The sequence below is a fragment of the Rhinopithecus roxellana genome, chromosome 14 (assembly GCF_007565055.1).
Source record: "Rhinopithecus roxellana isolate Shanxi Qingling chromosome 14, ASM756505v1, whole genome shotgun sequence".
Taxonomy (NCBI): domain Eukaryota; kingdom Metazoa; phylum Chordata; class Mammalia; order Primates; family Cercopithecidae; genus Rhinopithecus; species Rhinopithecus roxellana.
The window spans coordinates 31,608,918-31,897,275 of record NC_044562.1 but is presented as its reverse complement, the minus strand read 5'-3'; the positions used below and the strand labels follow the sequence as shown (position 1 = coordinate 31,897,275).

General features: G+C 50.4%; 1 protein-coding gene and 1 pseudogene across 15 annotated transcripts; both read right to left on the bottom strand.

Annotated features, from left to right (window-relative positions):
• Positions 1–21,718: 21,718 nt before the first annotated feature.
• On the bottom strand, positions 21,719–22,474 carry LOC104661610 (annotated as a pseudogene).
• Positions 22,475–68,041: 45,567 nt separating this feature from the next.
• On the bottom strand, positions 68,042–274,119 carry TNS1 (tensin 1). Of its 15 annotated transcripts, none has more exons than XM_030916312.1 (36): positions 273,970–274,119; positions 261,862–261,976; positions 249,219–249,256; positions 190,427–190,468; positions 177,512–177,553; positions 176,626–176,676; positions 170,740–170,789; positions 168,082–168,253; positions 165,291–165,341; positions 163,707–163,829; positions 163,251–163,315; positions 161,236–161,319; positions 156,831–156,943; positions 156,314–156,374; positions 156,014–156,089; positions 155,304–155,433; positions 152,666–152,731; positions 151,220–151,336; positions 117,620–119,188; positions 110,980–111,066; positions 105,846–106,042; positions 104,919–104,994; positions 101,299–101,391; positions 100,155–100,178; positions 99,633–99,671; positions 91,872–92,070; positions 87,813–88,882; positions 85,039–85,125; positions 83,813–83,944; positions 83,344–83,436; positions 82,497–82,574; positions 80,378–80,449; positions 79,955–80,123; positions 78,987–79,055; positions 78,494–78,526; positions 68,042–72,896 (listed from the first exon to the last, which is right to left on the bottom strand). In XM_030916312.1, the coding sequence occupies exons 1-36, from the start codon at positions 274,000–274,002 to the stop codon at positions 72,752–72,754; spliced, it is 5,661 nt and encodes a 1,886-aa protein (XP_030772172.1). In that variant the 5' UTR covers positions 274,003–274,119; the 3' UTR covers positions 68,042–72,751. The 15 variants fall into 15 exon arrangements, 14 of the variants coding, with proteins under 14 accessions (XP_030772172.1, XP_030772173.1, XP_030772174.1 ...); XM_030916313.1 differs by having other exon boundaries at positions 83,344–83,433; XM_030916314.1 differs by lacking the exon at positions 99,633–99,671.
• Between the last annotated feature and the right edge of the window lie 14,239 nt (positions 274,120–288,358).

Below are 288,358 nucleotides of genomic sequence, written 5' to 3'. Positions count from 1 at the left end.
AGGAAGAAAGAAAGAACATACAAGTTTGCAGCTTTGCTTATGACTCTTGAATACTTAGCCATATACTATGGAGGAATGAAGGAATGAAGCCCTCCATTTCCACTCCCACCCTGGGCCCCTCTGAAGTCAAGGTTGAGCTGAGAAGGCACTCCTCCCTATGGAGGCCCTGGGAGCCCACTGCTGCAGGGTACAAAAGCCTTTGGGGAGGGAGCAGGCAGCACTAATCCCAGAGCAGCCTCCAACCTTTCTCTGAGAGAAGGAAGGAGGGACTTTCCTGGGAAGTGGGGTGAGTTGCCCTGATCATTGCAGTTCCTAAAAGTCAGCTGTTTCAAAAAGGGGAAGAGAAGGAGATGAAATCAAAGAGCTTGTGCTGGGGAGGAAGAGGGGGCCTAAATGGACTTTAAAAGGGCCTAGAGGGGTTACTTTCTTTTGCTGATTGTCTATAAGGCTTGGAAGGATTTTGAGAGAAGGTGGAAGAGGTGGAGTAAGAGGGCAGAGGCGCACCTGGTTTCCCCGTACCTTGGGGCTGCTTGGCTTGGGCTCCAGGTCAGGTGGCAGCAGAGGTTGCTGGGTGCAGAGGAGTTCCCAGGACAAGACTTTTAGGACTGCCCATCACTTCCAGCACACAGGGCATGCTTCTGAATGAGGCACAGTGCAGTGCCTAGAAGCCACGATATTTCCAGGGGCCCTCAAAAATGTTTTTATTTTAGTTGTCTTTCAAAAATCAAAAGAAAAAAATGAACAGAATACATATGAGTATACAATCATGAATCCAGCCGGAATTACATTTGTTTTTATACCAATGTAGTCATAAAGTATAAATTTTAATATTTCTCTACAGGGGGAGGACCCATGAGGGCAAAGTGCCCACAGAAGTCATGCTGTGGCCCTGGGCAGCAAGAGGCCTTCTGGGGGCTGCAACCCCACGGGGAAGATGCAGCTCAGATCTAAGGACCAACTCCACCAAAGCTGTGAGTGTAACAGCGGCCAGTTGAATGTAGGAATCCAAGCAAAGCACTTAGCACCAGTTCAGGCACACAGCAATACGTATAGGGTATTGGTAACTGCTCATGACCATTGGCTGCCAATAAATGGTTGAGTATGCTAGGTAAAAGCACAGGCTTTGAAGCCAGATAAATCTAGGTTTCCATCCCTGCTTTGCATCTCACCAAAGCTGTGACTTCAGGCAAGAATCTCAGTTTCTCCAGCTGGAAAATGTGAATAACACCCTCAGAGGACAGTACAGAGCCCCACACACACTAGCTGCTCAATGAATGTTAACAATGAATACTGACAGTTTCAAGACCAGCCAAAAGGCAGGTACCCACAGGGTAAATGAGAAGCATCTCCCATCCCAAAACATCTCTCCTCCCCAGCCTGTCCCTCATTGCTTCAAATCTGCTATGTGAACTGATGTGTGTTAAAATGTAGACAAGATTCCCAAGATCAAAGTAAGACAGTGAGCTTGCGGGAAGGGGTGTGAAGGCAGAAGCTTGCCAGAGCCTCACCATGCCTGTCAGCTCAGCATCCAGGAGGCATAAGTAGCACTGGGCAGGGGCTCTGGAATAATCTGAATGACAGATTCTTGATCCAGGACTAGAAAAAAAGAAGAGAGAGAGAGAGTGAAGGAAAGAGATGGGCTACCACCCAGAGAGAGGCAACATGCAAATGTTTCCAATCTTGCAGGTGATCTTACTACTCAGCCAGATGGGTTGTTCATCTTCCCATTTACATTAACATGATTAATACGCCCTCCAGAGGTCATTTCATCCTTCCCTCTGCCTCCAGACAGGATGACTAAGAAACCCCAGGGATACCGGAGGACCTACTTGCTTTTAAGGTCTCTAGGAAAGGGGAGCTTCACAGCCCCTTCCTCCTCTGTCCCCGCACATTTTAGGCAGTTTCCAGTTATGTCCCAGAAATGGCATGGAAGCCACAAAACTTCCTAGTGATGTAAAAATCCTACATCAGCCTCTGTCTCCCCTTCTTCTCCTGCCACTTTGTGTTCATCTTAGTTGCACCTCAGAGCTCCCACCTACAGAAGACCCACTTAGGAGGAACCAATTCACAGAGGGCATTTTGCAAAATTTTTTTGTAATTGCTGGATTTTTAAAAATCTTTTTATGCTAGGATAGAAAAAAAATCACCTGAATCCAGACCAATAACCTGTCTTCCTAAAAAAATTACATTATTGGACTAAAAGCAACCAAATATTTTATTTTTAATTTCCCAAACCAAACAACATGTGCAGATCTAGGCTCTAAGTTTCGTCCCCTTCTCCCAACCAACTCATCCCTGACGCAGAACAAGAGTAAAACCAAACAAACAGGAGAGGAAGGGCGGGCAGAGCAAAGCTCATTCCTTCTGGGACAGCTGCCTGATTTCCATCAGGCCAAGCCTGAGACTTTTGTGGCCCAGCCACAAGGTCGATTATGATTTGGAGGCTGACAGCGCCTCACAGGCATCTACAGAAGCTAGAACCTTCTGATGGCTGCCCACACACAGAGAAAAGCAGGGCTGGTTTCAAATAAAAATCATATCATGAGATTAAGGCATCAATCAGCAAACATCAGGGCTATGAATAAACAACCTTAGAAATCATTTCTTCAAAAGATTTGGCTTTGAAAATTAGCAAATAGGTCCTGGAGAGAGAGAGCAACTTGACCAGCAGGGCTAGGAGGCAGGACCTACCTTGTCAGGACTAGGATCCAAGGGGTCCCAATCCCAGCCCTAAGCTGTCTTCATGACCCCACTTACCTCCCTAACCCCACCTGAAACCCCAGCAGCCAAGGCAAAATTTCTGGGTCTCACTGCACTTGCATTTGAAGCATCAAAACTAAGCGGAACCCAAACCGTCTCCTCCCCCACCCACCTTCTTTCACTCAACAATAGCTAAGTGAACTCAGCTGAAAGTTTCCAAAGAATTTCACTTTGGGGCCAAGCCCAGAGATGGAAACTTTTAGCCTGGGAAGGGAATTTAGCAGGACGCAGGGGAAGAGAATTTAGCAGGATGCAGAGCAAGTGAAAACAGAAGGGTGGAATTAGGCAAGAGAAGGGCATCACAGCTTCTGCACAGCTGTCTCGCAGAGGCCCAACACCATGCCTGGTCCAACCTGCAATTTCCCCCCAGGAGCTGCTGCAGTACCTGGCATGTACACAGCCCTGGCAGGAGGGCACTGGTCTTCTACCCCTAGGGCCTCGGTAATGGGGTCTCTGTCCTTTTCGCTCTGTGACTAGACACTCATCACTTCTTTCAGAGATATCACTGATGGCTCTGAGCTGGGCTTTCCCAGGGGTCTGACTATGCCTGGCCTGCTATGGGGGCCACTGGGGGCTGCAGGAAGAGGTACCAAGGCACCTACGGGGTCCCTTGCTAGCCCCAGAGGAGGCCCTCAAATGACTCAGTGTTTCAAGCAAGTGGGACAGATAAGAGACTGGAGAGAAATCTCTTCTTACTGGGACAGCCAGACCTCCCATTCGTATCTCCAAATGGACCTAGGCATTTCCCATAGAAAGAATGCTGCTCCAAAAAAGGCTGAGAGTCCGACGGCACCTGCTAGGCGGTTGTCAGAGTGAAATGAAATAATGGCTCAGGGCCTGGTGCTCAAAATGGACCATTGACCACTAGAACAAAAGCTCCTTGAAGCAGGGCACCAGCTGGCTCTCTATCCCCAGAGCCTGGCACTCTACCTGGCACACAGTGGTGCCTAATTAATCCTAGATGAATGCGCACTCATGCATTGAGAGCAAGTGAAGTGCTGGGGGACCCAGAGGGCCACACGTCCATGACCAGCAGCCAGTCCCCAGCTCCAAGACAGTGTAGGAGATAAGGTATCTCTGTAACATGGAGGCTGCTCCCTGTCAAGGCTGTGACCCTATGAACTTGAGGATCCCCCAGGGAGGATGCCCAGGAAAGAGCTTCCCTCAAGGGTTGAAAGCAATAAGGGGGGCCAATTAGGAGTTCACTGGCAAGCCCAATCCCTGGGAGACTGATTCACCCTCATGCCCCCTACAGGGCATGAATATTTTACTATGAGTGCCCCTCTTGGAGTGTCTCAAGAGGCAAATTGGATTTTTTTTAATTATTGATATATTTTTATTTACTTCTGCCTTTTATATTCTGGTAAATATATATAACACTACATTTCCCATGATAGCCATTTTTAAGTGTACAGTTATGTGGCATTAAGGACATTGACACTGTTGTACAACCATCACCATCTTCCTTCTCCAGAAATGTTCTAATTATCTCAAAATGAAACTTTCTACCCATTAGATAACAGCCTCCCATCCTCCCCCTCCTCCTAGGCCCCAGCAGTCACTGTTCTATTTTCTGCATCTGAATTTGATGACTCTGGATACCTCCTACATGTGGAATCATATAATATTTGTCCTTTTGTGTCTGGCTTACTTCATTCAGCATAATGTCTTCAAGGTCCATCCATGTTGGAGCAGATGTCAGAATTTCCTTCCTTTTTGAGGCTGGATAATATTCTATTTGCATGGAAATGCCACGTTTTGTTGAGTCATTCATCCATTGATTAACAGTTGGGCTGCTTCCACCTTTTGGCTCTGGTGAATTATGCTGCTATGAACATGGGTGAGCAAACAGAAAGGCAATTTTTGGAAAGGAGGGAAGGGAGTTCTGGGTTAGGGGCCAAGCCAAGGAAAAGAGCACTGAGATCCCTCAACTTGGGGGAAGGTGATGAGGAGAAGCCACACTGGAACCATCCTGTCTCTACCTGCCTTTGCACCTTACTGGGAATGGGCTGTAACCAAGGCTAAAACTAAAATGAGTACTATCAGGGGAGAAGCACATGCATAGGAACAAAAGCAAACATGAGATGAGACTTATTCCATGCCAGGCAATATCCTAACCGCCTTACACATATTAACTCTCTTAACCCTCCCAATGGCCTTCTGCACAAATGCTGTCAATGGCCGTGTTTTACAGGAGAGGAAAACGGCACAAAGAGATGAAGTCGACTGCTCATGTCACCAGCCAGCAATAGGCAGAGCCAGGATTCGAACTCAGAACTTCAAGTCTATGTTTAAATCCAGCCCCGGAGGGTGGAGGAGGGGAAATGTTCTCATGCCCCGATCCATCACAACGTCTTCCACCAGCAGAGAGAATGAGGAATTAAAAGTAAAGGTTCAGGAAGAATTGGTCTTCCTGAGAGATGTCAGGCCCACTCTGGCTGGTCTTGTGGGGTTTAAGAAGCTGTGGACCCAAAAGGGGCTGGAGGGGGTGACTGGGGCTGCAAGGAGAAAGGGTGTAATTCTGAAGACAGGAGGAGTCCCAGATGGGGAGCCCTCTTGGCAGCCTAGGTTTCTGCGGGTCCACTTGCTTTGGGAACCACAAAGCCAAAATGTAAAGGAATCTATTTTCTAAGGAAAACACATACTTATACATTCTGAGTAATTTCCCGTGGAACAAGGAAAAAATAAACACAACACCCCAAATGGTTTTTCGCTTACAAATGGGTTCAAGTAAAGAGAAGTGGGAGAATAAAATATAGGGTCAGGGGAAAACTCTCTACTGATTCCAAACCTCAGAAACAGCCTGGAGGCTTGAGAGGGTGGGAGGGACAGGGAGGGCTGGGGACCGAGGTGCCCAGAGTCAGGGGCTTCCTGTCTCCTCTTCTAAGAGCTCCTTGCCCACCCTCAGAGGACCAGAGCAGGAGAAACTGTGGAAGCACAGCCGTAAGCCCAGACCAGGCTCTACAGCCAAGGGATTGTGTAAGTCAGCCACCAGCGGTGGTGCAGGTAGGTAAAGATGAGAGCAGTGGTCCCATTGTCATCAGCTGGGTAGTCAGGGAAGAGCAGGTGGATGAGGGGCCAGGGCCCAAAAAAGGACAATTAAGTAGAAAGCTGCAGATCACAGGCATCATTCAAAGGAACTCATCAAAGAGAAAATGGTAAATGACAGTGTAATCGTGAACAAATCGTGTTACTCTCCTGGGCCCCGCTGAGTCTCCCCTACAAACAATGGCGCGTACACTACTTGATTTCTACCACTGATAATTCCAAATGAGATGAGGGGATAACTGGGGGGACAGAGTTACAGAATGGGGGATGGGACTGGAGGATGAGTACTGGGGCCTGAGGATGGGCACTCGAGAGCCAAGAGAATTTGGAACAGCTAAGAGTCAATTTGCACTGCAAATCAGACCCAGGGAGAACATCCTGACTGGCAGGGGTCCCAGGTTATTGAAAGTTTGGCAGCACCAACATTCAGAGCAGCTGGCCTGGATTTGCTCTAGCAAAAGATTCACACCATGTGGGGACTGCCAGGTCTCCAGGGCCCCAAGGGCCCCACTCTGCCCAAGGCAGCCTGAAGAGGCTGAGATCCCCTGGCCAGCAGTGACCTACCTGTTCCAACTACACTGCACTTCACTAGTGAAAAGCCCTCTGGCCTCTAGGACCTCATTTGGCCCTCACAACAGCCTGGTGAAGAAGGATGAATCCTCATTCCCATTTTACAGATAAGGAAACTGAGGCTCAGAGAAGACCAGTCTTGGCAAGCCACATGCCTAGCAGAGCCAGGAATGAGCTCATGTCCTGCCTCGTTCGAGGAGGAGGCACCACACGGGGCACGGAGGAGTGTCATTGTTCCCCAGTGTGTGCCTGGTTGCGGGGACAGAATGTCAAAGGCAGGAAACCCATCTTGTCCTCTGCACAGGCCCTAATTCTCTTCCCCCAGGCCCACGGAAAGGTGCTGGAGGCAAGGAGGCCCGGTGGGAAGAACACTAGACCCAGTAGACCTGTGTCCAAAGCTGCCTGCCCTTAGGCAAGTCAGTTTCCTCATTTGTAAAAGTAGTGGCTGCACTAGACTAGTAGTTTCCAATATTTCAGCATCAGATCTTTGCTTTTCCCCAGTGAATCTCACTAGACCCCTTGCTAAAAGGCCACTCCAGATGAATCAGAGTAGAAACCTGGCAGGGCTAGATGCTCAACAAATTTCCATCCATCCCCTGAGGCCCCTCCATAGGACTAAAGTCAATGCAGAACCCAATTTGCAAACCATCCGATTTCCCAGTCGCCTTCAGGGCCTTCATCCCTCTCCATAGAGCCACTTAAGGACAAAACTTCTCAAAGCCTGATGTGGCCCTCCACTCTCTTCTCCTACATGCTCAGCCACCACTGAAATGCTGTCAACTTCCAAATCATAATTCTAAGTCACAACAAATGCCTACCCAACACCTATCCTTGGTTGTCTGTATTAGTTGTCTACCGCTGTATAACAATTTACAACCAAATTTAGCAGCAAACACTTAACATCTCACACAATTTCTGAGGATTGGTAATCTAGGAGCAGCTTAAGTTGCTGTTCAAGTTCTCTCATGGGTGGCAGTCATGGGTTCTGTCTCAAGTTCTCTCATGGGTGGCAGTCAAGATGTTAGCTGGGGCTGTATCATCTGAAGGCTTGACTGAGGCTGGAGGATCTGCTTCCAAGATGGCTCACCCTACTCACATACTGGCAAGTTGGTGCTGGCTATTAGCAGGAGGCCTCAGGTCCTTGCAACATGGCCCTCTCACAACATGGCAGCTGATTTCCCCTACAGTGAGTGCTCCAAGGGAGAGCAACCAAGATAGAAGTCACAGTGCCTCTTATTACCTGTCTTGAAAACCAGACGTGATCACTATCACCATAATTCTTTTATTAGAAGCAAGTTACTGAATACAGCCCACAATGAAGGGGAGAGGAATCAAGCTCCACCTCTTGAATGGAGAAGCATCAAAGAATATGTGGACTTATTTTAAAACCACTACACTGTCCAAGGGCAGACTTATAAACTCCTCCCCTAAACCCAGTCTCATTCAGCTGGTGCCTATTAAACAGTACCCACTCAAGGTAGCCAGGAGCCTGGGCCATCTCTTCTCTCATGCTCACACCCCTCATGTCTAATCAAACACCAAGTCCTCTCATTCTCATCTCCTAACATCCTAACCACTAGGTAGCAAAGATGATGGTTAGCAAAGTATGGGCTTCCTGGCCAGGTGCAGTGACTCACACCTGTAATCTCAGTACTTTGGGAGGTCAAGGCAGGAGGACTGCTTGAGACCAGGAGTTCAAGACCAGCCTGAGCAACATAGGGAGACCCCATCTCTACTAAAAGAAATTTATAAATAAATTTTAAAAAGAGTATGGGCTCCCAGACTGAACCCTGGCTCAACCAATTACTAAACTTCCACTTGCCTGTTTCCTCATCTTTAAATGAGGAGAATAGTATCTACCATATTGTGAGGATTAAATACTCCACGTAAAACCCACAGGACAACGCCTTGCACATAGTGAATACTAAATAAATACTTGCTGTCGTATTTCTCAAATTTGCATCTCTGTTCATCTGCACAGGTCTAAGCAATTGTAATCCTTCACCCAGATGATTTACACAGCCTCCTATTTGGTCTCCTTAAATCTACTCTGTTCTCAAATATGTTCTCCACAGAGCATCCAAAGGGAGCTTTGCAAAGTGCATATTCAATCAGGTTAAACATCCATCCTCCACCACCATTGCTTAAAAGCCCTCAAAGGTTTCCCAATGCTTCTTAGGATGAAGATAAAGCCTTATTCTCACTCTGCACAATCTGGGCCCTTGTCCAAGTATCCAGTCACCTCCTGATAAGTCTCCCTGGTCTTCAGATTTTCATCAAACCCACCATGCTTCTACCTGCCACGGGGCCTTAGCCCATGCTCCCCCAGAGGAAAACTCATGTCTTCCCTCACACCACCTTACTTCACCTAGAAAAAGTCTAATCGCCTTTCCTATCTCAACACAGGTGTTATTGTCCAAAGAAACCCTCCCTGACTTCAAAATCTCCTTAGAACACACATCCCAGTCTGTGATTTTTTGATTAACCCCCTCTCTCCCACTGTACACAAAGCTCCACGTGAGCAGAGACCACACCTGCCATTGCTCACCCTTCTTTGCTCAGCTTCTAGCCCATGTGTGGCACAAGGTCAGTTTCCAGGAAGTGTTTGTGGAATGAATAATTAAATGCTCTTGCTCTCTCAGATATTGCAGAGAGAGTTCCAAGTGTCAGGGACTGGCCAACAGAAAAGGACCCACCCTCCAAGCTGGCCTCCTCCCACCTCACCCACCCTGGAGATGCTGAATCATCAAGTCACTCCTAGCTGGACCATGTCTCGCATAAACAAATATCAGACCCCTCTGGAAGTGCCATGAAGTGGGGCTTCCTGCCTCACTCTGGGGCTGCCAGAGCTCTCCACACCACTGAGAAAGTGATTGATGGCTTTATCCATGGCTTCCTCAGATGCCGGGGAAAGGCTCAGATTTGCCTGGCTTCTGGAGGCTGCAGTTCCTGAGTACAAACCCCTGGCCTTCTCCCCAGCTGCCCTCCCTGAAATCGGGGTCAGGAAACACATTCCCTCTCCATTAATTTATTTATTCACTGACTTCAGCCACCTTTCAGGGACTCTTTTTCTCCAAATATCTGCCTGGACCCCTGGGGGGCAGTGTGGGGTGGCAGAGAGCACATCCCACCTAAGTCTTGACCAGCTGTGCCATCAACATGCTTGTGGCCTTGGAAATTTACTTTCTTTTCCTAGTATACCATGACACCTGCCTGCTTCCTCCTGCAAGTGTTCAATACTCCATGTCTGCAATTATGTCCAAGTCACCTCTTTCTTTCATCTCTATCCCCAGCCACTCCCTGATGCTGGTGGCACTCTCTGTCACACAGAAAGGACCATTCATCCCTGGAAAGATTGTGCACTGGTTCTGCCTTGAGCACAGAAATCCAAGTCTGTCCCACAGAGAAAAGAGAGCCTGCTTCTCACATCACACAAAGGCCTCTGTTTTGCCCGTGACCTCCACAGTCACCCTCCTCGGCCTTTCTTGTCCACTCAGCTAACTTCTTTATTTTGTGTCTGTCCACGCCATGCCTGCTGCTGATGTGCCCAGTGTGAGGATCCTGTCTGCTTCCCAATGTCTGAGGCTCTCCTGTTCCTACCATAGAGTCACGGGACCCCCAGATCCCCATCTGCAGCTCACCAGGTCATAAATCCCAGCTTGAATCCTTACAGGAAGCCAAAGAAAGGAGTTTCATCCCCCACCTTGGGACGCAGCTCCCTTTGGCCTTGTAGCCCTGAGGCCCTGAGGCCCATGTGCATGGTCACTGGCCTCCTCCTGCCTTGGGCCCATCCTGAGGCCCTGTCTTGGTTACCCGCTTTGAGACCCAACTCCAAATGCCCAGCCCCCTTGTCTTGCTGTTGTTCCTGATTTGCTCTGAGGCCCTGCTGCTGGGGTACAGACATCCCTGGGCCCCCTAAACTCCTGAAGATCACCTTCTCCAGAGCCCCAGAAGGTAGGCTAAGCCCACCTGGTGTGACACCTGACTCCATACCCTGTTCCTCTATCCACTCACCTTAGCCATGGACCTCCTATCCCTTGTCTTCTGGTCTGGATCACCCCCAGCACAGTCTACCTTACCTGCCTCTCCCCCAGTTAAAAGTCTCCCTCAGTTTGCTCCCTGCAGTGGGAAGACCCTAAATATTCCCCAAACTACTCCTTCTCAAGCATTTCTAGGGCCCCAGAGTAGATCTGAAAGAGACTTTTAGTTCTTGCCCTAGGACACTATGTTCCTTTTCTTATATCCCTGTGTTCAAATTATGTATCATCCAAAAACTGTTTTTTAAAAATCTGATCCATGCTGGCTTCTATTTTATGCACTGAGGTCGAAGCAATGAAAAAAACAGAGAGGAATCTCTGCCCTCAGGGGTTTGCACTTCAGTGAAAGCCCACCAGACATGGAGTCAAACTCCAAAAAGAGAACTTCCCCTGCCTGTCCTGAGACCTCTCCACTTACCAAGTGGAGTCAACCTTTCTGGTATTGTCATCTTGAATTTCAAAGCATCGAACTCCATTAGTGTCTCCCTCCAAGCTCTACTCCTGTTCCAGCTGTTGCTCACCATGGTTTCCCCTTCAGGGGAGGAACAGTTGTGCCCCCTTTGGCTCCTCCAATATCTCCATTGCTTTTCCTTCCCCCTCCCTGCTGCCTCCTCCTCTTCCTGGGTCAGATTCACTAGTCAGCCCTTTTACCCCTGAGGAACGTCCTCTGTCCCCTCTCCAGTAACCTACCCCTCTTTTGTTCTGTCTCATCAGCAAGGCGAGCCTGCACTGCTCTCCATGCAGATTTTCTCCTCCCCAGAGGCTGCCACTGGAGTCCACAATGACAGGGGAGCCGAACATTTCCCAGTCAGTCGCCAGCCCTCAGCAGAGCTTGGCCTGGGGCCCATGCAAGCATCTCAGGAGAGGAAAATCAACTTTTCTGGACCCAGCCCTGGCTTTCCAGTGAGATCCCACAGCCTCCGCAGGCTGCTGGCATCCACTCTGGAAAGGACATATGGGTGGTAAACAGACTGTGTGTGCCCTGCAGCCTCCACAGGGCAAAGGCCTGGCCCTTGCCATACGAGCAGATCTGACGCACACACAGTGGTTCTGGTGCATAACCACCCAGAACATGGTACAGAGCCAGCCTGGGCCTTCGGGACCCCTGAGTCACAGAGCAGCCAAAGAACTCCCAAGGGCTCTGAAGGTGGGACAGGGACGGGGAGCTGCAATGCCATGGTACCATTGCCTCTTCCCTCCCATACAAGGAACTCTTCTGTACGGCCTGGTGCCTCAGGTTCCTATGGCCCTGGCATAGACAATAAGAAATAGCCTGCCTCCCTTCTTTTGCCCCCAGTAAGCACTCAAAATGAGAGTCGTCCATTCTCCTAGGCCAAGCAACTAGGCAGATACCACCTCACAGGTGAGTGGAGGCTCGTACCAGCCTGCCCTCCCTGCCAGCTTCACCAGTGTCTGGGCACTGTTAGGCCCCTCCATTATGCCGGGGGTCCTCCAGACCTAATTTTGGACTATCACTAGCATCCAGCCACCCTCTCCAGCGGGCTGAGACCCCATGTGAGTGAGGACAGGCTGTGATGAGAAGGGAGTGGCACTCCCAGTCAGGGACAGAGAGCACCCTGCAAGTGAGCACATTTGGTCAAGACAAGGAAGGGCTGCTACAGAAATCTAAGTGGATATCTGACACTGGGGCAGTGGAACTCCACCCCTTTGGAAGATGGACTGTAGGATGATTGAATCCTCCCTCACCAGGTTTCTTCTTCCTGGATTAGAAGAGTTTTAGAGTCAACAACAGAGGCTAGTTCTGGAGCAAACCAGCCCTAAGCTATAGTGACCCCGAAACAGAAGCTAAGAAGGCAGGAGCTCACACCTGTAATCCCAGCAATTTGGGAGGTCGAGGTAGGAGGATCATTAGAGGCCAGGAGTTTGAGGCTGCAGTGAGCTATGATCATGCCATTGCACTCCAGCCTGGGCTACAGGACAAGACTCTGTCAAGAAGAAAGAAGAAATAAGGAAGGAGGAGGAGAAGGAGGGGGAAGAGGAGGAGGAGGAGAAGAAAGAAGAGCAGGAAAAGGGGGAGGAAGGAGGAGGAGGAGAAGGAGGAGGAGGAAAGGGAGAAGGAGGAGGAGGAACAGCAGCAGCAGCAGCAAAGAAGAGAACAGCATCTTTAGAAGACCAGCTATTCTGGGAGAAGAAAAGCGGCAAAAAAATGATGATAACCTCATTATCCTTGGGAACCCAATAAGACTCTAACCAGATCATAGCTGCCAGGAGAGGGGGTTAATGGTATTCAGAAGTTACAATTGAGACGATGGCAGCTGGAATATTAGCAGAACCTTCCAAAGAAGGCAGAAGAGGAATTTAAGAGGGGGGGGTGAGCAGGCTTCATCTTTCCTAGAGATCAACACCAAAAAGATTAGAATACAGACCTAGGAGGGAGAGAGTCCAGCTTCCAGATTCCAGACTGGGGGCCAGGAGGGTACATAATTCTGAGAGCCCTATCAGTCCTTCCCTGAAACAGAGAGAATTCACCTACAGAAACGCAAGGAAGGGAGGGTCTAGCCACCCCTCCCCCCAATATCCACTCTCACGGTCTGCTGGCAACCCATCTTTGTGGGCACAAGCCCCAGCATCCACGGCAGGGTCATTTTTACAAGGTGCTCACACCCCATGCCTCCCAGTGCTTTTGACACTCCCTGGAGGGACACTGCCAAGGCTCCTGGGAGCACAACAGGAGGCCCTTGGGTGCAATCCTGGAGTCAAGTTCAGCTGTTCCCCTAGCTGGAGCCCAGCCTCCTGACTGTGCACCCCAGCTGGCTCTAGGGACTTGGGGAGGGAGGTTTCCACTTCTCTTTGGAATAAGGGGCTTGGATTAGTAATATTTCCCAACTATGATTTGAGGAACTCTGACCCCACTAGATGCTCCATGGCAAGAGGTTTCACTGGACAAATAATCCTGGGAAATGCTGCAACTCTACCAACAGAGAGCTCTTGGAGCTCTCTGTTCTCCTTAGCATAGTAGAGGCTTTGAGCAGCCTACAGTGAGGAGGAGAGGGAAAGCCGCTTAACTTTGGCGATGTTTTGTATTGGCCTCCACACATGAATTCTGTTCTAAGTGCTTTATCTCAAACCCTCTGGGAAGGCACTATGGTAAATCCATTTCATAGAGCCATCCTCTGGGTGGTTCTGTGCTGCTCCTCTTGGCCCAGAGTCTCTCAAATGTCCCGTTCAAGCCTGGGACACTTGTCGTGAGCACGGCTTTAGAAATTCTGGACAGGAGGACCTCTAAGACTAATTAGACGCTTTCCTCACACTGAGACAAGTCCCATTAAATTAGTGGGGGGCAAGGGGAGGGGAAGAGACTGAGAGAGAGACTGAGAGAGAAAGAGAGCAAGAGAGACACACATCAAGAGAGACACAGACAGACGTAGAGAGAGACAGAGAGAGATGTGGAAAGACACTGAGAGACACATACAGAGATACTGAGAGAGAGACTGAGACAGAGACACTGAGAGACAGAGATACTGAGACACAGAGACACAGACACACTGAGAGATAGAGAGAACATGAGAGAGACAGAGACACTGAGACACAGAGACAGACATACACACAGAGAGAAGGTAGTAGGGAGAGGGGAGTACAGCCACAGTTGTGAGGAGAACCGGCTGAGACAAGCTTTGTGAGTGAGCTGGTGCTTTGGAGGGGAGATGAAGGCGGCTTGAGTGGGGCATCTCAAACCCACCTGGGCCAAGCCAGATCCCCCTTGGAATGTGTTTCATTCACAAGCTGAGGAGGGCAGTGGCCGTGCCTGTGAGAGAGGAACTCTCACGGAGGAAACAGGCAGATCCTCATCACCCTCTGGCTCCTTATGGGCAGCTTGGCCTGGGTGAGGAGGTTCCCCGAGTCCACCCTGGGTAAGGAGGACTCCCGAGTCCACCTGGGAAATCTCAGCTGCCTGCTAGAGAGGGCAGCTTCGGGGCTAGGGAAGTAGGAGAACTAGGGCCAGAATTGTGGGGGCAAGGGAGCGCGTGCTCAGTGACAGACCCAGGCTGAGTGTGAACGACCCATTCCCCTCCACCCCGCCCTTTCCTCCAAACCACTCACATGCCTGCCCCCCTCAGCCCTGAACACCCAGCCCCAGCCTGCACAGAACACCTACAGTCTGGGAGCAGGCAGGCTCAGAGCCCTGCAGGTGGCAGGTGGGGGGTTGGTTCTGTCCATCTTTGGATCCCCACCCCCAGCCCTGTCCGGGACATTTGTCCTCAAAGGAGGTCTTCTCTCCATTTCTGTGCAAGCCTAGTGAGAAGCCATGGCCAGCAAGAGGAAGCAACAGCCATCTGCTTGGACCTCATTTGAGAAGGGCTGAAATGGGCCACCTGTCCCCAGACTTCCCTCCCACGCAGTCTGTCAGAGTCTGACCACTAGGAGAAGGTCTGAGAATGTTAAGGTTTGAAGAGACCCAAAAGCCTAGCCTTCCAGCAGAAGCCTCCGTCCCTACAGGCTGGGGCAAAGAGGGCTGACCCCAGGTGGCAGCACGCGGGTCACATTTGTCTCACATAATTTGGCCACTGGTGAGTCTAAGCACTGTGGCCAAAGGGTTGGGAGTTCCCACTCAGAAGTAAGACTGCCGGGATCTAAATCCCGGTTCTGCCACTTCCTATCTGAAAAACACATGCCTCCGTTTCATTCTCTATAAAACACAGCCCCATCACCAGGCTGAAGGCAGACGCTTTGAGGCAGATCCTTCACCAGCCCATCTTGCCGATGAGAAAACTGAGGTGAATGAGCCGGCACTGGGACCCCAGGTGCTTCACTCCAAGCACAGAGATCTTGCCGCTTCAGCAGGCCAACTTCCCTCCCCAGGGAAGGCTGGGAAACAGTAACCGGAGAAGCGGGCAGGAGGGACTCAGAACCCTGCCCGGCCCCCAGGAGGGTCTCTGCCTGGATGCCAGGCTCAAAGCTGGCCAGTCCTGCCATTCCTCTTGCCTCTGGTTTTTCCGAATTCTGCCTCTCCCTCTGGAAAGCCATTGCAGGCAGGGTTCTCCCAAGCCTCGTTTACAAAATTATAAGCTTCCTTTGTCCCCAGTCTCCTCTGGTTACAATAACACTCATCGGCTCTCCAGAGCTTTCAGGGGCATGGAAAATGTGACTTCACTCCTCAAGGATTTCTGATTTAACAAAATGGCATTGGGGAAAGAAAATGAAAAAGAATGTCTCTGTCCATCCCTGATAGAAAAGGCAATAGGGCTCCAGCCTCCCAGCCCAGAGTCAGGGCCAAGAGCTCCCAGAGGGCCCAGAAGGCAGAGACAGAGGACCCTCCCTCCCTCTTGCACCCCACAGGCTGGAAATCAGCCTCTCTGGGTGATGTCTAAGGGGAACAGGGAGGGAAAGGGTCACTGAAGACAGGTGTCAAAGGCAAGAAATAAATACATTCTGTCTTGCCATTCCCCAGTTTGGCAACTTTATTATTCCTTACCTTCTTTATTCAGTCAGTCCATCAGTCACTTGTCCTAAGTGCTTAAAATGAGTGACTTTGGTGTCCAACCATGGGGACAGTATTCTGGCTCTGCCATCTTTCCAAGCCTCAGTTTTCTCATCTGCAAAATAGAGACAATATAGTCTGGACCTTACAGGGCTGCTGTGAAAACTAATGAGACAATCTGTGCCAAGGACTTCACACCAGGCCAGCAGATCAGAAGCTCTCGAGACAGGGTAGCTCTTGGTGCTGTCATTCATTCCCGCAAACCTCTGTCAAGCAGAGCAAGGTGTCTGAGGCTGTACTGTTGGGAGTACCCATCTCATGGCACCTGCAGTCTAGATACCCAGCCCTGGAGGCTCCTAGCTGGCCCATTACTTTAAGTCCTGAACACCAGGACTAGTCCAATAGGTAGACTCACAAGGTAAGGAGAAGGGCTTAGTGAGTGCTTGTTGCATACAAGACACTGTGCAGGTGCTAGGGAAAATTCTGAAATAGCAACTATAAATCAAACTCCACAATTTCAGGTATATGAGAAATACAATTTTTTAAAAATTTCTTTAAATCAAGTTAAATCCATCTCTGAGCCCCCATCCCACCTGGGACAGGAAATTCGTTCCTGGTCATTAATGGAACCTGGCCGTCCTCTCTCTCACCAGCATCATTGGAAGGGGTGCATGCATGGTCACTGGCCATTTGTCCCCAGTGGGGACAAATGAGATACCTGATGCAAGGCCACACAGTACCCAGGAGCCCAGGGGCTCTGCTGCTTCTGTGCCAACCAGTGCCAGAGAAAGCTGGTCATAGACACATCACAGTCAGCCCTCTGAGGTCCTGCCCACCCCGGGCATTGCCAGGGAAAAGGGTGCTGTGCTTCCTGGACTCTTCCCTCAAAGGCACTCACATCTCAAAGAACTCAGGCTCCCAAAAAGGAACAAAAAAGAAAAGAAAGCAATTCCTACTCCCTGGCCTGCAGCAGCAGACTCCCAAAGCCGGGCTCCCAAAGGAGCAGGCTGTTTACATGGGAGTTGGGGCAGTGGAGACAAAAATATAGGGATAACAGAAAATGAATCATTGTATCTCAGAGATGGCCCCTCTAAAGAGGTGACTTCCAGGGGCTCCTAACAAGACACTTGTACCTCCTCCACCTTCTACTCCTACCCCATCACCCACAGGCAGAGGAAGCAGCAAACCATGTGGTGACATTTCAGGTCTAACAAAAAGCCCTCCAGGAAGTAAATCAATCTCCCCAAAGCTTCCTGAACACCTACACCCTCCTTCTTCTAAGGCAGATGTCCTGGAGAGGTCTCTGTCAAAAGGGATCTGTTGACTTACCACTGTCACGTTGCTGAGGCCAGGGCAACAGGGAAGACAAGTGTTAACTGGGAAGCAATACTTATCCAATAAGGGAAATAGGTATTTATTTAGCATCTACTAGGTACCACCAGGTGATTTCACAAACATCCTACCTGCTCATCACAACCATGCAAAATGAGTACTTCATTCCGTTATTGATAAGGAAACAAAGGTCCTGGGAAAGTGGCCAAGGTCACAGAGCTGTATTATGACAAAGCTGAGAACACTCAACCAATACTTAATAATAATACTATCACTTAGGGTACTATTATCATTCCCATTTTATAGAAGAGACTCTGAGGCACAGCAATTAAATGATCTGTAAGGGCCAAGAAGGCTGCCCCTGAGGCCCGAGCTATTTACCCCCTCATTTTTCTGCCTCTGCATGAGAAGCAACTGGTTGGAAAGTCCCACCAGTTCCGGGAATTCATGTTCTGCCCAGATTCCTGCAAACGAGTAGGAAAGCACTACCAAGGATTCTGGTGGCTTTGCATAGGACTTAAAGACTCACATTATTTTGAAATAAAGTTTTGCAAAGAATACAAATGCAAATATTTAGAAACCAATTACAGAGCATTGCTTTGGGCAGCAAAAGACAAAAACCCCTACGTGCCTCACTGCCTTCTCTACTCACCCCCCGCATTAATTCAAAGGCCTGGAATCCCTGCCTCTGTTCAATAAGCAGAGATGGCTCTAAAGAGAGGACCCAACGTGCTGAGCAGTCTTGGATAAAGGAACACCAACAGTCAGAGACGGAAAGATCCCTTTGTCGGACAGATGAGAAAACTGAGGTCCGCGTGACGGAGCAACTTGCCCAGGGTCAGGCACCTGCGTAGGCACCTGGACACATGTGCGTGTACACGCATGCAAGGCCGCGCACGCTGGGGCTCTGGCCGGCACGGCCCTCACGTGTCCTCACGCACGTATTCCCCGCATCGGTTCCCCCAGCGAGCCCCTGCCCGGGCCTCCGGAGCTGCTCACACGCAAGTGAAGACTGCCCCCTGGTGGTCGGGAGCCCTCTGGAGGTCTGCAGGGCCCGTGTCCTGCGCCCGTAATCCCTGAAAGGGGCTCCTCTGGAATCACCCCCAGGCCCTGGGGCCAGGATCGAGGTTGCTCAGGGAACTGGGCTTACATGGGTGTGGGCTGGGACTTCTGGGGTCTTAGAACCAGGGAAATAATAAAGCAGGGGCTTGATGTTGCAAGTTTAGTCCCTGGAAGCTGATTGAAAATGGAGATGAGCAACAGGAAATTTTTGGGGGGTGCTTTCTAGAGATCAACACCTCTTCCAAGGAAGGGACACAAGCAGGGCTGGGCAGAGAGAGAACGTGGGCTGCAGCACAGTCACCTGAGGGCCGGGAGCACGGACGTTAGTATGGCCCTCTGGGACTAACAGGTTTAGCAAATAAAAATACAGGATGCCCAGTTAAATTTGAATTTCAGATACATGTGAAAGTTTTGTATAAATATGTTCCATGCAAGGAGAGGAGGGTGTCTGTGCAAAAGCAGTGGGAGTTGGGGGTTGCAGTGGTGATGCAGACTGCTTACATATAGAGAGATGTAACAAACAGGTAGAACAGTCACCCACCACATTGGTGGTTTCTGTGGATTAAACAAACTGTGGATTGAAAATATTGGGGGGGAAATGGCTGGTTACGACTGGACCAAACATGTACAGGCTTTTTTTTCTTGTCATTTTTTCCTAAACACTATAGTATGACGATTATTTATGTAGCATTTACATTGTATTATGTATTACAAGTAATCTACAGGTTACAGGAGGATATGTGTAAGTTACATGCAAATACTACACCATTTTACATAAGGCATTTGAGCATCCATGGATTTTGGTATCTGAGGGAGTTCTGAAACAAACCCCCCATGGATACTGGGGGACAATTACACTAGGGATAATAGGAGCCATGTTTCTCACTACTGGAAATGAGAGTAGGAAATATGGAAAAAAGAAAACAAGAATAAACCCAGTGGAATTTGAGATATTGGTGTGAGCTCACTTTGCAATATATAGAGGTATAAAATACAGATATAAATGCATGAAGGACTATTATGGACTGCATGTTTGTATGTAGAACTACTGTGGACTGCATATTTGTATCCCTCTCCCAAATTCATAGTTAAACCCTAACCCCCAATGGGATAATACTAGGAAGTTAAGCATTTGGAAGGCAGTTAGGTTTAGATGAGGTTATGAGGGTAGAGAACCCCATGATTGGACTGTATCTTTTAAGAAGAGAGAGAGACTACAGCTTGCTCTCTCCACCATGTGGGGATACAGTGAGAAGATAGTCATCTGCAAACCAGGAAGTGGACTTCACCAGACATGGATTCTGCACCCTGATCTTGGACTTCCAGCCTCCAGAATTGTAAGAAATGCATTTCTGTTGTTTAAGCCACCTAGTCTATGGTATCTTGTTATAGAAGCCCAGAGTAAGAAAATGACTCTAGATACAAAGTTGGAATGTGTGTGTGTATAGTTTGTTTGCTTGTATGTACATCTATATCTACATATGTAGATATATGAGGATATATGTAGCGATACATACATTTTCTATCTCTACTGAGAAGGTGTGGGGATAGCAACACCCTAATAACAATGACTACATTCCTTGGTTTCTAAATACCATTCTGTGCTAAAAGAAACCAGAGCTCCTTGCAGAAAGCCACTTCTAAGACCAGAGCTGAAAAAGTACTGTCAATTACTAAGTGACAGTGACAGTTATTACAACATCCAACTATGATTGTTGATTTCTCCCTTTAGTTGTTTCATTTTTTGTTTCATGTATCTTGAAGTGCTATTATTAAATACATACACATTTAGAATTGATATCTCTTCTCAAGGAATTGACCCCTTTATCATCTGCATTAGTCACCTTGGCCTGCCTAACAAAATGCCACAGACCAAGTGGCTTACACAACAGAAGTTTACTTTATTACTGTTCTGAAGGCTGGAAAGTCCATGATCAAGGTGGCAACAGGGTTGGTTCTGGTGAAGCCTGTCTTCTCTCCTTGGCTTACAGATGGCCACCTTGTTGTGTCTTCATGTATTAGTCTGCTCTCACATTGCTAATAAAGACATACCTGAGACTGGGTATAAAGGAAAGAGATGTAATGGACTCACAGTTTCACATGGCTTGGGAGGCCTCACAATCACACAATCATGGTGGAAGATGAATGAGGAGCAGAGTCACATCTTACATGGCGGCAGACAAGAGAGCTTGTGCAGGGGATCTCCAATTTATAAAACCATCAGATCTCATAAGACTTACTCACTACCATGAGAACAATATGGGGGAAACCACCCCCATGATTCAATTATCTCCACCTGGCCCCACCTTTGACACGTTACAATTCAACGTGAGATTTGGGTGGGGACACAACCAGACCATATCACTTCACATGGTATTTCTTCCATGTATGCAGAGAAAGATCTCTCGTGTCTCTTCCTCTTCTTATATGGATACCAGTCCTATTGGCCCCACCATTATGGCCTCCTTTAACTTTAATTTTGTAAAGGCTCTATCTCCGAATACAGACACTTTGATGGTTAGGACTTCAACATATTAATTTTGAGAAAACACAATTCAGTTCAACAAATAATCTGTACCATTATGACCCATGATCATCTTTATCTTCTCCTCTATTTTGTCAGATATTAATATAGCTATACCAGCTTTTTTATGTTTGATGCTTGCATAAATAGCTTTTTCCATTCTCTTACCTTTGTCAGTGTGTTAATACTTAACACGCATCTCTTCTAAACAGTGTTTTTCTGTGTCTTGCTTTTTAATTGTCTGACAAACTCTGCATTTCAATTTGAGTGCTTAGTCTTTTATTAATTAAATTATTGATGTGGTTTGCTTTAATTCTACTATCTTGCTACTTGTTTTATCTGTTCCCTCTATTCTTCATTCTTTTGTTTCTCCTTTCCTGTCTTAATTGAGTACTTTTTAGTATTCTGTTTTCTCTATTGGCTTTTTAATCATACCTCTTTGTGGTTTTGTTTGTTTGTTTGTTTGTTTTTTGCAGAGACGAGTGAACATTTATTTTTGTACCTTTCTTCCTATGTGTATTTCAAGTCTTTTTCAAAACAAGGTCCCAGGAATCTCCAGATTCAATTACGTCCCTGGGCTTGATTGACTGCTGCAGGAGTCTTAGTGAGCCTTGTACAAATGCTAGAGTTATTCATTTACCAACATTAAACCCTAGGATAGAAGATGCAACAAAGCAGGTTTCCTTCGTCCATGGAATATGCTGATTTCAGACGAGGCAACAGCCAATGTAGAAAACGCTGTAATTTTTCCTTGGAACTGGACTGTGATGAGAGGTGCTTGCCATGAACATAGCTAGTCTTTCTTTGACCCTTCCTTTCCAGTTTTTGAAGATAAAGCAGGAAATAATCTTCTCTGAAGATACTTGATAAAAATTCCCCCCAAAAAAACAAAAACACATGCTTCCACTTCACTGATAAAAATTTACTGCAGTTTGACACCTGGGTCTAGTTCAGCTGGCGGATGAGCTGATTGATGTGTTCACGCCATAGCCAGGTGTGCCCATCTCCTTGAGGAAGCCCACTCTATTTTTGGTAGCATGACAGGCCACTGAGAGGTAGAAAGGGCACAAGAACCATGAGATCTCCTCGAAGTGCTTCCCTGGGAAGGCAATTTCATGAATGAGGTCTTCCAAGCAAATGACACCAAACTTCAAACTTCCCTAGGTGCTCCTCAATCACTGTGTTGTCTGTCAGAGGGATGGTCTTATTCTTGACCTTGGCTTGTCCACGTTTGAAAATGAGTTCCCGGACAGACTTCAGATTTGGAAATCCCTAGGTCACATAAGGTTCTACTATATGCAGCATTTTTAGGTTCTGGGGGGTGACTTTTACAAGACACCACTAAAAAGTTTCTTTAGGCAAAGTCTTGCAATGGTTCTCTGCACCAGTAAACATGCCATCAATCCTTTCGATGTGTACAGTGAAGGCCAAGGAATGTTTATCTGGTGATTCCAAGGCATGAGGTTTCACTTCTAGTCGTCTGAGACACACCTTGTCACGTTTCTGCCTCCAGGAATCATGTAGAAATGATTCCAGTCACTTAAACCTGAGCCCTTTTCCTTTCCTCTGCTCCTTCTTTGCCAAAAGTGCCTGCTTTGCCTGGGTGGCTTTGAGGGCTTGATAAGCCTTCCTGTTTTTCAGGAGATTTTCTGGAACCAAAGGGATTTTTCTTTGCTCTTGCTCCACCATCTTTCTAGTGTGACAACTACCTGTACTTTTTATTTTAGTAATTGCTTTAGAGGTTACAATAGGCATTCTTATCAGACTTTATCTTGAAATAATATACCATACACATAATCTGAGATACTTAACATAGTATAACCTCATTTACCTGCAATCCATCTTTTGTGTTATTATTGCCATATACATATTTCTGCATGAATTATAAACTCCACAATACAATGTTATTAGTTTTAAATGAAAATGTGAACTTTTGAATAATTCAAGAAAATAAAAACATAGGGCTATATTTATTCACGTTTTCCATATGCCATATTCTTCAATCCTTTCTGTAGATCCAGATTCTCTCTAGTAGCATCTCTCTTCAGCTTAAAGAACTTCCTTTAGCATTTAGTGTAGTACAAGTATGCTGTTGGAAAATTCTCTCTGCTTTTATGTTTAACTTAATATACCTTTATTTGTCTTCATTTCTGAAAGCTATCTTCACTGAATATTTAATCCAACATTGATAATATATTTCTTTCTGCAATTTAAAGATGTTATTCCATTGTCTTCTGGCTTTCAATTTTTATGATGAGAAGCCAGCTATAATTCTTATCATTGTTCTCCCATATATAATGTGCATTTTTATTTGGTTACTTTTAAGAAATTTTTTCCAGTTTTTGTTTTTTTTTTTTTATACTTTAAGTTCTAGGGTACATGTGCACAACATGCAGGTTTGTAACATATGTATACTTGTGCCATGCTGGTGTGCTGCACCCATCAACTCGTCAGCACCCATCAACTAGTCATTTACATCAAGTATAACTCCCAGTGCAATCCCTCCCCCCTCCCCCCTCCCCATAATAGGCCCCAGTGTGTGATGTTCCCCTTCCCGAGTCCAAGTGATCTCATTGTTCAGTTCCCACCTATGAGTGAGAACATGCGGTGTTTGGTTTTCTGTTCTTGCGATAGTTTGCTGAGAATGATGGTTTCCAACTGCATCCATGTCCCTAGAAAGGACACAAACTCATCCTTTTTTATGGCTGCATAGTGTTCCATGATGTATATGTGCCACATTTTCTTAATCCAGTCTGTCACTGATGGACATCTGGGTTGATTCCAAGTCTTTGCTATTGTGAATAGTGCCGCAATGAACATACGTGTGCATGTGTCTTTATAGCATCATGATTTATAATCCTTTATATACCCAATAATGGATGGCTGGGTCATATGGTACTTCTAGTTCTAGATCCTTGAGGAATCACCATACTGTTTTCCATACTGGTTGAACTAGTTTACAATCCCACCAACAGTGTAAAAGTGTTCCTATTTCTCCACATCCTCTCCAGCACCTGTTGTTTCCTGACTTCTTAATGATTGCCATTCTAACTGGTGTGAGATGGTATCTCATTGTGGTTTAGATTTGCATTTCTCTGATGGCCAGTGATGACGAGCATTTTTTCATGTGTCTGTTGGCTGTATGCATGTCTTCTTTTGAGAAATGTCTGTTCATATCCTTTGCCCACTTTTTGATGGGGTTGTTTTTTTCTTGTAAATTTGTTTGAGTTCTTTGTAGGTTCTGGATATTAGCCCTTTGTCAGATGAGTAGATTGCAAAAATTTTCTCCCATCCTATAGGTTGCCTGTTCACTCTGATGGTAGTTTCTTTTGCTGTGCAGAAGCTCTTTAGTTTAATTAGATCCCATTTGTCAATTTTGGCTTTTGTTGTTGTTGCTTTTGGTGTTTTAGACATGAAGTCCTTGCCCATGCCTATGTCCTGAATGGTATTACCTAGGTTTTCTTCTAGGGTTTTTATGGTATTAGGTCTAACATTTAAGTCTCTAATCCATCTTGAATTAATTTTCATATAAGGAGTAAGGAAAGGATCCAGTTTCAGCTTTCTACTTATGGCTAGCCAATTTTCCCAGCACCATTTATTACATAGGGAATCCTTTCCCCATTTCTTGTTTTTGTCAGGTTTGTCAAAGATCAGATGGCTGTAGATGTGTGGTATTCTTTCTGAGGACTCTGCTCTGTTCCATTGGTCTATATCTCTGTTTTGGTACCAGTACCATGCTGTTTTGGTTACTGTAGCCTTGTAGCATAGTTTGAAGTCAGGTAGTCTGATGCCTCCAGCTTTGTTCTTTTGACTTAGGATTATCTTGGCAATGCGGGTTCCTTTTTGGTTCCATATGAACTTTAAAGTAGTTTTTTCCAATTCTGTGAAGAAACTCATTGGTAGCTTGATAGAGATGGCATTGAATCTATAAATTACCTCGGGCAGTATGGGCATTTTCAAGATATTGATTCTTCCTATCCATGAGTATGGTATGTTCTTCCATTTGTTTGTGTCCTCTTTTATTTCACTGAGCAGTGGTTTGTAGTTCTCCTTGAAGAGGTCCTTGACATCCCTTGTAAGCTGGATTCCTAGGTATTTTATTCTCTTTGAAGCAATTGTGAATGGAAGTTCATTCATGATTTGGCTCTCTGTTTGTCTGTTACTGGTGTATAAGAATGCTTGTAATTTTTGCACATTAATTTTGTATCCTGAGACTTTGCTGAAGTTACTTATCAGCTTAAGGAGATTCTGGGCTGAGATGATGGGGTTTTCTAAATATACAATCATGTCATCTGCAAACAGGGACAATTTGACTTCTTCTTTTCCTAACTGAATACCCTTGATTTCTTTCTCTTGCCTGATTGCCCTAGCCAGAACTTCCAACACTATGTTGAATAGGAGTGGTGAGAGAGGGCATCCTTGTCTTGTGCCAGTTTTCAAAGGGAATGCTTCCAGTTTTTGCCCATTCAGTATGATATTGGCTGTGGGTTTGTCATAAATACCTCTTATTATTTTGAGATACGTTCCATCAATACCTAGTTTATTGAGAGTTTTTAGCATGAAGGGCTGTTGAATTTTGTCAAAGGCCTTTTCTGCATCTATTGAGATAATCAGGTGGTTTTTGTCTTTGGTTCTGTTTATATGCTGGATTACGTTTATTGATTTGCATATGTTGAACCTATCCAGTTTTAACTTTCAGAAGTTGGACTATCAAAATGCCTAGGTGTGATGTTCCCTGTATTTATCTTGATTGAGATTCACTGAGCTTTCTATATGTGTGACTTACTGATTTTGACCAATTTTGGAAAATTGGTGGGAAGAGCCATTATTAAAATTTTTTAAATCCTTATTTGAAAATCTTTATCCCTAGGTCACCAGTCCTCAACCCTTTTGGCAGTAGGGACTGGTTTCGTGGAAGACAAGTTCTCCCCGGATGAGGGTGGGGGTGGGGAACAGTTTCAGGATGAAACTGTTTCACTTCAGATCATCAGGTATTAGATTCTCATAAGGAGCATGCAGCCTACACCTCTCGCATGTGCAGTTCACAATAGGGTTTACACTCCTGTGAGAATCTAATGCTGCCACTGATCTGACAGGAGGCGGCACTCAGGCAGTAATGCTCACTCACCTGTTGCTCACCTGCTGCTGTGCAGCTCAGTTCCTAACAGGCGATGGGCTGGTACTGGTCTTCAGTCCTGGGGTTGAGGACCCCTGCCCTAGGTTGTCCATGGACTTGTTTCTAATTGAGGTCTTTCCTGTTTCTTCATCTGCAATTTTTTTAGTTTGGAAAAAATCTCAAATTTTCAAGAAAGTTGCCCAAATGAAGCAAATCTTTTTTTCTCTAAATTATTTGAGAGGCAATTTCCAACAAGATGCCCTTGCTCACTGAACACTTTTGTATGTACGTATTGCCTATAACAAGGATATTCTGCAATATAACCTAATGAGATCATCAAGGTCAGGAAATTAATGCTACCATTATTACTATTATCTCATCTTCAGATCTCATTCATGGTTAGTTGTCTTAATAATGTCCTTTACTGTAAAATATTATAGTCCAGAAACTCACGATGGATTTAGATGTCATGTCTCTTTAGTCTCCTTTAGTCCATAACAATTTCTTTGTTTCCTTGCATTTCATAATCATGACTTTTTTGAAGATTATAGGATGGTTATTTCATAATATGTCCCTCAACATAGATTTGTCTTAAGTTTCTCCATGGTGTATTTTAGTTTTTGCATCATTGGCAGAAATATCACCAAAGTGAGCTGTACAACTTGAGGTGGGACATCCTTGTTATTTATCTCACTAATGGAACAAGTTATGCACAGAAAATTTACCAAGAGAGACCATATTTTTTATGAGGCTTTACTTTTGTGAGACCCTATAAAGTCTCAATAAATTTAATAGTATTAGAGAAATACCAAGTTTTTTTATCTGACCACAATAGAATCAGATTAGAAATCAAAAATAGAAAAATAACTAGAAAATCTCTATTTAGAAACCAAATGCTGTAAGTCTAAATAATCCATAGGTCAAAGAATAAATCAAAAGAAATTGTAAAGCATTTTTCACTGAATGAAAATGAAAACACAACAGAGCAAAATCTACAGAATGTTACTGAAGCATAAATTAAGGGGAAATATATGGCACTAAATGCCTATATTAGTAAAGAGGACAAGTCTCAAGTCAATGGCCTCATCTTCCACCTTAAGAAACTAGAAAAGAAGATTAAATCCAACCCAGTGTAACGGGAATAAAGAAAATAACGAAAAATCAAGTGGAATTCAATGAAATAGAAATCAGAAAAATAATACAGAAAATTATGAAACCAAAAGTTGGCTCTTTGATAATATCAGTAAAATTGACAAATTTCTAGCTAGACTAATACAGAAAAAAGAAACAGAGATGACACAAATTACCAGTATCAGGAATGAGAAAAGTGGCATGACCATGGCTTCTAAAGATATGAAGAGGAAAAAAGAGGATACTGTGGACAATTTTAGGCCAATAAATTGAAAAACATAGATATAATGGACAAATTATTTGAAAGACATGAACTACCAAATCTCAATCATGAGAAATAAATAATATTTATACTGATAACCCTATACTTATTAAGCTAATTGAATTTGAGTTAAAATTCTTCTCATACATACACACACACACACACTCACACAAACCATGTGCAGGTCCAGAAAATGACAAACGTGAAAGAACTTCATAAGTAATTTTTTTTTAATTTCAATAGCTTTAGGGGTACAAGTGGGTTTTGGTCACGTGGATGAATCATATAGCGGTAAAGTCTGAGCTTTTAGTGTACTCGTCACTCAAATAGTGTACATTGTACTCAATAGGTAATTTTCCATCCCTTACCCCCTCCCAACCTCCCCACTTCCGAGTCTCCAATGTCCATTATACCACTCTGTATGCCACTGGGTACCCATAGCTTAGCTCCCACTTAGAACATGCAGTATTTGGTTTTCAGTTCCTGAGTTATTTCACTTAGGATGACAGGCTTCAATTCCATCCAAGTTGCTGCAAAAGACATTATTTCATTATTTATGGCTGAATAGCATTCCATGGTGTGGGGGGGGGGGCGGGGGTGGAGGTGTATGTGTGTGTATGTATATATATACACTTCAGATATATATACAGATGGTGCCACTGCAGTCCAGCCTAGGCAACAGAGGGAGACTCCATGTCAAAAAAAAAAAAAGGTGGAATGCTGCCTTTGTTTTTGTCCTTTTATGGCTTCTTCTGGTCATTGTCATAGTGACTGTCAATCATCATGGCACTGGTATGAGTATTGTTTAGCATGGAAATGTGATTATAATAAAGCCTGAGGTACTTTTGAAGTCACTCCTCGTCTATCTTGGTTCTAACCATCTCAGCTGCTGTGGTTACAAAGGGACCATTTTTATCACAGGTGTCCTGTTTCTTAAAGATAAGCAGAGTTAGGACAGATAGAAGTTCAGCTGTGTTATGTAGGCATTACACCAGTGGGAATAGATCAAATGGTAGATCTAGTTTTAGTTCTTTGAGAAATCTCCATACTGTTTTCCATAATAGTTGTAGTAATTTACATTCCCACCAGCAGTGTATAAGTGTTCCCTTTTCACCACGTCCACACCAATATCTCTCGAGTTTTAACTTTTTAAGAATGACCACTATGGCTGGGGTAAGATAGTATCTCATTGTGGTTTTAATTTGCATTTCCCCAATGATTAGTGATGTTGAGCATTTTTTCATATGTTTCTTGGCCATTTGTATATCTTCTTTTGAGAAATGTATGTTCATGTCATTTGCCCATTTTGAATGGAATTATTTGATCTTCAACAAAGACAAAAACGTATACTAAGGAAAGGACACCCTATTCAATAAATAGTGCTGGGAAAATTGTTTAGCCACATACAGAAGCGTGAAACTGGATCGCCATCTCTCACCATATACAAAAATTATCTCAAGATTAAATCTAAGACCTGCAAACATAAAGATTATAGAAGAAACCCTAGGAAAAACTCTTCTGGACATTGGCCTAAAGAATTTATGACAAAGATCCCAACAGCAAATGCAACAAAAAACAAAAATAAATAAATGAACCTAATTAAACTAAAAAGCTTTTGCACACCAAAAGAAAGAATCAACAGAATAAACAGACAACCTAAAGAATGGGAGAAAATATTTGCAAACTATACCTCTGATAAAGGATTAATGTCCAGATTCTACAGAGAACTCAAACAAATCAGCAAGAAAAAAATTCACAAACAACTATTAATATAAGGAGTTATTTGTAAAACTCAAGCAGATTTCAAACCTAGAAGAAATGAATTTTTTTAAAAATTCATAACTTGCTACAATTAACCTCAGAAGTGATAGAAAGTCAAAATAAACAAATTTCCAGAAAGGAAATGAAGTAGTAAAATAGCTCCCCACTAGGATTTCACAGCCTACATAGTGTTACAGAGACACTATATCCAAGTTTGTTGTTGTTGTTGTTGTTTGAGATGGAGTCTCACTCTGTCCCGCAGGCTGGAGTGCAGTGATGCAATCTCTGCTCATTGCAAGGGCCGCCTCCCGGGTTCACGCCATTCTCCTGCCTCAGTCTCCCAAGTAGCTTGGACTACAGGCGCCCACCACCACGCCTGGCTAATTTTTTGTATTTTTAGTAGAGATGGGGTTTCATTGTGTTAGCCAGGATGGTCTCGATCTCCTGACCTCATGATCCTCCCCCCTCGGCCTCCCAAAGTGCTGGGATTACAGGCATGAGCCACCATGCCCAGCCTATATCCAAGTTTTAAAGAGCAGATGATTACAATACTGTTTATTCCAGAGCATTGGAAAAAGAAGGAAAACCTTAAATGAAGTAATAAAATAGTTTCCCCCTAAAATTTCACAGCCTACATAGTGTTACAGAGACATTATATCCAAGTTTTAAAGAGCAGATGATTACAATACTCTTTAAACTATTCCAGAGCATTGGAAAAAGAAGGAAAATCTTCAAATTCTTTTTATGATGTATGTATAATATTAATATCAAAACTTGAGAAAGAGGCCAGGTGTGGTGGCTCGTGCCTGTACTCCCAGCACTTTGGGAGGCCAGGGCAGGCAGATCGCTTGAACCTAGGAGTTCTAGACCAGCCTGGGAAACATGGCAAAACCCCATCTCTACAAAAAATAGAAAACTTAGCCACACATGGTGGTGCACGCCTGTAGTCCCAGCTACTCAGGGGGTTGAGATGGGAGAATTAACTGAGCCCAGGGAGATTGAGGCTACAGTGAGCTGTGATCATATCACTGCACTCCAGCCTGGGCAACAGAGTAAGACTGTCTCAAAAGAAAAAAAAAATGAAAGAAAAAAATAACTTGAGAAGGACTGCACATGAACACAAACACAAACACACACAAAAGGAAATTCTGTATCAATTTCATTTAGGGAGATATATGTCCAAATATGAAATGAAAAATTAGCAAAAATCATGAGCACATTAAGAATAAAACATCACTATTTCTACCTCTGATATGAAGGAGTAAAACACCTAACAAATCAATCTTTCCATAAATGACAACTACAATCTCTGGGGAAAAAAGTTAAAAGTAAAAAATAAGCCAACTACCCTGCCATTGAAAAGCGATCAATGAGAGGAGGCAGTAGCAGATGTGGGATAAAATTCATGTTTTGTGGCTTGACTCTGGGAGTAGCAGCAGCTGTTGTGGTGGTACTCGGCAGCAGAAACTCCAATAGAAAAGCATATCATCATTCTCGCTGAAGGAACTAAAGAAAGGATACTGGGGAAACCAGAGCTGCCAAAGAGAGAGGATACCCTAGAAAGGAGAAAACCAAAGAGGAAGAATCCCAAAATCTGTATATGAACTCTGTCCAGTCTGGTTCCCCTGAAACACTTACGTACAGGGCAGACTGGAGGCGGTCTGAACTGAGATCTGAATTTCCACACGCTACAGGCAAGAGAGACTTTGAAGTATGACTCTCCCAAGTTAATTGCTTCATAAAACAACACATCAACACTATTTGGAACAATATAACAAACTCCAGAGCCTCCACAACATAACATTCAAAAGATCTAGAATACAATTTAAAATAATTAACATACAAAGAACCAGAAAAGTGTGACCCATTCTCAAGGGAAAAAGCAACTAACTGGGGTTCAGTCCTGAGAAGAACCAGGTGTTAGAATGATCAGATAAAGACTTTAAAGCAGCCATTATACCTATGCGCAGTGGGGTAAATGGAACCTTCTCAAAATAAATGAAAAGATCAGAAATCTCAACAGAGAAAAAATAAAATAAAATAACCAAAAAGAGATTTTATCTGAAATATTTAATATCTAAAATAAAATTCACTGGATGGGCCTATTTGCAAAATGGAGATGACAGAGGAAAGAATCAGTGAACTTAAGGAAATCAACCAATCTGAAGAAGAGGGGACAAGAGCACCTCAAAGACATGTGGAATAATTTCAATAGAAGAAGAAGAAGAGAATGGAGCAGAAAAAAACATTTAGAGAAAAAGGTCTGAAAACTCTCTACATTTGGTATAAGATGTGAATGTGCAAAACTAAGAAGCTCAGCAAGCACCAAAGAGAAAATATTTAAATAAAAACTTTCTTGGTAACATCATGGTCAACCCACTGGACCCAAGGAAAAAGAGAAAATCTTGAAAGCAGACAGACAAAAATGAAATGTTACATTTTTATCTGGACAACAACAGTTTAAATGACTATAGACTGCTCAGATGTCAGAGGTCAGAAGACTGGAGAACAACATCATTAAAGTGCCGAAATAAGAAAACTATCAACACGGAATTTTATATCTAGTTAAACTTGAAAAGTAAAAGCAAAATACATTTTCAGATAAAAGAAAAGTAAATGAATTTCTTCTAGTCATTAATTCTGGCTTATGAGAGATGATACCAGAGGTAAACTCAGATCTTTAGGAATAAATGGAGACCAACAGAAACAGTGAGTATCTGAGTAAATCTGAGTAAATATAGAAGTCTATTTTTCCAATAATTTCTTTCAAATAAATATGAATAAGGAAAAATTGTGAAATTCTCTTGTGCAGTTTATAATGTATATAATACAACTGTAACATAAATGCAGGTGAGGTCATAAATTAATCTATAGAGTCACAAGGTGCCTATATTTTATGTAAAGTGGTACAATAGTAATCTTAAATAGATTGAGAAAAGTTAATGATATGTTGTAATGCTTAGAACAATGACAAAAATAAAATTTTAAAAAACAAAGAGGTATAGATTAAAAATTAATAAATACATAAAATGAATTAAAAATGCTTGAGCAATCCAGAAGAAAGTAGAAAAACAGGAAAATAGAAACAAAAAATAAGTGAGACAAACATAAAACAAATAACAAAATGGCAGAACTAAGTTCAAACATATCAATAATTATATTAATTATGAATGGCTTCAACATCCAAATAGAAAGACAGAGGTTAGAGAAATGCATTTAAAAATAAACAATAAAAAACATAACCTAACACACTTTAAATATAAAGATAGGAATAAGTTGAAATTAAATGAATGCAAAAAGATATATTATGCAAGCCATAAGAGAGCTACATTAGTTATATAAATATCTCATAAAATAGAATTCAAGATAGAACAATACCAAAAATGAAGAGGGAAATTTTATAGTGACAAAAGGATCAATTCACCAATGAGACGTAATAACCATAAATGAGTATGTATCTATCAACAGAGCCTCAAAATACATGAAACAAAAATTGACAGAATTAAAAGGAGAAATAGACAATTCCGTAATCACAACAGGTTTTTAACACCTCTCTCTCAGCAAGCGATAGAGCAGCTAAAAAGAAACATCAGTAAAGATCTGTAAAAATAATGCTATTATTCAAGAATCTGAATAATAATATTCACCATGTTGACCTAACTAACAGTTACAAAACACTACCCAACAACTTCAGAATGTACATTTATTTCAAGTGTGCACTATGTGTTTGCTGAGATTTACCATAGTCTGGGCATAAAACAAGTCTCAAATTTAAAAGAATTGAAATCTTTCATACAGAATATTTCTCTAACCACAACCAAATTAAATTAGAAACAAAAAAAAGTAAGATACGCAGAAAAACCCAAAAGCTTGTGATAAGATTCTTAACACCCTCATTAGAATGTTTAAAATTAAAAAGACTGACAATATCAAATGTTGGTGAGGATGTGGAGCAACTGAAACCTTCATGCATTGTTGGTGGAAATGAGAAATGATACAACCACTTCCAAGAAGTGACAGGTTGTTTTTGTTTTTTTAAGTTAAACAGCATACTCTGGTTTTTCTTCAGATTGCATAAATCTTTTGCCTTTGACTAAAATTTTAACATACACCTACTATATGACCCCACCAGCCCATTTCTAGGTATTTACCCACAAGAAATCCAAGCATTTGTCCACAATAAGATCTGTATGTAAATGTTCACAGAAGCTTTATTCTTAATACCCAAAACACTGGAATCAACTTAAATATCCATCATTTAACTAAATGAATAAGCAAAAAAATATAGTATATTTATACAAAGGAATACTACTCAGCAATAAAACAGAACAAACTACTGATAAACACAAAAACATGGAAGAATCTCAAAATCAGGCAGAGGAAAAGAAGGCAGAAATGTATAGATAGATACATAGATACATAGATACACACACACACAGAGACATATATCTAGTATTACTCCATTTATGTAAAATCTTAAAAAATCAAGCATGTAAAGGAATAGAATCGGTGGTTGCCTGGGACTCCGAGTAGAGGGAAGGGTGTACTATAATGGGACATAAGGAATCTTTTGGGGCAGATGGAAAAGTTTTGCCTCATGATTATGGTCGCAGTTTCGTGGCTATATACAACTGACAAAATAGTGTGCCCTTTAAGTGAATTCAACTTATTGGGTGTTATTTACACCTCAAAGATGATATTTTTAAATTTCAGCACAAAAAAGTTAAAAATGGGATCAAGTGGGATTATTCTAGGAATACCAGGATAACTCCTTAAAATTCATTAATATAGTTTATTATGTCAAGAGACAATAAATAACATGTGATTATCTCCGTACATTCTGGGGGAGCATTTGATCAGATTCTGCACTCATTCTTGATATTTAAATTTAAAATCAAATAAAATAGAAATGTGTGAATATTTCCTCGACATGATAAAATGTTTTGAATAGAGAACTACAGAAGCTATTCATGCTAAAGTCAGAAATAAGACAATGATTACTATATTCACTTCCTATTGCTGCCACAGATTTCCACAAATTTAATAGCCTAAAACAACACAAATGTATTCTCTTACAGTTCTGGAAGTCAGAAGTCTAAATGGTCACACTGAGTTAAAATCAAGGTGCCAGCAGGGCTGCATTTCTTTCTGGAGGCTCTAGGAGAAAATTTATATACTTACCTTTTTCAGCTTACTAGAGGCTATCTGCATTCCTTGATTCATGGCTCTCTTCCATCTTCAAAGCCAGCATTTGCATCATTCTGACCTTGGCTTCTAACATTGCATCTCCTTCTCTGACTTTTACTCTACTGCCTGCCTCTTTTTTTTTTTTTTCTTTGAGACAGAGTCTCACTCTGTCACCCAGGCTGGAGTGCAGTGGCTGGATCTCAGCTCACTGCAAGCTCTGCCTCCCAGGTTCACACCATTCTCCTGCCTCAGCCTCCAGAGTAGCTGGGACTACAGGCACCCGCCACCTCGTCCGGCTAGTTTTTTTTTTTTTTGTATTTTTTAGTAGAGACGGGGTTTCACCATGTTAGCCAGGATGGTCTCGATCTCCTGACCTCGTGATCCCCCCATCTCGGCCTCCCAAAGTGCTAGGATTACAGGCTTGAGCCACCGCGCCCGGCCTCCTGCCTGCCTCTTACAAGGACTCTTGTGATAATCTTCCCATCTCAGGGTCCTTAACTCAATCACATCTGCAAAGTTCCTTTGCCATGTAAGTTAACACATTCACAGGTCCAAAGATTAGGACATGGACGTCTTTGGGGTGGCCATTATTCTGCCTATCACACTTACCAAGTGCAAATGAGGCTAATAATCAGATAGACAAGATGGCCTATTCAATGGATCTCCATTGGCCTCTTTACCCAGACACCCCAGTATTTGCTCAATGGGCTCACTAACAACGTGGCCACAATAGCAGGGATGGAGGTTATACAAGGGCTTGGATTTCCCTTCAAGCTTGATCTAGCTTCCACTATTGCTGAGTACGCAACTGCAGAGACCAATACTGAGTGCCCAGTACAGTATGTAACCACCCTATTAGACACCTTCCATCATGGAGGAGGAAGCAATTTACCCTTGCTGGAAGAGACATTTCCTGGAATATGGATTTGTCTTCTCTGCCTGTTGTAGTTTGACTAACAGCAGCATCCATGGACTTTCTGAATACTTGAATTACCCTCGCTATCCCTTGCAACATTGTTTCTGTCCAGGAAAAAACAATTTTAAAGCAACGGATGATAGGCTTATTTATACAGCATACACTTGTCTTATCATGGTACCTCATCATCCCAAAGCAGTTGGAGTAATAGAACAGTGAACAAACCTGTTGAAGGCTTAATCACAGCTCAGTTTTGGACTCAGCACCTTATGAGAGTTGGGTGTCATCTGCATGATGCAGTATATACTCAGAACTGGAGACTAACATATGGTTCTTTTGCTCTCACAGCCAAAAATGTGTGTATTCAGTAACTAAGGGGCAGAAATAGGAGAGGTGCCCCTCACTATTAAACATAATGGTCCCTTACAAACTTTTTTTTTCCCTTTCATTGGGCTCAGCTGACATCAAGACATAAGTGCCCAAATGAGAAATTCTTCCCCTAGGTAACTAAAAATGGTTCCACTAAACCAAGAACTAGGAACCTGTTTCTTTTTGTGCCACTAATCAACAGACAAAGGCAAAGGGGAACTAAGGTTGCTATATCTTGTGTGGCAGCAGGGAAAAGTGTGTCAAGAACCCCAGGGATCCTTTGGAGCATCTTCAGATGTTGGCAAAATTAATAGAACATACAGTGACCCAATAGAGACAGTATTCAAAGCCCTCAGGAATAAAGTTTTTGGTCGCTTCACCAGATAAATACCCAAATGATTACTACAATCTTGTGACCAGTTAGAGAAGTGAGGACAATAATAGCCACCTATACTCTCTTGCGTTATTAAAAAAAAAAAAATTACCTTTCCATTTGTTTTTTTTTTTTTTTTCCATTTCCCCACCATTTTCACAGAATGTGTTTTGGTGGATAACTTTATAACGTAACCCATGAGCTACAAAATATAAAGATGGAATTATACAGAAACTAGAGAGGGAAGGCTCATCACCAAGTGATAGTTGTAATTACTGATGGAACTTTAGGTGTCTCATCTGTTTTGGGGAAGATAGTGAGTTTGTTTGCTTTCTATCAGAGACTATTGTATTATATTAAAAGGGAAAATGTTTTTGTTGCTATCAATGTTGTTTGTCAGTTTAAGCATGGATAAAAGAATATGGTTAGTCCAAGGAACGAGTTTAATCATTATCATGGGTTGACACTCAGTCTCCATCCCATCTTCTCTCCAGTATGCTTTTCTGAATGGAAGAACCTAGAAAACTAAGAAATACATTTGCCAGATTCCATTGTAGCTAGAATTTTAGATGTAATTTATAACCTGCCAATTAGATTCATTCAAGGTTTGTGAAGTCTAAGGTGAGGAAAAGGTGGAGATAAGGTTTCTACTGCTTGTGCTATTTCCTGCTGGCATCCTGTGGAATTGCTGGTTTTTCTGTGGCAACATTAACAGAGGTCCAAGTATCTAGCCACAAGCTTCAGGACTGCTGAGGCAGGGATTAGAGCACCCATTCTGCTGGTCAGTTCAGAGCAGCTCTGCATGATTCCAGAGACAGCAGCGGCAGTGACTTCCTCATAAAAACAACTCCCTGTTCACAGAATTGGCAGTGTGATTTTGGAGATAGCAGCTCCCTGACTGCAGAAGAGTCACAGGGACTGTTTCTCAAATGGTTTCTAAACTCTCAACCAGGAGTCTCTTTGTCCAGTCCTCCCGATAATGTTGAAATCCACTTAATAAATTCCTGTGTCTTGGTCATTTGGGTATGCTATAATGAAATACCATAGACCGGGGAGCTTATAACAACAGAAACTTATTTCTCACAGCTCTAGAGGCTAGGAAACTCAAGATCAAGGCACCAGTAGATTCAGTGTCTGGGGAGGGCCTACTTCTTGGTTCACAGACAGTGCCTTCTCCCTGGGTCCTCACATGGTAAAAGGGGCAAGGCAGCTCTCTGGGGCTACTTTTTATAAGGGTGCTAAACCCATTAATGAGGGCTCTACACTCATGACCTAGTCACCACCTGATATGGTTTGGGTTGTATTCCCACCCAAATCTCATGTCAAATTATAATCCCCAATGTTGAAGGAGGCACCTCGTGGGAGTTGACTGGATCATGGGGGCGAATTTCCCCCTTGCTATTCTCATGATAGTGAGTGAGTTCTCACAAGATTTGTTTTTTAAAAGTGCATAGCACCTCCCCCTTTGCTGTCTTCCTCCTGCTCCAGCCACATAAGACATGCCTGCTTCCCCTTCACCTTCCGCCATGATTGTAAGTTTCCTGAGGCCTCCCCTGCCATGCTTCCTGTACAGCCTGTGAAACTGAGCCAATTAAACCTCTTTTCATTATAAATTATCTAGTTTCAGGTATTTCTTTATAGCAGTGAAAGAACTGACTAATACACCACTCAAAGGCCTCTCCTCCTAATATCATCACACTGGGGATTAGATTTCAACCTAGGTATATTGGGAAGATACATTTGGACCATAACATCTTTCCACTCAAACTAGCTAGAGTGGGTTTTGCTCTGTACCAAAATCTGGACCGTGCAGTTTTGTTCATGTGAACCTGGATATTGATTTTCAGCTTTTAGAATCAACCTATAAATAAATCACCAAAGAGAATATAAAGGCTACTAATTTGACAGTATAAGAGTGATAAAGACTGCTTTTTTTTTTTTTTTTTTTTTTTTTGAGACGGGGTCTCGCTCTGCCACCCAGGCTGGAGTGCAGTGGCCAGATCTCAGCTCACTGCAAGCTCTGCCTCCCGGGTTTACGCCATTCTCCTGCCTCAGCCTCCGGAGTAGCTGGGACTACAGGCGCCCGCCACCTCGCCTGGCTAGTTTTTTGTATTTTTTTAGTAGAGACGGGGTTTCACCGTGTTAGCCAGGATGGTCTCGATCTCCTGACCTCATGATCCGCCCACCTCATCCTCCCAAAGTGCTGGGATTACAGGCTTGAGCCACCGCGCCCGGCCAAGACTGCTGGTTTTTAACCAGAATTGTTTTCCTCTTTTTCCTGGGCACTTGAGTAGACTATATTTCCCAAACTCCCTTGCAGTAAAGTGTATCCATGTAACTCAGTTCCAGCCAATGAAATGACAGTGAAGTGACAAGTACCACTTCCAGGCCTTGTCCATAAACCTCTCCCACATACCCTTTTCCATGCTCTTTGCCCTTTCCAGCTGGCCAAAAGGCAGATGCTTACCATGGAAACTGCATTGATTTGTGGTTGTATCCATAAAGCTTCCATCAGACTAAATCAATGAATGACTTGCCAGTGCTGTTTTGTGAGCAATCAGTAAAGTTTTATTGTTTGAGACTTGTTTTAGCACCTATTAATAGCCTAATGAATACAGTTTAAGTAAAAGCACACATTAAAAAACATGAATATGAACAGGGAGAATAGGTAAAGGAAATGATCCTGAATAGCCTCAATGTACAAAATGGGGACTCAAGATATATTTTTATAATTTGTGTTGCAAGAAATAAAAATATGTTTATATAAAGTTCCAAAAGTGGAAGGTGAAAGGAGGAGCTGAAGTGAGTTAATTCTCATCTGTCATAGCAAGACATGGCTGGATAATCTCTAAAACTGATCATTAAGAAACAGAAATATATCATTGAAAAGAGAACCACAAGCAAACTAGACTTTAAAATAGAAAGTTAAAATTCCATCTGAATAATGGGCCTGGGATGAGGAAGCTCCAGATCAGCTTAGTGGGCATGAGATCTGTGCTGCTGCATAGGGCCCTGCTTGGTTTAATGTTCTGCTATCAACGTCGTGAAATTCTTAATGACTTTGTCTTTGAACTTGTGTTTTCTAAATGAAATCCAGTGGACCAATAGAGCCTGCTTGTGAGCAGATATGCTGAATAAGCTTATTGGCTAATCCTTGCTGCTTTGTGCACATGGAGCTGTTGGCAATGTCACATGAGCACATAATCCAGTGGATGCACAATACATGAGAATCAAAGGGAGTACAGGTAAGTATATAATATCTATGACTAGGCAAACAGGGCACTGTTGTACAGGGTACAACTAGCCCTTGTAGGCCAGGCTTTCTATTTGAACCAGAACTTGCTGTGAACTCAGAAAAGGGGAGATGGTGTTCTAAATGACAAAAACAACCAAGGAATCCTATCCTATTCTTTTTTATTCATGTTATTTTCCTGAGTGAGCCAACACATTTGGGCTAAAAATGATGGCATAGAAGGAAAGGGAGAAGAGTGGGTTCCAAGATGGCTGAATAGAAACAGCTCCAGTCTACAGTTCCCACCCAGCATGAGCAATGTAGAAGATGGGTGATTTCTGCATGTCCAAGTGAGGTACCGGGTTCATCTCACTAGGGCTTTTTGGACACTGGGTCCTGCCCATGGAGTGTGAGCTGAAGCAGGGCAGGGCATCGCCTCACCCAGGATGCGCAAGGGGTTGGGGAATTCCCTTTCCTAGCCAAGGGAAGCTGTGACAGATGGTACCTGGAAAATCGGGACACTCCCACCCTAATACTGCGTTTTTCCAAAGATCTTAGCAAACGGCACACCAGGAGATTATATCCCACGCCTGGCTTGGAGGGTCCCACACCCACGGAGCCTCGCTGACTGCTAGCACAGCAGTCTGAGATCAAACTGTAAGGCTGCAGTGAGGCTGGGGGAGGGGCATCTGCCATTGCTGAGGCTTGAGTAGGTAAACAAAGTGGCCCAGAAGCTCGTAGTGGGTGGAGCCCACCATAGCTCAAGGAGGCCTGCCTGCCTCTGTAGACTCCACCTGTGGGGGTAGGGCATAGCTGAATAAAAGGCAGCAGAAACTTCTGCAGACTTAAACGTCCCTGTCTGACAGCTTTGAAGAGAGTAGTGGTTCTCCCAGCACAGAGTTTGAGATCTGAGAACAGACAGACTGCCTTCTCAAGTGGTCCCTGACCCCCGAGTAGCCTAACTGGGAGACACCTCCCAGTAGGGGCCAACTGACACCTCATACTGCCAGGTGCCCCTCTGAGATGAAGCTTCCAGAGGAAGGATCAGGCAGCAACATTTACTGTTCTGCAATATTTGCTGTTCTGCAGCCTCTGCTGGTGATACCCAGGCAAACAGGGTCTGGAGTACACCTCCAGCAAACTCCAACAGACCTGCAGCTGAAGGTCCTGACTGCTAGAAGGAAAACTAACAAACAGGAAGGACATCCACACAAAAACCCCATCTGTATATCACCATCATCAAAGACCAAAGGCAGATAAAACCACAAAGATGGGGAGAAACCAGAGCAGAAAAGCTGAAAATTCTAAAAATCAGAGCACTGCTTCTCCTCCAAAGGAACGCAGCTTCTTGCCAGCAACAGAACAAACCTTGATGGAAAATGACTTTGATGAGTTAATAGAAGTAGGCTTCAGATGATCGGTAATAACAAACTTCTCCGAGCTAAAGGAGGATGTTTGAACCCATTGCAAAGAAGCTAAAACCTTGAAAAAAGATTAGACGAATAGCTAACTAGAATAAACAGCATAGAAAAGACCTTAAATGACCTGATGGAGCTGAAAACCATGGCACGAGAACTACGTGATACATGCACAAGCTTCAGTAGCCGATTCAATCAAGTGGAAGAAAGGGTATCAGTGATTAAAGATCAAATGAATGAAATGAAGTGAGAAGAGAAGTTTAGAGAAAAAAGAGTAAAAAGAAATGAACAAAGCCTCCAAGAAATATGGGACTATGTGAAAAGTCCAAATCTATGTCTGATGGCTGTACCTGATAGTGACAGGGAGAATGGAACCAAGTTGGAAAACACTCTTCAGGATATACTATCCAGGAGAACTTCCCCAACCTAGCAAGGCAGGCCAACATTCAAATTCAGGAAATACAGAGAATGCCACAAAGATACTCCTCAAGAAAAGCAACTCCAAGACACATAATTGTCAGATTCACCAAAGTTGAAATAAAGGGAAAAATGTTAAGGGCAGCCAGAGAGAAAGGTCGGGTTACCCACAAAGTGAAGTCCATCAGACTAACAGTGGATCTCTCAGCAGAAACTCTACAAGCCAGAAGAGAGTGGGGGCCAATATTCAACATTCTTAAAGAAAAGAAATTTCAACCCAGAATTTCATATCCAGCCAAACTAAGTTTCGTAAGTGAAGGAGAAATAAAATCCTTTACAGACAAACCAATGCTGAGAGACTTTGTCACCACCAGGCCTGCCTTACAAGATTTCCCAAAGGAAGCACTAAACATGGAAAGGAACAACTGGTACCAACCGCTACAAAAACATGCCAAATTGTAAAGACCAATGATGCTAGGAAGAAACTGCATCAACTAACGAGCAAAATAACCAGCTAACATCATAATGACAGGATCAAATTCACACATAACAATAATAACCTTAAATGTAAATGAGCTAAATGCTCCAATTAAAAGACACAGACTGGCAAATTGGATAAGAAGTCAAGACCCATCAGTGTGCTGTATTCAGGTGACCCATCTCACATGCAGAGACACACATAGGCTCAAAACAAAGGGATGGAGGAAGATCTACCAAGCAAATGGAAAACAAAAAAATAGCAGGGGTTGCAATCCTAGTCTCTGTTAAAACAGACTTTAAACCAACAAAGATCAAAAGAGACAAAGAAGGCCATTACATAATGGTAAAGGGATCAATTCAACAAGAAGTGCTAACTATCCTAAATATATATGCACCCAATAGAGGAGCACCCAGATTAATAAAGCAAGTCCTTAGAGACCTACAAAGAGACTTAGACTCCCACACAATAACAATGAAGTCCAGGACCAGACAGATTCACAGCCGAATTCTATCAGAGGTACAAAGAGGAGCTGGTACCATTCCTTCTGAAACTATTCCAATCAATAGATAAAGAGGGAATCCTTCGTAACTCATTTTATGAGGCCAGGATCATCCTGATACCAAAGCCTGGCAGACACGACAAAAAAAGAGAATTTTAGACCAATATCCCTGATGAACATCAATGCAAAAATCCTCAATAAAATACTGGCAAACTGAATTCAGCAGCACACCAAAAAACGTATCCACCACCATCAAGTTGGCTTCATCCCTGGGATTCAAGGCTAGTTCAACATATGCAGATCAATAAACATAATCCAGCATATAAACAGAACCAAAGACAAAAACCACACGATTATCTCAATAGATGCAGAAAAGGCCTTTGACAAAATTCAACAGCCCTTCATGCTAAAAACTCTCAATAAACTAGGTATTGATGGGACATATCTCAAAATAATAAGAGCTGTTTATGACAAACCCACAGCCAATATCATACTGAATGGGCAAAAACTGGAAGCATTCCCTTTGAAAACTGGCACAAGACAGGGATGCCCTCTCTCACCACTCCTATTCAACATAGTATTGGAAGTTCTGGCCAGGGCAATCAGGCAAGAGAAAGAAATAAAAGGTATTTAATTAGGAAAAGAGGAAGTCAAATTGTCCCTGTTTCCAGATGACGTGATTGTATATTTAGAAAACCCCATTGTCTCAGCCCAAAATCTCCTTAAGCTGATAAGCAACTTCAGCAAAGTCTCAGGATACAGAATCAATGTGCAAAAATCATGAGCATTCCTATACACCAATAACAGACAAACAGAGAGCCAAATCATTAGTGAACTCCCATTCACAATTGCTTGAAAGAGAATAAAATACCTAAGAATCCAACTTACAAGGGATGTGAAGGACCTCTTCAAGGAGAAATACAAACCACCACTCAATGAAATAAAAGAGGACACAAACAAATGGAAGAACATGCCAAGCTCATGGATAGGAAGAATCAATATTGTGAAAATGGCCATACTGCCCAAGGTAATTTATAGACTCAGTGCCATCCCTATCAAGCTACCAATGAGTTTCTACACAGAATTGGAAAAAACTACTTTAAAGTTCATATGGAACCAAAAAAGAGCCCTCATTGCTAAGACAATCCTAAGCCAAAAGAACAAACCTGGAGGCATCAGGCTACCTGACTTCAAACTATGCTACAAGGCTACAGTAACCAAAACAGCATGGTGCTGGTACCAAAACAGAGATATAGACCAATGGAACAGAACAGAGACCTCAGAAATAATACCACACATCTACAACCATCTGATCTTTGACAAACCTGACAAAAACAAGAAATGCGTAAAGGATTCCCTATTTAATAATTGGTGCTGGGAAAATTGGCTAGCCATAAGTAGAAAGCTGAAACTGGATCCTTCCTTACACCTTATACAAAAATTAATTCAAGGTGGATTAAAGACTTAAATGTTAGACCTACGACCATAAAAACCCTAGAAGAAAACCTAGGCAATACCATTCAGGACATAGGCATGGGCAAGGATTTCATGACTAAAACACCAAAAGCAATGGCAACAAAAGCCAAAATAGACAAATGGGATCTAATTAAACTAAAGAGCTTCTGCACAGCAAAAGAAACCACCATCAGAGTGAACAGACAACCTACAGAATGGGAGAAAACTTTTACAATCTACCCATCTGACAAAGGGCTAATATCTAGAATCTACAAAGAACTTAAACAAATTTATGAGAAAAAATCAACTCCATCAAAAAGTGGGCAAAGGACATGAACAGACACTTCTCAAAAGAAAACATTTATGCAGCCAGCTGACACATGAAAAAATGCTCATTGTCACTGGCCATCAGAGAAATGCAAATCAAAACCACAATGAGATACCATCTCACACCAGTTAGAATGGCGATCATTAAAAAGTCAGGAAACAACAGGTGCTGGAGAGGACGTGGAGAAATAGGAACACTTTTATACTGTTGGTGGGACTGTAAACTAGTTCAACCATTGTGGAAGACAGTGTGGCAATTCTTCAAGGATCTAGAACTAGAAATACCATTTGATCCAGCCATCCCACTGCTGGGTATATACCCAAAGGATTATAAATCATACTGCTATAAAGACACATGCACACGTATGTTTATTGTGGCACTATTCACAATAGCAAAGACCTGGAACCAACCCAAATGTCCATCAATGATAGACTGGATTCAGAAAATGTGGCACATACACACCACAGAATACTATGCAGCCATAAAAAAGGATGAGTTCACGTCCTTTGTAGGGACATGGATGAAGCTGGAAACCATTATTCTGAGCAAACTATTGCAAGGACAGAAAACCAAACACCGCATGTTCTCACTCATAGGTGGGAATTGAACAAGGAGAACAACTGGACACAGGGTGGGGAACATTACACACCGGGGTCTGTCATGGGGCAGGGGTAGTGGGGAGGGATAGCATTAGGAGATATACCTAATGTAAATGATGAGTTAATGGGTGCAGCACACCAACATGGCACATGTATACATATGTAACAAACTTATATATGTTGTGCACATGCACCCTAGAACTTAAAGTATAAGGAAAATTTTTTTAAAAATTAAAAAAAGAAGGAAAGGGAGAAATAGGAAAATCCATTGTTCTTTTTCCTTTCAGTTCTTCCTTACTCATTAGTAAGCTTAAGATAGACAATGTTGGTAGAATGTGTGCATATCAAGAACCAAAATAATACCACTATCATTAGAAAAATGCAAACCAAAACCACAATAACATATCATCTCACCCCAGTTAGAATGACTGTTACCAAAAAGACAAGAAATAACAAATGTAGGCAAGAATACAGGGAAAATGCAACTCATCCCTTTTGGTGGGTCAGGATGTAAATTAGTACAGCCATTATGGAAAACAGTTTGAAAGTTTTTCAAAAAACGGAAAATAGAACAATGATACAATACAGCAATCCCACTACTGGGTATTTATCCAAAGAAGAGGAAATCAGTATATCAAAGGGATACGTGGACCCCCATGTTTATTGCAGCACTATTCAAAGAGCCAAGATATGCAGTCATCCTAAGTATTCTTCAAAGGATGAACTGATAAAGAAAATGTGGTGTCTGTATACACAATGGAATACTATTCAGCCATTAAAAAGAATGAAATAATGTCATTTTCAGTAAGATGGATAGAATGGAGGTCATTACTTTAAGTGAAAAAAGCCAGACACAGAAAGACAAATATGACATGTTCTTACTCATATGTAGGAGCTAAAACATTGATCTCATGGAAATAGGGAGTAGAATGATAGTTACCAGAGGCTGGGAAAGGTGGGAATAGAATAAGAAAATATGTAATTTAATGGGTACAAACATATCATTACATGGAAGAAATAAGTTATAATTTGGTGGCACAGACAGCTAACTATAGTTAATAATAATTTATTGTATATTTCAAAACAGCTAGAAGAGAAGATTTGAAATGTTCCCAACAAAAGAATAAGTGTTTGGGGTATTGGCTATCCTAAATACCCTGACTTAATCATTACACACTGTATGCAGGTATCAAAATATCACATATACCCCATAAACACAATGTGACTCCAAAAAGTTTATGCTAAAAATGGAATTAAAAGATAAAAATAAAGTATAAATTTTATTTGTCAACATAAACTTTACCAAAGTCAAGATACTTTTGTAAGCTATGATACCAGCCATTTAATACATTTCTAAAAAACTGAGGGTCCTGGAAATTTAACCATGTCAATGCAGTCTTTTTACATTATTAAACAGAAAAATGGATGCCCGCTACAGATTTTTAAGATTAGGAAACAAAAAGAAGTCAGAAGAGACCAAATCAGGACTGTAATGTGGATGCCTCTTGATTTCTCATGAAAACACTTGCAAAATTGTTCTTGTGTAATGAGGAAAATGTCATGGTGGAGAAGAACTCTCTAGCGAAGCCTTCCCAGGGGTTTTCTGCTAAAACTTTGGCTAACTTTCTCAAAACATTCTCATAATAAGCAGATGTTATCACTCTTTGGCCCTCTAGAACGTCAACAAGCAAAATGCCTTGAGCATTCCCAAAACTGTTGTCATTACCTTTGCTCTCCACTAGTCTGCTTTTGCTTTGACTGGACCACTCCACCTCTTGATAGCCATTGCTTTGATTGTGCTTTGTCTTCAGGATCATACTGGTAAAGCCATCTACCAGGATCATACTGGTATGGCCATGTTTCATCTCCTATTACAATTCTTCAAAGAAATGCTTCAGGATCATGATCCCACTTGTTTAAAATTTCCACTGAATGTTGTGTTCTTATCTGCAGATGATCTGGGCACAAAAGTTTTGGCACCCATCAAGTGGAAAGTTTGCTTAACTTTAATTTTTTAGTCAGAATTACGTAAGCTGAACCAATTGAGATGGCAATGGTGTTGGCTATTGTTTGTGCTGTTAATCATCAGTCCTCTTCAATTAGGGCACAAACAAGATGAATTTTTTCCTCACAAATTGATGTGGATAGTCTGCCTCTGCAGGCTTCATCTTCAATATTGTCTTATCCCTTCTTAAAACAAGTTATCCATTTGTAAAGTGCCAATTTCTTTGAGGCATTTTCCCCATAAACTTTTTGTAAAGCATCAGTGATTTCACCAAAGCTTCACCATAAACATATGCTTGTTCTTGCTTTAATTGTAGCAGAATTCATGTTGCTCTGATACGACCTCTTGTCAAACTGAGGCCTTATCCTACTTAGTGCCTCAAGCTAGATCCTGTTTAGACATGCTATGACGAATTAGTATGAGTTTATTTTGGTACAAAAAAAGTTGGAAATTCATGCATCATTTTTTCATAATACACATTTTCCATGAACTTTTTGAAGTCCCCCTCATATGTACAATTACTTTGTACCAGTTAAAAATTAAAATTAAAATAAAATAAAAACAGTTGAATTTGTTTGGGTTAGCATTTCCACTGAATGTATGAGCTATAAATAATTGTGTAATTTAAGTGATTTTACTTGTGAGTTAAATATTCTTATATTTACATTTAAAACTGGCATTGCACAATGTAAAGATGAATGTTATCATACTAATAATGTTTTTAATTTGTACTTAGAATGAAATTGAATACCAATTTTAAAATGCCATGACAACTAGGAAAGAAAGAAAAATGCTTTATATTTTAGTACCTTTAATGGCACTTTTTCTCCTGGTATTTTACACAAGGGGCCCTGCCTATTCATTTTGCCTGGGACCTGCAAATTAAGTAACCTGCTCTTCAGGGCTTTTTGACTTTCATTATAGCACTTTTACTCAGCATGTGCTCGTATCACTTTAATAACTTTTCAAAATATATGTGCATGTTTTTAAATATAAAAATAAAGCTAGACTTTTCTGCTTCTGAGAAAATAGAGCAGATGCACTTTTCCCTATTTCCCCTATAAATTATGACTAAAACTCTGGAATGAATATATACACATACCAAATAAGAAACTCTGAAAGGTGAGGAGAAGAGGGCAGACCCGGTAGGGACTTTAGACCATAGCAATGACACAGTGGTGGCGTCCCTAGATTTTCTTTTTGCCTCATATTCCCAGACTTGGAGCTTAAGAAGCTGGCAACCCCAGAAATGCCAACTGTTGTCGACACAAATAAAAGTCCCAACAAAGCCAGGCGAGGTGGCGGGCGCCTGTAGTCCCAGCTACTCGGGAGGCTGAGGCAGGAGAATGGCGTGAACCCGGGGGGCGGAGCTTGCAGTGAGCTGAGATCCGGCCACTGCACTCCAGCCTGGGCGACAGAGCGAGACTCCGTCTCAAAAAAAAAAAAAAAAAAGTCCCAACAAACCTCTGCTTTCTTTAGCCAAATGATTAATAAATGGGCAGTCTAGAAAAAACAAATCCTCGATGATAACTGCTTTACTGCAGCCAAACACCACAGAAAAATCTATGGCTCCACTCTCCCACACACCAGCAAGGACTGAATGGGGAGCCTCACCACCCCAAACCACTCCCCCTAGGGTTTAGTCAGAGAAGGACAAATAGGGAGATGGAACTTTCATCCCCACCTTAACAAACTCCACCCCTACAGTATCAGAGGAGGCCTTGTGAGAAGTAGTTATAAAACACCCCTACCTCTCGCAGGAGGTGTGCACAGAGGCCCAGTGGTGAGGCAGAATTCCCAATGCCACCCAGTGGTAATGAGGAGTCACCCCCTTAGGGGTCAACAGAAGCTGCATGGGAACCCTGCATTTCTAGCCCTATCTGGCAGTAACTGAATGACAACCCCCTCTTTCTTCTGCTGGGACAATGTCAGGAAAAGCCAGCTAAAACACGCAATTTAAATAAGATGCAGAGTCTCGTAATACCCAAAATGTCTAGATTTCAATTTTAAAAATCACTCATACCAAAAACCAGGAAAATCTCAAACTGAATGAAAAACATAATCCATAGATGCCAACACCAAGAGATGTTAGAATTATCTGCTAAAGGTTTTAGAATAGCCTTTATAAAAATGCTTCAATGAGCAATTATGAACATGTAAAAAATAGAACATCTCAGTAAATAAAGATGTGAGGAATAGACAAACCGAAATTTTAGAACTGAAAAAATATAATAACAAACATTTTAAAACTCAATAGATGGGCTCAACAGCAGAACAGAGGGGACAGAGGGGAAAAAAAGATCAGTGAACTGGAAGATAGAATAATAAAAATTACCCAGTGTGAATAGTAGAGGGAAAATATACCCCTGCCCACCCCTGCCAAACAAAAATGAACAGAGGCAGGGCACAGTGGCTCACACCTATAATCCCAGCACTTTGGGAGGCCAAGGCAGGCAGATCACTTGAGGTCAGGGGTTCAAGACCAGCCTGGTCAACATGGTGAAACACCGTCTCTACTAAAAACACAAAAATTAGTCGGGTGTGGTGGCACGCACCTGTAATCCCAGCTACTCGGGAAGTTGAGGCACCACAGCCGCTTGAACCCGGGAGGCAGAGGTTGCTATGAACTGAAACTGCACCACTGCACTCCAGCCTGGGCAACAGAGTTACACTCTGTCTCAAAAAAAAATTAGCAGAGCTTCCAGGGACCTGTGAGACTATCATAAACTATGACATTCATGACATTTATGTCATCAGAGGTTCAAAAGGAGAGGTGAAAGAGGGTTAGGCCAAAAAAGTACTTAAAGAAATAATGGCTGACAACTTCCTAATTTTGGCAAAAACATAAACCTACAGATTCAAGAAGCTGTGAAAACTTCAAACATCATAAACTCCAACAAATCTATACCAAGACACATCATAATCAAATTTCTGAAAGCTAAAAACAAACAAAAAATATTACATGGGTAAAACTATTTGACTGACAGCAGATTTCTCATTACAAACCATACAGACCAGAAGGAAGTGCCACAATATTTTTCAAGTGCTGAAAGAAAAGAACTAACCGCCCTAAATCATATATCCAATGATAATATCATTCAGAAATGAAGAAGAAACCAAGACATTCCCAAATGAAGGTGGTGGGGGAAGGCAAATTTGCCTCGGGAGATCTACTCTAAAGGGATAGCTAAAGAAACTTGTCTGGACTGGATATCATAAAAGAATTCTTGGAGCACCAAGAAGAAAAAAACAACAGGAGTAAAATATATACTTAAATACAATAGACCTTCCTTCTCCTCTTGAGTTTTCCATAGTTGAAGCAAAAATTATACCACTGTCTAATGTAATTCTCAGTGTAACTGGAGGAAATATTTAAAACAATTATTTCGAAATGTGGGAAGGTAAAGGGACATAAAGAGAGGAAAAGTTTCAACATTTCACTCAGACTGGTAAAATGTTGACACCAGTATACTGTTATAAGGTACACATCAGTAATATAATATCTACAGCAATCACTTAAAAAGCTATACAAATAGGTATCCTCAAAAACACTATAGAGAAATAAAAATGGAATTCAAAAAAGTGTTAAGTAACCCACAGAAAAGCAGAAAAAAAAAAAAAACAGAGGAAGAAAAACAAAGAGAAAATAAAAATTAAAATGACAGACTTAAGCCCTAACATATCAATAATTACGTAAAATGTAAACCATCGGCCGGGTACCATGGCTCACACCTGTAATCCCAGCACTCTGGGAGGCTGAGGTGGGCGGATCACGAGGTCAGGAGATCGAGACCATCCTGGCTAACATGGTGAAACCCCATTTCTACTAAAAATACAAAAAATTAGCCAGGCATGGTGGCACGCACCTGTAGTCCTAGCTACTCGGGAGGCTGAGGCAGGAGAATCACTTCAACCCAGGATGCAGAGGTTGCAGTTAGCCGATACTGCACCATTGCACCCCAGCCTGGGTGACAGAGCGACACTCTGCCTCAAAAAAATAAATAAAATGTAAATGGTCTAAATACACCAATTAAGAGAGAAAGATTGGCAAAGAGGAATAAAAATGCCGACCCAGCTATGTGCTGCCAGAAACTCACTTCAAATATAATTATATAGTCAGATTGAAAGTAAATGGATGAAAACATATATATCATACATACAAATATCAATCAGAAAAAGGAGTGGCTTTATAATATAAAATAGACTCCAGAGCAAAGAAAATTACCAGAAACTGAAAGAGACATTATATAGTGATAAAAAGTCAATCTACCAAAAAGACCTAGCAATCCTAAGTGTACATGCACCAAACAACAGACTTCCAAAATATGTAAAGCAAAAACTGATTGAATTAAAAAGAAACATAAAGTCCACAATTATAGTTGGAAACTTTAATGCTCCTCTCTCAACAATTAATAGAAAAACTAGACAGCAAATAAGCAAGAATGTAGAATAACTCAACTGAATATTCACCAAGAAGATGTAATCAACATTTATGGAACACTGCATCCAACAACAGCAAAATACTCTTTTGTTTTCACGTGTTCACAAAACAAGGTAGACCATATCCTGGACCATTTAAAAAAAAAAAAAAAAACTTCAATAGGTTTTAAAGACTCAAAATTATACAGAGTGTATTTTCCAGCCATGATGGAATCAAACTAGAAATCAATAACATAAAGACAACAGGAAAATCTCCAAACACTTGCAAACTAAACAACATTCTTCTAAACAACCCATGAGTCAAAGAAAAAGTATCAAGGGAAATTAAAATATATATTTAACTAAATTAAAATGAAAATATGATGTCAAATTTTGTGGAAACAACGAAAAAACTGCTGAGAGGAAAATTTATAGCACTAAACACATACATTAGAAAACAGGAAAAGTCTCAAATAATAACCTAAGCACCTACCTTGAGAATCCAGGAAGAAAAAGAGCAAAATAAACCCAAAACTATTAAAAGAAAAAAAAAAAAAGATGTGAGCAGATATCAATGAAACTAAAAACAGAAAATCAATGAAACAAATATTAACTTACTTGAAAAGATCAAATATGATTGACAAAATTCTAGCAGGACTGACAAAAAGAGAAGACATGAATTATCAATATCAGAAATTAAACAGGGAATATCATCACAGACTCTGCAGACATCAAAAAGATAATAAGGAAATACTATGAACTCTACACATATAAATTTGACAACTTACATGAAATGGGCCAATTCTTTGAAAAACACAAACTACGACCATTCACCCAATCCTGAAAGATTACCGTACGATTCCAGTTATAGAATGTTCTTGAAATGACAAAATTGTAGAAATGGAGAACAAATGAGTAGTGGCCATAGATTAAGGAGGGTGTAGAAGTAGGAGAAAAGTGGGCCAAACTGTAAAAGAGCAACAAAAAGGACCCTTGTGGTGCTGGAACTATTCTCTACCTCAGCTGGATCAATGTAATCATCCTGGTTGTGTTATTGTAGTACAGTTTTGCAAGATGCTACTATCGGGGAAAACTGAGTAAAGGATACATTAGATTTCTCTGTATTATTTCTTGCAGCTGCATGTGAATCTACAATATCTCAAAATAAAAAGTTTAATTTAAAAATAAATAGGCCAGGCACAGTGGTTCATGCCTGTAATCCCAGCACTTTGGGAGGCTGAGATGGGCAGATCACTTGAGGTCAGGAGTTCGAGACCAGCCTGGCCAACATGGTGAAACCTCATCTCTACTAAAAATACAAAAATTAGCCAGGCATGGTGGCACACACCTGTAGTCCCAGCTGCTCGGGAGGCTGAGGCAGGAGAATCGCTTGAACCCGGGAGGCGGAGGTTGCAGTGAGCCAAGATTGTGCCACTGCACTCCAGCCTGGGTGACAGAGCAAGAGTCTGTCTCAAAATAAATAAACAAAATAAAATAAATAAAGCCAATTCAAGAATGTAGGTGGGGGAGGTTAAAAGAGGTAAAAGGAAGAATCAATACCTAGTTTTTGACACATAATTTCAAAAGAAATCAAGAAAGAGTATATAGAGGTGAAGGAACAAGAAATAGAGGTCCACATGCAGAATTTCAAATGAAAAAAAATAGCCAACTATTCTTATCATCAAAAAATTCCAGGAGGTTGTGAGACGGGAAGATCCCTTGAGCCCAGGAGTTTGAGGCTGCAGTGAACTGTGATCACACCACTGCACTGCACTACAGTCTGGATGACAGAGCAAGACCCTGTCTCAAAAAAAAAAACACTTTTATATGTTTGTTATTTAAATTAGGAGGAAGAGTAAAAGTAATATAGGAAGCTAAATTATTTTCTTTTACTACAAAGATTCAAAAGCTAATTTTACATATAACTGTCTTAACCTATTAGTTAGATTAGACCAGCAATTCCCAAAGAACTAAAATCAGAAAAAAACTAGAAAAGATTGCCTCAATTTTTATTTTCAGTACTTTTGGCAGACTAAGTATTTGAATTGGCTCCCCAGCTTAACAGAATAAGAAAAGCTGTACAACATTTTTCATCAACTTGAAGATATTTAGGTTGCTATCAAAACAGTGAAAAATGAGGACACCAAGATCCAGAGGGGAAGTAAATTCAAAGAGGTGAGCCTGGCATTTGGATCTGATTTTCTCCAGATGCATCAGCCCATTCTGGAAGACAGAAGTGACTGGACTGAGCAGCTGAGTGTATCTTTTCTTTTGAGGGAGGGGGTTGGTTTTTTTTACTACTTGGTGTTCTCTGAGCTTCTGGTATCTGTGGTGTGCTGTCTGTTGCTAATTTGGGGAAATTGTTGACTATAATTTGTCCAAGTTCTCCCTCCTCTTCTCTTCTCTCCCCTTTCCCTCTCTCTCATCTTTTGGGATTCCAATTATACATATGTTAGCCCACTGATATTCTCCTACACTTCTTAGATGCTTTGTTCTGTTTGTTCACTCTTTTTTTTTCCCCTTTGTATTTCAGTTTGAATAATTTCTACTACATTGTCTTCAAGTTTACTGATTCTTCTCTCAGCTATGTTGAGTCTACTGATGAGTCCATCAAAGGCATTCTTCATTTCTGTTACTGTGTTCTCTATTTCTAGCATTTTCATTTGATTTTTCTTATAGTTTCCATCTCTCTTTTGAAATTACCCATCTGATTATCCATGGAACAAAGTGGATTAATCTCAAAAACATATTACTACGTGGAAGTAAACCAAACTCGAAATACTACATACTTAATGATTTCATTCACACAACATTCTGGAAAAGGCAAAACTATAAAGACAGAAAACATATCAGTAGTTACTAGGTACTAAAGGTGGCAGGAGTGGATTGGCTACAAACAGGAATGAGGGAACTTTGGGGTGATAAAATATTACATATTTTTATTAAACAAATGTATATATTAATAAAAATTTATAGACTGTACATTTAAAATGGTGAAATTTTACTGTATGCAAATCATATGTCAATAAACCTTATTTTGAAAAATATAAAACAAAATGATAGAAATAAAATAAAGCCCTGCCATTACACATACTCCAGAAGAGATCAGTTTTTTAACTGGCCACACTAAGCATTGTGAAGACACAGAACAATGCAAATTCTCTTACACTACTGGAGGATTGTAGATTCCTGCAAGAACTTTGGGAAATTATTTGACAATATCAACTAAAATTGAACATATGCACACCCCATGACCCCACCATTCCCTTACTAGGATTATACCTACCCAAAGCAAAATTCACAAAAATGAATGCCAAGAGACGAGTACAAAAATGTTTATAGGCCCTTATTCATCATAGCCAAAAACTGGAAACAGTTGCATATAACTGATAATTCAATGCACTCTACACTTCTATATACTAGTGTCATATGCACTTTTCTAAACACATTTTGTACTTGTTTTATACTTTATAAAACGTATTCCATAGATAAGTATGCAAAGACTTTCATGCTTGACCCATGCCCACCTCCACAGCCTAATTTCCTGTCCTAGACAGTCTCATTTAGACAGACCACAGCCTATCACTCTCCATGCCTTTGCACACTCTGCTCCTACTATCTGGATAGTCTGCTATGTGTCCAACTTTGATACTCTTCCTCTACGTGGCAATCTTCAACTTCACTTCAAAGCCTAAATCAGATTTTATCTTATTCCAAAAGCCTTCATTGAACTCCCACTCCATGCAACCTTCCCCCAACAGGGCTGCATTAAGTACTTCTAATTTAATTCCTCATAACACCGTATGCTTTAGGTCAGAGTTTATCAACCTCATCACTTTTGACATTTTGGGTCAGACAATTATTGATGTGAGGGGCTGTCTTGTGCATTTTTAGGATTTTTTTTTTTTTTTTAGCATTCTCACCCTCTACTCACTAGATGCCTGTATTATGCCCCCTCCCCACCACGCATTGTGACAAATGTTCTCTGAGCAGCAAAACCACCTCTGGTTGAGAAGCACTGTTCTGGGGCTTTGGAGGAGCCTTCCCGTGCCTGAGTTCAGAAACAAATGAGATATCAGCCAAAAGTCAGGGAGATGAAAATCGAAACGTTAGTGATAGAGCTGAGTGGAGAATGTGGCTCTACCCTCCCATCCCGGAGACAAACAGTGCAGGATGACCAAGGGCCCCCACACAGGTAGGCCCCTCGCGGGATGGCAGAGAGGAGACTGGGATGCCAACGTCCTGGGAACGGGCTGGCTGAGGGAAGGGAAAGATGGAAGGAGCTGGCCAACTTGCTGGATTTCTCCTTCCAACTCCCCAACCTGACATGAAAAAGATGGAGCAGGGTGAGGAGAGAGGCTAGGGGATTACTCAAGAATCCTTCCAGAGGGAGAAATGACGATGGCCCTAACACTGTGCCTCTGTCACAGCCATGGGGACATCATCGTTCCTGGCCTCTTGTCGGTCTCCTGCATGGAGATGGAGGGTATGGACTGTGTCCTGCTCATCCCTGCATCCCCAGGGCTGGCCCAGGGCCTGGCTCGAGCTGGGAGTTCAGTATATGTCCTTTTGTTCTCCTAGTCCCCACCATTGCTGCTATTGCAGTGTGCCTGGGACCCTTAGAGCCCCCACAGTATCTCCGGAGAAAGCCACACTCCCTGCAGTGAATCCTGAAGTCACCCCTCTGCCTTCCGGGCCCCTGGTTCACAGACATTGCTCACCAAGGGAACCTGATACCTGAAAGAAGCTCAAATGTTCCATCAACCGGGAAGGCGTGCGGCAGCAACGGCACTTCCTCTGCACCACAGCCATCTGACCACAAGGAGGCGACGTCCCCCTTCCAATGCCTCTACAGCCGCCATCCCTAAAACCAACTCCTCACCCCAGGACCAGAGCGGACATAGGAAGGAGGTGGACTCCCCACTCCCCTTTCTAAAGGAAGGAGGGGGCCCTGCACTAGGTGATTGCCCTCATGGGCCACAGCTGGGCATCTGGCTGACTCAGGTTCTAGGCTTCTCCTTCCCCTGACCTGTCCCCTTGAGGTTCTCTCCTATTGAGCTTGGGGCATCCCCAGCCTCTCCAGAGCCAGCAAGGTGACCACTCCCCTGTGCTATCCTGGGGGCTCCACCAGCCCTGGGCTGGTCAGGAAGGCCCCATGCTGGCCCTCAGCTTCCCACCCCCACCATCCCCACTTCTAAGTGGTGCTGCTACCTCTCAGGTCCTACTTCCCTGTGCAGCCTGGATTCCTCCCAATGCAGCCCGGAGACCTTGTCTAGCCTCATCCACCTCTTGGGTGACTGTCCTAGATTCTCTGTCATTGGATCTTAGGACCAGCCAATGCTGTCAGTTGCCTCACCTGCTAAGGGCGTGGTGAGACAGGTGGTCACCAGGATGTCATGGGCCCTGAACCTCCTTTCTAAGGCCTGTCCTCGCTACCCTCCTCTTGTCCCACTCTTCTCTGATCTCACAAGGACTTCTGCCATCTCAGGACCTGGACCCCAGCATGCTCCTGCCCCCACCCCATCTACACTGTTCTGGATAAGCCCAAAGTCTTTGGAAGCAGATAGAGATGGGTTTGAATCCTTATGCAGCACTTATTAACAGAGTTGTTACTTACCTTCTGTGAGGCTTAGTTTTCTAATCTGTGAAATGGGAGTGATCACGGCCACCCTTTTGAGTTTTTTGTAAGTGACATCCTGTGCATCTCATGCAGGGCCCAACACTATCATAGACAGGCAGTAAATGTTGCTTCCCTCCCACCATTTCACATGAGCACTGGGCTCGGCATTCTACACACAGAATCGTGAATATCCACGTAACTTTGTCAGCTAGTTATTACTGGCCCATTTTATAGATGAAGAAACTGAGGCACCAAGAAGTCAAATAATTTGTCCGGGATCACATAAGTGAGGAACTAGTAAAGCTGACACTTGGGCCCATATTGGATGGATGTGAAGGCAAATCCTGCTCTGCTGGGCACTCTGCCCCAATGTTCTGCATGCAGGTAAAGGAGAGTGTTTTACTGTCCATGTTTTCTAATAGGCTTCTCAGTGTTTGATCCTACCTCTGCAGAAGCACCCACCACCACTCCTTTTAGGGAAAAGAGACCTATTTACCTTTTAATTTTACTTTCAATCAGTCAGATTCAGTTCCACGTTCATAGAGACTTGGGGTAGTTCAGCGAAATCAAACCCTGGGTGTCCTTGGAGAAAGGTTGACGTTCATGCCCACTCTTTTTGTGGGGGCCATTGACTTTGAAAAAGAGGGAAGTCTAATAACTGAGTCTGGGAAATAAAGATGCCTGCATTTCAGGTTCTCTGACCCAGATCCCAGAGGATTGGGAGCAGCAGTTTCCATCTCGGCAGGTGCTGGAACCTCCAGGAATGTGGTCACGTGGAAGGGGAGGAGCAAGGGTGAGTGGAATAGAACTTTAGAGGTCAAATCACCCAAAAGGTCCAGTGGAGCTGAACACTGCACTGTCTGCCACAGGAGAGGAACTCACCTGCCCTGCCGAGCAGCAGGCCGGCTGCAGGGGAATGGACAGGTTGGCCTTGCAGACTCAGGGAGCAAGCACCAGGGCTTGGGCCATGCAGGGCTGTGAGAGGGCAGCCCAGAGACACCCAGGTCCCGAAGGCCCAAAGAACGGGAAATGGGGGTTTTGAGAGGGGAAGGATCTTGCCTAGGACCCATTGTGTCCAGAGCCCCTTCTGCTAAGCCACACCCTGGAGCCATAGGCTCTCTGGCTTCTGCCACTGCTGACTGCCTAAGTGATGGTCATTGAGGAAATCTGGGCCAGGTCCAATCCGCCACGAGGGATTGATTGATAATGGGAACAGAGACTGTGGGTCTCCGTCCTCACCGCTCTACTGAAGCTTTTAATAATCAGCCTGCCTCTAAGTGCCTGAAGACTCTCGGCTTCCAGCTGTCTATTAATTGTGCCTCTCAGGCCCTTGGACAGTTGGTTCAGCCTGCTGCCCACTGTGACCGCTTCCAGGAATGGCAACGAGTGGCTGCAGTTCCCAAGCTGGCCACTAGAGGGAGCCTTAGCCCGTAACAGCTCTGCCGTAATGGGCGGAGGAGAAGAAAACCAAAGGGTCACAGAATCCCTGCCCGTCTGGACATCCCAAAGTCCTCCTCCCTGTAGCTCTCCCCAGCCCAAGTGTAGGCCCCTCCTGTTTTCAGAAGTTCTTGAAAAGGGAGGTCTCCATCCTCCCTTGAGGACCACTGGCAGCAGCTCCAGCCAAAACCCTGCCTACCGGTGCCTCAGCGGCGTGGGGCCTGGGGGGGAGGCTGCCTGGGAGACAGAAGGCAGATGAGATGGGAAACAGAGGGACAGAGAGGAGGGAAGGAAGAGGGCAAATGCGGACAGGAGGGGCTGGAGGGGAGGAGGCGCTGAAAAGGGAGACAGGGGAAGAGTGGAAACAGGAGAGAGGACACCCCAAGGGGGAAACCTCGAATTCAGCCTCCCCCGCCTGCCCTTCCTGCCGGTCCCAAATACCCATCCACAGGAGGGCCCGACTCCCTCCCTCCAGTGTCGGCTGTGGCTCCAGGCCTGCCCTGTTTACCTGGCCCAGTCACAGTGTCCCAAACACCAGTCCAGGATTTAGGGTTATTAGAGGCTGGGGAGGGTGAGATCCTGGAGCAGGAATCTGAGAAGAGGAAGCGCGGTGAGACGGCCGTAACCCAGCACCAGGCACACACACAACGCTGACGCTGCCCTGAATTCCACCCGGCTGCGGCTCTCACCTGATCTCTACCTCGCTTATCTCTGCTTGGGATAGAGTTCAGCTGTTTTTAGTCATCTGAAGGACTGTCATTCACAGAAGCTTCTCCTTCTCGGCTGACACCTGCTGATACTGCAGCAGGAATGATCCAGGTTAGGTATCAAGCTCTGTCCAAAAGGCTGCCCCTGGAGGGGGCTTCAGCTTTCTGGGACAAATCTCCTTCCTTCCTGCCCTCTGTCCTCGCCATCCTGACGTCTATGGAGGAGAAACCTTGGCAAAAGTGACTAACGGAAGCAAAGAGTAAAGCCCAGGAAAACACGTTGACTGGGGTGGGTGGGGGTCAAGGTCTTCAGATCTGTCAATGCTTGCTGTGTCTCTACTTCCTATTCACTCAGCAGTTCACCAACTCTACAAATATCGTGAGACTTTCATGAGCCTGACACTGTGCTGAGCCACTTCCTTGTCCTCCTGCCCCCTAGTGATGCTGTCGCTCTTTTCCCAAAGGAAAGGACAAGGATGATTCCTTTGTGGTCGAATTCAGTGACCTTCCTCTGGGGCTCACTCAATTTGATCCTAAGGTGGTGGCTGGACTGTTGACCAGCAATTCTTTCCTTCTAGAAACTCTCAGCTCCTTTCCCCCATCAAAACACCACCCCTCCTAGGTCCTCCTTCTTCCTCTCTGAGACTTCTGTCTTCTTCACAGGACCCTCTCCTCCTCTTCTTCCCTTCTCCTTACATAGCAATGTTCCCCTGCTTCCACCCACGACCCTCCTCTGTCTACAATGCCTCTGTGTCAGGATGACTCACAGCCTGCAAATGCACAGCAATTTTCCCATGTCTCTATTTATTTTGTACATCACACAACCCTCACTACTGCACTAGCAAGAAACTTTAGGTTGTATCTAATACTTGGAACTTAGATAGCGCCAAGGCCTGGAGACAGGCCCACTTGGTCATCCAGTCCGGTGTCCTCAGGGGTCACCCCGAGATGTCCACCATCTAATCTGGGTGGCCACGTGAGATTTAAGCTGCTCTCTCTGTAGTCTCTGGACTCCATACATGGAGCATAGGAAGCTCTGGCCTGGAGTCCCAGGCCTTGTCCTCTGTGCCTAAGATACAGGGGAATGGACAGATTGACCCTGCAGAGGAGTAAGCACGAGGACAGAGCATGCAGAGAGGCAGTCACCTCCCTGGAGATAATGTTGAGAACTCCATGCAGCCACCCACCCCAACCCCAGACCCTTTCTCATTCTCTTTCTCCAGTCCAAGGGGGGCATTTGAACTGACCCAACTTGAGTCACGTACTCTTGCCTGGACCAGTCTGCTGTATGACTGGAGGAAGTGGTCATCAAGATATCTCAATACACTGACATGGCCCCTGGCAGCCATCCCTATACATATCCCCCTCTTCCCATGAAAGAGGGGGACTCAAGCTGTGCACCTACCCCCTCCCCGTATGGTATCTAATATAACTCTTAAGTCTTTCCCTCCAGCACATGTTAGAGTATGAATGAGAAATTTCCAGTTGTTCCCAATACCCACTCTCCTCTCCTCCTTTACTAGTACGTCCCCAGAAGTATGGCTGTACTTATGGCTGCACAGTATAAAAATGATGTTTCCCAGCAGCTAGTTGAGGCCATGTGACAGCTTTGGCTATTGTGATCTGAGCAGAAACAATGTATATAATGTAAATGTACCACATCCTTAGAGAGAAGGGCACGCCCTCCTCTTCCTCTTTTCCTGCTTTTCACTGACTAGAATGCAGTTGTAATGGCAGGAGCTGGAGCAACCATAATGGACCACATATTGAGGATGGCAGGACGATCAAATTGCAGGACCCTGGGGTCCGGAACAATTTCACAGGGGAGAGCTATAATACAAGTAAGACAAAAATAAACGGCCGCATTTAAGTGTTTGGTAATTCAAAGCCTTTGTTATAGAAGGCTGAAGTAATATGCTAACTGATACAGAGCTAAAGAGATCTTCAGGGCAGGTGCGGTGGCTCATGCCTATAATCTCAACATTTTGGGAGGCTGAGGCAGCAGGATCACTTGAGCTTGGGAGTTCAAGGCCAGCCTGGGCAACCTAGCAAGACCTAGTCTCCGCTAAAAAAAAAAAAAAAGAAAGAAAAAGAAAAAGAAAAAATTAGCTGGGCATGGCGACACACACCTGTAGTCCCAGCTATTCAGGGGACTGAGGTGGGGGGATTTCTTGAGCCCAGGAGGACAGAGCTGCAGTGAGCTATGATTGCACCACTGCACTCCAGCCTGGGCAATGGAGTGAGACCCTGTCTCTATAATAAACAAAAACAAGAGATCTTCGGTCAATTTCTATAGCACTTTCCAGCTATGAGATTTGGGGCAAACTACTTAATCCTTCTAAGCTTTCATTTCCTTAGCTGCCTACCTATTTCCCACAATCATTTTATAAAATGAATGAAATAACATAGAATAAAGCACCTGATATAACATGGACATATACTTGGGGTTCAACTGATGTTGAAACTGACAGCCCAGTCATCTTTACAAAATACCAACCAGATCCCCCGCCCCCTTGATTCGGAATCTTCGAACACTCCCACTGCTCTAACTACAAACACCAGACCCTTCCTGTGGCCTACAAAGCCCTGCCTAGCTCACCCAGCCTCTCTAGCCCAAACTTCCCACCACCCCCTGGCTCCTTTTGCCCACTCTGACCTTGCAGTCACCTCACTGCCTCCACAAACATTGATCGAGGGCCTTTCACAGGCCAGACACTGTGCTGGGACTTCGCACATACAGACCCAGAGCCTTGCTCTTGCAGACTTTACAGTCTAGTGAGGGAGAAAGAAAAAAATAAGTTCACATAAATAAATAAGCATAGCTAACATTTATTGAGCACTTACTACCTGCCAGGTGCTGTCTGAGCTGTTTTTACATATATAAATTATCAACTCCTACAACCCTCTGAGTTAGGTGTCACTATTATCACCCCACATTTTATAGATGTGGAAACAGAAGCACAGCAAGGTCAAGCAACTTGCCCAAGGTCACACAGCTAGTGGACATGGAGCCAGAATTTGAACTCATGTAGTCTGACACCATAGCCTGTCCATTCAACCATGAGTCTGTCCTGCCTTCAAATTCATGTCAAATTACCACTGTGAAATGTGCTATCAAGGGAGTGTATGTGGGGTTCAGAGGCACAAAGACTCTCCTGCCCCTGGGCCTTGGCATATGCTGTTCCCTCTGCCTGAAACACCCTTTCTTCCCTTTTTGCCTGACCAACTCCTGTTCACCCTTTGGATTCTGACATTCTGCACACGTCACTTCCTAAGGGACACCTTCTCTGCTCTCCCCAGACCAGCCAGATCCATTTAGAAACTCTTGCTCTGTAAAGCACCTTTGCTCCCATGCACAATCACACTGTGATTACATATTTGCTGATTCTTTTTCAGCAAATTTGCTGATAAGTTTTTCCTGATCCCATGAGACCCGGAGTGCCGTGAGACAAACAAACACATTGTTAGTGCTCAGGGCCAAGTACAGTGCCCGTACACAGTAGGTGCTCGGTATGTATCTTTCAAATCAGTTCATTGATTGGTTGATTGACTTACCCCAAGCTGGGCCTGCTGTCTCCAGAGCGCTAAAGCTCCATCTCTCCTGGTGGTCTCTTGCTCTCTTCGATGACCCCTGCCCATGCCCCAGTGGCCTTGGCTCCTAATACCCTAAACCAGCCAGAGTCCCCTGAGGGAGAGAGGGGTAATGGTTCGGCCAGGTCAGATTCTGCAAATGCAAGAGGGGCTGAGGGAGGGCCGGGGCCGGGAGATGATAACCTTACAGGCACCTCTTGGTTTCCCAGGGCCAGACCTGGGATGGGGGTTTCTCAGGACTCATCTGGGAGTCAGGAAATGGAGCAGAGGTTAAGAGGAGGGGCCCAGAAGATGGACATCCTGTCTCAATGGCCAGAGATGATCTTTCAAACCCCATAAAAACTGGAGCCATGGAGGCGGTTGTACCACCATCCCACACGCCATAGTCTGGAATCCAGAGCCGGCCAGATCGATATCGTGTGAGAGGCTTTCTGCTCCAGCCTTTTCTGCTGCCAAGTGTCCCCAGAGGCCTAAGGAAATGGCGGAGAAGGCAAGAGGCACCAGAAAAGGAAAGGAAGCACATGTTTCTCAGTGTCCTGCAGGGCCAGCAGTAAGCCGAGCACCATGCTAGGTGCTGTGTGGTCATGCAGCCCTCCAGGATAGGTGTGACCCCATGTGACAGATAAGGAAACTTGGGCCCAGCCATGACTATCCTCTTGGCTCCATCTGTATGAGGCGGTCTCCTGGCATGTGCCAGCAGCCATACCCAGGACAGAGCCTCGAAAGGCCCTTTTGCAGTCTCTGGGTCCAACATTTCCAGGTACAGGATCTCACCCCTCCCAAAGCACCGCTTTCCATTGCAAGCATCTCCTCCCACCTCTGGCCTCCCTGTGGCCCTCATCTGTTACATGTGGAGCCCAGAGAATGCTGACTCTTCCAGCGAGGGGGCCATCAGACATCAGAGGCCAGCATCCTATCTCATCCTCCCTGATCCCTGAAGCTCTTCTTCTCCAGGTCGAGCTCTCAGCTCTTTCAGGTGCTCCTTGGGGCCCTGACCCTTTCCCCCCACACCCCAGCTTGCCCACATCCACATCCAGTGTGTGCCAGGCCCCCCCGCAACAGCTGATCTGATATGCAGAGCTCATGGAGACATTCTCTCCCCTCCTTTGATCATGCCCTTCTGCCAACCAATGCAGCAGGGGTCAGCTCACTGTGGGAGAAGCTCCCTGCCCCACTGATGACCCCATGATCCCTGGGACTGACTCGTCAGTTAGCTGACACCAGAATGCTTGGAAAGAAGGCGGTAGGAAGAGATGCCTGTGTGGACACGCAGCATATTCCGAGGGACTAGGTCTCTTGTGTACGTGTGTCTGTGTGTGTACGTGTGGGCCTGTATGTCTGCACATCTTGTGTGTGTGCATCTGTGTGTCTCTGTGCGTGTTCATGTGTGTGCATCTGTGTGTGCATGTGTATATGTGTGTCTGCGTGTCTCTGTGTGTCCGTGTGTGTCTGCATGTCTTGTGTGTGTGCATCTGTGTGTTTGTGTGCATGTGTTCATGTGTGTATGCATCTGTGTGTCTGTGTGTGCCTGTGTATATGTGTGTCTGCATGTCTCTGTGTGTCCTTGTGTGTGTCTGCATGTCTTGTGTGTGTGCATCTGTGTGCCTGTGTGCATCTGTGTGGGCATGTGTATGCACGTGTACCTGTGTGTCTCTGTGCATGTGTGTGTGTCTGCTTGTCTTGTGTGTGTGCATCTGTGTGTATGGGGGAAGGTGTGTCTTTAGTCCTATACCTAGTGTCAGTGTTTTTAGAATGGGCCATATCCTTCCCATGTTCTGACTGCTTGTAAATTGCTAAGCACTAATAAATAGGCATTTTCACCAACTAACAGGGAAAATTCCAGAAAAACCAGTTTCTTAAAAGAGGAAGGCAGACTTTGATTTCACCACCCCGCCCCCCACCCCAGGAGATATTGTAAAGCCCATGGAGCTGAAATGAAGCAGCCTGCAAAGCCTCTTCCAGGCGTCCCCTCCCACCCAGCTCCGCAGGCCCTGGGGGTGAATCCCATGAAGATATGGCCACGGCTCTTCCCCTCTTAGACAGCCCACGGGATGCAGGAGGAGGGACATTTGAGGCCTGGAATTTTTAAAATACCAGTGGGCTCCACTCCAGATGGGAGGGGATGGCATCCTCCCACCCCCAAAAAGCGAGGCAGGGATCTAAGCCAGTCCAGAGCGGACTTCTTCCCACCGTGCCTTCCTCCACTCCTCAGCTCCCCACCTGTCCAAGTACAGGTGCCCATGAGCCTACACACACCCCTGACCTAGAAGAAGCCAATCTGAGGAGAGGGCTCCTAGCGACTTTCAGCCTGGGTTGCACAGAGTTACCCAGGAGTGATTAAAATTCCCGCTGCCTAGGCTGGACCTTAGACTGACCCACTCAGAATCTCTGGGGTGGGGCCCAGGCTTCAGCACTTTCCAGCCGAGCTTGAGACAAGAGAGAGCCTCATAGCCACCATCCCTCTGCCCCTCCTTGTCCCTGCTGATGTTCCTGCCTCTTCCAAGGCTGGACTCTCTTCACACCCTGCACACCTTGTACAACCAGAGTTATCCTGCTCATCAGGACCAGGACTGGTCCCTACTGGCCTCGGCCAGCCCCAGGCAGCAGAGATTCCAGAATCTCATCAATAAGGCAAGCACCCAAGGTGAGGTCTAGGGCTGCCTCTCTCCCATGGAGACCCACACTGGGTCCTCATATTTCAGGTGGTGTTGAGGCAGAGCCAGGGTCTGAGCGTCTCAGCCTGGCCTAGTCCCAGCAAGAGACACACATGCAAGCAGCTCAAACTTCAGCACTCACGCAGATTTTCTGGGGATCTGGCTAACATAAAGATTCTTATCTGCAGGCCTGGGGTGAGGCCAAAGGTCCTGTCTTTCCTGTAACCACCAGGTGATACTGATGCCAATGGTATAGGGGCCACACTCTGCATAGAAAATGCAAAGGCAGCTGGGCGCGTTTAATCATGCCTGTAATCCCAGGACTTTGGGAGGCTGAGACAGGCAGATCACGTGAGGTCACAAGTTCAAGACCAGCCTGGCCAACATGGTGAACCCTCATCTCTACTAAAAATACAAAAATTAGCCAGGAGTGGTAGCGTGTGCCTGTAATCCCAGCTACTCAGGAGGCTGAGGCAAAAGAATCACTTGAACCTGGGAGGCGGAGGTTGCAGTGAGCTGAGATCGCACCACTGAGCTCCAGTCTCCTGGGTGATGGAGTGAGATTCTGTCTCAAAAAAAAAAAAAAAGAAAGAAAGAAAGAAAAGAAAAAGAAAAAAGAAAGAAAATGCAAAGGTCTTTGGGTATTCTGTGTGATAATGTGTGTCAGGAGAGCTGCCCTTCCTCACCCAGAGCCCTCCGCTGCAGCCCCGTCCACTTCCTTCTCCTTGAGGCACCAGGAGCACAGCCACCACACTGCTGAGTCCCCTCCAAGGCCAGCTGCATCAGCTCGGCTCACAGGCCATAGCTTGTCTCTCTCATCAGACACTCCTCCCCTGTACCAGGCCAACCCCCGAGGTACCTACATCCCTCCACAGCTGGACAGTGTCAAGGGATGGCCTCCTGACCTCCCCCATCACACACCCAGGAGCCCTGGTCCACTCCCTGGGAAGCCAGCCTACAGCCTAGCCCATGACCCCCTATCTGACCAGTGACATCAGTTTGGTTTCCCGCTTGCCCATGGCTCATCAGAGTTTGTCTCTCCCCTCGGAAGCCAGCCCTGAGAGTGGAGAAAGAGGCAAGAACTAGGAAGAGCCTGGCTGAGAAGTCAGCTCGCCTGGGTTCGTATCCTGGCTGGGCCACTTACCCCAGCTCTGTGATTTTGAGCAAGTGTCTTCACCTCTTTGAACTGCAGTTTCTTCATCTGTGAAATGAGGACAAGGATAGCCCTTACCTCTCAGGTGCACATGCATAAGAAATGATACCCAAGTGCTTAGCACAGGCTCTGGCACTTAGCAGGTGTTGGCTGAATGCCAGCGTTCACCAGTGGTGATACCGAGTACCAGCTCTTCCAGCTAGAAACTGTGTGACCTCTCAGAGCATCGGTTTCCTTATATGTCTCTGTGTATAACAGTACCTACTTCACTGTTTTGTTGGGATGACTCGGCATGACGATATCTAACAGATAGCAGGGTGCAAGACATGTTCAGTCTCCGTCTTGGACAGGGTCTGAGTTTCCTGTGTCTTGTATCCCTCATAGCAACAGGTTTCAAAGTATGATCTGGGGACCCCAGGGGTCCCTGAGACCCTTTCAGGAGTGCTGAGGTCAAAACCATTTTCATAATGCTATTAAGCCATTATTTGACTTTTTGCTCATTTTCCCACAAGTATACAGTGTTTTCCAGAGGCCCATGATGGGTGATATTGCAACAGATTGTATGCAGAAACTGATATAAGAATCTGGCTGTCTCCTGGTAAGCCAGACATGAATAGGCCTTTAAAAAATGCAAAGCACATGGTGGCTCACGCCTGTTATCCCAGCACTTTGGGATGCCAAGGAGAGAGGATTGCTTGAGCCCAGGGGTTCGAGACCAGCCTGAGCAGCATAGTGAAACTCTTTTGTACAAAAAAATATATATATTAAAAAATTAGCCAGGTATGGTGGCACACACCTGTGGTCCCAGCTCCTTGGGGGCTAAGGTGGGAGGATCACTTGAACCTAGGAGGTTCCCTAGTCATAGCGAGCTATGATTGTGCCACTACACTCCAGCCTGGGCAACAGAGCAAGACCCTGTCTCAAAAAATAATAATAATAATAATGCAAAGCAAAGTCACCTTTCTCACCCAGTGCTTTTTGTTTTAGAAAATATTATTTTTCACAAAAATGATATCTATATTAACATGTGAAGAATTTATTGCTATGGAAGTGAATTAAGTATTTTTAGTGTTCTCATTTTTAATTTATACTATGGTAAAAGATGAAAAGATATAATCATTCTAAACAAAAGCCCTTTGGGGTCCTGAATAATTTTAAGAATGTAAAGGAATCCCAAGACCCAAAAACTTGAGAAGGCCGCCCACAGGAGGACCATGAGGGTCACTGAGGGCTCAGCACAAACCTGCTCAAATAAGCTGATCCAAGCCCCCCTCCAGCCACACGGTGAGCTCAGGGGAGAGCTTGCACCATGTCATTGAGTATTTTGGATCTCCCAGAGACCCCTGTGCTGTGCTAGGCGTGCCTCAATAGGTACCACTCCCAAACTTTCTGAATTCCAAAGAATTCACCCAGGAACCCTGGGCCTGGTGCACGAGTGAACCACACATTTGCCACTTGATGGGCACCAGCCCTGAGAGATGTTGCCTGACAACCCGTGTTCCCCCTCTCTCTGACAGACCTCACCCCTTCCGGGATCAACCACTTCCCCATTCTCAGTCCCCGTAGTTTCAGGAGGCTCCAGAGGCAGTTGCATGACCCAGATCCGGATAGAGTGATTGGTTTCGAGTTAATCGTATGAGCCCGGCAGGATCCAGATCAGAGCCGATGAGCACGTGTCCCAGTTTCTTGCTGAGAACATTGGGAGAAAAGAGCCCTCTTCTCCTAGGGCTATCGAGCTGGTGCGATGGAAGCCCAGAGCATCTGAGGGCACTGCCGCTCAGATACAGCTTGCCTGAAAGTTAAGCCAACTCAGACCCAAGTGATGGGGACGAATTCCTGATTCTACCATTTGAGCTCTTAAATGCAGCTAGGCCCGGACTTCTCAGTCACTTGGGCCAAGAAACTTATTTTTTTCTTAAACAAGTTTGAGTTGAGTTTCTCTTCCAGCTGAAAGAGTCTGAATGAATAAACACATGGAACCAGAACCACAATGCGGATGGTGGGGAAGCCGCTGGGAGGATTTGAGCTGTCCACCAGAGGCATTGCTGAAGCCCACCTGGATCTCTGAAGAGGCCCCTTTTTGCCCACCAGAGATGTGGCAGACCCCTGTCCAAACAACCCAGATATATAACGGCACAGAGTTTTCTTTAACTTTATCATTTATAAAGCCATACAATGCATCGCAAAGAAACAAAGCAGCTGTACAGGAGTGGGGACGCGTCAGTGTACAATACATTCATGTCCAGGATAAGGAGCATACACCAGGATTTATACACGGTGGCAGCGGCTATAGGCACGATGATACAAAATATAAAGTATATTTCCATCTATATAAATACACAGCTGGGGTGGGGGAGGATACTGGGTGATCTTGTTTCTCTCGCAGAGGGCCTGGGAGGCAGGGAGGGTGGTGAGAAGGGATTTCTTACATTTGTTCTGAATGACGGGTCTGAAGGGAGGAGAGAAATGGGGAAACACAGCCTGCACACACTGATGTGCTCTCACACACGCGCACAAACCAAACATAGACACAGGAGAGTTTCAAACGGCTTAACACTGACTGGAAAACAAGCTTGCGACATCCCTCTACAGTAACTCCACTGCTGGCAAGAGCCCAGGCGTGGGATATGAACAGAGGTCCTCCAACATTTTGGACATTTGAGGACAGAGGGGCCAAGAGGGATGAGGCCCCCACCCTGCCCCTCTGGGTGGCCCACTTCTCACCTGGGCCATCGCTGAGACTCCACCAATTGGTTGCCCTACAGGCCTCACCTCCTGATTCCCCTCACTGCTGGGCAACATTGAACTTGAAGTTCCATTGCCCAGCACCTCCAACCCCTACCCCCAAGTTCCCTAAAGAGATGAGCAAAACACACGCACATACATACATCCACACTTGCACATGCACACACACGTCCTGTGTTACCACTGGCCAAGGAAACGCAAGTCTCAGGATTCCAGGGCCTGGACCTCGGGTAAAGGGCTGCTCTGGGACTCCGCCCCCTAACCTCTTGGAGGACCCCGAGTGTGGGGGCAGAATTGGGTGTCTCCCTTGACTCACATGATCTCCCCAGGTCCTAAAACTGGAAAAAAAAAAAAAAAAAAAAAAAGTAGGAGAAGATGCAGGAGGCAGGAGTGATGGACAAAAGTGAGAGTGAGACTAAAAAGTGGGAGTGAGACTAGATTTGATCACACTCACCACCCTTCTGTGTTCCCTGGACAGCATGTTCCCCTGGAGCCCCTGTGCAGGCTCATCAGAACAAGGCAGAATCCCCTACTCACCAACCTCTTGAGAGCCCTTTATAGGGGCATCACACTTGTCCAGGAGGACTGCCCCTCCTGCTCTCACACAACCACTGGCCCCTCCATCCCTCTCCTGGCCAGTCTCGGAAGACCCAGGGGGCCTCAAAAGCCAGGGGGGAAGGAATCCTGGCCATTGGTGTCCACAGCTTTCAGAGCTACTGGAGGAGAGGCTCAGATGAGGTGGCTCAAAGGCCTTTCCCAAACTTAGAATGTGATGTATCTGTCCCTCAAGTGCCTGGCTAAATAAGAGAGCCAGAACACCATGCTAGCGGGCTGATCAAACTGCTCACTTCCTCCCTGTTTTCCTTCTCTGGTCCCCTCTCCATTGTTTTCTCCCCCAGTCCTTCCCTCTTGCTCCCCTTGGCAAAGAGCCACATGGAGCTCACTGGGCCCCTCCCCCAGCTGAAAGGACGTACTGGGCCCCTCCCCCAGCTGAAAGGACGTGACCCTCCTCTGCCCTCTTCCCTCCAGACATCCAGCTGGACAGCTGGCTGCAGCACGGGACTGAGCCTGCTGGGGTCTGCGTCGCTGCGATGGCCATGACTCCCCAGCTTTTTCTTGCCCATCTTCTCCCAGACCCTTTCCCATCCCAGCCCATGTTCAAGGCCAGACAGTGCTCTCCTGGCTGACACACAGATTCAACAATAAACAACAGTAAAATAGATTGAGGGAGGGAGAAGACAGAAGAGGATAAACATTTACAAAATAATAATTAGTGAAAGTGCTTTCTTTTAAAGGAAATCTTTGGCAAGAATATACTGCAGTGCGGAGTGGTGTGTGCGTGGAGTGGTGTGTGCGCGTAGGTGTGTACATTGCTGCACAGCTCCCTGTGACACAGGAGGGCTCTGGTGCAGGGCCCAGAGGTGGGGCCACTGTGGGGACTGGGAAACCCTTCCTCATCATTCACCTTGAAAGGCCACACTCTCAGAAACTGACTCCTTCCGCAGGGATGCTGGGAGGGAGTTACCAGCTTTCTGGCATCAGCGGGTCCTCCCGCAGGGGCACACACAGCTCAGGCTGGAATGGAGGGGCTGGTCATGCATGCAAGGTGGGCTGCAGTGGGTGGTGAGGAAGAGGAAAGCGACTATGAAAGCTGACCCCAGACTCAGTCCCGGGCACCAGCCAGGCTGCTTGAAGGGTCTGATACACCGCCCAGCCTCAAGTATGGACAGAACATCCATGCCAGGAAGAGGCTCCTGGGCTGTCCAGTGGGAGATGAGATATTTACAAAGGAAGGGGATGGGAAATATCTCCTATCTTGGGAGATAACTGGGGTTTGCTAGGGAATGAGGAGAGGGGGAAACCCAGATATTTGGCTTGAATATCTCAGAAGAAAGAGCACTTTGGAGGGACTTCAGTCACCAGGCACAAGGTTTCACTCTGGGAAGCAGGGGGTGGCCGGTGGGGCCTCTGCCTCTGCTCTCCACCTTCTGCAGACACCCTCCTTTCCAACTCCCTGAAATAGAAAGTCCACACTGACACAGCTCCTTGGAGGAGAAAAAATACAAAAGGCACACACACACCTATGTGTGCCATACACACCCATGTCCCCGCATGCTCACACATTCACTCAGGCCTGCAGAGGCAGGGACAGCTCCCCACCCATCCTGGGAGCTGACTGCTGGGCCGCTGGCTTGCTGAAGAGTAATGGGGCCAAAGGGTGGAACATATGCAACCCCTCCCAATGCTGAGCCCCACACAGTCTAGGGAAGGCCAAGGCCAGGGCAAGGAGACCCTGGCTGCTCCAAGAACAAAGGCTCCCTACACTTCAGGCTTTACTTACATATGTAAAAAGGGATAGGAATTGGTTTATACCCAGGGAAGGCAATAAAGCAATATGGAAAAACAATAAATACTTCTTGTCAATTTACCTATTCTTTTTTTAGCCTTTTCTTACATTTTATTAGCTTACAGATTCTGTCAGTATGTCTCATGTATATATTATATAATATTTATATATCAGTACAATGCCTTTCTCTAGGGGACCCCCATAGGCTTAAGAATGGAGTCCTGGTGAATTTTCCATTCTGGCTTAGAGTCCTTAAATGGTGGTCAGGTGTCTTCCCAACTGTCCAGTGGACCTTAGGCCCTTTGGCCCAAGTGCAAGCCTTCTGCCCTCTGCTGCATGGGCAGTGTGGCTCAGCTGGGGAAACCAAGGCAGAAAGGGTGACAGCGAGGTTTGGCATTGTAGGTAGGTGATACGGTGTACAGGTAGCAGCCCCAGGAGCTCTGCTGAGGTCAGAGGGTGCCTGCAAAAGCCAGACCCTAAAACACTTACAGAGGGGAGGATAAGGACTCCAGGTTTCTCCCCTGAGCCTCACTGAGCAGGAAGCAGGTTCCCCAGGGTGAATTCCAACACAGGGACCCTGCAGAATAGAACAGGGCTGGGCAGAGCAGGAAGGCTCAATCCCCAGCCCCTGAAAAGGCATCATGCAGGTAAGCAGGTCTGATTAAGGCTGGTCCTGGGGCATGAAACCCAAGAACAGGGCTGAGAGGTGGCAGCTAAGGCAGAGTCCAGGACCCCAGCAGGAGCAAATTGCCTTCCTTGCTGCTGAGCCACAGGCCTTGGGGAAGACACTCTGGGCTCAACAGCTGCCTGTTCTGACAGATCTCTTCGTATGGACACACATATTTCTACCTCCTCAAACCAAAGCTCCAGCCTTCTGGCCAAGGCGGGACAGGGTGATGCCATTGCAGACCCTCCCACTCCTGCTGGGGTCTTTGCAGAGGAGAAGGGTCTGGCGGCACCCAGGGCCACTAGAGTGCAGGTGCAGGCACCGGGAGAGAGCCTCTGCCACCCACAGCTTGGTTGTTTGTCCCTCCCCTGCTGCCCTGCCACCGCCAACCCTAATCTTTGGACAATATGCATGTGTGTCTACAAACACATGGGACAAGGACAAGCCGAGCTGTTTATAATTCGAGTGGATAAAGGCAGAACTAGATCAATGTGTGAGGATGTGGGTGCAGACACACACCCACACGACAATATAGTGAAGGCACAGCAAAGAGACCTGAGGTGCCTTAGGTCTGAGATACTTTCAAGCAAACAAGTTCTGCCACTTGATGTCTCACGGTGACTGTTTGGTTTGACAACCTACCCTACAGGTGGCCAGAAAAAGATTCACCCAGCTTGATTTCCCCTTGCAAAGCAGTTGAGTTAAGGAGACAGAGCTTTTCCATCCACCCCCCAAAAATTGTGGATTCCCAAGGAGGTTTGTTCCTTCTCTTTTGAGGACATCCGTCTTCTCAGGGTAGGGAGGGGGTGTTAGGCGGACCTGGTTAGTTTTGGAGGCTTTGGGTTTTTGCAGTTTCCATCTACCCAGGGGAATCCAAGTTCTTCTCCTCCATCTTTTGCTTTCCCTCTTTCTCTCTCTCTCTTCCCCCTCCCCTCTGCAATTCACTTCCCTCTCCCCACGTTGCACTTTCTTCTCTCCTCCGAAATTGGCCCAAAGTCCTCCTTCTGGGTTCAAGAGTGGTCAGGATTCATGGGTCCCCTCCCCACGCGCCCCTTCCCCAAGGCACTGGCCCTGGGCAAGCAGCAGGGTTCATCTCTTTTGGCCGGCATTCAGCATGACCTTGGAGACAAAGTTGACGATGGCAGAGGCCGGCTGGTTTGGGTCAAGTTCAGCAAAGAGGTGGCAGGCATTGTCCGTGGTGCTGCCCTGCTTCCGGGCCACAAAGCCGAAGAGCCTGCAGGCAGGAGAGGGCAATGGGCATGAGGGGAGGGCAAATGGAACCCCAGGAGGTAGACAGCAGCCCCGGTGAGCAAGCTGGTCTCAGGCCAGCCTCTCTCCCCCATCCCTCCAGTAAGCCTCAGCATCAGGGACTCGGAGAGGCACAGAAGAGAATCCTCTGTGCACTCCCCTGACCGCAAGCCAAGGCCTGGAAACAGTGTCCCGCCTTGTTTAAGGATGGGCAGAAATCCCCCTTGGAGGGGTGCGAGGGAAGCTGCAGGGGACTGACAAAGCTGGATAGTGAGGGGTGGGGAGGAGACCAAAATAAAATGGGAACATTCCTAGACAGGCCTCTCCCCGCCCATCCCAGCCCTACCCCTACTGACTGTTCTGACACACAACATGTATGCCAATCAGGAAAGTGCTGTCTGCCTGCAAAGAGCTCGGCCTCCTCAGACACCACAAAGTCAGGGAGACAAAGGTCAAGTAGTTCACACCTCTTCACACACACACTTATTCTTCCTGGGCTTAAGAACTTTGGAAGCCAGAAAATAAAAAGGGAAGGTGGACCCCACACCCATTCCCCACCCCTACCCGCAGGACTGGAGTGACCCAGTGTTCTCTTTGCAAAACAGAGTTAAAAATATGAGGGCAGAGAACAGAATGTGAGCTCAGGCCCCCTCCCAGCCAGCATGTTGCTAATTAGAGCGAGATGGGGAAATGAGGACAGCTGGAGATTCCAATGGAATCCCTTCTCCCTACCGCAGGACCAGGGCAGCTAAAGTTAGCAAAGCGGGATTCGGTTGTTCGCTGTGTGCCATACGCACCACCACACTCATACACACCATCACACACATACCATCACACACACACCTACCACACACATACACACCACCCACATACACACCCCACACACACCACCACACACACACACACACCCCATCACACACATACCACCACACACCACCACACTCATACACACCATCACACACACCACCACACCATCACACACGCACCTACCACACACATACACACACACACCTACCACACACATACACACCACCCACATACACACCCCACACACACCACCACACACACACCATCACACACATACCACCACACACCACCACACTCATACACACCATCACACACATACCACCACACACACCTACCACACACATACCACCCACATACCACCACACACATACACACCCCACACATACCACCACACACACGCCATCACACACATACCACCACACACACATACAGCACACACACCCCCCCACACACACACCTACTACACACATACACACCACACACACCACACACATACACACCACCCACATACCACCACACTCATACACACCATCACACACACCACACACACACCTACCACAAACATACACACCCCACACACCACCACACACACACCTACCACACACATACACACACACACCTACCACACACATACACACCACACACCACCACACACATACACACCCCACATACACACCCCACATACACCACCACACACACATCACACATATACCACCACACAGCACCACACACACACCTACCACACACATACCACCCACATACCACCACACACACATACAGTACACACACCACACACACACCTACCACACACATACACACCACACACCACCGCACACATACACACCACCACACACACACCATCACACACATACCACCACACACCACCACACTCATACACACCATCACACACATACACACACACACCTACCACACACATACCACACACCACCACACACATACACACCACCCACCTACACACCCCACACACACCACCACACACACACCATCACACACATACCACCACCACCACACACACACACACCATCACACACAGCACCACACACACACCTACCACACACACCACCCACATACCACCACACACATACACACCCCACACACACACACCATCACACACATACCACCACACACATACAGCACACACACCACACACACACCTACCACACACATACACACCACACACACCACCACACATACACACCACCCACATACCACCACACACATACACACCCCACACACACCACCACACACAATCACATACCACCACACACACACCACACACACACCACCACACACACCTACCACACACATACACACCACACACACCACCACACACATACACACCACCCACATACCACCACACACACACAGCACACAACACACACCACCACACACACCACCCACATACCCCCACACACACACCACCCACATACCATCGCACACATACACACCACACACATACACACCACCATCACACACACACACCATCACACACATACCACCACACACACACAGCACACACACACACACACACCACTAGACACACACCACACACATACCACCACACACATACACACCATCACACACACCACACACCACCACACTCATCACACCATCACACACCACCACACACACACCACATACATACACACCACCCAGCACCACACACATACACACCACACACATAACACCACACACACCACTACACACACACCTACCACACACACACACCACCACACACATACCATCACACACAGCACACACACCACCACACTCATCACATCATCACACACCACCACACACACACACCATATACATACCACACCACCCACATACCACCACATACACACCACCACACACACCACACACACACCACCCACATACCACACACACCACACACACACATACACACCATCACACACCACACACACCACCACACACATACACACCACCACACACATACACACCACCCACATACTACCACACAAAAACCCACCACACACATACACACCATCACACCACCACGTACACACACCACACACACACTGCCACACACACACCACCCACATAACACCACACACACCACACACACTACCACACACATATACACCATCACACACACCAACACACACCACACACCACCATATACACACCATCACACACACCACACACACACCACCACACACATACCACCACATACATGCACCCCACCCACATACCACCACACAAACCACCACACACATACACACCATCACACCACCACGCACACACACCACACACATACACACCACCCACATACCACCACACAAACCACCACACATATACACACCCTCACACCCATACACACCATCACACACACACAACACACATATCACCACACACATACACCATCACACACATCACATGCACACACCACACACACACACCACTGCACACACCACACATACCACCACACACACACATACCACATACATGCATAACCATGCATACATACATACACAGGCCACACACATACACAACATATACACGCCAAACAATACACACACAAACACAACATATACGCACCCCCCCCACACACACACACACAATCCTGCATTTCCTACAGCTGTGCTCCCCCAGCCTTGTTTCAGGGGCCGGGAGCAACAGGGCCAAAGGTCTGGGGTAATGCCCAGGTGGAGCAGGGAGCTGGGGTCCACAGGGCAGCCCCCAGCATCTGCCTTTCCTGGCTGGCTCAGACCCTGAGAAGGGGTGGGGGTGATCCTGGCAGAGGGAGGAAGCATGCCAGCTCTGGCTGTGGGTGTCTACCAGGACGGAGACCCAGCAACTGCACCTGACTGGAGCACCGAGCCTGCCCTCCCCTGATATTCCTTTCAGTTGTGGCTCCCAGGCTCCCGCAATAGACCAATCCTGTCATCTGCCACAAGGAATAGATCCAGGCAAGAAGCCTCAGCCCCTAAGGGCAGGAGGGAGCCCTTGCAAGATCCCAAGAGCTAACATCTCCTTGAATTTTGCACCTGAGATCCCTGGCTGGCCTCGCCTTGTCCCTGTCACGATTCCCTGTTAGCCCACTGCCCTGCTCAGCCTCTCCCTGCGGCCTCTGCCCCACCCATCAAAGCCTCTTCAGCAGGAGGCTCAACTCAAAACCAGCTCCTGAAGGAGGAAAAGAGGTATTTCCAGGCTTGGGGGCCCAGCTCCCTTCTGTCCCTGACCCTCTCCCCTCGCAGGGCCCTGTGGTGAGTGAGCACAAGCACCTTCAAACACGAAGTTCCAGCCTGCCGCCGTGGCCAGCAGAGACATGGGAGATGCAGGGACTCAAAGCACTGATGACCCTATGAAGCCTGGACAGGGCTGAGCCCTACCATCCCACATGGCCTCTCCTAAGCCACCATCACTGACCATGTGATAGACTAGTCAGTCCATTCATTCGGACTGAGGCATCCTCACTAGCCTCCTCCTGCCTCTGCTCTTCCAGCCTCCGTTCTCTCATTTCTTCACTCAACAAATATTTACCAGCCTCCCCGTGTGCCAGACATGGCCCTTCCCTCAAGGAGCCTGCAGTCTGGTGGCCATGAGGCCCCTCCCCTGAAATAGTCCCTCCTACTCCCATTCTCATTTTGACCTGTCCAAATTGAACCTGTCTTTGAAGACCCATCCTTAAATATCTGCTCTTTCCACCTCTCTGAGGTGCTAATGTGTTCTCTTGCATGAGCTCCCCAGATGTAAGCTGAACTCTCTTGCTGCCTCTCCCTCCCTTGCAACTGACATATTTTTTAACAGTGAACGTTTTGTTTTTCTAAAGCAACCTTGTATGAAGGTGGCATGTATAAAGGTGAAAGCAGTATTTTACAGCAATAAACAGCGATCCAAATGCATGACATTTACCTATTATAAAGTCAATCAGTGAGGATAATAGGGTTGTTGGAATAATCCTGACAAAGTGAAAAGTGGATGACAGATCATAGTGACAGTCTCATGTCAGCTTCAGACCCCAGGTTATGCCTATATTTTGTTTTGGTTTTGTGATTGTGAGAAACCCTAGTTCCTACTGATAGACAACTGCAACGAGCAGCAGAGCTTTCCCTCCCTTCTGAACACCAGGTGCAATCCAAGGATACTAGGATCCTTAGAACACAGTTTGAAATTCACAGAAGCATCTTAGTGCTATTTAGACATCTATCTTATCTGCTGTGCCAATGGGCCTCCTGAGGGCAGGGTCAGAGACCCAAGCAGGATCTGAGTTCCTTGGAGGCCCCTAGGACGTGTCCACTAGACACGTGGGTGGGAGGAATCCACCCAAAGGTCCCAGGCCGTCCCCAGAATTCAGACCTTCTGGGCTCCACATTCTAGTAAGGCTATCTTGCTCGGCCACAAGACTCACAGGAAAGCCCAAAAAAGCAAGAACAAGAATAAAGGCAGCTAGAATTGGGGCAGAAAAGATCATGTAAGCAACCCCTGCCCCACTTCCATTGCTTCCAATGAGACTCTGTTTTCTGTCCACTTCCTGCCATCCCTGCTGCTTCTGACCCTGGGAGAGTGAAGGTGGCTAGACCAGAGGCTGGGCCTCTGGCCTGGAGGAAGGACAAGGCAAAAGGCCTGTATGCCTGGTCAAGCTTCACTTGGAAGCTGAGTGACCTTGGCACAAAGATTTTTGCTGCTCCTTCCCTACCCCTGGCCCCGGTTTCTACACGTGCCCCGTGCTTCCCTCGCTGTGAAGTACAAAGGCCAGCCTGCTGGGTGGGGGTAAGAAGTCACACTTACTTAGCAGGGGCACCACCCTCTGTTTTCATCCACCTGTGGAGAGAAAGTGGACTTAGGGTAAATCACCGTACTTTCTCCCTAGAGCCCAGCCCCACACACACCCAGACCTTCTGCAGGAAGGCAGGGGACCGACTCCCCATTCCCAGGGCACAGGAGCTGCCCAAGCTCACACAGAGATGCATTCAAGGTGGAGAGAACACTGCAGCCTGCCTCCTGAGGGGCTCTCCCCATCGTGGAGAGGAGAGGCAGGTTCAGGGTCAGGGCATGACAGAAGGGGTGGCCATGGGCACTGAGTCCCTAGGAGAGTCCCCATATCTATAGCGGGAAAGACTCAAAAGATGCCCAACACGATTACTCACACATGGGCAGAACTTCCAGCTGAATGGAGAATGTACACACATGCACACACACACGCACATGCACATGCATGCACCCACACAAACATCAGTGTTAGAGAGCTGTGTGGGAGGGAAGCTGTGTGCAAGAGACTTACTTTCTTTCCTGTGGATCCAGGTCACAGAAGGTGACAGTATTGAGGGGGTAGTGGCGTCTGAAAAAGAGCCTGCAGCACAGACATCAGATAAACAGAGAATGAGTGCTGAAGGGGCTGCTTTTCCCCTCCTTCCACCAGCAGGTCAGGCCACCCTTCCACCGTCTGTGGCTATCACAGGTCCACAAAACCTCTCTCTTATGAGCAAGATGGCCTGAGCTGCTGACACTGGCAACCTAAGCAATGTACAGAGACAGATATGCCATAGAATCATCCCAAATGCCAGGGGCTGGGAAAGGAAGAAACTGGCACTGAGGAATAGGAAATGTGGGGAGGGGTTGGAAGAAGAAGCAAAGAGGCCGGGGACACTGTTAGGAGAGAGTTAAAGTGGATGAGTTGTACTCCTAGAAAGCAGGTCCTTTTTATCAGTTGTATTTATAGCCATATACGCAATGCTGGCAAATTCTCACAGAAGGATGGATGAATGGGTGGATGGATAGATGGAGATATAGATGGATGAAGGGAAAAATGGGTGGTCAGGAATAGATGAGGGATGAATAAATGCAGGGATGGATAGATGGATAGATGGATGCATGGATGGATGGATGGATGGATGGATGGATGGATGGACGGACGGATGGATAGATGCATGGATGGATGGATGGATGGATGGATGGATGGATGGATGGATGGATGGATGGATGCATGGATGGATGGATAGATGCATGGATGGATGGATGGATGGATGGATGGATGGATGGATGCATGGATGCATGGATGGATGCATGGATGGATGCATGGATGGATAAGTAGCTGGGTAGATGGGAGGTAGATGCAAGATAGATGGACAGGAGGGTAGATGAGCAGTTGGGTGCAAGGAATTAATCAATTGGTAAATGGATGGGTACATGGATGAACAGATGGGTCACAGGAAGGAGAACCCCACCCAAGAGCAGGCAGGGGAGTCTTACTTTCTCTGGTTGTCAGTCAGAGTGATTCCCTGGGCAGAGACTTTGAAGTGAACGATGGTGGCAGCTGGCGTGGGGTCTGCAGCCAGTGTCTCAGATGTGGCTTTGGAAATGGCCTGTGGCCCAGTGAGTGACTCCATGTCCACAGAGTTGACGAAGAGCACATTGCAGGCTGGAAGAAACCAACCCAAGGGGGAGTCATGGGAGCTGGGGTGGGTGAGGACATTAACCCAGATCCATTCTTCAGGGAGAAGGTAGCAGATAAATTTCAGGCTAGCCTTGAGCCAAGGCATCTGCACATAGAAATGTGATCTTCCCGGAGACATTTGGGCCTGGAGAGACCTCCAGCCTGCATCTGCAGGAGGGATCAGGGCAGGAAGGCAGAAAGGAAGGCCTGGGCATGGGTAGTTTCAGGTGACCACTCACCTGCCCCTTGTTTCAGCAGGTCTGCTGTTGAATTGGCAGGGCCGGAGCTATCTTTCGATTCATCTGTGGGGTCTGAGACAAAAATTCAGTAGGAATTAAAACCCTAGAGCTGGAAAGAAGCACAAGTTTGGCTGGGCTGAAGGTGAGCTCTGCAACTCTTTGGTGCAAGGGACGTTGCTTTTCATACCAGAACATGGCAGTCAGCCCTGAGTTAGGCTCAGTCTGAATGTTTGATGATTGCTCTAAGCAGCCAGCACACTGGTTGTGAGCTCTGGAGTCCAGCAGAACTGGGCTCAAACTCTCACCCCAGCACTTACTAAGTATCTATAAAACGAAGAAGATGATCATGGTACCCATGTCACTGGGTTTTTGAGAGATTCCATGTACAATTTAGCCAGTGCTTAACATAAAGCAAGCCTTCAAGTGACAATTGGCATTGCTGTTATTGTTTTGCATTGATATATCTTTGTGTAGGTCAATAAATCCTCTAATTTCCCTAATTCATTAAACCATTGATCCAGCATAACTCTAATTCCAATGTTAATAAGAATTGAGTGATGGACATATTAGCTTGATTTAACCCACAATGTATGCATTTATCAAAACATCACATTGTACATGGTAGATAATTTTTTTTTTTTAAACAAAATCCTGCTCTGTCACCCAGGCTGGAGTGCAGTAGCGTGATCACAGCTCACTGCAGCCTCAAACTCCCAGGCTTTAGCGGATTCTCCCACATTAGCCTCCAGAGTAGCTGGGACTACAGGCATGAGCCACCATGCCTGGCTAATTTTTTTACTCTTCTGTAAAAACAGGGTCTTCTGATCTTGTCCAGGCTGGTCTTGAATGCCTCACTTCAAGCAATCCTTCCACCTCAGCCTCCCAAAGTTCTGAAGTTATAGGCATGAGCCATCATGCCCAGCCAATATTTGCATTTTTAACAAGTCCCCAGGAGATGCTGATGCTGTCGGTCTAGGCCCATACTTCGAAAACGACAGGTTTATACAATCTAAATATTAAACAGTTTTTTAATTGCTGAACTACTATGGTAAATTCCATAGGAATATAATTCAATTCACGTCTGAATTGTGTCATTGGTTAATAGTGCTATTTAAGTTGTATTTGAACTTATAAGCTAATAATGTTGGTCCATTACCATTAATAGTTCAATGAACTGAATTGGATAAATAGAAATTGTCCAAAAATACTAGAGGTGTTATGTGTGGGCATAGCCCCAGGAGCTCCAAGAAAGACTAGAAAAAATCCTAGGGCCACAGCCTAGGAGTGCTTCTGAAGGTCCTATTGTTGAACAGAGAGAGTGGGGAGAAGGCAGCCCAGCTCCCAGTTCTGAGACCTTGCACCGGGGGTGAGGCCAATGACCCTCAGGTGAGCCCTGTGTCTCTGAGGGCTGGGCAATAGAGGCCTATGCTGGGAGGAGTTCCAGGTGCCCACCTGCCATGCTCCAGGGCTGATGCGCCTCCATGAGAGAAGCTGAACACCCCCTCCCCAGCCCTGCCATCTCACTCAAATTCTCATCCTGCATGTCCTCATGCTCTTGGAGTCCATTCCAACTTCCCACAATCAAAAGAGGACTTGCTCTTCCCTAACAGCTCAGCGTCCCCTCAGTCAGGGAGCACCCTCCCAGCACACAGATTAGAAAATCCAGCGACATCGAGGCACTGCCTTCCCTTTCCTGAGGCTGCTCTCTCCTCTCCATCCAGACCAACCCCCCAGTACCTCAGTCTGCCTCCCCGCTCTCTTCCCCAGACGCCCATCTCATCCTCCAGGACATGTCTCCTGTCCCCTACTTCTCCTGTCTCCTGTCATCCCTGGGATGACACGTGGTCTGAAGATTCCATATGAATTTCTTCACACAGAGGGTTTTCCTGAATAATCTGGCAAGTCCATTTATGTATGTTCCTTGAGTCAAGCTTTTTCATAATTTTTTTCTTCTTTTTTAATAGGAAAAAAAGGAGAGTAATTTTTGAGTTTCTCCAGATTGGTAAAATGATGTGTGTCCTCCAGCCCTGGCCCATGTCCAGAGTGGCTGGCAGGATCAAGACATGATGGGGGCCAGCTCAAAGGTGTGGGTGGTGAGCCAAGAGTCTCACGTTCCTACCTCGATTTGGAATGACCAGCTTGCAAGGCAGGGCCAATGGGATGACAGAGTGCTGGTAGACAAGGGCAGACAGCGATCCTGCAGGGAAGCAGACAGCACGTCAGGGGCAGCGATACTGGAAGTCAGAGGGGAAACCTCCACCTCACCCTCATCCCGATACACACGATCTTCCATTTCTTTGTTAACTCTACCTCAATCCACCAACAAAGCTGAAAATTCACACCCTCTTGTTTAACAAGATCCAAAAGAGAAGATTCCCAAGGTTCACTCCAGCAGTCATAAAGTTACCTAACAACTTTCCTTTGCAGAAAGTTCCTCCTAACATTGCTCCTAACTCGCCCCAGTTACTGGGGCTCCTCTGAGAACAGGGCAGAAGGATCAGAGAATTGTGGGATCCAATCCCAGCTCAGTCACATCTCACCTGTTGGTTCTCAGGTAAGTGTAACTTTGATGACTCTCATTTTTTCATGTGTCAATTCCTCCCTATTAGGGAGGATGACCCCTACCAAACAGGATGGTTGTGAGGCCAGACGTGATAGAAGGTGCTGGGACAGTGACATTCACATGGTAGGTGGTCAATTAAGGCAGCTGATTTTACTATTGTTACTCCAGTTATAATGAGAACAAGTCCCAGCTGGGTAGGACAAATACAGAATGCAGTTTGGCAGAATTAGGAGCCGCACTGCAGAGGGAGACAAGCCTCCATTCATTTTCTCTGTGGAATTTACGACAAGGGTGGCTGGCAGAGCCTGTCAGAAAGAACTTGGGGTCAGACCCCTGGAGGAACCCAGGACAGGGCCAAGACTCAGGCCAGACTGTAGAGACGGGGGCAGCAGGGACAGCTCACCGAAGTTTGGCTCATTGGGGCAACCCTTGAGCTTGACTCCTCTGGGGCCGGTCTCTATCAGAAAATGCCTGACCAGCTCATGGGTCATGTCTCCTAGGACAAAGAGAAAGAAATGAGGCTCAGTCCCTTCCCATGGCTTCCTCCCACCACCTCCCAAGACTGCTTCAAAACTTCTGCAGTATGCAGGGCCAAGATGGGAGAAATGGCCGAAGAGAGAACGTGACTGGAGCCCCACGGACTGCAGAGCCCTCTGCTGCTCTCCCACCCCTCAGGAAACACATGGCAGGCACCCAATCTCCTGCTTTCCCCATCTTTGACCCCAACCATCGCCAAGCCCAAGACACCCTCTTCCGAAGAGTCTGATGAGAGTTAGGGTCCTGCACAGCACCCTGGGTCCCTCCAGCACCTCCAGGTTTAGCAACTGTAAAGCTCACCTTGTCCTGAGCCCCGTTCTGGGAGATGAGGTTACCTTTTTTATTCTGCTGCATGATGGTTGGAGGTGGTGAAGACACCTTCATGGCCAGCCCGTAGGCGCCTCGGAAGGAGTGACTGTCACGGATGATGAAGGCCCCCGGCTCCTGGTCCTTGAGGAGTGCGATGGCTGCATGGGGAAGGGACAAGGAGAGGGGAGGAAGCAAGACATTGGTGGCACTAGTTTTACTTAAGTCTCACTGAGCCTACCGACTTTTGTTCTTTCTTAGGTGAGACAACGTTCTTTGAAGTTAGAATTTAACTACTCCTAAGGGTCTTCCTGTACTCTGGTTGGCAAACTTATTCTGTTGGGTTTTTTGTTTTTGTGAGACCGGGCCTCACTCTGTCACTCAGCCTGGCATGCAGGCACAATCATGGCTCACTGCAGCCTGGACCTCCTGGGCTCAAGGGATCCTCCCACCTCAGCCTCTCCAGTAGCTGGGACCACAGGCCACTGTTCAGCATGTGCCATTTTGCCTGGCTAATTTTCTTTTTTCTTTTTTTTGTAGATTCAGGATCTCACTATGTTGCCCTGTGTGGTCTTCAACTCCTGGCCCCAAGCGATCCCCCTGCCTTGGCCTCCTGAAATGCTGGGATTACAGGTGTGCGCCACTACACCCAGCTGGCAAACTTACTCTGTAAATGGCCAGAGAGTAAATACTTCAGGCTTCGCAGGCCATGCAGCCTCTGCTACAACTACTCCACACTGCCACTGCAGCAGGACAGCAGCACAGCGAGGATGCAAGCCAGCAGATGTGGGTGCGCCCCAATAAAACTTCATTTACAAAAGCAGGCAGCATCCAGATTTGACCCACGGGTTGCCGTTGCTGACCCCTGTCCCACACCCAGACAGGCTTCCCCTGAGAATCATTCCCACATTCCCAACTTTGTTCTCTCTCTCTGTAAAATGCAAAATCCTCCCACATGAGGCAGACAGAGAGCTAAAGTTTCATGTTATCTTGGCAGACCTTTTACTTTGCCCAGGAAAACCAAGGCTTTGCTGTTTTTAAGAACCCTTCCAAGAAGTGTCTACAACCACTGCTTCTGTGTTCCCACACTTCACTGCGGGAAGTGCTTCCTACTATCTAACTTCAACCCCAGCCCCCTCTGTGATGACCCCCTGCTACAAAGAGGACTGAATTTGCCTCTGTTCCTTGCCCAGGGAAGACACAGGAGGCCTCAGCCAGCTATGACCTCTGATGGACCACAGAGCCCAGCACTCACCCTGCTCCCTGGAGATCTCAGGCTTGTACCAATACTTAGAAGTATCCTGGACAAACTTCACTTTAGCCCGTGTCTCCGGGCTGTTGTCTAAAGCAGGAGAAGGGACGAAAGTGTTATGGGTTAAATTGTGTTCGCCCAAAACATACATCAAAGTCTTGACCCCAGTGCTTGTGAATTTGACCTTATTTAGATATAGGGTCTTTGCAGATGTAGACAAATTAAGATGAGGTCACGCAGGATTAGGGTGAGCCTTAATCCAGTATGCCTGTAGGCCTGGTGTCCTTACAAGGAGAGTAGACAGAGATATACACAGGGGAGAGCACCATGGAAGGTGCAGGCAGATACTGGGGTGATGCGTCTACATGCCAAGGGACACCAAGGATGCTGGCGGCCACAAGAAACTGGGAGAGCGGTCTGGGACAGATTCTCCCACAGAACATCAGGAAGGAGCTAACCTTGCCAACACCTTGATTTTGGACTTCTAGCCTCCAGAACTGTGAGAGAACACATTTCTGTCATTTTTAAGCCACTAAGCACATGGTCCTTTGTTATGGCTGCCCCAGGAAACTGACATCAAAAGCTGATGTCCTCGAACACACAGTGGAAGGGACCTTCGGCCTCCTCATCCATCCCCTATCCCCTGCCCGCCCTCTGGGTGGCTGAGCCACCTCCTGGTGGAGGGCCTGGCACTGCATTCTTGCAGAGACCACCGAAAGCCTCCCTCTACCCCATGTCCCTGTTTCCCTAGAAGACTGTGACTAAACCCTTCCTACAGCTTTTCTCCCACAGGCTAAAACGCTTGCTTCTAGAACCTTTCTCCACAGGCTCAGTTTCTCAACTTCAGCATACACACCATGAAGATGAGGGCAGAAAGATCCATTTCTGCCCCCTTTTCCCCAGGCCCCTCCTCACTTTCCACAGGGAAAGCCTATGTTCTGCATCACAAAGCACAAAAAAAAACCACTTCTCTTTGGATTAAACAGGTGATAGCTGGCCTAGAATCTAGAGGCCATCTACTGCATGTCGGGCACCCCGCTTCTCAGGCAGACAACACCCCCACACACACCCATGCCCAGACTCTTTGCAGACCTTGAGAATTTGTCGTAGAACATGAGATTCTGGAGGGAGCTCAGACAGGACAGAGTCCAACTGCCTAATTTTACATATAAGGAGAAATTCAGAGATGAGAAGTGACTTGCCCAAGTCACACAGATGGTGACCTTGGTAAGAGGCCCTAGCAGCCAGTTTAGGACCAGCTAAACTGGATCTTCCTGTCTAAGCATCAGGATGTGTGGCCCTCACTCTCAACCTCTTCCTTCAGCTTTTGGCACCAAAGAAAACCAAAAAAAAAGGAGGGGAAATAGAAAAAGATGAGGATTCCACATTTTTCCTCTCCTGTCTTCAGAGACAGAAGCTGGCATGAAAGACACTGTAAAGTTAAGAGAGCAGATCAGGAGACACAAGTTGTGTCTCCAGTGCTTAGTCAATTTCAACCTATGATTTACACTCCCTTATGCTTCTGGGATCTGTCTTCGGGCGAGCGTGAGGGGAGAGGTCAGCTCCCTTTTCTGGCAGCTGTGTGCTGAAGAAGGTCTCTGGGTTAGTCAGCTGGGCCGTGCAACTGCTTCAGGCTGCCTTTCTCCGTCCGAAGCCCCAGGCCCCACTGCTGCCATGGCCTGTTTAATGAGCTGTCAGAGGCGGCTGCAGTCCCACGTGCCTTCCTGTGTTGACTCCAAAGGCTGTTTTAAGCAGGGAAGATGGTGGGAAACAGGAAGTGTCCCAGCTACTAGACGTTTTGCATCCTTCAAGGAGAGGGGCTGGGAACCAGATGTCCCCGGGGGGCGGCAGGAAACAGGGGGTGCAGGGTCATTCTAGGTGTCCTGGCTTGGCAGGCTCAGAGCAGGATCTGAGAGTGATACCGGGAGAATATAGGCAGCTGGGGCCCATCTGAGGTGGCCCAAAACATTCTAAATCTGCCTCAAACATTCAGGGCCACGGTGCATACAGTCAAGTTAGAGGCTGGCCTTTGTGTTTAGACAATGAGCTATCTAAGTAGAGGCAAAGGTGGCAAGTTCTGACGATGGGTGAAGAATTCACTGTACAAACCTGCATGGGCTTCAATGAAGTTCGGTCTTTGAGGAGTGATGTGGCCACTGCGGGGGTGGCAAAGGTATGGAGATCCAGGTTTGGAAGGCAGGTTTTCAAGGTCATGCTAAATAATGATGACCTCCCAAGATACGGACACATGATAAAGATAACTCCAATGATGCTTGAAGACCATTAGTTTTGGGGTGGCGTGGCCTGGATTGGAAGCCTGGCTCTGCCATTTCTTGACTGTATGATACTAGACAAGTGACAGAGCCTCTAAGCCTCAGTTTGTAAACTGGGGTTAATAATATTAATACCTACTTAACCAAGTGGCCAAGAAGCTTAAATGAGACAGTACTTAGCTCAGAGCCTGGCACACAGCATGTGCCCAGCAAGTGGTAATGGCTATGAGGATGATGATAATCATAACCATAATACTATTCATCATTATTCTTTTTATCATCCTCATCTGTATCTACATCCTCATCTCAGCATCCACAACCGCAGCACACTTATGGGGAGGACACCTCCAACTCTCCTTATACAGATAAACTAAGTCCTAGAAGTCAGAGATTCACCCAGGGTCGCCTGCCAAGGGAATGTTAGAACATTCACTGGGATAGATATTTCACTCTTGTACATACTTCATCAGCAGGAGAGGTGAAAATGGAAGGGGAGAGGCCCACCTGGCATGGAGTACTTGGAGAAGTCAGGCAGAGTGTGGGAGAAGGAGACTGTGCTGCCCCCGCTGGGACTGGACATGCCGCTGGCGACAGGTGAAGACACCTTCCCGTTGATGGTGGCATAGTTGGGGAGGCTGCCTGCCCGGTCTCCCACCGACATCCTTCGCTTCTCTGGCAAGGCCGGTGTTGGGCTCCCTTGCCGGAAGGCTGCTGAGTCTGGTGACGGGGAGGTGGCAGGGCTGCTCAGGCCAGGGTAGTAGGCAGGGGAGACAGGGAAGGAGGGCGTGGAAGGAGCCTGGTAGCCAGAGGCACTGCTCTGCCGGGACACTGTGGGTCTCCGATCCTCAGGGGTAGAGTAGCCACCATAGGCCACATGCCGGTCCAAGCAGGGGCTGCCAGGAACCACAGATCCAGACCCTCCCAGGTGACGGCCCAGGCTGGGGCTTCCAGGGCTGGCTATTGCATTGCCATGGAGACTGGAGGCCAGGTTGCCTTGGTGAGCCCCAGGGTGCCGGCCCAGGCTGGGACTCCCCGGGGTGGTGGCCGCATTGTTGTGGAGGCCAGAAACCTGATAGGCCCCTGTTGGGTGCCGACCCAGGCTGGGGCTCCCCGGGGTGGTCGCTGCACTGCTCTGGGGGCTGGAGACCGTGCTACCATGGAAGCCAGTGCCTGGTGGACCCATCACCTGGCGATGGCTCAAACTGGGACTGCTGGGGGCAGCCATGCTGGGGTTGATGGCCCGCCGGCCGAAGCCAGGGCTAGGGGGAGTGTTGGTGCCCACTGTTCTGTGACGCGCCTGAGGGCTCCCAGGCACTGTGTGGACGCCAGCCACACTGAACTGAGCTCGGGCCTGGCTTTCCGGAGACGAGCTGAATTGCTGAAGTGAGTAGTCGGGGCTGCTGTAGCTACTGCCCACAGTCGGGAGAGGAGAAGAGCTCTGGTAGTGTCTCTGGGCAGATGGGCTGGGCTGTCCCAGGCTGCCGGAGCGGAAGCCAGACTCCAACAAAGGCTGGGTGGGTGTCCGGGGACCCTGGTCACTGCTCTCTCCAGATGGGAAACTCCCCACTGAAGTGCTGCAGAGAGATGGAGGGTTGCGATGTCAGCGGACAGAACTGAATGAAGGGTGGATTTACAGCGTGCTCTCTGCCCTCCCTCCAACCACAAACAATAGGAAGAATGGGCCCAATGGCAGTGCGGCAGGACATCAGAGTTTTATACGTTACCTTACAGAACCATCAGGGGAAGAAACTGAGGCTCAGGGAGGTTAAGCAGTAGGCTTAGGACCACATTGCTTATAAAAGACCAGGGTTTCAACTTAGCTGTGTCTGATTCCCAAGCCCACGTCTTCCCCACTGCACCATGCTCACTCCTGAGCCACGTCAAAGTGAAGAGCCCTCTCCTATCGAAACTGGAGGTGGCTGTCATGATATAGCCTCCAGCATCACACAAATTCCCAGTGGAGTTTCCTGGCTCCTGTTCCTACTGGGGGTAGCCCTGCCTTGACTCAGTTTCCTCAAGTGTGATATCATCATCATTAAACATTGACTGAGAGTGCTAGAATTGGGCTTTCACTCCCGGATGGCTCCAAAAAAGCAAAGACAAGGAATCATAGAGGAAGGCTTCACATCAGGGGATTTCAGGTCATTATAAGGTCTGCTGTCCAACCACTGGGGATGTGGCCACCAATGGAGAAAGCTGTCTTGCATGGTAATGAGGCTCCTGTCATTAGGAGCATTTAAGCAGAGGCTGACAGACTTACTGGCCTGAATGTTGTAGAAGGAATTTCCTGTAGATGAGATGAGCTCAGAGGTCACTACCAATTCTGACTCTGAAACAATTCAGTTCAGAGGAGACTATACCTGGGGTAATTGCCACAATCAAAGGTTCCCTTGTACAGTTAAGTCTAGGTCCGCATGGAGTGACATATGAGAGCATAGCAGTACAATGTGATGGCCAGTGAGTTTTTTTGCTTGTTGAAGTTTCTCCATGTGGAACATGACAGGGCTGGATTAGCTGACCCTGACTCCTTCTAGACCCAAATTTCTATCCATCTATGGTGAGAGAAACAAAGGTTGATGGGGGCCTTGCATACACTAGTAGCTGTAGGGAGGTAGCAGGTAGGCTGTGCACCAAGAACTCCCCATGGGGAGGGGTCCTTACTTAGCCAATGGTCCAAAACCTGGAGCTGCAGGCTGGAAGGATCTTGTGGTGGGCTGGCCCTCCCTGGGCCAGGTTGGATAAGCTCAGGTTCACGGGGTGATGTGAGTTTTTGGTCAGGAGTGTGCTCTTGGGCCAGGCAAGAGCCAAGGGTAAGGAGAAGGTCAGGGGCCAGGCTAGGGCAAAGTCTACTTTGCATCCCAGAAGGCACCAGAGCAGAAGGCCACCTCCTGGTATAATCCAGAATAAACTGGATTCTGAGGAGTGGGAGACAGAGTCAGGCTGAGCAGAGCAAGAGAAGGAGACACTAAAATGGAGTTCTGGAAGGTTAATCCCAGGGGAGAAAGGCTAGCTTCCTGGAAAGGGCCAACACTTCAGCAGGAGGGATTTGAGTGAGAAACGATGAACAGCTTGCTAATGCCAGGGCTCACTGAGCACCAACAACGGGTGGCTGGGGCAACTTAGGAAAATCCCGTTTCCTTTAAAACAGGAAATGTAACCCTCTGCCAGAGCCAGGCCTCCTGAGCAATGTAGCCTGCTGCCTGTTAAGAGGCTGGGGAGGGGGAATGCTTGGGTTAGAATCCAGAAGACAGCTGCCTCTGCTCATCTGCTCCCCTAGTCTTCCCATGGTACCCCCACTTGCAGGGGAGGCTCAGCATTGAGCCAATGTAGATAGTGCAGCAAACTGGACCCACTGGGCCTGGCAGGGTCATTTGCAGGCCCTGTGACATCCCAGGCTAGGGAGGGCAGTGGGCACAGTGAAGAAGGGATGGTCAGGGCAGAGTCTCCCCTCCTGGGGGGCGACACCTCCTGGATCCTCCTCCTTTGCCTGGCACTCGATGCCTTGCCTGAGCTGATCGCAACCCTCCTTTCTTATGTTGTCATCCCATCTCTGTGTCCCCTCCACCTTCACCCCCACTACCCCAGTCAAGCAGCTCCTTGCTGCACCCCTCCACTGAGTCTGTCAGCAGGGACTGTCCACCCAACTCTGGGCTTTCATCTCTGTATGATGCAATCAGAAATATGAATGCCAGTCATCCATCCACCAAGGCACTCCCTAATGGCAGGCCACATGCCCTCAGCATCACACTCCCAACATGGCCACAGCCCACTCCTCTGTCCCTGCTGGGCTGTCCTTCTGGAATGCCCTCTCTCTCTTTCTTCATCTTTCAACATCCTGCTAGTTCCTCTGGACCCTCCACAAATGCCTCCAGCCCTCAGAAATCCTCCCTGCATCCCTAGCCAGAAATAATGGCCCCTTGTTCTGAGCTCCAAGCCCTTTACTCATGTGTGGGCTTTGGGCCCATCTGACTCTCATCGTGTGCAGGGAGGGCGCCATGACACAGGTCTGGGGCAGAGGACAGAGATGTGGGCTCTGGAACCACACGCTTCCACCTGAATCCGATTTATGCCACTGCTTAGCTGCGGGACGTCGAGCAAGCTACTGCACCTTTATGCCTCAGTTTCCTCGTCTGAAAAGTGGGAACAATAACAGTGCTCACCTCCTAGGATTGCTGCGAGGATTAAATAACTGCATAAAGCACATAGCAAAGTGCCTAGTACCTAGGATGAGCCCACGATATAAGTCATTACTGTTGGTAGATTTTCAACTTGGGGAAGGACTTTGCCGCATTCACTGTGGTAAGCCTCACTCCTAGCACAGTTTTGGATGGGCGGAATTGAATGAGGCCTGGGAATTATAGGTCACTGGGCTCCCCACAGGATTCAGCACACAGGACATGTGCCCTCAATGCACCTTGATGAAGTGGTTTGCAAGGTGCCACCATCTGGGTATGATTTCTGCCTGTCCATGCCACAGGCAACAGATCCAGGAGGCCTCACCCATCCCGTCCCAGTCCCAGGCCTGGATTCTCATCCCCCACCCACTGCCCCTTCCCAGCTTACCTGTCAGCACTAAGGATGGGGCTGCTGGTGGAGAGGGGGCTGGGGGAGACAAAGGATCCACCCAGGGTCCCGTTCCTCAGGGGTGTCTCATGGCCATAGGCCTGGGCAGCTGGAGCGCTAAAGCTCTTGGGCTCAGAGTCCTGAGCTCGGGGCCCAGCCACAGCTGTCCGTGCCACAGACTCCACATAGCTCCGGGGCTCTGGAAGGGGCAAGGGGAAAGAGACTCTGAGTACAGATCCACAGGGGTGCAGTGCAGGTCCCACCCAACCTCCCCTGGAACACAGCCTCCCGGACTCCTGCCTGGGAACATAGGAATAGCCCCCAAAGGACAGGAAAGGCTCCTGCCTGCCCAGACCCACCCTGCCTTGCAGTGACCTTTCACCAGGGCCTTGCTCAGAGGAGGGGGCTCTGAAATGGATCCCAGGCTCCGCCTCAGAATATGGTCATCAGAGACTCTTCCCTCCAAGGACTAAGAGTCTGTCCATAGCTGGCACCCTCTTTGGCTGCTCTCTTTCTTCAATGATCTTGCTCAGCACCCAGGCCCTTCCAGGTTCTCCTGGTGCCACTAGAGTCTGAGGCCCTACAGCGGGCCCAGAGGTCCATCCCCCGCTTGCCTGTATCCCAGGACAGTGCCAGAGTTCATGTGAGCTCCACCCCCTACCCAGAATCCAGAAACAGCCTTAGCCTCCTAGCAACAGGCCTGCATTGGTGAGTCTTGCCCTGCGGGGCTGCTGTGGACTCACCAGCCCCTTCGATGCCAAGACACACCCAGCCCTCTCCGCCTGACACACTCAGCATTCCTCTAGAGACTAGCGTCAGGGCACCCCATTCCCAGGCGGAACTCAACATTCCATCGCCCACCTCGGGCATTCCTGTAGCACCAAGCAGTTTACAGAGGACCTCCTTATACACGGCCCTACCTGGTGTTCAAAACAGCCTAAGAGGAGGGGGTGGGGGACACATGCTAGAAAAGGCCACTTTTCAGATGAGGATGCTGAGGCCTGGCAAGGGAAATGACTAGGTCCCAGATGGCCCGACTCCCAGACCAGCACCTGCCCAACTCCTCTACGGCCTCTGAGGCTAGCTCCTAAACGAATTCCATTTGAAAAAGGAAGAAGCAGCAGAACACTTTTATTTACCCCAGGCCACGATCGGGGAGGGATGTCATTCCCACCACCTCCACACCCCGCCCTGTCCCTGTCTTACCCAGGAGGAACCTGGCCTGAGTACAGAGCCATACTGCCCACAACTAAGGCATCCACTGAAATCAGCCCGAGAAACTGAAGAACCAGAGTCTGTGCAGCCCTCAGGAGGCCAGGCCCCTGCAGCCCCCGCTGGCCAAGACTGTGATGGTAAGAGTTAGAAAAGAACCCCCTCCTCCAGGTCCCTCATGGGTGACAGGCCTGGGGTCCGGCTGACTGAAACGCAACCTTCCTCCCCTTAGCCCAAAGAAAACCTTAATTTGGAAGGAGCCTAGACACCAGGGTGCTAGTGGGGTGTTTCCAGGCCTTGCTGCATAGGGGCACAGCCTCCACGGAGTGGCTTCTGGGGTGGCCCTCAGGTCTGACATCCTACACCCAGGCCAGCGGCCTCTCTGGACACCGGAAAAGAATGGCCCCTCAGCACAGGACCCTTTACAGAGCAGATCCCAGAGGCTGCAATGGAGTCTGCACACAGCTCCAGCCACAGCCTACCCATCTGCCTTTTGTCCCCACACAGAGCCCCCTCCACCCGACAGCAATGACAGTGGACAAGGCTGGGGTAGTTTGTCTGCAAAGAGACAGGCACGGGTGGTCTATTCTAGGTACCAGGCACAGGGTGATGTAGATCCAGGCACCTCAGCACCCAAAGCTGGAATCCATGTAGGCAGTGCCAGCAAGACCTCCTTGAAAGCCTCCCTCAACCAGTCCAGGCCACCCACTCCCCTCACAGAAGGCCCAGGCCAAGTCTCACCAAAGGCATGGATTCTGTGCCACCCAAGCATGAGGCTCTGCTGGAACTACAAGATGATGCAGAGATCCCCTGAGCAGGTCCAGTACACTTTTTTGTAGACTTAATAGTAAACATCTTAGGTTGGTGGGTCAGGCTGTCACTGTTGCAACTACACAACTCTGCTCTTGTGGTGTGAGAGCTTACATAGACAATAGGACAGTGAATGGGCATGGCTGGATTGCAATCAAACTTTTTTTTTACCAAAATACTCAGTGGGCAGGATCTGACCAGATGCCACGGTGTGCTGATCTAACCTGTCTCCTCAGCCCAGAGAGGTGGAGCCATGTGCCCAGGACACATGGATAATTAGTGGCAGTGAACACTAGCACCAGAATCTCCAGACTCACAAGCTGGCTCTGCGTGACCTAGACAGGGCCCATAGGCTCACAGGACACCCAGAGCTGGCTCTATTCAGCACTCCAGCCCATCAGCCAGAGAAGAGCCAACTCCACAGGGTTATTCCTAATGATAAAATGAGCAAACAATTATACAGGAAAAGTAGGATTCAGGGGGTGTAAGTACCTTGCCCAGGTCACAGCTGGCAAGGGGCAGAGCCGGCCGAGGAACCCAGGCAGTCTGGCCCCGACCTGCCCTTACCCACTGCACATGCAACCCTCTGTAAGTCAGGGAGCCAATAGTTTCAGTGAGTGCTTTAGTCTCGAACAACTGGTAATCCAGCTTGGGAGAAGAGATCATCAGAGGGAGTCTCACCCACAGCCATGCAAGTGACAGCCAAGGTCAGAGTCCACTCTCCCCTCCCGTCTCTTGCCACCCTAGGTCACTCTCTGAAAACTCTTCCCAGACCCTTCCAGGCACTCAGCATGGCTTTGCCCGGGTCTCCACGGCTCTCGGAACCCCTTCTCTCCCAGCCAGGGAGAGAAAGCCACTCTTTGGCAGCCCGTGGGCTCCCAGAGCCTGCCTAGCTGATCCGTGTGCCGAGCCCTCACATAGCACCTGGCACACAGCAGGCCCTCAATCTGCATGTGCTCCACAAAGGCACAGAAGCACGACACTTACCCTCCAGCCCCATCCAGAGACACACAGTAAGATCTCAGAGGCCACATCCATTTTTCTCACTCCCTGAAGTTCAAGTTGAAACCCATGTGAATGACACTGTGAAGGTCTGTGCTCTTCTCCAATCCACTGACATCACTCCTGATCCGCTCTCTACCCCGATCTGCATTCCTGGAGGCTGACTTCTATTTACTATGTCATCCAGACCCCCTTACTCTCTGGCTCAGGATAGCTTTGGCCTTTGGCTAGTAAGGAGGGACTGGCAGGGGATGAGAGGGAGGGAGACAGAAGGGCAAGGCGCCAGTGGCTACATCCCCTCCCCACCTCCCTCTAGCCACACTCCAGTCAGCGGCCCTGCCCTCCAGCTCCCTCCTAGTTCCTGAAGGCCTGGGAGGATGGCTCCCTGCTCCTGATAGGGAGCACTCGGGGTGCTTTACCATCCCTCACTGCTCTGCCCAGACCTTTTAAGAGTCCATCAACTGTCCTAGGTTGTTCCACTGGAATGAACCATCAGTTTCCCGCCATGCCCTTGACCCACACATGAGGTAAGCAATTCCCATTGCCCTACGCCCCACCCCTTTAAAGAAGTACAGGTACCCCTTCTGGCAATTGTAAAACTGAGATAAAGTGGGCCGCACCACTCCATCCTGTAGTCTAAACACAGGCACCTGAGCTGCAGCCTGGAGTCTGAGGGTAAGATTGCGTGGAGGGCCCATGGGACAGTGTATTAGAACCCTGAGATGGCTCAATAGGATGGCCAAGTTCTTTAGGCAACAGTCCCATTGGCCCCTTCAGCTCCTAAACTGCAGAACACCATAGCAGTTCTCAAGACACTGGGAGTCTGAACTTGGGGAACAGGATGGCTCGCCCAGGGAGAAGCAGCAGCATCCATTCCCACCACAATGTTGGAAACAGCCCTTGTGCATTGGGTGGCCAACCTAGCCAAGGCCACTCAGACCCAGCCCCATCTGGCTCTGCCCTCACTGGGGCCCCACCTCCTTTCTCCTTCCCAGCACATCCTCTTCCTTGGGCAGCTGGTCTGCCCTCCGACAGCCACCCCTACCTGCCCTTCCAGTCCCACACCATGGGGTGGAGATGAACGAAGCCCTTCCATACAATCTCTACTCCTCATGAACCCAGAGCAGGAAGGACCTTTGAGAAGTTATTTGATTTCCTGAGTTCATCTCCAGAACTGTTTAAAACCCATCTTCAGGGCTAAATATCAGTTTTCCCAAGTTTTCAGATGCAGATTTCCATATTGAAAATGCTTCCTTTTTCTGTCTATTCCCTGGCTCTTTCTCTCTCTCCCACCCCAGGACAATATACTTCTGCTTGCAAGCTCTCCCCTCACCCACCATCCATGCACTTACTAGAGACTTTCTGGGACTTAGTTTCCTCATCTGCAAAGTGGGAATGAGGATACCCACCTGCCCGGCTAGAATCAGGTGAGAAGAGGCAGGAAAGTTCCTCCTAATTCTTTCTTGCCAATTCCAGGCCCGGTGTTCAGAACCACTGCTCCTAGCCACCCATCCCTGCCTTCCTCCACTCCTCACTCATACCACCTCTCCTACTGTTTTCCTCCTTTCCTCCAATCCTGGAGCAGCTGCATCAGAGGCTACAGGGAGTTGGGCAGGGCGGGAGAGGTGGGGACAGGGAGGGTACTTCATGTAGAACATTCCAGGAGCCCAAACTCTGCCAAGTGACTGCTGGCGGCGGAGAGCAGCTGCAGCACAGGGTGACTTGGGCTCCTCCAGTCTGGCACTGTCAGCTCCTCGTCCACACCCTGAAGTGCATTTTCTGTCTCCCCAAAGAGGCTCTTTGCTTGGAGAGAAGGGGCACACCCACCCTAAGTTAGATCAAGACATGTGGGTGGAAGAGAAAGAAGGGAATATGGAAACCCCCAGGTCCCAGATCTAGAAGCTCAAAAGTTAGAATTCCAAATCTTTTAGATTGGGCCACATGCCCTCCTCCCAGCCCCCATGACATCCTATTCCTACCCCGGCTCAGCACTTTTGCCTAATATTGAAATGTCTGTTGGCATCACTCTCCTCACCAGCTGCCTTATGCATCCTTATATTCCCAAAGCCTGGCACACAGTCAGTGCACAAAATATTAAGAATAAATGAAGCAATGAATGAAAGAACGAATGAATGTAAAGTGTTTCGCACAGCGCCCGGGACATAGCAGACATCCCTCAAATTCTTCTTTTCCCCCAGCTGAATAATCCTGCCTCTGGCCATTTTTGCCTCACGGGCATTTTTTTCTGAATTTCCCATCAAAGTATCAGCAGGGAAATCAAGCAAAGCCTCATAGGGTCAGCAAAGAATGAGCTTTAGTCTGACCCGGGCTGTGGCACATGAGTCAGGAAATAAGGAACTGGCTGCCCACAGCTTTGCTCCCTGCCCCTTCCCCACTCCACTCCCCAGACCATGGGCAGCAATTCCAACTCCCACACTGGAATCCCAGGGCACGGTGCCTGCAGGCCTGAGAAGGGCTTTGAAACAGCCACTTGAGGAAGAGACGGGAGACCAATAACTCCAGTCTGGCTACGTTAACTCCTAACTGTGACCTTGGGCAGAACCCCCAACACCACCCACAGTGCTGATGTCAGCTGCATATCTGTGACAACAATGGGTGTGGCTGAGTTAACCCCTAAGAACCTTCCCCTCCAAACTCTGTGGCTCTGGCCAGAGCACTTGGGGCCCTGTAAGATGAGAGCCATTCAGGAGGTGCAGTTGGCAGGTAGTTCTGTTCTGTTGAGGCCCACGACCCTGAAGTCACCCCAAAGTAAGAGACAATCACCAGGCCCTGCCAGCTTGCTGGATAGTCCACCCCATGGTCCTTTCCACTGGAGAGTGTTTGGGATACCGCGGGTCTGTTTAAGTCAACCAGCTTCGAGGAGAGCTGAGAGCCTATTGCATGGTCCGGCATCTGAAGCACAGGAACATTGGCTCTGAGCTCCAGCTAATTCTAGATTCTCTCTCCCAGCTCCTGCCCTGCCAGGAGCAGCGGTCAGCCTCCAGCTTGGGAGAAAGCCCTTTCCCCAGGCATGAGGCTGCAGGGGAGCGAAGAGGGGCCGTTCTCAGCAGAGGGAAGCATGCTGTGGCCCACCTGCTGTGTCTCTGGAAGATGCCCTGTTCTGCAGCCCCCCAAGCAGCCTGATGCTGTTGCCCAAACCCCAGCTGGTTAGGAGAGGGCAAAGTCTTCTGGGAAACTCCAACCATCCTAGCTGGGTGACAGCAGATTTAGAGGGGCACAGGCCATCCCCGCTTAGGGGGTGGAAAATCAAGGTGGTGTGTACAAAGGAAAGTGGGAAATAGGCCTGAGAAAACCAGCCAACCGGCCCAGGGCCCAGGTGGGAAGTCAGAACACCTAACCCGTCAGAACTGGAAGCAATCACAGCACCCACCTTGCCCCATCTTCCTGGTAGAGATGGGGATGCCAGTGTCCAGAACCAGATGCTGGCCTCTCGCCCAGGTTGGCACCTACTTTGTTTCACCTGCTGGTTCGAGTCCTCACTCGAGTTCTGCTCCTAGTGAGTCCAAGGCCTCCCACCTGATTACGCCCCCTCTCTGCTTCCCTGGTGCCCACTGCAGGGCTCATTTAAATCAAGGGTTCATCTGGGACCCATAGACATGCCAGCTCCTTGAAACTGCTTTTCAGAATTACTTGCATGGGAATCCCAATGCATTATTGTATACACGGTGAGTCCATAGATTTCCTGAAATACCCAGAGTTGTCTGAGATTCCCGAAAGACAGACTTTGTACTTCCAGTGTTGATAGGAAACCAGGCAGGGCTTCCAGAGGGCAAATCATGGCTCTAAGATGGGGTCTCTGAACCAGGAGAATTATCCCCCCAGGGGACACTGGCAATGTTGGAGACATTTTCGATTGTCATGACTGAGTGAGAGCTACTGGCATCTAGCAGGTAGAATCCAGGGACACTGCTAATCCTCCCACAGTGCACAGGGCAGCATCCACAACAAAGACTCATTCAGGGCCGGGCACAGTGGCTCACGCCTGTAATCCCTGCACTTTGGGAGGCCAAGGTGGGTGGATCACCTGAGGTCAAGAGTTCAAGACCAGCCTGGCCAACATGGTGAAACCCTGTCTCTACTAAAAATTTTTTAAGAAAAATTTTTTTTAATTGCTGGCCGTGGTGGTGCATGGCTGTAATCCCAGCTACTCAGGGGCTGAAGTGGGAGAATTGCTTGAACCCAGGAGGCAGAGGTTGCAGTGAGCCAAGATTGTGCTAGTGCACTCCAGCCTAGGCAACAAGAGAGAAACTCCATCTCAAAAAAAAAAAGGAGTCATTCAGGCCAAACTGTCAGTGGTGCCAAGGTGGAGAATCTCTGCTCTGAGAAATGCCTGTGGAGCACGCCCTGGGAAAGGGGATCTGAGTCCCTCCCTATCTACCCCTGTGAGCGGCTGCACATCAGGCGGGCTGGCGCAAATGGTGCTGGGAGAGGAAGGTGCAAAGGGAGCGTTTGGGTCAGCAAGGTGACACTGCAGGAGCCCCCAGACACTGACTGTGCCTGAGCCTGTGCCTGGCAGCTACAAGCTCCCCCATCAGGACTCAGAAGGTACCCAGGGTGATATCTCATCACCAAGCGTTGAGGGACAGGAAGGCCATGTGCCTGGTCACCTGAGTTCCAGTGAGGAAAGAGAGCTGCCTCCAGCCAGCCTCTTTAAGCCCTGCATGAAAAGCCATTTCCAGACCCAGAGAGTAAGAAGCCACAGCAAATGCCACTTACCTTCTGAGAGCCTGACCACCACCTTCCCCTCATCTTCCTCTGAGGGAAGACGAGAAGAGAGATGGGAGGAAGGAGAGGCAGGAAAGAAGGGCAGGTGGTGAAGATGAGGAAGAGCAAAAAAGGAAAAAGAGAGAAAGAGATTAACAGGGATTATTTCTTGAGAAAGAGAATCTGTGGAAAAAACGGAGGTGGGAAAGCTGCGGTGAGGCCAGGGCCAATTTGCGCTGTCCACAGAAGGGCTCCAAGGGGAAGGCCGAGGCCCACCCTGCACAGGACCCCAAGGCTCCGGGGCATAGTTAAGCTCCTGACTGTCAGGAGCCTGAGCCCCTCACAACCCCCATGCCCAGGGCTCTGTGGGCTGAGTGTCAGGCAGGAGTGTGCTGGCTGGTGAGAGGCAGCCGCTAGCCCCTTTCTACTGATCCCCGGTGGCTCAGTGTCCCGGCCATGCTGACACCCTGAGTGGGAGGCTGTGCCCAGCTGTGTGGCTTCGTGGGTCACAAATGCATGCCACTGCCCACCTACCTGGCTGGATGCATCTTCTGGTAACTAAGGAAAAAAGTAAAGTTGACCCCAGGAGCCCCCACCCAGCCCTAAAACCAGAGCCCAGGGAGCAGCTTTCTGAGTTCAGTGGCCCCACATGGCCACCAAGGGCCCAGGGAGCCCTGTCTCCCTCCACCATAGGAAGGAGAGGAGCTGGGAAATGGGAGGAGGAGGTCGGAGGTGTGAACCTGGGGTGGTGTCTGCTCAGAGGAGCACCTTCTGCCAGACAGGCCCAGGGCCCTGCCCTCTACCGTGCCAACAGGACCGGCTGTTTGACCCCAGGGAGGCCGGGCAACCATCCTCCTTCCTTCCTCAGAGCTTGGGGTGCTTTCCTCAGCAGCAGGGTAAGAGGCAGCCAGCATCGGGAATGGGGATGAGGGATGAGCACAGGCCGGAGAGAGTCAGAAGCCCAGAGGTGGCAGGTCTTTGACAGGCAGGAGAAGACCTGGGCTGAGGGCAAGGGGGTCGAGGAGATGGCAGCCAGTGATGGCCACTGCCAGTCATGGGTTTCTGTGGTAGGGTTCTGTGGGCCTGAAGAGGCAGACCAAGAGACCACTCTGAATGCCAAGTGATGCCTCGTGGATGCTCAGAGCAGAGCCAGCCGGGCTGCCAGCAGAGGCCCTGGCACAGAGCAGCAGGGGCATGCTTCTCTGACTCTGTGTGTGTGTGTGTGTGTACATGTGTGTGTACCCATGTGTGCATGTGTGTGTACCCATGTGTACGTGTGTGTACCCATGTGTACGTGTGTGTACCCATGTGTGCATGTGTGTGTACCCATGTATGCATGTGTGTGCGCCCATGTGCATGTACTCAAGGGCCTGAACACCTGGAATGTGTGGCTTCCAGCAGAGATCTCAACAACACCAAGGAAACTGAGACCAGGCCTCCAAAGCCCCAAGCTAGAGGAGGTTGGAAGTTGTGCAGACTCCACAAGTCAACAGGCAGGAAGGCTGCAAGGAAATCTGTCACCCGCCAACCCTACAAAGACAGTCCTCACCCAGGCCCGACCTCAGCATGGGCACAAAGCCGGCTGCTGACCAGATTCTGAGGCCCCGGTTTCTGTCCAGAACCACAGGAGTCCTCCTCCCCCTGGCCCCCCTCCCCATCTTCCCTCTTTCCAACTCACCTCCTGTGGGGTGCAACAGGATGTCCGCTGGGTTGTGGGGTTTCAGGCCGAGAGCAGATAGGGGTGTCTTGGCCAGACCTGGGGGGGACCGCACTGTCCCAGGAAGAAGAGGAGAGACACAGGGAGTGAGAGGTGGGCAGGAAGGCAGACACACCAGGCATGTGAAGGCTGTGGGGCCAGAGATGGTGCCGAGGAACCACCCTGAAGCCCAGTGCTTTGGCTCCACTGCCCTTTCCTGTCTGCATTTCTCCACGTTTGAGCAGTTTAAAGGATAGAGGGAAAGATTCAGGAAATGCCAACCTTGTCCTGGCTTTGGCCCCAACCTTGAGAGAACCATTTCCACCCCTAGGCCCTTAGCTTCTCGGTGCGGTCCCTTTACTTAGCAATGGCTTATAACACACATGCAAGCTTCTGCAGCTGTCTCTGACCTTCTCTAGAATACTCTCTCATCCCTCTTCCTCCCCCCACCCAACACGCACATATACACACACACACAGTCCATTTAAAATATGCACTTGGATGGATTCAGAAGAGAACAGAAGAAAATTGGGCCTCAGGATGGCACACCCTGTAAAGGACAGAGACAGAAGGAGATAATGGGCCAGGGCCACACCAACCCTGAGACCTCAGGCCAGCCCTTGGCCAAGCATGTCCCTTGAAAAGCCCAGGAGGAGAGAACTTCTCAATGTGGGGCTCTGTCCCCCTAAACCTCAGTGTCCCGGAAGGAGGAGAAGCCTGCAGTCTGTGGCCAAGAGCACCTACTCCCTATGCAAAGCCTGGGCTCCTCCCAGGCCGCGCATCTGGGTTACAAGTGTCATGTAACACGCAAGGTCAGAAAGGGCTGCTGGCTTTTTCCCATTAGCCAAGAACCCGGCCAGATTCAGAGCTGATCTGCAGGGTGGCTGTTAAGCCCAGTCACGAGATACCTGGGTGGCAGCTGCCATGTCTCCTGACACAGCTCTGAGAAGAAGTTAAAAAATGAACTCTGTGTCTCCTATCAGCGACATTGGGAGCCTGCAGAGACCACAGCCCCAAGGACACTCTGCCTGCTAAATGGCCTCAACAGATTAGCCATGGCCCTCAGATGCCCAGGAACCACCAGCAGCAAAAGCTCCACGACCCTCCCTGCCCCTGCTGCTTTCCCCAAAAGACAGTGAGACCTACAGGAATCTTAGAACAATGAAAAAATACACTCTGTCTCCATGCAAGCAACATACATAACTCATTCGTGCAGGTGAACACCCACATGCACATGGGAACTGGAAGACATCACAGGGGTCCGGATGGACCTTCACTCCTGCCCTTCACCCTCACTCGGTCCTTGGATGTCCAAAGGACAAACACAGCATAGGGGACGAATGGGTACAAACATACACCTCCAGTTATGGGATAGGTCTAGGCCTCATGTCTCTGTCTGTCCTCCCTCTGTCTTTACACACACACATGCACACACACACACACGCATAGATGCACACACACAGATTCTGTTTCTACCACTGCCACACCCCCTCTTCCCTATCATGGTGTCTTGCTCATAGATACCTATCAAATACTTATTAATGTTTGTCAAACCAATGGTGGTTGAATGAAATTAATTATGAAATAATACACCTGGCCTCAGAGACAGTAGTTCATGAAATAACCACGAAGCAGCCCCAGCCCACAGGTATGTGCGTGTTTAACCAACTGGTGCAGCGGAGGCACAGGTGGGCCCACGAGGAGGTGAAGGGGACGAGAGGACTGGACAGGGCAGGAACTCTCTCTTGGTTCCTCCCTTGTTCACCTCCAGCTCCTGAATTCCTCATTCCCCCAGTTCCTGGGCAAGTGGGCCCTTCTGCTGAGGCAGATGAGTGGGCAACACTAAAGCCAGGCAAGCCTTCTGCTTCCTGAGAGAAAAATTCCACACGTTTCTCTGCCTTCTGTCTTCTCTCCCTAACCCTGTGTGTCTATGGAACCTCTGACTTCTTCTTGCCAAGGCACCCATGGCTGGCCAAAAGGAGGGGGAGAAGGTGGGAAAACCCGGTTCTAGCACAGCCCAGGTGGCTTCCACCCCAGGCAGGGTGATGTCCTTTCCCTGGCCATTTAGGGCTAACAGCGAATGGAAGCAGATGTCAGCTTGGAAAGAGAAGGCCTGGGAGAGAGGTTCCTCACGGTCACAAGAGGCTGCAGAGTTGACTCTTGCGTCACCTGCTCTAGGTTCACCCTGTCCAGCACAGCAGCCACAAGCTACACGTGGCCGCAGAGCACTTGCAGAGTGACTAGTGTGAACGGAGATATGCCATAAGTGTGAAACACAGACTGGGTTTTAAAGACTGAGTATGAAAAAGAACACAAAACATCCCGTTCTTTTTCACATTGATTATATGTTGAAATGCTAATATTTTAGACTGGGGTTAAACAAAACGTAGTAAAATGGATTTCAGCAGTTTCTTCTTACATTTTATAAGAGATTGTAAAATAGCTCAATATTTTTATTGACTTATTTGCCTATTGAAAGGATATTTTGGATTTAACAAAAATCTCATTAAAATTAATTTAGCCAGTTTCCTATTATGTTTTTTAATGTGACTACTAGAGAAATTTTAATTATAAATGTGCTCATATTATATTTCCATTGGACAGTACTGCTCAAGGGAGAGCCACAGCTTCCAGGGGCCGCCAATCAGTCACAGCTTCAGCCTCCTCATGCCCAAGATGGCAGCCAACACAAGTTCTGCTGGCACATGGGCCACGTACATTGCCACATTCCTTTCCAGTACAGGACAGCCAGCCCCCAGGGGAATGCACAGCCAGCTCCAATTCTCCCTCCTCTCGTCACTGCCAGTGGATAGCTTGGGCCAGGCCCAGCCAACCTGATCCCTGAACAGCACCAGTGTCTCCTTCTTGTGCTGACCCAGGCCTCTCCTGAGTACACTGAGTCCCTCGCGGCCTGATATTAATCCATCACTTCCTTCCCCACAACCACCTCCTCTAGTTCCTCTTCATGTCTCTTCTATAAAAAGGAAAACTGCCCCATGCCTCGGCTCATTTGGGTTTTCGCTTTAGGTGGACGTGTCTCTGTCCTTTGAGGATCTGCCTCCCCAGTAAGTGTATAGGGGCTGGGGGCTAAATGCCTCTGCCTGGAGGCCAAGGATGGATAAGCTGGGGGCTCTGTCAGCCTGAGGGTCCTGGGTCCCTCTCTCCTTGGTAGAAGCTAAATAGGTTGCCTGTAATGGAAGAGGTATCTGGATGCAGGCAGAAATGGAGGTCAGAAACAAAGCCAAAGTCAAGTCACAAAGAGTCACGCTAAGACGGTGGGGTCTTTTGAGTGTGGACGGTAATAAGACTCTAAACAAGTAAGAAAACTCTGTAATGTGGGGGCCCAGAGTCCCACAGTCACTCAGTCTGGATCCTAAAACTGGGGTGGCTGCACCCATAGATGTGTGAGTGTGGATGATGGAGAAGACAATGGCCACAAGCAATGGAAGAGAAGGGGCCATGGGGGTGAGGAGCAGCACGTTCTGGCCCCACCTGGGGGACTGTCACCTCCAACCCTCAGGCCTGGGGCACTCCCACAGGCAGGGCTGAGCTGAGGGGCTGAAGGGGACACAGGGAAGACGAGCTTCACAGGGAATTCTTACCCCCACTTGGCGGTGGGCTGCTAGGGGAGGTTCCCTCCATCTCCTCGAAGGCCTCTTTGTAGCTGTGCAAATGGGGCTGTGGGAGAATACGGGGAGAAAAAGAGGGAAACCATGAGAAGGAGAAGTTTCCCCTTCAGATGAGCTGGGGTATGAGGACAGTGAGTTAACCAGCCCCCAAATCCCCTCGTCAGACTGGCTCCTCACTGGTGCTCAGGGCAGGAGACAGGTCCTGCCAGAGGCAGGAGAGAAAAGATATCCACAAGCCCCTTCTATCCAGAATGACTCATTAGCCTGGCTTTTACAGGCCAGTACACTCGCTCCCTCAATGTGGCCCGTGGACCACCTACATCTGAATCTTCCAGGGCACACATTTAGAATGCAGATTCCCGGGTCCCATCCAGATCTACTACCCTGGAATCTCTGGAGGTGGATTTGGGAAGCTACAGTTTTAACAAACCCCCCTTTGGTTTACTCACGCTGTAGTCTGAGACTCACTGCCTTCAACTACTGAAATGTCTTAGAAATGCAAACTTTTTGGAATGAAAATTAAAGTTCCTGAGAAAAACCTTATAACTGCAAAGGGTTCAAAAATAATTTTTCCCCTCTCTAGGATCTAGTGTGGAGTTTTGAAACTGTGTTCACCTATATCATCCCCAGGATTCTTACCACCTTATTAAGGTGCTCTCTAGGATCAAAAAGGAAACTTCAATCTCAATATTAATGCAAGAAGTGGGGACATAAAGGTATTTAAGGAAGGAAATGGGCCCCAGATTCCACATGTCAGAGAAGAGAGTTTGGGTGAGGATGCAGGGGGAGACAAATCACTGAGTATACTGATATCAGTGCCAAGTTGCCTGTCAGGTTTCTGGAGATTTAGAGTGGGCACCACTACCCTCTGTGGCCCCAAGATACAGCTTAAGGACTCACCTCTTTGGGCCGCCCTCCAGGATTGAGAGCGATGGTAAGAGCCAGCTCCGGGGAGACACACTGGACAGGGGAGCGAACCCCAGGGCTACGAGGGGACGTGGCTTCTGGAGACTGGTTCTCATACTGTCCATCACTGGCCGCCCGCCTCCGCAGAGGGACTGGGGGCTCTGCAGGTTGCTTCTCCCGAGCCTGCACCCCTGGGAGGAAAGCAGGGTGTAGAGGACAATGAGCGTTTTGTGTAAGAAATGATCGATCGGCCTAATCCCTTCAGAGAAGGCAGTGCCTCCTAGCTCAGAGGCCAAGCTGGGGCTGGCCTGCCATCCCCCAGTGTCTTCCCCTCAGCCCTCCTGGGCCCAACTCTGCTCACACCCCAGGTTTTCTCTGCAGGAGGGGAGATCTGCTTAGATTGGCTCAGACTTCACCAGGAATCTCTCCGCACAGGGCTGAGACCAAGAACACAAAGGACTGATACAAGAAACAGATGTCAACTACTTCCAACCCCTGGAGGCGGAGGGCCAGAGCTTCCAGACAAGGGAGGGGAGGTGGAGGGAAAAGACAGTCTCCAAGGCAACTGCATCAACCAACCAGCAACACCAAGCCTGTGGGGAAGAACTCTTGGAAAGAGCTAAATTGCATCATCTTGCAAATGGTGCTCCCAAAGAGAAACAAAGACATAACTAAGCCTTGTTACGAAGTCCCTGGCCCCACTTGGCCTCTGGGATAATTTTGGCTTTATCTGGGGTTCCCCAACTTCATCCGGTGTACTGCTGAACCTCTTACCAACTCCCCTTATACTGGCCCCTTAGCTCCCCGCCCCAAAGATGGCGGCAGATCCCACCGTGTCCCTCCCAGCTGAAGAGCAGGCAGAGAGAAGTCATGTGCTCCATCTGCTTTTCTGTACTTCCCATCCCAATCCCATTCCACAGGCCTGGAGATGCTGTTAATCTCACCCTCCTTCCTTCCCACTCCCTCTTCCCACAGCTGGGCTGAGGCATGGAATCCATTGCCTCATTGAGCTGGCTCCCAGAATCCTAGAAAACTTACTTCCTGGGTCCCAGAGGCCAAGACCCAGCCTGAAGTGTGGGCTTCTGGTCCTGAATATCTTCTGGGAAGAGATTCCCAGCCCTGCTTTCACCACCGCTAGGACTTACCAAAGGCCCCAGGTCACATGGGTCAGTGTGTGTGCACACATGCACACACACTGCCAGCCCCGAGGAATGTGCCAGTACAGCCAAGCAGAAATCACCCTCGTTCAGACAGAAACATCTTCTGCCATCCACAGTGAGGACTGCATGTCCCCAGGCGTGCCTCCCAGCACCCCTAGTCTGGCACAGCCACAAAGCCTGCCACAAACAGCACCACCTGTGAAGACTTCCTACTTGTCATGAACAGCAGGCTGCCGGCTGCCAAGCCTACGGGCAGACACACACTCACACTCACATAGGCAAAGCCGCTCTGAGACACGCCCTCATACTCTCCCATAATCAGGGGCTCCCATAATCGGGGGTGGGGGGTGCGTTGGGAGAGCAGCAGGACTGGCATTTGCACATTAAATGTAGAAGGTACCAAGAGATGCCCTGAGTCTCCGCTTTGGGCTCTTTATTAATCAGGGGCAGCCCTGCTACCATCTCAGCTAAGAAAATAGCACCTAGGATGGGGACAGTAAACTGGACTCTGACCTCACTCTGCCACTTACAAACTGTTCCACTTAAAGCAAATAAGCCCCATGCCTTGAAGAGCCCTTATTCACAGAATAGAAAAATAGGAGTCCCATTAGACCCAGCCAGGGGCTGCCAGGAGCATCTACCTGGAGAAAAGAACAGTGCGGTTTTGGGAAGGGTGGGCAGCTTGCTTCCTGCAGCAACCCCACACTCCCAGGCCTTAGCTCCCCAGAGCCCCCATCCCACTCAGGTCTCCTGGGCAGCTTGGACCAACACTGCCACTGGTTTCATTCTTGGCAAAAACATTAGAGAGAAACAGACATAGCCATTGATTTTCTAACAATAATTGTGACAGAAGAAGCCCATTTGGGAAACGCTCTTGGGGTTTGGAACTGAGTTCAGCCCCAAGGTTAAAAGAAATGCATTAGGGCTGGTCTCAGTTCCGGGCTCCTCTGGCCCCAGTAGCTCTTTCTGGCAGATCCCTCTGCCTTTTCAAGGTGTGGCCAGTTTCCCTGCTGGGGCATCTGACATTTGCCCTTAAAAAATAGATCTGTTTGCATTTGAGGCACCGAATCTCCTGGAAAAGCCAAGAACATTCTACCCAACCTTCCCAAAGCTTTCTCCACGTTCAGGGGTCACGGATGCCTGCAGCAGCCTGGGATGCAGGGGGCACCTGACAACTGTAGAGAATGTGAGATCCTGGCATGAGGCAGTCAGCCATCTGAAGGTAAGCTGCACCTTCCCAGTCCTCTCTCCATCACCACCAGAATGGCACGTGGGAGCATGTTCTGACCAGAGGCAGGGAAATGGAGGGAATGACCTCCAAAGAGCTAAGGAGCTGCAGGGCAGCACCTCCCTCTGCGGAAGGGGGAAGACCCTGCATTCCACTCCCACGGGGCCAGCCCCTCCCCCTGCAGAGCACCAATGGCCCCATGGCACCAATGGCCAGTCAGGGCCACTCACATTCTTTGAACACAGTGTCCCACTGTTGTCCCCCTTGGCAAGCCCAGATCTGCCTGGAGTGTCTGGAGAGACATGTTCCCTCTCTCTTGTCTTGCTCTATGGGAGGGGAGACTGGCGTGGCAGAGGGGAGAGAAGAGAGCCCCATTGTTCCTTAGCCAAGCTGGGGTGTCTGGACACAAGCTGACAGCCAGTGTCAGGGAGAGAACACCCTCTCTCACGTCCCAGAGGCTGACCGATAATAAAAACAGGCCTGCTCTCCCCACCTCCCTCCCTCCCGCCACCACCCTCCACCCCAGGACTTTCTCAGTCTTTGGTCCCATTCTCTCTCTCAGGGCCTCCGTCTCCTACACCCACACAGGCAGAGGCAGGTGCCTTGCACAGATACACATGTGTATGCTTGCATGTGCACACACACACACACACACACACACACACACAGCCTAACAGAAATGGCAGCAGGACACTGGGATGATGGGGGTACATAGTGGGGCTACTGGGTTGCCCTCAGAACCTCTAGGGCCAGCCCCTATCCCAGCAGGAGGCTGTGTGGCCAGAGGAAGAAAGGAAGAGAAGCTCCCAGGAAGCTGAGAGGGCTGGGGTGCCCTTATGACAACAAAGTATCTTTAGAATCCTAACACCCTATGTTCAAGGAGCCCTGGGGGTTCTCTAAGGGCTGCTTCATACATGGGCATCAGGCCCTCCCCACAGCCCTGCCAGGATGAGCCGTTACCCTGGCCCCAGGGTTCCACACAGGCCCCCAGTCCTGAGGAGCAGGACACCAGAGCAGCCCCCTTCCCAGGGAGGCGTCACTCTGCTGCCAGGACAGTGCTGTGCTGGACAACAGCTCACTCCAAGGCTCCCCTAGCGTGAGCCAGACTGCTGGAGGCAATCCCTTCATCTGACACACACACACACACTCATGCACACTCACACACCCTGCAATTCTGGGAGCTGTAGCCCTGACACAGACCGATACATGTACTTTGGCAAAGCACTGCTGCCCACCGCCCCTGGATCACGCGGATGAGTACGCTGGTGTCAGGCTTCATGATGTGCCTCCTCTGCACCCCCCAAGACTGGCCACTGCCACCCTCACAGGCCCAGCTCTTCTTTCCAGTCTTCCGATTTCCAAAAGACTGGATTCCTCAGCTCCAGGTGGTAGGGCCGGGTGTCCGACAGCATGCCTGGGGCTCCGGAAGCGAGGGCCACCTGCTGGGCCAGGGCACCAGAAAGCCACACGGCAATCACACTAGCAGCCCTAGGGCAAGCCATGCCAGCTCCCTTTAAGGTAGGCCCACCATCCCAGAACCTGCCCCTACCCAGGCCCTGCTGAACACTGCACTCCCCACCACTAGGCTGAGAGAAGGGCAGAGGGAGAAGAGAGGAGGGAGGGGCGGTTGAAGGGAGCAGTCTACTAGAGCCAAAGGAGGGGCCATGGAGGCACCAGATACAGCCATTGGGAGTCAACAGTTCCCATCACCCCTAGGTCTTTTCCTGGAGCTGCTCAGGGCCATGGTGTGGGGCAAGCCTGAGCACGGCATCTTCCCTGACCCAGCCTCCAGGGTCAGAAGAGCAGGGGAAGGAAGAGGTGATTCCCTGGCCTGGGCTCAACGCCTAAGGGCCTGCATGTCCCAGAGGTCAGAGGTAGATGTTAGTGGATGGCATCATTCTCAAATGAACTACCATGACCCCAGTGAAGCATCCACGAGGTCCAGGGCATGTCAAACCCCGTGCAAAATACACAACAGGACAAGACTATCATCTGTCCACTTCTCAGATTGGGAAATTGAGCTCTAAGTAGTTAAGAGACTTGCCCAAAGTCACAGAGGTGGTCTCAGGCAGGGCCAGGACCCCAACCCAGGGCTTCTGACTCTTGGCCATGGGATCAGAGATTAGGAGTGGGACCAAAGGGGTACACTGTCCCCAGGATGTGCCATGTTCAAGAGTGGACAGAGCAGCAGGGGCTGGGGTACCACTCTATGTTGTATCTGGTGGCCCCAAGCAAAGCTCAGCCTGGCTCCTGCTGAGACCTAGCCCTGCAGCCCAGGCAGTCTGGCCAGCGTGGCCGGAGTGCTGAACTGTCCGGAGCCCTCACTGAGCACCCTCATTGCAAAGGCCTGCATCTCCGCAGGGGACTCTGAATGTTAGTCTAGTCATTCCAGACATTGTTCCCAGCAGGCAAGGCTAAGGCTAGCATGGGGCCCATGTTCATGCAGACATAAGCTCTGGCTCATGCAGAGAGGAGGGAGAGAGGGCTGGAGAGAGGAGGGATGGAGAAGTAAGTGAGGAGACAGAGGAGAGGATAGTGAGAAATCGGGGAGGAGAAGGAGAAACAGATGGAAACCAGAGAACAACAGAAGAGGGAGAGGAAAAGACAGAGGAGAGAAGGAAGAAGGTGGGAAAGGTTTGGAAGGAATAGCACATGGAGAAGCAGTGAAACAGAGAGAAACTGATGCTCAAAAGTGGGCCAAAGAACTGGAAAGGCAGAAGAGGGAAGGAGAGCCACCCACCAGAGAGGGAGGAAGATCGGAGACGGTGGTGAGGAGGGGGCGGGAAGCTGCCACTGTGTCCGATGCCCTGCAGCTTGGCGTTATATGCTGCCCACCCCCACCCCAGGGGAGCCAGCAGGAGTGGGAGACAGGCAGGAAAGGAGGATATGGGGCAAGGCAGGCATCCCACCAACAGCACAGGGAACAGATGGACATGGGAAACACAGAGAATGAAGGGGACGGGGCATTAAACAGGACAAAACAAAACAAAAACAAAGAGAAAAATCAAGATTAGTTGGTGTTTTGACTCTGGGATCTGGGCACACACTGGAGGGAGATGGGGAAGGTGTCAGACAGGAAGAGAGAGGAATCCAAGGTCCTGCTTCTCTAAAAGGCAGTTGGACCTCCTGCTGGCCAGCACCACAGTGTGTCCCTCTCTTCTAACCCCAGGGTGGAAGCAAAGGTGCCAGAGTGGGACCAGGAGATTTGACGTGTCCCTCACCTGCTCCCATAGGCAGCAGGCCTGTCCCTGGACCACCCCTCTTTTCCTGGGCACCTGCCTCTCCCTGGACCCAGGTAACACACCCAGCCTAAGCCCAAGGGTCACCCTCTCTCACACTCTGGCTCCTTACCACAGCCATCTGAGTGATCCTCTTTCCTGGGGAACACTTTGTGCTTTTCTGCTCTGGCCCCCAGCTCCTGGTCATCACCAGAAAAGTCCTTAAGATGAACCTTCTCAGATGCGCTAGAAGGACATGCTATGTTATCCTTTCCTTGCCCCTTGTTGACTCCTAACCCACCTTCATACCACAGGGGCCACATGAGTGGTCAGCACTGCCCCTGCCCTGGCCCCCAGAGCTTGAGCTATGTTACCTTTCCTCTTCTTCACAAGCTGCTCTATGCCAGTTCCTATGCTGGTTCCCTCTCTTATCTGTAGTCTCGAAACGTGGGAGGCTCCAGGACTCCATCCTTGGGACCTCTCCTTACCTGTCCTCAACCCCTCGGTGACATTGCCCAGTGCTATGCTTTACCTGGCATGTATACGTTGACAATTCCCACATCTCTAAGTTCCAGCCTCTTCTCCTTAACCTCTGCAGATGTTTCATGGTCATCTCAAACTTAATGTGTCCAAAAATCATGTTTCTAGTGTTCCCCTGAAACCTGCTCTTCGTACATTGTTACCCGTCTCAATAAAGAGCAACTCGATTCTTTAGTTGCTCAGGCCCCAAACCTAAGCGTTGTCTCTGACCTTTCTCTTTCTATCTCATTCCATGTGTAATCTATCAGTAATCTTGTTGGCTCTACCTCCAAAATATGTCCACAAAATATGTCCACAACTTCTCCCCTTTCCATGGCCACTGCCCAGCAGCAGCCACCTAACTGCTCTCCCTCCTTCCATCCTGCCCACCCTGGTCAATTCAGAACAAGTCGAATGATGTCACTCTTGGGCCCAAATCCTTCCTAAGGCTTCTCATGCCATATGGAGTAAAAGCCACCACTCTTTCAATCACCTCGAAGACCCTCTGTAAGCTGTCCCCATTCCCATTTCCTCTCTGAACTTGTGTCCTGCTATGCCTCCCTTGATCACTCTGCTCCAGCCACACCAGCCACACTCCTGCCTCGGGGCCTCTGCACTTGTTGCTCCATGGGGCTCATTTCTCACTGCTCAGTCCTGATCATCTCATGGAAAGTGCAGCCAGCCACCCCCTACCTCCCACTGTTTATCTCAATGGCACATATCACCTATCTCACATAACCTATGTATATGTGCTTATTTGTTTAGTATCCATCTCTGTCATAAGGGCAAAGATCTTTATTTGTCTTGTTTGCCACCATTTTCATAAAGCCTAGACTGGCAAGAAGTTCACTAAGCCTAGACTGGCATTAGAAGTTCATGTCGAATGAATGATTGAATGAGCCTTGAACTCATCTCCTATTTTCAGAACAAAATGTAAAAAAAAAAACAAGGGTTTTCAATTCAAGTTCCCAAATCTTGACATCAGTATTTCCCTCTGTCTTTATCTATCCTTTATTCTAATTTCATGAAGAGGCATCTCACCTCCTGGTTGAGCCTAATTTACCTATGTGGACTCCTAGGCCTATCCCCTCTTACCTCCTTAGAGACCTTATTCTATCAACTTCTTTCTTTCTCTTCTTTTTCTCATCCTTCCTCCCCACGTCCAACCTACTCCCCTCCTCTTCTACATACAAACATTCTCATGACTCTTATATTTACAAAAAAGTCTCCAATCTTTCACTATCCTCTTTAGCTACCACTCTCTCCCCTCTTATCACAAAACCACTCAAAAGAGTAGTTGGCTTGCTGTCTTCACTCCTTCTCCACTCATCCTCAATCCCCCATAGTCTGGTTTCTGTCACCAACACGCACTAAAAATATGCCTTTGATGTTTTACACAGGGTTGCCTAATTTGCAAGCCCAGTGGATTTTTCTCAGTCCTCCTCATGATCTCTCCAGGCTGACACTGCTAACCTCCTGCCCTTCCTCCGTGAAACCCTTTACTGTCTTGACTTCTGTGATGACATGCTGTCCTGGTCTCCTGCCACCACCCGAACACTCACTCTCAGCCCCTTTGCAGCCTCTACCTCCCTTCATGGCCATTCCATCCTAAGTTATTTTCTCTCCAAGCCCTCTGACATTGAGATCTCATATACACCCAAAGCTTTAACCATCACCTTTGTGAGAATGATTCCAAAACCTGCAGCTCTTCCCATTCTTTCAAGCTCAATTCCAAAGTTCAGCTGCCTTCCATAAGTCTCTCCCTGGAGGCTCTACTGTCCCCTCAAACTCAACATGTCTAACACCAAGGCTTCATCTTCCACCCAATGTCCTCCTTCTGCCTTCCTGCTTGTTAACAGAACCATCATTCTATTTCTATTCATGGAGCTCAGAATCATTTCTGATGAACCCTCTCCCTCACCCACTCCAGTCAATCAACACATAAGTGCATTGGTTCTACTCCCACAGTATCCATGGCATCATCTCTTCATTTGTGTTCCTATGGTCAGCACCCTAATCCAGCCCCGCATCACTTAGGCTATCTAATAAGCTCCCAGCATCTCCTGGCTTGAAGTCTCTCCCATGTAGTGTCCTTCCTGCCCAGACCCACCAAACACATCATCCTGAATCTCAGTGCCAGTCATGGCATGTTACCCCTATGAAACCACAGGAATGGCTTCCTAGATTGCTGCCAGGTAAGATGCAAGCTGCTTAGTCTAGTATTGAAGACTATCAAGAGACAGACCCCAGGCTACCTATCCTGACCTGTCCCTCACAGAGACTACATGCTCTCAATCTACTTGCCATGCTCCAAACATTTTCTTTGCTCTCCTGTCTTCACTGTGAACCCTCTCTGCCCAGTGATCCCAATTACTTTCAAAATCCTATCCATCTTCCAAGGCTGAATTTAAAAACCACACTTAACACTGCCTCCCCCAGCTCTTGCTGATAGTGATCGCTTCACCTCTCTCCTTCAGAGCTTTCTCCTTACCTCTCTTATTACAAAAGACTATTTTAAAGTTCCAGTTCTTTTTCCCCCTACTAAACTCTAGACTCCTTAAGGATAAGATCCATATCTGATTTCCAACATGCATTGAAATCTCTACCTCTAGAGACATCTGAGATCAGTCCAGTCACACAATCAGGGACATAAGATAACCCAGTTGGACTCTCCAACTCTGACTCTTATTTCTTTTTCTTGTCTTATTGCACTAGCTAGGACATCCAATACAATGTTAGATGTAAGTGGTGATAACAGACATCCTTATTTTGTCCCTGGCTCTAATAGGAACACTTCCAGTGCTCCACAGGAAAGTGTGATGCATCCTATAGGTTTCTGGTCCCTACCCTTTATCAAATTAGAAAACTGCCCCTACATTCTCTATGACTTAAACTGGAATAAGGCAAAAGGGTGATTGGATCAAAGTGGAATAAACCAGGGACATGAGACTGAGGTATGGAGGACAGCCAATGGGGAAAAGGCAGACCTGGGGGAGGAAAGCCAGGAGAAACCAGATCAAGTTCATGGCCATGAAGAGGTTCTTCCACATATCTGAGCTTCCTAGGTTACTCATGTCAAAGCATATGTTCCAGCTTCTTACAGCAGAGATGTAGAAAGAGCAGAAAGAAGTAGTGCTGAAATCCTGTAATCCTAGCACTTTGGGAGGCCGAGACGGGCGGATCGCGAGGTCAGGAGATCGAGACCATCCTGGCTAACACGGTGAAACCCCGTCTCTACTAAAAACTACAAAAAACTAGCCGGGCGAGGTGGCGGCGCCTGTAGTCCCAGCTACTCGGGAGGCTGAGGCAGGAGAATGGCGTGAACCCGGGAGGCGGAGCTTGCAGTGAGCTGAGATCCGGCCACAGCACTCCAGCCTGGGTGACAGCGCGAGACTCCGTCTCAAAAAAAAAAAAAAAAAAAAAAAAAAAAAAAAAAAAAAAAGAAGTAGTGCTGAAATCTATCTTCCCTGCCTCCCAGACTGTTCTACACATTGATCTTGTCTGTCTGCCTTTATCTACACAGGCACTGCAGATACCCTGAAAGGCTACTAAGGAAGTTACACATGCAGGACCTGCTGACATAAATTCTGTTATAATGACAGGGCTTGAACCAAAGAGGCAACTTCATAGCCCTGGGAACCAAATATAACTGTCCCCTCTATACATTTCATCCCTTCTCCTGAGTCACTCCCAGTTGATGGAGGAAATGGAAACAGGGTTAAGGAATGGGAACATTGTGCCAACAGTATCCTTCCCTCCCTAAGATTTCATGGCAGCCAAAGCCTGAGAGGCTACAGAATATGGAAGTTGACAGTCAAGCCCTCGAAAGCTGGCAGGAGAGAAAGGGCTAAAAGGCAGTCCACTACAAGATGGGCATCCTCCTAGGGCCATTAGGGTTATGGCCTCCTCTTGAGCAAGCTCCAGGAGAGCTACACGGAAGGGTTCTTATGGGGAGGAAATGTATTCTGCTCCCCCAGAGAGAAGGCTCCTGGATCCTGCCCCTCATTAGACCAACATGTCACTAATCTTTAGGCCACCACTCCAACCTCACAAAATATTGGGAGGGGAATTAAATTCCCAGGGAATTCAGAGAGCCCCATCCCTCTCCCCTCAATAAAACCAAGAAGAAAAGGGTCTCTGCTGACAAAGCCAGGGAGGTGTCTTTATCTCAGGGGCCCAGATGCAGGAGAAGGCAGAAGTCAAAGCCCACCTGGACCACCCATGGAGCGTTTCATCCCTAGAGTTAAGAGCTGCTCATCCTGTGTTCCTATGCTCAGGTGAAAGGAATGGTTACTGCTAGTTCAGCTCTCTATGGGAGGTAAGGCTGATTGCCTATTTCCGTGGTATAAATACTCCCACAATGGCCAATTCAAGCTATTATACCAATAGTGGAGATGTGGACCCTGCTCTGCTCTGAAGTACACGAGCAGGGAGCCTGTGCCCCCACACCAGGTCCTGAGCCAGCTGGCCTGCCCCAAGCTGCTTCCCTAAACCCACAGTCCATCTCCAGGGAGGGTGTCTCCTTCCCTCCCTGCAGCTGGCATGGTGACTCAGCTTCCCCTAAATTTAGGAAAAAGGGTGGAGGACAGAGACAGCTGCCCAGGCTCCTCTCATCCTCGCTGAGCTCCCACCACCCTGTCAGCTGAGGGGCTGGCACAAGGTCCACCCAAACCCACAGTCTCTGGTCCACCCCTGTCTGGGCTTCACCTCCAGAATAAAGTCACCCAACAGGTCTTCCTGCCAAGTTCAGCCACCCTTGTGGAATGGGCATAGGCTTAGACCAGCGGGAAGGGAACCTCGCAGCTGTCCCTCCCAACATGGCCCTGGACACGCTGCCATTTCTTGCCTTTGTCTCCCCAAAAGCTCTTCTGAGTGTCCTACTTTCCTCTCTCCCAAAATAGAAGCCCACTCTCTGACAGGAAAAGGAGCTTTTTCTCTCGGTGCCTGCTTCCCATACAGGGCTGGTTCTCAGCAAAGACCAACAGGAAAACTGACTCGGAAGGGGACCCTTGGCCTCCCCACAAAGACAATATCCTGAGAGGCCCCAGCAGATAGAGCCTAAGGGCTTGAGGATACCATCTCAGCTCTTTCATGGCCTCTGGGAGTGGGGCCTAAGGGGGAATTTGAGTCTATAAAGACCTCCCTCCAGCCTTCTCCACATCTCCCCCAAGGAACTGAAGTCCGAGGATAGACAGCATGACCGGCAATTGCAGAGTCTACTCTCTGTCTAGAAAGTCTGTACTCCAACCCCAAAGTCACCACCTCCTGGAAGCTTTCCCTGACTGCCCTAGGTGGTAAGCTTTGCTTTCCCAGGCTCTGGGATCTTGGTCCCGCCTCTGTCCTGTCACAGTACACGTTACTCTCTAATGAAATCATCCGTCTGTGTACCTGTCCACTCACTAGACTGTAAACTCCTTGAGGGCAGGAATTGTTTGACATTGAACTTTAAAACTTGGTGTATGACTTGGTGCCTATCAGACAATGAATGCAGGAAGGGATAACTGGCTAACATGTAGGCTCCAGAGAGCCTCCTCCCACCAGTGAAAGCAACACCTGCTTAGGGGTCATTGCTGGACCTGTACCTCCCCCCAGGAAGACCAAATAAGGAAGGGGTAGAAGGAGTCAGAACGGAATACCTCTTACCTGCTACCCTGTGGGCCACCAGCCCTTCCAAATTCAATGGCTCCTCCTCTGGAGTCCGGGAGGGATCTGAAGTCGCTTCCTTTGGTGAGAGCAGAGGCTGAGCAGTGAGGCCAGGGAGAGAGGCTGGGGGTTGCTGAGGCCCTAGAGGACTGTGGGTGGTCGGAAGGAAGGCAGGCAAAGAGGAAGAGCCTGGGCTCTTTGAACGGAAATCCTGGTTAGGCCCAGCTGAACACGGCTGATAATCATAAGGTGAGTAAGACCTGCCAGGAGGGACAGACTCCAGAGAGGCCCGTGGGGCTGGCTCAGGGGTTCCCAATGAATGCCCACTGGTGATGTAGCCAGATCTGGACTGGGTCAGTGGATGGGACTGACGGGAGGATCCAGAGAGGGGCTGGGAGGAGAGTGGAGAAGCCCCTGGCCAGGCCCCAGGGACACTCTGGGACTTGTGTAGTGGGGCAGCAGTGGAGGCTGGCTCCAGGTCCAGCATCAGCATGTTGAGTGCTTCGATGGACTGTTCAATCTCCTGCTGGGAGGCTGCCCGCGGGAACTCAGGGAGACTGGGGATGGGGGTCTCTGCCAACGGCTGAGGGCTGGGCCTGCTGGCTACAAGACTCTCCAAGTGGGCTCTTTCCTGCTGGCGTGGAGGTGGGTGAGGCTGCTGCTGCTGCTGCTGCCATGAATTCAACCCCCTTTGCACAGCCTCCCGGCTGCTTCCCCCTCGGACTGGAGCTGGGGGCAGCTGGGGTTCGGCTTCCGGAAAGGATTGAGAGCGGAACATACTGCTGGGGTCATGGGCATAGTGGGAGGTGGTCACTGGCTGTGGCCAGGCTGGGTGGGGCCCCTCCCGCTGGTAGCCAGCTAAACCCTCCTGTGCAGAGTAGGAGGGCCGCATGGGGACTGTGTGGCCAGCATGGGCAGGCCCTGCCCGGCTGGCAGACTCGTAGGGGTAGCCTCCTCCATTGACCATAGGCTCCATGGGGTAGGGCTTGTCCAGACCATTGGTCAGTGGAAGCAGGGCCTCTGGGTAGCCCCCCTCACTGGTGTTGGTGACCCCGTCCAGGGAAGACAGTGTGCCCATGCTGCCTGCACTGTGACCATCCTGGTTTGGCAACTCATCATCCAGGATGTCTGTCTCCCGCTCAGATGCTAATGCCCCGCCATTGACATGAACCTGGGCAGGGACAACGTGGCGTCCAGAGGAGGGCACAGCCGGGCCCCCCGCTGGGCGGGACCTGAGGTGCTGGGTGTGGTACATGGTGCCTTGCTTCTCTCGCTCTAAGCCAAAGCCACTCAGCAGGCGGTCCAGCTCCCGCTTCTCCTGGGGACTCAGGGCAGCAGGGGCACTGGAAGCCCCGGGGACAGGCTCATCGGTCTTGTCTGTCTTGGTGGAGGCCGTGGAGTTGCCCGAGTCGCTGCTCACTGAAAGCGTGTGTTCCACGTGGTTGGGGGTGGCCGACAGTGTAGGACGTGTGGCATTGACAGCCCCAGTGCTGCCGTGCAGGGAGTCTTTCTTCTTCACCTTGGCATACAGGCTCCCATCTAGTGGCCCCTGCGTGTGTCCCACCACCTCTGCAAGGGACAGAGACCGGAGGGGAGACAACAGACAGCAGACATTAGTGGGAGGCAGGGGTATCATCCACTCTTCCAGAGAAAGAAGCTAAGAGCTCCCATTCCCTGCATCCTAAAACCTCCTCTCAGCACCCTGAGGTGGGGAAAAGGGGAGATGACAGAAATACCTCTACCCTAGGCTTTGGGGCAGAGCCTCACCAACACAGGGTCAGGCAGCGGAGCCCAACACTGAGCAGGAAGCACTGGGGGCAAATCGCTCCAGTCCCAAACCTAGCTCTGGCATTTCACCAGCTTCCTTACCAGAGGCATGAATAACTCTCTGAGCCAGTCTCCTAGTCCATAAAATGGGGATAATAATAGAATCTGGTTGAACCATGTGAAATTGCCAATATTCATTAAACACACAGTGCTTCGAGTTTAAATGAGTTGACACATGATGTGCCGAGACCAGTTCCTGGCACGTGGTGGGAGGTCCACAGCTAGGAGCCCTAACCTTTGCCATTATGAGTATCACTAATTCCTGAATGACCATTTCCAACACATCCTCAGTCCCCTCTGCCACCCCACCTCAGAAAGTCTCACCCCTGCTTCGATTTCTGGAGTTCCCACTCTGGATTAGAGGCAGAACGCCAAGACAGTAGCCATTGCCTTGAATGCCCATAGAGGTATCAGCATGGATAGCCAGTCGCCGCTGAGGATAGCCTTTGCCCAGGTAAGCAGGGGGAGAACCCAGGAGGACAGTAGGGTGCGGCAAAGGGCCCCACCATGCCCAAGGTGGTGGTGGCAGGGAGGCTGAAGGCAGAGCTGGGACTCTCTAAGACAAGCTTGCCCTCAGCTAGATTTGTCTCCAGCTCAATGCAAAGGATGTGCTAGAACCATTCAGAGATACAACATCATTCATGCTGCCCACTGCCACATTTCCAGAGGCTCCTCCCAGCTCCTCCCCAGCACTGCCCACTCCTGATGGACCCCTACCCCTCCACCAGCAAGCTCAGCCCATACCACCCAAGACTCCAGGAAAGGGATGCGGGTCCAGGGAAGGTACGCCAGGCAGGATCGCAGCAGGTCTGCAAAGACGAGCGTCCTGATCCCACTGCTCTGAGCCAGCCCAGGCGCCCCTGAAGAACAGGCCAAGGTGGGGCTCAGCCAAGCCAACAGTCCCTGTGTCAGAGGGACACGCTTTTCCTGTGCTGGAGGATGGGGGGCATACAGGGTGCTGATGCAGGGGGTTCAGGGACTAGGGCAGGAGGAGAAGCATCTTAGGGATCGTGAACACAAAAACAAGATGTCTTCAGGGGTGAGAGAGTCCTCTTGTCTGCAGACAGCTCAGAGGACCCCCCTGAGCAACACTTTCTCTGGAAGGAAAAAGTGAGCGCTGGTTGGCTCGGGGCCAAAGGGCTGACTCAGGAATGAAGAACTTCCCCGCCCAGAGGAACTCAGTGATTTCACACCCTGTAGAGTCAGCAGCCCAGCCGCCAGCCCCAAGAGACACACACACATACACACGCACCTCCCCTCACTCTAATCCAGGCTCTCCGTTAGCGAGGAAAAAAGCCCCCTCCCAACGCCTGCACCAGCTCCAGCCAGACACCAGCAGTCACACTCCAAGCCAGACAAAAAGACAGTCAGAGATCACTCAAATCAGAAACACCCAGGCACGAGCACGCACTGGGTGCCACACAGTGCCAAGAACCACAGTCAGAAAGCACCGTCATGAACATGTGCACACAAATACCAACAACAGTGGCCACCATGCAGTGAGCACAGCCCAAATGCCAACACTTTGCTGGGTACTCTACACGCGCATCCTCTCTAGCCATCGTCTCCGAGCCAGACAGTATTACACCGATCACAGCAAGGGAGAAACTGAGCCTCTGAGAGGGGAAACTGTTTTTTTGCCAACAATGCTACCTGATAAAGCCAAGATTTAAAATCAGAGCTAATTTCCTTCAAAGAGTATGTAATTTGTATTATGCTACACCTCCCTCATATCACAAACACACACACACATACACACAAATTAGAATAAACACATAACAGGCAGGAACACCCCCAAATAAATACTTAAAGCCACAAATATTTCAGAAAATACAAATGTTCCTACCATGCCCAAGGATCAGCCCTGAGGCCAGAAGTGGCAGCCTCTAAAAATAAATACTCTGACAGAAGCCCATGGCCAAAAACAAGTGATCAGACGACCACAAAACAGGAACATCCCAATCAACATACACACACACAGACCACAGGCCAGCCATGTTACAACACAGAGAACTTAGCACAAAGATGCCCCACCAGGCACTTGCATACCCCTACATACACACACACACACACACACACACACACACACACACAGACACACACACACCCCCTGGGGACTAGATGCCCTCCTCATTTACTGACCTCTCCAGATCCATCTCTCTGCCCCCAGTTTTCCCCAAGGCTTTGGGACCTCAGCCAACACCAGCCCCAGACAACACAGGACCAGAGTGTTGCAGCGGCCCAGGGCCCAGGGCTAGGGTCTGGTCTGAACTGAAAAGGAGTTTTGGCTAAAATACATTCTGAATCTCCACCAACCTGGCCCTGTGCCTAGACCCCTAAAGGCTGCTAAGATGCAGAACCAGGCACAGCTGCCTCTTCCAATCCCCCTATTATCATCGTAAAGGAGTCTTCTCCCTGTCGGATGAAGGAGGCTGACCTTCATGCCTGCTCCCTCCAAAAAACTGAGCTCCTTGCTACGCAAAAAAGAAGAGAACTCGGCCTGGCATGGTGACTCACGCCTGTAATCCCAGCACTCTGGGAGGCCGAGGCAGGCGGATCACCTGAGGTCAGGAGTTGAAGACCAGCCTGGCCAAAATGGTGAAACCCCGCCTCTACTAAAAATACAAAAAATTAGCCAGGTGTGGTGGCACGTGCCTGTAATCCCAGCTACTTGGGAGGCTGAGGCAGGAGAATTGCTTGAACCTGGGAGGCAGAGGTTGCAGTAAGCCGAGATCACACCATCGCACTCCAGCCTGGGTGACAGAGCAAGACTCCGCCTCAAAAAAAAAAAAAAAAAAAAAGAAGAGACCCCAGCTGCCCGTTTCTAGAAGGGCGAAGCACTGAAGACAGGAGCCTCTGATGCACTCACATCTCTGGGGTGGTTCTCTCGAGGATGGGGCCCCTTGGACCAGCTGGCTGAAATCTGAAGAGCTGGCTTTCCTTCTCACTGTCCCTAGAAAGCTGCAGGCTCCCTCCTGGGCCAGGGCACCCCCTCTGCCGCCTACACTGTGAGATGTCAGAATTCCCCTCCTGGGCCAGTGATCCCCTCCATCCTTTGTGCCTCCTCATCCCCCAACTTCATGCTCATGTGGTCTGAGAAGTGGGGAGCTGCAAAGCAAAGTCTGGTGTGTCCAGTGGCTTCCCCACTTAGACATGTTCCATAGTGAGAGCCACTGGGGGCAAATTCAAATCAGAAAGTACATAGGCCCCTGCAGCATCTCAGTCATGATTAACAGAGAGCTTTCAGCGGGAGAGCTGTGAAGGCATCCTCCAGGCAGGACAGAGAATTGACTACCTGATATCTCAGCCCTTCCTTGCTTAGGTGGCTAAGCCCCACTCTGCATCGATTTTGAAAATGTCAATGTTAAACTTATTCTGTCATGTAATCTATCCCCAAGTGGGCTCCTGTTTGCAGCAACAACATCAGGAACAATCATAGCCAAGCCACTAAGGCATAGTAAGAAAATCGAACAGATGTAAATTGTTTAATTAACTCATTTGCAAACTACAAATGGAAATGTCTCTTGGCCCCAGATTGCACCCTCCAGGCCACTCAGCACCTTTGCTGAGCTGTCCTCCTCTTCCTATCCAAGGGAAGTTTTGAGAATACCCAGGCGGGTCCCAGGCTTATCCAGCCCCCATGGGGGCTCTGCTGAAACCCCAGTATAGCGGCAGGATCTGTGGAGCACATGCCCCTCCTCCTTCCATCAGAGACAAGATAAAAGTCCCCCATCCCCCACTCTGGCACACACACTCATCATTCCCTTCTCCCCATCCACCATGGCCACATTAGAGCTTTTTACTGGGACCACAAGAAGCCGGAACACAATGTTGGTTTCAATCTGTCAAGTCAGGAAGGGCAAAAGACAGAGGGGGACAGAGAGGACAGGAGTGAAATTAGGTAGAGGAGGATGGGAGAGGGACTTAAGGGAGGCTGGGGAGGTGGCTTTATGGCTCTTAATCTGAGGGGCCTCCAGCGCCATCTTCTTGAAGTCCCAGCAGCCACAAAGGGAGTGGTCAGTTCGGGGGAATGCATCTCAGATGAGAGGAGGCTGGACATCCAGAACAGGGCATAGGCTAGAGGGAGGGGTCTGCATGTTTGGGGGCTGTGGGCATTGTCACAGGGGACAGTGGAGTGGGATAAACTGAAGCAGAAACACAAGCTACAGGCGGCCCCAGGTGGAGAGCTGCAGGCCCCAAGCCCAGTGAGCCTGGACATCTGCCCTTGTGGGCTGAAAGGTCCAGTGCCCTGCCCATTCCTCTTGGTGGTTGCAAAACCCAAAATCTCTCCGTGGCCCCACTGGCTTTGTCTGAGGATGTCTCCCTGCTCTTCTCAGCAGCTGCAGAGAGTCCCAGACTCCACCCTCGACGCTGAGCTTGATTGCACCACAGGACCTTTATTCCAGGGCCACCATAGTCCAGACGCACGAGTCACGCTTTTGGAAAGCTCTGAGGAAAATCCCCAGCTGACCTGGGTGTGCACCCACTCCCCGAGGCTCCTCCCAGCAAAGGGTGCGGAGGTGTGTGCGGCACTAGCCGTGCAACCGAGGCTAGGATGCAGGAAAGTAAGGACGCAGCCATCTAACACACTTAAAAAAGAACAAAGGAAACAAATAGGGGATGGTAAAGTCACACAGTTTCAGGGCAGCTGTTTTCTAATTCTGGTGTTCATAAGACCCTCCTCTGGAGATTGTTAAAAATCTAGATTTTAGGACCCTATCCCCAAAGACTTCCACCCAGAGGCCTGGGGCGGGGCCAGGAATCTGCATTTTTGCCAGCTCTCCAGAGGTCCTGGCACACACATGGCTAGAGGACATTAGAGAAACCCGCCCCAGCTCATCTGCACTTTGGGCTCTGAGATCAAGAATCCCCACTTCTCTTCCTCATGAGAAGTAGGGAGGTTTTGCTTATTTAGATGTTAGGACAGTTGGCCCAACCATGAAGAATAAAAGGTGCCAGCCATATCAACTGCAAGAAAGGAGTCACCTTCATTGGTGATGATTCAAGGACAGACCCTTCCATGTCTGACCAGCAGGTAGGTTTTGAATAGCGAATGAGTTATTAAGGTTTTCAGGATGGATCCCTTCATGATAAAAAGTCCTTTGGGTCCTTGTCCAGCAAATAACAATTCATTAAAATGCATTACCCAGAGCCGTGATGACCACCCAACGTGGGAGAAAATCAGTGCCATGCCAATAGGAAGAAGCACCGTGTCTACCCTGGACATAGGCAGTTTGGAGGCAGACTGGGCAAAACTCCTTAAAAGGAGGAGTGGGGAATCCAAGGCCACATGCATCTGAGAGGTAGGTGAGCTTTGATGAGAAGTGAAGCTTGGCCAAGAACCTGCCCAGAGAGCAAGTTCTGGTTGCATTTTCCCTTATCCACACACTCTGCCCCAGCCATGGAAGAGGCAGGAGAGGCTACGGCTGGGGCAGGCACCAGGGCAGGAGGGAGGGCTGGGTACCGGGAGGCCACAAGGGATGTGGCTCTGGAGAGGAGACAGGGAAGTGTGCCCTCCCACCCCACCTCAGCAGCCAGACACACCAACACTCAGAAACATAGCTTCCATCTTAATGGCCATATCAGCTTGCATTGACCACTAACCCACTCAGAGCCCAGCCTCCGGGCCTGTCAGGTGAGGATTTGAGTGCATGTGTGCAGCTTTGCTGAGTGATAGCACTCAGGAGCTAAGGCTCTTAAGCTGGACCTGGCATATCCAAGCACTCTCTACTTTTCCTCTCTCCATCCCCTGCTTTACATTTCAACAGCTCTCATCACCCACAGGGCACAGCCCAACCCCCACACTGGAAATGTCAGACCTTTTACCATCAGGCCTCTGTCTACCTTCTGAAGCCTCACTTCCTTGTCCTCAATACCCCGAACAACCCTCACTCTATTCCTACTCAACTCTTCATACGCTCTTTCCCCTCTGTACATGCTGTTCCTCCCCTGCAATACCCTTCCTCATCCTGCCCGTGGAACTCCCAACCTCCTGGGTAAACACTTTCAGACTCAGTTCAAACTTCCCTGGGAAGTTTTCCTTAATCTAACTTCTTCCCCACTGTCCTCCAGACTCAGGTAAACCTCTACCGTGCTCCTGTTGTCCCTTGAAGACATCTCTACTGTGACAACAGTCACCCACAGAATGGTCATTACTGATGTCCATGTCTGTCTTCCCACTTTGCTGAGAGCTCGGTGAGGAAGAGCTTTTATTTCTCTCTCTCTCTCTCCCTCTCCCTATGGCCGATTCCCAGATGGTGCCATCCACAACATGGTCTGTGTGAATGATGCCTCTTGAAGTTCAATGTGCAACCTGCATGGCTGTACAGAATAGCCCTAGAGAACAGTGCTTGTTCCATCAATGCTTCTTGCATTACACTGAGTAGCCTAGAAAGCTTTATGTAGTTCTGTCAGCCATTGAGACATTCTTCTTTCACCACCACCCAGTGAAAAATCAGGGGTTCTAAGTGGACCCCAAGTTTCTCCCAAAGGTGAGGGAAGAGAGTCAGTGCAGCCAAAACATGAGAGACGGGTATTCCTCATATTCTGCAGCAAAGGCTGAGGATGGTGGAGGTCCTTGAGCCAGAGCCTACCCCATGGCATCCCCTACAGACCTCTCCGGCCACACTCCAGCCCAGTGGACATTAACTTTCCTAGACCAAGGACCCCTGGGAGATCTGGTGAAATAAGGGAGTTGATGAACACCCACGCCATCTGTGGATCCCAAGACACAGCATATGCATCGAAAAGTTAGGGTGCTGTCTCTGGACATCCTCTCTGTCACCTATGACTTGTGTGGAGAATGCCAGACTCCATCCAGGGGAAACAGGGCAGCACACTGAGCAGAAGCTTTGCAGCTGCGGGAGCCTGAGAAGTGGCTCAGAGCACCCCACTGGGTTTTAACCTGCCAGGGGAAGTGATGTGAGGAAGGCATGAGGGTAGAGAGGGCCCCATGGAGAACCCCGGCTTTTGGCTCCAGGAAGACCCCGACCTCCTGCAACATCCTGGCATTGGTGGCAGGGACTTCCTGGGGCTCAGTCTGTGACAGTCTTGGCCTCCACCCATGCCAGCTTCCCTTCCCACAGACAGCCAGGGATTGAGGCAGCCCTTTGTTCCCCACAGCCTGCAGCGAGCTCTGGAACTTTCTCAAGGGGAATGGGCTTCCACAGGGGCTCTGAAGTTTTGCAGAATTAGAGGTTGAAAAGAAATCCCTGAACCTCTGAAGGAGAGCCACACAGAGGAGACACACCCTCTGAAACAGCAAAGAGGGCAGGTGCCAAGTGCAGCCCAGGAGACTTAGGTGCACACTGGGAACACGGACAAGCACAGGGCCTTGGGCCCTGGTGGGCAGGGACAGACCAGTCCATGAGTGATAAATAGACACCTGTTTTTCTTTCCATTTAATAGCATACACCAGAGGGAAGCCACTGCACCTTCAGAAAGTGAACAGGAGAGAACAAGATTTTTCTCAGGGCTGTACTGTCAGTCTTGTCACAGGTGGCTTTGTCCTCTAAGCAAGTGACCTCACCAGTGTCACCCACAAGCTTGCCTCTGGACCCAGGGAGGGTGGGCCAGCTGGGCTTCTCCCGGCCACCTCCGCATTCTGCTGAGTCCAAGAAAAAGAGATGGAGGCTCAAGGCCTGAGACCCACATGGAACCCAAATTTGAATGTCAGCCTGTGGCCTTGAAGATGGAGAAAGTCAGCTTCAGGCTGAAATAAAATATAGAGCGCCTCCCACCCACAGCTGCCTCTGCTGCTCCAGGCCCTCTGGGGGACAGCAGAACTGGGATCTTCAGGGCCTGGGAGGTGGGCTCAGCCAAGAGAGCTTTTTAAAAGCCCTGGGGCTTTTAGAGCTGAAGGGTCTTAGGGGAATAGTTAATCTCCCTGCCCACCCCTCACTTTATAGGCTGACGATGAAGCTTAGCAGGCTCAGGACCACCCAAGATCACCCAGCAAGGAAGTACAAAACCGACTCCTGGCTCCCCGTTCAGTGCTCTTGCCCCTAATGCTGCTTCAAGGTGAAGATGGCGAGGGCTGGAGGTGCTGGAAGACAGATTCTCCAACTGTGTCTGTGGACCCAGAACCTCAGGACAACATAATATATGGTGCTTCTGTCAAGCGATGATGATAAATGTGTCCCCGGACCCTCCTTAGGACGGACCCATGGCAATTTTCCCAGATACCATCTTACTTGAATTCATACCATGCCTTCCATAAAAAGGGAGTAGGAGCAGAAAACCTGATCGTGACCTTGACTTCAGTCCCGAGGGACCAGGGGCCTGGAGGGCAACTGATCTGCCCTGCCCTGGACAGCCCACGCCTGCAGGACAAATGTGAATTCTCAGACCCAGCCTCCTGATTCTGGCCTGGCCTGTGTTCCCCCCAGCTTGGAGCTATAACCTGAACCTGGCACTCCCACCCCTACCCTCAGCCTATACAGGCAGCAGATAACACAGGCACACTCAGGATGGTAAAAATAGCTCCAGAGCCCACAACAAGCTGAAGTCCTTCTCTGCCAGGCCAGGGTGCCAGTCTGGGCACTCAGAGATCCCTGGCTAGAGGGGAGTCAAGCTGCCAAGATCTCTGCCAAAGTCAGGAGACAGCCGTGAATGGGAGCCCACAGGAGGCTGGTGGGGAATGGTGAGCGCTGGAGGTGCCCCAAAGCTCAGGCCACAGATGCAGGGAGGGGGCGTCCTGAATAACATCTCACCGGAGCTATCCACGCTTCCACCTCATTCCCTCTGCCCACCCCATTCGCGCACAAGACAAACCATTACCCTGCAAGACTTAGGACAACTCAGACACGCGGCCCCCCACCAACCCAGGCACCCTCGCACTGAAAACTGTGGCGCTTACGTGTCCCAGAAGCAAGTCCAGGAGGGGGACCGCGAGGCCCGTCACATCCACATCAGACAGCAGTGGAGCGGGCCACAGCCCTGCTCAGCCACAAGCCCTTCCCAGGTAGGGTCGTGACAGAGCCTGCCCCTCCACACCCTCCCAGCACAGTAGCACCAGCCCCCCAGCCCAGGTTCAGCAGAAAGCCACACAAGGACACTCACAGGCAAAACAACTGCCCAGCAGACACTTACCCTCTGGAGGGAGAGGGAGGAAGCAAAGGGAAGCCCGCTCTGATTTGATCCTGGTGCCCCAAGTTCCCAATAATTCCTACATGGCTGCAGCTCCAAGTGCTGTCTGTGTCCTACTCAAGCTCCCTCTGACTGTCAGGGGTGGGAGGAGCCAGTACCGCCTGCCTGCCCATGTACACACACACACACACACACGCACACACACACACACACACACACACACACCACTCCCTCCCTCCCTCCACTCTCCTGCACGCTCTCTCCCCAGCTCGGCTTGCTCTGCCTCACTCTGGCTTATAGGAAGCCAGTGGGATAAAACTCTGTCTGTAATTTCAGCCAGCTGGGTCCCCAGGGCTTCACTTATCATCCTGCAGCTATGCAGTTCTTGAATGACATCACGGTGGCTTCCCAAGCCCTCCACTCCCACCGGCCGGGAGTCAGGAAAAGTAGCCAGCCCAGCCTAGCCCCAGCCCCAGGCCCAGCCCCTGCTCAACTCTCACCCAGCACAGTCTAGCCCAGCCCAGTCCCAGCACAGCCCAGCCCAGCCCAGCTGGGTCCCAGTCCAACCCAGCCCAGTCCCAGTGTAGCCCAGCCCACCCCCAGTCCCAAACCCATGGCAGCCCCAGTGCCCTGAGGAGAAGCAGGGAGAGAACCTGGGAGCAAAGTGAAACTGAGCCCTGAGCAGAGAGGCAGGGATGCAAGGGCCAGAGAGGGAGGGGAGAGAGGTCCTATGAGGGGTATTGAGATTTATTTCCCCAAATTTTCCACATTTTTTTTCCATTCTCAGCAAATGGAAGGCAGAACAGATGACAACAATTTTCCAGCTGCTGAACAATAAGGTGGAAATCTTTTTTTCCCTTTCTCTCCCCCTTTCCCCTCCACAGGGCAGAGTCTAGGAGCCAGGACACATCCTTGACTTGGAAAAGGAAAAAGAAAAAAAATCCCACAGGGCCCCGCACTTTCCAGAGGTGAACACAGGACCGGAATGTAAGGACTGGGGTGTCACCAGGCAGGGCTCCAGGAGGGCACAGGAGCCCAGACATGAAGTTCTCAGTGCAAAGCTTTGGATTCTGGCTTGGCAACCTGACATTTTGGGGGGCCTAACTTTGGGAAGGCCACTGTGTGTCTGGCCAGGGATACTGGTCCTCCAGACCACCTGAGATGCTTCCATTGACTGGCTATTGGTATTTTGCTTGTTCCCAGCTGTGGAAATCATGAATAGCAGAGTATCACTTTTCAGAGTTCGCAATGCCTCTCCCTCATTCCCAACCACCCAGATCCGAGGGAGACCATGCAGCCGAAAGGCAGGTGAACGGCCTTCAAGTTCCCACCATTATCCTGGTGTGCCCTAAAAAGTGCCAGGCGTCCCTAACTGATAATAAGACACCAAATCCCCACTCTTATTAGCATGTTGCTTGTGACTTATTTGCATATCAATTGAATCTCCCAACCCAATTCTCAGAGTGGACAGGAAGTGATTGGGGCTTTGTGGCCAGGTCAGTGGGAGCTTCAGCAACTGGTGTCTCCATGCAGAGGGCCCCAGTTAGTTTCAACCGCAAAGTGCTTCCACAGACATAGGCTTGCCCTGAGCTATGGCCACCCCATCCTCGTGCCCAGACCTTCCCAGCTAGGTTTGGTACTGCGAGATCGGGAGGGAGAGCCCTGCCAAGCACAGCCCAACTTCTTCTCTCTCTGTTTCCCCTCCGATACCTGAACCCTCAGCCCCTCCCCATTGTCAGCACCCCTCTCTGGCTGCTGTTCTTTGAGGGTAAAGAAAGAAAATAAGGGGAAGAATGAAAATGGTACCCAGTGCCCTATACCCTGACCACTGACCTATCTTCACTGATGAGATAGTGGGACAGCTTGGTGTCACAGACTTCAAAGAGACCATTAAAAATAGGGAGACCAGGGGAGGAGAAGCAGAGAGGTTCTGTACCTCAGGCTCCACGTGGGGAAGACCACAGTTTGGACAAACTATTGCAATTATCCTCCCACATCCATAGAGCCTTCTAGAACTAACCAACAAACCCTAGGCTCTTGAAAGGTTGAAGGCACCCCAGTTTACCCACTTGTCCCCACCCCACCCAATCCACAACAGTGTTAGCAGAGATTTTCTGTGCACACAACCTCCATGTTTATTTGCCCATCTGAATACCACCTACATTATTATTTTATAAGTTATAAAAATAAACTTCATTTAACTTAAACTAGTTCTAAGCACAATATCCATGATGTCCCAGATTGCATGGGCAAATTAGATATCTTTTTTTCCAATATGCATCAAAATAAATATGCCTAATATCAGTTCATATATAATTAGCAGTCTGACCCCTGAACCATGCTTTGGAAAACACAACACACAATAGTTTCTGCCAGTGGCAACCCCATCTGATGGTTCTCCACTATCATCCAGGGGGACTAGCTATACAAGAAAGCCCCCAGGAAGTTTTATAAGAACCCTGATTCCCTGGCTCCACCCAGAGGCAAAACTGTCAGGAATGGGGCCTGAGAATTTGAATTTGAAAATGCTCCCCAGCTGTAAATAACAGAGAGCCAAGTTTGGCAAAAACTGTTCCTAGCTGTATTCAAATGCTTCCAGGTACAGGGATCTTACTGTCTTCCTCCAAAAGCCCAGCTCATCTTTAGGGGGCTGTAACAGTGCATTTTAGCTCAATATAGGAAAAAACACCCTGGAGCCCTCTTTTCCACTAACTGGCCTTACAGTGCCCAATGGAGTGGGTCAGAACAAGCCACCCGCCCCCTCGGGAGAGCCCTTCAGATATTGAATGAGACGCACCTGTCCTGCTGAATCTCCCCTTTGACAGGCAACCCCTCTCCCTGCAAGTCCCTGAGCCTGACATACTTTCTGATTGCTTCTCTGCACTTGCTTCCAGTCGTTCTTTATCACTTTGAAGCAAGGGACCTACAAACAGCCCACGTGGGCACTGACCTACAAGAGGCACAACAGACCTGTCACCTCCCATTTTCTGGAAACCATGCTTTTGTTAATGCAGCCTAAGATTATGCCTGGCCCTTCTCGTTCTCATCACTTCAGCATCTGCCGGGCTAAGAACATGGACTTGGAAGTCAGACATTGGTTTGAATACAGATACTACCAATTACTAGCTTAAGGCAACCCTGAGCCAATTACTTGTCTGAGCTTCAGTTTCCTTATCTGTAAAATGGGTATACTAGTCATTGTATCTCAGCAAGTAGTGCAAAGACTGATATAACACATGAAAAGCTCTCAGTACAGTGTACAGAACACAGAAGGTGCTCCAAAGGACAGACCACCAGCAGTGCAGCGTGGGCTTCCCCGTTTCCCTTCCCTAGCCCTGTGCCCCCCGAGCAGTACCTATGGGACCCTATCTCACCAGGTCATATGCATCACACCCAGTGCTTAAGCTTCAGGACATACAATTTGGCCTACCCTATCTCTGCTCGAAAATCATGGCCTGGAATGGCCAGCACAGAGAAGAGGCTTCAGAAATGGTGCAGACTCCAAGGATGTGATGCCATTCCATTAACAAACACTGAGCCTATCCCAACATTGATTACTGCCTATGGTGTGCCTGAAAATGCATTGCCACTTCCACCTGCAGAGATGAATTCATCATCAAGGACCACAAGGAGAGAAGGATGGGCACGGCCTCAGCTGCCTGCTTAAATACGAAAGGATTTCCCAGGGGCTTGGGCAGAGGACAGGGCGTGGCAAATCCGGTTCTAAAAAGAATACGCTTCATCTTACCATGTTTCCTATTTGGGGAAGAAAAAAAAAAAAGACATTTTTTTTTTCTTAAAACAAACTACAGAAAATAGCAGGAGAAAAGCCTCTCCCAATAGGGGTGGGTTAAACTAAGCTTGAAAGATGACAGTATTATTCTGTCTTCAGAGGCAGCTGTATCCCCTGTACCCTCTGAGATGGCCCTGAGCAGGGCAGTTTCATAAAACACAAGTTCTAGAGGCAGGGTAGTGGACCTGGATACCTTCTGGAAACTTCTCAGGTGCCAAGGATTCTTCAAGACCCCAGATTTGCCATGTGACACCGCACTGTGGGCAGCCAGCCCAGGCAACATCCTAGAATCCCCGCATGGTCAAGCCAGAGGATGTCATGAGTTCATCAGGCCCAACCCACCCACCCGATTTCATCTGTCCAAGTCAGGAAGGAGAAGAGTTTCCCACTGTCACAGATGGTCAGTGCTGGAGTGAGACTGCCACCAGGACTCCTGGCTCTCAGAGGGAGTCCTCCCCACTGCCAGATCTCAGTCAGATGCCATGAGATGGGTGGCTCAGAGACTGTGAATTCTCATTACAGACGAATCACAAATGTCTGCAGGTCTAGCTGTGCAAGGAAAGTAGGATACTAGCACACAATTCTACAATGAAGACACACTTCCCAACTGTAGGTCAAGTAAATGCCCCTGTTCCCTCCAGACCATCCTTCCAGCCAGCAGACCTACAACTGGAGCCAGGCGGCCAGGGCTCCTCACCCACACTGAGGGGTCTCTCCAGAAAGGAAGGGGGCCCAGCCTTCCTGGCCACCCCCTCCCAAGGCTTAGCCCCTTCCTGTCAAGTTCTTTCTTTTCATTCATAGGTATAAAGCAACGTTCCTGGTCTGGCTCTTTGTTCTTCCTCTTAAAGAACAGAATGGCTGAGTGCTTTGGTTTCCAAGCAGCCCCGTCCCAGAGCAGAAGGAGGAAACAGAACAGAGTGTCCCTAGTGAAGGACTACTGCACACCCTGCAGGTGGGAGAGGTGAGATCACGAAGATGAGAGGTTAGAGGAAAGAGAAGCACCTCCAGGTAGCCACCCCCCAGGGAATGTGTGACAATACTGCGGATATTTGGGGTTATCACACCTGGAGGAAGTACTTATGGTGTCTAATGGGTAGAGGCCAAAGATGCTGCTAAACATCCTACAATACACAGGACAGATTCCCACAACAAGCAATTATTGTGGTCCCAAGCAATTATATTGGTCCCAAATGCCAATAGTACCACAGGTGACAGGTCCTGAGCTAGACTGAGGGATGAAGGACCTTGGGGTGTAATAGACCGATCTCTGAACTACGACTCAGGAGTCTTGCGTTTCAACCCCATCTGGGCCACTACTTCGCTGCTTCAACTTGGGAAAGTGATTTCCTTTTCCTGGGACTCAGTTTCCAATGTGGTAAAATCAGTGGGAAGAGATAGGCTTTGAACTCCAAAACTTCTGATTCTATGGACAGCCATCAAGGAAGAGAAAGGCGTGGCTAGAGGGAGCAGTCAGGGCAGGAGAAGGAAGAGATCTCCCAAGACAGGCGTGGCATCAAGGTCTCAAATGTCTGGGGATAGAGGGAGGAAGGGCCCGCTGCCTGGGGTGGGCACAGCAGCTGCATATGTGATGAAAACATGTCCTTAGACCTCCCCAGGACCTCCTCCCTGCCTTCCAGCCCAGTGGACAGGGAAGGCAGGGCCATAGGAGCAGGACAAGCTTCAGGCACCCCTGGCAGGGCTTCAGCCTTCCAGGATCTTCACAATTCCCATCCCAGGAAGGCAGTGGGTAGGGCCAGGCTCAGGAGCACATTCCCTGAGAAGAGGACAGGAGACCGAGTGCCAGAGGATTACTCAGGAAGGGAATTGTCAACTCCCAGGCAGATGTTCGTGTTGGATGAGGGTCGGGATATATCCACTCACCGCCCTCCTGCTTCTCCCCACCCTTACTGCTCCCAGGACATGGACACCATGTCAGTGGCAGTCCTCACTTGCTGAGGATGGAGGAAGAATGGGGAGAGGGGATATGGGGCTTTGGGAGCAAGGGGGAAGGAGAGGGTAGAATGGAATAAGGCAGGCACGTTGTTGACTATGTGCCTGCACGTTAATGGAGGTTCCCTTGCTTGGTTCCACAACTGCCTTTCAAAGTGGATATTGTCATGCCAATCTTCCTGACAAAGAAACTAAGGCTCAGGGTTTGTGACTTGTTCAGGATTACATTGCCAGTCTGACTCTGACACTCATGCTCTTTCTGCTTCCCAGAAAGGAAGGAGAAACAAGAAAGGAGATGGAGGAAGCAAAGGGTTAGATCTTAGAAGATCCAACAAGAAAAAAGGAGTGGAGAGTGACAATAAAGTCACAATGCTGGTTTATAACAAACTCCAGCAGCCAAGTGAGCACTGTCCCCATCAAACTGGTTCCCTGGGAATTTTATGCCTTCATCCTCACAATGCTACCAGGGCTCAAAGCTCTTCTGGAAACAAGTAGAACACTGCCTCAGGGCTGGTTTATAATTCACACGAATGAAACCATCTCTGCAAGTGAGCTCAATCACTATTCCTGACCCCAAACAGGCCCATTCTCTCAGCATCCACATATAAGTTGGGTTACCAAACTGGCTGGGCAGTTTTATAATTACAGCTCCCAACATTGATGGGTTGGGGTACGCAGTGGGGCAGAGGTCCATGTGGTTCCATGCAGAGAGGTGGGTGTGAGCAGAGGAGCCCATGTGGTTCCATGTATGAGAGGTGGTTGTGAGCAGAGGGGTCCATGTGGTTCCATGTGTGAGAGGTGGCTATGAGTACAGGGGTTCAGGTGGCTCCATGTGTGAGAGGTGGCTATGAGTAGAGGGGTCCAGGTGGCTCCATGCATGAGTAGGTACAGAGGAGGGTAGAAGATCTGGGTGGGTATCTGTTTCCTTCCCCAAATAAGTCCATCTAGGGCTAGGCTGAAAGTGACTTACTTATGCAGAGGCCACCAATCCATGGAGCACAGGCCTGCATGGGAGACAGAAGCCAGGGTACCACCCTTGGGCCTTTCTACCTTTGCATCACATGAGGAGCACCCATCTGCTTCTCAAAGGTTCTCAAGCAACGTACAGACAGAGAGAGGAAGGCAGGGAAGAAGGAGAGATCTGAGAAGCTTTGAGCTTTCATATCAAAATCTGATCTCACAGCCCCTGGAGAAGGAGAAGAACACACATCAAAGAACACTTTGCTGCCAACAATTTTTTTTTTTTTTTTTTTTTTTTGAGACGGAGTCTCGCTGTGTCGCCCATGCTGGAGTGCAGTGGCTGGATCTCAGCTCACTGCAAGCTCCGCCTCCCAGGTTTATGCCATTCTCCCGCCTCAGCCTCTCGAGTAGCTGGGACTACAGGCGCCCGCCACCTCGCCCGGCTAGTTTTTTTTTTTTTGTATTTTTTAGTAGAGACGGGGTTTCACCGTATTAGCCAGGATGGTCTCGATCTCCTGACCTCGTGATCCACCCATCTCGGCCTCCCAAAGTGCTGGGATTACAGGCTTGAGCCACTGCGCCCGGCCGCTGCTAACAATTTTTTCAAGCAATCAAAGGCGTAAGTCCCAGATAAGCAGCCAGGGCATCGACTGCCTGTAAAGATGTAAAGACTGGGCAGTCTGAAGCTCCCCACACCCATCAACAGCTCTGTTGCTGCTTCTCAGGGCACAGGGAGATAAATGGCCCAGGGGTTGAACAACCGAGGTCCAGTGTCCTGGAACCAGGAGTGTCTGAGGCAGGACACCCAGGTCCCTGAGAGATAGTCTTGTGAGTGCAAATAATGCTTGAGCAAAGAAAGAGGGGCAGGAGAAAAGGGACTTTGGGGTGAGACTCCTGAGTCCCCTTTGCACAAGAATGAGCCAGGGCCTTGTCAGAACCCTCTAAAAGTTGCCTTGTTGTCCCATGTCCACGAGCCGTGGTCACTCATCCCACCTAGACAGATGCGTGTGGTGGAAGGATTCTCCTCAACTTTCAGAAAATCTAGAATATCTAGTCCTGGCACCTGTTCCTGTTTCTCAGATCCCCCAAAGGCAAGAGAGTTCTCCTGAATGTCAGACCTGTATCCTTCCAGCAGCAGCTAAAACTCACCTCTCCAACTCTGCCCCTAGATCTCTAACCAGCCACGGTGTAACAAACAGACCTAAAGAAAACGCTCTCTGGCTGCAGCAGCAGCAGACTGGGAGCCAAGGGGCCAGAATTCTAAGGGGTGATTTTGGACAGGCCTCAGTTTACTCCACTGTGCAATGGCAGAGGGCAAGTATAGGTCATTCCCAAAGTCCTGTTTGGATCTTGATCCTCAAGGATACAACTCAGAGAAGATGCTCTACCAGGCACTGTTTGGATCCCAGAGCCTCTGGACTCTGCGGGCCTGTTTCTCCTCTCCTGCTTGGTCCTGCCCGGGTGGCTTCAGGCTCCAAACTTGTATGAGGCTATTTCTGACGCAGCCACGGAGCCCCTGAGGCTAGGACAGAAAAGGGGACTTAGAGGAAGTCTGTAAATACACGCCAGGCTGCAGAGGTTTCCAGGGCCATGCAGGGCAATCGAAAGGCTGATTTATTTACATCAGTGAAATGCTGAAACTCAATCCCTGGAGCAAGCTGACCTGGCAGACAGCGGCAGGCAGCTCCTCACCCAGAGCAGAATTAGCTAGTCCACAGCCTCTCAGGCCTCTCCACTGGGGCTGGCAGAGGGAGGGGACAGGGAGAAGGCTGGGCTGACCAGCTCAGCCACTGTGGCTCCAGATTGCTTGGGCTGGCCTCTCCCTCCCCCATCACTGGCCTGCACATGTCTCCAGGACACAGGCACAGCATTGGGCAGAGCTGGACAGGCAGGCTTCCCACATTAACTCAGTTCCTATTCCCTAGGTTCTCAAACCCCGACTGCATAGGGCAGCAGGGCAGGGCTCCTCAGGACTCCTACCCTTGTAAGAAGTGACGAGAAATGTTATGCTGAGAAATGGTGGGTGTCAGAATCCAAGCTCTATCCCTACCTGGCTGTGTAAACATCAGTAAGTTACTTAACCTCTCTGTGCTTGTTTCTTCATCTGTGAAACAGGCACAAGAGAACTCAGGTCACAGGAGAGTCATGAGGAGTACAAGAAATTACGGGTACCTAACAGTATCTCACATATGGAGGGGTGTATATTAAAGGAGGTGAGGGGGTAGATTCTCCTCCTCATGCCTAACCAAATCACTGGCTGGGAGCATCAATTAATACAATCCTTATGAAGGCAAATCTGGCCCTGTCTATAAAAATTATTTCTTCATATATTCTTCTACCCAGCAATTCCACTTCCAGAAATGTGTCCTATAGATAGACTTACCCAAATGAAAATGGTATATGTGCAACACTACTCACTGCAGCATTCTTTTGGAAACAGCAAAAGATTGGAAACAACTTAAATGTTTCTATGATTTAAAGGCAGTTTTTAAAAACTTAGTTATTAAAACATAGCGCACACATACAGTGGAATAGTATGCAGCTGAACAAAATGAGAAGAGAAGACTCTTTACCTGCTATTATGGAAAGATCTTTACAATGTATCATTCAATAAAGAGGCTGAGGCCAAAGCCAAATCCTTACCATGGCTACAAGACCCCAGGTGATCTACTCCCCGTTACCTTATTTCCCAACACAACCTCCATTCAGTCACGTTGTCCTCTTCCTGGCTTCCCAAACATCTCAGGCGGGCCCCTGCCTCAGGGACTTTGCACCTGCTGTTACCTCTGCTTGGAATGCTCTTCTCCAGATATTTGTCTGGCCAGCTCCTGCACTCCTTTCAAGTCTTGGCTCAAGTGTTTCCTCCTCAGAGGGCCTGGACTGACCAACTCCCCTTTTCAAAAATGTCAGCTAATTCAATGCCCCCATTCCCAATCACCGTTACTCTGCTCCATTTTTCCCAGAGTATTTCTCAAGTTCTAACAGGCTCTGTCAGTTATTTATTACGGTTGTTTTTAAATGCGTTATTGTCTGCCTCCACTAGAATGGAACCGCCACATGGCAGGGATCTTTGTTTCATTCGTTGTTCCGTCCCCAGCATCTGGAACAGTGAGTGGCCCGCACAGAATAAGCACTCAGTAAAGACCTGTTGGATGAAGAAGCGAATATGACTGAGAACAGCTTATGTACTAAAGAACATAGATGATGTGGGTTTTTTCCTTCTCTTCATCTTCTTCAATTGCATGGACTCAAGGTTAGGCCTATCTTCATGTCATTCCCACCCTCCTGCATGCTGATGTGTTTTCTCAAAGGGAGGAGGCCATAACCTGCAGTCTGATGGTCACTGATGACCAGTGCCAGGGAGGTAGGACCCCTGAGCAGAGGGAGTGGGTCACACCTGGGGATGGAGCCTGGTATTTAGACGATGTTGGGGAAAAGCTTCACAGACACCTAGTTCTGTATAATGGGAAGAACACTGGACTTGCAGCCAGAGGCCTCAGTTCAAAGTCCAGCTCAAGAACTGGGATGGTTGAAGGTGAACTCGGGGAAGCATTTTATAAAGTGCCACCCATGGTCAGGTAGCGGTATTAGCAAAAGTTAATGCTTAGTAATGACTTCCTGTATAATAGTTGCTGAGCTAGGCACCCAAAGATTATTTCTGTTAATTCTCAATGCTGTAAGACAGGTACTAGCCTTCTCCCCACTTTACAGGTGAGAACACTGAGGCCCAGAAAGGCTCAATGATTTGCCCAATGTCAACAAAAGGCAAGAGGCAGAGCTAGGGCTCAAGCCCAGACAGCCTGAGTCCCAAGACCATGCTTGCAATCACTACAGGACCTCCCAAGGATCTTCCCACCTAAAGACTATCACCTCCCAATGACATAGGTTCCACCTCTTCCCAGCCCACTCTAAGACTCTGTCCTTAATTTTAAAGGAGGCAGCCTATGACTGAAGCTATGTGAGCTCAGTGGCTTTGATAGGATTTTAGAAGGTCTTGTGCCTGGGAGAGGGACATAGAGAAGAAAGAAGGAGATTTACAGGGGATGAATCATCCATGAGCAGCTGAGGAAGTAGAGAGAGGGTTATCAAAGGAAAAAGGACTGATCATTTGCCAGACCCCAGATCCCCTGAAACCTTTTCCCATAAACGGCCTCAGAACTGTCCATCAGACAGAAAGCAGGGACTCAGAGAGTGGACCAAGAGGGAGGGGCTCTGCTGCAGGAAGATGGGGTGCCAGGTAGCAGGCAGGGGAGGCAGTGGGTAGATGCAGGCAGGCTCCAGGGAGGATGCCGCCTCTCCAAGGCTGATGGAGAAACTGGCCCCAAAGCCAGGCCAGAACAATGAGTGAAGAAGCTCAACTTTGCCAAAGCAAATCAACCTCTGAAAAGGCAGGGAGGAGCGCCCAAGGTCTGAATAGATCCAGCAAGGAATCATCTGGAATAATCCCGAAAGAGGACCTTCACCACAGAGGGCTAGATGCTGCTGTGAGCTGAATGGGGAGTCTGGAGGACTGGAGGCTGAAGGCAAGAAGGCCCACTGTGGGAGCCACACACCCACCAGAGCCAGGGGTGCCATCAACCCACCCCCACTTGCGTGGGACTCTGAGTGGCCTGGTGGAGTCTCCCCAGGCAGCCACATGGGGAGGAAGTGAGGAAAGGCAGCCCTCAGCCAGCCAAGTTCACCAGAGCAAGAAATGCAGGCTCTGTGGACACATCTACTGCGGGTTTGGTGTTCTTTATTTTGTAAAGGTTGCTTTGAAAAACTGAAAACGAAACAAAGGAGAAAAGAGGCCTCTGCACCCCTTCAATAGCAGACGGGGGAATGGAGCCCCAGGACTCTGATGAGAGCTTCCGGGACAGCTCAGCTCAGCTCAGCTCCTGGGAGCAGCAGGGGCCCCAGGGAACACCAGCCCCTCCCTTGGCCCCACACTGCAACTGTTCTCGCCTCCCTGGCCTCCTGCAAGGGTGTCCTGGCCCTCAGCTCACGTCCACCACCTCCAGCATCCTGCTAAGATCCCACCCACCCCACCGCAGTGACCAGAGCAATTGTGTGAGGAAGCCAGTCAGATTTGATTGTTTCTCTTTCCTTTCACTTTCCAGACTTTGAGCAACATTTTTATGCCACTTTTTAATCTGAAAAACAATTCTGCCTTCAATGCCATCTATCCTCCCAGGGGCCCTTCAAATGCAGACCCTCTGCAAAGCCAGCCCCTCTGATCACAATCATCCCCAGACGACAGGGCACTTGCCCGAGCCCCTTACCCACAGGCTGTGGGTCACAGTGGACACAGCACCGGGCTGACACCCCCACCCCATCTCCAGACAACCCCAGGGCACAGCTTTCTGTATCCCCAGGACTTGCACAGTGGCCACCGCCTCGCAGAGGATCAGTGAAGTATCTGGAGAAAGAAAGAAAGGAAGGAAAGGAAGAAGAGAGGGAGGAAATGATGGGTGCAAAGCAGCTTTAGGTGGGTAAGAAGAAGTATTTGATTGATAGAAGCTTAAATTTCTTTTATTGGATATAATTAGTCAGTATCTTGGGGTCTTGACAGGTCCGGATGACTTGCACTTGTCTACAGGTCTGGCAGGAGAGGAAACAGGGAGGGAGACTGAGGGGAAAGAGTTCACACTCCCCCGACCCCTGCCTCCATCTGGATATTTGAGCACAAGGGAGCAGACTGTGCCCAGAGCTCCGGCTAGCTCTGAGCGTGGCTCCGGCCTTCCAGCCTGCACCCGATGGCAGAGATTACAGAGCACCAAAGGCACATTCACTCGGGAGGGTATTGGTTTACCGTGTGTTCCATGGGCAGAGGCTGCTGCCCAAGCATGCCAGCTGCCTCGCAGAGCAGGGCCAGCTAAGGGTCCAAGGGCATTGAGACAAACCCAGCACTGCTCGACAGGGAACAGTGCAAGCAGGTGGCTGGCAGATACCAGGTCAGTGGTGTCATATTTTTACCTGCAAGGTCAGGCTTGCCTTGTATTTGAATTCTCAAGACTGATTGTGCCAGTGAGTCAGGAGAGGACTCTCCTCTTGGAGGAGGCAAAAGAACCAAGAATCCTCCTCAAGGAGCTGTCTCATCCAGGCCTCTGTCTTGGCCTCTATGCAGACCAGCACATACTAAGATCCACACCTCTTGTCCCTCAACATCTCTACCCAAGGGGGCCAAGAGGACAAGAGGACCAATCTCCCTGCCACAGCTGATTCACCCTCTCACAGTTGGGAAGTTCTACCAGGGGGCTAACCCAAACCTCTCCTGCTAGTATCTCAGCCCTTTGTCCTGTATGATGTGATAGATCAAGGACAGAAGCTTTCAGTAGCATCTTTCAATTCCTCCCTGCCCTGCTATTGCCCCCACCACCTTGAAGTCACAGGCCAGAAGGGGCTATCCCCTCTGGAGGCCAGGTGACCATTTCCCAACAAAAATCAGTTCAGGGCCGAATCCCAGGCTCTCAGCACCCACATATAGAAACTCACCCCTGAAGTCCTCTGCTCAGATACAAGGGGCACATGTATCACTCCCCAGGAACCTTGGACTATTTCCCTGAGTTATCTGGGACCACCTGCAATCCTGTACTCCCCTCTCTTGCTGGTTTCTCCCACGTCTTACTCAAAAGTTCAGACAGCAAGACTGTCAGACCCTGAGAAAATACATCAAGGGCAAACTGTGTGGTGCACATGAGTTCCCTCCCGCAGCCCCACCCAGAGGGAGCACTGGGACTCTGCTCCCCACTGCTGAAGTGTCTCACTCTTGAACCTGGAAGACACCTTCTCACTGCTCTCCCATCTGGCCTGGGCCCCAGGAGATGAAGGGAGACAGGGCTACACAGGCCCGGGACTGGCTGGAAGATAGAACTCATGGGCTTTTTTGCTGTTCTGCCATCCAGGGATCTGAAACTCGGCCTCCCTCTCTGTGTAATGGGGCAGCCTTTCCAGGCTAATCCAGGCACCTCTTCTAAAGCTGGAAAGAGATCAGACCACACAGCCTAAAGCATTTTGGGCTACAGATGAAGATCATAAAATGACAGGAAGCAGTACAGATCCCTGACTGGTTGCAGACCCACCATGTTGGAATCCTGCCTTCACCATTTATCCAGAAGACTTCCTTGGACAAGGTCCTTAACATCGCTGTTACTTGCCTCAGTTTCCTCATCTATCAAATGGGAACACTATTTGTGACCAGATGTTAATGTGAAAGTACTTGGGTCTCGGTTGTAAAAGAGGCCTGAGGACAATGAATGATACATTTCCAAACTAAGGCAGGAGACAACCATGCAGGCCTTGCAGAAGAGATGACTAACGTCAAGAAGTGAAAAGACCACTCACAGAATGGCAGAACATATCTGCAAATTATATACCTGATAAGGGACTTGTTGCCAGAATATAAAACGAATGCTTATAACTCAATAATGAAAAGACAAAACAAAAATTTAAAAAGTAAACAGAGGATGTGGATGGGCATTTTTCTAAAGAAGACCATAATGGCCAATTAACACATGAGAAGATGTTCAACATCATTAATTCTTAGGAAAATGCAAATCGAAACCACAATGCGATACCCTTTCACACCCACTAGGATGGCTGGAATCCCAAAGACAGAAAGTAAGCGTTGGTGAGGTTGAGGAGAAAGTCTCATACATTGCTGGTAGGAATGCCAAATGGTGTAGCCACTTTGGAAAACAGTCTGGCCATTCCTCAAATGATGACACACGTGATCCAGCAATTCCGCTCCTGGCTATCTACCCAAGAGCAATGACAACCTAAGTCCACATAAAAACTCGCACATACAAGTTGACAGCAGCATTCTTCATGCAAGCCAAAAAGTTCAAACGATGCAAATGTTCATCAATTGATGGTGATGTATGGGTAAACAAAATATGGTATGGTCTATAATAGAATATTATTCAGCAACAAAAATGAATAAAGTACTGATATATATTACAACGTGAATGCACCTTGAAAACACTGGGTCAAGTAAAAGAGACCAGACACAAAAGATCACATATTGTATCACTCCATTCACGTAAAATGTCCAGAATAGACAAATCTACAGAGACACAAAGCAGATTAGGGTTGTGAGTTGGGGGCAGAAATGAGAGTGGCTGCTGCTGGTTATAAGGTTCCTTTGGGTGGGGGTGATAAAACTGTTCTAAAATGAGATTATGGTGATGGTTGTACAAGCCTAAATATACTAAAACCCATTGAATTGTATAATTTAAACAGGTGAAGTTGTGGTATTAAATTATATCTACACAGCTATTAAGTTTTCAAAGAGAGTGATGGCTGAAAACAGTTTTGTGGTTCCAAACTATACCGCCATACACAACATGCACAAACATACATATCAAAGGTGTAAAAAGATCAGGAAGTGGAAGATTGTAAGAGGAATTGTGGAGAGCATGGTGTTTGGCAGCAAGTCCCACCTTGCTATGGGCGTCTCCCTCATCTCAGTGAGTCTGCTCAGAGGCTCAGCAGGTACCTGAGGGTGCATGGAGGATGTGAAAGACAGGGGCCTAACTGTGCTGTGGGAACAGGGGCGGGGGCACACTGGCCACCTCAACCCGGGTCTTTGCAGGGGCCAGGAGTGCTGATGGTTTACTTTGGACCAAGGTGAGAGAGAGCCACCTCCTGGGCTACCTGAAATGCTGTCCACGAGGGCCACCTGCAGGGGTGAGAGATTTCAGCAGGATGAGGCTGGAGGGAGCGAAGGATGACTGGGCTGAGGAAGGGGGTCCTGAGCATCTGAACAGAACCACGTTCGCCACCCAAAGGGAACAGGGAATGAAAGACTTTTGGGCAGTTGGACGGGGTCTCCCAAATACCTACAGAAGTGCCCCAGGAGAGAAGCCAGAGGGCATTCAATGCCTCCAGAATCTTCCACTGGCAAAGAACCCAAGAGATATCATTTGTGTCTCTGTCTCCACACAGAGCATGCCTGTGCAACCTCACCAGGCAAGAAAGAATGTTCTGGAATGTTCCCCCTTTCTTCTCTTCCTAACCCTAAATATGTACGTCAGGAAAACAGAAAGAAAACTTACTGAGCCTCCCCACCACCATCACCACCGCCGCCCCCCAACCAACACACACACACATACACACACACACACACACACACACACACACACACACACAGCTAGCAGCCAGATAGGAGCTGACAAGGGGGAGGAGCAAGTTCACCAGCACCGGGCATATTTATTTGTTACCAACTGAAGGAACTTGTATTACCTGAGAGTGGCTAGAAAAGGGATGGAACTTGCCCTAATGTCATCTGGGGGAAGGAGAAACAGGGTAGACGTAAAGGGCAGAAGTATACAAAACAGGTAGCATTTTAATCACATCCTACAAGTTCCGCTTGTTCAGCCCAATAAGTACAAAACAGCACCCACCTATAGGTGTTTGGGGAGGATTAACCAAGAGAACATATAGTCAGTGGTGCCTGGCACCCAGAAAGTACACAGTGCTCTCATCTTATGGTCATCGTCAGCATCAGCGTCCTCAACATTGTTAGGGTTTTGGAGCTGGAAGCCCTTTTTGAAATCCATTATCCTCAATTCGCTGATAATGAAACTGAGAACCAGAGAAGGGAAGTAATTTTTCCAAGGTCACATAGCAAGTTGATGTCAGAGGCATGTCTCCTGACTCCCAAGAGTGGGGCTCCCAGAACAGAGCCAACTATAGGTGGTTCCCAGAGAGCAGAGGGACATGGTGAATGTGGGCTTTTTCTAAAGAGGAGAGGGCTAAAATCACATCTGTCTCTTCTCTCCTCCAGCACTTCAATAATAATAAAAACAGACACAAATCACTGCCAGCATGGCATGCACCACTCTGCTTTTCACATTTTATGTATATTACCTCATTGTATATCAGACAGTGCTATAGCAAAAGTACTGTTATTGAACCCATTTTACAATTAAGACATTTGGATCTCAGAAAGGCAAAGTTATTTGGGCAAGAAACACACCTATCAACAATAGAGCATAGAACCAGATCTTCTGATTCTAGGTCCCACGGCCTTAATCCCTAAAGTAGAGATTGGTCTGTTCAACCTAATTTCCAGCTTCTCATCTTCTTTGCACAACTTCCTTGCCCCCTTTGAAGCTAGGCATGGGTGTGTGGCTTGTTTTGGCCAATGAAACATGAGCAGAAGGAAAGCACGTGAGTTTTAGGCAGGAGCAGTGTGCAAGTCATGGTGTCCTCTTCCCACAGCCGCAGCAGTGAAGGAAGCACCTACAAGATGAAGCCACCCTCAGCCTAGAGTATCTGTGATGAACAGAGACCTTGCTGACCCCCAGTGGACACAGAGAATGAGCAAGAAATACGCTTTTGTTGGGTTAGGCCACTGAGAATGTGGGACCATTTGTCACTGTGGCGTAACTGAGCCTCTCCTGACTGATAGAACCACTAAGCCATGCTCCTTCCTGCTCTGAGCCCATGGGTTGGGCTCAGAGGGAAGCCTGGCAGGACCCTCTTAGGTCTTCACAAGTCATGAAAAGACACAATGCTTGAGCTCAAAGAAATGGAAAGAAATACTATCTACTCCAGCCCTCACATTTCATAAGAAATAAAAAGGACCTATGGAAAAGGAGTTACCAGAGACACCCAGAACCCAAATCTTCTGTCTCCCAGGCCAATGTCTATCCATGCCTGTCTATCTCTCCACGTCTCTCATCTATTTATTTCTTTCTCCTTCTTGGTCTCTGCCTTTTTGCTGGATCTCTTTCCCTCCCTCCTTCCTCTTTCAAAAAAAAAAAAGTATCAGAGTCCTTGGATAAGCCCAGCTCATAAGAAGTCAGCACAGAACAGGGATTCCTGGCTCCAGGCAGAGGCTCCTCCCCAACCCAGACAAAAGTACTTGGGGAGTGGACTGGCACCCTGCAGAACTGGAAGATCTCCTCTGAGGGCTGAGAAGCTTGGGCACAAAACCAAGGCCCCCTGTCACCAGCTCCCGGTTCTGGTGGGATTATCCATGGAAATAAAGGAAGTACTGATGGTCGCCAACCAGGAGAAACCCAGAAGTGGGGTGGACACCAGCCCCTCGCCCTTGTCAGCCAGGCTGGGAGGCTTGTCATTCCCCTGCGTCACCCTGTCCTTTGTCCCTGAGAAATCTACTTTCTGAGAGCACCCCTCACTTGCCCAACCCATGTTCCTATCTTCTGTTGAGTCAAGAGAAACTCTAAACAACCGATGTCCAAGGAAGTCACGGAAAGGTGGGGATGGATGAGAAGGCAGGGAGGAACCCAGGCCTGGTCAGCCTGCAGGCTTCTCAGAGGCAGAGGGCAGCCCACATCCCTTGGTTCAGGGCTTGCTTCTGAGAAGGCTTGCCCTGGAACACTATGGAGGAATTTGGAGCCTGCTCTATACAGCAGAGGCAAAAACACAGCGCCACCCCTACCCATGGGGACCTGGAATCTGGGCACGGGGCATCAGAACTCAGGCCAAGTTGCTAATGGGGCTTCTGGAGGCTGCAAAACTGGTGTTAGCCAGAGTACTGAGCTGGCAGGCTCCAGACCTAACTGGAGAGGGGCAGAGGCTCCTGCAGGGAGGGGACCAGATCTCTCGCCACCACCCATCCTTGACCTCCCCTTCCTCCCCACTCAGAATCAAAGGCCTGGGGCATCCAAATACATGTGACCCAGAAAACTCCTTCTCAGGTGTGAAGAGTTGCACTGTTGGCCCACTCAGATTCCTGTGTTGCAATCCTAACCCCCAGCAGCTCAGAATGCCACTGTATTTGGAGATACAGCCTTTAAAGAGGCAATTAAGGTGAAAAGAGATCATTAGTGTGAGCCCTACTCCAATACATCTGGTGTCTTTATAAGAAGAGATGAGGATAAGGATACATGCAGAGGGAAGACGATGTGAAGATACAGGAAGAAGACAGCATCTTCAAGCCAGGGAGAGAGGTCTCAGGAGAAACCAACCCTGCTGAAACCTGGATCTCAGACTTGTAGCCTCCAGAACTATGAGAAAATTCATTTCTGTTGCACAAGCCCCCCGGGTCTGTGGTGCTTTGCTGTGGCTGTCTGAGCAGACTAATAATACTTCAGGCATGAGAAGCAGCAGAAGGCACTGCTCTGGAAATAAAGGGTACCCAAGATGGCAGGCACCCTGCTCCTGGCCACTGTCCCACAACAGACAACTTTGTCCAGTCGGAGGGTCCTTATTATTGAGCTTCCATTTGATTCTTCACCCTCATCACGCCCCCCTGCTCCTGGCCCAGGAGCAGGTGAGCCCAAAGTCTCCACCACAGCCTCAGCTTGCTACACAGAGACACAGCTGGACCCGTCCCACCATGAAACGGGCTTTCCTGTGTGGTAGTGAGTCCCTGTCATCATTAGGGCTTGAGAAGTGAGACAACCATCCTGAAGTAGCCACCTGAATGGATTAGGGGTGTGGGTTCCGGGGTGCTGGTAAGCTGAGCTCCAAGGGAGGTAGAAAGGGATTTGGATTCCAATATCAACTAGACCTCTTGTCTCATGACTCTGGACAAGATTGCTAACCTCGGCCTACTTCCGGGGTCTTTATCCAGGAAATGGGGTTGGCACAGGCTGAGCTGAGCTAATGCCAAGGAAGGTCCACACATGGGGGTTTCCTGCCCCATTGGCAAGCCCCCTCCCTCTTGGGTTTTATGACTAGCCTGGCCACCTGAGCCTGAGAAGTCAGCCTTCAGAGAACAGAAATTCAACAGAATTCGGGAGAAGGCTCTAAGTGTCACAGTACTGCTAGCTGTAAACTTGAACTTGGAGTTGGTCTGGGGAACTGCAGGCAGTGAGGAAAGGGTTAAACGCAGAGCAGTTCCTGAGATGATGGTTAAGTCAGGGGCAGCAGGAGGGCCTCCTGGGGGACGAGGAGCTCTGAACCTGATGCTGGCCATGCCTCACTGCCAGGAGAGGGCAAGGTGGGGACACAGGCCACACTAGAGGATGCAGGCCAGAGATGACATCTGCTGCTGACTGCCTGGCTGGGTGCTCCCTGCCCCCACCGTCTGAGTCTCCTGGTGGGCTCCAGAGGGACTGGTCTGGCCCCTACTATCATCCTCTCACAGTGGGCCTGAAATAGAAGAGGTAGGCAGAGGGCCACTTTCAGAAATGGCCCCAGGTCACCTCGGACACCCTTCCCTCTACCTATTTCGAGAGGCCAGCCACTCATCCGAAGCATTCCTGAGTGAGCGACGCACACTCTTCCCTGTGGGTGGGGCAGGGGCTCAGCTGTTGCCTGCACTGAAGTCTTGCTAAACACCTGCCTCAGGGCGAGCCCAGTGGCCTCCGGGGTGCCATGCTCCAGCGCACCCCCCTCGCCTAACCCTCCCTCTTTCTAACAGTCAGGGTTGGGTGAACTTCTCTGTCCGTGGGTGAGAGGTAGCAGCCAGAGAGGTACTAGGCTCAGTGGGACCCAGGTACTGCCACAAAACCAGATGCCCAGAGCTGGCCCCTAGGGATGTCAGCCAACCCAGGACGGCATGGTGGGCAGTGCGGTGGCTTGAAACCCAGATCTGCTCTTGACTGGCGTGGCAAGCTGGGGCAGGTTACTTAACCCCTCTGTGCTTCAGTTTCCCCATTCGAACATAATAAGAGTCACAGAATGGCTGGGAGCATCAAATGAAATGGCAACTACCAAGTTCTTGGTGCCATGGCTGGTGCGTGATAAATCCAGGCCTTTTCCCTTAGCCATATCTTGCAGGTGCCTGACACGCTGGCCACAGTTGACACAAATGTGTCAGGGACCCCTGAGGACACGCGGCCTGCAGCCCCTCCTCAGGTCATGCTGCCCACAAAGGGCTCAAAATGATTTGTTGACTGAATCCCCATTTTACAGCAGGGCAAACCAAGGCCCCAAGGGACGGTATCTTGTCAAAGGATTTGAAGCCAGGTAGTTTGGTTGCAGAGGTTGCATTCTTAACCACATGCTAAACTGCCTCTCATGAAGGCTGCTACAGGCAGGTAGAGGGGACAGAGGGCTGGTGAGGGAAGGTCTTGGCTGCCTCTTCTGCCCCCTAGCCCTTCCTTTTTTCCCTTCCAATCCATTCCCTCAGTCAGAACCAGCGGGATCTTTTGACCAGCTAAAGGTCAGCTCGTCCTACAAGGACAGAGGGGCCCTGTCTGGAGGCTGAGAAGCTGGCCCTCTGCCGAGAGGGGGAGCCGCTCTCGGCTCTGCTGTCCCTGGGCTGCCTCCCACTCTGACCGTCTGCTCTTCTTCCTTCCCCCACAGCCAACTACATCCTAAGCCCCGTCTTTCCCACCTCTCCTCCTCGCCCTTAATTATTTTACCTTTTATTTGCCTGGCACTTTATAGTTTACTAAATGTTTCTACATTTATCATCGCATTGACTGTGCACCAAGGAGAGATGGAGAGACAGTAAAAATTCTTTCCAATTGCCAAGTGTTCTTGTTAAAAATGCAAACATCCCTAGCACAACGACCAATTAGGCTGGCAGCCACTGAGACCTCAGAACAAATTCGCTCCAGCCTCTGCTTTTGGCCGCTCAGCACCAGGGGATGGAGGAGCGCTTTTTGGGAGCAGCCTCGGGGGTCGGAGGGGCCTGGTGGGGTGTCTTGGCCAATCCAAGGGTGCTGGGTCCCTGGGGGAGGAAAAGCACCCCAGGAAGGGGTTGGGTACTGAGGCAGGTGTGAGGACAGGCCATCCACTTTTTGACATTGCACAGAAAAAATGTGCTCTCAGCAAGTCCCCAAATTCTAGTCCAACCACCCTCCCTCATCCTACCTCTCTCTGAAACTTTGTGCACATTCTTGTGCCCCCAAGGTCAGAGGAGAAATCTTTATTCAAGAAAAGGCCCAAAGATTTTCAGAGAGGAGTCATCAAATCCAAAACCTTGGGAAGGGAGACAGAAGACAGCGCTATGTAGAGGAAAGAGGGCAGGGGGAGGCCCCCAGGCCTGCCTGTCTCTAACTCAACTCTGCCATGGGCCCCAGGGCCCCAGGATGGCACAGCCCCACCCAGGACTGGCTTCAGCTGGGAGGAGAAGCCGGACGCTGGGTGCTGGCATCCTTGAAAGGGCCATCCTGAGTCATGGGGGCAAATCAGGAGGTTCTGCCTCTGGGAGAGGTCTCAGTTACCCCAACTAAACACAGATCGGGAATGGGCTGGACCATCTCGAAGGTCCTCCCAGCTCCAACATTCTGCGGTCCTACGACCAACTCAAGAAAAGAAGCTCGTGGCCAAACCCCAGAGTTCCTGGGCTCCAGGCATGCTCACTTTCAGAGCCCGCCCCACGTCTCCTTACACATATGCAGATACACCACATACATAAATAGAACTCCTTACACATATGCAGATAAACTACATACATAAATAGAACTCTCAAGAGATGACCTGAGTTGCAGTGGACAATTTGACATAATGTTGGGTTTGTAGCTAAATTAAACATGTATTAATTTCAATGCTGCTGCTTCTTTTCAAATTTCAGAGCCTATCAGTTTGTTCCCAGCTCTCAAACGTTTTTGTTGGCTGTTGATGAAAGCTTGCAGGCCCTAGATTCTGTGTCTCTGTTCCTAGTACTCTGACCCCAGAGAACTCAGGCAGCGAGCCTGAAGAAACCCAGCAGTGGGTTTAACACACACGTGACAAATGCTGTTTCTGCAGCACAACGGGGGGTATCTCAAGCTCCACTCAAGGACGCGTCCTCCAAGGAGTCTTCCCAGATCACTCCAGCTCTCAAAATCCCTCCCTGCCAATCCCAGAGAACTCACTGTCCATGGAACTTACTTGGCTGCAGCAATACACTTCCACGATAACCCGCTTGTGGCCATTTTGCTGCCTTCCTTGGCTCTGTCCTCGTTTTTATTTAATATATTAATATATGTGCCTTATCTTCCCTCAGTGAACTGTGAACTCTCAGAGGCACCTCAGACTTCCCCCTGCCTCCTCTCGAACCCGGATCTCTTGACAGCAGGCCAAGAGAAGCAAGCTCATGTGAGCAGAGGCTGCGCAGTTTGGATAGGGGCTGGGAGCCACTGGGTCCCACCTACCCTCCATGCCGTCATCTCGATGCCCACTGAAGTTGTCGTAGGAGTCCCAGCGGATGAGGGGGTCAGAGGTGTTATAGTCCACAGACACGCTCGGCCCGTTCTCCAGGTGCTCCATGCCTAAGTGGGATGGGAAAGGCAGGGGCAGTCAGGGAGGCAGTGCAGAGAGGGAAAAGGATCAGCAGCTGGAAAAACAGAGAAAGCCCACAAGCTCCCCAAAAGATGCTCCCTGAGGGACTTCTCGTTTTCTTGAGCATGGCAGGCGGGACCAGTGGTTTAAGCTGGACTGAGAACTGGGAGTCCAGTTTCTTACATTCTTGAAAAGGCTCATGCTGGGTCATAGGGGTAAACCAGGACAGGCACTGAAGAATGAAGACCCCCTGGAAGAAAGGAGGGAGGACCCCTGGCTGGGTGTCTGCCTCTTTCTCTTCTGTGTCCCTGGGGCTTCTGAGGCAGTGCCAAGAGACTAGGAAGTCTGCCCCTGGAGTCAGACCCTGGGGGTGGGGGGCAGGCTGGTTATGAGCTGCATGGGGTCAGCGACAGCAGGAAAATCACAGCCCTGACATTGAAAGGACATAAAGCCTCCAAAGGTCATCCCAGGCATGGCCCTGCCCCCTCTTAAAATGCTCTCCACTCCAGATAGAAACCTAGGGAATATGGCGGAATCTCCTAGCCACCCACAGAAAACCCAGCTTAGCATTAGGACAAATACCTAATGCATGCAGAGCTTAAAAGTAGATGATGGGTTGACAGGTGCAGCAAACCACCATGGCACATAGATGCCTAAGTAACAAACCTGCACATTCAGCACATGTATCCCAGAACTTAAGGTAAAATAAAAATAAATAAATAAATTTTTTAAAACCCGGCTCAAAGACAGCACAGCTGCTAGTCAAGTCTGTCAGGGTGAGTTACCTTCCTGGCTTGTCAGTCCTTTCTTTAGTCTATCCAGAGTCCCTCTGTCCATAACCTAACTTCATCTCCTTTCATTCCATTCTCAAATAAGATGGTGGACAACTGATCTCCACTTATAACCAGTCTAGAGGCTTCAAGGTTATTATTAAACTGGCCTTCAGGTTGAATCACCTCAGTTCTCATAAATACGCATCGTCTATCCAGCACCTTCGAGTGCCCCCTGCCCGCCAGCCACTCCCTCCATCTACCGTGACCCTCAGTCTCTGAATATAACAGGCTGATGACCTAATGCGACCAGAACAGTTTATCCAACCCAGTGCCTCTCTGTCTGCTTTTTTATTTTTATTATCCAGAGATTAAGTCACTGGTTCATGTTTAGCTAGGGGTCCACTCTGAAATCCAGATCCTTTACTGGTGGCCTGCATCTCAAAGATAACTTGGTCATTGTGGAACAGACCAGGGGTGGAAGGGTGGTGGGGATAGGGTCAGGATAAAAGGAAGGAGTGAGAGAATGAATTCTAACTTGGGTTATACCTTGAATTTTCTCTGGTCCATAAGAAAATACAAACTCCACTTTACCATACTCTGGAAATCGATCATCTGGAAGAAGAGAAGGAAAAACAAAAATGGGCAAAAAGTCCCAAAAAGCACTCCATAAAAAGTTTTCTTCTAGAAAAAATTAAAATATCATATATGCACATGGCTAATATTATAATAATAATCAACATATATTTATATATATACATGAAATTATATCTGTACAATGAAATTAAATCTCCTGTCACTCTAGCCCCTGTCCTACTTGCTTGAGGTAATGTGGTAACTGATTCTATTTCTATTTCTTTTCTACTAGCAATTTACCTCTAAGACTCTAAATAATAGCCACTATTTTTATGCCACTATTTTATTTTATTTTATTTTATTTATTTTGAGATGGAGTCTCATTCTGTCGCCCAGGTTGGAATGCATAGTTATATTTTTGAGACAGAATCTTGCTCTGTCACCCTAGATGGAGTACAGTGGTGCGATCACAGCTCACTGCAGCCACAATCTCCCAAGCCGAAGTGGTCCTCCTATCTCTGCCTCCAGAGCAACTGGGACTACAGGTGCAAGCCACCACGCCCGGCTCATTTTTGTATTTTTTGTAGAGACAGAGTTTTGCTGTGTTGCCGAGGCTGGTCTCAAACTCCTGGGCTCAAGCAATCCACCGACCTCAGCATCCCACAGTGCTGGGTCTACAGGTGTGAACCACCATACCTAGCCAGACATGAATTTTAAATAACTTCTGTGGATTGACCACTATGAATGTGAATAATTTGGTTCACTTACACTACTACCCCCACTTCCTCTCTTCTTAAATCTAATTATTGTTTTTATTTATTCTATTGATTGTCTTTGAAACTTTAAATAAGATAGTTAAGCCTCTATTTCTTTTTCTCTTTTTAGAGACCAGGTCTCACTCTGTTGCCCAGGCCAAAGTGCAGCAGTGCAATCATAGCTCACTGCAGCCTTGCACTCTTGGGCTCAAGTAATACTCCTGCCTCAGCCCCTGGAATAGCTGTGATGACAGGCACATGCCACCAGGCCCGGCTAGCTTTTTTATTTTTTGTAGAGACAGAGGTCTCACTATATTTACAGGCTAGTCTTCAACTCCTGGCCTCAAGCAATGCTCCCACCTTGGCCTCCCAAAGTGCTGGGATTACAGGCATGAGCCACCGTGCCTGGCCATGCCTCTATTTATTGACCTGTCCATTTTCGATGGTATTTCCTGACTCCCACTATGTAAGAGAAGGAAATCTGTGACCCTCCCTTCTCTCAACTTCTGCCCAACCCCTTATTTATTTTATCATCTATTCCTTTATTTTTCCTTGTTAAGACTGCTATCATTTACATTCTGTACTGTAATTATGATGGCATCTTCTGGCTCCAGTGCAAGGAGAGCTCATTAAAGAAACACCCTTCTACATGAGCCAGGCTATACTAAGGAGATCTGAACCCTCCTCCAAGCCCCAGTTCCAGTCTTTCTCTGCCTGAGCCCAGTCTGGACACAGATCACTGCCCACTATTTGTAGGAAAATAAGTTACAGCAAGGATGGCATCTGCTCCATGGGACACCTATCATGCCTGTGCATGTCTCCATCACTGCAGGCATCACTTCGTAGTATCATGTTTGTGTGTCTCTCACTGCAGAAACTGTGAACTCCCTGAGGGTAGTGCCTGACTTCTTTCTGTTCATATATATAGGGTCTAACACATGCCTGACACATATAGACACACAAGTGGTGCTTGGTGGGTGGATGGATGGATGGATGGGCAGATGGATAGATGGACAGATGAATAAATATGTGGATGGATGGATAGATGAATGAAGGGATGGATTAATGGATGGATGAATGGGTGGGTGGGTAGATGGATGGGTGGGTGGATGGATGGATGGACGGACAGACGGATGGAAGGACGGATGTATGGATGGATAGATGGATGGATGTGTGCAAGAATGAATTGGTGGATGGAGAGACAGATGGGTAAATAAATGTGCATTTATATGTCCCGGGCATGAATGTGATATAGATAAAACTTCCAATGAATAAAAGAAAGAAGCAAAAGCAAACACCAAACCTTTCCAAACCACCTCTTCTTCTCTCAGAAAATGGTTCCCCCTTGCGGCTGCCACACTCCTCCACTATTGCTCTTCTGCCCTACAGGGTAATTATCCCCCGCTGGTCTGCCTGCCAACTCAACAAGATTTTTGAACTCCACCAAGGCAGAGACCATGTCAGGTTTCACTTTGAATCCCCAGCACTTGGTACAGATCCTAACACAAAGCAGATGCCCAATGAATGGTGACAATAAATGATTATCAATAGGACACATGTGACAAACTGGGGGGACAAGATGAAGGAGAGACAGGGAAAGTAATAGAAGGCTGCAAGATATAAAACAGCCCAAGGACTGGGAGGAATTTACCTCCACTTCTACTAACAACTGGAATTCCCAGACCATCCCGATCTCAACTCTCTCCCAAGTCTCTCTCAACTCCCATCGTCAGCCTGAGACTAGACAGACCACGTGGCCCAGAAAAGATGGTCCCCATACCCACCATATCCTCTCAAATTGAGCTCGTCTCCCTGCCACAGGGGTGCCCACCCCCAGCTCCACTCAAGGAGCGCACCTTTGAAAGCATCATCAAGGTCCTCCTTCCCAAAGACAACCCCCAGGTCATGGATGGCACAGGTGTGGAACTGCACACGGAAGATGACGTCTCGGGCTGGGCTTCGGAACTTCTTGTGGTAGCACTTCAGCTGGGTGGGAAGATGGGCAGAACCAGTCAGGGGCCTGAGGCTGGGAGGTCAGGTCCCAGGGAGCCTCCTTATCAGCTCCACTGACTGAGCCCCCAAGGCTCACCCCAAACCCGATGAGGGAGAGCTCATCAACACCAAACAGGATCTCAGAGTTCTGTGGGGAAACTTCTAGAACAGCAAAGAATTGGAGATCAGCCTTGGCCTCTGGGGACAAAAATGTCCTCCCAAGAAGTTTCTGCATACAAGCCAGAGTGCAAAAAGTAAGATGGATTTAAATGGCAGCAGGAAGGACTAAAGCTATAATTCACAGAGTCCTTGTCACCAATAAGAAGCCAGGAGGTAACAGCTCACACTGAGTGGTATTTCCCTGGAGATGCTCCAGAACAACAGCTAAGCCCAGGGTGAGAGACACAGACTATGTGAGACTGGAAGGTCTTCCAAGAGCCCCGAGAGCCTATGGTTCCAAGCCTGGCAGCCCAGGAGGAGTAGCTGTCTTGTCCCAAGAGGCAGGAAGGGAGTAAGAAAAGAAGAGAGAGAAAATAAACAAGGATGGGACTTGAGACAGAGGAACAGCACTCACCAAGATGTCTCCCTTCAAGAGCAGTCCTGGCTCGATGGTGATGCAGACGCTAGTCTGGCTGTCTCCTGGGATGTTGCTAAGGGAGAGAGGCGGACAGAAACAGAGAAGGCTGCTGGAGGGGAGATGAGGGAGGGGCGTTTTCTCCCTGCTCCCCCTATGCCACAGGGTTAGTGGGAAACCTCTCTGACTCTGTCCTTTCAACCCTCTTGAGAACACTGTCTCCTCTCCCCACCCTTCTGACCTAGTCCTTAGCCCTAGGCCTTGGGCATCCCTGGCCTCTCATGCCCATGTAATACTTACTAGATGCCAGATGTGTACACAGGTTGCATGGCCTGGTAGATGCGGAGAAATGGCCGACATCCTGTAAAAGTGGGGTGGGTGTTACCTAAGACAGCAGAAACTGGCAGGCGGGAGGGGCAGAGGAGACAGTGAAGGGAGAAAGAGAGAAAGGAAAGAAGGAACGGGGGAAGGCGAGGTAGGAAGGGGAAGGAGGAAAAGAGGAAAGAGAAAAAGAGGAAGCAGAAAGGGGAAGAAATGCCAACTTTTCACTTGTAAAGCAAACTAAATTTATAAAAAACATTGTCCATCCAACATCATTGGCCAGCAGGCACTGCAAATATCAAACCCATTTTGAAAATGAATAGATTGGGGCTTAGAAAAGTTCAGGAAGCAATGTACTTGAGAGTCCAGTGGAAGTGTTATGACCCTGTAGCTCTCATGTTGTCTGTTACTACCCAAGGTTGCCTCTTAGAGGAGAAGATGGAAGATGAAAGGGAGGAGTTGGTAAGGGGGAGGTTGGAGGGCTCAAGGCAGGTACCTCCTTTAGACTCAAAGTTGGGGATGCCGTGCATGATCACGTGGTGCAGAAACAAGGGCTTGTTGTTCATTTTGATGGAGCCGGAGAGCAGGCCGCTGAAGTAATGCACATACCTGCAGTGGTGGAAGAAGCAGCTTCAGGGAGAGAGGTCTGCGCTGGTGCAGTAATCACTGTTCTGTCTTTTCCAAGAACATTGCCCTAGATCGCTTACCTACTCTACCTTCTCCCCAACCAACATGGTCCCCCTCCCCAACCAGGCCTCCCTCCCAGACATTCCTGCCTGCTACTGGGAGACCCAGGTGGGAAGAGTGAGCAGGTATACCAGACCTAGAGCTGGGTCAAGCCAAGCATCCCACTTGGAGTTCGCCACCGCCCTCTGGTGGTCAACATGAATATCTCTTTCCTGCTTCACTCCCAGCCCAAGAATCTCCTGCTGTACCAAAATTTCCACCCCACATCCCTGACAGGCAACATTTAGCTGCTCAAGGCAGGCCCAACGACCAAACAGCTCTGACACCCTCACACCCCCACACAAAGCTCAAATCAAGCTTGTGCTCATACTCACAGCCCCAGTTCTGCCCACAGATCCAGTAGCCACAAGTGACAGTCTAGCAAATAGTGAGCAAGACCTTAATAAACGTAGTTCTTCACTTTCTCTACATCACACTAAAGTGCATGAAGTCCCTCTCTCTGTATCCTTGAGTTTACTTGGTATTCAAGGTAACTAATAAGTATTACTATCTCTAGGATCAACATCCCCCAATATTTTTTTTTTTCTTTTTTTGAGATGGACTTTCACTCTTGTTGCCCAAGATGGAGTGCAATGGTGCAATCTCGGCTCACCACCACCTCTGCCTCCCAGGTTCAAGCAATTCTCCTGCCTCAGCCTCCCGAGTAGCTGGGATTACAGGCATGCGCCAACATGCCCGGCTAATTTTGTATTTTTAGTAGACACGGGGTTTCTCCATGTTGGTCAGGCTGGTCTCGAACTCCCAACCTCAGGTGATCAGCCCACCTCGGCCTCCCAAAGTGCTGGGATTACAGGCATGAGCCACTGCGCCTGGCCAACATCCCCCAATTCTTTAACAAGGATCTGTTGGAAGAATGGAAGGACTAACCCATACCTTCTCCTTCTAGACAGAGAGGATAAATAAGGTCCAGGAGGGGTCACTGGACTCCAGAGACACACAGCAAGAAAACACAAAGCTGGGAGTGGATGGGGAGAGCAGGAAAGAAGTCTGGACCCCAACGCATCTGCCCAATAAACTAGAGATCAGTCCTTCTGCGTCGATTAGTCAGCATTTTCCCTTTTCTTACTGGCCAGGGAATGCCAAGCTGAGTCAGTTAGACCAATCAGAATGTATTCCAAGGCTCTGCAGGAGCCAATAGTAGGTCTCTGAGGAGGGTGGAACTAGAGCCCACATGACCATGATAAGATCCCCTCCTGTCTCTTGGCTCCTTGGCCCACCTCCAGGCCTGTGCGCCTCTGTCCCTGGGCTTGGGTGGGGCCTCCTCGGACTACTCAAGTAAGATAATCTGATGGGCAGCACCCGCTCCTATTCAGACCCCTGCCCCATTACTCAAGCCGGAAACCTGGAATAGCAGTTCCTATCAGATCTCTGGATCACGCCAACAGGATGTGTCTGTGTTCGGGGGACAATGAGTCCGGGGGCGGGTGACAATGAATGAGAGAGCTACAGGCAAAGCCCCTCCCTCTCTCTTTCCCTGCCTTCCTCTCCTCCATCTGCTCCATTCCCTGCAAGTGACACTGACAAGAAGGCAGGAGGGTGGCAACAAATGCATAGTAAACCCACAGTTGCACTTCCACATCTGGGCTCAGAGAGGTGACCCACCCACAAACAGAGGCAGTGTCAGATAGGAGCCAGGCAGACACGCCCCAACGGCACGCTGTGCAAGCACATTTTGAACACCAGGTGATATGGTTTGGCTGCATCCTCACCCAAATATCATCTTGTTGTAGTTCCCATAGTTCCCTCGTGTTGTGGGAGGGACCCAGTGAGACATAACTGAATCATGGTAATGGTTTCCCCCATACTGTTCTCAGGGTAGTGAATAATTCTCACAAGATCTGATGGTTTTATAAGGGGAAACCCCTTTCCCTTGGCTCTCTCTCTTCTCTTGTCTGCCACCATGTGAGATTTGCCTTTCACCTTCCACCATGATTGTTAGACCTCCCCAGCCACGTAGAACTGTGAGTTCATTAAACCTCTTTCTTTTGTAATTTGCCCAGTCTTGGATATGTCTTTATCAGCAGCATGAAAATGGACTAATACACCAGGGAATCCCTAAATAATCCTATTCCTGAGAGGTGACACTGATCCCTGGTCTTCAGACCTTCACTGCTCAGATTCAGAGATGTGATTCTCTGCTCATTCTCTCCAAGTCACACTGTGCCATTGGAACAGCATGCTTCTCTCTTAGTATCCTTATCCTTCAAGGTCAAAGGTCAAACTGTGATTACGGTCAGCAGACACACATGGCAAGCCAGAGACTGAGAAGGCAGTATTTGACCAATCATTCTTTCTTCCCTGAGAAGACTCTCATTGATCCACAGCTGCTGTGTCTGGGGGCCTAGCCAGAATTTTCTGCACATAAAGACATCCCATTTCTGGTTGCTGACTCTGAGGCTGGCTATCAACTGTTTTGTGCCAACTATAAGGTGCTGGGTTCCCTGAGGACTCACTCACTTCTTGGGCTTCCAATTACATTGGTGGGAATAGCCCCCAGCTGAGACAGCAAAGTTCTAGCCAGCCAAGCAAGGCAGGGTGATGGGGCATGTGTTGAGACCCTCAGCATGGTGAGGCTAAAGAGCTCCAGGACTCACAGCTCTAGGCCCTTGTTGGCCCAGTCAGTGTGCACAGGGACTAAAAAGGCAAATGGGATGCTTTGGCCTCCAGGCCCTTATAGTCAGTTCTATTCCTCTGTCTGGATCCTTTACCCTGGGCACATTCACTTGGAGGCTTCCTTCTCCCCACCCAGATCTCATGTTACACGTCACCTTCTCGTAAGGCCCTTCCATGTGAATCAGCCCTCTTGCCAGCCCCATCACTCTCTAGCCATCATAGTTTGCTTTTTCTTTGCAGCTCTCATGACTATCTGAATTGTTTCCTTATATGTGTATCATCCACTAGAAGCTGAGCTCCATAAGCCCTTGCCTGGCAGATTCCGTACCATGTCACCAGTGTGCAGAACGGTGCTGACATCACAGCAGGTGGCAGGCCCACAACTCCCAGCAGCAAACGGAACTGGGCCTGTGTCCCACTGTCCACGTCTCCAGCTTGGGCTTGGGTTTCCCACCACCCTGGCTGCAGCCTCCCCCAAAGACCACCTGCCCCTGATGCTGCGTGCACCTTCCTGTGGATGAGATGTCATTGACACGTCACCCACGGAGCAGGATCCCTCAGGACAGTGGGTCACACAACCAGGGGGCACTGCCCTGGCCCAGGCATTACTAGGCTTTCATGTGCTTTCCAGTTCTGCCACTACTCGCTATAGACCGTGGCCATGCCCCTCCCTCGGCTCAGCTTCTAATCTGCAAAATGGGATGCCTAGGTCGTCACATGACAGCTCACCATGATTCCAGTTTAGGCTCAAATTCACCCCCTCTATACTAAGAGGTATTCCCCTACCATCCCCCTTAAAAGAGCCCCGTTCCCGTTCCCCTCCTATCAGTTCTCGTGTCTGCAGTGCCCTCTTTCCTTCCTAGCCTCGTTGCTGTCTGACATTGTCTTGTTTGTACAGCTATTCGTTTCATGTCCATTTCTCTCATTGGGTATCAGCTCACCAAGGGAAGGACTTTTTCCTATTCCCCTAGATATCTCAGTGCTTGGAGCCATAGTAGATGATTTAAAGTTTGCTGAATGAATAAATCCATCCCTGCCCTGTTTCCTGCCTGGGCTATTGTGAGACTCCAATAAGACCATGCAGTTGAAAGCTCTCAGTAAAACTGTCTAAACTCTCCCAACAGAAGGTGACCCTTATCATGAGTCTCTGACCTCCCACAGCAGGGGGTAGTGACACAGTCTCCTGTAGACTCATCCAAGCACTGAAGCAATCCTGCCTCCAGGGCCAAGAACAGCACACGCCTTCCTATGCCAGCGCCTTTTTATCCCCAGACTCCTGCTTCTCCACGAAGGTTGCCCTGCTCTCTAGCACAGCCTCAGAGTCAAGTGCTGTGCCAACCTGCGGGCACACACCACAGGCTGGCTCCTGGGCTCTTTTGTGTGCCTGAGCTCATACCACTGCAGGCTGGCATCTGAAAACATGTGCCTGGTGCACCCCCACCTAGGCACAGCTATCCCATCCCTGTGAGTACACAAGTCTTGTCCCCACGTACAGTGAGTGCACACACACATACATGGGGCTGAGAGCCCCAGAGACCTACCTTCTTTGGGATGGCTGGCCAATGGGCACAATCTTATCCTCATAGAACCGCTTCATTGCAAACCGGTCCAGAGCCTGGTCCGCGCTGCAGGGAGAGACAGGTGGTCAAAAGAGGCAACTCCTGCATCCAAGAACCCCTTGTTTTCCCCACCCCTGCTCCCTCAGACCTGCAGAGCCCTCTGGCCAGCTCTTGTCCTACAGGGAAGACAAGCCTCTTCCCCCTGCCATCCTGTGCTGAGAAGCTTTCTGGAAAAGAGTGCTTCAGCATCTCTCCAACTATGTGGGGCAGCACTCAGCCTAGGCTTTAAAGCTCAGCAGGCTGGGAGCCCAGCTCAGGTCTATCACTAATAAGCCCCATGTCCTGGTACAAGTTCGTGAATCTCTCTGAACTTCATTCTCCTCACCCATCAAATGAGGGTGATAATTGCCCCTTCCTCAAAGGTGACTATGGAGATGAAGGGAGGGAACATCCATAAGGAGCTTGGCACACGTGGCACACAATAGGGGTATAGGAGTGCAGTAGGGGTGCAGCCTCATCTTTGCTCATCATTAGGCAAAAATAAGACTGGCTTGGGTTGCTCAAAGTCCTAACACTACAGCCTCCTGGCAGGCCCTCCACGGAAGATTCTACCCATCCTCACAGAGCACTCAGAGAGATCACTTGGAAATGAAAAGATCACAAAGCTCCAGTGACTTCCCATCACTCTTAGAGCAAACTCCAGTCCTCAGTGAGACCACGAGGCCCCTGGCTCTGCCACCTCCTAGCTTACCCTCCTCTTCCTCTTCCCTCACTTGCTCAGCTTCAAACACCCCAGCCCCTCACATTCCCATCCTTCCTCTTCTCTCAGTGTGCAGGGCTCATCCCGCAGGCTTGATACGGCTCAGCCTTTCCCATCCTGGTCACTCAGGTCTCTGCTCCAGTGTCGCCTCATCAAGAGGCCTCTTCTGACCATGTACCCGCCTCACCACTGCCCTTCTCGAGTCCCTTTACTCTTTCATGATAATTAGCACCTGCTATTACTAATGTATTTGTTTGCGTGTTTAATGCCCATGAAGACAGTGACCTGGCTTTGCCCTCTGCTACATTCTCAGCACCTAGAACAGAGCCTGACACATTGGCTGTCCAATATTTATTGTTTTTTTCTTTTTGAGACAGAATCTCCCTCTGTCACCCAGGTTGGAGTGCAGTGGTGCCATCTCAGCTCACTGCAACCTCCGCCTCCCAGATTCAAGGGATTCTCCTGCCTCAGCCTCCTGAGTAGCTGGGATTACAGGCACCCGCCCCATCACGCCCAGCTAATTTTTGTATTTTAGTAGAGACAGGGTTTCACCATGTTGGCCAGGCTAGTCTCAAACTTCTGACCTCAAGTGATCCACCTGCCTTGACCTCCCAATGTGCTGGCATTACAGATGTGAGCCACTGCACCTGGCCATATTCCTTGTTGAATGGATAACAAAATGAATGGGTGAATCCCTCTGCCTCTCTGAAGAGTGGGATAGGAAAGGGAGTCAGTGACTGGATGTTCTTTATTCTTGTTCCAAACATCTAGGTAGGAAAAGGGCCTTCTGTTGTCCAGAGGCAGAGGAATGCATGAGACAACTTCTATATTCTATATTTTATATTCTATATTCTATATTCTATATTGTGTTGCCAGACCCAGATCTGATCCGACATTTCTTTCTGACTCCTTTCCTGCTGGCCCAGGGAAAAAGAAGGCGGTTTGGCAAGGAAATGTGGCTCCAAGGAGCTGGCCGCATGGGGTGCTCAGGACAAGGCCTGCCTCCCAAGCCTGCCCCACCAGAGCCCCCAAAAGAGAATTGGACTCTCTTCCCTCCCACCGTCTGTCCACAGGCTCCTGCCTCAGAGCTGGTGGCCCCTGCACCCTTCCTCATCGCTTCTCATTCCCTCTGTGCTTATCTCCTCAATCCAGGGAACAGAGAGGCTGTGGGTGGATGAGACGAAGGGGGTCATACTGTCAATGTTCCAGAGGATGGGTGGCTCCAGGCCCCTCTTACCTGGCAGAAATGTTGCTGTAGTGCATGTAAGCCGCGATGACAACTCCTATCCTGCCTCGGTTTCCCTGAAAGAACCCCAAACACAAAAGCATTTATTTCTAAGGCCAGCCCTGCTGCCCCAGAGCTTATCTAGAAGCCTTGGTGGAAAGGAATTGGGGCTGGAGAGAGGGGTGTGGATTTAAGGGAGAACATAAGGAGGAAGGAGGCCTCAGGGGAGGGAAACAGGTGGGGTCTAAGTCTCAGAAAAAACACATCTGATCATCCACTGCCGTGGACATAAGGTGATGTCACCTGCACTTCTTAGAGGTGCCCCCCAAGACAGAATCTATTATCCCCTAGAAAGAAAAATACAGACTTATATGCTCACAAAATTCAAGGATATAGGCAGGTACACACGATCATCCAAGGACACATTCAGGCACACACACACACACACACACATGCCACAGCTCTGACCTTGTTGTGTAGAACAACAACATTGTGGGGGTCTGCGTTGAGCCATGTGTCCATGGCCTTACAGATGCTGCAGATCTTCTCCAGGGCTGGGGTGTGGAGGTCGGGCCAGCCAAATTCCAGTACCTACGGCCCAAGCCATGAGTGAGAAGAGGGCAGAAGCCCTGCAGAGTCAACCAAGCCAGCGGGAGCCGCCCACGCCACGTGCCAGTACCTGGGCGGCGGCCCACAGCTGCTGGTTCCTGCCAGGACTTGGTTCCTCCCTGCCCACTGGTCAGCAAGGAGGCACGGATGTGAAGAGTAAAGGCTGTGCATGACCCAGTACTCGGGACCCTGGGTCCAGGTCTTGGCCCTGGCACTGACTCACTGTGGGGCCTTAGGCCTCATGTCCTCTTCCAGTCTCAATTTCCCCATATGTGTGTTTAAAAAAAACAAAAGAAAGGCTTGGAGCTGATGACCCCAAGGTCCCTATCATAGAACTGACCTCCAACGTGCTGAGGGGCCCCAAGCACTGCCCTCAAGCTCTTCTCCCACAGACAGCCCTGAGGCCTGGCTCAGGCTGAGAGAGGAAAAAGCAAAGGGCTGTCTGATGTTCATGACTCTTTTCTAAGCCCTGGACACACAAACCATCCACTTTCCAGGCCAGTCAAGAGCAGCCTTAAGGACACAAAGGGCAGACGTGAAGAGTGGGCTTCGGGCCTCTCAAAACCTTTCTAGACTCACCAACTTTAAAGTAAAAGAGAACTCTGCAAGGACCCGTAGAGCACACCTAATCCAGCCAGGCCACTTTCAGAGGGGCACACTGAGGCCCAGAGAAGTCCGTCACCACCCCCAGGGTCACAAAGCAGCATGTACCAAACTCTCAGAGTTAGGAGCAGATGCCCACGGCAAAGCCCGCACACAGCCCCCCGAGCAAACAGAGTAAAAAGCAGCAGCAGGGCCAGGCTCGCTGGCTCACGCCTGTAATCCCAGTACTTTGGGAGGCCAAGGTGGGCAGATCAGTTGAGGCCAGGAGTTTGAGACCAGCCTGACCAACATGGCGAAACCCCATCTCTACTAAAAATACAAAAATTAGCCAGGCATGGTGGCGGGAGCCTGTAGTCCCAGCTACTCGGAAGGCTGAGACAGGAGAATGGCTTGAACCCGGGAGGCGGAGGTTGCAGTGAGCTAAGATCAAGCCTCTGCACTCCAGCCTGGGCGACAGAGGGAGGCTCCGTCTCAAAAAAACAAAAAAAACAAAAAACAAAAAATGGCAGCTGGAAGGTCAAAAGCTGCAACTCTCAACTGCTTTAAATCCAAAAACTAAACATCTCACAACTCCAACCTCACCCAAGAGATTCTGTGTACTCCCCGGCAGGCAGACCTGGGTGGAAAGTCACTGCCCCAAGCTTTGCTTTCTGTAATTTATATTATGGAAAGGATAAATAGATCATTTTCCATTTTCCAGATATAAGATGGCACTCTGACTTTGAATAGGCTTTTCAAACTGTCACAGCATTTTCCCCAAGATTATTGTGTGGGAACCACGGACAGGGAGTCCATTTGTTCTCCTTCTCCTCCCCCACCCCAAAATAGCCACTGGCTCACCTTGGCATGGAGCTTCGTGATGTCAGGTCTCCGCTCAGAGAGGTTGAACAGCTAGAAGGAGAAAAAGGAAGAGAGCATGAGGAGGTGAGAGTGAGGAGCGCAGCAAGGGGAGAGAGAACCATGGGCTGCTGGTCCCAGAAAGGACGGTGGCATCATCACCAACTTCCTCTGAAGAGCCCACGACAGCACCCAGCAGGGCATCAACGTCCTCCCACAGCCAGGGGCCTGGCCACAAAACAGCCATGAGCTCCCTGGACCTCCTGTGCCTGCTCTCACTCTCTCTCCCCTGACAGGAATTCTATCCATACATGAACATGCAGGTGAGTCCCAGCAGACACACCGTCACCAAGAGGAACTAAACTGTAGGTCCTCAGGATGAAGACGGAGAGAGAGAGAGATGAGGACACTGAGCCACCCGGCTCCATGAGCGGATGTCCTGAATGGAAGACGAGAAAGGGATGGAACTTGTCTCCAGTCCCGCTTGCCTCTCGTCACACCGAACAGGAATCCAGCGGTGTGAGATGATAAGTAGTTGGCAATCTCTGGTTTCCTCTTCACACATGGACCTTAGAACCTCATCCCACAAGGCTGCAACTTCTCTGTCACCAGACATCCTCCATCAGAGGGGCAAACCATCCTGGGTGGTCCCAATCAGACCCTTGACATACCTCTCCCAGCACATGCCTTTCAATGCCTGACCACTGGGGTCCCATTCCTGACCACTGGAATCCCACGGAATTCCCCAGTCTCTGGAATTCCTGCCTCTACCTCCGAGGGGGGCATGCAGAACTTCCCACCTCCACCCCACTGCCTGGGAAACTCAAAGGCCACTGTGTCGTCTCCTGGGGAGAAAAGGGGACAGCCCAGTCTGGAATAGGCAGGATAGAGAGAGGGGCGGTAGGGCACCAAGTCCCATAGAACCCTGGACTCCTTAAATCAGAAATAGGTGGATTTTCATCCACTCTTGCACTCTGTAAAGGAATACACTTTATTATGTTACAATAGCCATCACTCAATGAATGTCTGCCACCTGCCAGCCTGTGTTAAGGACTTTACATCTAACAGCTGGCTTAATTCTCTCACCAACCATAAGAGGTAGATCTTAGACCCACTATACAGATGCAGAAGCTAGGGCTTAGTGAGGCTAAACAGCCAAGATCATGTAGTTAGTAAAAGGAGAGCCAGAATTTGAAACCAGATCTTTCTGATGTTTAAAGCCAGGCTCTTAAGAATGCCCCAGTGCAGCTAATAGACGGGTCTCTATAGTGGTTGAATAGTATCCTCAAAATGTCATGTCCGCCCAGAACTTCAGAATGCAACCTTATTTGGAAACAGTGCCTTTGCCAATGTAAGTAGTTAAGGATCTCAATATGAGATCAACCTGGATCTAGGGTGGACCCTAAGTCCAATAATTGATGTCCTTATAGGAAGAGAAGACACGCGGAGACACTGAAGAAGGCCACATGGAGATGGAGGCAGAGATTGGGGTGATGCGCTACAAACCAAGGAATCCCACCAAAAGCTAGGAAAAGGCAAGAAGGGATTCTGCCCATAGGATTCAGAGGGAGTATGGCCCCCTCAACACCTTGATTTTAGATTTCTAGCCTTCAGAACTGTGAGAGAATAAATTTCTGTTATTTTGAGCCACCAAATTTGAGGTAGAGTCATCACTTGGTGTCTATGGGGTATTTGGATCTAGGACCCCTCCACCCCGCCGTGGACAGTGGATATCAAAATCCATGGATGCTCAGGTCGCTTACATAAAATATGTACTATTTGCATACAACTTGCATATAAAAAAATGTACTATTTGCATATAACTTATGCATATACTTCCGTAGACTTTAAATCATCTCTAGGTTACTTGTAATACCTAATACATATAAACGCTCTGCAAATAGTTGTTCTGCTGTATTGTTTTTATTTGTATTGTTTTTTATTGTTATTTGCTGTTGGTTTTTTTCTGAGTATTTTCAACTCATGGTGGATTGAATCCACAGAGGTGAAACTCGTGGATAGAAAGGGCCGCCTCATTTGTTACAGCAGCCCTGGGAAACTAATGTGGCCTCCTACATCCCACCTCAGACACCCTGGGGGCAGCCACCTGAGGTTGTACAGATCAGATCTGTGGGTCCAGTCCACAGGCACCTCCCTCTAAAATGGACCTGCGCCCTCCTCTGGGGCCAAGGACAGATCGGCCTTTCTACGTTAGTGGAGACCACGGCCAGTACCTCTCTCCCATGTGCTAAGGTGACTCCTCTGGGCCAGGCCAAGCCAGGTGCCAGCAACCCAGGGTCCCTTAAGACACATGTTGCCAAGACTCTGCCCTCAGACTTCTCAGAGGCACCGACCCTGTGCCAGCTCTGCCACTTCCTGGCCCTGCAACCTTAGGCAAATAACCCCACCTCTCTGTGCTCTAGCAAGTGCCTGCTTGCTAGGGCTGCTGCAAAGGTTAAGTGCGTGGAAAGCAGTTGGAACAGGGCCTGGCTAGCAGCAAGCGCTCGATAACCTGAACTCTTATTGTTACTCTCTTCTCCTGGCCAGCACACACATGCACACACAGAGTTCCAGATGCCACATTCCAGCTGCAGCACACTGCTTAGAGTAGAGCTGGACTGGAGAGTGATTGAAGACTCAGGCAAGAGAGCTGCCTGAGGAGAAGGGCAGATAAATAAAGAGAAGAGGGTGGGCTGGCACAGGGGCTGGTGGCAGGGATACCAGCCATGAAGAGGTGGCTAGCACATGGAAGCATAGAAGGCACAGGATGATAGGCACGAGGCCCCATCCTCACCAGGTAGTTGCCTCCATGTTTGGACTTGAGCATCTGGGCCACCTCACGGAGGTTGCTCCGGAAGTTCTCCTCATTGGCTGTGCTGGGGAAGGAGACAGCGATGATCCTCTCTGTGACGTACACCAGGTCCAGCTCACAGCTGTCCTCCATGGTCCGGCTCACACTCATGTTTCTAGGGAGACAGCAGGCAGCAGAGGGTCCAGATCAGAATCCAGCCCACAGGGAAGGCCCCAGATAGCTGCACCCATACACATCCTGTGTGACCCCCAATTGCAGTCCAGGGTGCTTGGCTGCTCTTCAACCCAAGGCCAAGGCCAGAGGTTTCCTCTGGCAAGGCCCGTGTGGCCAGTTTGGGAGTGCCGGTGAGAACAAGCTGGGTAGGGCTGGCAAGAACCTCAGGCCATTTCAGAACCAAACTGATAACACCATTTCTTGGTTCCCATCAGTCCACTGCCTTCAACCTGTGACTCCAGCTTAGAGCCAGGGCCAGACTGGCCCAGGAACCCGGAGCTCTGGCTCCCGACACTGTGCCTGCCTGACCAGGCAGAAGTCTCCTGAAAGGCCCCAGACTGCTCTGAAAGAGGAAGGAGAGCCTGCGCTGAACGCTCTCCAGCCCTGGAACGGAGCCTTCCACTGTCCGCCCCTCACTCTCTCAAGTGGTGGAGTGGGCGGGAGACCTCTCAGGAGAGAGGGCAGCTCGGGTGACATGTTCACCTGGGTTCCAGGTGAGCCAGACCACAGCACACATTCCAGCCCTCCCGGAGGCAGGCCGGCTCCTGCCCTTTGTTCCTTGGCCTTCTCCCCACCTCTGGCAGCTCCCACCACCTGCCAGAGCTGCTTCTTGGCAGCGGCCTCCCTGATTTCTAAGGGCCCAGGAAACAAGAGGGCATGGAGCCCTTGCTGCTGCAGTGGTGGGTAGCTGCCAGCACCATGCATTTCCCGGAGAGGTGGGAAGGTCCCTGGGCTGGCCGTCCTCTCCACTGGGCACTGGGGTGAGGAAGGGAGGGGCTCACATCTTTACATCTCTCCCAACTTTTCTTCCAGAGGAAGGGTCCAGGATGCCCACTGGGGAAGCCCACCTCTTGCTTCTAGAAGCACCTCCCCCATCCCTCCAGCTTTTTACCCCATCATCAACCTCCTAGTGCCTCGCTTCCCCCTCTGTCAAATGCAGGCAGCACTCACATTTCGTTCTGCTAACATTTCACCACAGCGGGATAAAGTGGAGAGTAGAGGACAGTGAAAGGAATACCGCCGGGATATTTAAAAGTTACGAGGGCTTTCTGGCACTAAACAGAACAAGCCCCCGGATGCTGAGAAGCCGTGAAGAATCCAGAACTCCACCAGGGTTCAATCCCAGCCCAGGTGGGGCGTGGAGGTGGGGCAGCCAAGGATGAGGCATGGCAGGACCTCTCTGGTGGGATGACAGGGGCCTGAGTGGGATTGGGGACCAGCACCCAGAGGTAAGGAGCCCGGTTTGAGCTTGACTCTGAGTCCCGGCCACTTCTTGTCCCTATGGAAAGCTTCTCATTGCAGCTGTGGGGGTGAAGTTTGTATCTCAAGCCAACTGCCTACTCAAGGACAGTTCTTGTAGGTGGTGACCAGTTTGGGACAAGAAGCCACATGCACACATACCTGCAAGCAAGTGGGTTTGAGGGTGGGGAGCCTTAGCTAACTTGCAGCATCCCCTCCTCCCCACCCTCCAAAACCCCTCTCTGTCCTGGCTCCAAGAAAGAAACTAGAATGTCAGAAAAACTCGCAAGCCCAAGCTCCTGCGATTTCAGCCTCTCCCTCAGCACAGGAGGGGGAGCAAGAGGTGCTGGTGAGGGCCGTGAGTCAGACGTGGCCCATAGGGATGCTGACCCGCCCCTGTCTACAGGCTGGATCCCGGGAAGGATGCAAATGCAGAACAGTGCCACCAGCCGGACAGCCTCAGCATCACACTCCGCATCCATCTGTCCAGGTCTGAGGGAATGAGGAGATCTTCTAAGAAGCCACCTCCAATCTGTGGACAGCCGGCAGCAGGGCCAGAAACTGCCAGGGGCTTCAACTCTACCCCAAGGCTGGCATCCCCGATCATCTCAGGAGCCTCGGTGGGTGAAGGTGAGGCAGAGGGGGAGGGGAGCAAAACAAACTCTCTGGATCACCAAGACACAAAGTCCCTCGTGCATCCCCTTCCCCCGGCCCCTGCCAGCCTAGCCAGATAGGGAATTTTCCTTTTATAAACTACTCTGCCCAGTCAGAACCCCCTGTTTGCAGAGAGGAAGAGATCCAGCACAGGCCTCGATGCCCACCAGTCCTAAATGCAAATCCAAGTGCTGCTTCTTGGTAGCTGTGTGACCTTTACAAGTCACCTCAACTCTCTGAAACGCAGCTCTACCAAAGGGAATAAAATACGTACCTTGCGGGGTTGTTGCAAGGACTACATGAGCTCATGCAGGTAAATAAAGACTCAGCTCAAGGGCTGCTAACAGCTCAAAACACAACTGTTGCCAAGGGCATCTGCACCCATCCTCTCCTGTGCCTTTCACATTTGCCCACACTCCCCACCGTGGCTTTATGGCTGCAGTCTGGGGCACCCAGAGTCAAGACTTAACAGGAACACCCACAGTGACCCCCCTGCTTGCACTCCCGCCCCCTGCCCCCATGGGCCAGGCATACCTGATGGGCTGGAGGTGGGGCTGGACACTCGGGGTGACCCTGGCGGAGCCCTGAGAAGGAGAGAAGAGAAGCGGCATTATGCAGGGGTGGGCAGGATCACAGCAGGAGCACACCAGAGAGCTGTCCACAGGAGCAAACACGATCTTCTTCTCCTTTCCCTGCCAACATTCCGACCCTGCCACCCTAACCCCTGCAAAAATACAGCCCGCCCGAAGCCAAAGCCATCAACACTGATTCCACGTGAGTGTGCCTGCCTGTGTGCAAGCCCCAGAGGGACAAAAGCAAGAAATCCCGAATGCTGAGGAGTGCACACCACCGGGCTGGTGCCATCCACACTGAAGGTACACTCAACAGTTACGGACTCAATGGAAACACATTTCACTTTGATTCGCTCACCCACACAAGAGAAACCCCAAGAGGAGAATACGACTGCCACCATGAAAGAAACAGGAGCGATGAGAGTAATGGCGCCCCTCTGTCCTGCCACCGTCACCCCACACTTCTCTGCTTGAAAGCAGTGACATCAAATCATTCACTTGAGTTTAGAGACCAGAACAGCCAGGTGGAGCATGCAGCAACCAAGATGAGGCCTAAGGCAGTGAGCCATGTTCCTGAGGGCCCACTCCCCACTGTCTGTGGCAGACAGTAGCCATCTCACCCACTCCCCTTTTCACAGCTGTCGAGTGGTACAAACTTAAGCAAATGGGCCCAATCCAACCCAGGGCAGCAGGATGGCACGGCGGGTGTGAAAGCACAGGGTCAGAGGCCCACAGACCATGGAATTTGGATTCCAGGATCCTGCTGGGCAGCCCTGCCAGTTGTAATGTAACCCCTCTGAGCCTCTTGTAATGTTACATGTAAAATGGGACAACCTTCAGGCTGGCGGTGAGAATCCAAAGGAGTTATGCATATAAGGCACTTCGCATCACGCCTGGCATTCGCCAGATGACCGCTGTTGTTTCTGTCGTTACTTTTGTATCAAGAAAAATGAAAAGGGTAGTTACAACCAAACATTCACCTCTATAGAAAATCAACACCCTGCATCGCCTCTACCCATCTTTCCAGCCACCTCATAGGATGCAGAATCGGGATGCCCCGCTTCTAGATTCTCAGACCTCCTGAGCCCATTGACACCTTCCAAACATCCATGTGCCTCTCAGAAAATGACCTTTTCCTCCCACCAACTTGCAGCCTCTTCTTCAAGGAGACAGGACCACAATCTGCCAAGAAAGGAAGAAACTGAGGCACAGAATAACTTACCCTCAAGTCCCTAGGAAGTTGATGGCCAGGCAGGATTCACACTCCAACCTGGGGCTTGACCATGGGGTCTCCAAGAAGAGGAGACCCTGCACCCCTCTCCTGGCTCTGCAGTGCCTACGAGGCAGGATAGGTGGGCTCCGAGGCCCAGCTCCCAGCTGAGCCCCAAGTTAGAGCAGCTCTGCTAAGAGGGGGACCCTCCATCCAGCCTTCGGGAAGAAGGCTCTGCCCAGAGTCCGCTCTGTCCCAGCTGCCTCGGACCAATGAGCAGCCCCACAGCAGTGAAGGAGGGAAGAGCCAAGTGGGGCTATCGGGGGGAAGTTACTACGTCTCACAGCTCTTCTGGCCCTGAGGACTCCAGTTTGCATGAGTCAAGCTTGGGGGTGGGGGGATTAGAGAAGGGTGGAGCTGGGAGTCAAGGAGTGATTGTGTTTGGTTTTCAAGACCCAAACCAGGCTGTTCCAAAGCTACCCGCTCAGAGGAACACAGAAACCCAACACTTCATCCATCTCCATTCCACTGGTCCCTAATGAGGAGTCCCTGAATCTCCCCAGGCCCTAGGCCCTGCTCCGGGCCCCAGGGCCACCCTGCTATAAATAGCCCCTTGGGTTTCATCTGTTGCTGATCCGTAGCCACTTTTGGAGGAAGCCACCACAGCTGCTTTGAACAACTGGAAGCCACAACGGTAGCCAAGACGTGAGGTGTGGCCGGGAGCATGGGACCAGACCCAGTGAGCTGGAGAAAGACAATGGGCCATATTGAGATGGGCTTGGCAGGGGGAACTGGGGAACTAAGGGGAGCTGGGAGCCTGCAAAGGTGCAGGGGTAAGCAGGACGAGCAGGGCAGCAGACCTGGCTCCCGTTTCCCCACCGCCCTCTTCCAAACGTTACAACACTCCACATTCCTCAGCCTCCCCACCCCAAAAAAAAGCCAGCGAAGATAAATAAAAACTTGGCCCAAACAGAGTCTGGCCAGGCCGCCTCCAGAGGTGATAAGGCAAAGTCCAAGCCCGCTCTGCTCCACCGGGCGGGGAGGGGAGCGGGGCAGGGGGAGGAAGCCACCCTGGACAGTGACCCCACTGTGGAGGATGGGGGACGAACAGCTGGGACTGTCATCCCCTGATGAATCACCGGGCTGCCCTCTCACTGACGGGGCTTCCTGTTTTCTGCAAAGTTTGGGGGCACGTGACCCTTGCTGGCAGAGAGAGAGCAGACATGCATGGTGACACGTCTGAGTGTCGGTGCACACAGACAGAACTCAGAGAACAACAAATGGGCTGGGGCAGGGGGGACGGCATGTCAGCAAACACACCCTAGTGCTCCAGAAACACAGGTGACCTCACACGAGGCTAGAGATGGCGTCTTTGGAAGCATGCCTCATCGTGTAGCTTTTTACAAGCATGGTGGGAGTAAGTCAAGGCATCCGGTCATCCCTGAGCCTCCAATCTTCATGCTCATTCTCTCATTCAGCAAACAGCCACCGAGTGCCACCAGCTGTGTGCCCGGCCATGTTCCAGGGGACAAAGGAAGTGAAGTCCCTGACCTCAGAGAGCTTATATTTTACAGACCATGATACTCATCAACAGACCCAGTGTGAGGAGTAGAGGTTCCGTCTCATTTACCCGTCTGTAAAATGGACCCCGTACAGTGCTCACATAATCTTCTGCCTACTCTGCATAGAACCCCTAGGGAAAATGACTACAGGACTTTACAAACTATTTTAAAAAGAAAAATAAGTTTTCTGCCTGCCTGTAATCCTATTCTTTTCCTCTCTGGGGATCACAAAGCACTTTACCCACATGGCTTTGAACTTCTTCCTACCTCCTCTCAAGACAGATCGATTATAGAACTTTTCATCCAACTCTCTAAACACCAAACAGAATTCTCCCCTATCCTCACCTCCAAAACACAGTCCTTCCTTTGCTGAAAGGGCACCATGAAAGGAGACTCCACAGCCTCCCAGATATAGTGTCTTACTTTTCTCACTGTCAGGAAGTTCCTCCTGGTATCTAACCCTCATCCTTCCTGCTGCACATTCAGCCAACTCTTTTTGCCTTGGTCCTCACTGCAGGCAAGAGCTGATCACCACTCAGACACTACTGGGTCGCTCAAGGTCTATGACCCCAAGTTCTGTTATCTGCCGCCTTCTGCCCCGTCATGAGGCAAGGAGCAGGAACCCCCAGCCTTGGGTGGGGTTGGTTTGAAGCAATGCCTCTGTGGGAAGAGCTCTGCCTTCCTTTGAGGTCCACAGACCAAACACAACAGCTCAGGACCAAAAGAAAAGCCATTTCCTGAGCCCAGGTCCCCAGAGGGGCACAGTTGGGAGGAGGGTCTGTAAGCGAACACCAGGGGCCTTGTCAGGCAGCCAGAGATTGGTGACTGACCCACGTCAGGGGCTCGGCCCCATTCCTACATCTCCTCTGGGGGCTGTGGCCAACCCCCACATAGCACCCCCTTCAGCCACACCCCTTCCCCTCTCCTTCCTGCGCACTAGCCTGGATTTTTCCAAAACAAAGTGCGACACAGCACACTGTCCACAAACTCCACTACACACCAACTCGGCAGGAGGAAAACAGCCATTCCTGCCTGTGAGTCCTGGGCCGTGAGCCAGACACAGCAACGCAGCTTGACAAACAGCCACATTATCACAGCAGCAGGCCTAGGTCCTCCTCCCCCGGGGTGGACGGCTGGAGAGTCCCATGGCTGGGCAGGGGATTGGCTCAATGACCCTGGGGCCAACCCAACCTGAGACAGGTGACAGGAGCCTTAAACTTTAGGTTTTCTCTCCTCTTTTGCAGTACACAGGCCGTTCTAGTAACTGCTCACTTGCTTACCTTTCCAAAGCTCATCTTGTCCCTCCTCCCATATCCAGACAAGACAGCACACTTACCCACCTTGACACACAGGCACAGACACATTCATCCCAGATCACCAATACTTTCTTCTTTAAAAAGTCAAAGAGCCTCAGTCACAAATAAACGGCCACTTCTTTCTTCCCTAGGACCAAGGTCATGCATACTCTTGCAATCAAAAGTTCTTTGTGATGTCTAACTTCACTCTCTCTTGCTGTAACTCTAGTTGACAGGATCCATCTGGCCCAGGCTGGGAATGTGGGGACAGCAGCTCTAGGATTTGGCCCCTGACTGTGCCCAGACCATTGGCTAGAAGGCTTGGTTCACACACCATCACCCTGTCCCCTTGCCAAAGGTTAGGAGTTCGGGATAACACCAGACCCCAGCAGCAGTCCCAGGAAGGGATGGAGTGGCGTTCACCGAATCATTCAGCAATGCCAAGCCTCTGTTTCCTCATCTATAAAGTGGACTCATAGGCTCTGCCATACAGGGGTGTCAGGAGGATCTCCAAACAGCCAACACAGCTCCCAGCCCTTAGTCAAAATAACAGTAATAAGAATGGCTCACAGTTATTGAGCACGTATGATATATTTTGAGTACATTAAGCTTGTACATCCTTGGTAGTAGGTACACACAAAAAATTAGGTTCCCCCTGCACCCCAGCCCCAGAAACATCACAATCAGGGACAAGGGCCCCTCCCCAGTACGAGTACCCCATGCCCAGAGGAACTCACACATACCTTGAGCACAGCCTTCCCCACTAATTTAAGAGGCATGCTCCCTGCTCCACCTGGAGAGGTCCCATGTGGCCCTTGGGATGCTGCCGCTTTGTGGGGCTGGACATGCAGGACTGCCCCAGGGCAATGTGGCGGTGGCAGTGGGCTCACCACAGGAGTCAGGCTGCCTCTAGGAGCTGCCCCTCCTGCTCCCGCAGCACTCCCTCCAGGGCCCTCCCCACCGTGGGTCAGGCAGCTGTCAGATGATAGGGCCTCGTGCCATCAACATCTACCCCTGTGCCAACCACCAAAACCACTCCCTGTTCCTCTGCAGCCCAGGGCGGGTGAAGATGGAGGGGCCAGCACAGGAGACACTGTCAGAGAGGGGCAGGGAAGAAAGGAGAAAGCCCCACTGTGCTGGGAGTCTGCCCCTGGGTTGTGGAGACAAGCCCAACCCCAAACGAGGCTCAAAGCACGTCCTGGAAGAGCCCCTGAGCCCTTCTGCGGGATCCTTCCATTTCAGGCATCCGCCCCTTCCCCTCTCCCCAAAATGGGAGGCAGGAGGAGCCCAGGGTGACCGGCGGACCCATCTACCAGCCTCCTCCTGAAGCAACAGCATCTAAGCCACACAGTGGTGCTTGCTATTTTCTAAGACTCTTGTCTCCAGGGAAGCAGGCCCTACCACTTCCCCAAGCACTAAGACGGCCCCAAGAGTCAGGGCTCCTTCTCTGCCTCAGCCCTCCGTTTCCCTTGCTGTGGTTTTGCGCATTTCCCCTTGTTCCCCATGGCCAGGCTGCCGTAGCATGCCCTCTCTCCTCCCGCCCGGCCTGAGCACTGAGGCCTGGCGCAGTCGCGGATGAATGAGCTCTGGATCCCGCTTACATGGAGGTGGCAGCCAAGACTAAGGCCCAGCCTGTAAGGAAACGGGCCTGCCCACAATCCCAGCCTCTCCTTCTACAGAGAGGTAAGGGAAGCCCACAAAACAGGCATTATCCACCTCCCACCCCATTCCCCCTGGCCACCAGGGCCCAGCCCCATCCTTCTTCTCCCCTCCACACTCACGTTGTCCTCGAGGCTTTTCCGTGTGTTTCCACCCCGGGAGGCTCCTTCTCCCTGCAGACAGAGAAAAGGCAGTCAGAGAGGGGAGGCAAGAACAATAATCAAAACGCACCCAGGTCTTCCACCTGCTGGGTTTGTCAGGAGTGGCAGATGAGGAGGTTGGCAGAGGGGCCTGGAAATAACTTTGGTGTTTGTTTCACATTTCTTTGCTCCTATCAAGGCCTCCTCAGAGCTAACCAAACCCTCATTTACAACTCACAACCACTTCTGTGGGAGATACTGTTATTCTCATTTTGCAGATAAGAAAACTGAGGCACAGACAGGCTCATGCTTTGGCCACAGTCACATAATTAGAACCTTGGCGGAGTCAAGATTTGAACTGAAGTCCTTCATCTCCAAGCCCATGATTTCCTACTGGTCATCACCAGGAGATCTCTCTCAGCAGTTAACCTCAGTTTCCCCACTGCGGAACCCACCTCCTTTCCTCCCTTCAATCTTCCACATAGCCTGGAGGAAACTGTCCGTCTCTCAGCTAGGTCAGAAAGACCTGTTTGGAAAGATCTGCCTGGCTTTCTCACATTCTGCATATTTCATAAGGAAGCCCACATTTAACTACCGGCTGCTCCCTCTCGGCTCCCACCCCGCCTCTCCCTCTCTGCCTGCCCAGTTGCCTAGCAGCCCATTTCCGAACACACAAGCATAGTCAGATGCCCTTCTCCCAGTGTCAGCAGCCACCCCACTACTTCCCCGCAAGTTCCCCAAATCTATTCTGGAAGCATTTCCCCAACCACATCTGTCCACTCTCCCCCAAATCTACTCTCCACTTCTGGCCTTCTCACTCCTGCTCAGGCTGTTCCGGCTCCCCCCACCACCATCTGCCATCACTCACCGTATCCACTACATTCTTTGGTGCGTTCTCAGTGGTGATGGGCTGTAGACAGAAGGAGAAACAGCATGAGCCCTCAGGGCAGACATCCCAGGGATGGGCTCTCTCTCCATGGCTGGTGGCCCTGATGGGCAGAATGCCCCCTGAGACAGGGATGGTGAGGCCAACCCAAGACTCAGGCATAATCTGGTTGGCCCCAAGCACAGGGGGAAGAGTTTGGCATGTGGAAAACCATCCTAATAGTGCTAGAACCATCCAGTTCTACAAACCTTCACCAAAGACCCATGCTCGGTGCCCGGCGTCAGGTCTCTGGTTCATACAGTTGCTGACCCCTCAAATTGGAGGGGTCAATGACCTACAGCATCTCATTTATTCCCAAGAATCCAGGGAGGTGAGTACCATTGCTACCTTTTAGCCCCACTCTACAGATAAGAAACTTAAATGACTGAGCCAACATCATCAACTCTAACAGAGACAGCAGGATTTGAACCCCATCTTGGGGCTCCAAGTGATATCCCAACAGCCTGAAATAGTGCAGCCAGCCAGTCTCATTACTTCAGTGGGCTTTCAGGCCGCCCACCATTGGGCCTCACACACCTCCATTTCCAAACACAAAGGCTCTGCTCCATCAGCCCCGGCCCCTAAATCCTTCTTGCTTGTTCCCACATCCAGGTCTTTACTCGTGGAATGCCTTCCCCTCTTTTCCTACAAGGAGGGCTCTCTTCCTCCAGTTAGCCCTCCCTGGCCACCGCAGCAAGTGGGATCTCTTTCCCACCTCTGAATTCCAATCACCTCCCTGTCTGGTCCTCAGTGTATGAATAATCTCACCGTGGGAATACATGACTTGTTTCCCCAACTACTGTTTTATTTGTGATTCTTATTCCACCTTCATCCAAAATAGATTCAAAGCAACATTTGGACCAATTCATTTGGAAACTCCCTCCTACCAGGGTGGATGTATGCATAGTGGGCCATCAACAATCACCCGCTGGCTGATCCCATTCCTTACCCTGGCACCCTCCTTTCTTCACTCAGAGCAACGGAAGGGCTTCCTACTAAAGATGGTCTGATTTCTCCCCATAGCAAGAAGAGAAGCTTCTTATGCCAGGTTCACCTCCTGACCAGAATCTAGGGCTCCGTTTCCAACTCAGTAAAGTGGTTATGGGGCCCTCAAATTGGGCAGAAAGGCCTGAGCACAACTGCAAAGGTTCTGAAGCACAGCTTGGCGAGGACGAGTGTGACCCAGGTTTGAGACCGTGCATCTCGGCACAAGAGGCACCTGCTACAACCCCATCCCTGAGAGCTGAGGGATGAGCTGCTCATGTCCAAAGGCAGGGGAATGGACAGAATGCCCCTCTAAAAGGTTCTTGCATCAGAGAGGAGGAGTGGGCCCAGATGGGCATGGAGGAACAGACTGGGCTGAGCGGAGGTAACAGTGCTCTCTCTGGAAATGGCCCAGACTCGTCTACCCCTACTGCCTGGAAGACAGGTGGCTGAAGTCAAAACTCCTTTCCAGGGGATGAAACTTCCTGAGCAGTTCAGGGCCAAGGCAGCCAGGGATGGTAAAGGGACAATGGGGTCCAGGCACAGGGGTTGGGGGGACCGGGGCAAACCCCTCCCACATATCTCCTCCACTCTCCTCCCCGCTGGTAGGTACACCCCCCTCTCTCCACCTGGAATCTGAGGATGGCTCTGGAGGAGGAGTAAAGATGCCACGTTCTGCCCTCTCTCAGCTCAGCCCTAATCCTAACCCACTAATCCCCTGGCCCACTCAGGGTAAGCTAGAGCTCTCGGAGCTGCCTGCTTATTATGACCAGGTGCTCCCCTCAGCCGCCAACAGCCCAGCCCCACCCACCCCTCTACCAGGGACCCCATCCCGACTAGAGCAGTGTCAGCCACCCCAGGCCCTCTCCACCCCCCAGCCTTTCCCTTCTTTTGCAGGGGCTCTGTCCTTCCCACGTGGAGACCTGAGGGCGGGCAAAACAGCCCCGCTGCCTCATCTCAGAGCTGCTCTGGTCTCCTGTGGGAAGGAAGGGAACTCCCGGAAGGCAGACCACAGCGGAACTGAGACACAAACCCAAAGCCCTCACTCCTGACCTGTCCGCTACCCAGCCTGCTAGAATGGACAGACATGGAAAGGGGTGGACAAGCTAAAGATGATACACCTGCCCCAGTTCCTTTCAGGGCCCAGAAAAGCCTCTTCCTTCTCTGGTTAAAGCCTCCTAATAGGCCTCGATCCTCAACAGAGCATGAGCCCAGGGGTCTCAAACTTGAACGAGCATAGCGCCACCTAGAAGGCTGTTGATACGCAGGTGCCTGGGCCACCCCACATATACACAGTTAGACCTAGGGTGGGACCCAAGGACGTGCATTTCTACCGGGTTTCCAGGCAACACAGGTCCCAGATGCTTCTCCGAGAACAACCAGCCCGAGCTAACAGCTCCCTTGCCTCTAGGCAGGACAACTCCAACTTGGAATCAGCTTGGGATCAGGTGGCAGGATTTGGACCTACTGCTCCCTAAAAGACCTTGGCAGCAGACTGCCGGGGTCCACATGCTAATTCTCTCAGCTGCTACCTAACTATGCAACCTTAAGCAGGTCACCTTGTCCTTCCTGCTCCTCGACAGGCCCGCACAGGGTTATTTTTTGGGGATCAAATGCAATAAAGCACATAAAGCACTTAGAAGTGTGCAAGACACTAGGAAGCTCTCAATACTTGTCAGCTATCACTATTATTTATCATCTCTACCCTTGGGGCAGCACCTCATATCCCTGAGGCCCAGGCCCTCTCCAGCCCACCCTGCCTCACTGTGACCCTCCTGCCCCACCCCTCCTGGGTCTGGCATGGTGCAGACAAGGGAGCTGAAGTCAATATTAGAAACCATAGGCCTCAGCAGTGCAAGAGAAACTTTCTTCTCCTGCCAGTGATCATCTGAGCACCATCCCCTTTGCCCCCACCCCTTCCCCATGCCAGCTGGAGGCCGGCCACATGGCGACGCTTGCCAGAGATCAGATGCCTTCAGCTTACTGGTTGAGATGCTTTCTGAGGAGCTAAAAATTTCCAAACCTCCACTCCCCACACCATCTAAACACCCGACTTGTCCTGCAGTGTTTGCAAACACAGCCAGCATGCATGCTGCCCGCCCCTCCTTTGCCCTCCAACCCAACTCTCCCAGGATTCAAGTCCTATTTCTCTGTTTCTCAACCACTGCCAGCCTTGGGGCTACTGGGAAGGAAAAAGGCATGGGACTGGTAACAGGAGGGCAGGATCCCCTGAGGCTGCCACTGTTCCAGGCCCTGCAGGGAGACCAGGGCCAGTGGGAAGCCCTACCATTGACACTGCCTAGTGAGTCCAGCTGGCACTCCCGGGACCCTCTGGAACTGAAGCCCCTGACCTTCATCTTCACTCCATTCCTGGCCAGGATGTTTCTACAGCTACCACACACACACACACACACACACACACACACGCACACACACACACCATCCTTGCATGCCACTCCTAGGGACATGGGCTCTGAGAGGGACTTAAGACATCATCTCCTCCATCCCCTGTTCCACACATGGGGAAATTGAAGTCCAGGGAGGTCTGATCTGTCCAGTCTTTCATGGTGAGGTTCATGGCGTGGCTGGAGCTGGTTCCCAGGTTTGTAAAGCCTACTTCCAGGCTCATCTCATTGCCCTCACCCTTGACCCCAGCCATCCTGCTGGCAGGGTTAGCTGGTACCTCCCTGCGGGCTCTTCTTCTCCTTCCTCCTCAAGTCAGCTGCAGAGGGATGAAGTGGGTGGAGCCCAAACACAGACAGACCCCTAGGTCTGACCCCACCCACTGCCCAGTCCCAGGACAAAGCCTGGAGCTTAAGGTCCCCAGGCTTTCCAAAGTGAGAGCAGCTGACTCACTGTCCCACCAAGGGTCTTCCAGAGTCTCCCTTACCTCCAGGAGGGACAACTCAGAATCCAGTTTAGGAGCAGGTGACAGGTTGCTACCTGGAAAGCAAGCCCTGCTCTTAGCAGGCCCCTCTGCTCTAGAGTCCCAAAGCCAGCAGTTAGAGCACAGCAAGGTGGGGACTAGGGTGAAGCCCTTGGGGCACAACATTTAAGAAGGCATCCCTCTCACTCTCAGGTCCTGAGAGTGCACTTGCATAATCCTGAGAGTGATGATTCCTCAGATCTTACACCAAAGAGGCCTCACTTGCCTGGCCCTCGTCCTAGCCCTGGCCCTGAGATGCCTTTTCATAAACTTAGTGCAAGAACTACAACTATTCATTCAGGGCTGGCAATGCCAGGAACATGGTACTGGGCTCTTTGCTTTCCTGATCACCAGTCCTCAAAACCACCCTGGGAGGTGAGCATTATCACAGGGTATAGTTTAGGAAACTGAGGGCCTGGGAGATGCAGTGACTTGCCCAGTTTCCACAGCCAGTCAGTAGGAGAGCTGCTGTTTGAACCTTGCTCCTCACCTCCCCATCATGCTATCTCCCCTCTCCCAGGCAATGATCTCCAGGCAGTTCCTCTGATAACTGCCTCCCTGTGGGGAACAAGCTGTCTGAGAAATGAAGGCTACTTGTAGCAGGTCTTCTGTCCAGGTCCTCAGTAGGAAGACACTTCTCAACCACACTTCCACAGAAAGAATAGGAACCGGGCTGCAGTAGGAAAGACTGAGATCAGACAACAGAGAAAACTTCCTGAATTCGAGGGGTCGGGAACCACAGGGTGGATAAGGGAAGCTCCATATCCTTTCCTCAATTTTTTTTCCGAAAAAAGACACACATGCCCTCTCCACACATGCCTTTACCCTTCCCCACTGCATGGGCCTGAGGAGGGGCCAGGAGGGGCCTTTCTGCTGGAAGGTTGGGGGGTGGCTGCCATGACTGCCTGGAGGCTCACACAGGAGGACACGTCAGTGGCCTGCAAGGAGAGTGGGCTGGGAAAAATGTATCTGTGCTGCTGCTTTGGAGGAAGGAAACAACAGGATGGGGGAGGTTCCCAAGCCTGAGCCCAGGGATGAGGGGAAGGGGACTGAGGAGGGGGGTGTGCAGAATGCGGGCTCAGCCTCCGGAGGAACATTCCGTCCAGAAATTCCTTACACCCTGCCCCTTTCCACCCTCCAACTCTCCCAACTCTGGCCCCCTGGGAGGCCTGGAATCTGGGCGGTCTGGGGGCCAAAAAGACCACCCGGTGACATCACATCTACTGCCATGGCAATGAACCGTGAGGTCACCGGCACACTGCCTATCAAGAGGGGAAGGAACTGGGAGCCGGCAGGGAGGGCTAGCGAGGGCTAGAATGGCCTCAGACCCAGGACCCAGAGAAAGTTATTCCAGGCTCACTTGTTTCAAAAATAGAAGCATAAGCATATGCAGGGAGGGGGCTAAAAACAGAAGGGAAGGGCAGGGAAACAGCCTTTATGGGGCCCTTGGAGCATGGCAGCCTCTGAGATGGCACGTTAGAGGCGTGGCCCCATTTAATCATCCCCACATACAGACCTATGAGAGCCCTTTATCAACAGCATAATTACAAAACCAAGGCAGTGGCAGAAGGCAGCAGAGGGAGAGAGTGCTTTCTCCATGCCCCGTGCCTCCCAAGGCATCACCTCCCTTCACTACAAGCAAGGGCTCTAGAAGGAGCACTTTGAACACCTTTCTGCAAATGAGGAGACGGAGTTTCCAGGGAGAGTGGCTGCTCAATGTGAGATCAGGTCTGCACCTCTGAGTCTGAGACCTCTGAGGTCTGCACCTCCCAGAGCCCTGTGCTCTCCCCTCCCTCAGTCTTGAGAAAGTGGGAGCCAATGGGTGAGGGCTGGAGAAAGAGTGCTGAGCAGACAGGGCTGGCAGAGGACGCTGGCAGTGGAGCCTGCGACCCTGAAGTATATCTGCTCAGTTGCTCCAGGGGCCACATCCTCTCCCAGCAGGCCCAGGCCACCAGAGGAAAAAGAATAGGCTCCATGTGATTAAGGGGAAAGTTATGTCTGATTTCTCCACAGGGGAAGGATCTGGCCAGATCACGCCTGTCCTCAACTCCTTCTCCTAATTCACCTCGAGGGGCCCAACACCCAAATCCTGGCTAAGGCTGTGCAACGGTGGACACCCCCACTGCAGCCGGCTTGCACAGATTGGAATATTTTGTGCTCTTTCTTGCCATGTCCTTCACTGGTTATGGCTTTCCTCCCCGACTTGACCAGGCACTGGAAGCCTGTGCCCTTCCTCCACACCCCTCCAGCCACCCTTGCCTATAGCCTTGGAGCCACACTGAGCATCTATACCAGCCCTGCCCTCCCCGACAGTCCCTCCCTGCCAAGCCACCCTGAAACTGGCAGCAAACTCCCAGTTCTAACACTCTGCTTTGGGTCACTTTCCCACTCAGGGACTCAGGATAGCCCTTAATGCTTAGCACGTCAAGTTCAAGTTCCCCAGTGTGGTTTGTGGACTCCTCCAATGTCTGGTCCCTTCTCCCTCCAGCCACTCCACTGCTTACTCTCTCTTCTCCAGCGTGCAGCTTCTGGTCACAGCTGCTCAGGTCCACCAGGCCTATCACGCTCGTCCCTGCCCCCATTCCTGCACCCACACTGCTCCCACCACCAGCCCCAGGCAGGGCCACCAAGGGTTGTTTGGGCCCTGGTGATACAAGATTGCCCAGTTCTCTCTTACCCCTAGCAAGACAGACTTGCCCAAAACATTTACACTAGATTGCCTGGCCCTCTTTCAGACTCAGCAATTGGTATCAAGGTCCTACGCCCTCTCTGCTTCAGCCCTGCTACCTTCCAAAACGCCCTCCCTCCTTCCCTCCTTTCTTCTATTTGTTCCAGACTTAAACTAGGCTTGAACAGAAGGCAGGTTTCCCCAACCACCACAGCATGAGCAAATCAAGCAAATCACTTCCTCCCCTCAACACCAAGGCTACCACCTCTCGTCAAAACCCCAGAGTCAGACACTATTTCCATAGTGTAGTTCTCTCTCTCCCACTGAATAGAGGGTTCCCCAAGGTCAGGGCCCTTCACCCTACTTGGACTTTTCAGAGTAGGGGTTACAGGAGAGGTGTTCAGCACATTCAGGGATGCCTTGGCCTCTGTGTATCTTGTCACTTCATAACTCAGTCAAATGGCAGGACCTCAGTGAGCCTGAGGACTTCTACCCAGGCAGCTCCCTGAGGAGGGGATCTTCCATCGTCATGGTGCCTTAGACCTGACAGGCATCAGTGAGAATGTTTTGTGTTTTTTGTTTGTTTCGTTTTTGTTTTTGTTTTGAGATGGAGTCTTGCGCTGTTGCCAGAATGGAGTGCAGTGGCGCCATCTCAGCTCACTGCAACCTCTGCCTCAGCCTCCCGAGTAGCTAGGACTACAGGTGCGAGCCACCACGCCCAGCTAATTTTTGTAGTTTTAGTAGAGATGAGGTTTCACCATGTTGGTCAGGATGGTCTCGAAATCTTGAACTCATAATCCACCCGCCTCAGCATCCCAAAGTGCTGGGATTATAGGCATGAGCCACCATGCCCGGCCTACATGCTGTTCTTTAAGAAGCACTTTGAACTCCTTTTGGCAAATGAGGAGACTGAGTTTCCTCCTCTTTCTGACGACCTTAACCTACCAAGTTCTACTTTGCAGAACAATGGAAAATGAATCCATTTGCCTTTCAACATATTGCCACTGCCATTGTGCACCCATTCCATGTCTTGTCTCTCTAGGCTAAGCAGCCCTCGGGGTTGCTCAAGTTGGGGTTTTCAACCTCCCTCCCCAGCTCAGCATCCTCTTGGGAATGCAATGCTCAGAGTTTGCCCCTCCCCTTTGAAAATCAGCCATTTTTTCAGGATTTTCCAAGGATGGCCACCCGTGGCCTGCCCAGTGCCTTGGGATGAAATGCATCAGGTCAGAGTTCAGGCTGACTGAAGTGACTGTACATCACCCTTGATGGAGCAAGCCCGCACACTGAAGCTGAGTGCGCCACTCTCTTTCTCTGCTTTTAATTAACATCACACCCTTCTCTGCTTCCGTGAGGCAGCACAGTGCCTTCTAACCTTAGATCTGACACTGGGAGACCTTCAGAAAGTCACTTAAGAAGATCAGGGCCTGTTTCCTTATCTGCAAAAGAACTGGATGGGACTAGACGGCGTCTAAAGTCCTCTCCACCTTGTGGCTCCAGGTCTACTCCATGCCCATCTGTCTTCAAGAAGCACTGACAACTATGGCAGAAAGGAACCCTGAAGCCCCAGCACATAGAACAGTGCCTAGCACTAAGGGGTCTTAAGCCCAGGGGGTAGGTGCTCAAGAGATATGTATTGGTAAGATGGCTGGATGGTTACGTGGGTGGACAGACCCTCCCCCAAATCCCAAGCCTACCGGCAGAGAAGCTAGCTGTTTAGAAAGAGGGGCCCAGGAGAAGTCCATCACCCAGCAACATCACATACTTACATCAGGAGCAAGCACCAAGGGGAGCCTGGGGAGAAATGCAGACCAAGAATCCACTCCTGACCCAGCCCTGCCACTGCGAGCTATGTGACCGTGAACAAAGCACCCAGTTTGCTCCATGCACAGTTTGTTCCTGTCTTCCCAGGATGGGCTCGGGCCTGCCAGGCTTCCACACAAGTCACTGTGGGGTCCCAGTGGTCCCACGTCATGGAAAGGGCTTTGAAAACGGCAAGGGCTATGCAAGTGACAGTGATATCAGTCATTATTCGTGCTTAGGAGGGTGAACTCTGGTGCCAGACCACCATGTCAGAATCCCAGCTCCCTCTTTTAATAGCTCTGTGGCCTTCAGCTTCAGTTCTTCATCTGTGATATTGGGATCATCACAGCACCTCCCTCATTGCACTGTCATCAGGATTAAATTAGTCTGTTTTTGTAAAGTGTTTAGAACAAAGCTCGGCAGATATGAAGCTCCAGTAAAGGGTTAATCTCTCACTGTTGCTATTATTACTATTATGAGTGAAACCAGCCTCCTCGGACTCCCATGGTGTCCCTCTGCAATACAAGCATGATTTCCTACTGGGCAATTCCTATTCCCCATTCACCTCCTCCCCTCCAGACCCCCCACCCCAACCTACAGACCTCCAAGTCATTCTACAGGGACATTCCAAGCCCCTGTGCTGGGCCTGCCTGGGCGAGGAGAAGCAATGTGCACACCATTCCACCCCCAGTCCAGCTCTCCTGCCCACAGAAGAGCTAACATCCGCCGACCTTGGTGGCCAACCCATTTGGCGATCACCCTTGAAAAATTCCTTTGACTCTTATTTTTCAGAAGTTGAGAAAAGCTGCTTCAGCTCTTTCCAAGGATCAGGAGTGTCTGTGGCAAACAAGCCCCCTCGCCTCTCCATCCTGCCCCACCAGTGCCCCACAGGAGGGTGGTGACCCCAGGTCCCTTCTACCCAAGGCCTTGGGCAACATCTGTTGAGTAAGTTGAAAACATGGTTGAAGATTAAGCCACTTTGCCCTGGCTGGCCTGGGCGCAGGCTGGGAAATGTGTTTGGCTGGCAGGGCCTGAAGCTGGGCAGAAATTCTATGTCTGGTAGGAGGGGTCCTAATCCCAGGGGTTGGAATTTAAGCAAGATCAGTGAGAAGGCCAGACGGAGAGCTGGAGCTGAACTGAGACATGAAGAAAACACAGCACACAGAAGGACAGACACACCATGAGGGACAGGGAATGGGCAGGGAGGCTGGAGAGCAGCCTACTGAGGCTGAAGGGCAGGCAACAAATGGAAAAGGAAGGAAAAATACAAACCCGCCCTTTCCTCCCTCTTGTGAACCTGTTCAAAGCACTTGCCTCGCCCACCCGTGAGGAAACAGGTGCTGAGTGCTTTTGGGAAAGCCAAACTTTCTCCCGGTTTCCCCTGGGCCACTTTCCCACTCCCCAGGGACAGTAGCAGAGCTTCCAGTTGAGGGCAGCTGCCACCCTCCCCCATAGCCCCCCACCTTTAGGACTCAACAGCCCCACCCATTTGCCAGCTAGGGAACAGGAGCCATAGCAGTCCTGTTTATTGAGTACCCAATCTGCCACACATCGGGCTGAATGCCTTCCTTCCAGCCATTCAAGAAACATATATGGAGCGCCTACCGTGTGCAAGGCAGTGAGGACATAACACTGAACAAAATAGATAAAACTCCCTTGTCGTAATGGAGTTTACATGCTGGCGTGGGCAGAGCCCCTTAAACAAGACAAATAAGTAAAATGTATCGTGTATCGGGAGCAATGCATGCTGAGGGGCAGTGGAAGCATGGAAGGGAGACTAGGTGCTGGGGAAAGGGAAATGCTGACCCTTGAATAAAGATTTGAGGTTCAGCCAGGCGCAGTAGCTCACGCCTGTAATCCCAGCACTCTGAGAGGCCGAGGCGGGAGGATCATATGAGGTCAGGAGTTTGAGAACAGCCTGGCCAACCTAATGAAACCTCATCTCTACTAAAAATGCAAAAATTAGCAGAGCATGGTGCTGTGTGCCTCTAGTACCAGCTACTCAGGAGGCTGAGGCAGGAGAAATTGCTTGAATTTGGGAAGTGGAGGTTGCAGTGAGCCAAGATCGCGCCACTGCACTCCAGCCCAGGCGACAGAGTGAGACTGTGTCTCAAAAAAAAAAAAAAAAAACTTGAGACTGGGGGAAAAGCCTTATGGGTATCTGCAGGAAGAGCATTCCAGGCAGGGGGAAATAGCAAGTGCAAAGGCCTGGAGGCATCATGTATGTTCAAGGACCAGCAGGAAGGCCAGATGGCTGAAACAGAGTGAGTGAGGTGCTGAGAAGGAGGCGAGGTGAGAAAGGAAAATGACAAGACACAGGTGAATGAGAAGGAGCTGAGGCAAGAGGAAACCTGTCATGTAGGGCTGCTTAGGCCAATGGAAGTTCCTGAGCTTTTGCTCCAGTGAGGTGGGCCAGCACTGAAGGGCTTTGAAAACAGGTGAATTAAATGGATTGATGTGCTTACTTTGGTCTTTCGGCAACCTTACAACATAGATACCGTCACTAACTCCCATTATGAAGAAGAGAAACAGAGGTCCAGGGAGGTTAGCAATGTCAGGGTCATATACCAAGGAGCAGGGGAGCTGGGATGCAGAAAGAGGTGGTCTAACTCCCTCGCTCTTTACTGCTGGGGAGGTGGGTTGTGACTCAGGCAGGGGAACCTCTGGGAGCACAGTCTGGTGTCACAGCCATTTCACCACCAGGCAGTTGATCCAGCCTCCTCGAAGGGCAGAGCCCCTGCACAGGTGGTGCACATCACAGAGACACGCAGCCTTGCTCAGGCATGAGTCTCTTCTGGATTCTAACTGCAGTCCCTCCAGCTGGAATGCCAACCTATTCCCTTTTGTCCCAACCTCTGACCGCTCTTCATGTAAACAAAGCTCATGAGACTCCCAGCAACCAAACATCTAGCTTCTGCCTGGTTGTCCCTAAACCCTGGACCCCCAGCCTCATAAAGCAGCCAAGGACATTCTGCTCTTGGCCACAAGGTGGGAATTCAGCTGGAATAAGGAGAAATGTACACTCACCCCTCCCCGCCCGCCCTCCTCGGACTCCCATGGTGTCCCTCTGCAATCCGAGCGCAATTTCTTGCTGGCAGTTCCAAGCCCGACTGTAGTCCACCCCCAGCCCCTGCTGTTGCCAGATGACCCTCCACTGGGCTCCGTGTGAATAACACTCCACATCTGCAGCAGCAGGGCTGGGCAGCACTGAGGCCCAGGAGAGCCTGGCCCTAGTGAGACCAGGGAAGGAGGGACCACTGCAAAGAAGGTAAACAGCCCCAGCAGGGCCTGAGCCAGAACGTGCAGAGCAGTGACACTCAGAGTCCCAAGCACTTCTGCGCACTTCATTTCACTCCATCACCACCCTGAATAGGGAGAGAGGGAGGGAAAGGGTACACTCATCAACATGGAAGGGGCCCTTGGAGCATCTTGACAGAAAGGAAAATTGAGGTCCAGAAAGAAACAGGATGGGACCAGCCCCTTGTCTAACAGCAAGTGGATATTAATGAAAGGAAGGAGACTCTGCGGCCTGACTGAGCGCCCGGTGTCTGGGCTGAGCAAGTCATCACAGAGGTGTGTGAGGTACCTACAACTGCCTGAGCCCCAGGACAGCCTCGCCCCGCCCCAGGCTCCTGCCAACATCAGTACCGCCACAGGCACCTCCACAGCCTGATCCAATTGTGCCTGCAAGGTGCCCTTCCGGGACACACCCACACACCTGCACACAGGCACACACGTGCATGCGGGCAGCCCCCTTCCTTCCCCAGCAGCCCCCAGAGCCTTGTCTGTCTCCAGGGCCACGGTGGGGAGGAAGAAGACCTCTGAAGGGTGAGAAGGTGGTGAGAGGCAGGACGGAAGACTGCCCAGTGTGCCAAATCAGCCCAGCTGGCATCAGGGTGGAGCAGGACCCTCTCTACAGCTCACAACTCACAGGGATCCTGCCCCAGTCCAGGCTATGGTACAAGCCTGATTTGGGGGTGAGGGGAAGAGAAGTGGGGTAAATGGAAAGGGAGCAGAAAAGCAAAATCAAGCCAAGGGGCTTAGAGGCAGGACAGAGGTCGCCTGTGGGGTCAAACTGCCCAGGTGAATGGACTCAGGGTCATCCCCCACCTCCAGCCCCAGGGTGCCTGACCTGGCACCAGGCAGGCAGAAGGAGATGCCGTGGCAGCCCCTGGTCCTCTGAGCCCCGGGACAACAGGCACCTGGCCAGGCCTGGAGACACACAAGATGCCCTTTTATGGGTTTTTCTAAGGACGCAAGTCTCAAGGTTGGAAATAGCAGGCACTGCATCTCGTCAGAAGGGACCTCATGACTCATTTCCTCCCAGGCCTGCTTCGGCCCGGGGAGGTCGACCCTCCTCCTCCACCTAATTGCCCGACACCCCAGTTACCAACATATTTGGGTCTAAAGAAAGCTGCAGCTGGGAGCTGCGGAGGGAGGGGAGGCGGGGCTTGCAGGGCAAGGAAGGGCCGTCACTCACCACCAGCTCATGGTTGGATGGAGGAACACAGGGGGCAGCCACCTGTGGAAGGAACAGAGAAAGGGCAGGTGAGCATCTCTTGTCTCCAGAGACAGCCAGCACCTCCTGAGGTCACCACATGCCTCCCCCGCCCCATTCCCTCACACAGGCTGACACCTTCCGGGTTGAGAGTTCTTCAGCAGACTATGGAGCAACACAGAAAAAATACTCCAGCAATAACACCTGGGAAAGGGAGCAGGGGCCGCAGAAGGCAAAAATGAAATGAGCATAACAATTAAAATTCTGTGACAAATATGCAGAAGCTGGGAGACTGGAGGTCACTGCACTGGCATTTCAATAACAGAGGCTTCAGGTAATAAGAAGAAGGATTTTTTTTTTTTTTTTTTTTTTTTTTTTTTTTTGCTCTATGTCCTGAAATTTCTATAATGTGGTAAAATTCATTTTGCATTTTTAAAAACTGTGATTAGGACCATCATCAGAAAAGGGAGAGTCACCTCCCTGGTTCTCCCCATTGCTAAGGGATCTCACCCAAAGTTCAGAGCTGCAGAAGCCTCCTACCAGCTCTGGCAGTTTCCCAGAGCATGCAGGGAGTGGGTTGGTAAAGTGACCCACCAGCCCTTCCGAAGAAAGCCATGAGCGGCTAATACATGTGGAAGGCTTGGAGAGGCAGAAGCACCCTCTGTGAGTGAGCTATGATCTTCACGAGTTTCATGATCCTCATCTTCCTCTCTGATCCAGAGACGGAGATGGCAACTTGATGGCAACTTGAACCTCCAGACAGAGGGAAGAAGAGAGAGGGGGAGAGTAGACGGGAGGAAGGCAGCCAGGAAGAGGAGAGTAGAGGGGAGGGACGGAGAGGGAGGAGGAGAGTAGAGGGGAGGGAGGGAAGGCTCCATTGCTCCCTTCCCTGAGATAACATTTTCCTGGCCAGGCCTGGCAGCCGAGCCATTACCCTGACAATTAGCAGGGGCATTATCAGAGACTGAATGTGCTCCTTTTTTCTAGCCAGGACACGTTTTTCTTGGAGCTCAGTCCTCAACCTTGGCTCCAATTCCTGACCTGAACACCAGGCAAGGGGCCCACAGTGGGCACAAAGTGGGAGACTCTCCCTCGGGCATGAGGCTATCTGGGAACAAGCCATGGATGTCCAAAGAGTGGGTAGCTGCCTCCCCCAGACAGGGGGCAACCCCTCCCCACCCACCAGCCCGGTGGAGTGGTAGCAGCAAGAGCCCTCAGCCCAGCCCCAGCTGGTGCTGACTGGGCATTGGGCACCCTAGCTGAGCCCTCCCTCCAGCTGACCGCATGCTGTCATCCCACTAGCCCAGGGATTCCCCAGGCTTGACACACCAGCCCAGACAAGGACAGCACCTGTGGGCCAGTGTGCTCCAAGCTCTGGAAGGGGCAAAGGTGGCTGGGAGTTGGCATTCCTGGGTTCTTGACACAGTCAGGCTACAGACTCCCTGACCAACTCATTCTCTAGCAAAGAGGCCCAAATGGAGTCCTAGCATTTATTCCCCTTTGCTCCACAGAATTCTAGAACTGGTGGGAGAATTACAGGGGACCAAACAGAACCGACAAAAATAATACCCAATACTATTGAGTGTGTACTAGATGACAGGCATGATTATAAATGCTTTACCTCTGTTAACACCTTTAATCCTTTCAACCACCCAGTAAGATGGGTTACTATTGTAATTCCCCCAGTTGCAGTGCACGGGGCATGGAGAGATTAAATTGCCCAAGGTCACACAGCTGATAAGTGGCCGAGATTTGAACCCAGGCAGTCTAAGTCCCAAGATGAGATGTGAAGGGAAGCTTATCACTCGTGGCCCCAATTTCGGGAGAATGAGGAGACACAGGGGGAACAGAACTGCCCCCAGAAGCCCAGCATCCTTAATCTACACCAGCACGGGGCTATGAGTGATTGTTTTAGAAGAGGTCTCTGAGGGACAGAACCCAGGGCTGGGGGAGAGGGTGCCAGGGTAACAGACTGGGAGGGAAGGGGAGTTCCCCAGAGCTGGCTGTGGCCTGCAGAGCTCTCTGCTTGCTCTGCCTACGAGACCAGGTCTCAGCTACAGGGGACACTGCTGTCCCTGCCAAGCACAGCACCAAACCCTGCTCTGGGGACTGGGAAGTTTCAAGGTCATGGGCCAGGGCCCCAGGGTGCCTTCTCCCAATCCACTCTGTCACCATGGGTCCCTCGGTCCTGGGGGAGAGAGTACAGTTCCCAGGACAGCACCCTTGCTGTGTTCTTTCTTCTGAGCTTGGGTTGAGCAGGGACCGCGAGCCAGGCCAAGCTGCCAGAGGACGGGCTGATGCCTGCCGCTGCCAGGGCCCCAGCCTCCACCAGTCCCCTCCCTCCCAGGAGGTGTGTTTCTGCTCTCCATTTAGAAGCTAGGGATTGGAAAAGGGAGGGAGGGGGTTATGGCTACATTTTGAACTAGGAGCAGAAGAGACAGGTGTTCTCTGAGACGAACAGGAAGGTCTCCCTCCCAGACCTACTCTCAGGCAGTGGACAGAAGGGGGCCCAGGTATCCTGACCGCAGGTCCCTTCCCTGGCCTCCAGAGGCAGAGGCACCCCCTAAGAACCTGGCCCTGCGGGGGAGCTGTCAAGCCCCAGCCCTAGGGCCTGATGCCTGGGTGCCCCCTCGTGGCCTGCCACCCCCCACGGCGTCTTCCATCCTCCACCCACAGTCATGCATTCCAGGCCCGCTCGCCGGCCAGCCCACTGACTTTGTTGTGTGTTTCAATGTTTCTTGTCTCTCTCTTTTTTTTTAAGCAGAGAAATGTTTCCTTAAAAGGCTCTCGCCTTCCCTCCGGCACCCTGGCCCCTGGCCACCCTCTCAGGAGTCCAGAATGTGCCAGGGAGAGCCAGGGCCCCCTGCCACTCTGTGGCCCACGCCCTGTGGCCCCACAGTCCTGGAGTCCCCAGGGGGCCCAGGTAAGGAAGCCTCCCTCTGCAGAGCGGCAGACTCTGGGGGTGGCTATAGGGGGTTTTGGTGCCAGCCCTGCCATAGGCTCACCTCCCAGAGCTGTCAGTGCAGGATTCCAGGGCTCAGACCCAGAAAGTCAGCCTCAGGTAAGCCCCCTTCACCCAGTGGACCTCAAGCAAACCATTTAGACATTTGGAACCGACAGGGTGTCCTGCTCAATCTTTTCACTCTGAATAACATAGCAATAAAAATCACAGCAGCAAATAAACTCCCATCACCCTTGCTCTGTGCCAGGCACTGTTCTCAGCAGTTTGCATTAATTAACTCATTTAATTCTCATAACAATGCTGAGCGTAATCATTATTATCCCCATTTTGTGGATGAGAAGACTGAGGCACATAGAGGCTAATGAGTCGGCCAACAGGAGGCACAATGCAAAGTAGGGGTCCGGGTCTGGAGACATGCTCTCGTCCTCTGTGCTAGAAACACACATGTCCACAGAGCCATCCACAGTCACAGGAACAATGCTCATGGAGTGAGTGCGCTATGTCTACACTCAGCCCTTTGCTCACACTAACCAAAGCTTAATTACTGTACCAAGCCCTTTGCTCTCATTGGATGCTATTACCCCCACTTCACAGATGAAGAAACTAAGGCACAGAAAGGTTAACAATTTGCCCAGCACTGCAGCAAAGCAGTCTGGCTCTGGAGGCTGCGAGGTGGAGCCCCGGGGGTGCAGCTGGAAGGTGAGCATGGTAGCCTCCCAGACCAGGGCTGATGCCTGGCACTCGTCAGCCCCCACACCCACCAGTATTTTCTCAACTTCAGAGGTCCCTGAGCACAATGGCAACAACAGGGCACACCTGCGGAGACACCTCCAGGACACGAGGGCCTAAAAGCGCTAGAGAGCAGCCAGCCCAGGCAGGGAGCTCCCTGCATGACCCAGGCTCTGCTGTCCCCTCCCTCTTCGTTCTATGCTCGGCCCCCTTATCCGGGACCCGAAGCCACACACAGGGATGGATTCCTCTCAATCCCTCCAACACCTAGTTCTGTTCTTCCTCGGAGCCTGTGCGTACGCAGTTCCCTCTGCCTGGAACGCTCTTCCTCCAGCTGTCTGCATAGCTGTGTCCTTCCTGTCCTTCTAGCTTTGGCTTAAATGTCACCACCCCAGAGACCCTCCCTAATTCCCTTATGTTTCTCTCTCTCTCTCTCTCTCTCTCTCTCACACACACACCCACACAATATTCTCTCTCCCACACTCATATCTCTTCCTTCACAGACCTTATTACAATTTGTAATTATAGGTATGTGTGCTTCCTTGTCTATAATCTGTTTGCCCCTCTAGAACACAAGTGTCACGAGGGCAGGAAGCACATCTTATCCACCAAAGTAGTCCAGCACAGAGCCAGCACATAGTAGGTACACACTAAATGTCTGTTGAAGGAATGAAAGTGATTCAAGGCCTGAAGAAGGGAAGCACCTGGGGTCACTTGTGGTAACAATCGCTGCTATTTGTTAAGTACGTACTATGCGCCAGGCACTGGGGCTAATTTTGTCATACACCTGATCTCTCTGAGACCCTCCAAGCCCACAGAGTCAGCAATATTGCTCCCATTTCACATATGGAGAAACAGAAGCTCCACAAGGTCACGATGTTTGCTCAGGTTATCAGCTGGGAAGGAGTTTAGATCATAATCCCACTACATCTGCATTTGTGAAAGGTAAAATTTCTTGAGATCTTGGCCCTTTGGGTGTCTGGTGCAGTGGTTATGCAGTGGTAACCCATTGAGGTTTTTGATCAGTCTCATCACAAGACTTAGGTTGTCCATCATGGTATTTCAGGTGATGGCAGTTATACAGCTGGGGGTACACAATTACCAACCACAGCAATATGTGCTTATACATTTCCCTTTTGCTTATTTATTTATGAATATAGTTCATCTGCTCATAACTGTTATATCAATGTGACTATCATTAAACACCTGAGTGTTTATGCTTGCAAAAATATAAGTGTTATTATTGCCTATTTTATTGTGTAAAATGGCCTATGAAATGTTCTGTCGTGTTTTTACATGTTTCTCAAACAAACCCCCTTTTAAAAATGTAAATAAACATCGTTTAAAGAATTTTTGTTATTTTTTCCAAAATTATATTTTTGGGATTTTAACATTTGGGATTATGACATTCAGGATTGTGTCTTTTGGAACTATGCTCGGCTCCCACGGGAGGAGGTCATCTGCAGGTGGAATCTTGGTCTGTGGACTCCAGGCACTGCGCTTTGCAGATCAAGAGAAAACCCAGGCATCTGCCTAGCACTGCCCCTCTCACCTCCCAACCCTGCAAGTGGCAGGACCAGGGCCCCAACTGGGTGACACTCCTGTCCCCAGGCCCTCAAGAAAAAGCCAACATCTCAGCCTTAGTTATGTAAAATCCCAAACTCCTAAGCTTGCCCAGCCCTCCAAAGGGGCCCTCCACACACACTCACACTCACCTGGCCCCTGGGACTGAAGAGGACAGCCTTGCCCCCAGCTTCAACAAGACCCACGTGCATCTGGGAATTCAGCATTTCATATAAGACTGAGTGGAAAAGGGGTCCGCCCCACCATCTCCTGCTAGTCCCTTTTTCTTTACTGTGGTGAAATGCACATAACATAACCTTTACTATTTTAACTATTTCTAAATATATTCGGTGGCATTAAGAACATTCACGGTAATGTACAACCATTACCATTATCCATTTCTAGAATCTTTTCATCATCCCAAACATCCTTACACTCATTAGCCCTCATTTCCCCTTCCCCAAACCCCTGGTAACCTCTAATCTACTCTCTTTCTTTATGAATTTGCCTGTTCTAGGTACTTCCTATAAGAGTAATCATACAATATTTGCCCTTTGATATCTGACTTACTTAGTGTTAGAAGCTGAATTCTATGTCCTCCTTCATGTATCAAAGTCCTAACCTTCAGCAACCTCAGAATGTGACTGTATTTGGAGACAGGGTCTTTAATGAGGTAACTAAGTTAAAATGAGACCCTAATCCAATCTGACTGGTGTCCTTATAAGTGGAGGAAATGAGGGCACAGAAATATACCAGGGAAGACCGTGTGAAGGCACAAGGAGAAGGTGGCATCTCCAAGCCAAGAAGAGAGGTCTCAGGAGAAACCAACCCTGCTGATACCTAGATCTCAGCCTCTGGATTCCAGCCTCCAGAACCAGAAGAAAATTCATTTCTATTGTTTAAGTCACCCGGCGTATGGTATTTTGTTATGGCAGCCCAAGCAGACTAATACCCTTAGCATCATATTTTCAAGAGTCATTCATGTTGTAGCATGTACGAGAACTTCCTTCTTTTTAAGGCTGAATACTGTTCCATTGTATAGATTACACCACCTCGTGTTTTCCCATTCATCCATCCATGGACACCTGGGTTGCTGACACCTACCTCACATCCCTGCCCCAAAAGGCACATGGGAGGGAAGGAAACTGGGGTTTGTAGAGTACCCACTGTGTGTCTCTGAGCTGGGTGTTTTACATGTCTTATTTTTTGTGATTTTCTTGACAAGTTTTTCAGGTAAATGGGCTTGGAGAAGTTAAGCAATTTGCCCCAAGTGGAATAACTAGTGGTAGTCACTGTGGCGGAAACAGCAGTGTTCGTTGCTAAGATCTCTGCATGCCAGGCACTGTTCTGAGCTTTTGTGTATGCATCACTTCACTCCTCACAACCACCCACGAGGCAGGCATTAGCATCCCCATCCTCCAGGGTCTCAGGCAGTCCTCTCAACCATTCTGCCAGACCCGAGAAGGCACAGCTTCCAAAGGACAGTATCAGGGCTGTCACCTGGGTCTGCCGGACTCAAACACCTGCCTTGCCCCACCTGTCATGCTGCCTCTACAGTGGGACAGGGCCCATGCTGTGGCAGAGGTGCCAGGGCTGCGGGATCACAGAGACAAGTCGGGGATCCAGGCAGGCTCCATGAAGCAAGGACAACTGAGCCTGGCATGGAGGATGCATTGCTTCTGTTTGTCCACTGTGTGTCTCACCCACTACCCCTGAAAGCTCCGAGAGGAGGCAGCACATGGATCATTTCCATTGAGAAGTCCCCATGCCTGTCTCAGAGCCTGATGCTCACTTGGTGAGTGGATACAGTTTTAAAAGGTGGAGATGGGGAAACGACATTTGCGGGTAGGAATAACACATAAAAAAGGCACGGAGGTGGGAAAGCTTGGTGTGTTGAAAGAACCACTAGAAGCCCCCTTTGGCTGGGACACAGGATGGGTGAAGGAAAGGAAGAGGGGCATTGAAGCAGGCATTGGAAGGGATGAAGAGAAGAAGGATGACATAACTGTCTTTCTAGGCTTGACCATGGGCAACCTTGAATGCCCAGTGAAGGAGTTAAATTTTAGCCATTGGCACTGGGGAGCCACTGAAGGCACTTGAGTAGGAGAAGGACCAGGCTGAAACTATGCTCCAGATAAAGATGTCCAGGAGTAGGGTCTGGGGGAGGTGACGGGTGGAAATTTAAGGCAAGCAAGGATGTACAGTCACATCACTAATAACAACAAGGGGAAGGAGAAAGTGGGGGAGAAGAGGACCCTATAACCCAGAGACAAGAGGCCATCAGGCACCCTGAAACCCAGGGGCCATCTCCACCCCAACAAAACACACATTTGCAGTGACCCCCATCCCCATCCTTGACTTCTCTTCCTCACCCAGAGCATGGGAGGGTGCCACTACCCACTCTTAGAGCAGACAGACCTGACATGCCCACAGCTCTGCCTGCAGTTCACCCTCTGGGCCCTGCCCCAGGAACCTGTGGCCAGGAGGCAGGCAGCTTCTGAGCCCTGGCCTCTGAGACAATACTAGAGGGGTCCAGAAAAATCCAGACAATGATCTCAGAAGGCCCCAGTGATGAGGAAATAGTCAGGTGACCCGCCATCTGTGGACAGGGCTCACACCATGAGTCCACTGGAACTCAGGAAGGCCCCAGACAGCCCCTCCAACCCGGTAAGGCAAGCTGGGAGGCCCAGGGGAGAAGGCCAGTTGTTGGTCTGACAGCCAGGAGGGAGGCAGGCCTCCTTCAGGACTTGAGGATGCTCAACAGACAAGGAGCTGCAAGAATGCCAGGGCCATGGAGGGAGGGCATGGGGACAAGATTACCAGGCTTGCCTGGAAGGGCCAGAGGTCTCAAGGGTCCCAGCACAGCTCAAAGACACTGGTCTCCCAGGCTGAGCCTCAGGCCCTCAGAAGGAGGGATCCTGGAGAGAAGGTGGCCACTGCCCCGGCCCGTTTCCTCCCCAGGCCTGTGCCCTCCCCACCGGGCTGCTGGCCTTCACCGGGGCTTGCTCCAGCCTCTTCAGGCTCCCCGGCCTGCAAGGCTGTTTCCTTCCCTTATATAGAGTTCTGTTTGGACCAGGAAACAAAGCGCATCAAGTTCCTGGAGGCAAGAAGGGGCCTGTTCCCAGCGACACCAAGCCAGGGCACACACGCCCAAGCCCGGAGTGTCCCTCCAAAGACAGTGGGAACAGGGAGCGGGCCTGGCCCTTTCCCCAAACCCAGAACAGGCTGGGACCCAGAACCCGCAGCAGACAGGACACAGAAGAGTCCCAGGGGGCTGACTCAGCCCTGTCCCCAAGGCCCCAGGCCCCACCCCTCCCCAAATCCTCCTGAGCCGAACTCCTCTTAGATCACTGGCCTCATCAACCTGTCCCCAAAGCTGCAGCTGCCCACTGCTTCCTCCTCCATTTCCTCTTCTTGTCTCAGGATCCTATTTCCTGGCCCCACTCATTGACCCCCCCAGCCCATCGCTAGGCTCTCTATCCTGCAAGTCACTCGAGATGGGCTCTCCAGACAGAGAAGTTCCTCTTCAGACAAGAACCTCCCCACCTCTAACCACACCCACACACAGAGCAGCTGTCAGGCCCACACATAAAGGCCACTCAACAACCATACCTGAACGAGGCAGGGAAAAGCAGGTGTGCCTGGCCCTTCAGGAGCCTGTGGAATGTGGAGCTCCGGGCAGCTTCAGTCAGAAGCTGACAACAGCAAGGGGAACTCAGGGGGACCAGCAGGTCAAGCTGTGGGACCCATGGGCCTCCCACCCACTGAAGCTAGCCCCTCCCAAGCCAGTCTGGACGAAGGCACGACACCATGGCATTCAGATGGACCCACCCCAGGTGAATGCAGGGAATCTTCTCTGAAGATTTGCCTCCAGACAACCCAAGCAGGGATCTCGAGGGCCCCGGCTCAGGGGCCACACTCACCCACACCCCGAATCAGGGAAGCTGGGAGAGGTGAGGCTGCACGCTAGGCTGGACTTCTTAGGAGCATGTGCGGATGAGCACGGGGGTCAGAGACGTGGGGTTCAGCAAAGCTGCACTGAGTACCTACTGTGTACCAGACCCAGGGAGCACAAGAGAGCACAAGCCTGCCAGGACTGGGTGAGAGGGTCCCCGCAATAGCCAGGACAAAAGGCCAGGCCAGGCAGGGCCACAGAAAAGCACCAGCAGGGGTCAGAGGGCATGGAGGGGCCCAGGGCATGACCCGTCAGCATCCTGGATTCACGATCCTGCCCACACTCGGCCACATCCTGGCCTTCCTGCATGGCACTGACAACCCCAGCCACCACCCCCAGCTCCACCCATCACCCCTCCCTCAGCCCTGCACCCCCCACCCACCCTGGCCACCAAAGTTGTTCAAGCCAGAAGCCCGAGTATCCTCCTTCATTCTTTCCCCTCCCTTCCACCAAGCCTAGGCAATTCCTCCTCCTAAATACCTCTCTGAGCCACATACACCCCTTCCCAGGTCCTATTAATCATAGAGATGATTGCAACAGCCTTCAACACTGGTCTTCCTGCCCTCAGCCTTGTCCCCTCCACCCTATTCTCCACTTGGCAGCCAGGGAGCTATTTCTAAAATGCACATCCAGCAGTGTCGCTTCTCTGCCTAAAGTCCTTGCATCGCTCTCAGCTCACGGGAGAAAGTCCAAATGTCCTAATATGGCCATCAGGCCCTTCGGGACCTGGCTGTACCTCCCTCTCCATGCCCATTTCTCACCTCTCCACCTCAAAGCCCTTGCTCTGGCCAGAGAAAACCACGTTCGGGTCCGCTTTCATTCAATATGGTGCACTCTGAGCTAGGGGCTATCAGCCCATTTTACAGATGAGGAAATGAGGCACTAAGAGGTTGCATTCTCAGCCTAAGGTTACATAACCAGTAAATAACGGATATTGAACCAAGTTCTGCAGTGGCTGTGTCCAAAGTCTCATATCTGCCCAGGACCACACCACCTTGCCCAGTCGGGAATCACAGAAAGTTTCATGGAGAACATGGCCTTTGAGGTGGGTAGGGAGGAGAGATGCCAGGGGTCAGAGAACACAAAGAGACCAGTTAGCTGTGCCCAGGGTACACTTGGCCAAATGGAGAAAGGAGGTCAGAGAGGCAGCTAATGCCACACTGCACATGACCTAGAGGGCCAGGCTGAGGCCAATGTCCAGGGCCCTGAAGTGGCTTCATGCCCCCAGAGCCAGTGAGAAGGCATGGGTGAGGGGTGGGGCTGGAGCCCGAGAGTCCAGCCTGGAAGAGGCTCTGAGCTGGGCAGGGAGCAGAGGAGAGAGGTTAAAGAGCGGCTCCCAGAAACATAAGAAGATGGAGGGGCAGGAAAGTGGGGCAGTCAGAGCTGCTGAGGCACGCTGCCGGAGGACTGGGGGTAAGTCAGCCGCCATGCTAGAAGAGGAGGTGTGAACAGGCAATATGGAATGCAGACTTCAGAGCTGCCTTCTCCAGCAACCCAAAGAGCAGGAAAACCCCATCCTTTCTCCCCGGGCTATTCTGAAGCAGGGAGGCTGGGGGACAGGGCCAGCAGCACAGAGAACAGAGCTTCTAGGAAGTTCCTAGAAGAGCTGCTCAAGGAAAGGGCTGTGGTCTGTGGTCGTGGTTCTAGTGGGACTTGTGTGAGAGGAGGTGACAGGCATGGGGAGTGAGACCACGTGTTCACTCAACAATGCCCACTGAGTGCCCCTCCATGCCAGGCTCCCAGCTCTGGAGACAGATGAATGAGAATGGCCCCGCCCGGAAAGGAAACTTGTGGCCCGGCGGGGGAGACAGGCATGTAAACAGAGAATTATAAAACAGCCCCAGTAATGCTATAATGGAGGTATGAAGAGGGCTAGGATTTCACTGGGATTCAAGTCCATCTGTTTTTCCACCCAGAGGGAGGCTGCCCACCCCACCCCCTCACTTTCCACCAAGGGTTTCTGTTTCTAGATGGAAACTTGAAGGGACAAAAGTCTTTGACCTTAGCTGTGCTAGAACAGTAAGGCAGGAAGGGTGCATGGGAAAAAAACCTAAGAGCAATGGGAAAACCCAAGGAGCCAAAGGTCTCAGGCAGTGCTGAGGACCATGCCAACCACCACGGAGATGTGTGAAAGTAGACTGTGTGGGGCTAAGTCAGGCCCAAAATAGAGAATTCTGGGGCTGGGGCCACACTCAAACCCACACAGACATCAGAGACCCACACAGACATCAACGCCTGTCTTCTGAAGCTAGGCCATCATCTGTTTGCCAGCCAGGACAAGGGCGTAGAGACCTCTCCCCTTTCAACACCTGTGCAGTTACTTGCAAACCACAGGTGTTCACCTCCCGGTTTCCTAATTTCAAGGATGCTGTTGATTGTGTGTAGCATCATCAACTGAATAACAGTTTTTGAGGAGGGGGAAGGCCACTTGAATTGTACACATCAATCCTAAGGTGCATTCCAATTTCAGAAACGTTAACATGTTTTTTAAAACAAGACATCTCAGATTTGAAGATGTGCCTTAAATTTTTGACTCTTCGGGTTCCCTACGCTGCCTGTATCACAGCCCTATGTGGTGGACAATCAGGAAATCCTTTCTGATGTCTACCTATGTCTCCTTTTAAGAGTTTAAGGCTGGCCAAAGGGAGGAACAGAGTGGAAAGCAACCCAACCACATATTATTTAGGAAAAAAATCCCACATTCTCAAAGCTGGTCTATGGCCTTATGTTCCCTGGACATCCACAGAGGTCATTTTTTCTCATCGCCTGACTCCAGACAGCTTTGCACTAAGCCCAAACCTGGTACCTGGGAGCAGATTCAGCTCTATGAGATCGTAACTCCTTCTGTCTGTGGGTCCTCATTTCCAGATTCGTCAACACACTAAGAAGCCAGGAGTTTCCAACTACAGGGTAAGAGGAGGGATAGAAAGAAACCTGGACTGCGAGTCAGGCATGGGCTCAAATGCCAGTTTTGCTACAGACTAGCTATTGAGATCTTATTTAACCTCCCTGAGTCTCAGTCTGCCCCTCTGTAAAATGGGGGTGAGATCCTCTTTGCAGAGTGGCTGGAAGTACTCAATAAAGTTGACTTAGATGCCACAAGTAAAAATGTCTGGAATATGCTTAGGAGATGTTAGTTCCCTTCTGTGTTAGCCTGGAGGTGATTAATGGCATTCTCTGCAGCTCAGCATCCTCATTTACAGACCAGTAAATTCTATGCACCGGGCTCAGTTCTAAGCATCTTACGCATCTCAAAGCACTTAATCCTCACCTCACCCCTGTGAAATAGGTCCTATTCCTATCCCCATTTTATAGAAGAAGAAACTGAGAAACAATAGAGGGAGAGGAAGGAGCTGATTTTTAAGATCCCATCTATTGTCAAAGTCAAAGAGTGGGATACTGTACGATGCGAGAACTTTCCATCAAAAAAATCCACTGTTTTCCTGAGCTCTGAATTCTTCCATGCATAAGCTTCAGTTATCTGAAAATTCACCCAGGTGGAAAACTCCTAGCCCCTAGATGGCAGCGACAGGAGGCAGTGCAATTGTTCTACACGGTTAGTGCACATCAGCGGCTGGTGTTCTGGAACCCCATCTGCTCTGATGGACAAGTCTGCACCAGGAGGCCCCGGAAACAGAAAGCCCCGAGGGCAAAGCAGCCCCGCTCTCTGTTGCTCCTTGAAATCCATCTGGGGACGAGTGGCAGGAAGCCCCCTCTCACTTCCAATTATCAGGCAGCAGAGACTTGACACACAGCCAGCACTGAAGGCCAGAGTAGGGCCTGGCTGTCACCAGCATTGTTTGGCTCCATTTGACGCATATCCACCCTTGGTAATGCTTCCTTGCTCCCAGGCAGACCTCAAAGATACACGTATCTGAAACCAGGTCTGGAGGGGAAGGAGGAGGGCAAATGGAGGGGCAGAAGAAGACCTGGCTCTCTGTGGCTCGGAAAATACTGAGAGATTTTAAACGGACAGAAAACAAAGCTGGCATCAGCTAAAGACCCGGTGACCTAGACACTGCAGCCCTGCATACACACAGCTCAAAACAGCCCAAGGCACACACAGTGCACACGCGTGACCACTGCCAGACCCAGATGCAAAGTCACCCCCTGGTGCTTGGGCCCCACCCCAAGTAGAGCCACGCAAACAGAAACACATCAGCACTGCCAACACATCCACTGGCAGGGGCACTCTGTATGGCCCCAAGCACAGCTAATTCCAGGAAGCCAGAAGGGAAAAGGAGCCCCTATGTACAGACTGGGGCAGGGGGAGCATGAGCCAGCAGAGATGGGGGGTACAAGAGCAGCCCAGGGCCCCTGAAGTACACCCAGACCTCTGAGCTCCTTTCAAAGTGCCCACCGCAGCTGAGGCAAGCAGCAAATTCCCCTCACACTTGCCTGTCCCATCTGAGCCCCGCCCATCCTTCTAGAACAGCAGGTGAAGGGATAAGGCACACGGGCAGAAGTTGGGTGGGAGGTGTCAGAAATGGAAGAGCAGGTGCACAAACAACAGGGTGGAGTAGATAGGAGGATATGCAGCCTCAACATTATGGGGTGGAAGCACAGGAAGCTGGAATTTTAGGAACAGAGGTGGTGAGAAGGGACAAAACAGAGTTTAGGGCTTAGGACAACCATATTATTTGAACACATACAAGGAACATGTACTTCAGACAGGTTATCCCATTTAATCCTTCCAACAAGAGATTCAACAAGCAGTAGCCTCTTTTCACATATGAGGCTACTGAACCTTACATATGAGGCTACTGAACCTTACAGCAGAGAAATGTGTTGGCAAAGGTCACACAGTGATGAGTGGTTGAGCTGGGACTCAAACCCAGGACAGCCAGACTGCGAATTCTACACTCCTTGAGGCAAGGCAAGTCACCTGGATGCTTAGAAGACAAGACAGAGTAGCGATGGGGCCAAGGGAGTATGAAGGCATAGGTGATGGGAGGGGCTGATCCAGAGAAGCACAGAGAGGCGGAGGGGATGAGGTATGGCACCCTGCTGGCCGGGACCCCCAGCTCCTAAGAAGCACAGGGAGGGAGGAACTCAGGCTGCTGTGATTCAGTGGCTGGGCCTTCGGGGAGAATTTCCGGAGCCCCAGACAGCTCTGTGCAGTCTAGGAGCCACCTACCCAGTGGAGACACTGAGCCATTACTCACAACTGTTACTCACTTTGCCTCTGCACCCACGTCCCCATCACATCACTTCCTCCCACTCTGTTCCCTTTGGGTGGCCAAGTGGGGCAGCAGATCTTCCCCAGTCCCCTCCCTCGCTTCATTGGCTCCAATCCTGCCAAGTGTATCCCCACCTGAGTCACTGGGACACAGACAGGAGATTCTGGCCAGTCCAACCCTGACAGCTGTTGCCCTCTGCTCTGTTCTGAGAAACCAAGCTGCCTGGAGGAGTGTCACTGGGCAAAGAACGTTCCAATTCCAGTGCTGGAAGGACCTCCCCAGCATTTCAGTTGGCATCCCAGCAGATGCCTGAAGAGCCAACAGGATCCTACCTCCACGCTGGACAGCTCTGCCAAAGGCCCCAAAACTAGGAGCCTCTCTGTTCAGAAAGATTCGTGGACTTGCAGAATTTCAGCACTGCTGAAAAGACAGAACGCCCCTAACTCGAACTTCTCATTTTGCAATTGAGGAAACCAAAGCCCAAAAAGTGGAAGCAATTTGCCTAAAGTCTCACAGTGCCAAGAGGGACTAGCAGGCCACCTGACACCCCTGCCATGGGTCCTTCTGTGGCACTACACAGACCTCTCTCTCTGCCCCAAGTCAGAGCAGGCCCCTGAAGTTGACTCTCTCACACTCCTGTTGCAAAGCAACACTGAAGACAGGAGATCTGAAGGCAAGGTGAGGAGGGGGAGGAAGGAGTTGCAATCAGACAGTGGTTACTGGGGAGGAATCACTTTCCAACAGTGAAGGGGCACTGGACTCCAGGCCACCTACTCAGAGCAATCTGCCCAGGAGGCAGGGAGATGGACTGCAGGCCCCCGGAGGCTCTGGAGCTCAAGGGCCAGGCCCTCTGGCAGGAGATGATGGGAGGAATTCTTAGGGTCCCAGCTGGGAACTTGGGAGAGTCCTGGCCTCCTCTCCAATCACCTCTCCTCCCCCAGCCCCCATCCCTCACCCTGGCTCGCCCCTGCTCTCCCAGGGCTCCAGCCTGGAATCCAGGCCTGACCACTGCCTCCGCTCCCACGCTTGGCTCAGCTCAGCCGGCCACAGCAGAGGCAGCCACATGTGTGGTGGTGGAAGCCGTTTGTGAGCCACTGAATTCCTTCTAAGCCTCCATAGGAGCCTCATCTATCTCTTGTGCTCTCCCCTCCCACTCTGGGCAGTTGCACTCATCCCAGCCAAGAAACTCCTGCACCAGCCCCATTCTCTCCCACTGCACCAGTAATAGTAATAACAATAACAAAAACAGCAATGACAATCACCAAGGTTTATGCAGAACATCCTGCGTGCCAGACCCCGTTCTATTTGCTTCCTGCATTTTACAGGTGAGCAAAGGGAAGCACTGGCAGGTCAGGTAAGTTGTTCATGGTCACAGAGCCTGCAAGAGGTGGGGTCAGGATTCACATGCAGACCATGTGGATGCAGAGTCTGTGAAGTTGACCCCCACATCACGCTGCCTCATGAGAGGTCATTGCTCTAGGAAATAAATGCTGCTGAAATTCCCTCTCCATCAACACACAGTCCCTGAACATCTGCAACATGCCAGGCACCTGGCCTTTGAGACACTCAACATCCCATCTAGCTCTGGACAGGCAACCACTCTCTGCACTCACCAGGCCATGTAGAGCCAGGCTGGGCATGGCTGTCTCCAAGCAAACAGGCTCCTCCACCCTGACCAGGGAACACTGCTGTTCATTCATTCATTCATTCATTCACTCATTCAACAAACAGTGAGGGGCTACTGTGTTCCAGGCCAGATGGTAAAGGAGGCCTCCAAAAGGATCCTCTCGGTGCCTTAGAAATATAAGCTGCCTACAGTCTACCCTCACTCCTGCCTGCTGCAGTTCATCCATCCCAGGGTTGCGTGTGAAGACTTGCCAAGGATGGCTCTCTCCTGGCCTGAAAGATCTCCCAGGAAGGAGATTCCAGGGCCTCCTTGGCCTCCCAATCCAGGAGGGGTGGACGGTATGCTGGAAGGAAGCCCAGAGGGATCAGGGAGATGAAGTGACTTGGGAGAGGATTTTCCAGCCCCAGGGCTGAGGAATTTGAACATAGGATTCCAGGAACCCAGGCCCTGGCTTGAGGCCTGTCCCTAGGACTCCCCTGCCCAGTACAGCCATCACAGTGGCCCAGTTGCCTTTCCTAAATCACAGTCTCATCAAGTCTTCCCTATATTAAAACCCCCACCGCTCCCTTCTTTAACCTGGCTCAGAATATCCCCCACCCCGGTCTTGGGCCCCAAGCAACACTTTCAGGCTCTCCCCAAAGCCATCCTTTCCCACACGTGCCATTTTAAGCCTCCATATACTGTGAGTTTGCTCCATGCCAGGCACCGGGCTGAGAACTTTACAAATAGCATCTCATTTCATATCCACACTAGCACTACAAGGTTGGAAATATGAACCCCATTTTACAGATGCAAACACTAAGGCTCAGACCCATGTAGCAGAGCTGGGAGGGAGACCCACGCTTGTTACTGCTCCTTACCTGCATGCCACTGGGCCTCTGTGCATGCCTTCCCCTGTGCCTGAAGAAGTTTTTGCCCCCTTTCCTCCCTGCAAAACTCCTTCCCAAACTTCAAAATCCATCTCAAATGGCACCTCTTCTCCAAAGCTTCCTCCTCTCTGCCAGCTCACGTGAGCTGCCTCCTGCTTGACGTTCCCCCTGCGTTTTGCAGCAACACTCTGTCTACTCCCCTAGTCTCCCGACTAGATCGTGTCTCCCGGTCTTTCCTGCCTCATACCCAGCACCTTGACTGGCACAGGGTGGATGCCCTCAAAGGCTTTTAAAGTGAACAATCCAGCGGCCCCATGTGCCCCGCTGGACTCAGCTGCTGCCGCACAGTGTCCACAGAGGGTCCACCGGCACCGCCCCAGACCCAAGGAGCCGACCCCTGGGGCCGGCCCATCTCTGCCACCCCCAAATCATAGCCCAAACCCCAGCTCATATCCCTGGGTGGAGGCTTGTCCCCATGCCAGCCCCCCCTTCCTGGCTTGGCGGCCCCTCTCGCTCAACCAGCTCTGCCATTTCTGGAAGTCTCAGCCGGTGATTAGGGCCCTAATCAGCAGGACTTCCTGCCAGCGACTGCCAGAGGTGGGGGCGGGGCGGGGAGGGAAGCAAGGTCAATCCAAGGTGAAGTTCCACAGCGTTGGGACTGGGGGACGCCCAGCGGAGGCCCCGGGGAGACGGACTTACAGACCCCCCACCCCTGCACCTCTTCAGGCCTTCATTTACAGGTGAGAGCACTGAGGCCCAGCGAGAGAAGGGACTCAGGCGGGACTCCTCCAGAGGCTAGGGAAAGAGTCAGGCCTAGACTCAGATCTGCTCACTTGAGGAACACTGCTCTCCCACCCAGATGGACCCCAGGGTGAAGCCCCTCTCTTCGGCTTCCCCTGAAGCCCTCTTCCCCACCCCTACCACCTACCCCAGCACCAAGCTCAGCATTGAACCCACAAACTGCTCCCATACAGGGTGGCTGGAGACCAGCTGATTGCCCAGGTCTGGTCAAGGTCAAGGGGCAAAGGTGAGGCCCACCTCTACACGAGCAATGGCCTAGAAATTGGGCAGAGGTGAGCAGGGGCCAAGGAAGGAAAGCAAGATAGGGCCGGGCTGAGCTCAGGAACGCTCCCCAGCTGTCATCATCATCAACCCAAGCCCATTCTTTCTCCAAAAAAAAGCTTAATGCCTTTTGCAGCTGCAACTGGGCGGGCCAGGGGTCCGGAAATGGAGTTCACCCCCGACCCAGAGCAACCCCAGCCTCCCTGGGTGGGAACCGGGTTGGGTGGAGAATATAGATTGGCAGGCCTTGAGGGCTGACCCCTGCTAATGAGGAATGTCAGTGGCACCGGAAAGCAGGAGACCCCAGAGAGGGCAGAGGCCTGGGATGGAGAGGGACTATGGCCAGGAGCCCTACCCTTGCACGGCTTCAAAGCTCTCAGCTTATATGGCATGCAGGAGGAGTGGACATGGTTCTCCCCTACGTGCTACCAACAAGAGACTGAACTAAAGTTGCAACAAGAGGAATGCCAGTTCGATTTTGGGGGAACCTAGAGGGCATAAGACACAATAATTTGAAGCAGTTATTTGGGGATCCTACTTTAAAATGTAGATGCCACCTCTATGGGTGTAGCCCATGGTCCAGGCAGGCTTCCTGGAGGCCAGGCTAGGTCCTTGCTCAGCCTGGGAGTCTCCGATTCTGTGACTCTCATCAACGCATGGGATGGGATCCAAGAAGGGGAGCTCGGGCTGGTTTATAATAATGCATCTTGTTTACAGTGATGGCAACTTTCTCAGAGTCCTCCGTAAACACAGATCTGCATGGGCTCCCTGAACAGACAAGACCTCCAGAGGGCCCCTCAGCTCCCTGCCTGCCCTCTAATTGCAGAGAAAGAGAGACAGAATGGGAGCAGAGAAGATTCTGCCCTGAGATCTGATGCTAGGACCTCTTAAGGGAAAATGACACCAGCATCTTCTCCACTCTCTGGTCCCATAATTCTCTTCATCTTAGAGATGGAACAACAAGACAAGAGAGAGAGAACTCCATCACCACCACCACCAATAATAACCATAATAACTAACCTTCATTGAGTACCTACTATGTGCCAGACACCGCCCAAAGTGCTTTAAATAAATTAAATCATTTGATCCTCACACCCATACCTTGAAGCAGATGTTATCCCATTTGACAGTGAGGAAACTGAGGAGACCAGCTGATTGCCCAGGTCTGGTCAAGGTCAAGAGGCAAAGGTGAGACCACACAGCTGGTAAACCAGGTCATCATGAGATGAGCCCCAACAGTCTGGCACCAGACTCACATTCTCTGCCTCAAAACAGACCTCTCAGTCCAAGTCTAACAAATCCTCACCAGGCCCCATCAAAACCCTCACCCCTCTGCCCTCCATTAGTCAGTCATCTGTGTGTTGAGCAGCACTCTGCCAAGCACAGCAAGGATCACCAGAGAGGCCAGAGGTGCAGGCCTGCCCTCAAGGAACTTGTAATCCATCCAGAAGACAGGTGAGCAAACGGGAAACTTGCAAGGATCACAGAACACTGTTGGGTCTCTCTGAGGGAGAAGATGAAGGTCGAGGAAGGTCCCTGGGGGAAATGGACCCATGTCTGGGACCCCATAGTGGCCAAAGGGCCAGAATTCCCCCCAGCCATTCCTGTGACCCCTCACCCCCATCAGCTCCCCAGGCCCTCACCCTGCTGGTCCAGTCCCTCCTGTCTCCCACACCCAGGGCTGAACTATAGGCTTCCAGGGCTGAACTACAGGCTTCCAGCCCTAAAAAGGCAGGGACTGCACAGCCCAGACTAGCCCTGGAGGAGGTAGCGCCAAGGACTGGCTCGGGCCCACCCACCACCCCTCCCACATGGGCTCCGACTCCACAGAGACAAGCCTCTCCCCTTGAGGGATGGCGAGGTGAGGCAAGTAGGAAGATGGCCAAGTCCACCAACCTGGGTAGAGGCTGCACTGGAGCTCTCTAGTGTCTAGCAACCTCCCGGATGGGAAAGCGCTCCAGACCATCGGAGGGAAGGAAAGAGGGAAGGGCCGGTGTGACCTTGCATAATGGAAGTGGCACCAGGGAATGTGGGCACAGCCTGCCAAGCTGCCACCCTGCCATCCCCACCCCCTTGTCCCAGCTCACTTATGCCCACACTTCTGCAAGCCTAATAGCCCTAGAAAGCTAAGACCCATCTGGCCAGGGAGCTACTGAGCCAGGGGCCATTGGCGGATTGTAATGGGGACAAAGTCTAGGCCAGTTCTCCCAAATCCCAGTCTCCAGAAACCACCCTCTCCCTCCACCCACTTCTGACTTGCTTATTTGGAGGCTGGTAACTGGGAGGGCTTTCCTGCCTATCTCCTCTGCCCTCCACCTCCAAACATATCCCTCAACTGGGCCTCAGTTTCCTGGGGTCAAAGTGGCTTTTGGCTTCAGAACTAAGCCAAGAAACCAGAAGCACTGGCAGCCAAGAGCCTTTGCCTGTCACACTCGCTCCTGCCCTGGTGGCCCAGGCTCATGGCACACTCAGGTCTCCCGATCCTTCCCTGCATGCCCCTCCCACCATCACTGAGTCTCTTTCAAACCCCAGGAAAGAATGTCATCATTTAGCAGCCTCATGTAGTCCCTGACTAGAGAAGAGGGACTGAAGTTAGACATCGGAAAGGACCTCCCTCTCAGATGAAACCAAGACTGTGAGGGGGCTCCCCGGGTCAGAGGCGGTGGTTGAGCTGGGTGATCTCAGTCTCCAACTGTGTCACCCTCTCGTCAGGAGAAAAGGGGGCACAGGCATCCACAGAGGGGCTGTGGAGGAGGCTGGCTGGTGTAGGAAGGATGGAATACAGGGTGGGTTTCAAGCCCACCTGGAACCACTCATGGGCACTTCCATCATGGGAAGCCCAAACCTGTTTGGTCTGGGGAAAGCTTTGGTCCCAGCCCCCTCTGGTTCTCCTCTCACTGCCCATCTCAGGAAAAGCATGTTTGGAAAGGCCTGTGAGAGGTACTGCTCCTCCCCAACTCGCCCTCCTGAGAGGCCCTCGAGAGCAACTGCCTTGCCTTGCAACCCTCACCCCATGCCAGTTACGCAAGCCCACTTGACGCTGCCCGGACAACCCTGCATTATTTACAAACGTGGAAACTGAGGCTCAAATGAGACCCACGCCTGAGTTTTTCTGCATCTCAGATCTTGGCACTGCCCTCGGTCTGCCATCTCCAGGCTGGATAAGGAGGCCTGTTTTGGGGCGGCCAAACTGAGCAGGGGTTCAAGGTGCCCAACATCCCAGCACCCAACCCCAGTCCTTGCACACTGGCCCCAGAGCCCCGCAACAGGGAACAGGGAACATGAGCTCTAACTGCAGGGGTTGGGGGTGAAGCCTGTGTGCTTGCTGTCCCCTCGACTCCACACTGTCACGCAGCCTACCACAGGCAAGGGGCAGAGTGGGCCAGGAGGAATAGGAAGAACCTCAGAACCTTTGCAGGAAGCAGCTGGTGGCAGACCTGGTAGGCAGTTGAGCCACGGGTGTGAGGGAGAGGCACAGTGCCAGGGCAGAGCGTCAGGCTCTTGGTTCCTCACACATTGGCAGGAAGGAGGGGCCCCTGCGAGTGGTCTGTGCCCACGCCCTAGGCCAGAGGACACAGCTTCCTGATCCCCCATTCTGGTGTCAGAATTCCCCGACTCCAAGTATCCCAGGCCCTCAGCATCCCAAGAGACCATCCAGGTCATCGCCTCTAACCACATCCCAACCCAGGAATCCTTCCAAGCCGTTGTCCAGCCTCTGTCTAAACTCCCCCCAGGACAAGATGTGCTCCACCTTACAAGGCAGCCCATCCTCCTGCTGACCCACCAGGGTCCTTAGGAAGCTCTTCGTTCACATGAGCCGAGATTCCACCTCTGAGGCTCCTCTTCCTCAGACTAAACAAAAGTCCTTTCTGGCCCCCCTTGACTCCTGCTCCTATCTGGGTAGAAACAGGAGTATGAGTGTCCCCAGACTCCAAGCCTTCAGCCACAGTCCATCAGAGGCCAGAAGTTGGTCCACAAAACAACATCTTCTCTGAACCCATAAGCACCCCACCCCAGCCCCGCTCCACCTGGCCACCAGGTTCTCTGTGCTTATACTTCCTGGACACCACCACCTCCCTGGGAAATTCTTCACTGGGGCTTTGCGGGAAGTGAAGTGTGAAGAAGCATGGGATGAAGGATGGGGAAGCAGAGCCAGAAGGGCTCAAGGCCAGGCGCCTGGAAGAAGAGGGTCCCAGGTTGCCTCCTCCACCGCCAAGAACCCTCAGCTCCTGGTTACAGTGCTGGCTCCCAGCTCTGGTGGTCAGCCGGACTGGCTGAGACCCACCCCCGCCTGGTCCAGCCCACTCCTCTCCAACTCCCTTCCCTCCATGAGCAGCAAAGTCCAAGCCAACCCCAGGCTGGGTCTCTAGCGCTGATCCCATGTGGGGCTCTCCCACCCACCTCTCCATCTCAATCCACATCCTCCCTCACTCTCGCCCACAACCCTGGGCCAGAGGTGTCAGGCAGGGGGTGCCCCAGTTGTAGCAAGGGCTGAGGTCCAGGGAGACCTGGAGTGGGAGAGACAGAGTGACCATCAGCTGGCAGGGGCAGGTGCAACTTGAAGTCACATCTGAGCCACCATGGTCTCCACCCACCCCAGGCAGCTTTAGAGGGGAAGAGAGGGTGCTCCCCCTACACCTTCCCCACTGCTGCCACATCGAAGAGGTGGCTAGTACTTCCAGAAGAGAAGCCCCTGTCTCCAAAGATCCTGGCACCCCAGTTTCCAGGTCCTCCACCTATTCTCACCCCACAACCACCTGCCTGCCTGCCCTCCTCCTCCAGCTCCTCCCCACCCAGCACCTATCCTGTCCCCTAACCCCATCCCCTCCCCTGCAGGGATCCTAGCCTGGGAGCACAGCAGGCTTCTCCGGGTTCCCCCCGCCCATCGCCCCCACCCAGTTTCCTCTTCTAGAACAGTGGCCAGCCTAAAACATCTGGGCAGGCAGTCCTGGCCCAAGTCCTGGATTGGGGGTTGGGGGACAGACACTGAGGTCAGCTCTGTATGGATTCTCCAGCCTGGGAACGGGTGGCAAGCAGGGCATCAGAGTCAGAGGAGAGGAGGGGTGGAGGGAGAAGGAGGAGAAGGGGAAGGCAGCTGCCCCTGTCTGTTCATTAACCACCTGGATTAGCCATTTCTACCCAGAGGGATGAGGAAGGAGTAAGGGCTAATGGTTGGAGAGGACAGAGGGGGCACTCCTGCCAGACTGTGCCCATGGCCAAGGGAGCAGGGCCCACACTGAGGAGTGGAGATGGGAAAAGTGCTTTGACCCCTAACCTTGCCAGGCCTGCCAGCCCCTCCCTGCAACCAAGGTCAGACCTCAGGGAGCTAAGCGAGCCCCTAGGAGAAGAAAGGTGCCCTCATAGCAGCTCAAGTGAGTGACAAGGAAAGAGATGAAGAAGAAAAAATACTCATGCCCCCGCAATGGGCAGGCAAGTAGCAGAAGAGACCCCCAAGCTTCTCCCTCCCTTGGTCCCTGTGTCCCTCCCTACTTCCCCAGCTGGCCTCAGTCCCAAGCAGCCACTGACACCAGCAACTTCCCCAGCAAACAAAACTCCTTCTGACTGGTCGCTGTCTCAGAGCAGGGACAAGCCGCACCCCAGACATCCCTGCCAGAACCACAGAAACATCTGAAGACAGGGGACTGACAAGGTTGGCCTCTGAACAGCTTGCCAAACCCAGAGACATGGGACCAGGCAGGCTGACCTCACCTTCTCCTAATCTGATCTGTGGTCTTGACAGCATCAGTATCAACAGCCCAGCAGCCCTGGCCCGCTTCATTTCCCTCTACACACAAATCCACACGCACACTCACACACACGTACACCATCACACACGCATACTCATTCACTCACCTTTCCTGCAGAGGAGCCACTAAGTGAGGTGGGTGTCTGAGCCAAGGGACTCCCAGGACAGGGGCGGTGGCCAGTGGCGGAGGCAGCAGCTGTGGCTGGCAAGAAGCTGGTTTCCCAGAAGAAGGCAGCGAGTGAGCCTGTGTCCAGGCAGGGAGCAGGGTGCAAGGAGCAGAGCTGGTCCCAGGGCCACTGCTGGGAGCAACTGAGCAGAGGGCTCTGCTAGTCGGGTTCCCTCCCAGGCCAGCCCAGGGGGCGGGCCAACAGTGCACCGCCTCCTTCCCGGAGTCAGCCAGCAGTGGGCCCCCTCCACCAGCCATGGCCTCCTTTAACCCCTGCAGTGCTCTGCTGGCTGCACTCTAGCCGGCTCTGGCCAGGCCCTGGCAGGTCACAGACACCTAGGACAGGAGATCACCAGGGAATGTGGCTGCTCCTCCTTCAGCCACTGGCCCAGCAGCCTCCCTGGGGACAGGAGGGGCAGGGCCAGAAGGCTTGGGGGACAGGGGTGGGGACGTGGGCAGGGAGGGATCAAGACTCCATAGAAAAGACACAGGTGCAGAGAAATGGCCAAAGGGCTGCTGGGTGGAGAAGAATGTTTGCTGAGATGGTGATGATGATAATAATCATAATATAGCAACTCTTAGCTTTTCTACAGCACTCTGCTCTATGCTGTTTCCAACTCATTTTGTGACTGGAGGCCAGGAATCTCATTTCTGAACCTGCTTTTTTTTTTTTTTAGCTGTCAAATGTGAGATAGTAATCTCTGCTGTTTTCTCTGGGCTGAGTTAGGACATTTGTGACTGTACATTCAAAAGTCATTTAAGCTGAGCTCCAGTGAAGGAAATACATGCTTCAACTCTCTTTGAAATGGACCAAAAAAAAGATGGAAATTGACGGAAATGTGATAAAGTAAATATATTAAAGTGTTCATTGTAGAATCCAGGGAGTTTACCATATAATCGTTGCAACTTTTGTACATGCGTGAAGTTTTCCATAATAAAAATAATGGGGGAAAGTGATGTGAAAAGTCTAGAGCACCATATGAATGATAAAAGTGAAGAAGCAGATAGGATTATTTAGAAAGGAAGGAGAAAAGTTATTTGCTCCACACCTATCAGACGCTGGGCACTAACGACCATTAACTCTCACTTAGTCTTCTAATCACCTGGTTATGACAGCAGAAGATCATGACCTCGGAGCCCAGAGGTGACTTGTGGAAGTCCAAGCAGGACGGTGTGGAGGACCTCACACCTTAACCTGGCTGGCTCCAGAGCCGAGCTCAACACCACTCAGACATCCAGAGGTTGAAAGACCCTTCCTTCTCTTCCCCAGCTGGGCCAGTGGCCTGCATCTCTGAGCCTCAGTTTCCCCTGCAACACAAAGATCTTTAAGAACTTTTCCAGTCCTAACACACACTAATTTTATTAATTCAGCCAAACCCTTCCCCAAGCTTCAGTTTTCCCCAGAAGTACAACGACAGGGGAGTCCCTGAGAGGGTATAAGATTTTGGAGCATGTGGAGCCAGAGCCACAGGGAGATGGCCAGCACTTTGGAGGGCTGGCTCGCCCCCAATCAGGGACAATGAAACCCTTGGGGATGGGGGAGAGAAGGACACCTTCTCGGGACCTTATACGGGGAGGGCAGAGATAGAGGCATCGCTCCCCTCATCGTCTGCCTCCAGAGCAAGATTTCATCCTCTCCTAGCTGGAAAGAGGGTCTGGGTTCTGAGTCCCAAATTCCAGCATCCAGAACCCACCAGCCTCAACAGCAACCTCAATCTGTGAGAGTGTGGATGCTGTCCACAAATGGCAAGGATGGTGAAAGCAGAGGGACTATGGGGACAATTGGCCTAGTCCTCACTAGCCGTCGGCCCAGCCTCAAACCAAGTCTCCCACTCACTGGCCCTACCCGCCACCCCCACTGCAGACTAAGGGCCCCTCTGGGGCTTGGGTCAGCTCTGCTTAGGTGAGGGAAGTTGGAGGATCCTGGGTCTGTTTTAGCTCTCTAGAGGTGGATGTGGGGAGTGTGCTATAAAATTAGAACTCCTCCCACTAGCAGGTACCTAGAACAGCAGAATGCTCCATCTTCCCCTTCTCTTCCTTCCAACCCACATCCATATTAACCCAACTGACATCAAAGGGTCCCAGCTCCCCACTGTCTGCCACTTCCAGTCCGAGCTCTGCAGTGGAACATCCCGGCCTTTCCAACCTTCTCTCCCTCCATCCCCCAACCTTGATGGTCAGGCCTTTCTCATACACCATTCTCTCTCCTCCCTGTCAGCATTCAGGGCTCAATTCAGAAGCCATCCTCCCTGGATCCTTCTCCAGACTCACCACTTGGCGGGCACTGTCCCCTCCTCTGAACACCTGGGACTTCTGTGGCTCACTAACGCCCTGACATGCAGTGGGTCAGATGCACTTCTATGGCTCCCATTTTTGGAATGATGAGGGATTCGTTCATTCTTTCCCTACCCCTTTCCTCATTTGTCCAGTGCCCAGCACAAGGTTGACACATAGATTCTCAGTAAGTGTGGAATGAATAAATGAATGATAAAGAGATGGATGGATGGATATTCAGTTCATGATTGAATCAAAGGGCATTTTAAAACGCTTAATACAGCACTAAGCTGTACCAAAGATAATCCTATGAAGACTTTTATATTTGAAGCTATATAATCGCAGGCAGAAACACGGGCTTTGCTAGGACCCAGGACATCCCAGTCACATCCCACAAAGGTCTGTGGCAGATTGGGCAGGCGGGGGGGCAGGGGTGCTGGAAGACCCCTCCTCCAGCCACTCTCAGGAGACTTTGGAGGTTACACTGTCCATCCCCTACCCCACCATCACCCTTCTTTACAGCCTGCCTGCTCCAGCACCTGGGTATAGAACTATAAACCCAGCAAGTCCCTTGAAACCTTAAGAAAGGAAGTTGACAAGCTAGAGGATTTCACAGAAAAAGAGCAGCCTTCCTCCTTAATTCTAAGAGCTGCCCATAGCCCATCATCTATCCTCAGCTCTCCCCAGTGTCAGTTCCACCATCTCAGTCTCTCTCTCTCTCTCTCTCTCTCATTCTCTCTCTCTCTCTCACACACACACACAGACGCACATACTCTCTCTCTCACACACACATACACACACACACAGTGAGAATTGCTTTCTGAACAAGCCTGCTCAGCCCCCTGGCTCCCTCCTCCCAATTCTTCCTTCCAAGCCCCTGAGGACCAGGGTTCCCAGTGTCTCCACCTCCCATCCCCAGCCTCCTCCCCACCTCCTTAAGCCAACCCATGCCCCTCTCCTTGTCCCTACATCCCCCCTCCCACCCGAATGCAGGATTGCACATCTGGTTCCAGTTGTGGTTGGTCCCTTCAGGGGTAGGCCTGGGGGTTTCTCATAAACCTGAATAATACCAACCTTGGAGCCCGATGGAACTGGGGTAAGGGAGGGCAGGAGGCTGAAGGGGTGGGGGAGGGAGAAAAGACAACAGCAAGAGGTGAGGAGATGCAGAACCGAGAGAGGAGATGGCAGTGCCTGGCATCGAGCAGGCGCCCAGTGGATGCCTGTGAGCTGCAGACAGAGGCTGCAGAAACAGATGGCAGGAGAGCCAGGAGCAGAGAGAATGGGACAAAGAGGGTATCAGAAACGGAGACCCAGAAGGAGGAAAGAGATGGAGCTGGGGGTGGTGGGACAGAGCCTGGAGCAACAGAGAGGCCATTGAGGAGAGCAGGGAGCAATGAATTGTGTGTGTTGGGGCCAGGTGCTGAGTTAGGCACTTCCACTGGAAGAGAAGGGACACGACAGAAAGGGGACAAAGGACACAGAGAAGCAGAGAAGAAAGGAGAGGAGAAAGTCAAGAGAAAGATGGGGCAAGGTCCAAGCTTCATGAATCCAGTTTTCCCTGGCCTCTCAGCCCCAGCCCCACCCAGGGCCCCTCAGCGGCAGGGACAGGAAGGGGAATTCAACCCAGAGATGCCTTCATTTGTTCCTTCATTTCACTTTAATCAACATTTAAGATCCTGCCCTGCACAAAGCTTTTCCCATGTGTATTCCACACAGATGCCCATGAAAATGTGGGAGTGGCTATGATTCTCACCCCAGTCTTAAAGATGGGCTCAGAGCAGTGAGGTTAAGCAAAAGCACAAAGTGGCTAATGAAAGAGACAGAATTTGAATCTAGCTCTTCCAACTCAAGACCATGTCACCATATGACACAACTAGGAATTCCAGGTCCCAGCACCACCTCCGGAGGGCGCCACGTCACCCGACTCCCACGCTCAAGGGGCCAGACTCTCAGGTTCTTACAGCACTAAGGAGAAGTTCCTCTGAGCTGGGCTAAAAGCTGACAAGATTCCCAGCAGGGAGGGGTCCATTCCCCAAATCGTCCTGTGATGGGTAGGAAGTGTTAGTTTCTAGGGCAATTACTGGAGTCACCTCCTCTAGCACCCTGGGCCCTCACTCTCTTCTTCCCCCTCCATGACAAAGAAGGCAGGGCCACATGCCCAGGTCCCAAGGAGAGAGGCCACTGGGGCACAGCTCTGCTTTCTTCCCAAGATGTCCTGGGGCAGAGGCTATTCTGGGCCTCTGAATCCTGCTAGGCCCAACACACCCCGCAGGGAGCCAGGCCCTGGGGGCCACTCTAGGCATTCAATGTCTGTGCATTTGAACTGCACCTTCCCTCTTCTGACCATGCTGTCCCCCCTACAGCTAGGGATAAGTTTGGACTGTCTCCCAGGGTGCTTCCATCTCAGGATCACCCCCTATTGGACCCCCCTCACTAGGGCTCACTCCAAAGATGACCCGAGAAGCCACATTCACGCTGCTGTCCTGAAGCCTCCCGTCCTTGCCTTTCTTTCCTAATGTCAGGTCTTCTTCTATGTATCATCCTTAAAACTCAGGCCAGAAGGAGGCAGGAGTAGGGGCACTCCCTGCTCACCGCTGTGTTCTCTATGACATCTCATCGGCATGCATTTGCATTTGCATCCTCTCTCAAAGTGCAGAAATGTGCACAGCACCAGGCCCTTCGCTGCACACCCCCACCTCAGGAAGGAGAAGTGCTGGCCTTTCCACATTCCAGCTTCCTACTCAGATTTGTACCATAGTCTCGGGGCAGAGGATGGAAAGGGAAGGAGAGTCAGAGGAAAACGGCCCTCCAACAGCTTATCCCCAAGGCACACACTGGCAGCCCCTCCATCCTCTCACCCTGCCTGTTTCTAGCCAGAAGAGCACTTGGGTCCAGCACCAAGAGCCTCAGACTAGGAGTCAAGGCCTCAGTTTCCAACCCAACTCAGCCTCCAACACCCTTGAAGACCAGAGGAAAGTCTCAGTCCCTCTTGGCTTCAATCTCTGCATCTGATGGCCTTAAGGTCTCTTGCAGATACCCAGTAACATGTTTCTAGGCAGGTGTTGGTCCTTGGCAGAAAGTACTGCACACAAACCCCCTGTCTCCCCCTGAGAAGCACAATTTTAAAGCAGGAAGGACCCTGGGGCTCTAGCTGCCTCCAGGGCGGGGTTTCCCTTGGGTCTATCCCTGCAAAGACCACTGGTATCAGCCTGGATGCCTTCAGGGAGCCCTTGTTCCCATAGCATCACACCTACCATCCCAAACCCATTATTTTGAGGCATCTAGACCGGATAACTGGGGAATCCCCAGACCTAGACTATCTGTATCTCAGGAAGGTGTTGGCAGGATCCCTGATGAAATTCCTGGAGACAAGAGAGAAAGCTGAGTAGATTCCTAGCCAGCAAGCAAACGGTGTTGATGAATAGATCAATGTCAATTTCCTGACTTGCCAAAGGGCTATGTCCTCTGCCCTGGCTTGTTCAACATACTTATCAGTAACTTAGGTTACAACTTAGAAGGGAGGCTTACCAAGCACACCAAGGGAAAACAAAACAAAAAAAAGCACAAGGAAAAGCTAAGATGCTGAAGTGAACTGAAATGCAAAGCTGACTTTATAAATGAGCCAGAATTAGCAAGGGAACATTTTATTTTTCTTGGGGTAATGTCCAAAACAAGGGTTCTGAAGCCATAAAAACCTGAACCAATAATAGCTCATACAGTAAAAGGTCTAAAATTTATTGAAAACAGAAATTCAGTTTAGCTAACAGTAGGATACGCTTGCCCCCAAAAGGCACAGGCACTTTTGACTGTATTCATGGAGGTATAGCACTAGACCAAAGGAGATAAGAATTCTACTCTACTCCACCAGACACCATCAGAAATGTCAGTTTCTTTTCTGTACCCTATAAGCCAAAGAGCATCCAGAGGAGGACAGCAATAGACACTCAGTAAATATTTGTTGAATAAAAACCACAAAGAAAGGTTAAAGAAACCTAGTCCAATTTTTGTTTCAGATAGTAAAGAACATAGCAAGCACCATCAACTCCTTGAAAAAATTGTCTTGGGAAAGTGAACCATGGCAAGGGCCACTGCCCAAGTGCGCCTCCTCTGTCTCTCTGCCCCTTCATCTGGGAACTCCTTGAAGCCTAAGGCCATTTCCATTCACCTTTGAATGGCCAAGAGGCAGAAACTACCAGGAGCAGCTGCTAGGAATAGGATAACATCCTGACAAGGCCAGGCCTGTGGGCCCCGGTCAGTGGGGAGCGTGCTGGCCACACCCCGAGAGCTGACCTTTAGCCAAGCTGGCTGCTGGGCTGGGGGAGGTGAGGAGGCCTGGCTGGTGGCAGAACACTTGGCTCACACGTGCTGTCCCAGGCAGGCCCTGGTGCTGGCCAGCTGGCTTCCCACTCTCTAGGCCTCCCCTCCTGCCACCATCTAGTAGCCCTATGGGGACCCACCCAAGCTGGGCATCCTCGCCCACAGCCCAGAGCTGTCCACTGGCCCAGGTCCAAGTTTGGTTCCTCTCTCTCCTTTTCTCTTCCTTCTTCTGTTCCCCTCCCTACTCTGCTGTCACCTGCACAGCCCTCTTCCTCCTCTGCACTCCTCTGCACAGCACCTTCCTTCCCCTCCTCTGCTTTAGTTTACCCCTTGCCTCACACTCCTTCTCCCTAAGTCCATCCTCCAGGGCTCTGCTCATGGCCATCCTCCCTGCCCCGGGCTCCTAGGGAAAATCTCCCCATCGCTGCACCCTCCTCTGCTCCCTAGAGTTTTTAGTGATGTAGCACTTTCAGGGTTGGAGAGAGCTGGAGAGTTCCCTCCCGAGGACTTGGGACCCGCTCCTATAGAAAATAATCATCACCTTGCTCCACTTTGAAATGGGGTGCTATCCCTCCAGGGGGAAGGGAATCACAGAAACCTGGCCCCATCCTACCGGGAGTGGAGAAGAGAGCCTAGGCTTTGGAAGTGCACCGACCACATCTGAAGTTGCGTAACCTCGAGCAAGTTATTTCACTGCTCTGAGTACTGAGTGCAAGATCTGGCCCAGAGCAGCTCTCCATAAATGTTAGCTCCCCCGACATTCTCCTTCTTCAAAGAAGCCATCACCACCTCCATCCCAGAATTACGATTCATCTCTCTCTCATATATCTGCCTGCATAATAATGCTCAGACTTAGTGAGTGTTCCCCAACTGACATACAGTTCCTAGAGCTTTGTGAGGATTAACTCATTCTAATCCTGCCAACACCTCATTGGGTATTGATCTTTATGAACCCCATTTTACAGAGGAGGAAACTGAAGTTCAGAGACATCAGCTACGTTTGCTACTCCTCTCCTAACTACAGCAGCTGCAGCAAGCCAGCAGGGCCTCAGGGCCTGGCTGGACCACATTCCGGCATATCAGGGCTCTCCTTGACCTGACAGGGGCTCTTCTGCCCCTGCCTGCACACCCCAGGCCCTCAGGGTTCCCTCTCCATCCTCAAGGTGGCTCCCACCACTGGGAGAAACCTGCTTCCTGGAACCCTTGGTTTTGCTTCAGGGAACAAATCTTCCCAAAGCTTTATTCAACACACACACACACACACACACACACACACACACACACACACACACGGAGTCATGCAATCACTGGAAGCCTCCCACAGTGGTGGCATCTCAGGCTGGACGTCCCCAGGTTTTTCAGTTTCTGTACTCTTCCACATGACAGGTACTCAGTGGTTCTTTCTCTGGTTCTCATCCTTTTCCAGTTGGCTCCGTCCCATCTATCACTCACCCTTTCATTCCACAAATACTTTCTAAGTGCCCGCAGTGACCCAGGCCCTGTGAGGCCCTCCAGACAGAACATGAACAGAGCCAGATGGGCCCCTGCCCTCAAGGAGCACTTGATCTAGGAGAGGGAGCCGCTGAAGGAACAAACACGAACATACATACGACACAAATCACAAATCACACTGAGTGACCTGAAGGGAAAGAACATGCGGCTGGAGGGAGAGACATTTAGATTCCAACGGCTGATGGGCACTTAACATGTGAGAAGCCCTGGCACAGCCCCAGTGCCTGCATTCACCATTCCCTCCCCTCCCCTCCCCACACCTGGGAGTAGATGTTATTCTAACCCCACTTTGTGCAGTTGAGGGAGCTCAGACTCAAGAGGTGAAGCCACTTGTCCAAAGTCAATGATAATGAGACAGCAAATAAGCAGGGGTGATAGGACTTGATTCCCAAGTTCGTACTCTTAACCACTATGTCATATTGCCTCTAAGAGGCGCAGACAGGGTTCACTAAGGCCCAGTTCCCAAACCGGTGACTCTCCCACACCACACACACACACACACACACACAGACACAAACACACAAGCCAGCAGCAACCTGCCCAGTGCAGAAGGCAGCAGGCCCAAATGCAGCATTGGCTTCACCAAGAGGGCAGTCCCCAACCTCCAGACTCAGCTTGTTCTCCCACTCAGATGGCTTGGACACTTCACCTTTACCCTGGTAGGCTTCAAGGTGGCTGAGGGACTGGCTAAAACAGTGTGAATGGGGCTGATGACAACCCCTTCCCAGCAGGGCTTGCTTGAGAAACGGTTCCTTATCTCATGGATGCAAACAGGGTCGGAGCAAGAAGGGCCCCAAAACCCAGGAAACAATCACTCCAAGCCCTCCCCAAGGCCACCCAATCAAGGCTCACAAAATGTTCAGGCTTTAGAATTGAGCAGCCAAATCCTCTCCTCGTAATGACGTGGAAACGAGGCCCAGGGAGGACAAGTAGGGAGTCCCAAAATCACCATAGGGAGAAGCTCAACGACGTCAACCCTAGACAGGGTTCCAGCTCCCAGCCCAGTGCTCAGGCCTCTGCATCACACTGGTCCCCAGGAGGGGAGGTGCTGGCCTGGCCATCTGGGGATGGAAGCAAGAGCCTCACGTCCATTTCTAATGTCCACGAGGAGGGAAAGAGCAGCTCGGGCCCCTGGGGCAGTGAGGGATCTGCAGAGCCCGGATGAAGGATGCTCGGGCTCCAGGAGCAGCACAGTCCTGCCCTCCACTAGATGATCCAAACAGAGGCTGGGGCGGGAGGGGTGGGAGAGTGAGTGGCAACAGCTAGAGCCCCTCCCTCTGGGTGCTCCTCACTAGGTACCCCATGGGTGACTGTTTTCTTGGAACATTGTGTTCAGGCTGTGAGCCTTGGCTCAAGCAATCTACCGTGGCAAATCTCCAGCTGCCTGTTTAATAATGTACAGCCAATCGGCCATTAACTGCAAATTAAAAATATAAAAAGAAAGAAAGAAAGAAAAGTCTGGTGGTTATTTTTGTTGTTGTTGGGTTTTGGGTTTTTCTTCCAAATACTCGGTGGTGGATGTGAGAAACAAGTCTCTGGCTAGCATTCAGGCCAATCATAGCCTGCCCTGGCTGGGGGACCCTGGCAGTTCCACTTGCCTTGCCCACTCCCACCCACCCCACTGAGCCCAGGCGCCAAACAGCCCGCTCCCATCTCCACAATCCTGGTGACGCCCTGGGTCAGCTACCCTAGAGGAGCCACAGGGTGGCCTAGGAGGACCGAAGGAGGGAACGTGGGATATGCTGGCAGGCAGAGGGAGTCCAGCTCTAAAGGGGCCAGTGCTTCCTAGGAATTCCACTCCTGTCTGGCCTGTGCCAGGAGCAGAAGGTAGAGCTGGCATGGCCCAAGCAGGTGTGAGGAGCTGAGTGAGACACTAGGTGGCCAGCTGTCCCCCTTGGGTCCCTCTCCTGGGTTTCAGTTGCTTTCCATATGGGATTCAAAATTTGTGGTCAGATCAGGGGAGCTCAAAAGCAAAAGACTCAGGAGAGCATTTAGGGCCAGAAGGGGATACACTGGTCCTGTAAGAAGATTCAAACAGAATGGTCCTGGGCCATCTGCAAAAGCTGGCCTGGGCTAACAAGCCCACCAGGCTCTCCTTGCCTCTCCAGCCTGGCAAGATGCTGCCTCCCCAAACATCTAAGCAGAGCAAGGCAGTGCCACACGTGGAAAGAGGCAGGAGCCCAGAGCTAGACTCCTATCGCTCTACTCTGGTTCCCTGGTGACCCTGCCCAGTCTCATGCCCTCTCTGGGTCTCCATCTTGTTGCTATGCTGCAAGCGAATGTGCTGCAGTCCCCCATCCTGCGTGGGAATGTCAGCCAGAAAGGGACTGCCAAGGTGAGATGCAGTGCAGCCAGCGTGGACCCTAATCCTGATGATGACGATGGTGATAGCGATGAAGCCGATGATGATGGAGCTATCATCTGTGGAGCTCTTAGGGTGCTCCAGGTACTCTATCTGGTTTATTCCTCCTGGTAACTAAGCAGGTACTGTGACTCTCACCATGATAAACAGGAAACTGAGCTTTGAAGAGGTTGTCACTTGTCCCAATGTCACAAGGCTAGGGAATGATCAAGGCAGTAGTTGGACTCAGGTCATCTGGCCTCAGGGCTCTTTATCATGCTGCCTTAGAGAGTCCGGTCAAGGAGAGTGGCACAGACCCCACCATCAAGAGCTCCAGCAGCCCTTCCTGCCCTACCTACACATCATGCTGCTGGCCTCTCCTTCCACCATCCAGCCGCCTTGGGCCTTTGCTTCCCTTGTGTTCCCTAGACCCCCTGTGGGCTTCCTACGCACATGCTGCTCACACACTCTCATGAGTAAAGGACCCAAAGATCCACACTGGCAGACACTTGCCCCCACACAGGCACATTCCCACACATATACATGCACACAAGGGTCCTCAGACACACAAAAGATCCATGCACACACTTCCGCGAACATACATGCACACACACAGGCACACTCGTGAACTCCATCCAACAGCGGCTGGGTGCAGGTACCCATGGGCTGTCTGGGCAGGTAGAGTTGGACAGGTGTCTGCCATAGTCCCCAGGGGGCTACTCCAAAGGGGAGAAGCTGCTGGCTAATAACACTGCGGTGCATTCCTGGCACCTCGGCACGTTCCAGCCTCGGTGTCTCACCCCTGTGGGTTCCATGCCCACAGTACTAACTGGGAGGAACTGCAGAAGGTGGCACCACCAACACAGGCGCCCTGGCCAGGAACCAGCTGCTCTCCCTTCTAGCCAGCTTCCCCCTCTCGTGGGGCCCCAGGCCCATGTGGGCCTCAGTTTCCCCTCAGAGACATCCACACAGGGAAGGAGGGGAAGGTCTGTATTCATCCTGAGAAGGGGGCCCAAACACAAGCCTTCCTCCCGCACAGTGTTCATCCACCACCAGTCCCTCCAAGCTGGGCCAACACACACCCCACTGTACTGCCTCAGGCACCAAGTCCTCAGTGCCTGGGCAGAGCCTGGGCAGCTGGAGGTTACAGAGCCCCTCCTAAGCAGTGGGATGTGGTCAACACCTTATCTCATCATGACTGTAGTCATTTGACAGGCGAGGGGACTGGAGTTCACTGAGACAGCACCCAGAATGTGAACCCAGGTCTTTCAAGTCCTAAGCCAGGGTCTGTCCATGGCCTCAAACAATCCTCCCTCCTGGCCAACTCGTGGAACTGAATATTTTCAGTGACACTGGGTAGATCAGGGAAAATGTCCCTCTCAGAGAAAAAACTCATGTTCATTATAGGCTCAGAGACAGGGGACTCTCAGCACATACAAACAGGCAATGCTCCCACAGTGTCAGGCATCTGGGGCCTCTGCAGCTGCCTTGAGGTGGGAGGGGTGTCCTTGGAACAGAAGATTGGAGGACATGAGCCCTCCCCCGCCCCACCAAGTCCCAGAGTCACAGAGGGCTCTGGAAGCCTTGGGAGCTGTGAAGTCAGAGAAAGGGGGTCCCCCATCCAGGGGTCAAGAGGACGGGGTCTTTGAATTTTGTTTTTTTTGTTTGACTTGGTTAAAAAAATTTTTTTATATAGAAACAGGGTCTTGCTACGTTACCCAGGCTGGTCTCGAACTCCTGGGCTAAAGGGATCCTCCCGACTCAGCCTCCTAAAGTGCTGGGACTACAGGCATAAGCCACCACACCACTCTTGAACTTTGGGCTATGGATCAGGATGAAGGGCTGAGACCTGGGGAACAAGGGAGGCTTCTGGAGGGAATATGAACGATAAAGAATCCTGAGGGGCACAGCAGAAGGGGGAGTAACAGGGACACAGAAGAGTCAGGCAGGAAAGAGAAAGAACAAAGAAATAAAGACAGAGAGGGGATCTGAAACACCCAAAGGAGCAACATTGCAGGGAGAAGATGGAGACGCAGGCACTGGAAAGTCCTGTGGGATCCTGGTGGTCCCAGGGAACAGCCCTCACTTCAGTCTCTTTCTCCCCCTGTAACATGACAAATGTTCTAGGGCTGCAGTTCTAAAGTCTGTGGACACCCACATACCCACACACTCACACACACACACAACTCACACACATGCACCCCTAAATCTCAAGTTTCCCTCTGGGCAGCTCAGTCAGTGAGGCCTAGAGCTGTCCCAGGCACTTCTCCAATGAGAACACTGTGGCCCACAGAAGGGCTGTGGTTTCCCCCAGAGGTGCCCTGGATCCGAGGGAGATCATTGGGAAGAGGACCTATGTGTCCCCATGGCCTCAGTTTCCCGGAAGGCAATAAGACCAGCCAGTCGAACTGAGGCATGAGGCCTCCTAAGGAAAGGAAGGAGAGGAAGGAAGCAGCTCAGGGACTCTGGGGCGTGACTTTCCCAGCCCCAAGGAGACAGGATCAGGGAGGGTCACAGCAGTGACCCAAGCTTGACAGCAGCTCAGAGAGGACAGGACCTTGGCTGGCAATGAAAGCACAGGCTGGGTCCACAAGGAGCAGGACCACGGTGTGGAGCGCAGCTGAAAGACGGGGTGTTCCCATGAGGCCACCCTCTGGGCGGCCTGCCCCCACCATGGTAAGGCAGCTGTGCTTCCCAGAGCCCAGTGGCCCCATGGTGGCCAGCCCCTTCTGAGCCAGCCAGGCAGCCTTACATGGACATCTCAGGGACGTGGTATTTATGAGATGAGGCATCGAGCGAAGCAGCCGCGCGAGTTCCCCCTCCCTGCCCAGCTTCACCCCAAGGTGCCGCGCTCCTCCCACTGTCTCTGCACACACACCCAGCCCCTTCCAGAGCCCCCTCTCCTTCCTGGGGACAAGGAGGTGGGACTGGCAGGCTAAGGCTATACATGAGAGGGGTCCAGACGCTGGACTCCTGATTTCACCAGGAGTCCAGTGAACAGCCACTGTTGTCATAATTACCACTGTCATTCCCCATCCCAAGCCTTCTAGGCTTGGAGCCTAAAAGGAAGGGGGAAGGGTAGGCGAGGGGTAGAAACCATGAAATAAGGACCCACCGGAAACAGTCAGCATGTATCACCAATTTGTCGGTGAAGGTGGTGGCAATGATATATGTCAATACATGATTACTATGGAAATAGACAAAGGCCTGAGAGAGCAAGGTTTCTACGTTCTTCTGCCTGATTCAAAGAAACCAGCCCAAATAAGACGTTTTTGAGATAATTAGAGAAAATTGAACACAGATGGGGTAGTAGCTGATCATAAGAAATTATTATTAATGATGTTAACTGTGATAATGGTATTATGGTAATATTAAAACAAAAAGTCCTTATCTATTAAAGATGCATACTGAAGTATTTCAAGTAAAGTGATATAATGTCTGGGGTTTGCTTGAAAAATACCCCAGCAAAAAAAAAAAAAAGGTGGGGAGAAGAGGGAGAACAGATGAAACAAAAACAGCAAAAAGTAGATGGTTGTTGAAGCTGGGGGTAGGTACAAAGGAGTTCATTAGACCATTCTTGGTACTTCTGTATAGGTTTTAAATCTCCCATAATAAAGAATTCACACACACACACACACACACACACACACCCCACGGAACCCAGGCACCAAAGAGCCTGCTCCCATCTCCACAATCTGATTCCATGTTTCCTAAAGTGTGAGATTCAAGATGATCTTAGTTGGAAATATGGCTCAGCAATTTTATTTCAATATTCATGTATTTCAAGAAAAATTAAAAACATATCATAGATGAAACCCACAGTTTCTACCACTTAGAACAGATAAAAGGTTAAAAAAGCAAATCGGTTTTTGTTTTTTTTTTTAATGAAGTGAGCAGTCATGTAGGATGGTGGTAACTGACATGGTCAAATGGGAAAGGAGAAAATGCTGGATGCCATTTGGAAACAGTGAGCTCTCCCAAGGTGCCCCCTCGTGGGAAGCTGACATGCAGTCCCACACGGCAGTCACGCACCCTCTTCCCAAACTGTCCTCTGTGTCCTGAGCATGCAGGCTCATGGCTACACGGGAGACATCGATCACAGAGGAAGACCACGCTGGCAGTGGGTGGGTGGATGGCTGGAATGGGGAATGACGATGGTAAATGATGACGACAGTGGCTGTTCACCAAGGGTGGCTCTGGACTAGTTCTTTACTTCCATTTTCTCCAATCCCCACATAGCCCTCATGGGTAGACCTAACCATGCCCATTTTACAGACAGGTAAAGTGTGACTGAGAGACGAGAAGCGACCTTCTCAAGGCCCCAAGACCAGTGGGTGGCAGAGCCGGACATTGAACCCACATTTCTTTGATGCCCAAACCTCCACTTGTTGAACCACCCAGACAGGCAGGCAGGCAGGTAAGCAACCAGTCCAGCAGGAACCTGAGACCCAGCAGAGGGTGGGGTAGGATTAGGGTGGGTTAGGGTAGTGCCCTGAAAAGGCTTCCTGCTTGCCCAGGTTTCTAACTCTACACCTCTAGGAAACTGAGGATGGGAGAATGAGGAACTCAAACCTTCTACAGGGTTCTTAGCATCTGGAGATCCCCAGCCAGTTTTCGTGGCAGCCCAGGCCCCAGGCCACTGAGCAAGTCTTGCCTCCCATTCTTGCATCTTCTCTCAGGACCGGGGTCCTGTGCCCCAGGATGAGACAGGTTGAAGGGAACCTAGTGCTGCATTGTGCGGGGAGGGGGCTGTTGGGACATCAGGAGCCCAGGGGTCCGGGTTTCACCCATTCCTTAGCTGTGTAATGTAAGGCATGCAGCTTCACCTCTCTGAGACTCAGTTTCCCCTCCTCCCCACCTTACTTTCTGTTCCTGCTAAAATGGAATGGTAGTAATAGCAACTTCTTCACGGGTTTTTTGAAATATTTATCAACACAACTCACATAAAGCACTTAGGATGGAAGCTGGGGCCTTAGCATGGAACCTTAGCATGGAACCTTAGCATGGAACCTGGTATCTTAGCATAGAACCTTAGCATGGAACCTGGTATCTTAGCATGGAACCTTAGCATGGAACCTGGTGTCATCTTAGCATGGAACCCTAGCATGGAACCCAGTGCCTTAGCATGGAATCTTAGCATAAAACCTGGTGCCTTAGCATGAAGACTGGTGTCTAATTGCTTAATAAATGATAACCACTATTATTATTATTATGGACTATCCCACCCAATATCCACACTCAAGCCCTTCGGTATTCAAGGTTCTGATGAGACTGGCCCGAGGGAAGCAGCTGGGTGGGCAGCAGCCGGAGGACATGGAGGCAGCTGGATGCCACTGTGGGTGGAGGGAGAGAGGGGCAAGTGGGGGCCTCAGCTCTAGCCTCTCCAGGAATGCGACTGGGGCTGGGAGGGTTGGGGTGAGGGGAGATGCCTCGCCGCTGAGGTCAGGCCCTATTCAGAGCTGGCAGAGTGTTTATCATCATCCTCACGTGTGAAGGGAGGAGGGCAGAGAGGGAAGCCAGCAGGAGGAGGAGGAGGAGCAGCAGCAGCTGCAGAGGGTCTGGGAGGGACTCTCAGTAGGGCCACCAATGCACAGTCCCTCACCTACCCTTGCACTGGGGTCCTGGGAGACCCCACCAGTCTCTCCACTAACTCATCCAGTGAGTGGGGGGCAGAAGGAGTGTCCCCCACTCATTGGCCCACCCAGGAACAGGATATCCACCCCACAGCGTGTGCCATTTGCAAAGCTCTTCACAGCAACCCTGCAAGCTAGGTGTTATTTTCATTATCCCTGTCTTACATTTGAGGAAATTGAGGCTGGGGGTGGTCAAGCGTGCTGCCAAGAATGCTCACTGATACTAACCCCATCTCCTGGTCTCCGCACAGAATACAGAGGCAGCTGGATGCCTCTGAGGATGGAGGGCGAGGAGGGCCAGTAGGGGCCTCAGCCTCAGCCTCTCGGGAACACAGCCAGGGGTCGGAGGCTGGTTTCCAGGGGTGGATGCAGGGCAGGGGGCATGTAAGAACAGATGTGGTCTTAAAGGGCACAGGTGGCCCATGCTGTTTTCCCAGGTCAATGCCAGGCAGGCTGGGACTCTAGCACCCAGCTCCTGATCCACCCCTCCAGACACACACCCCACCAGTGCGGGAACGCTCAGCCTTTCCCTGCCCAACACAACCATTTCCATCCTTGAGATTCCAATTGAGGGAGTCCCAGCTGCTCCTTCAGTCCCGTCCCCCTTCCCGGGTCCCCACCACCAGAAGATGACCCCTCCTTAGGACAAACCCAATTCCCTCCACCTGCAGTTCAATCTGTTTCCCCCTAGGCTGTCCTCCAAGAAGACCAAGAAAAGCATCTAGTTACCCTCAGTGACTCTCCGGTAGCCACTCCTCTACTGAATCATGAACCACTCTGAGCTTCAGTTTCTCCTCATGGAAAAAAGGAAAACAACTGGCACCCAGGGAAGTAGTAGGATGCCAAGGCCCCATCAGTGAGGGCGGTCTTTGGGATGTATATAGGGTTTTCCCCTTGCAGGAAGGCTCCTCTCTCCTTAGCTTCCATGTCTCCCTCCCAAATCCTGGAAAGCTAAGTACTCCCTCTCCTCCTGTCCTCCCCCAGTAGCCTACAGAACTTCAGGGAACTCCGCCCAGTTAGGGAGTCTTGTTCAGTGGCTTTCCATTCAAATTCCAGAGGGTTTCCCACCACCATCTCAGGGTCTCTCTCTCTCTCTCTCTCTCTCTCTCTCACACACACACACACACACACACACACACACACACACACGCAGGCTAAAGCCGCAATTCCTGCCTTGGCTCTGTGGTTGACCCACTTTGGTCTCTCGGTTACCCTCTTCCAAACTGATCAGATCAGAGAGAGGAACCACTTTGGTTGGCATCACCTTAGCCTGTCCCTGAAAGGAAGAATATCCCAGGTGTGTCCCCAGGAGGAGTGAAATCTCCAGGTCCAAGTCCTGAAAGTATCTGAAGCCAAGCCCTGTGGAGAGGCATTCCCACTCTGACTTAAAGGCAGGCCTTTAAGATCCTCTAATCCCCTACATACCCTGGAACAATGCTTCTCCCATCTTACAAATGAAAGGAGGGATTTGCACAAACCCTCACAGAGAGCAGGAATCAAAGGTCACAGCTGAAAACAAAAGAGGCCAGGACCTGAATGATACACTTTTATCCCAAATCAGCCTGGTGGGAGCCCCCCACCCATTCTTCATCCACCACACCCATATTGATATAGAAAATGACTTCCATACTCCCAAGAAAAGAACTTTCGCTGAGTGTGATGATGAGTTCTCTCTATCAACTTGACTAGGCTATAGCACCCAGTGATTTAACCAAACACTACTCCAGGTGTCGTGTGAAGGTGTTTTGTAGATGTGATTAAAGTCTACAGTCAGGTACCTTAAGTAAAGGAGGCTAACCTTGAAAAGGTGGGTGGCCTCCTCCAATCAGTTGAAGGCCATAAGAGCACAAACTGGGGTTTCCTGAAAAATAAGATATTCTGCCTTAAGAATCTGCAACATCAACTGTGACCTGAGTCTCTGGCCTACACACTTCACACTTGTCAGGCCCCACAATTGTGTAAGCCAATTCCTTACAATAAATTTCGTAATATGGGTTCTGTTTCTCTGGAGAACCCTGACGAATAAAGTGAGCAGATAAGAGAGGTCAAGAACTGGGCCGGGTGTGGTGTCTCACGCCTATAATCCCACCACTTCGGAATGCCGAGGCGGGCAGATCACCTGAGGTCGGGAGCTCAAGAGCAGCCTGACCAACATGGAGAAACTCCATCTCTAAAAATGTACAAAATTAACTGGGTGTGGTGGCGCATGCCTGTAATCCCAGCTACTTGAGAGGCCGAGGCAGGAGAATCGCTTGAACCCAGGAGGCGGAGGTTGCAGTGAGCCGGGATCGTGCCATTGCACTCCAGCCTGGGCAACAAGAATGAAACTCCATCTCAAAAAGAAAAAAAAAAAAAGTCAGGAACTATGGGTCCTACCAACATAAGGAGCTCCCATTGGCCATAGCTAGATCAATTGGATCCAAGAAAAAAAAATGATTATATGAGTTTATGATCCATAAAGTAAATGTCAAGGTGTCCATACTGACAAATAAATAAGTGAATTGGGGATAAGTCACCATTCTTTACAGCAGAATTCCAATTAATAAATGTAGAAGGAATGATGGAAAGAGAAAATCAAACACACCCAAATTGAGGGGCATTCTTCAAAATAACTAACCAGCACTCTCCAAAAGTGCCAAACTCATCAGCAACAAAGAAGGACAGAGGAACTGTCCCAGATAGCAGGAGACTCAGGAGACATGATGACCACATGCAATGTGGGATCCTGGATTGGATCCTAGATCAGAAAAAGGGCAGTGGTGGGAACACTGGCCAAATTCTACTACAATCCTCAGATTAACGTCAGATCAATGTGAATGTCCTGGTTTTGATAACCGTGCATGGTTATGTAAGATGTCAGCATTAGGTGGAGTTGGGTGAACGATATAAGGAAACTCTCTGTACTATTTTTGCAAATTTTCTGTAAGTTTAATCATCTCAAAATACAAAGTAACAAAACAAAAACTTGGGTCCTAAGGAAGACACAGATTAGGGTCAGATGAGAGTCGGAGGACAGTTTAAGAATTAAGTCCTTGGAAGGGGAGAGAAGTTCAACCTGAGAGGGTCCCGAGACACCCCCAGGAATCAGACAAGGGATGCTCAGACTAACAGGGCAGAGGAGGAAGAATGCAGACCACCCAGGGAGCATGGCAAACAGAGCTGGCCCAGGGATAAGTGGCACAGGTGCTCCGGCATGGGGTCATCACCTGGAGAGAGCCAGACTGCATCAAAGGACAATAACCATACCACTGCCACACCACCACAGCTATCACAGGTCACTGGCTACCACGCACCAGGAGCGGAAAAGCACTCTCCATACATCTAATCCTCACCACAAGACTGCAGGCAGGACTCATGACCCCAGCTTATGGACCAGGAAGCTGAGAACCTGTGCACTTCAGAAAATGGCCCAAGGCTACTCAGCGATAAGCAGGGGAGGCAGGAAGCAAATCAGCTCTGATGTATATTTCCAAATAGCTAGACAAGAATAATTCCAGTGTTTCTAGCACAAAGAAGAGATAAATATTTAAGGTGATGGATATCCCAATTACACTGATTTGATCTTTATAAATTATATGACTGTATTAACCTATCATGTGAGCCATGAAAATATGTGCATCTACTAAAAAAAAAAAAAAAAAAAGGGCCAGGCCTCACACCTTTAATCCTAGCACTTTGGAAGGCCTAGATGGGAAGATTGCCTGAGCTCAGGAGTTTGAGACCAGCCTGGGCAACATGGTGAAACCCTATCTCTACTGAAAATACAAAAAAAAAAAAAAAAAATTAGGTGTGGTGGTGCACACCTGTAGTCTCAGCTACTCAGGCAGCTGAGGCACAAGAATTGCTTGAACCCGGGAGGAGGAAGTTGCAGTGAGCCGAAATCACGCCACTACACTCCAGCCTGGGTGACAGAGCAACACTCTGTCTCAAAATAAAAATAAAATAAAACAAAATAAAATAAAATATCTTAAAAATCAGCTCTGACTCCCCAGGCCCCAAATCTTAAAACAAGAGACTGACTGTTCCCTGCCCAACCTTCCTCCTCACAATGTAAAAGAGCTACTGAGAGCTCACCACCTCACAAGATGGCTGGTCCAGTGGAGAACATTCAAATTGTCTTCCCTGGAGGTTCGGCAGGCCTCAGTAAAGCAAAACACGACGAGCCAGTCCACACTCACTTCCTCCACCCAACCCAACTGCAACCTCTGTCCTCAGACTTTATTCACAGAGGGGTGTTGATCATAATTGCTAGCATTTATCTATTGCTCTAAGCACTTCGTAGGCATTAATGCATTTAATTCTTACAACCATCTTATAAAGCAAAAACTATGTTTATGACTATTACAGATCAAGAACTCAAGTCACAAAGAGGCTGCGCAACTTGCCCAGTGTCAGAGATAGTGAGCGTTGAAGAAGAAAAGTCAGACTTGGAGTTCAGTTCAGATTCTCTCCCCAAGCCTCTCCCTAAGCCTGGGCTCAAGTCCCCGGTCCTGGTTCCACCACCTTATTGGCTGTGTGAGCGCATTGCTCAACCATTTGAGCCGTTTCCTCCTCTGTGCCCTAGCAATTATATTAATACTTATCTTGTAGTGTTGCTGTGAGGATAAGATTAAATAGATCCTGTATGTGCAAAGATATAGGAGTTTTGGAAGCTGTGCACTGATGTGGAATTCAAGCCAGTGTGAGTTCTGTATGCAGAAGAGAGCTCTAGGGCTTTCCTGCTGCTCCTCCAACCACATATGACCCCCGAGTGACCTTCCTCCCCTGCTTCCTCGAACAGGACATAGTCTGAACCCAGACACCCCTGGACACCCTTGCTTGGGTGCGCTGGGTCAGTGCCAGAGGAAACAGGCTGGGGGTTAATCTGTGACTCGCTCTGTGTTCCTCTGTGCCCCAAGACACATACACCCCTCTCCTCCTAATGACCCCCCGCTAACATCCCACCCACCTGCCCGCTGCAAGGGGCATTGGCCAAGTCACTCATAAGCCAGGAGCTAGAACCCTGAGAGAGAGGGGGCAGGGGTGTCAAAGGTCCTTGAAAGGGAGGAGCAGAGAGAAACAACTGTGGTGGAGGGGGGCATGCATGACCAGCAGGTGGCTGCAGGCAGAGGAATCCATTGGAACAGGGTAAGGGAGCGCCAACCACAGTCATTCGGTGGAGCTGCCCTGGCCTGCTGGCTGGTGGATTTCTGGGGCAGTTAGCTAGTTTGTTATTTCTGGGGCACTTAGCTCTTTATTATCCTAGGATCTCAGAAGAATAGAACAAGAGTTATCTATTGAGCAAAAACCTATCACATGCCAGGATTTTACCTACATTCTCTCTAATCCTCCCCCCAACCTTGCAAGGTCAGCATGATATCAGCAAGATATCAATGTCACCATTTTTATACAGCTGAGGAAACCTGATTTCAGAGTGGGAGTGACTTGCCTGATACAACATGGTTCATGTAAATAGCAGAGTCAAGAGCCTCCTAAGCTGGAGGCCACAGGGACTCCAACTGCATGCACAAGGCCACATCTCCGGCTGTCCAGGCTCAGGAAGCGGATAGTCCTAGGTCAGTGGCTTGGGAGGCTCAGAGAACTACGACTGAGTCTGAGCCTCCAGGCAGAGCCCAGCAGCAGAGAATGCTGGGTTCTCATAAGGCATCCTGGGCCTCCCTCCATACCAGCAGGTTCTCTCAGCCAAGGTGGAGCCTCAGGAGGCAAGGAGCTGCTACTCCCCACTGCCAGGCTCACCACACCCCGGAAGGAGGTGATCCACCAGCAAAGGCCTCATTCTCCCTGCCTAGCCAGCTCAACGGGCACCACAGGCCCCCCCGCCGAGCTAAAAGCCAGAAGCAGCCAGGTTGGCTGGTGTGGACCAGGGGTCTCCTCCCACCCCACTGACAGAACTCCTAACCTGAACTGGACCTTCTGCCCTCCCCTGGCACCTCACCACGAACCCCGCCCTCCTAGATCCCTCACCTGCTCAGTGGGACTCCACTGGTCTTTGTTCCCTCTAGCACACTTCATTCAGCATCCTGTTCCACCAGGACCCCGGGACTTCCCTCTCCTCTCTCCCTCTCCATTCTCCGTCTCCCATTTGCCCTTCTCTCTGCTCTGGGCTCCTACCCTCCCCCTCTGTAACTCCTCTGGTCTCTCAGATGCAGCAAACCCCTGTGTGATGTTTACACAGCCCCGGAGTCAGAAACGCTGAAAAATATGAGACCTTTGGGGAGCCACATTCCAGGAAAATGAGAAGCCAGTCACAGCTCAGTGTCTCCTCACCCCCAGCCTTGCCCCTCCCTGCTATGGGGAGCAGGCTGCGTGTGTGTGCCTGTGTGTGTGTGTGTGTGTGTGTGTATGTGTGCGCATGTGTAAGGAGAGACACAGAAAGAGAGAGAGAGAGACTCAAAGATGTCAGGGGAAGTTAAAACTTCTTGCAAAGTCGTTATAAAGCAAGAGGAAGTAGCTTCTCCCCCCAAAACCTGCCTCATCCTTGAACCCATCCCCAGTCAAGCTGAAGCCAGAAGAACAGAGACCAGGGGAAGCAGCAACTTCCCCAGGGCCTGCATCCAGTCAAGTTGAAGAGGCATTTCCAGGGGCAAACACGGACTCCTCAAGTGCTGCCAGGGACTCCAGCATCAGATGTTGAAAAATAATGCAGATCCCTAGGTCTAACCCCAGATGCACTGAGCCAAACTTGACAGGGCAGGAGTATGCCGAACAGGCTCACCAAGCGATGCTGAGGCTCACTGAACACCCCGAGGGAACACTGACCCATCGCTCTCCCCTAAGCAATGATAAAGTCAGAAAATCATGAAGTCACAGCTGTGGGGAGTAGAGGCTGAGTGTAGAACAAGAGAAGTCCCTTGCTGTACTGAAATCTATCAGATATTAGAGCCAGACTCTCAGACCTGAGCAGGAAGCCCACGTCACTGCCTGCTGGTTGCATAACTGGTGTAAGACTTTCCCTTCAATGGCCCATTTGACAGTGTGAACAATCACATCTGCTTTATATGTGGTGTTTCAAGGATTAAATGAGAAGAGTGTCAAGTAGTCACCATGCAGGAGATACTTAATAAATAGTGGCTATAGGCCACGCACAGTGGCTCACACCTGTAATCCCAGCACTTAGGGAGGCCAAAGCAGGCGGATCATGAGGTCAGGAGATCGAGACCATCCTGGCTAACACGGTGAAACCCCATCTCTACTAAAAATACAAAAAAATTAGCTGGGCGTGGTGGCAGGCGCTGCCTGTAGTCCCAGCTACTTGGGAGGCTGAGGCAGGAGAATGGCGTGAACTCGGGAGGCAGAGCTTGCAGTGAGCCGACATCGCGCCACGGCAGTCCACCCCGGGGGACAGAGTGAGACTACATCTCAAAATAAATAAATAAAAATAAAGATAAAAAATAAACAGTGGCTATAAGCAAAAGCAAGGAAAAGGTAAATTCTTTGAAAAGATCAACAAAATTGGCAAACCTTTAGCTAGACTGATTAGGATTCAAAGAAAGAAGACTCAAATGACTCAAATTAGAAATGAAAGAGGGGACATTGCTACAACCTTACAGAAATAAAAAGAATTATGAAGAAATACCATGAAGTAATCAGATAACTAAGATCAAATAGACAAATTCCCAGAAAGGCACAAACTACCAAAACTGATGCAAGAAGAAATTAGAAGTCTGAATAGATCTATAGTAAATGAAGATATTGAACTGGCAATCAAAAAACTACACACAAAGAAAAGCCCAGGTCCAGACGGCTTCACAGGTGTAAATGTTCTCCACAAACTTTTAAAGAAGAATCAATATCAATTCTTTACAAATTCTTCCAAAACATAGAAGAGAAACAAACATTTCTGAAATCATTCTATGAGGCCAAAACCAAACAAAGATATCACAGGAAAAAGAAAAATACCATCCAATATCTCTTTTGAATATAGACACAAAAATTATCAACAAAATGCTAGCAAAGTGAATCCAGAAACATTTAAGAAGGAGAATTATACACCATGACCAAATGGGACTTATCCCAGGAATGAAAGGTGGTTTTAACAACTGAAAATCAATTAATGTAATAAACTGTATCAATAGACTAAAAAAATAAAAGCCACATGATCATCACTAAAAGAATTTGACAAAATCCAACACCGTTTCATGATTTTAAAAGCATTCAACAAACTAGGAACAGAAGGAAACTTCCTCAACCTGATGAAGGGCATCTATGAAAAACCCACAGCTAATATCATGCTTAGTCATGAAATATTGGATAGTCTCCTCCTAAGTTCGGGAACTAGACAACGATTTCTGCTCTTGCCACTTCTAGTAACATTGTACTGAAATTTCTAGTCAGGACAATTAGGCAAAAAGTGAAATAAAAAGCATCCTGGTTGGAAAGGAAGAACTAAAACTATATTCACAGAGGACATCATCTTGTATGTAGAAAATCCTAAGGAATCCTTTAAAAACTATTAGAACTAATAAACAGTGATGATTGGAAGATAAATCGTCACTACACAAAATCAATTATATTTTTATATACTGACAATGAATGATCTAAAAATGAAATTAAGAACAACTCCATTTAAAACAGCATCGAAAAGAACAAAATACTAAAGAAAAACTTCACAAAAGAAGTAAAAAGTGTATACTCTGAAAATTACAAAATATTCTTGAAATAAATTAAAGAAGATATAAATAAATATAAACACATCTCAAGCTCATGAATCAGAAAACACAAAATTGTTTTTTGGTGTTTCTTGTTTTTTGTTTTGATTAAAGTCTCACTCTGTCACCCAGGCTGGAGTGCAGGGGAGCAATCTCACTCAGCTCACTGCAACCTCCGCCTCCCGGGTTCAAGAGATCCTCGCACCTCAGCCTCCCGAGTAGCTGGCATTACAGCTGTGCACCACCATGCCTGACTAATTTTTGTATTTTTACTAGAGATGGGGTTTCATCATGTTGGTCAGGTTGGTCTCGAACTCCTGACCTACCTCAAGTGATCCACCCACCTCGGCCTCCCAAAGTGCTGGGATTACAGGCATGAGCCCCCACTCCCAGTCTCAAAGTTGTTAAGATGGCACTACTCCCCCAACTGGCCTACAGATTCAGTGCAAACCCTATCAGAATTCCAACTGGCTTCTTTGTAGAAATTGACAGGCTGATCCTAAAATTTATTTAAGGGACATGGAATAGCCAAGACAACCTTGAAAAAGAATAAAGTCAGAGAATTGACACTTCCCAGTTTTGAAACTTAATACAAATGATGCCAAGATCATTCAGTGGGGAAAGAATGATCTTTTCACCAAATACTGCTGGAACAAATGGATAATCACATGCAAAACAGCATTTATCTTACTTCACACCATATATAAAAATTGACTCAAAATGGATAAAAGACCTAAATGTAAGAGCCAACTGTAAACTCTTAGAAGAAAACAGGGGTAAATCTTTGTGACCTTGGATTTGGCAATAAATTCTTAGATACGAAAGCAAAAGCATAAGCCACTAAAGAAAAAATAAAATAGACTTCATCTAAATTCAAAACTGGCTTTTAAGACAACCAGAGAATGGAAAAAAAATTCAGATCATATATTTGATAAGGAATTTGTATCCTGAACATATAAAGAACTTTTACAACTCAATAATAAAAGACAAATAACCCAATTTTTTAAATGAACAAAGAATGTCAATAAACACTTCTCCAAAAAAGATACACAAATAATAAACACATGAAAAGACACTCAACATCATTAGTCGTCAGGGAAATCAAATCAAAACCACGATGAGATACCACTTGATATCCACTAGAATGGCTACAATCAAAAAGTCAGATAATAACAAGTGTTGACAAGGATGTGGAAAAATTGGAACCTTCACATATTGCTGGCAAGAATGTAAAATGGCACAGCTATGTTATGGGTTGAATTATGTCCCTCACAAAAGATGTGCTGAAGTCCTAACCCCCAGCACCTTTTTGGAAGTAGGGTCTTTACAGATGTAATCAAGGTCTAAAATGGGGTCATGAGGATGGGCCTTAACCAACTATGACAGTTCCTGATAAAAAAAAATTTGGACATAGAGACACACAGACACAGAGGGAAGATGATGTGAGGATACAGAGAGGCCACCATGTGAAGACAGAGGATGGGTGATGCATCTACAAGCCAAGGAACACCAAAGATCGCTGGAGACCTCCAGAAGCTGGGAAGAGGCAAGGAAGGGCCCCTGCAGGTTTCAGAGGGAGCACAGCCCTGCCAACACCTTGATTTTTGACTTCCAGCCTCCAGAACTGTGAGACAATACATTTCTGTTGTTTTAAGTCACCTAGTTTGTGATACTTTTTTAGGAAAGCCCTAGAAAACCAGTATAAGCTATTGTGCAAAACAGCTGAGCAGCACCTCAAAACATTAAACATAGAGTTACCCTATGACTCTACAATTCCACTCCCAACTACACACACCCAAGAGAAATGAAAAGAGATGTCCACACAAAAACTTGTACATGAATCCTTATGGCAATATTAGTCATAATAACCAAAAAATGAAACAACCCAAATGTCCACTAAATGATGAATGGAAAAACAAAATGGGATACACTCATACAATGGAATATTACTCAACCATAAAAAGGGAGCTACAGCACAGACATACCTTGAAAATATTATGCAAAGAAAAGCCAGTCCTGAAGTCCAGAGCTATGAAATCATCAGAATCAGCAAATATATAGAGACAGAAAGATTAGTGGCTACTGATTGTTGGGGTGGGGTGGGGGAGAGATAGAGGGATTAGGGGTTCAAGCTAAAGGGTACAGGGTTTCTTTCCGAGCTGCTGAAAATCTTCTAAAATTGACTGCGGTGATGGTCACACAACTCTGCGATGATATAAAAAAAATCATTGAATTGTATACTTTAGATGCGTGTATTGTATGGTCTGTGAATTAGTTATACCTCAATAAAGTTGTTTAAAAAAAAAAAAAAAAACAGGAAAGAAAGCCCTCAAACCCAGGAAGCACTATTAAATACATGGTATTGGGCTAGCGCTGGCCAAGAAGACAAAGACAGAGCTTGATCTCCAGAAGCCATAGACCAATGGTTCTCAAATGTGACTGCAAAGGAAGTGCACATGGGAGATGTTATTAAAATAAACTTTATTATGATATAATTTACATACAATAAAATGCATCCCTTTTAGGAATAGAGTTCAACGGGTTTTGACAGGTGCACACATAATTACCACAATCAAGATAGAGAACATTTCCATCCCCCAAGGAAGTTATTTCACACACCTTTGCAGCCAATCCCCCCACCACTCCCAACTCCAGGGAACTACTAATCTGCTCTATCACTAGCGATTTGTCTTTTCCAAAATGCATTAAAAGGAAATCACCCAGTATGTGCCCCTTTTGTGTCTGGCTTCTTTCAGCACGATGTTTTAGAGGTTCATCCACACCGTTGCGCATAGATCATTCCTTTCTATTGCAGTGTAGTATCCCACTGTACTATGACATCACAATTTCTTTATCCATTCACCTGTCATTGAATATTAAGGTTCGTTCCAGTTAGGGGCTATTGGAAATAAAGCTGCTATGAGTAGTTTGTGAACAAGTCTTTTTACAGACATGTGTTTACTTCTCTCATATAAATATCTTGGAGTGGAATTTCTGGGTCACACAGCAAGTGTATGTTGAATTTTATAAGAAATGGACAAACTGTTTCTAAAGTGGTTGTACCATTTTACATTCCCACCACTGGTTACCACTTTTAAAAATCCCAATGCCCAGGTCAGGTCATAGCCAAAACTAATTAAATCAGAATCTCCAGGGAGTAGAATACAGACATTGGTTTTCTTAAAGCACCCAAGTGATTCTACTGTGCAGACAAGACTTCAAACCACTGCTAGAGATCTCAGGGGCCATACGGCAGGAGAACAAGCAAAAGATATACTATATTTGCCTATAGAATTTCCTCACTCTTCCTTGATAATGGAGAGAGAGAAAAGAAGGAAAAACAAAAGCAATGTCTATCTAGTCTTCACACCACTGCCCGCAGAAAACTTTGTTGATCTCTCAGATTCTCTCCACCTTACAGGAGGTAGAAGGCCAGAAGAATACAAAATAATAAACACATGTTAGCAACTTTTTAACAAGTGAGTTTTGAGCTTAGTATTTTAGTAGGGTTACCATTCCCAGCACTCACAAGAGCTCTGCAAGATAAGTACTACTGGAATCACCATGTTACAGATGAGGAAGCTGGGGCCCAGAGAGGTTCGATAACTTGCCCAAGATCACACAGCTAGTTATTGATGCAGCTGGGATTTAAACTTGAGCCTGTCTCCAAAGTCAAAGAGCTTAAACACTCCACTAAGCTCAGAGCCATCGATGGGTCCTGGGGCCATGAACCTCCTCCCACCCAGGTATTTATGGTAGAGGAGAATACAAGCCTCCAGCCTAACTGTAAAAGAAGGCTGCAGGTGTGTTTACAAGACTAGCAGGAAAGGTAATGCGCAATGAGACTGAAAGGTGGGGGTTAATTATGGGATTTCCTTTCCTTTCAAGCTTAAAGGATGAGATTTAAGCTTTTTTGGTACAGGGGAGGAGACCAAGTTGTTGCTGCAGCCTCCTCCCTCCGCCTCAGTTGGTACTTGGGACAGGAAAGTTACAGGGCCTGGAAAGAGGTAACAGAGCCAAGGAAGGAAGCCAGTGGGTAAGAAAGAGCCGCCCAAGAGGCTGAGGCCTGGGCCATCTGCCTGCCCAGCAGCTGCCTGGTCTTTTCACTGAACTCTTGTCTTGACCTGCAGTGGACAAAGAGTATTTGGCTGGAAGACGCTGCTGTTGTCAACTGAAACTGCTATTTCAAAACAAGGAGTGAAGATCAGCAGGGAGGAAAGCATTTTTCAAAATGTATCCAGGGGCTAGGGGAAACTGGGTGTTTGCCACCCAGGAACTTTCTGTACTATCCTTTGCAACTTTTCTGTAAACCTAAGACTATTCTAAAATTAAAAGTCTACTTAAAATAATAAACATATAAATAAAACTTATTTGAAAGTTATGGAGTCATACAGCAGGGGACAGAAGAAAAAAGAGAAATGGAAGAAAAGCTGCTAATACATACAGCACATGTGCTAACATAAAAGTGGAAGGTAGGCAGGGTGTGGTGGCTCATGCCTGTAATCTCAGCACTTTGGGAGGCCAAGGCAGCCAGATCACTTGAGCCCAGGAGTTCAAGACCAGCCTGAGCAACATGGTGAGCCCCATTTCTACAAAAAGTAAAAAAAAAAAAAAAAAAAAATTTGCCAGGTATGGTGGCACACTTTGCAGTCCCAGCTCAGACTTGGGAGTCTGAGCTGGGAGGACTGAGGATGGCTTGAGCCCATGAAATCGAGGCTGCAGTGAATCGTGACCACACCACTGCACTCTGCCCTGGGCAACAGAGTGAGATCCAGTCTCTGGAAAAAAAAAAAAAAAATTGGAAGACAAGTCCTGGGCCATTCATTTTAAATCCTCAACAGGAGAGAAACAACTGGGGACAGATAAGGATCCCAACGAGGTGTAACGGTGGGAACTAAGGGAGACTGGGAACTCACTTCCTTCAGGAGATGTAGTGGGAGGGCTGGAGAATGGGGTTTCCATGAACTACAGTAAGATTCCTGGCTCTGACCCAGGCCCCTCTCTCCAGTGTCTGATGCTTTCACTCTTGTTCTCTCTCCTCACCTGCTCCCTGCCCATTTAACCCCGAGCAGACCAGAATCACATCCAAAGCCCCTATGCCAAGGTGCCATTAGCCAAGCTGGCCACCATCATGGGGCCTGGATGTCGGATCTGTACAATGGGGCCACCGTGAGCCCTGCCCACCTCACAGAACTGCAAAGACGAGGGAAACATGTTGTAGATTACAAAGTTCTGTGTAGACAGAGGTGACTAAGAGTTCATAGCAGGTCTGCTCCTAACAGTCCCAAACTGGAAAGAACCCAAATGGTAATCAACAGTGGAATGGATAAATACATTGTGGTTTCTTCACATAATGGAATACAACATAGCAATTAAAAAGAATGAGCTCCTGCAACCCGCAAGAACACGATGAGCCTCCCAGACATAATGCTGAGCGAAATACGCCAGACACAAAAGCAAACATACTGTGTGATTCCATTTCAATGAACATTCAAGAACAAGCAAAACTGATCTCTGATGATACAGGTAAAGATAGCAATTACCTTTGGGGCATATTGACTTGAAGGAACATAAGGGTTGCTTTTTGGGTGCTGGGAATGTTCTAGATCATGATCTGGTTCTCATGTATGTACAAATCTCTCAGAATGTACATTTGAGTTTTGTATAATTGAGTGTGAATTATACCCCAATTAGAAAAAAGAATATGATTAGAATTATTATTTGGAGCACCCTCTGTGTCGGGAGGTAGGAAGGCTTTTAGGAGGGGTATTTAAAGTGATTTTGCTGCTACTTCTCTCCTGCTTTCCTCCATCCCCTCGGCCTCTCCCCAGAAAGGAAAGACTTGTTTCTCAAAATTCCTTTATTCCATCCTTCTATCCTTTTATTGGCACTCCTACTATGGACTAGGTACTATTCAGGAAGCTGGGGTGGAACCTAGCTCTCAGCCTTCCGATGGGCAATCAACACATAGATAACACTGACTGTGAGCCGGTACTGAGGCTCTACCTCTACCAGCAGGAGCATTTTCTCTCAAGCACGTCCAAGTGGCAGAGAGCTGGGCACAAAATATCTGCGATTCTTTCCAGGTTTTGACTATTGTTCCAAGAAAGGAGAAAGGTGCCTACTATATGCCAATGTGCATTTAATCCTCTGCAACCCAGCTCACATATCTGGAAGGCAGCAGGGGTAGAGTTCAAACCCAAGTAGGTCTGATTCCTGTACCCTGCCCTTCCCAACACTCCCATGGCCTCCTAGCTGCCAGGTCTGCATTGCCGTGTCTCTGGGCATCTGTAGTGTCACCCTCCAAGATGGCCCCCACTGATTCTTGCCTCATGGTATTCAAGCCCTTATGTAGATTCTTTCCACACTGAATAAGGCTGACCTATGTAACCAACAGGATATTGCAGAAATAACAGTGTGTCTTCCAAGGATAGTGTATAAAAGACAATGTGGGTTCTGCCTTGCTCTCTCTTGAATCATTCATTCACTCTTGGGAAACCAGCCACCATGTTGTAAGGACACTCAAGCAGCCCTATGGAGAGGTTCGTGTGGCAAGCAACTGAGGCTACCTGGCAACAGCCAATCCCAACTTGATAGCCACATGACAGAACCACCTTAGAAAATGATCCTTCAGCCCGTCAGGCCTTGAGAAGACTGTAGCCCCAGCCAACATCTCAACTGCAACCCCATGAGAGACCCCTAGTCAGAACCAGTCAGCTAAGCCACTCCCAACATCCTGACCCCCCAAAACATTTATTATTATGAGATAATAAGTGTTTGATGCTATTTTAAGCTACTAAATCTGGGGGCCATTTATTACACTATATCACTCCGTATACATAACACAGCCCCTGCCAGAACCATCGCTTCGTGCTGCAGGAACAGTCTGAGGGTGGTGTGTGAAGGCAATAGGAAGCAGCCACTTACCGGAGGAGTGGCTAGAGCAGCCTGAATAGGGAAGGACCAACATCAGCAAGAAACCCCAAGTGCATGGTGGTACTGTGAAAGGAGACCAAGCAAAGCTGAAACCCTGGAGCCGTCTTTCCTAGAAATTTCTCACACACCTCATCTATCTCAGTAAGTGAAACCATGTGCACCCAATTTCCCAGGCCAAAACCTGGGAGTCATCTTTAAGCCCACTCCCACTCTCACGCCCAACATCCAATGGTTCAGTGAGGCTCCAGCTCTCCCTCAGAAGGCATCCCAGACCCAGCCCCTCCTCACTGCCTTTCTGGCGAGCACCATGGACTAAGCCACCAGGCTCTCTCGAGTAGGCAACACCAGTGGCCTCTTGGCCCATGTCCCTACTCCCATCCTGGTGCCTGCTCAAGGCCAGAGTGGCCTTCTCAGAGTGGAAATCCAATCGTGTCCCTCAGGCCCAAACTCCCCAGCACTCACTACTCTCCAGCCCTCTTTCAAGTGTAACAAGCTCCTCTCACCTCAGGGCCTTTGCACCTGCTCTTTCTCCTCCCCTACATCATCATCTGGGTCCCACCTCACACATCTCTTCCTCCAAGGAGTCTTCCTGGGCTACATTAGCAGAATTCTTCTCTAACCCGTTGCTCCAGCTCATTCACTTCAAAACTTGCTTGCCTATTTAGTGCCTGTCTCCCCTATTGCAAGACCCATGAGGGCCAAGACTTTCTCTATCTGTTCACTTGGAACAGCATTTGGCTCATGGAAGGAGATTACTAGACATTCATTAATGCATCCTGCCTGGAAGCAGGGGATGGACAAGATGACCTCCAAGTTGACAAGGCTATAAAATCCATAGTATAGAGCTCTGCTGTGGCTCTGTGGCTCCCGCTGCCCTTCCCAGCAGGAGAAAAAGGCAGGGCAGCAGTAAGAGCTGTGGTTTCAGGGAGAGACCCACCAGCTGGGTGGAGCGCTCACCATCAGTGGGTCCCATTCCCTATAGAGGAAACTCCTATACAAAGCCCATCTGTCTCTCCAGTTACTGCCTTGCCAGTATACCCTCTCCTCCACTTAGGTGGCCTCCTTGAGCAGGGCAGAGCAGGACTGCTGCAGCCTGGTGCATTCTGAGCCCTTAGCACACGTGAGACTCCTGAAGTAGGCTATGCCCCCAAAAAGTCATCTTTGGTATTTGCCTGCTCCCATGCACAAGGCTACTGCATGACAAGGGGCCATCTGTCACATCTTTCTGGGCCTCTCTGGGCCACCCATCTTCCATAATCAGATCCTTCACTGCCCGTAAGTTTATCCCCTTATCCTCCCTAAATGTATCCTGCTGCTGTCAAGAGATGGAAAGAAAAAGGAGGAGTGGCAGGCAAGGATGGAGAAATGCATGCCAGTAGGCAGTGAGGGATGAGGAGAAGGAAGCACAAAGGCCCAGGGACAGAGAGCAGGTGAAGAATTACACTGGGACACCTTGGGGATGTCACTCAACCTGGGGCGTCTCAGTTTCCTCATCTGTAAAATAACAGGATCTTTTGGCTAATGTTTTATGCTCTAAAGGAATTAAAAGAACAAAGTCTGATAATGCGTGTGAAATGCTGTCTAAGATCCAAAGCACTGTACAAACGTTCATTGCTATTAAGAGAAAAGGTTGCAGGAAGGGCAGTAAGAAGGGGTAGACTGGGGAAGAGCAAGAAAACTGGAAAGTTCTGGTGTTTAAGGCAAAAAAACTCTGCTCTGGATAAACAGAACAAGGAGGGAGGTGGAAGGAGAAGCAGAAACGTACTCTCCATCCAGGGGAGAACAGGCTGAGAGAGGCTGCAGGAAAGCAGAAGACAAGGGAGGGGGCAGAAAACTCACTGCATGGAGGTACCTGCTGCAAGCCAGGCCCTCTGCACCTCTGCAAGGGGAGCATTCCCAGCTGGAGTCTACAGATGGAGACGCCCTCCAGCAAGGTGTGTGCTTGGCTTAAGTAAAGTTTCTTTGGAGGAAGATTCCTCCCAGACCTGCTTGATCCATTAGCACCCCTTCCCCAAGGTAACACTTGTCCCTCCAAGTTCCTAGTAGCTGAGCATCAGTCACGACATTTTTGAGCACCCACCCTATGCCAGGCACTGGGCTGGGCACTTCACATACATTATCTCATTGAATTCTCGTAACAACTTTATGAGGTAGGCTTCTTATTCCCATTTCCTTGAGGATGAAACAGAGGCTCACAGAGGTACATAACTTGCCCAAGGCCACCCAGCTAATAAGAAGCTAAGCATGAAATGCACCAGATACAGGTCCCCAACTGCTCAATGAATGCTCCTTTTGGAAGCATCTTCTCCTACTCCCTGAATTCCTTGAAAGATCAAATATGAAGAGCAAACGCAGGGAGTGAAAGGGCAAGGAGGGTTACAAGCAACGATGGGAGAAGGTGCAGACATTTGCTGCAAGCGAAAGGCAAGGAATGCCGTTTCCACCCCCCCGACAGAGCTGAGCCCATTGGACAGAACCATTTCCTTCCCAAACTCATAATCCATCTTGGTGCGGATCCCCCACCCCCTGTTATTCCAAGAAGCTGATATATGACTCCTGGGTCCAAACCTCAGTGGATACATCAGGGGCTGAGCCAGCCTGACCAACCAGGGCCCAGCAATTCCTCCAGTCCTCTTGCCTCAGTTTCCCTCTCTCACCAAGACCAGCCAGGAAATATTCATGGGGAAACTGAGGACCAAAAGGAGACCTGGCCAATAAAGAGGAAGGGACAGTCTCTCAGGGGGTTCCAGACCAGCCAATCCTGACCCCCGCCCTCATTCTCCACTTAGGCCACCCACCCGCTTCTCCTGCCCTCGGGGTCCTGTGCCTGTGGACACTGAGGTTTTCTAGTTTGGCCAAATTGGGCCAACTGGGGCTTTGCGCGGCCCGGGGTAACTGAAATGGATCCCCTCCCCCTTCCCCTCTCCCCCTTGAGAACCAGCAGAAACACCTTGAAAGGCCGCTCCCTCGGAGCTCGGTCCCCACCAGACACCCCCAGTAACCGCCCAGATTGCGCGCCGCGCCCCCAACCCAGATCCCCCGACTCCCCAGCCTGCCCCTGCCGCCGCCCCCGGGCCTTCGCCTTCACCTTGACCTGCGCCCGCTGCCAGGCCCAGGCGCTTTGCATAAACAAAGAGAGGAGGAGTGACGCCCCGGGCACCGCCCCCGCCCCTCAGGCGCCCCCGCTGCAGTCTGGGACCCCGAGTCAGGCCTGTCCCAAGTCCTCCCGGGCCCGCCAGCCCGCGGCCTCTTACCTTGGCCTGGCATTTCCGATGACAGGAGAAGCTGCAGACTGCAAGAGGGCGAGACACAGAAAGAAAGTTTTAGCCGCGAGGTATGAAATGGAAACTCCGCGAAATCTCCTCCCACCCCAGCCCGCAATCCGCGCTCGGGAGGGAAGGAGGGAAGGAGGGAAGGAGGGACGGAGGGAAGGAGAGAGGGAGAGAGGGAGGGGACGGAGGGGAGCGGCTGCCGGGCCTGCGGGGCGGGAGCGCCCGGGACTGCGGACCCGCGGCCGGGGAGGCAGGGGGCTCCCAGCGCCAGAGCCTCTCCGAGTGCGGGAAGGTGGGGGGAGCAAGGGGGGGTCCCCCACTGGACCCCTGCCAGGGGCAGAGGTAGCCGGGACCCGGGCCCCACGCCAGCCCCACCAAGGAATAAGGGGGGCCTTCTCGCCTTACACACACACCAGGCAGGCAGACGACATCACAAACCACAATCACACTTACTCTGCCCCAGAGGCAGACACACAGACCCAATTCAGAATCCAGGGGAGGGTCCAGGCATATACACATTACACCCACACACACACACTCACCCAGAACCACTCCCACCCATCCACACAGCCATCCGTGCACACACACACAGCCTCACACACAGATTCATCCAAGAAGACCCCTGACCCAGGGCACCAACACACACAATTTTGTGGGACACCCTTAGATGCAGCCTGACACAGATTTGTGGACACAGACATGTGAACAGATGCTCACATAAACTTCATGTGCATGACTTGAAACACACACACACATACACACACACACACACATACAGGACTTGCTCTTCTTCCCATTACCAGAAGCTGGAATCAAATTTCCTATAAGGTTCCCAAGGCCTGGAATGTCCCCAGCCCTGCTGCCCCACCACCAGGGCTCTGGGACTCCACCAAGGGATTTGATGACCTCCCTGCAGATCTCATGGGTGGGTGAGGGGTCTTCTGGGTTCTGCACTGCTTTGGGTCTTGTTGGCTGCCCAGGACCTGCTAAGGCTGGGGGGTTAGGAACTCTGGTTAGAGAAATGGGGAGGGGGAGGTAGGGGAGTACCCTGACTCCAAATCCTGAACAGCCACAGCCCAGGACCACAGCCTTCCACCTCCTTCTCCTAGATCTACTGTACCCCACCCCCTTCCAGCTTTGAACCAGCCTAATTCTCAGCAGAGGGCAGAAAGGGAGGTTGAGGCACAGACGAGGACCAGGAGCAGCCCAAAGAGGCTCCGGGGTTCCCCACACTAAGGCTTCTTCTGATTTGTCTGAGGCAAAAGGGGCTGGGAATGGGGAAGAGGGAGAAGCTGGGAGGCACACTGGGTGGTGCCTGGAAAGGGACCTTGGCCACTGACCCTAACATGGGATCTTCTCTCAGAACCTAGTCCTGGCCCAGCCCAGGCCTGTGACTCACCGGTGCTGAGCAAAGCTTTCCTGACCCCACCAGCCACCCAACCCAGCTCAGGGACATCTCCACCCTGGCCATAGCAGGACATACTCCCCCTCCCCCGTCAGCCACACAAGCGTTACCGTCCCTCTGACCTTTCTGCTTCTCCCTCTCCCTCAGCACCCCCACCAGCCCGGGTAGCAACTCCCTTCCTTTGCAAAGGTGTTCCCTTTTGGACACCAGCAGCCTCTCCTTCTCCACCCCATCCAAATAGGGGAAACTTCCCCTTTGTGGGTCTGACAATGTATGCTCCTTTCTGGGGGACCTGCCTCTCTCTCTCTCCTACACACACATGGCGGGGGGGAGAGAGAGAGAGAGAGAGAAGGAGGGAGGGAGGGAGGGAGGGAGGGAGGGAAGGAAGGAGGAGCCTGGTACACAGGCGAGGCTTAATAAATGTTTGCTGAGTTGGACCTGTCTGAAGGTCTCCCCTGAGGTTTACACGCACCCCCATTTAGTCATGTCCCCCCACTCTCAGATCGTTCCTGAGCTGTAGACCGCCACCTCAATGTCTCATGTCCAACCAAAAAGGAGTCTCTAAGTATCCACCCAGTCTAGACATGAGGGACACAATAGGGGCTGGACTTCACCTCCCTCCAGCATGCTCCACACTCTGACAGTTCCCAGAGTGCCTCAGGGCCTTGGCACTTGCTGTGTCAGCTGCTTGGAACACTCCCCCTCACCCCAGCACCCCATCGTTCCCTGGACTGAATCCCTCTTATCCTTCGGGAATCCCCCCAAAGTCATCTCCTCAAAGAGGCCTCCCCTGACCACTCAAATTAGAGCAGCTTTCCAATTATTCTTTTTCAGCACCCTGGTTATTTTCTCAAGTTGCCCTGGGTAACTTCTCTCTAGTCTATCTCCCCACACTACACTCGGGAGGGCAGGGAGCATGCCTTTCTCCTTCGTACCATAGCCCCAGCAGCTAGAACAATGTCTGCTTCAGGCCCACGAGACCATACAACATCTTTGTTCAAACTAGAAGGAGGCCCACCCTCTGGGCAGAGCAGCCCCGGGCACACACAGCTGGGTTCATGCACAGTGTCTTTGTGGAAATGGTAAGAAGGTGCCCTTTCTCCAGGCAGATCGGCCCTGTGCCAAGATGCATGGCTTGGTAGGCAAAGGGTGGGCTGACTCCTGTGCTGTCTCGGGTAGGCACCCTTGGCAGCACATGGCCTGCATGACTGTACAGGGCAGCCCTGCCTGTCACACAGTGGGCACACACTCAGCAAATGCCCTCAAGTGAGGAGGCAAATGGAGAAATCATCAGGTAATTGCAATACGCTATGCTGAGTGCTTCCTGCACACTGGAATGCAGAAAGCTTGTCCTTGGCAGCTCTACAGAGGAGAACGAGGGAAGACCACCCCCACTCCAGCTCCCAGCCCAGAAGACAAAAGCTTAGCAAACTGAAAGCAAGTGGCAGATGCCAAGCAGGGCAGGCTTGGCCAAGCCCCCATGAATGAATATTGACACCTGCAGAAGCATCCGCCTCCAACCCCAAGGAGGCCCGCTTGCTGAGTTTCTTCCAGGGAAGCCCCCTATGCATGCCTGTTCACCTGTCTCACATCTCTTCCCAACGGACAGTATGTCCTTCTCTCTAACTTGTATCCCTCTTGCTGTAATCTCAAGTTTAGGCCTGCCAGTCTGCTGGTCTCTCACTTTCAGATCGATGAAATATTCAGATGGGTTGCAGAAAGGGAAACTGTGGCAACCAGCCTTGCAGGTAGCTGCCAATATTTCTTGCCTCTGCTACTCATACCCTTCTGTAGTCCCCTCCACACTAAATAGGGCTGATTTATATAATCAGTCAGATATTATAGAAATGACAGTGTGTGACTTCTGAGGCTAAACCATAAAAGACACTTTGACTTCAGCCTTGGTCTGTTGGATCATTTGCTCTGGGCCAGTGACCATGTCATGAGAACACTCAAGCAGCCCTATGGAGAGGGCCATGTGGTGAGGGGCTGAGGCCTCCTGCCAATAGCCAGCCCCAGCTTGACAACATTAAGTGAGCCATGTGGTAACATAAGGCCCCAGTCAGGCCTTCAGATGAATACGGCCCCAGTGACATCTTGACTGCACCTTTTATAAGACACTCCGAGCCAGAACCACCCACCCAACCAAGTCACTCATGAATTCCTGAGCCGTGGAAACCATGTGGAATAATAATTTTGATTTTTTCTTTTTTCTTTTTTTTTTTTTTGTTTTTTTTTTTAGACATGGTCTTGCACTGCTCTGTCACCCAGGCTACAGTGCAGTGGCACAATCTCAGTTCACTGCAAGCTCCATCTACCAGACTCAAGCGATCCTCCCACTTCAGCCTCCTAAGCAGCTAGGACTACAGGCATGTGCCACCATGCCCTGCTAATTCTTGCATTTTTTTGTAGAGAGGGGTTTTTGCCATTTGTCCAGGCTGGTCTCGAACTCCTGAGCTCGAGCAATCCTTCTGCCTAGGCTTCCAAAAGTGCTAGGATTACAGGAGTTAACTATGGTACCCAGCTTATATTTATTTTAAACCACTAAGTTCATGGGTAATTTTTTATGCAGTACTAGATCACTGATATCAGAACACAAGACCCATCAGAATGCAAGAGCCAAAGGTAGCGGATGCTGGGAACCAAGGCCAGAGGCCATCTTCTGGGTCGTACCTTGCCCCTTGGTGCCTACAAACCCTCGCTTTAACTCCTTCCTCACTTCCCTTACTCTACCAAGTAATTAGTCATTGTGTTCCAGAAAGTAACTCTTAAGAGGCTAAGGTATTCTGTAACAGCCCAACTAAGACACCCCCCACCACCATTGCCACCCACCTCTTCCTCCCTTCAACAGAGAAAGGGGAAAAACCCAGGTTCCAACCCTGGGAACATCAGATACTGCTGGGGAGACAGCCAGTCTATGAGTGACAGGGACCAGTCTGTGAGTGACAGGGATGCTCACTCCACAGGTACCACTTCTCATCAGAAGGATGGGGACACACAGGGAGGAACAAGAGCAGGAAAACCCCAGCCTTCTCCTCTCCTGAATCTTCCACAGATACACATGTCAGGATGGGCCCCACCTGAGCAGATCATGACCTCCCAGCTCCTTCAGAAGGCCCCAAAATTACAAACTCACCCATGCACCCTCCTGAACCAGTGACCCTGTCCAACCAGAGCTCCATGGAGCCCCAGGAGCCCCTCTCTGCCACAATGTCAGCACTGCCCCTGCACAGCAGGGCCCAGTGGTGGCCTGAGAGGGAGCAGAAAGCCCCTTAGTGGAAAGGGACCCTTAGATTACTCTGCTGGGGTGAAGAGCTGCACCCCCAGCCCTTGGCCCCAGCTCCCGCCCCAGCTGGGCTGCCGGTACTCTGTCCTGGGGTTGCTTCCTGCCTCTCGGGAACACAGGAAGCCAACATTGTTGGGATCTAAATGGCCTTTTCCTCCTGGACTTGGGTCGGAAAATGAGCACATAGCCTCAGTGTGCACCTGACCCCGGCGATAACCACTCGCATGCCTGGTCCACCTTCAGCTCCTTCCCTGGCCGGCCCAGAGCCACAGGCCTGGCCACCTGCCTGCTCACCGGTCACTCAGCCTGCCCTGCTGTTTCATTTCCAGGGCCTGGGCTGGAGGTGTGCGGTAGCTAATTTACTGAGTCAACTTATATAGGCCGTGGTACTTAGATATTTGGCGAAACATTGTTCTGGATGTTTCTGAGAAAGTTGGTTGGTTTTTATTTTTTAGATGAGATTCACATTTAAATCAGCAAACTTTCAATAAAGCACATGACCCTCCATAATTTGGGTGAGCCTCATCCGGTCAGTTGAAGGCCTTAATAAAGAAAACTGACCTCCTCAAGCAAGAAGGAATTCTGCCAGCACACGGCTCTGGACTCGAACTACAACAGGCAGGGGTACCCCGCCTGCCAACCTACCCTGCAGATTTTGAACCTGCCACAGCTCCACAATCATGTGAGACAATTCCTTAAATAAATATCTTTTTTTCTACACATATCCTGTTGGTTCTGTTTCTGCAGAGAACCCTGACTGATACAAGGTGTCTCAGGGGATGGTCAGGGAACATGGTGTGGCTCTGAAGTAAGAACGGGAAGAAACCTTCCAGATCAAGCTTGTCCAGCCCGTAGCCTGCAGGCCACATGTGGCTCAGGATGGCTTTGAATGTGGCCCAACACAAATTTGTAAACTTTCTTAAAATATTATGAGTTTTTTTTTTTTTTTTTGCAAGGCAGAGGGGCATATAAGATGGTTTCTTACATGCACCCAACTCTTTCTTTCTTCTTTTAAGTCTTTCTTTCTGATACAGGGTCTCGATCTGTCACCCAGGCTGGAGTGCAGTAGTGTGCTCACAGCTCACTATAGCCTCGACCTCCCCAGGCTCAAGTGGTCCTCCCACCTCAGCCTCTGGAGTAGCTGGGACTACAGGTATGCACCACCACACCCAGCTATTTTATTTTTTTTATTTTGTGTAAAGATGGGGTCCTGCTATGTTGCCCAGGCTGGTATCGAACTCCTGGGCTCAAGTGATCCTCCCACCTTGGCCTCTTTTTCCCCCCCACAAGATGGAGTCTTGCTCTGTTACCCAGGCTGGAGTGCACTGGCGTGATCTCAGCTCACTGCAACCTCCACCTCCCGGGTTCAAGCAATTCTCCCGCCTCAGCCTCCCAAGTAGCTGGGATTACAGGTGCTCACCACCATACCTGGCTAAGTTTTTTGTATCTCTAAGTAGAGAAGGGGTTTCACCATGTTGGCAAGGCTGGTCTCGAACTCCTAACCTCATGATCCACTCACCTTGGCCTCCCAAAGTGCTGGGATTACAGGTGTGAGCCACTGCACCTGGCCCCATTATGAAATTTTGTGTGTGTGTGTGTGTGTGTGTGTGTGTGTGTTTTAGCTCATCAGCTGTGGTTAGTGTTAGTGTACTTTACGTGTGACCCAAGACAATTCTTTTCCCAATGGGCCGCAGGGAAGCCAAAAGATTGGACACCCTGTTCTAGACCATCCCATCCAGTAGTGTTCAGACTTTTATCTTTTATTTTTACAGCCAAATTCCTCAAGCAGATGGCTATGTGGAATCACAATGACTCTAGTTAAGATTCACTGAATGCGGCCGGGTGCAGTGGCTCATGCCTGTAATCTCAGCATTTTGGGAGGCCGAGGAGGGCGAATCACAAGGTCAGGAGATCGAGACCATCCTGGCTAACATGGCGAAACCCCATCTCTACTAAAACTACAAAAAATTAGCCGGGCGTGGTGGCTGGTGCCTGTAGTCCCAGCTACTCGGGAGGCTGAGGCAGGAGAATTGTTTGAACCCGGGAGGCGGAGCTTGCAGTGAGCTGAGATCGCGCCACTGCACTCCAGCCTGGGCGACAGAGAAAAAAAAAGAAAAAAAGAAAAAGAAAGATTCACTGAATGCTTGCTATATATCAGGCTGTTTGGAGTCCAACATATATATATATATATATATATATATATATATATATATTCTCACTTAATCCCGAAGTAACCTGATGAGGGAGGTACTGCTGTTTGTCACTTTTTTTTTTTTTTTTTTTTTTTTGAGACGTAGTTTCACTCTTGTTGCCTAGGCTGGAGTGCAGTGGCGCAATCTCGGCTCACCACAACCTCCGCCTCCCAGGTTCAAGTGATTCTCCTGCCTCAGCCTCCCAAGCAGCTGGGATTACAGGCACGTCCACCATGCCCAGCTAATTTGGTATTTTTTTTTTTTAGTAGAGATGGGGTTTCTCCATGTTGGTCAGGCTGGTCTCAAATTCCCAACCTCAGGTGATCTGCCCGCCTCAGCCTCCCAAAGTGCTAGGATTACAGGCGTGATCCACCACGCCCGGCTTTTGTCCCATCTTAAAGTTAAAGAAACTGAAGCTGAGAGGGGTGAGCAATCAGCCCAAGTTCTCACTAGTAAGGCTCAGAGAGGGGATTTGAATCAGGTTATCTAAATCAAGGGCAGGATCACCACAGGATCCTGCCTCCTGACGGATTTAACTCCTAAAACCAGAGCTTCTCTGACTGAGGTGGGCAGAGGTCCCAGAGCCCTGACCCCTTAAGACTCCCTTGGATTCATCTCTTTCTTACCCTCTTTGGCCCCTAAAGCTCCTCCAGAAACCTTACAGCTCCTTCAGAACACAGTTTAGAGCCTCTAATCTAGTCTCACCTCCTCATTTAGAGAAAAGAGAAAGCCAGACCCAGAGAGGTTAAACATCTCACTTGAGGTCACACAGCCAGGTGGTATTAATAGCAAGCCAGGGCTAGACACCCAGGGTCTTCCCACCCTACCAGGCTACCTCTGGTGGTTCCAAGGAGGCCCTCAGACACAGGGCGGAAGCTGGGCTCCCCATTGAAGTAACAGGGAGAAAGAGTTCCTACAAACAAGGTTTCCCCAAATCCAGTGGGTGCCGGCTTCTGCATAGGCTTGTCCGGTTAAAGGATGGATCATCTTTCCAGGTGCATCCTGCCCTAAGGAAACTACAGGTGACTGTCACCCCTTCCAGGCTCACCAGAAGCACTGAGAATGGAAGTTATCCAAGTCTGGGCCCAGATCAGGCCCCGATGGCAGCCCTCAGGCTGCTGAGCTGCCATCCTGGTCTCTTCCTGTGGGTTTCGGCCTGGTGGGAGGTAGGGCCCTTGAGCAAAGCTCTGAGTCCACACAGCCTCCCTCTGGGGCCCCAAGTGCAAATGGACTTCCATAGAACACTTCCCTAGGGACCTGTGGGAAGCCGACTATTTGGACTGAGGAACTCCTACACATCCCTCAAGACCCAACCTGCACATGCCTTCCCTGCTGAAGCCTGACAAGAATGTCTCTACTGAGTCAGAGACAGCCCTCCACACACACAGACACACACACACACCTGTGTCAGCTTTGGCACCATGCTCCATGATTGTCTGACTGTGTCTGTCTTCCCAGGTAAGGGGCTGGCTCTCAGCACCAGGACCGGGCACAGCATCTGACCCAGAGGACGGCTCAGTTCCTGATTGCCAGATGGCTGCACGGAGTGCAGAGGAGGTGAGCAGCAGCCTGCGTAGAGGGAGCTATCCTACCTCTGCAGACTCCATCCAGGGAGTTTTCCAGGCCCTCCCACTGTCAGGGCCTCAGCAAGTATTCTTAGTCCAGTTCCCTTAATCATAGATGAGAAAACTGAGGCCTGAGCTATTAATTGACTTATCCAAGATCACAGAGGCTGTGAGAAGCAGGGCCAGAAATAGAGCCCAGGCCACTAACAACGCCCCTGCACCTGTTCTCCTGCCGTTGTCTCGTCTATCTCTGCATCTTTCACACGGAGCCTTTATCCCTAGCACGAGGACCTATCCTACAGGCACACAGAACCTCAATGCTCCTCACAGCAGCCCCCCAGACACCCAGGACAGGGTTCATATGCAGGAGTCCACAGGGGTTCACAGGTCCAGTGGAACCCCTTTGCCTGCACATCTATGACGCCCGCAGGTCCACCACCTTAGTTTCTTATCTGCCTTATTCATATTTGAGTCTTCCAGAACCAGGACCAGACCCCAGGTCCCTGTCCTCTCTTTCCCACCTCCTTCGGCCGTATTACATCAAATGGGAAATGCAAGAGGGAGGGAAATGGAAGAGGAGCCCAAGCTATAGGTTCAGGCAACCAGGGGGAGACAGGCCAAATGCCCCACTGTCTCCAAATCTAAAAGAGCTTCCTCACTGCGCCCTGCCTCAAGCAGAAGTTTCTTCAATGTTGCAAGTCCCATGGAGACTGGGAATCCAGGGCCTTGACATTCCATGCACCCCACCCCACCTATCACCCCGAGCCACTCATCAAGAGAGTTGCCATGTTGTAGCCAAGACTTGAAGGCTGAGAGCAGAGCAAACCCATTGAGTCAGGCTCGGTGAACAGACATGGGCTGGAGTTTGGTCCACACATGCCCCCTCAGACAGGGAAAAACCCGTACAACCACATCGGGTGGCCCTGGACGGGTGGATGAATGGATGGGCGAGGGGACCTATCCACCTCGTGCCATCCTGAGCTCCTGAGTCCAAAGCACAGACAGTGGCTTCACTCCTGCATCTCCCACCAGTGAACCCAGTAGCCCCGGCCTCCTCCCAGGCCTGGTGATCCCAGTCCCCTTGCTGAGGCTGCACACGTCACCTATAGAACCAGGAACCTTCTTCCCTTCTCCCTATTTGGGCCTGGCCCTTGCACCTTCCGTGGCCCAGTCCTGACACCTGCTGGTCCTGCTACAGCATAGCCCTGGCTTTCTTCCCACCAAACTCCCCACCCTCCAGAGCTCAGCCAGAGCTGCCAAACCAGTCTGGCCACCCACCCTCCCCTCCAGTTCACACCAGCAGGGCCAGGCTGAGATCTAGGTGAAACCAGGGACATGTCTTGCTCACCCTGGGAGCAAGAGGTGCTGTTCACATGAGGTCAAATCTTCTCCTCAACCCAAGCCCTCAGGCCAGGTCAGCTGGGGAACCTAGAGCCATGGAATGCGAGGGCCACCAGAGACTGCAGCCAGAGACATGCCCAAGGTCACACAGTGAATGTTGGCAGGACTTCCTTCTGCCCCCACCCCCAGGCTGCCCCATATCACCATATTGGGAGTCCCTGGGGTGACAGGAAGACACTAGGGAAGGAAGGAACCATGGGGAAGGGCCAGAGGCTAATTTATGCATCCTCGCAGGGCAGGGTGGGGGGCTGTTTTGCAAACAAAATGCAAAACTTCACCCCTAGCAATTCTTCTGTGACTTCTCCCCTGGCTCCAGCCCTAAACTGCCAGCAAGTCCCAGCCAGACCTCTTGGGAGGAGGGTGACACCACGTGGCTGATTTTGGTATTGCAAAAGTCCCGGTTGGCCACTTTCCCTCCCACTGAGAGCACACATCCTGAAAATCTCACTCGGGCCAGCTCCGGGGTGCCTTGGCAAGCGACGTGACCACTCTCAGCCTCAGTTTCCTCCTTTGTAAAACGGGGATGACACCAGCACCTTCTGGGGGATGTGAACATCAGATGAGGTCATGCCTGTGAGTGTTTGGTATGCAGTAAGTGCTTTAGAGATTGTTCAGCGGGCTCTGAGGCCCAGCTTTCCAGCCTGCTGGGACTTTGATGTGGAGAGGGGGGCTAGAGAGAAGGGCCAGGGAGAGAAAACCGCATGCGCAAAGGCTCCAGGCAAAAAGGGCATGGCCTGCCTGGCATGCCCAACATAGTGAGGAGTCAGGTGAGGTACCAATGGTTTGAACATGGAGTCAGGAGCAGAGGAACATGAGGCAGAGAGCTGGGCAAAGGCTGAGCCCACCAGGCCTGGCAGCTGCGGAAAGAGGTCTGCGCTCTGTCTTGGGGATTGTGAGGGACCCCCAAAGGCTTTAAGCCAGGAGCTGACATAACTGGATTTATGTTTTTAAGTCCCACTGGAAGCTGGTGTGGTGGGTGGGTCGCTGAGAATAGGTTAGGAGACAGGAGAAGGCAAAGGTGAGTCAGTCGCCCACATGAGAAATGACAACAGTGGAATTGGGAGGGGGTGATGCCAAGAAGCTCAGGGACTCCAGCTGTCCTTGGGAGGCCTTGCAATTGGTGGGATGTGGGGGTGAAGGAGAGGGAAGCATCCGATGGGGCAACGGGGTGAGTGAAGGTGTCAGCCACTGATATTGGGTGCAGGGAGCTCCTGCTGATTTCACTGTGTGATCAGGGACAAGACCCAACTTTTCAGGCAATAATGACAGCCAAGCCCCAGGCCATTCCAGGAGCTCATGAAAATAGTGATTGAAAAGCCTGGCAGACAACAGGTCCTCCGCTAAGTCTGACTCAGGGCCTCTTAAAGTCACCTCTGAGCTGCCACAGGAGAGGGCTGGTGCATCCTTTCTTTGCAGAACTCCCAGTGCCAAGCACATGCCACCCACACGAATTCCACACACCAACCACATCCCATCCACACACCTCAAAACACATCAGTCACGTGACCTCAATGCACCTGCCACAAACCCTCCACACAGCTTCTACATACAGACCACATGCTATCCACACACCAAACACACATCCTCAGCACACATCATTCACATGCCATCCACACACCAGCCACACACCCTCAGCACACATCATCCACACACCATCCACACACCAGCCACACACCCTCAGCACACATCATCCACATGCCATCCACACACCAGCCACACACCCTCAGCACACACCATCCACACACCAGCCACACACCCTCAGCACACATCATCCTCATGCCATCCACACAGCAGCCACACACCCTCAGCACACATCATTCACACACCAGTCACACACCATCAGCACACATCTTCCACACACCCTCAGCACACATCATCCACATGCCATCCACACACCAGCCACACACCCTCAGCACACATCATCCACACACCATCCACACACCAGCCACACACCCTCAGCACACATCATCCACATGCCATCCACACACCAGCCACACACCCTCAGCACACATCATCCACACACCATCCACACACCAGCCACACACCCTCAGCACACATCATCCACATGCCATCCACACACCAGCCACACACCCTCAGCACACATCATCCACACACCATCCACACACCAGCCACACACCCTCAGCACACATCATCCACATGCCATCCACACACCAGCCACACACCCTCAGCACACATCATCCACGCGCCATCCACATACCAGCCACACACCCTCAGCATACATCATCCACACACCAGCCACACACCATCCACACACCAGTCACACACCCTGACCACAACCTCCACATGCCACCACACATCAGCCTCACACCCTCAAAACACATCATCGACATGCCATCCAGACACCAGCCACATACCAGCCACACACCCTCAGCATACATCATCCACACACCTTCCACACGCCATCCACATACCCTCAACACAACCTCCCCATGCCACCACATACTAATCATGCATCTTCCACATGCCACTCATATACCTTCTTCATGCCACTCACATGACACCCATATACCTTCTTCATGCCATTCATCCTCATACAAGCATTCCATTTCCACACCACCCTCCACCTGCTATGCCCACCACACCCACCCACATGCTTGTCATCCAGTGAGCTCAGCATCCTCCACCAGACGAGAACAAGGCATCAGGTTGGGACCCCAAGGATGTGTGCACAGCAGAGTCCCAGCCTGGCCCAGGCCCAGCCATCTCATTCCCCTGATGGGTGCTCCCATCCCCCACAGCCCAGACAGCTGCTCACCTTTGCAGGTGCAGCCTTCCTGGGTGATGACCTGGCGGCAGATCCCACAGGGCTTCACCTTCTTGAAGGTCTTCACCTTGAAGTGGTGTGTCTTGGGGGCCTCCAGATCCTCTGGCTATGGGAGGAGAGGCACAGAGTCAGCCCTGGGTAGAAGGCTGGGGTCCTGGGGAAGGAGTAGAGGAACCTGGGGGAGAGGTAGGCAGAGACTGGGAAAAGGATGGCAAGAGCCCCTCAGGGTCCAGAGGAGGGAGGAGGTCCCAGGGACAGAGAAAGGTGTGGGTGGCAGGACGTTCATCCCAGACTCAGGTGGGGCCCGTGGCCTGAGTCCAGACAGCAGCTGGAGAGCTCAGCTTCCGGGACCTGCAGCCCCCACATGGCTTCCTACCTTGGCTTTTTTTCATTTATTACGAAGGCATGGCTCACACACAGCTGACTGCACTCATTTTAAATGTATCACTTGATACGTTCCACACATACATCCCACAGAGCCACCTCTCTGAAGACTCCCTCATGGCCTCTCCCATTCACTGTCCCCTCTCCCCAAGGTTAATACTATTGTGGTTTCCATCACCAAAGAGTCATGGTGCCAGATTTTTAACCTTCATCAAGATGAAATTATCCAGTGCATAGTCTTGTGTTTGGCTTCCTTCACACACCATGAGTCTGAGGTCCCTTTAGGTGGCTGCATCCAGCGCAGCTCCTCCTTTGCCCCTGCCATGCGCCATCCTATTGTGTAGACGCAGCAGGTTTATTTGTCTGCTCTACTGCTGATAGGCCTTCGCTTCTCTAACCCATGACCCCACAATGCCATTTCCCCTCATTCTCTCCCCATTCCACCCTCTCCACCATCCCCTGCCCCAGCCCGGAAGGCTTCTTCCATCTTTATTTTTATTTTCAATTCTTTGCATTATGAAAACACAGAGATGTGGCTATCCTTTTTAAATGACACCACCTTATGCATGAGAGGCAGGCTGGTAGCCCAAGCCTTCCTCTGAGCCTGACTTACCATAAAGCCCTGGGTCAGTCACCACTCCACCACTACCACAGTTTCTCTTTCTGGATGGCACCACACCCCTGGAGCTCTGACAGTCTGTCCTTTGAAACCACATATGGGAACATGCTCCAAGATGCAGAGCCCTGCACAGACACTGCCCAGCTTGCAGGCCCCACGGTGGGGGATGGGTGCCCCTATTTGGAGGACTCCTCAGGGAAAGCATCGCCTGCTCCAGGCACTCACCCTGCGGTCTAACCTGATTCCCTTCCCAGCTGTAGCAGGAGGGGGCAAGACACAGACACCAGCAGCTCCCTCTCTCCCCTCTCCCAGACACAGATCTCTCCGACCCCCCTCCACACACATGTGCGCACGCACAGAGACATGATCCCAGCCCTGCGGTGTGCGGAGCATGCGGGAGGAAAGTCCACTTGTTCCTGTTCCCCTCCTTGCACCTGCCCCAGAGCCCCCTGGGTCTGAAATAGAGGCTGGAGAGGAGGACTGTGAGTCCAGAGCAGATAGAATGACGGTGTCCCACACACAAGCCCGTGTGTCTAGGACTCCTATCTGAAGACACTGCAGAGGTGAGTCCTGGGTGACAGAGACTAAGTCATAGAAACACAGAGAGAAAAACAGACAAAATGAGACTGAGTCAGAGGCAGAAAGCCAGAGAGGCAAAGAGGCAAAGGCATAGAGAGAGGGGCAGAGGGAAAGAGAAAAGGACAAAGGAGAGAGAGGGGTGCGGGAAGCAGACAGGACAGAGAGAGAGGAGCAATAGAGAGACAGAGAAGAAAGACCAAGAAAAAGGCAGACAGAGAGAACGAGAGAGATGAGACAGAGACACGCAGAAACTAACAAGGGGGTCAGAGGCTCAAAGAGAGACAGAAGGACATGGGAGCTCCCAAAGGCCAAATCCAGGAAGATCGGAGCATCAAAATACATGATGATAGGAATGGCTTAAATGTGTGTATGCTGACAATCAGAAATGCAGTCATCGCCACATAACGACAGTGGTCCCATAAACTTATAATACTGTATTTTTACTGTCCCTTTTCTACATTTAGATATTTTAGATATACAGTTCCCAGCCTACAGGGTTCAGTACAGTGACATGCTGTGCAGGGTTTTAGCCCAGGAGCTACAGGTTATACCATACAGTAGCATAGGTGTGCAGTAGGCTGTACCATCTGGATATATAAAAGTACTCTCTATGATGTTTGCACAATGACAAAATCCCCCAACAACACACTTCTCAGAATGTATCCCCATTGTTAAGTGACTCATGACTGTAACTGAACAAAGTTTGATAAGGCACAAGATATTTACATCATCTCCAAGCACCTCCCCACATCATACTTAGAAATTACAAAGAGGAAGAAAGTAACTTTTCCTGGCTTCCTCCACTTTAATCAAGTGATCAAAGTTAGCATCACTCCAGTGGTAATGGGATGATGGAGCCAAGCTCGGAGCAGGGGTGCACTGAGAACAGACGCCACTTCTGCAGTATCCCTGCCAGAAAGCCTCAACCTGAATCTAATCATGAGGAAACATCAGGCCAACCCAAACTAAGGGACAGCCTACACATTAAACGTCCTGGAATCTCCAAAAGTGACAAGGTCATGGAAATCAAGGAAAGGCTGAGGAGTTTTCCAGACTGAAGGCAGCAAAAAGACTTGGCAACCAAAAGTAACTGCAGCTTCTGAACCAGGTTCTGTTGATGTCCACAGGACATCACTGGGACCACTGGCGGGACTTCCCTGAGTCTAGATTGGATGGTAGTAAGGTATCCATGTCAGTTTCCCGATTTTGATAGCAGGGCTGGTCAGGTAAGAGAGTCCTTGTAGAAAAATCAGGAAAGTATTTAAGGGTGGTGGGGCATCACGTCAGCAACTTACTCTCCGAGTTCTGGAGGGGAGAAATGTTCTTTGCACTGTATTTTCAACCTTTCTAAAGTTGCTTAGAAATTCAAAGAGACAAGCAGAGACAGCAGGGGTGGGGGAGCAGAGACAAAAGCCCAGGCTAGAGGTGGGGACTGCTGAGGGTGGGGAGCTGGAGCCCAGCAGTGCCCCCTGGTGGCCAGGGAGGCCTCTGCGGGATAGATCCAGCCAGCCACCTCTTGGGTTCTGATATTTCAGAGAGCTGGGTTCTAGGAGCTTCGGCTGGGGCTGGGGTGAGGGTCGGGCAGGGTACTGCCCAACTCTGGGCCTCACTCTGTGACCCCCATCCCACAAGAAGAGGCAGGTAGGTCCCTTCTCTTCACCTGTCTCACCTCCCCTGGTTTCTGTCTCAGGCCTGGACTTGAGGGACTTCCCTTAGATTTCTGCCACAAACATTCCAGGGAGGGGGCCCTGGTCAGTGTCAACTGCAGCAGTCCAGGCCTGGGGTGGGGGGAGGTGCAGAGGGGGGACCTGGGATTCAGTTTAAGTGCTGTCTGGGGGAGGCAGAAAGGAAACCCTAAAGCCAGCTCTCCCAGTCCGACTCTGGCAATCCACAAGCCTGTCTCTCCCACCCCACTAAGTCAGGCAAAGCCCATTGCCGCTTACCCGGCAAACTTCCCTCCCCATGCCCCATATCCAGCCCTTTTCCCAAAGCCGAGGGATATAGGCCTTCTTCCCAAAGCACAGTTAGCGCAGCAGAGTCTCCCAGAAGACAGCCCTGGCAGCCCAATGACCCCATGAGTGGCATGTGCAGCCTTCCAGACCAGCTTCTCCCAGGGGCCCCAGTTTGCCTGCTCTGCCAGCCCAGCCCCAAGAAATCTGAGTTTACAAAATCTTTCGCCCCTGGGGCCTGGAGGGCAGGGACAGGGCTTCAGGTCCATCTCTGCCCTTGCTCAGGCCTCTCTAAGCAGCCACAGGGGATGCCCCAGGACACTCCTGCCCCTCAGCCCTACTGGGTCCTGGCTGTGGCTGAGCGAGCACTGGGGGAGGAGTCTGGAGACCTGCCTTCTAGGCTATGTGACATTGAGAATATCAGTGACCTTTCCTGAGCCTCAGAGTCCCCAGATGAAAAATGGGGAGTTTGAACCAGACAGTCTGAGTGTAGAGAGAGGGGGAAATGACACAACAGTCCCTTTGGAATGAAGGGACTTAAAGTGATGAGGGTGGGACTTGCGGATGATTCAGAGAGTGGAATGAATGAGGAGACATCACTCCTCCAAGAAGGAGGCTGTGAAGGGTGGAAGCTGTGAAGTCCCTCACTCTGGTGGGAGCGAGGGACTAGCTCTGCCACCTCCAGGCAAATGGCCCCAGGCTCTGCTGGCATCCACTTAGTTCCACTGTAAAACAGGGTCACTGAGGTGATCTTGTTAAAACAGTCATCCCATAGGTTTGATGTTCCCAAGATGCTAGAGGAGAAAGTCTAGGGTCGGTTAGCTTCCTATCCTCAAATATATCAAGGAAGAGTCATTGTAAGCAGGCACCAGACGTCATCTGTGAAGTTCAGAAGGCCAAACCAAAACCAGTGGGCAGGCACTGCAAGAAGGCATAATGAGACTCAGTGGGAAAAAAGAACTTAACAATCAGATGCTAAAATATGGGCTAAGAAAAGCGGGGTGCCTGGTACCTATCCAGCCCTCCCCCCGGGTTGTTCTGCAGGTAGAGGCAGAGGATGTAAACAAGCCCCATAAAGTGCAAAGTGCTGTTCAAGGGTAATGGCTTGTTATGACAATGATCGTCATTTTTCCTGACAAGTGGCAGACAGCCTCATGGAGCACACCCCGGGCCCTTCCTTTGCTGGTTCCAAAGGAACCTACCTGGGGAAAACTCAGGGGCAGAAGGAGACACAGCCACAGCTTGGAGCTGCCTGGTCTCTCCACACCCCCACCCCCCAGCCCCCACCTCTCTCAAGAGCCAAGGCCCAGAAAAGGGGAAGGGCTCCAGCCTTTAAGTCCTTCTTCTCCTCCCTCCAAGCCCAGAGCTCTAGCCCCCACCCTGCGACCAGCCCACCCAGCATCAGAGGGCTTTCGTGGCCCTCGGGGCTTCCTCTCTCTTCCCTCCCTCCATGCAGCCCAGCCTTCCTGCCCGGGCGGCCCAGCCAGAGGGGTGTGGCACATCTGGCTTGGACAGCCTTGGCGAGAGTCCTTGGCCCTGGGGTGGGAAAGTCTGTTTGTTGGTTCCTCCCTGCCCCGTGGGGGCAGAGCAGCAGTGAGGACTGGGTGGTGATGAAAGGGGGTGATAGACCCCGGGGTTCCCAGCTCCTGAGTTCCTCCTACAAAACTGCCTCAGCACTACCTTCCACAAGCCTTCCTGTGGCCGAAAAGCCCTGGATGATGTGGGGAGAGGGCTGGAGTCTGCAAGCCAGGGAAGGGGATCACCACACACAGGCCTAGGGCAGACCTGGGAGGTCAACTCCTCTCACATTCGCTCAGCCTACTAGCCATCCACTGCCCCATCCCCCCTCACCCTTAGGCTGGGAGGCCTGGTGGGCATCCAGCATCGTTTATGTGGGAAAGGCTCAGATCCCCAGTGGGGCTTCAGGCTGGCTTCTGGGAGTCCCATGGGCACCTCAAATTCCAGCTTCCTCCAACCCCACTTCACCTTTACACACACACAAGTCCCCCACCCCCATGCCTAGCCATGTTCTTGGCCTGACCATGTTGTTGGTCGCCCCAAGTGGAAAGCTCTGAGTCACTCTCAACTCCTCCCTGCACCTCCCCCACCCCCAACTAACCAGTTGCCAAATCCTGTGAATTTTGCCTCCTAAACACTCATCATCCTGTGCTTTCTAATCCTACTGCCTCTGCCCTATATGAGGCCTTGGCACTTCTCCCCAGGGCTGTTGCAGCAGCCTCCTGGGCCCCGACACCAGGCCGCTCCCACCCATAGCCCCTACACTACACAGCCTCTTAGGATCACAACTACAGCTCTATAGGGTCTGGCACGTCCACTCACCCCAAATGCTGCCATGTCTTCCCAAGTGTCCGGAATAAACCCTGCCCTCCCTGGAGCCAGCAGGGGAAGAAGTATCGGTCCCTACCCAGCCCACCCTGCCAGTCCCAATCCCCAGGATCCACTTCCTGACTCCCTGCCCTGTGTCCACCCAGGCTGCTCCACACTCCCCAGCACCCGCCACCCCTCTGCACCTCTGAGCCTCTGCCCAGAATCCCTTCCTCCTCTCTTTGCTTGTCTAGCTTCTAGACACCTTCAAGGGCCTGATTCAAACTTCATCCGCTCAGCAGGGGTCTTCCCAGATACCCCTGGATCCCTGTCAGAATCCATTTCCCCACCCGCTGTCTCCTCATTTTAGTTTGAAAAGTGCAAAAGCTTTGGAAAAGATGAACACGCATGTTCCCTTTCCCTATGATCACACTCAGAAATTCAGCATCAGTACAATCCCATTGTCTAATACAGTCATTCTACTGCCCCAAGAATGTCCATGAGAGCCGGGGCGTTGTTTTCGTTTTCATTTTGGATTCAGGACGCAATCAGGATCCTGAACTGTCTTTAGTGGCTGAGTCTCTCATCCTTTAACCTAGACACGTTATCCACCTCTCATTTTTCTTTCTGACACTGATGTTTTTAAAGGTTTCAGGGCAGATGTTTTGCAGAATGCCCCTCGATTTGGATTTTGGTCATTTCCTCATGCATCAGTGCAGACTAAGATTCTGGGGAGGAATATGATTACCTCAGTGTCCCCTGCTTTTCCCTTTCTTTGAGCCTCACCACAGTACTTGCTGCAGTCTAACGGCCCCTGCACTTGTTACCTGGGCAAGTAGCTTAACTTGCTCTGCCTCACTCTACTAATCTGTACAATGGACCAATGACAGTCACCTCCCATAGGCTGTTGTGAGGATGAAATGAGATTGTGCCATAAAGTCGGTGGAATGGGGCCTAATGGTGAGCACTCAGCAGCGGTGAGCAATTCGTGTTGTCAGACTACCCGCCAGGTAGACGTGTCAGACACACATCTTCTCCGTGTCCTCCGCATCCAGCACAAGTCTGAAGAATCACATGGGTAAAGCTACTGCCTGGCCTCTGTTTTCTGTAGTGAAATCACACCCCATTCCCATGGACCTGCTCTCAGAAGAGAGAGAATGTGGGACCACCCTCGTCACAAGCCAAGACACCAGGTGACCCGGTGCTGTCATCTTCTGGTTGAGGAGATGCTCCTGGACTCCAATCACCGGGAATCGCCAAGGAAAGAAGGAAGGCAGACAGTGACATTTCCCCAGCACTTCCCAGGCCACTGCCCAAGAGCCTTTAACTCCTGACTCAGTTTCCTGAGCAAGATGAGTTCTCTCCATCAGTGTCTCTCTCTTTCTCTCTCTCTCTCCCTCCCTCCTCCTCAATGCATGTTGCCCACATTTCTGATGCATCAAGCCCATTTTCTGCACTGCAACAAAATCATGTCCTGGCATGGAAGGGTTCAGAGATGGGGCTAGTCTGAGGCCCCATCAGTGGGGCCAGGTGCCCTAGTGAGGGATTGGAATGGATTTTCTCATTTAATCCTCACAATGATGCCCTACGCTGGAGTGAGGAACCTGCCCAGGGCCCTTCTTGCATGGCCCTGGGCCTTGCTCTGTTGCCAGGGCTGGAGTGCAGTGGTGTAATCATAGTTCATTGTAGCCTTGACCTCCCTGGGTTCGAGTGATCCTTCCACATCAGCCTCCAAGTAGCTGGGACTACCAAGCACACACCACCATGCCTAGCTAGTTTATTTGTTTTTCATACAGACATGGTCTTACTATGTTGCTCGGGCTGATCTTGAACTTCTAGGCTCAGGCAATCCTCCCTCCTTGGCCTCCCGAAGTGCTGGGATCACAGGTATGACCACTGTGCCTGGCCAGACTCACCTGTAGATCTAGTTTAAAATTCACCTCCCAAGGAGTCTTTCCTGAGACCTCCTCCCCCAGTTCAGGTTAGGTCCCACTTACATCCCCCAGAGGTTCCCTCTTGGTAACACCCATCCTGCTTGCAATCATGTGCCCAATATGTGCAAGCAGCTTGAAGAGAGCAGGCCCTCCATCATAATCCGTGAAAAGGATGGAAAGGTGCATGGGGGGTGTAGTTAGAAAGCCAAATGACAGGATGCTTCCTCCATCACACAACCTTCCCAGCACCATGCCCTGACCCTGGGCTGCCCACCACCGTCCTCTTCGCTGATTTAGGGCTCATGCGTCATTCTTAGGGCTTGATTCTCACAGACCCCACATGCCCTGCCCCAAAGCATTCCCAGAATGGAGAACCCTGGCAGAGGATGCAGCAGATGGGGTTGGAGTCTCAACTCTGACTTGCTGGGTAGCCTTGAAATGTGCCATCCTACAAGAAACGCTAACATTTATTGAGCTCTTATATGTGAGAGACACTTTACTAAATGCATGTGTAGATTAGCTCATTCAAAACCGAACAACCCTATAGGTAGGTGGGGAAACTAAAGCACAGAGATGTGAAACTACTTGCCTATGGTCACACAGCTGTCAAGTGACAGGCCCACCCAGAATCCAGCCCAGGCATTGCATTCTCGGCCAGCATGCTACACTTCCTTTCAACAGTGCAGAATAAAAGGGCAGTGCTGCTCCCCAATTTTGTGCCTCACACATCACTTTGCAAAACTTTACAAAAGGAGAGTCTTATTTCAGACCCTGGCGATTCTCATGCAGCCCAGCCTACCTCCCAAACCCACAGTCAGGAGGCCCTTACAGGTCAACCAAACTAGAGAGAACTAGTTCAGGACCAAAGCGACAGATTGGGGTCTGCATGGCTAGAATTGTGCACAAAGAATCCAGAGCTCATGAGGACCCTTCTGTTGAAAATGTGTGCTTAGCACCGGGCAGGACACCAACTCCAGGAAACAGAATACATTATCATCTGCAGCTGGATGTGGCCTTAGAGAACAGTGTCCACGTTTCAGCGAGGTCCAGAAAAGTCAAGTAACCAGCTTGAGACCACTCAGCTTGCTCAGGGCAGGGCCAAAGCTGCACTTGACTCCCAGACCCTGCCTGGTGGCTCTTTCAGCCTCACCCTGAGCCCCTTCCCTGTTCCTGAGCCCAGAGCGAGCCCCTCTGGAAGGAAGGGCCTGCACCTCTAACTCCACCGCACAACATCAAAAAGCCTCAATTGCTAGCCATGCAATTATTTTCTAAATAAACCGTACTTGAATATGTAATAGCAAATGGGCTCACTTGATGAGAAAATCAAGTTATGCATAATAAATAGCTCTGCTCCTCAGCTAATAAAGTGATTTTTATTCCTAGGGCTTGTTAAAACTATGCACTCCAGATATATTACTTCTTAGATGACAAGATGACACAGTTGCAGCTTTCCCCATATAGGAACATGTGAACCAATAGACGCAAGCACTCACTCTAGGGCACAAGACCTATCTCTGACAGATCCTCCCTGAGACCACCGATCCAGCCAGTTCCTGGCCTCAGAGTAGCTGGTCAGAGTCCCTGGGCAGTCAGGAGACTCAGCCCAAGGAGTAGAGCCCTGTCCCATGACATCCTTCCCAGGGAGATCCTCCCCCAGCATCAGGTCTGGGATACAAAGGATCCCAAGAACCAGGCAGGAGACTGTGGAGTGGGAAAGGGGCCAGCATTTGCTGTATGCACCTACTGTATGCCTACATACTTGATCTTTTGACATCTATTGTCTCTTTCCCCACCCTAGTCATACAAGGAGTATATTATTCTCCCCACTTTACAGATCAGAAAACTGAGGCTCATGAAGGGAACTGTTTTACCAAGCCTGCCCACACCAAATGATGGAAATAGGGTTTGAGCCTAGTCCTGTCTGGTGCCAGGACTGCTTCCTCTGTCCAGTCCCTACTGCCCCAGTTTCTGGCCCACCCTGGCCATGGGCATCACAGCCAGCCAAGAAAGAATGGGGACTAGGAGAGGAGAGGAAAAGGAGGCAGGGGAGGGACACAGGCTTTTCTAGTCAAAGACACTCAAGGCTGGGCATGGTGGCTCATGCCTATAATCCCAGCACTTTGGGAGGCTGAGACGGGTGGATCACTTGAGGTCGGGAGTTCGAGACCAGCCTGGCCAACACGATGAAACCTCATCTCTACTAAAAATATAAAAATTAGCTGGGCATAGTGGCGCACACCTGTAGTCCCAGGTATTCGGGAGGCTGAGGCAAATAATTGCTTGAATCCAGGAGGTGGAGGTTATAGTGAGCCAAGATCATGCCACTGCACTCCAGCCTGAGCAACAGAGCAAGACTCCATCTCATTTTAAAAAATGAATAAATAACAATAAAGACACTCAAGGAGACCCACAGCTGCCTTGGTCCCCAGACTCTTCCCCCTCCTCTCGGGGAGGGTATAACACCCGTAGAGCACTCTACCTGCCAGGCACTGCCCTGGGGAATTGTATCCCTGGTAGGGATACAAAATCTCATCCCTACCTCTCTGCACCCCGTTTCTCTAAAATCCGCATTTCACCCATGGGGAAGCAGAGGCGCACCGGGATGAGGCACTTTTCCCAATATCAGTCAGCTGAAGGGGACTACAGAGCCCTCTCTCCATTCATAGCAGCTCGTCACCCCTGGACGTCTACCTGCCATCCTTCTTGTGTCACCCCCGGACGTCTATCTGCCATCCTTCTTGTGTCACCCCTGGATGTCTACCTGCCATCCTTCTTGTGTCACCCCGGACGTCTACCTGCCATCCTTCTTGTGTCACCCCTGGACGTCTACCTGCCGTCCTTCTTGTGTCACCCCTGGACGTCTACCTGCCATCCTTCTTTTGTCACCCCTGGACATCTACCTGCCCTCCTTCTTGTGTCATCCCTGGACGTCTACCTGTCCTCCTTCTTGTGTCATCCCTGGACATCTACCTGCCCTCCTTCTTGCTGCAGATCTCCCTCCTGCCCACCTCTGTCCTCAGCACAGAGACGAACCTGGCCAAGGCTCCCATTTTCCAGATGTTAACACCAGCCTAGTAAACCACAAATGCATCCTATATGCAGGCCTCCCCAGTCACTCTCAATCTATTAATCCAACCCATCCCAGCACCCCAGCCCAATGTGCCACCCAAACCTCCTCATTCCAGGCCCCCTCCACAACCCTTTCTTTCTTTGCCCAGAGGATACCTGGCTGCCCAAGTTTGTGTTCCCACAACTGACCCCAGCATGGGCTTGCCTGAGCCAAGAGGGCCCTCCCAAGGAGTGGCCAGAACAAGGAAAGGGGCAGGAAAGGCCACATCTGGATCACAGTCCTCAAGCCCCCTCCCCCAAACCAGTCATCACTCTCTCAGAGCCCGACAGTAACCTCAGCCAGGGATGACTTCCTCACCCTCCTGGCCCCATGCATGCCTTTGCCTAGCCGAGACAGCCCCACAGGAGCCCCTCTGAGGAAGGGGTCCTCTCCTCCTCCGACCCCCAGCCCTTCTGCAGCAGGCAGCCCTCTCCCATCCCCCTTTTCCCGGGAGCCTCAGCCTAGGTCTGGCCTTAAGACTTTAACCTTCACCACATGGCTCCCAGGCCTCTCTCCTGGCCCCCCAGGCATCCCCATCCTGGGACCCACCTTCTTGAACCTGGGGCCAAGAAAGAAAGGGGGAAGAGCAGGCCATGGCTCCCTCCTCCGGGACGGGGAGTCTTGGTAGCAGGGGAGAGCTGTGGAGGAAGGGATGGCAGTGGGTGGAAGCTGAAACTGGGTGTAGAAGGAATAAAGGGGATGGAATCTGAGAATTCTCTCCCAGTCCGGCTCTTCCAGACTTAACATTCAGGGCTACTATTCTCTGCTCCCCAGCCCCACCACTGCCTCCTCCTCAAGCTCTTGGGCTCAGCAAGTGAGGGGGGGGCGGTGAAGAATTTTCACCCCATTATGGGATGTGAGTTAGGGGGAAAGGCTCTAAAGAGAAGCAAACTTCTCAATGGCTTCCTTCCACTTACAGCTCTGGGACTCCACTGGGGGGCGGGGAGGTGGGACAGGGGATGTACTGACCGGGGACCCTGGGCCTGGGCCCTGTTGGTGAGGAAAGTCTTCCGGCTGAGGGTTGCTCAAGTCAGTCTGTCCTTCTGTAGGTCAGACTGTAGGTCAGAGGCAGAAAGGCCCCTCCTTCAAGACTGACACCCCCCACCCCAGGCTCTCAGCGAAAGGATAAGGTGGCAGGGGCCGCTGGGGGACGGGAGGCTTAAGGAAGAGTAATGTCGTAGCTAAAGCAGCCAGACCTACCCAGAGCATGCAGGACAGACAGATCCACGTCATCTTTGCTGGGTCCCGTCCCTCGGGCACGCCCAGGGCCTGCGAAGAGCCCCTGAAGCTAGAGTCCCCGCGGCGCTGGTAGAAGGGCTCTCTGAGTCCGCTGCTGCTCCAGCTCCGCCAGCATCTGCCGGGCCTCTCGCCCTGCTGCCTCCAGCTCACCCTCCCTCCTCCTCCTCCTCCTCTCCCCCACTCCACCCACTCGTCCCAGCCTCCTCTCTCCTCCCTCCTCCCAGGCTCCACCGGTGGCCTTGAGGGTCAGGAGCCCTGCTTTGCAGGGGTGTAAAGGGGACAGGGAAAAGAGACAGCTACCAGAGGCAGGGCCCCCGTAAGCCGCGCCCCCACCCCGGGACACAAAACCCCTGTGTGCCACTAAGGCTCCTCCGTCTTCTGATCTGGTGCTGGTGGGCCTAGAGTCCTCCCTCCTCACTGCAGACGCCCACCCCCGGCAAACCAGCCTGGGGGCCTTCACTCCTGGAACCCTCGGGACCACTGATGGATGAACAGGCAGCTCCAGGCCCGCACAGTCGGCACATTCAGGGTGCCTTGGCCCCTCCCCCTCTCCAAGTACCCGTGCCTGCCTTCCTGGCCTCGTCGGAACACACATGCATTTGCACACACAGACTGGGACAGACTCTGGTGCCCACGCGCCAAGCTCGGCGCCCAGGACAGGCCTTAACACAGAAGAAATCAGGCCCGAGACTGGGGAAGAATGGCCCTGCCCCCAGGCTGTGGGTTTCATTCCAATTTTTTTCCTATTTCTTTTTTTTTCCCCTTCTTTCTTTCTTTCCTCCAAACATCTGTCCCAGCCCTTCCTGTCCTTCTGAAAGGGAACCCCGCTCCAGCCTCCCGCGAGAGTGTGTTTTTCTTGACTGTACCCAGGGCCAACATTTGGTTTGCATTTCCCCACTTCCTTCCCCTCCTCCCCTCTCCCGCTCCTTGGGCCCAGTTCTCCCCTCCCACCATTCCACAGGCCTATTTCTTCCCCACAGTGTCCCCTGCCCACCAGCCCTCCCCTCCTCTCGCCCTCACCTCTGCCCAGGGACAATTGTTGGGGGTCTAGAGGGTGGAAAGGAGGCTGGGTCAGAACCCAAAAGTATTCCCAGGGAGCACTAAGGGGGAATCCAGTGAAGTCTGCCCCAGGCCCTCATTGTCTGGAACCACCATGTTCCCCTCCAAAAACACCCTTCCTCTTTGAGCTCTGGCCTTGGCTGGACCAACTGTGGGTGGGTGGGGGCCAATGAATCACCCGTTCTGCTCTTTGGAGCTGTCCAGGAGAAGGAGGGAGGGCTCAGTCCCACACCCTCCTGTGGACACACACACATACAAGGACGTAGTCCAACTCACGTCAACACACAAGAGCCCACCCAGGGTAGGCACTAGGAGACCTCGTTCCTAGACTGAGTCACTTAGCAAGAAAAGTCCTCTTGCCTGGCCTCCTATGCACACTGTGCTATACATGCACCGGGGCCACATGCACAATGGGTTACAGATCCCCTGCCTCCCTCCCCCACTCACCCAAGGCCACGCCATGCCGCTCTCCGTCAGCACCACATACCATGCAACTACTAGCCTCCTCCTTCACGGGACCTGCCCAGCCACTTGTGCAGACTCCCAGCCCAGGGACCACCCAAGACATCTACCTGGGAAACCCCAGAATGAAGGGGAAACACTGACTCTTCATCTGAAAAAAGACTGCTGTATTCAGATACACAGGTTGTCCACAGCACCAGGAACTAACCATCTATTATTTGGTGGTTCTGAGAAGTCAGGGGAGGACACTGAAGTGAAGTGTCAATTTCCCATCCTTCCTAAAGCAGGTACCTGAGTGAAGCGTCTTTGTTCTGTTAAAGGAGTCAGGGTCCTCTCTGCATACTTCTCCAAGTCCTTCAGAGCTCTAGGGCTGGGAAAGATCCTGCCTCTAGCATCTTTTCCCTGCCAGGATCACAATGCTCCTCTGGACTCCCTACGCCAAGCCTACTGGGGCTTCACTGACATTTTATGTCACTGAAATGAACCAACACTGAAATGAACCACTGTTCCACAGTGGGTTGGGCCTGCAGTCATGGCTGGGGATGTCCACAGACAAACCTCCGCAAACCCCCCCATCTCCCCTGGCTAGAGCACCAGGCAAGCAAAGGGGAGTGGTCTTCGGGAGGCCCTTCACTGCTGGCGTCACTGAAGACGCCTACAGGCGGCTTTCTCTGGAGTTCTGAGAAATCACCTTGGAGCTTCCCAGAAATGCTGGAAAACCAGACCAAAGACCAAGTCACAGCGACACCAACTTGTCTGGCCTCCCACGCAGCCCGAGGAGGCCCTGCTGCCTCCCCAGTCTCCTCAGCTAGGACCGAGAATGGAAGTGGGGGACCCTAGTGCTGGGGGTTCCCTTGGAGAAACCCTCCCTCCAGAATATCCCCATCCCCCTTCTCCAAGCCTATGGGGTCTCTCCTGTATATTAATCACTCATCATCAGGAAGTCCTTCCTGCTAATTAACCACCATTCTCCCTGTTGAATGTTGACTCTGCCAACTGAGGTGTCTCCAACTGTGTGCAATGACCCTGTTCCAGGCTTGTCAGTCTTTGTTCCTCCTTCACAGCCTGGTGTCTACATCCCCACTCACACATGGGCAAGGACATGTCCTGTGTTTTGTATCCCCAGAGCCTGGCATACAGTAGGCACCAGACATGGTTGAAGAATGACTCAATCACCCAATCAATTAGTCAATGGGTCCTCACATATTTTGCTCCTGTAAGTATTCACTGCTTCCTTCCCAAACCTTCCTTCTCTTCCCCTCAAAAGGGCCTCAGGCAGCCCTGCCTGTACACCTTTGCCCACACTTTCAGTGCCACCCTATCTGCAGCCACCTCTGCCTGCTGCCAGTGCCCCACTGCCAAGCTCTAGCCAGTTGCAGACTCTCCACAGGCCCGGATGGTTTCGTTCATCTTGGGATGCCCACCCTGTGCCCAGACCCCTGTCTCACACAGCAGACATGCAGTACACACTGGAGGACTGGCCGGGGGCTCTACACTGGCATCCAGAAGCCTCTGAACCCAGCCCCAACCCTGTGTCATCCCCACCATTCCTGCCTTCCCGCTGCATGCAGAGACCTCCCTCCGCTCCTCCCTCCAGCCCCCTGCTCAGCGGCCAGCTGAAGAAACAGAGTCAGGTCTGTGGGCTCTGGTGCTGGCCCTGGGCCTGGAGGAGGGTGGAGCCAAGGCAGAAGAAAGGGTGAGTGTCGGCAGGAATGAGCTAATGGTCTTAGAGCCTGAGTCTGGCAGGCCCCTTGGGCCTCAGTTTCCTTTACCTGCAGAATAACCAGGCTGATGGCCTCCAAGTTCCCTTCCAGTTCCTCCTTCTGTGATGCCACGAGTTTCCCAGGCCAAAGCCACATCCCCATCCAATTCAATCTTCCTTTCCTTTGACTCTTGTCCATCAAAACATTCTTATGTTCACCCCACTCCTACCAGGGCATTAAGCCTTTCCTTTGTCACCACTGGTCACAGCATCTGAAGGTCACAGAGCATTTTAGAGCTGTAAAGACCTTCAAACTCAGCTGCCCAGGGGTCACAGTAACAGCCATTGGGGATCACCTAGAAGTTCAATGAGGGGAGCGGGCAAGGGGTCACAAGGACCTGCTGAGGGCAAGCCCCAGCTGAGGGGGACACCCACTCCTTGGTTCCCCACTACAGCATGCAGCAACACAAGCCCACATCTCTACATCTTTTGATCTGCCATAGAACCCCTATCTCCATATTTTATGTAAAATACTTTTACAAAATTGAAAAAATACAAATTTGAAAGTGTTGGCTTAAAAAAAACCACTCTGAAGGTCCAAACCAATGAGTTTGCCAGGAAGGTTAGTCTCAGGGCACCTCTAGCCTCATCCAGCCCCCTTGCTTAACAGACAGTCACACTGCGTCAACAGAGGTGGCGTGACTCATCAGAGATCACACAGAGCCCATGAAGAGCAGAGATTCAGTCTCTCAGCTCCCAGACCCCAGATTTTGTCCCTAAACCCTGCAGCCTGCCGCCTCTCACACTGGGGCCACTCACACTGCAGCCTTCCTCCCAGACCATCCTGAGGGGCTCACGTCCAACAGGTAGGGGCAGAGCTGGCAATGGGGTTCTCCACCAGTGTCCAGGTATAGATTCCAACAGCACGAGACCCAGGAATCTGCACCAAAGCACTCAGCTCCTGGACCTCCACCCTCTCACCCCCTCAGAATCTGATACTCTTCCCCCTTCCCCAGACAAGATTAATACCAATTAACTAGGCACTTGGCTTGCTGCATCGTCTGGAAGGCTCCTACTAACCCTCATTTTATAAATGCAGAAACTGAGGCATATAGAGGTTCAGCAACTGGCTGAATCACACAGCTAGTATGATGTGTGAAAATCAGATGCTCAGGGCATCTGATTCCACATCTCCCATGGATGGAGAATTTTCTTACAGCTATATGGTCACCCCAGGACTAGGGGCTCTGCTTCCATGTTGTGGTGACATATTGACTGTTCTCTCCAGTCACCTAAGGGCTGACGCTGAGGCTCCAGGGAGGGGTTCAGCCAGGTCTTGCTTGGCAGGAGAGAGTGGGGAGCCAAGGATAGTGCTACTATGTGGGTCAGGATGAGACCAACTGGCTCCCTGGTGGCTTCAGAAGAGTCAACAAGGAGAGATCTGGGTGGAGGCAGGGTCTGTCCCCTGATGGCCCTAGGGCCTCCCTTAGGTAAACCATGCTGCCTCACCCTCATACACCTCAGCCTCTGAGTCCTGGGTGCCCAGACCTTTAGCAGAGGGTGTGTGAGTGGGGGCTCAAGTCCTATCCATGCACCACCCACCAAACCCTGGCATGAGATTCATCAGCCCAGAGCATGAGGCACTACATTCTAATGCCCACCAAGGCACCACATGGGCCAGGGGAGGCCCTGCCCCCAGCCTCCACATCCAGCACTCCTCTAGTACCAGATTGAGGTCACTCTCTTGCACTGCAGAAATGTGGGCGCTCTCTGAGAGAGAAGGCAGAGCTCCAACCAGGCCCTGCGTGAGCCTCAGTATCCCCAGCTGACATGAGAAGGAGCCTCACTCACACCCCTTCCCCTACCACCCCTTCCCCATCACCCTGGGTGGGGACCGTGTCTGGGCCCAATCCCAACAGTGCTTAATAAGATCCTTCCCAGAGCTCTACTCCGCAATCTTGATCTCTTCCTCAGCTCTAATTTCCTGCCTGACTCAGGCCCCTCAAAGGCTGGAGGGAGGCAGCTGCAGCTGTTCATCCACCCTCCCACCCCCAGCCGCCAGCTCAAATCCTGGCCCAGAAGGAAAAGGAGAATGGAGTGAAGTGGTTCCATCATCCTCTACCTCTGCAAATGGGGAGGGGGTGTTGCTAAGCAGTCTGGGGTCCAACTGACCTGATCCTGGCTGGCCATTTCTCACTTCAGGCTCCTTTTCTCAAATCTAGAAATCCAGACTTCATGGCATCTGAACTCAGAACCCAGTGGGATGTGGACAGGGCTCCAGCCCTGTGATCTGCAGCTGCAGGGCCTGCCTCTCAGCCAATCCCTGAGGACAATGCATTTTGCTGGAAGATTTCAAAGCATACCTTGGGTAACTGGAACGGAAGCCTGCTGGCACCTTTCCCCACTGCGGAACAGCAGAAAGGGAAACTGAGGCTCAGAGGTAGCACCTGGGAGAAGGAGTTAAAAGTCCAAGCTCCTAATGAAGCAGAAGGATCCTGTGGATGGCAAGCATGGATACTGGGAGAAATCTCTCCATCCCTACATACTCTGCCCTGCCTAATGGTCTGCAAGATCTCTGCTGGAAGCAGACAATAACAATGATAATATCCCTGTTTTTTATCAAACACCTGTTATGGAGTAGGCACAGTTAAACACTTTAAGTGCATTACCTTATTTAATCCTCACAACACTCCAACGATGTAGATATTTTCATTATCCCCATTTCACAGATGAGAAAACCAAGATACAGGCAGATCCTGTAACTAGCCCAAGGTCTACAGCTGGTAAAGCCAGAATTCAAACCCAGGTGGCTGGCTCCATAGCTGGGGGTCTTAACCAGAACGGTGGACTTCCCCCTCCCCTGTGACAGGGGACCGTCCCTGTCCCAAGAGAGTGGGTCAGAAAGCCAGGACTTCCAGTCCCTGGAATCCTTCCCTTCATTAGAGGGTCCTGGGGTTCTGGGGGCTCTAGGTTATGATCTTGGGGTTCTCCTGGTCCTCCAGGGAGAATTTAAAGTTATGCACAGTTTTTCCAATTCCCTACTTTGTAGCTATGCCCCCACCTCCACCTCCACCCTCACATCTATACTCCCCCCACCCACACACATACACAGGTTACACACCTGCTGAAGGCAACGTCAAGCATCTTCACTGACAATCCCAGGGAGACCGATGTTCAACCAGGACACGCCCACCCACAGCACTGCACGTTCCCCAGACCCCTGCTCCTGCCCCCAACCCAGCTGCTGCTCCCTCCCTGGCGCCCCAGCCCCCATACTCTCCCTGTCCAGTTCCCTGGTCCCTTCATCCTCCTGGATAAGTGGGAAATCCCTCCTGCTGTTCCCCAGCCGCCTTCCTTACCTCGCTGCCTTAACTCGGCGGCTTCTAGGGATTGGGGAGCAGGTGGCATTTCCAGGAACCCACCTTCTCTTCCCACGGAAATTTGAGAGGGATGCTTAAAACCCCAGGAACTTTACTCCGTATTCCCAAATCCGCCGCCCTCCCACAGACTCTGGTGCTATCCTTCAGACTTCTGATCCAAGCCCAAGACACTCAGGGGTGTGCGCTGGGGGAGGGGCAGCAACTCCCCTTCCCGGATCCCAGCAGTCTGGGTGGCGACTCCCACGGAGTCCCAAATTCTGCTGGGAACCAGGCTGACGACGGCCAAGACGGAGGGTCCCTAAGAGTGGAGGGTAGTAAGTCAGATCGAATGCCCAGGAGACTGCGGGAGGGAAGCATCTGGGAGGGAGGGGGCGGGGAGTCGGAAGGGGCCAGGTGTTGCCGAGACCTTTTACCTGGCTGCGGAGGCAGAAGCTCAGGGGCAAGAGGCACGAGAAGAGGTACTTGCCCCATCGGATCACGCAGGAGAAGCACCAACTCAGCCGAGTCATGCTGACCCCTGGAGTGGGCGCCTGGGGCGCGAGGGTCGGGAGAGGTGGACCCGCCGCTCCTGGCGCAGAGTTCCGGGGTTGGGGCGGGGTAGGAAGGCGGGCGCCCTGCCTTACCCTGTCCCCGGTCTCCCGGAGTCTCAGCCCCGGAGGAGCAGCCCGTGTCCTGCCCCCTCTAGCGGGAGGAGCGGGGTGGGAGGCCCGCGGCGCGGCCCTGACGGGGCTCCATCTCTGGGGAACCCCCACGGGGTGCGGGCGGCAGGGCGCTTGCACCCTCTGAGACTCTTCCTCCGCGTCTTTCTCCTCCCCTGGCGGCGTGACAGCCTCCGCCTCCTGCTTCCCCGGCGCGCCGCGGGGAGGGTGCCGGCACCCCGGCAACTTCTGAGGTTCGGGGAGCCGCGCGGGGAAGGCTGGAGGGGACCCGGCAGAGGCGGCGCCCGGCGCCGGGCGTCCACCTGCGAGGAAGGAGCAGCAGCCGTGGGAGCCGGGGCGGCGGCGGCAGCATTGTGCTCCTGGCTGCAGTGAGGGTGTGAGCCTGCGTGTGTGAGTGAGTGTGGATTCCCTCCAGAGCCCACTCCAATTCCCATATTGCTCCCCAGGGCATAATGTAATTAACTTAAACGGAGGCCTGCGGCTTCCATGACCCAAGTAGACACATCCCTGTGCCAGGCGTGCACGTGGGGACTCTGTGCACAGTCTGGACCAGCTGTCCAGTCCCACCTCCAACCTCTGACCCTGGCCACACGCCCCGACTCCTCAGCCAGGATATCTCTCTAGCCAACTCAGTGTGAGGGCGCTCAGACGTTCAGCACATCCAAAGAGCCCCCACAGGTTGGAAGGGACCCTGCCTGGGAGAGAGGAGAGCTGGACCAGCACTCTAAGGCTGGAGCTGCACCCGCCTGCTCTGGGTTCAGGGCCTCCATTTCCCATCTTCTCCCTTCTGCCTGCCCTCTGCTACCTCTGCTGTGCTCAGCTGAACAGAGGATGGGGGCCTCTCGGGAATATTGTGTGAGGTCATCCTATTAGGACCCTAGAACTAGGGAGAGGGAAGGAAAAAGAGGGGAGGCAGAGGTTCTGGACTCTGGAGAGAGATGGGGAGAGAGACAGAGACAGGGAGACAAAGGCAGGGAGAGGCAGGCAGAGACCCACAGACAGACTGCGGACAGCTGGAGGGGCACCCACGAGCGTTGCTCAGGGTTCTGTGACTGCAGAGAAAGTGGGAGGGCAGGCAGCCGGCCAAGCCGGGAGAGAATGGGGTGGAGGAGCTGCCAGGGGGCCTCTTCCACAGCAAGCACCACTGGAGCCCAGCCAGACCCCTCCCCCATCCTCCTGGGGCTGGGCTGCCCTAGCACCATCTCAGGGCCGTTTTTCCAGATGATGCTGCCTCCCTGTCCCCTTCCTCTCCTGCACCAGCCAGGGTCTGTGTGAGCAGAGGACCTGAAAGTTTCTCAGCTAGCTCACCCTTGCCCCCAAGCTCTCCTCCACCTGCCCCCCAGGACAGACTCCTCAGGCCCTGCCCGTCCCCATTGCAGCTTCCCACCTCAAGACAAGGCAGGGGGGTCTAGCATTTGGGGGAGACTAGCAGGACCCCAGGGAGGGAGAAGGAAGAGGTTCCTGCTGGTGAGTAGATAGAGAGGGCCCTCAGCCCCTAACAAGCCCTCCAGCAAGGGAGATCACCAAACGATCACCACACATGCTCTGGATAAAAGCTGTAGGGGGCATCAGGGAAGTAGGAGGAGAGGTAGTGTGATCCCCGCATTAAAGTGAGCCCATCTCCAACAGGCTGGGCCTTTGTTCACGCCCACAATCTCCAGGGAAGCCCCAGCACTGCTGAGTCCTGTTCCAAGTCTGACAGGGGGCCTTCCTCCTCTTCCAGGGGTCTTCAATCTCCATAGCTTCCCTACCCCATCTCAGAGGAAATAGATAAGGGGAAATAGATAAGACATGAGACAGAAGGAAATGGGGTTTAATCCATCACAAGTAAAATGAAGTTTCATCCAAAGGAATCACTTGTGGAATTTCTAAAATAGGAAGAAGTTATTCAGACAAGATTGGCTAAAGTGCGTCCCTGCCTAGATTAAGAGAGGAGGACAAGATGACTTTTTCTTAAGAAAATTATTAAAACCTTCTCAGCACTTGGGCATGAGAGACACTCAACAAACAGAAGGAAAGAAGAGTGAGCCAGTAGAAAGGGAAGGAAGTGATGACGGCATCCAAGGCTTCCCCGCCTGAAGCCAATGATGAACTGAGCTCAGCAGGGCACAGTCCATTTCCAGCCACTGCCCAGCAGGAGGTACCTCAACTCAAGGACCCTCCAAAGAGAGAGGAGAGAGGCCAAGGCTTACAGGGACCTGAAGCCAGGCCTGCCACTGCCTGGAGGGTATCCCAGCTTCCCACTTCCAACCTCTGCCCACCCCCTCATACCCCATATAGCTTCATGCCAGGTGCCTCAATACATACTGTCACAAGTACTCTGTTCTGTTTTTGTCACCAAGGGAAGTCAGAATCCCAAGGATAACAGCTGCAGGATCCCCAGACCCCCCTGAAGCCACTCCAGAACCTCCTGGAAGATTCTAGCCAGGATCCCCTTTGCTTCTTCTTTCACCAAAATTCACATATGGGAATGGGAGAGTTGGGTGGGGGGTTCTAATCCCAAATGGTCTTCTGTCAATCTTGATCCCTTTTCTCCCTCAAAACACTCAAAGCATCAGAAACTGCATCAGGCCATGCACGGTGGCTCACACCTATAATCCTGGCACTTTGGGAGGCTGAGACAGGCAGATCACTTGAGGTCAGGAGTTTGAAACCAGCCTGGACGACATGGTAAAACCCCATGTCGTAAAAATAAAAATAAAAAAAATTAGCCGTGCGTGGTAGCGGGCACCTGTAATCCCAGCTACTTGGGAGACCGAGGCAGGTGAATCGCTTGAACCCAGGAGGCGGAGGTTGCAGTGAGCTGAGATTGCGCCACTGGCCTCCAGCCTGGGTGGCAGAGTGAGACTCCATCAAGGAGGAAAGAAAGAAAGAAAAGAAAGAAAGAAGGAAAGAAAGGAAAGAAAGGACGGAAAGGAAGGAAAGAGAGAGAAAGAGAGAAAGAGAAAGGGAGGAAGGGAGGAAGGGAAGGAAGGAAGGGAGGAAGGGAAGGAGGAAAGGAAGGAGGAAGAGGAGGAAGGGAAGGAAGGGAAGAAGGAAGGGAAGGAAAGGAAAGAAAAAGAAAGAAACGGCATCCAGCACCTGGTAGGTGCTCAGTCCATCTTCCCTCCAGGCCCCTGAGCATCAGGGATGGAGATGCAAAGCTCCCCACAGTGGACCAGACACAGATGCTTAGATGCAGGGAACCATGTATTAGAGGCCAAAGCATCCCCCATGGGTAGGGATCGGGGAAGCCTGGGCAGGTTCTGGGCTGCCCTGAGGGCCTCATGCCAGATCACATGAAGAGATCTCTCTGCAGCCCCCATGTGGAGGTCCAACAGTGGCCCCCAGCTCCTCGCCTCTCCCTCCCCAGTGCCACTTTTGAAGAGCTGGTCACCATCCTCCTGGGTTAACCTATCCCCTGGGGACTCCTTGTCCCCCTGCTCATGTGACATGGCCCCTTCCAGGCTCCCACAAACCCTGGACCTGTCTCCAAGCCTTAGCACCCCTGCTCGTCCTCCCTCCCATGCCTCTCCTCAGCCACAGAGTCCAGACTGGCAAGGGGGGCTATATTGGGGGTCTGGCCAGAAGTTGGAGGAGGAGGAATGACTTCTCCACACGCCACCATGTCCATGAAACCAGAGATCTGGATTCTGAGTGCAGGCCAGGGAGGAGGCTCCACAGTCTATGGCCAAGTGGGATGGAGCCCATGTTTGCAGACAGAGTCTGCTCTGGGCCCTTCTCCCCTAGTTTGCACTGGGTCAGGGCTAGGAGGGCCCCTTTTACCCCTAGAGAAGCAATAAGAGAATGAGAAATTTCCCAGAGGCAGCCAGCACAGGTGTTGGGGAAACAAGAGAGCAGGTCATGGGAGGAGGGCCCACCTGGCTCAGAGTAGGCACAGAGTCTCCTCTGTCACAGGCCCTCAGGCCCACAGTTCCCCTGGCTGGTTTTCTCTGCAGGGGCACAAAGGCAGCTCCTGTTAGAGAGAATCACTTGGGCATCTGATCAGAGACTCCAGCTCTTGCTTTCACACCCACAGAGAGATGCACAGAGACCACTCCCCCGGGACCCCTCAGCCTTTCTCCACCATTAGATGGGACATCACTACAGGCCCGCTTCTCCCCCACCCGCTGGAGAGATAGAGTTTCACCACTCTCCCAGTCACAGAGATTCCTCCCATGATTCCCAAGGGGCTGTCCTTCAGGTCCCACCTTCCAGGCAGTTTCCCAGGCCCCTCAGCAGCCGCACCAGGGATGGATTTCACCAGCTGCACGCATGGGTGAATTGCCCAACCATACACAAGGCACGGAACTCACACCCAACCTCTCTCCATACAACAGAATACAGGTTCCTGCAGAGCTGGGGCTCTATCTCATATGGACTCCGTGTCAATGTCTCCTGGGCCTCCTCTGATCACCCCATTAAAGTCCTTCGACTACTTTGAGCCTCAAATCTATGTGATATCAATACGTTCATTTCTTCATAGCACTTAGAACTGTTTCTTTTTGATACATTTGCTGGATTCTTCCCTGTCTCACCCCTTTCCCTACCAGAATGCCAGTCCCAGAGGCCCTTATCAGTGTTCATGCCTACATCCCTAGTACCTAGCATGGTGCCTGCAGGGGGCCCATAATCATGAGTTATTCAGTAAGTGGAAAGAAAGAAGGAAGGAAGGAAGGAAGGAAGGAAGGAAAGAAGGAAGGAAGGAAGGAAGGAGGGAGGGAGGGAGGGAGGGAGGGAGGGAGGAGGAGGAGGAGGAAGAGGAAGGAAGGAAGGAGGGAGGGAGGGAGGGAGGGAGGGAGGGAGGAAGGAAGGAAGGAAGGAAGGAAGGAAGGAAGGAAGGAAGGAAGGAAGGGCCATTTCTGCTTCCAAATCCACTGGCTCCCTCCCACAGGTGGATTATGGGCCAGTAGGAATTGCCATTTTCAGGGTTTTGCTGTCACTGTAGTCAGGACCGTGAGGTCTTTATGCACCTCTACTCCACACACCCCCTCATGACAGTCCCCACCTCCCTGTTCTGAAACAGCTCCCCAATATAGCACTGATTCCAGTTAAACTTGAACCCCTGCCCCTGATTTACGTGAGAACATGGAGGCCCAGAGAGGTAAAGTGACTTGCCAGGGGTCACACAGCTAGAAAGTGGCAGTGCCAGAACTGGAAGAGGCCCTCATTCCTGAGTCACGGCTTTTCCATAGCCCAGCCTTATAACCAGAAAAGCAGAGAGAAAGGAGAGGAGGGAGGGGGAGAGGGAAAGAGAGGGGAAGAATGTTTCTCCTCTCATAGATATCCCAAGGAGGTGAGTCCCTAAGTTCTCTGTCCCCTTCACCATTACTAGCCCAGGTCTCTGATCTCTGACAGGCAGGAAGTTCCTCTTGATACCTAACCTCCATCCCCCCTTTCAAATTCCAGACCATTTCCTCTTAGTCTGTCTTGCCTGAGGAAGGAGAATAGCTTGATCACTCTCTCTGCACAATGAATGCCTTCAGACCCTCGCAGCTCATTATTCAAGCCCCCATCCCCACCCCACCCCCACCCCTCTTTATTCTCCAGGCTGAGAATCCCAGGTCCTCTGGGCCCCTTTCCAAATGACTTCCATCACCACCCAGCAGCTGACATGATAAACGGGGGGGTGGGGGTGGGGTGGGATACGCCTGGAGTGATGGTGGATATCGATCCATGGGGATCCCACAGGCCAGAGCATCTGAGGATGGGGAGTGGGACAGGGGTCTGGGGTCATCTTGATTATCCCTCTGCCCTGGTGAGTTCCTTGCAGGGCCCAGCATGGAGACTGCAGACCTAGGAGCTGGGCGCTGGGTCTGAGCCCAGGCTCCCACAATGAGATTAAAGCAGGGACTGTCTAATTGATTCTGATGGAACTGGGAGAGAGAGTGAGATGAATGGAGAGTGCAAGAGAAGGAGGAAGGAGGGCCAGGGAAAGGGGGAGGGCAGGGGAGGGCCCAGTCTGGGAAGCCCATGGCATCAGCACTAGCTAATACAATTACCATCCACCCCCACCCCCAGCCACTCCCGCTGCAGCCCCCTCCCCTTCCTGGGAAACCAGCCCACTGGCCAGTCTGCTCCTGAACTGGACAGAGAGGGTAGTTGGGTTGGGAGGCACAAGGGGAGGGGAGCTGAGTTAAAGCTCTGAGTCCTAGGATCCAAGATGATGCAGAGAGGCTGCGACAGTGACAGTGACTGGCAGGGAGCTAGAGACACCAGGAGGGAGAGACAGGAACACGGGGGAGATACAGATAGATTATCAGGTCCCCAGCCACTTCAGGTCCATCTGTCTAGCAGCTTCCCTCCATCTGGCTTGCTGCCACCCCACCCACCTCTCTCCCCTTGGATCATCTCACTGGGCTCCTCTCCAGGGCCCACTCCCAGACAATGGTTACTGCAGTGTGAGAAGGAGTCTGGGAAATAGAACCCCAGTTCAGGACTCTCCAGTGCCCCACTCAGCCCGGGGCCATCAGCCCATGCCCTGCAGATAGCCAGAGAACTGTGATAAGGACGAGGGCAGAGGGGACCTAGGTCACCCAGACAGATCCCAGATGGACCCAAGACTGAGATGAGGACAGGAGGAAGGAAATGGACCCTTCCAAAGAGACAATCCAAAATAGGAGCGGCACTGGGGCTGAGACCTGGCGTCAAAGACTGGAGATGTGAGCAAACGCCAAGCCAGTGTGAGTGGTGAGAAGGAAACAAGCAAAGCAGCAGGGCAGGAGGAACATGAAAGGAAAGGGAGACAGGGAGGAAGGTGGGAGGCTCCTGAGCATCCATAAAGAGCAGCCAGTGGTAGTGAAGGGCCAGCACCCTGGAGAGGGGAGAAGAGTAAAGGAATCAAAGAATGAGGAGAGAATGCAGCTGGCTAGCCAGGGAAACGGAGGCAAAGACAAGGTAGACACAGCCTGACATTGAGGCTCCAGAAGCAAGCATGACTGGAAGCTCCCAGTGACTCCTGCCTCCCCAGGCTCAGACCACTGAAGGGACCTACCCAGTGGGGAGTATGGACTGAGACCCTCAAGAGTCCAGCTGCAGCCCCTGTGATCAGGAGCCACCCTGGGCCAAGGGTCTCATGGCACTTGATTCCTGTCTAGGAGTAGGCCACC

Excerpts from the sequence above, each read along its gene's own strand:
- TNS1 (XM_030916312.1), bottom strand. The coding sequence starts at position 274,002 with ATGACGTGGATCTGTCTGTCCTGCATGCTCTGG. Across the intron at positions 177,554-190,426 it reads CATCCAACCATGAGCTGGTG|CCCATCACCACTGAGAACGC; the intron begins GTGAGTGACGGC and ends TTCTGTCTACAG. Across the intron at positions 170,790-176,625 it reads GGAAAAGCCTCGAGGACAAC|GGCTCCGCCAGGGTCACCCC; the intron begins GTGAGTGTGGAG and ends TCTCCTTCTCAG.